The 282,997-nt window shown below is 55.9% G+C and overlaps 1 protein-coding gene across 1 annotated transcript; it reads left to right on the plus strand.

Moving 5' to 3' along the window:
• Positions 1 to 1,818: 1,818 nt before the first annotated feature.
• Positions 1,819 to 233,495, plus strand: LOC129051309 (uncharacterized). Its single transcript, XM_063718485.1, has 6 exons — positions 1,819 to 3,456; positions 7,291 to 7,386; positions 219,873 to 220,160; positions 224,818 to 224,917; positions 231,723 to 231,949; positions 232,899 to 233,495. The coding sequence occupies exons 1-5, from the start codon at positions 3,358 to 3,360 to the stop codon at positions 231,944 to 231,946; spliced, it is 807 nt and encodes a 268-aa protein (XP_063574555.1). The 5' UTR covers positions 1,819 to 3,357; the 3' UTR covers positions 231,947 to 231,949; positions 232,899 to 233,495.
• Positions 233,496 to 282,997: the final 49,502 nt, after the last annotated feature.

The raw sequence follows: 282,997 nt of genomic DNA on the forward strand, positions 1-282,997 counted from the left end.
AGACGTATCCAAGTCCGAGAAGAAAAAGAGGTTTAAAGAAAAAGAACTGTAATTGGATTTACAGTCCCACATGGTGGGGGAGGCCTCAGAGTCATGGTAGGAGGTGAAAGGGACTTCTTAAATGGCAGCAGCAAGAGAAAATGAGGAGGAAGCCAAAGCAGAATCCCCTGATAAACCCATCAGATCTCATGAGGCTTATTCACTATCATGAGAATAGCACAGGAAAGACTGGCCTCCATCATTCAGTTACCTCACCCTGGGTCCCTCCCACAACATGTTGGTATTCTGGGAGATAGAATTCAATCTGAGATTTGAGTGGGCACACAGCCAAACCATATCACCAAATATGGAGAGACTGTGGATCAACAAGATCATCTCGAACTAATACAGGAGGTGAGAGTTTAAATTAGAACAACCACTTTGGAAAACAATTTGGATTATCTTATAAAGTTGAGCATTCTCATATGTTATGGCAAAGTAATTTCTCTACCATAGGCCCTGGAGAAACTCTTGCCCATATGTACCAGAAGTAGTAAAAAAAAAAAAATGCTCATGTAATGCCATTCATAATAGCAAATATATGGAAACAAGCTAGATGTTCATTAATAGGAGAATGGGTAAATTTATAGGAGAATGGGTACATAAATTATACCCTTAAAAACTAAATAATACGTCATTTAGGGCAATCATATATATGCAATAAAACAATGTTTTTTTAAAGGCAGGGAATCCTAAACATAAATTCCGGATAGTAGTTACCCTGGGGCTGAATGGTGTAAATCAGGAAAAAGGACAGAGGAGGAGCAGATGTTAGGGTCAGAACCCTAGTTCTTGGGTTGTGTTCTGGGTTCACAAGTGATTACCATATTATTCAAATACATTCAAATAGATTTACATAGAGGCCCAGGCACAGACAAGGATGAAATAAGAGCCAAGGTATGCTATGAGCCAAGGAATATGATTGATCAAATTTTGTGCACTTTAAGCTATTTGAAAAACAGAAAAGCAAAACAACAAAATAATTTTTAAATAATTGAATATAGAGTGCTATGTTCTGAATGGTTCCCCTAAAATTAATCACAATGTTATAGGATTAAGAAGTACGGCCCTTGGGTAGTGACTCAGTCATGAAGGGAGAATCTTCACGAATGGGTTTAGGGTCCTTACACAAGGACTGGAGGGAGTGGGCTTCCCCTGTTTTGCCCTTCCACCTTCTGCCATGTGAGGACACAGTGCATCTCCTCCTGAAGACACAGTGCACAAGGTACCATCTTGGTTGCAAAGATCTGGTCCTCACCAGACACCAATCCTGCTGGCACCTTGATCTTGGACTTCCAGCCTATGGAAATGTGAGAAGTAATTTCTCTTCTTCAGAAATTACCCAGTCTATTGTATTTTCTTACACAGTAGCACAAACTCATGAAGGCATAATGCCTCTTGTCATTTTCTTTTACCATTTTCTTTGTTGCCTCTTTAGCACTGGGTCATTTTATATTTGATCCTTCATAATATCTCTTACTTTTGGTTTTTCACATTTCTCTTCCAAGTGTATTCTTAGATATATATTTTTCACTGTTTATTAGTATCCAGGTCAGAAAGTCCAGGATACATTCTTTTAAGAGTTAATTTCTGCAGCAATGAAGTATTAATGCCTCCTTTAAACTAGGTATTTCCTTTCCGATTGTAACTGCCATCTAGAAGCAAAGAGGAATTACAGGCTATGAGTGTGTGTGAGGTTGATATTTAGTGTATCTAGAGTAAGGTTAAATGCTGGTTTTTAACCACACAGATACTTCAACTGCTTGGTGCACTAGGGTATCAGTTGCTAGTTATCTCTGTATTTATCCATGCTGTTACAGAGGGAAAGTAAGACCGTGAGGTTGGATCAGTTGTCATACCCATATTTGGGGAGATTGATTTTTTTAACCTTCATCTGCTTAACTGTCACACTTAGCAGCTCAGGTGAAAAGCACTTTTATTGTGGGGATTTTCCCTTAGTGCTCTATGGTGCACAAGAGCAGACCTATGTAGAAGCATTTAAGTATTTTGTGCATCAACAGGACAATTAAAGGAATAAATTCTTATTGTATCTTTTAGTCCCTGAAGACAAAACCACAGTGACAGTAATTAGGTCAAGCAATTGTATTCAGAGAGAGTCAGCCTTGGTCTTTGAGAGTGAGTCCCCTTTACCCCACCACCGTCAAGACTCACTGAGCAGATGGGAAAGTTCAGGTGGAACATGCAGTGAATAGTAAACACGGTGGGGGGCGCTCACTGTCATGCACTGCCATGCCTGCCATGGTCAGCGGACCTGTCTTCTACTTGACAACAGGCAGCTTCAGAAACATTTTCTTGGAGAGTTTCTTGATTCTTGCCAGTTGTGGCAGGATGGACTGACTTAGAGGAGCTCAGGAAGGTTGTTAACACAGAAACCCAAGGTGAATTGTACACCTCAGCAGGCCCATGTTAGATCAGCAGGTACTTGAAGCCTCAGCCACTCCTGGGACACAACATAATGCCCCTAATGATTTGAAATTTGGTGGAGAGTGGGTCGCTAATCCCTGTGTCCAGGGACAAAAAGAGACATAAACAGCAAAAAGTTATAAAATAAGTGTGCCTAACATCTGCTTATTGTGGGAGGTAGGGATTTAAGATATAAGAATTTAGCTGCAGGAGCAAACACACACCTGTAATCTCAGCACTTTGGGAGGCCAACACAGGAGGACAGTTTGAGCCCAGGAGTTTGACATGGGCCAGGCAACATAGTAAGTCCCCATTTGTACAAAAATGTTTTTGGAGAAAAGTAGTTGAGTGTGGGGGCACATGCCTGTAGTCCCAGGTATGTGGGAGGCTGAGACAAGAAAATCACTTCAGCCTGGGAGATGGAGGCTGCAGTGAACTCTGATCACCACAATGCACGTCAGCCTGTGAGTCTGGAGACCCGACCTGGCGCCTTGAAGGGGGGTCCCCCTGCACCGGTAGAAGTCGGCTCAAGGAGGTTCTGAAAACAGGACTCCCGGGGGTCCAGCCCTGGAGGACCCGAAGCCCCCACTCCCATAACGACCTCTACTACATCCACGCTCCAGCCGCCACTGCTACTGCCACAGAACACCCGCCACGTGTCGCCGAACCTGTTTAAAGGGGCCACAGCCGGAGTTTGAAGAGCAAAGCAGGAGTCGGCATGGGGAATGCGCATGCGGGAGGCACGAGCCCATTCCCCTGTGACGGTGGTTCCAACGGTTGGCTGAGGACGATTCCCTGAGCCTTGTCAAAGCAGGAGCCTTCCGTGGCAGTGAGTCAGTGTCGAGACTCCAGCCGGACCAATCCAGGGGGTCGACAAAACAGATTCGGGACATTATGCTACACAGAGGGGCTACCAGGATGCAGAAACAGCAGACGGAGTCCGGGGAAAGCGGGGTGGCATCCCAGCCTCAGGCCTGCCAGTACGGTGTTCGGGTGAGCCTCCAAAGTCATGCCCCTTGTGATCTCGAGGACAGGTTTGTCTGTGTGCCGAAGGACTACTCTCTCACCCGATGGTCATTCTCCCAAAGAGCAGAGACCCGCAGCCTCAGTGATTGCCTGGGGCGGTGTGTCTCTCTGACACTGCTGTATGTCTGGTGCGTGTGTCTCCCATTCTCTCTGTCACTCACTCTCTGTCTGTTTCTCTCACTTTCTCTGTCTCTCTGTGTGAGTGAGCCCGTGTGCGTGTGTGTTTATGTGCCCAGTGCGCTACAAAGCGATCTCTTGCATGTCAGCGTGTCTTTAGTGGGCCCCAGTCTGCGTCTCTGCCTGGGTCATGTGGCCGGCTGTCAATCATTTCCGCGGCGGTTCCACTTTGGCTTTCTGAAGACCTCGACAATGTGAAAAGCGTCGGTTTCAGAGAAACTGAAATTTCATCCCGATCCTGAGCTGCCTCTTTTCTAGAATCAAGATGACCACACTCCAACAAAACAAACAAACAAACAAACAAACAAAACTACAAGGAGTTAACTGTTTTCCAGTAGGGGAGGACACCAATGTGAAAGGAGATGGTTCTGTCTCCTCATGGCTCTTCTCTGAGAAATGAAGCCATGCTACGAATCAATCTTCAACAGAAGCTGAAAACGGGACATAACAAGGACGCCTGTCAATGGAAAGCAAGCCTCTCAGGACAAGTCACCCGTTTGGCACTCCTCCCCTTATGCCCTTGGAGGTGGTTTCCAGTTGTTCCACGGTTTCCGAGGCTTTCATTGTTGCTGGTTTCCAGGACTGGGGCTGGGTGCAGAAGAGGTGGAGTAAGGGCTACCTGGACGGTGGAGGGTTGGAGGTGGGGTGAATTTTGGAGAAACCTCTCTGCTCCTCTAGCAGGCATTTCAAAATGGGGCTTCGGTCAGGCACCGGGCCCCTCCTGGTTCCCAGGTGTACTTTGATATTCCTTGGCATTGATGAAAACGTCACTTGTTCCGCCTTCCACAGGGCACAAGCCTGAACACCACCGTTTGTTTCGCCGTCGCCCCATATGCCTCCGGTGACACACAATCAAACCATCTGCCATGAGACACGCCACTACCACGCGTGGCCCCATGGTCTCCACGTTGGATTCACCCCTGTTCCTGTTTGCACGTGTCCTGGAAAGCGCTATCGGCTTTCCGGAGGCCCAGAGCTTTTAGACGCCGGGCAGTCCACTGCTCTTTCAAAGGAGGAGGGAGGAAGACGGCTAATGGATCAGTGAATTTTCAGCTGAAAACACGCCTTGAGACCCATGGGGTAGATGTGTGCTGAAGAGAGGTCTTGCCTGCCTCATCAGATGTGGTGAGCCCATCCTATCTCACTCGGAGGGGGCCAAAATCGGATCTGAACGGGAGTCCCCAGAAGCCAGTAGGCGCCCTGAAACTCCCCATCCCTCCGTGGAAGTGGGCTCAAGGAGGTCCGGAGGACAGGACTCCTGGGGGCTTGGCCCTGGGACAGGACATCCGCGGACCCCTGTCCCATGCTGCCCCAAACCGGGCCCCGGATCCAGCAGCCACCACGGCTGAGGCAGGAGACTAGCTGACACCACACAACCTAGGCCTAATTTAAAGCGGACACAGCCTGACAGCCAGGAGCTGAGCCCGAGTCGGCCCAGCCAACGCGCATGCGCGAGGCGCGAGCTTCTCTTCCCTTCACAGTACTTCTCACGGTTGTCTTAGAAACCGGTCCCTTGAGGCTTGGCAAAGCAGGAGCCCTCCGTGGCGGTGCTTGGGTGGCGGGGCTCTGAGGCTCCGGCCTGACCGCTCCACGAGGTCGACGGGAACGTCTCCTGATGCCAGCAGTCGCAAAGGGCCGACCAGGATGAGGAAACCCCAGGCGGAGTCCGGGGGAAGCAGCACGGCATCCTAGCCTCAGGCCTCTCCGGACGGTGTTGGAGTGAGTCTCCCCAAAAGTAGTGTCGCCGTCATCTCGAGGACAGGTCGGCCTGCGTGCCCCTGGGGCTGATCTCTCACCCGAGGGTCGTTCTCGTCCAGAGCAGAACCCCGAAGCCTCCGGGGTGGCCTGGGGGTGTGTGTTTCAATGCCTCTAGTGTATGACTCTGTTTGTGTGTGTGTGTGTGTGTGTGTCTGTGTGTATGTCCCATTCTCTCTTCTCTGTCTCTCAGTCTCTGTGTCTTTCTTTCCCTCTCTCTGTTGGTTAGTGTGTTTGTGCCCCCGTGCGTGTGTGTCTTTGTCAGAAAGTGCCCTGTGCACCACAAAGCAATTTCTGGCATGTCGGCCTGTCTTTGCTGAGCCTCTTTCTGCGTCTCTGCCTGGGTCATGAGGCCGGTTGTCAATTGCTTTCGCCACCGCGAATCTGCTTTGGGTGTGTGAAGGCCTGGTCCATGTAAGGAGATGCATCGGTCCAGGAGCAATTGAAATCTCATCCCTATCATGAGCTGCCTCTTTTCTAACATCAAGATGACCTCACTGCAGCGAAGGACAAGAATTCCACAGGAGCTCTTTGTCCTGCAGGAGAGGAATGGACCCACGTCAGAGAAGATGGTTGTATCTTTTCACGGCTCTTCTCTGAGAAATGAAGCCACACCACGATACAGTCTGGAAGAGGAAGCAAGGAATGGGAGATGGCAACAATCCCTATCACTAGTACGCTGGCCTCTCAGGACAAGCCACCCTTTTGGAACCCCTCCCCTTATGCCCGTGGCGGTGGCATGGCGCTGTATCCTGCCGGGGCTCTGGCCTCTGCTCTATCCTCCCTCTTGCTCTGCCTCCCCTGTTTCTCAGGGGCCTGCATGCCTCTCGCTCTGGCCAAATGTCTTCAACAAAGATGACTTCCCAGTCCGTCAGGGACACACTTCCTGCAGATCAGTGTCATGTTTGTTTCTCTCTCCAAACAGGTTTCTGCTTCATTGGACGGGACTCATGACCCTGGATTTCTTGACTTCCATATGTGTCTCAGACAGGGAAGCTTCCTTGTTCTCCATGTTTCCCCTCATGGGTGGGTGGATTGCCTAGAATGAGCGCTAGGCGACCGTGACTGGCCTTGTCTTCTAAGAGAGCTGGTGTCGCATTTCCTCTGCACTTTCAGTCTTTCTTAAGGGACGTTCTCTCCTCTGCTCCTGGGTGGACTGACTCCCTTAATCTTGTGGCCGAATCGAATGTCAGGGAACCACAGGGACTGGGCTGGGGCTGGGGCAGGGGCTGGGTCTGTGTCTGGGGCTGGGGCTGGGGCTGGGGCTGGGGCTGGGGCTGGGGCTGGGGCTGGGGCTTGGTGCAGTGGAAGTGGCCTCAGGGATATCAGGGCGGAGGAGGGTTGGGGGTGGGGCGAATTTTGCAGAAACTTCTTTTTTTTTTAATAAACAGTATATTCCTTGTTCACAAAAATATATAAATTAAAACATGTAAATTAGATACATCAGAGAGTTTTTCATATTATAAAAATTCTCAGTACATTAACATATTTACCAAGTTTCAAAGATGTACATTTGAAACAAAAATATTATATAAGATTCATTTGATTCACCCTATAAATTATGGAGAAACTTTTCCTTTTTTCAAGAAAACTTAGAAAAAAGATTATAACTTGTGACAGTTCATTTTATTTTTCAAAGTACACTGCACTGGTAACCAAGAGAAGTAGATTTTTTTTTTTTCCCTTTTTTTTTTCTATGAGAAAAAGTCTTACTCTGTCACCCAGGCTGCAGTGCAATTGTGTGATCATGGTTCACTGCACTGCAGCCTCAAACTCCACGGCTCAATTGATCCTCCCACCTCAGCTTCCCAAGTAGATGGGGACTATAGCCGTTCGCCACTATGACCTGCAAATTTTTATATTTTCTAGAGATGGTATCCCACTATGTTGACCTGGCTGGTCTCAAACTCCTGGACGGAAACAATACTCCAACTCCGGATTACATGCATGAACCAACACACGCAGGTGAGAAGTAAGGATTTAAATATGCACACTCTCCCTGAATATAAACAATAACAAGGTATATTTATTAATAAACTTGGGTAGGTAAAATCTTCCTAAATGCACACATTTAAGAATCACTCTGAGGAAGGGCCTAGTGACTACACAAGTGTGCAGAAACTTATCTGCTTCTCTGAAAGGCATTTGAAAACCTGCTTGGGAGAGCCACAGAACCCCCCACTCCCGGGCTCCCAGGTTTTCTTTGATTTTCCTTGGCATTGACGGATATGCCACATGTTCCCCCCTTCCACTAGCACATGCCTAGACACCAACGTTTGTTTCGCCGTCTCCCGATATGCCTTCGGTGACACACGTTCACACCATCTGCTCTAGGATCCGCCAGTGACACATGGGGTCACATGGTCTCCACCTCGGATTCGCCCGTGTTCCTCCCTGCACGTGTCCTGTAAAGCGCGGTCGGCTTTCAGGAGCCACAGGGTTTTAGAAGCGGGGCAGGCCACTGCAATTTCAAAGGAGGAGGGAGGCAGAGGGCTGATGGATCAGTGAAGTTTTCAGCTGACACTACGCCTTCAGACCTATTGGATCATTCTATTCTGCATCGAGACCCTGCCTACCTCAACAGATGTGGTGAGCCCATCCTATCTCACTGGGAGGGGGCCAAAATCGGATCTGAACGGGAGTCCCCAGAACACAGCAGGCGTCCTGAAGCTCCCCTTCCCTCCGTGGAAGTCGGCTCAAGGAGATCCTGAGGGAGGGACTCCTGGGGGTTTGGCCCTGCGACAGGGCACCGGCAGCCCCTCTCCCACTGCGTCCCAAGCTGGACCCCGTATCCACACGCCGCCGCGGCTGCAGCAGGAGCCTCGCTGCAGCCACGCAGCGGGGGCATTATTCAAAGGGGACGCAGCCTGACTGCCAGGAGCGGAGCGCGAGTCGGTCCAGCCAATGCGCATGCGCGAGGCGCGAGCGGCTTCTGCCGTCACAGTGCTTCCCACGGTTGTCTTAGAAACCGGTCCCTGAGGCTTGGCAGAACAGGAGCCCTCCGTGGCAGTGCTTGGGTGGCGGGGCTCTGAGGCTCCGGCCTGACCTCTCCACGGGGTCGACGGGAACGTCTCCGGATGCCAGGAGTCGCAAAGGGCCGACCAGGATGAGGAAACCCCAGGCGGAGTCCGGGGGAAGCAGCACGGCATCCCAGCCTCAGGCCTGCCCGGACGCTGTTGGGGTGAGTCTCCCCAAAAGTCGTGCCGCCGTCATCTCGAGGACAGGTCGGCCTGCGTGCCCCTGGGCTGTTCTCTCACCCCAGGGTCGTTCTCGTCGAGAGCAGAACCCCGCAGCCTCAGGGGTTGCCTGGGGGGGTGTGTTTCCATGCCTCTGCTGTATGACTCTGTTTCTGTGTGTGTGTGTGTGCGTGTATGTGTGCGCGCGTGTGTGTGTGTCTCCCATTCTGTCTTCTCTCTCTGTCTCTCAGTCTCTGTGTCTTTCTTTCCCTCTCTCTGTCGGTTAGCGTGTGCGTGCCCCTCTGCGTGTGTGTCTTTGGCTGAATGTGCCCTGTGCAGCACAAGGCGATTTCTGGCATGTCGGCCTGTCTTTGCTGAGCCTCTTTCTGCGTATCTGCCTGGGTCATGAGGCCGGCTGTCAATCGTTTTCGCCGCCGCGGATCCGCTTTGGGTGTGTGAAGGCCTGGCCCACGTGAGGAGATGCATCGGTCCCGGAGCAATTGAAATCTCATCCCCATCATGCGCTGCCTCTTTTCTAAGATCAAGATGACCACACGGCAACCAAGGAAAAGAGCCCCACAGGAGCTCTTTGTCCCGCAGTAGGGAAGCAGAACCACATCAGAGAAGATGGTTGTACCTTTTCACGGCTCTTCTCTGAGAAATGAAGCCACACCACCATACCGTGTAGAAGAAGCAGCCGGGAATGGGAGATGGCAACCATCCCTGTCACTGTCACTGGAACGCTGGACTCTCTGGACAAGCCACCCTTTTGGAAGCCCTCCCCTTATGCCCGTGGTGGTGGCACGGCGCTGTATCCTGCCGGGGCTCTGGCCTCTGCTCTATCCTCCCTCTTGCTCTGCCTCACCTGTTTCTCAGGGGCCTGGATGCCTCTCGCTCTGGCCAAATGTCTTCAACAAAGATGACTTCCCAGTCCGTCAGGGACACACTTCCTGCAGATCCGTGTCATGATGGTATCTCTCTCCAAACGTCTTTCTGCTTCATTGGGCAGGTCTCATGACCCTGGATTTCTTGGCTTCCATACGTGTCTCAGACAGGGAAGCTTCCTTGTTCTCCATGTTTCCCCTCATGGGTGGGTGGATTGCCTAGAATGAGCGCTAGGCGACCGTGACTGGCCTTGTCTTCTAGGACAGGTGGTGTCGCATTTCCTCTGCACTTCCTGTCTCATTCTTGAGGGACATCCTCTCCTCTGCTCCTGGGTGGACTGACTCCCTTGATCTTGTGGCCCAAACGAATGTCCGGGAACCAGAGGGACTGGGCTGGGGCTGGGGCTGGGGCTGGGGCTGTGTCTGGGGCTGGGGCTGGGGCTGGGGCTGGGGCTGGGTGCAGGGGAAGTTGCGTCAGGGCTACCAGGGAGGAGGAGGGTTGGGGGCGGGGCGAATTCTGCAGAAGATTCTTTGCTCCTCTGATAGGCATTGGAAAACCTGGCTTGGGTCAGGCACAGGCCCCCCACCCACCGAGTCCCAGGTGTTCTTTGATTTCCCTTGGCATTGACCGAAAGGTCACTTCTTCCCCCCTTCCACTGGCACATGCCTGGACGCCACCGTTTGTTTCGCCGTCTCCCGGTATGCCTCCGGTGACACACGTTCACACCATCTGCTGTGGGATACGCCAGTGCCACGCGTGGTCACATGGTCTCCACCTCGGATTCGCCCCTGTTCCTGCCTGCACGTGTCCTGTAAAGCGCGGTCCGCTTTCCGGAGCCCCAGGGCTTTTAGAAGCGGAGCAGGCCACTGCTCTTTCGAAGGAGGAGGGAGGCAGAGGGCTGATGGATCAGTGAAGTTTCAGCTGACGCTACGCCTTGAGACCTATGGGATCATTCTGCGCTGCAGCGAGGCCCTGCCTGCCTCACCAGATGTGGTGAGCCCATCCTATCTCACTGGGAGGGGGCCAAAATCGGATCTGAACGGGAGTCCCCAGAACACAGCAGGCGTCCTGAAGCTCCCCTTCCCTCGGTGGAAGTCGGCTCAAGGAGATCCTGAGGGCGGGACTCCTGGGGGTTTGGCCCTGAGACAGGGCACCGGCGGCCCCATCTCCCACGGCGTCCCAAGCTGGACCCCGTATCCACACGCCGCCGCGGCTGCAGCAGGAGCCTCGCTGCAGCCGCGCAGCGGGGGCATTATTTAAAGGGGACGCAGCCTGACTGCCAGGAGCGGAGCGCGAGTCGGTCCAGCCAATGCGCATGCGCGAGGCGCGAGCGGCTTCTGCCGTCACAGTGCTTCCCACGGTTGTCTTAGAAACCCGTCCCTGAGGCTTGGCAGAGCAGGAGCCCTCCGTGGCAGTGCTTGGGTGGCGGGGCTCTGAGGCTCCGGTCTGACCTCTCCACGGGGTCGACGGGAACGTCTCCGGATGCCAGGAGTCGCAAAGGGCCGACCAGGATGAGGAAACCCCAGGCGGAGTCCGGGGGAAGCAGCACGGCATCCCAGCCTCAGGCCTGCCCGGACGCTGTTGGGGTGAGTCTCCCCAAAAGTCGTGCCGCCGTCATCTCGAGGACAGGTCGGCCTGCGTGCCCCTGGGCTGTTCTCTCACCCCAGGGTCGTTCTCGTCGAGAGCAGAACCCCGCAGCCTCAGGGGTTGCCTGGGGGGGTGTGTTTCCATGCCTCTGCTGTATGACTCTGTTTCTGTGTGTGTGTGTGTGCGTGTATGTGTGCGCGCGTGTGTGTGTGTCTCCCATCCTCTCTTCTCTCTCTGTCTCTCAGTCTCTGTGTCTTTCTTTCCCTCTCTCTGTCGGTTAGTGTGTGCGTGCCCCTCTGCGTGTGTGTCTTTGGCTGAATGTGCCCTGTGCAGCACAAGGCGATTTCTGGCATGTCGCCCTGTCTTTGCTGAGCCTCTTTCTGCGTCTCTGCCTGGGTCATGAGGCCGGCTGTCAATCGTTTTCGCCGCCGCGGATCCGCTTTGGGTGTGTGAAGGCCTGGCCCACGTGAGGAGATGCATCGGTCCCGGAGCAATTGAAATCTCATCCCCATCATGAGCTGCCTCTTTTCTAAGATCGAGATGACCACACAGCAACCAAGGAAAAGAGCCCCACAGGAGCTCTTTGTCCCGCAGTAGGGAAGCAGGACCACATCAGAGAAGATGGTTGTACCTTTTCACGGCTCTTCTCTGAGAAATGAAGCCACACCACCATACCGTGTAGAAGAAGCAGCCGGGAATGGGAGATGGCAACCATCCCTGTCACTGTCACTGGAACGCTGGCCTCTCTGGACAAGCCACCCTTTTGGAAGCCCTCCCCTTATGCCCGTGGTGGTGGCACGGCGCTGTATCCTGCCGGGGCTCTGGCCTCTGCTCTATCCTCCCTCTTGCTCTGCCTCACCTGTTTCTCAGGGGCCTGGATGCCTCTCGCTCTGGCCCGATGTCTTCAACAAAGGTGACTTCCCAGTCCGTCAGGGACACACTTCCTGCAGATCCGTGTCATGATGGTATCTCTCTCCAAACGTCTTTCTGCTTCATTGGGCAGGTCTCATGACCCTGGATTTCTTGGCTTCCATACGTGTCTCAGACAGGGAAGCTTCCTTGTTCTCCATGTTTCCCCTCATGGGTGGGTGGATTGCCTAGAATGAGCGCTAGGCGACCGTGACTGGCCTTGTCTTCTAGGACAGGTGGTGTCGCATTTCCTCTGCACTTCCTGTCTCATTCTTGAGGGACATCCTCTCCTCTGCTCCTGGGTGGACTGACTCCCTTGATCTTGTGGCCCAAACGAATGTCCGGGAACCAGAGGGACTGGGCTGGGGCTGGGGCTGGGGCTGGGGCTGTGTCTGGGGCTGGGGCTGGGGCTGGGGCTGGGGCTGGGTGCAGGGGAAGTTGCGTCAGGGCTACCAGGGAGGAGGAGGGTTGGGGGCGGGGCGAATTCTGCAGAAGATTCTTTGCTCCTCTGATAGGCATTGGAAAACCTGGCTTGGGTCAGGCACAGGCCCCCCACCCACCGAGTCCCAGGTGTTCTTTGATTTCCCTTGGCATTGACCGAAAGGTCACTTCTTCCCCCCTTCCACTGGCACATGCCTGGACGCCACCGTTTGTTTCGCCGTCTCCCGGTATGCCTCCGGTGACACACGTTCACACCATCTGCTGTGGGATACGCCAGTGCCACGCGTGGTCACATGGTCTCCACCTCGGATTCGCCCCTGTTCCTGCCTGCACGTGTCCTGTAAAGCGCGGTCGGCTTTCCGGAGCCCCAGGGCTTTTAGAAGCGGAGCAGGCCACTGCTCTTTCGAAGGAGGAGGGAGGCAGAGGGCTGATGGATCAGTGAAGTTTCAGCTGACGCTACGCCTTGAGACCTATGGGATCATTCTGCGCTGCAGCGAGGCCCTGCCTGCCTCACCAGATGTGGTGAGCCCATCCTATCTCACTGGGAGGGGGCCAAAATCGGATCTGAACGGGAGTCCCCAGAACACAGCAGGCGTCCTGAAGCTCCCCTTCCCTCCGTGGAAGTCGGCTCAAGGAGATCCTGAGGGCGGGACTCCTGGGGGTTTGGCCCTGAGACAGGGCACCGGCGGCCCCATCTCCCACGGCGTCCCAAGCTGGACCCCGTATCCACACGCCGCCGCGGCTGCAGCAGGAGCCTCGCTGCAGCCGCGCAGCGGGGGCATTATTTAAAGGGGACGCAGCCTGACTGCCAGGAGCAGAGCGCGAGTCGGTCCAGCCAATGCGCATGCGCGAGGCGCGAGCGGCTTCTGCCGTCACAGTGCTTCCCACGGTTGTCTTAGAAACCCGTCCCTGAGGCTTGGCAGAGCAGGAGCCCTCCGTGGCAGTGCTTGGGTGGCGGGGCTCTGAGGCTCCGGTCTGACCTCTCCACGGGGTCGACGGGAACGTCTCCGGATGCCAGGAGTCGCAAAGGGCCGACCAGGATGAGGAAACCCCAGGCGGAGTCCGGGGGAAGCAGCACGGCATCCCAGCCTCAGGCCTGCCCGGACGCTGTTGGGGTGAGTCTCCCCAAAAGTCGTGCCGCCGTCATCTCGAGGACAGGTCGGCCTGCGTGCCCCTGGGCTGTTCTCTCACCCCAGGGTCGTTCTCGTCGAGAGCAGAACCCCGCAGCCTCAGGGGTTGCCTGGGGGGGTGTGTTTCCATGCCTCTGCTGTATGACTCTGTTTCTGTGTGTGTGTGTGTGCGTGTATGTGTGCGCGCGTGTGTGTGTGTCTCCCATCCTCTCTTCTCTCTCTGTCTCTCAGTCTCTGTGTCTTTCTTTCCCTCTCTCTGTCGGTTAGTGTGTGCGTGCCCCTCTGCGTGTGTGTCTTTGGCTGAATGTGCCCTGTGCAGCACAAGGCGATTTCTGGCATGTCGGCCTGTCTTTGCTGAGCCTCTTTCTGCGTCTCTGCCTGGGTCATGAGGCCGGCTGTCAATCGTTTTCGCCGCCGCGGATCCGCTTTGGGTGTGTGAAGGCCTGGCCTACGTGAGGAGATGCATCGGTCCCGGAGCAATTGAAATCTCATCCCCATCATGAGCTGCCTCTTTTCTAAGATCGAGATGACCACACAGCAACCAAGGAAAAGAGCCCCACAGGAGCTCTTTGTCCCGCAGTAGGGAAGCAGGACCACATCAGAGAAGATGGTTGTACCTTTTCACGGCTCTTCTCTGAGAAATGAAGCCACACCACCATACCGTGTAGAAGAAGCAGCCGGGAATGGGAGATGGCAACCATCCCTGTCACTGTCACTGGAACGCTGGCCTCTCTGGACAAGCCACCCTTTTGGAAGCCCTCCCCTTATGCCCGTGGTGGTGGCACGGCGCTGTACCCTGCCGGGGCTCTGGCCTCTGCTCTATCCTCCCTCTTGCTCTGCCTCACCTGTTTCTCAGGGGCCTGGATGCCTCTCGCTCTGGCCCGATGTCTTCAACAAAGATGACTTCCCAGTCCGTCAGGGACACACTTCCTGCAGATCCCTGTCATGATGGTATCTCTCTCCAGACGTCTTTCTGCTTCATTGGGCAGGTCTCATGACCCTGGATTTCTTGGCTTCCATACGTGTCTCAGACAGGGAAGCTTCCTTGTTCTCCATGTTTCCCCTCATGGGTGGGTGGATTGCCTAGAATGAGCGCTAGGCGACCGTGACTGGCCTTGTCTTCTAGGACAGGTGGTGTCGCATTTCCTCTGCACTTCCTGTCTCATTCTTGAGGGACATCCTCTCCTCTGCTCCTGGGTGGACTGACTCCCTTGATCTTGTGGCCCAAACGAATGTCCGGGAACCAGAGGGACTGGGCTGGGGCTGGGGCTGGGGCTGGGGCTGTGTCTGGGGCTGGGGCTGGGGCTGGGGCTGGGGCTGGGTGCAGGGGAAGTTGCGTCAGGGCTACCAGGGAGGAGGAGGGTTGGGGGCGGGGCGAATTCTGCAGAAGATTCTTTGCTCCTCTGATAGGCATTGGAAAACCTGGCTTGGGTCAGGCACAGGCCCCCCACCCACCGAGTCCCAGGTGTTCTTTGATTTCCCTTGGCATTGACCGAAAGGTCACTTCTTCCCCCCTTCCACTGGCACATGCCTGGACGCCACCGTTTGTTTCGCCGTCTCCCGGTATGCCTCCGGTGACACACGTTCACACCATCTGCTGTGGGATACGCCAGTGCCACGCGTGGTCACATGGTCTCCACCTCGGATTCGCCCCTGTTCCTGCCTGCACGTGTCCTGTAAAGCGCGGTCGGCTTTCCGGAGCCCCAGGGCTTTTAGAAGCGGAGCAGGCCACTGCTCTTTCGAAGGAGGAGGGAGGCAGAGGGCTGATGGATCAGTGAAGTTTCAGCTGACGCTACGCCTTGAGACCTATGGGATCATTCTGCGCTGCAGCGAGGCCCTGCCTGCCTCACCAGATGTGGTGAGCCCATCCTATCTCACTGGGAGGGGGCCAAAATCGGATCTGAACGGGAGTCCCCAGAACACAGCAGGCGTCCTGAAGCTCCCCTTCCCTCGGTGGAAGTCGGCTCAAGGAGATCCTGAGGGCGGGACTCCTGGGGGTTTGGCCCTGAGACAGGGCACCGGCGGCCCCATCTCCCACGGCGTCCCAAGCTGGACCCCGTATCCACACGCCGCCGCGGCTGCAGCAGGAGCCTCGCTGCAGCCGCGCAGCGGGGGCATTATTTAAAGGGGACGCAGCCTGACTGCCAGGAGCGGAGCGCGAGTCGGTCCAGCCAATGCGCATGCGCGAGGCGCGAGCGGCTTCTGCCGTCACAGTGCTTCCCACGGTTGTCTTAGAAACCCGTCCCTGAGGCTTGGCAGAGCAGGAGCCCTCCGTGGCAGGGCTTGGGTGGCGGGGCTCTGAGGCTCCGGTCTGACCTCTCCACGGGGTCGACGGGAACGTCTCCGGATGCCAGGAGTCGCAAAGGGCCGACCAGGATGAGGAAACCCCAGGCGGAGTCCGGGGGAAGCAGCACGGCATCCCAGCCTCAGGCCTGCCCGGACGCTGTTGGGGTGAGTCTCCCCAAAAGTCGTGCCGCCGTCATCTCGAGGACAGGTCGGCCTGCGTGCCCCTGGGCTGTTCTCTCACCCCAGGGTCGTTCTCGTCGAGAGCAGAACCCCGCAGCCTCAGGGGTTGCCTGGGGGGGGTGTGTTTCCATGCCTCTGCTGTATGACTCTGTTTCTGTGTGTGTGTGTGTGCGTGTATGTGTGCGCGCGTGTGTGTGTGTCTCCCATCCTCTCTTCTCTCTCTGTCTCTCAGTCTCTGTGTCTTTCTTTCCCTCTCTCTGTCGGTTAGTGTGTGCGTGCCCCTCTGCGTGTGTGTCTTTGGCTGAATGTGCCCTGTGCAGCACAAGGCGATTTCTGGCATGTCGGCCTGTCTTTGCTGAGCCTCTTTCTGCGTCTCTGCCTGGGTCATGAGGCCGGCTGTCAATCGTTTTCGCCGCCGCGGATCCGCTTTGGGTGTGTGAAGGCCTGGCCCACGTGAGGAGATGCATCGGTCCCGGAGCAATTGAAATCTCATCCCCATCATGAGCTGCCTCTTTTCTAAGATCGAGATGACCACACAGCAACCAAGGAAAAGAGCCCCACAGGAGCTCTTTGTCCCGCAGTAGGGAAGCAGGACCACATCAGAGAAGATGGTTGTACCTTTTCACGGCTCTTCTCTGAGAAATGAAGCCACACCACCATACCGTGTAGAAGAAGCAGCCGGGAATGGGAGATGGCAACCATCCCTGTCACTGTCACTGGAACGCTGGCCTCTCTGGACAAGCCACCCTTTTGGAAGCCCTCCCCTTATGCCCGTGGTGGTGGCACGGCGCTGTATCCTGCCGGGGCTCTGGCCTCTGCTCTATCCTCCCTCTTGCTCTGCCTCACCTGTTTCTCAGGGGCCTGGATGCCTCTCGCTCTGGCCCAATGTCTTCAACAAAGATGACTTCCCAGTCAGTCAGGGACACACTTCCTGCAGATCCGTGTCATGATGGTATCTCTCTCCAAACGTCTTTCTGCTTCATTGGGCAGGTCTCATGACCCTGGATTTCTTGGCTTCCATACGTGTCTCAGACAGGGAAGCTTCCTTGTTCTCCATGTTTCCCCTCATGGGTGGGTGGATTGCCTAGAATGAGCGCTAGGCGACCGTGACTGGCCTTGTCTTCTAGGACAGGTGGTGTCGCATTTCCTCTGCACTTCCTGTCTCATTCTTGAGGGACATCCTCTCCTCTGCTCCTGGGTGGACTGACTCCCTTGATCTTGTGGCCCAAACGAATGTCCGGGAACCAGAGGGACTGGGCTGGGGCTGGGGCTGGGGCTGGGGCTGTGTCTGGGGCTGGGGCTGGGGCTGGGGCTGGGGCTGGGTGCAGGGGAAGTTGCGTCAGGGCTACCAGGGAGGAGGAGGGTTGGGGGCGGGGCGAATTCTGCAGAAGATTCTTTGCTCCTCTGATAGGCATTGGAAAACCTGGCTTGGGTCAGGCACAGGCCCCCCACCCACCGAGTCCCAGGTGTTCTTTGATTTCCCTTGGCATTGACCGAAAGGTCACTTCTTCCCCCCTTCCACTGGCACATGCCTGGACGCCACCGTTTGTTTCGCCGTCTCCCGGTATGCCTCCGGTGACACACGTTCACACCATCTGCTGTGGGATACGCCAGTGCCACGCGTGGTCACATGGTCTCCACCTCGGATTCGCCCCTGTTCCTGCCTGCACGTGTCCTGTAAAGCGCGGTCGGCTTTCCGGAGCCCCAGGGCTTTTAGAAGCGGAGCAGGCCACTGCTCTTTCGAAGGAGGAGGGAGGCAGAGGGCTGATGGATCAGTGAAGTTTCAGCTGACGCTACGCCTTGAGACCTATGGGATCATTCTGCGCTGCAGCGAGGCCCTGCCTGCCTCACCAGATGTGGTGAGCCCATCCTATCTCACTGGGAGGGGGCCAAAATCGGATCTGAACGGGAGTCCCCAGAACACAGCAGGCGTCCTGAAGCTCCCCTTCCCTCCGTGGAAGTCGGCTCAAGGAGATCCTGAGGGCGGGACTCCTGGGGGTTTGGCCCTGAGACAGGGCACCGGCGGCCCCATCTCCCACGGCGTCCCAAGCTGGACCCCGTATCCACACGCCGCCGCGGCTGCAGCAGGAGCCTCGCTGCAGCCGCGCAGCGGGGGCATTATTTAAAGGGGACGCAGCCTGACTGCCAGGAGCGGAGCGCGAGTCGGTCCAGCCAATGCGCATGCGCGAGGCGCGAGCGGCTTCTGCCGTCACAGTGCTTCCCACGGTTGTCTTAGAAACCCGTCCCTGAGGCTTGGCAGAGCAGGAGCCCTCCGTGGCAGTGCTTGGGTGGCGGGGCTCTGAGGCTCCGGTCTGACCTCTCCACGGGGTCGACGGGAACGTCTCCGGATGCCAGGAGTCGCAAAGGGCCGACCAGGATGAGGAAACCCCAGGCGGAGTCCGGGGGAAGCAGCACGGCATCCCAGCCTCAGGCCTGCCCGGACGCTGTTGGGGTGAGTCTCCCCAAAAGTCGTGCCGCCGTCATCTCGAGGACAGGTCGGCCTGCGTGCCCCTGGGCTGTTCTCTCACCCCAGGGTCGTTCTCGTCGAGAGCAGAACCCCGCAGCCTCAGGGGTTGCCTGGGGGGGTGTGTTTCCATGCCTCTGCTGTATGACTCTGTTTCTGTGTGTGTGTGTGTGCGTGTATGTGTGCGCGCGTGTGTGTGTGTCTCCCATCCTCTCTTCTCTCTCTGTCTCTCAGTCTCTGTGTCTTTCTTTCCCTCTCTCTGTCGGTTAGTGTGTGCGTGCCCCTCTGCGTGTGTGTCTTTGGCTGAATGTGCCCTGTGCAGCACAAGGCGATTTCTGGCATGTCGGCCTGTCTTTGCTGAGCCTCTTTCTGCGTCTCTGCCTGGGTCATGAGGCCGGCTGTCAATCGTTTTCGCCGCCGCGGATCCGCTTTGGGTGTGTGAAGGCCTGGCCTACGTGAGGAGATGCATCGGTCCCGGAGCAATTGAAATCTCATCCCCATCATGAGCTGCCTCTTTTCTAAGATCGAGATGACCACACAGCAACCAAGGAAAAGAGCCCCACAGGAGCTCTTTGTCCCGCAGTAGGGAAGCAGGACCACATCAGAGAAGATGGTTGTACCTTTTCACGGCTCTTCTCTGAGAAATGAAGCCACACCACCATACCGTGTAGAAGAAGCAGCCGGGAATGGGAGATGGCAACCATCCCTGTCACTGTCACTGGAACGCTGGCCTCTCTGGACAAGCCACCCTTTTGGAAGCCCTCCCCTTATGCCCGTGGTGGTGGCACGGCGCTGTACCCTGCCGGGGCTCTGGCCTCTGCTCTATCCTCCCTCTTGCTCTGCCTCACCTGTTTCTCAGGGGCCTGGATGCCTCTCGCTCTGGCCCGATGTCTTCAACAAAGATGACTTCCCAGTCCGTCAGGGACACACTTCCTGCAGATCCCTGTCATGATGGTATCTCTCTCCAGACGTCTTTCTGCTTCATTGGGCAGGTCTCATGACCCTGGATTTCTTGGCTTCCATACGTGTCTCAGACAGGGAAGCTTCCTTGTTCTCCATGTTTCCCCTCATGGGTGGGTGGATTGCCTAGAATGAGCGCTAGGCGACCGTGACTGGCCTTGTCTTCTAGGACAGGTGGTGTCGCATTTCCTCTGCACTTCCTGTCTCATTCTTGAGGGACATCCTCTCCTCTGCTCCTGGGTGGACTGACTCCCTTGATCTTGTGGCCCAAACGAATGTCCGGGAACCAGAGGGACTGGGCTGGGGCTGGGGCTGGGGCTGGGGCTGTGTCTGGGGCTGGGGCTGGGGCTGGGGCTGGGGCTGGGTGCAGGGGAAGTTGCGTCAGGGCTACCAGGGAGGAGGAGGGTTGGGGGCGGGGCGAATTCTGCAGAAGATTCTTTGCTCCTCTGATAGGCATTGGAAAACCTGGCTTGGGTCAGGCACAGGCCCCCCACCCACCGAGTCCCAGGTGTTCTTTGATTTCCCTTGGCATTGACCGAAAGGTCACTTCTTCCCCCCTTCCACTGGCACATGCCTGGACGCCACCGTTTGTTTCGCCGTCTCCCAGTATGCCTCCGGTGACACACGTTCACACCATCTGCTGTGGGATACGCCAGTGCCACGCGTGGTCACATGGTCTCCACCTCGGATTCGCCCCTGTTCCTGCCTGCACGTGTCCTGTAAAGCGCGGTCGGCTTTCCGGAGCCCCAGGGCTTTTAGAAGCGGAGCAGGCCACTGCTCTTTCGAAGGAGGAGGGAGGCAGAGGGCTGATGGATCAGTGAAGTTTCAGCTGACGCTACGCCTTGAGACCTATGGGATCATTCTGCGCTGCAGCGAGGCCCTGCCTGCCTCACCAGATGTGGTGAGCCCATCCTATCTCACTGGGAGGGGGCCAAAATCGGATCTGAACGGGAGTCCCCAGAACACAGCAGGCGTCCTGAAGCTCCCCTTCCCTCGGTGGAAGTCGGCTCAAGGAGATCCTGAGGGCGGGACTCCTGGGGGTTTGGCCCTGAGACAGGGCACCGGCGGCCCCATCTCCCACGGCGTCCCAAGCTGGACCCCGTATCCACACGCCGCCGCGGCTGCAGCAGGAGCCTCGCTGCAGCCGCGCAGCGGGGGCATTATTTAAAGGGGACGCAGCCTGACTGCCAGGAGCGGAGCGCGAGTCGGTCCAGCCAATGCGCATGCGCGAGGCGCGAGCGGCTTCTGCCGTCACAGTGCTTCCCACGGTTGTCTTAGAAACCCGTCCCTGAGGCTTGGCAGAGCAGGAGCCCTCCGTGGCAGTGCTTGGGTGGCGGGGCTCTGAGGCTCCGGTCTGACCTCTCCACGGGGTCGACGGGAACGTCTCCGGATGCCAGGAGTCGCAAAGGGCCGACCAGGATGAGGAAACCCCAGGCGGAGTCCGGGGGAAGCAGCACGGCATCCCAGCCTCAGGCCTGCCCGGACGCTGTTGGGGTGAGTCTCCCCAAAAGTCGTGCCGCCGTCATCTCGAGGACAGGTCGGCCTGCGTGCCCCTGGGCTGTTCTCTCACCCCAGGGTCGTTCTCGTCGAGAGCAGAACCCCGCAGCCTCAGGGGTTGCCTGGGGGGGGTGTGTTTCCATGCCTCTGCTGTATGACTCTGTTTCTGTGTGTGTGTGTGTGCGTGTATGTGTGCGCGCGTGTGTGTGTGTCTCCCATCCTCTCTTCTCTCTCTGCCTCTCAGTCTCTGTGTCTTTCTTTCCCTCTCTCTGTCGGTTAGTGTGTGCGTGCCCCTCTGCGTGTGTGTCTTTGGCTGAATGTGCCCTGTGCAGCACAAGGCGATTTCTGGCATGTCGGCCTGTCTTTGCTGAGCCTCTTTCTGCGTCTCTGCCTGGGTCATGAGGCCGGCTGTCAATCGTTTTCGCCGCCGCGGATCCGCTTTGGGTGTGTGAAGGCCTGGCCCACGTGAGGAGATGCATCGGTCCCGGAGCAATTGAAATCTCATCCCCATCATGAGCTGCCTCTTTTCTAAGATCGAGATGACCACACAGCAACCAAGGAAAAGAGCCCCACAGGAGCTCTTTGTCCCGCAGTAGGGAAGCAGGACCACATCAGAGAAGATGGTTGTACCTTTTCACGGCTCTTCTCTGAGAAATGAAGCCACACCACCATACCGTGTAGAAGAAGCAGCCGGGAATGGGAGATGGCAACCATCCCTGTCACTGTCACTGGAACGCTGGCCTCTCTGGACAAGCCACCCTTTTGGAAGCCCTCCCCTTATGCCCGTGGTGGTGGCACGGCGCTGTATCCTGCCGGGGCTCTGGCCTCTGCTCTATCCTCCCTCTTGCTCTGCCTCACCTGTTTCTCAGGGGCCTGGATGCCTCTCGCTCTGGCCCAATGTCTTCAACAAAGATGACTTCCCAGTCCGTCAGGGACACACTTCCTGCAGATCCGTGTCATGATGGTGTCTCTCTCCAAACTTCTTTCTGCTTCATTGGGCAGGTCTCATGACCCTGGATTTCTTGGCTTCCATACGTGTCTCAGACAGGGAAGCTTCCTTGTTCTCCATGTTTCCCCTCATGGGTGGGTGGATTGCCTAGAATGAGCGCTAGGCGACCGTGACTGGCCTTGTCTTCTAGGACAGGTGGTGTCGCATTTCCTCTGCACTTCCTGTCTCATTCTTGAGGGACATCCTCTCCTCTGCTCCTGGGTGGACTGACTCCCTTGATCTTGTGGCCCAAACGAATGTCCGGGAACCAGAGGGACTGGGCTGGGGCTGGGGCTGGGGCTGGGGCTGTGTCTGGGGCTGGGGCTGGGGCTGGGGCTGGGGCTGGGTGCAGGGGAAGTTGCGTCAGGGCTACCAGGGAGGAGGAGGGTTGGGGGCGGGGCGAATTCTGCAGAAGATTCTTTGCTCCTCTGATAGGCATTGGAAAACCTGGCTTGGGTCAGGCACAGGCCCCCCACCCACCGAGTCCCAGGTGTTCTTTGATTTCCCTTGGCATTGACCGAAAGGTCACTTCTTCCCCCCTTCCACTGGCACATGCCTGGACACCACCGTTTGTTTCGCCGTCTCCCGGTATGCCTCCGGTGACACACGTTCACACCATCTGCTGTGGGATACGCCAGTGCCACGCGTGGTCACATGGTCTCCACCTCGGATTCGCCCCTGTTCCTGCCTGCACGTGTCCTGTAAAGCGCGGTCGGCTTTCCGGAGCCCCAGGGCTTTTAGAAGCGGAGCAGGCCACTGCTCTTTCGAAGGAGGAGGGAGGCAGAGGGCTGATGGATCAGTGAAGTTTCAGCTGACGCTACGCCTTGAGACCTATGGGATCATTCTGCGCTGCAGCGAGGCCCTGCCTGCCTCACCAGATGTGGTGAGCCCATCCTATCTCACTGGGAGGGGGCCAAAATCGGATCTGAACGGGAGTCCCCAGAACACAGCAGGCGTCCTGAAGCTCCCCTTCCCTCCGTGGAAGTCGGCTCAAGGAGATCCTGAGGGCGGGACTCCTGGGGGTTTGGCCCTGAGACAGGGCACCGGCGGCCCCATCTCCCACGGCGTCCCAAGCTGGACCCCGTATCCACACGCCGCCGCGGCTGCAGCAGGAGCCTCGCTGCAGCCGCGCAGCGGGGGCATTATTTAAAGGGGACGCAGCCTGACTGCCAGGAGCGGAGCGCGAGTCGGTCCAGCCAATGCGCATGCGCGAGGCGCGAGCGGCTTCTGCCGTCACAGTGCTTCCCACGGTTGTCTTAGAAACCCGTCCCTGAGGCTTGGCAGAGCAGGAGCCCTCCGTGGCAGTGCTTGGGTGGCGGGGCTCTGAGGCTCCGGTCTGACCTCTCCACGGGGTCGACGGGAACGTCTCCGGATGCCAGGAGTCGCAAAGGGCCGACCAGGATGAGGAAACCCCAGGCGGAGTCCGGGGGAAGCAGCACGGCATCCCAGCCTCAGGCCTGCCCGGACGGTGTTGGGGTGAGTCTCCCCAAAGGTCGTGCCGCCGTCATCTCGAGGACAGGTCGGCCTGCGTGCCCCTGGGCTGTTCTCTCACCCCAGGGTCGTTCTCGTCGAGAGCAGAACCCCGCAGCCTCAGGGGTTGCCTGGGGGGGTGTGTTTCCATGCCTCTGCTGTATGACTCTGTTTCTGTGTGTGTGTGTGTGCGTGTATGTGTGCGCGCGTGTGTGTGTGTCTCCCATCCTCTCTTCTCTCTCTGCCTCTCAGTCTCTGTGTCTTTCTTTCCCTCTCTCTGTCGGTTAGTGTGTGCGTGCCCCTCTGCGTGTGTGTCTTTGGCTGAATGTGCCCTGTGCAGCACAAGGCGATTTCTGGCATGTCGGCCTGTCTTTGCTGAGCCTCTTTCTGCGTCTCTGCCTGGGTCATGAGGCCGGCTGTCAATCGTTTTCGCCGCCGCGGATCCGCTTTGGGTGTGTGAAGGCCTGGCCCACGTGAGGAGATGCATCGGTCCCGGAGCAATTGAAATCTCATCCCCATCATGAGCTGCCTCTTTTCTAAGATCGAGATGACCACACAGCAACCAAGGAAAAGAGCCCCACAGGAGCTCTTTGTCCCGCAGTAGGGAAGCAGGACCACATCAGAGAAGATGGTTGTACCTTTTCACGGCTCTTCTCTGAGAAATGAAGCCACACCACCATACCGTGTAGAAGAAGCAGCCGGGAATGGGAGATGGCAACCATCCCTGTCACTGTCACTGGAACGCTGGCCTCTCTGGACAAGCCACCCTTTTGGAAGCCCTCCCCTTATGCCCGTGGTGGTGGCACGGCGCTGTATCCTGCCGGGGCTCTGGCCTCTGCTCTATCCTCCCTCTTGCTCTGCCTCACCTGTTTCTCAGGGGCCTGGATGCCTCTCGCTCTGGCCCAATGTCTTCAACAAAGATGACTTCCCAGTCCGTCAGGGACACACTTCCTGCAGATCCGTGTCATGATGGTATCTCTCTCCAAACGTCTTTCTGCTTCATTGGGCAGGTCTCATGACCCTGGATTTCTTGGCTTCCATACGTGTCTCAGACAGGGAAGCTTCCTTGTTCTCCATGTTTCCCCTCATGGGTGGGTGGATTGCCTAGAATGAGCGCTAGGCGACCGTGACTGGCCTTGTCTTCTAGGACAGGTGGTGTCGCATTTCCTCTGCACTTCCTGTCTCATTCTTGAGGGACATCCTCTCCTCTGCTCCTGGGTGGACTGACTCCCTTGATCTTGTGGCCCAAACGAATGTCCGGGAACCAGAGGGACTGGGCTGGGGCTGGGGCTGGGGCTGGGGCTGTGTCTGGGGCTGGGGCTGGGGCTGGGGCTGGGGCTGGGTGCAGGGGAAGTTGCGTCAGGGCTACCAGGGAGGAGGAGGGTTGGGGGCGGGGCGAATTCTGCAGAAGATTCTTTGCTCCTCTGATAGGCATTGGAAAACCTGGCTTGGGTCAGGCACAGGCCCCCCACCCACCGAGTCCCAGGTGTTCTTTGATTTCCCTTGGCATTGACCGAAAGGTCACTTCTTCCCCCCTTCCACTGGCACATGCCTGGACGCCACCGTTTGTTTCGCCGTCTCCCGGTATGCCTCCGGTGACACACGTTCACACCATCTGCTGTGGGATACGCCAGTGCCACGCGTGGTCACATGGTCTCCACCTCGGATTCGCCCCTGTTCCTGCCTGCACGTGTCCTGTAAAGCGCGGTCGGCTTTCCGGAGCCCCAGGGCTTTTAGAAGCGGAGCAGGCCACTGCTCTTTCGAAGGAGGAGGGAGGCAGAGGGCTGATGGATCAGTGAAGTTTCAGCTGACGCTACGCCTTGAGACCTATGGGATCATTCTGCGCTGCAGCGAGGCCCTGCCTGCCTCACCAGATGTGGTGAGCCCATCCTATCTCACTGGGAGGGGGCCAAAATCGGATCTGAACGGGAGTCCCCAGAACACAGCAGGCGTCCTGAAGCTCCCCTTCCCTCCGTGGAAGTCGGCTCAAGGAGATCCTGAGGGCGGGACTCCTGGGGGTTTGGCCCTGAGACAGGGCACCGGCGGCCCCATCTCCCACGGCGTCCCAAGCTGGACCCCGTATCCACACGCCGCCGCGGCTGCAGCAGGAGCCTCGCTGCAGCCGCGCAGCGGGGGCATTATTTAAAGGGGACGCAGCCTGACTGCCAGGAGCGGAGCGCGAGTCGGTCCAGCCAATGCGCATGCGCGAGGCGCGAGCGGCTTCTGCCGTCACAGTGCTTCCCACGGTTGTCTTAGAAACCCGTCCCTGAGGCTTGGCAGAGCAGGAGCCCTCCGTGGCAGTGCTTGGGTGGCGGGGCTCTGAGGCTCCGGTCTGACCTCTCCACGGGGTCGACGGGAACGTCTCCGGATGCCAGGAGTCGCAAAGGGCCGACCAGGATGAGGAAACCCCAGGCGGAGTCCGGGGGAAGCAGCACGGCATCCCAGCCTCAGGCCTGCCCGGACGCTGTTGGGGTGAGTCTCCCCAAAAGTCGTGCCGCCGTCATCTCGAGGACAGGTCGGCCTGCGTGCCCCTGGGCTGTTCTCTCACCCCAGGGTCGTTCTCGTCGAGAGCAGAACCCCGCAGCCTCAGGGGTTGCCTGGGGGGGGGTGTGTTACCATGCCTCTGCTGTATGACTCTGTTTCTGTGTGTGTGTGTGTGCGTGTATGTGTGCGCGCGTGTGTGTGTGTCTCCCATCCTCTCTTCTCTCTCTGTCTCTCAGTCTCTGTGTCTTTCTTTCCCTCTCTCTGTCGGTTAGTGTGTGCGTGCCCCTCTGCGTGTGTGTCTTTGGCTGAATGTGCCCTGTGCAGCACAAGGCGATTTCTGGCATGTCGGCCTGTCTTTGCTGAGCCTCTTTCTGCGTCTCTGCCTGGGTCATGAGGCCGGCTGTCAATCGTTTTCGCCGCCGCGGATCCGCTTTGGGTGTGTGAAGGCCTGGCCCACGTGAGGAGATGCATCGGTCCCGGAGCAATTGAAATCTCATCCCCATCATGAGCTGCCTCTTTTCTAAGATCGAGATGACCACACAGCAACCAAGGAAAAGAGCCCCACAGGAGCTCTTTGTCCCGCAGTAGGGAAGCAGGACCACATCAGAGAAGATGGTTGTACCTTTTCACGGCTCTTCTCTGAGAAATGAAGCCACACCACCATACCGTGTAGAAGAAGCAGCCGGGAATGGGAGATGGCAACCATCCCTGTCACTGTCACTGGAACGCTGGCCTCTCTGGACAAGCCACCCTTTTGGAAGCCCTCCCCTTATGCCCGTGGTGGTGGCACGGCGCTGTATCCTGCCGGGGCTCTGGCCTCTGCTCTATCCTCCCTCTTGCTCTGCCTCACCTGTTTCTCAGGGGCCTGGATGCCTCTCGCTCTGGCCCGATGTCTTCAACAAAGATGACTTCCCAGTCCGTCAGGGACACACTTCCTGCAGATCCGTGTCATGATGGTATCTCTCTCCAGACGTCTTTCTGCTTCATTGGGCAGGTCTCATGACCCTGGATTTCTTGGCTTCCATACGTGTCTCAGACAGGGAAGCTTCCTTGTTCTCCATGTTTCCCCTCATGGGTGGGTGGATTGCCTAGAATGAGCGCTAGGCGACCGTGACTGGCCTTGTCTTCTAGGACAGGTGGTGTCGCATTTCCTCTGCACTTCCTGTCTCATTCTTGAGGGACATCCTCTCCTCTGCTCCTGGGTGGACTGACTCCCTTGATCTTGTGGCCCAAACGAATGTCCGGGAACCAGAGGGACTGGGCTGGGGCTGGGGCTGGGGCTGGGGCTGGGGCTGGGGCTGGGGCTGGGGCTGGGGCTGGGGCTGGGTGCAGGGGAAGTTGCGTCAGGGCTACCAGGGAGGAGGAGGGTTGGGGGCGGGGCGAATTCTGCAGAAGATTCTTTGCTCCTCCGATAGGCATTGGAAAACCTGGCTTGGGTCAGGCACAGGCCCCCCACCCACCGAGTCCCAGGTGTTCTTTGATTTCCCTTGGCATTGACCGAAAGGTCACTTCTTCCCCCCTTCCACTGGCACATGCCTGGACACCACCGTTTGTTTCGCCGTCTCCCGGTATGCCTCCGGTGACACACGTTCACACCATCTGCTGTGGGATACGCCAGTGCCACGCGTGGTCACATGGTCTCCACCTCGGATTCGCCCCTGTTCCTGCCTGCACGTGTCCTGTAAAGCGCGGTCGGCTTTCCGGAGCCCCAGGGCTTTTAGAAGCGGAGCAGGCCACTGCTCTTTCGAAGGAGGAGGGAGGCAGAGGGCTGATGGATCAGTGAAGTTTCAGCTGACGCTACGCCTTGAGACCTATGGGATCATTCTGCGCTGCAGCGAGGCCCTGCCTGCCTCACCAGATGTGGTGAGCCCATCCTATCTCACTGGGAGGGGGCCAAAATCGGATCTGAACGGGAGTCCCCAGAACACAGCAGGCGTCCTGAAGCTCCCCTTCCCTCCGTGGAAGTCGGCTCAAGGAGATCCTGAGGGCGGGACTCCTGGGGGTTTGGCCCTGAGACAGGGCACCGGCGGCCCCATCTCCCACGGCGTCCCAAGCTGGACCCCGTATCCACACGCCGCCGCGGCTGCAGCAGGAGCCTCGCTGCAGCCGCGCAGCGGGGGCATTATTTAAAGGGGACGCAGCCTGACTGCCAGGAGCGGAGCGCGAGTCGGTCCAGCCAATGCGCATGCGCGAGGCGCGAGCGGCTTCTGCCGTCACAGTGCTTCCCACGGTTGTCTTAGAAACCCGTCCCTGAGGCTTGGCAGAGCAGGAGCCCTCCGTGGCAGTGCTTGGGTGGCGGGGCTCTGAGGCTCCGGTCTGACCTCTCCACGGGGTCGACGGGAACGTCTCCGGATGCCAGGAGTCGCAAAGGGCCGACCAGGATGAGGAAACCCCAGGCGGAGTCCGGGGGAAGCAGCACGGCATCCCAGCCTCAGGCCTGCCCGGACGGTGTTGGGGTGAGTCTCCCCAAAGGTCGTGCCGCCGTCATCTCGAGGACAGGTCGGCCTGCGTGCCCCTGGGCTGTTCTCTCACCCCAGGGTCGTTCTCGTCGAGAGCAGAACCCCGCAGCCTCAGGGGTTGCCTGGGGGGGTGTGTTTCCATGCCTCTGCTGTATGACTCTGTTTCTGTGTGTGTGTGTGTGCGTGTATGTGTGCGCGCGTGTGTGTGTGTCTCCCATCCTCTCTTCTCTCTCTGCCTCTCAGTCTCTGTGTCTTTCTTTCCCTCTCTCTGTCGGTTAGTGTGTGCGTGCCCCTCTGCGTGTGTGTCTTTGGCTGAATGTGCCCTGTGCAGCACAAGGCGATTTCTGGCATGTCGGCCTGTCTTTGCTGAGCCTCTTTCTGCGTCTCTGCCTGGGTCATGAGGCCGGCTGTCAATCGTTTTCGCCGCCGCGGATCCGCTTTGGGTGTGTGAAGGCCTGGCCCACGTGAGGAGATGCATCGGTCCCGGAGCAATTGAAATCTCATCCCCATCATGAGCTGCCTCTTTTCTAAGATCGAGATGACCACACAGCAACCAAGGAAAAGAGCCCCACAGGAGCTCTTTGTCCCGCAGTAGGGAAGCAGGACCACATCAGAGAAGATGGTTGTACCTTTTCACGGCTCTTCTCTGAGAAATGAAGCCACACCACCATACCGTGTAGAAGAAGCAGCCGGGAATGGGAGATGGCAACCATCCCTGTCACTGTCACTGGAACGCTGGCCTCTCTGGACAAGCCACCCTTTTGGAAGCCCTCCCATTATGCCCGTGGTGGTGGCACGGCGCTGTATCCTGCCGGGGCTCTGGCCTCTGCTCTATCCTCCCTCTTGCTCTGCCTCACCTGTTTCTCAGGGGCCTGGATGCCTCTCGCTCTGGCCCAATGTCTTCAACAAAGATGACTTCCCAGTCCGTCAGGGACACACTTCCTGCAGATCCGTGTCATGATGGTATCTCTCTCCAGACGTCTTTCTGCTTCATTGGGCAGGTCTCATGACCCTGGATTTCTTGGCTTCCATACGTGTCTCAGACAGGGAAGCTTCCTTGTTCTCCATGTTTCCCCTCATGGGTGGGTGGATTGCCTAGAATGAGCGCTAGGCGACCGTGACTGGCCTTGTCTTCTAGGACAGGTGGTGTCGCATTTCCTCTGCACTTCCTGTCTCATTCTTGAGGGACATCCTCTCCTCTGCTCCTGGGTGGACTGACTCCCTTGATCTTGTGGCCCAAACGAATGTCCGGGAACCAGAGGGACTGGGCTGGGGCTGGGGCTGGGGCTGGGGCTGTGTCTGGGGCTGGGGCTGGGGCTGGGGCTGGGGCTGGGTGCAGGGGAAGTTGCGTCAGGGCTACCAGGGAGGAGGAGGGTTGGGGGCGGGGCGAATTCTGCAGAAGATTCTTTGCTCCTCTGATAGGCATTGGAAAACCTGGCTTGGGTCAGGCACAGGCCCCCCACCCACCGAGTCCCAGGTGTTCTTTGATTTCCCTTGGCATTGACCGAAAGGTCACTTCTTCCCCCCTTCCACTGGCACATGCCTGGACGCCACCGTTTGTTTCGCCGTCTCCCGGTATGCCTCCGGTGACACACGTTCACACCATCTGCTGTGGGATACGCCAGTGCCACGCGTGGTCACATGGTCTCCACCTCGGATTCGCCCCTGTTCCTGCCTGCACGTGTCCTGTAAAGCGCGGTCGGCTTTCCGGAGCCCCAGGGCTTTTAGAAGCGGAGCAGGCCACTGCTCTTTCGAAGGAGGAGGGAGGCAGAGGGCTGATGGATCAGTGAAGTTTCAGCTGACGCTACGCCTTGAGACCTATGGGATCATTCTGCGCTGCAGCGAGGCCCTGCCTGCCTCACCAGATGTGGTGAGCCCATCCTATCTCACTGGGAGGGGGCCAAAATCGGATCTGAACGGGAGTCCCCAGAACACAGCAGGCGTCCTGAAGCTCCCCTTCCCTCCGTGGAAGTCGGCTCAAGGAGATCCTGAGGGCGGGACTCCTGGGGGTTTGGCCCTGAGACAGGGCACCGGCGGCCCCATCTCCCACGGCGTCCCAAGCTGGACCCCGTATCCACACGCCGCCGCGGCTGCAGCAGGAGCCTCGCTGCAGCCGCGCAGCGGGGGCATTATTTAAAGGGGACGCAGCCTGACTGCCAGGAGCGGAGCGCGAGTCGGTCCAGCCAATGCGCATGCGCGAGGCGCGAGCGGCTTCTGCCGTCACAGTGCTTCCCACGGTTGTCTTAGAAACCCGTCCCTGAGGCTTGGCTGAGCAGGAGCCCTCCGTGGCAGTGCTTGGGTGGCGGGGCTCTGAGGCTCCGGTCTGACCTCTCCACGGGGTCGACGGGAACGTCTCCGGATGCCAGGAGTCGCAAAGGGCCGACCAGGATGAGGAAACCCCAGGCGGAGTCCGGGGGAAGCAGCACGGCATCCCAGCCTCAGGCCTGCCCGGACGCTGTTGGGGTGAGTCTCCCCAAAAGTCGTGCCGCCGTCATCTCGAGGACAGGTCGGCCTGCGTGCCCCTGGGCTGTTCTCTCACCCCAGGGTCGTTCTCGTCGAGAGCAGAACCCCGCAGCCTCAGGGGTTGCCTGGGGGGGGGTGTGTTACCATGCCTCTGCTGTATGACTCTGTTTCTGTGTGTGTGTGTGTGCGTGTATGTGTGCGCGCGTGTGTGTGTGTCTCCCATCCTCTCTTCTCTCTCTGTCTCTCAGTCTCTGTGTCTTTCTTTCCCTCTCTCTGTCGGTTAGTGTGTGCGTGCCCCTCTGCGTGTGTGTCTTTGGCTGAATGTGCCCTGTGCAGCACAAGGCGATTTCTGGCATGTCGGCCTGTCTTTGCTGAGCCTCTTTCTGCGTCTCTGCCTGGGTCATGAGGCCGGCTGTCAATCGTTTTCGCCGCCGCGGATCCGCTTTGGGTGTGTGAAGGCCTGGCCCACGTGAGGAGATGCATCGGTCCCGGAGCAATTGAAATCTCATCCCCATCATGAGCTGCCTCTTTTCTAAGATCGAGATGACCACACAGCAACCAAGGAAAAGAGCCCCACAGGAGCTCTTTGTCCCGCAGTAGGGAAGCAGGACCACATCAGAGAAGATGGTTGTACCTTTTCACGGCTCTTCTCTGAGAAATGAAGCCACACCACCATACCGTGTAGAAGAAGCAGCCGGGAATGGGAGATGGCAACCATCCCTGTCACTGTCACTGGAACGCTGGCCTCTCTGGACAAGCCACCCTTTTGGAAGCCCTCCCCTTATGCCCGTGGTGGTGGCACGGCGCTGTATCCTGCCGGGGCTCTGGCCTCTGCTCTATCCTCCCTCTTGCTCTGCCTCACCTGTTTCTCAGGGGCCTGGATGCCTCTCGCTCTGGCCCAATGTCTTCAACAAAGATGACTTCCCAGTCCGTCAGGGACACACTTCCTGCAGATCCGTGTCATGATGGTATCTCTCTCCAGACGTCTTTCTGCTTCATTGGGCAGGTCTCATGACCCTGGATTTCTTGGCTTCCATACGTGTCTCAGACAGGGAAGCTTCCTTGTTCTCCATGTTTCCCCTCATGGGTGGGTGGATTGCCTAGAATGAGCGCTAGGCGACCGTGACTGGCCTTGTCTTCTAGGACAGGTGGTGTCGCATTTCCTCTGCACTTCCTGTCTCATTCTTGAGGGACATCCTCTCCTCTGCTCCTGGGTGGACTGACTCCCTTGATCTTGTGGCCCAAACGAATGTCCGGGAACCAGAGGGACTGGGCTGGGGCTGGGGCTGGGGCTGGGGCTGTGTCTGGGGCTGGGGCTGGGGCTGGGGCTGGGGCTGGGTGCAGGGGAAGTTGCGTCAGGGCTACCAGGGAGGAGGAGGGTTGGGGGCGGGGCGAATTCTGCAGAAGATTCTTTGCTCCTCTGATAGGCATTGGAAAACCTGGCTTGGGTCAGGCACAGGCCCCCCACCCACCGAGTCCCAGGTGTTCTTTGATTTCCCTTGGCATTGACCGAAAGGTCACTTCTTCCCCCCTTCCACTGGCACATGCCTGGACGCCACCGTTTGTTTCGCCGTCTCCCGGTATGCCTCCGGTGACACACGTTCACACCATCTGCTGTGGGATACGCCAGTGCCACGCGTGGTCACATGGTCTCCACCTCGGATTCGCCCCTGTTCCTGCCTGCACGTGTCCTGTAAAGCGCGGTCGGCTTTCCGGAGCCCCAGGGCTTTTAGAAGCGGAGCAGGCCACTGCTCTTTCGAAGGAGGAGGGAGGCAGAGGGCTGATGGATCAGTGAAGTTTCAGCTGACGCTACGCCTTGAGACCTATGGGATCATTCTGCGCTGCAGCGAGGCCCTGCCTGCCTCACCAGATGTGGTGAGCCCATCCTATCTCACTGGGAGGGGGCCAAAATCGGATCTGAACGGGAGTCCCCAGAACACAGCAGGCGTCCTGAAGCTCCCCTTCCCTCGGTGGAAGTCGGCTCAAGGAGATCCTGAGGGCGGGACTCCTGGGGGTTTGGCCCTGAGACAGGGCACCGGCGGCCCCATCTCCCACGGCGTCCCAAGCTGGACCCCGTATCCACACGCCGCCGCGGCTGCAGCAGGAGCCTCGCTGCAGCCGCGCAGCGGGGGCATTATTTAAAGGGGACGCAGCCTGACTGCCAGGAGCGGAGCGCGAGTCGGTCCAGCCAATGCGCATGCGCGAGGCGCGAGCGGCTTCTGCCGTCACAGTGCTTCCCACGGTTGTCTTAGAAACCCGTCCCTGAGGCTTGGCTGAGCAGGAGCCCTCCGTGGCAGTGCTTGGGTGGCGGGGCTCTGAGGCTCCGGTCTGACCTCTCCACGGGGTCGACGGGAACGTCTCCGGATGCCAGGAGTCGCAAAGGGCCGACCAGGATGAGGAAACCCCAGGCGGAGTCCGGGGGAAGCAGCACGGCATCCCAGCCTCAGGCCTGCCCGGACGCTGTTGGGGTGAGTCTCCCCAAAAGTCGTGCCGCCGTCATCTCGAGGACAGGTCGGCCTGCGTGCCCCTGGGCTGTTCTCTCACCCCAGGGTCGTTCTCGTCGAGAGCAGAACCCCGCAGCCTCAGGGGTTGCCTGGGGGGGGGGGTGTGTTTCCATGCCTCTGCTGTATGACTCTGTTTCTGTGTGTGTGTGTGTGCGTGTATGTGTGCGCGCGTGTGTGTGTGTCTCCCATCCTCTCTTCTCTCTCTGCCTCTCAGTCTCTGTGTCTTTCTTTCCCTCTCTCTGTCGGTTAGTGTGTGCGTGCCACTCTGGGTGTGTGTCTTTGGCTGAATGTGCCCTGTGCAGCACAAGGCGATTTCTGGCATGTCGGCCTGTCTTTGCTGAGCCTCTTTCTGCGTCTCTGCCTGGGTCATGAGGCCGGCTGTCAATCGTTTTCGCCGCCGCGGATCCGCTTTGGGTGTGTGAAGGCCTGGCCCACGTGAGGAGATGCATCGGTCCCGGAGCAATTGAAATCTCATCCCCATCATGAGCTGCCTCTTTTCTAAGATGAAGATGACCACACAGCAACCAAGGAAAAGAGCCCCACAGGAGCTCTTTGTCCCGCAGTAGGGAAGCAGGACCACATCAGAGAAGATGGTTGTACCTTTTCACGGCTCTTCTCTGAGAAATGAAGACACACCACCATACCGTGTAGAAGAAGCAGCCGGGAATGGGAGATGGCAACCATCCCTGTCACTGTCACTGGAACGCTGGCCTCTCTGGACAAGCCACCCTTTTGGAAGCCCACCCCTTATGCCCGTGGTGGTGGCATGGCGCTGTATCCTGCCGGGGCTCTGGCCTCTGCTCTATCCTCCCTCTTGCTCTGCCTCACCTGTTTCTCAGGGGCCTGGATGCCTCTCGCTCTGGCCCAATGTCTTCAACAAAGATGACTTCCCAGTCCGTCAGGGACACACTTCCTGCAGATCCGTGTCATGATGGTATCTCTCTCCAAACGTCTTTCTGCTTCATTGGGCAGGTCTCATGACCCTGGATTTCTTGGCTTCCATACGTGTCTCAGACAGGGAAGCTTCCTTGTTCTCCATGTTTCCCCTCAGGGGTGGGTGGATTGCCTAGAATGAGCGCTAGGCGACCGTGACTGTCCTTCTCTTCTAGGACAGGTGGTGTCGCATTTCCTCTGCACTTCCTGTCTCATTCTTGAGGGACATCCTCTCCTCTGCTCCTGGGTGGACTGACTCCCTTGATCTTGTGGCCCAAACGAATGTCAGGGAACCAGAGGGACTGGGCTGGGGCTGGGGCTGGGGCTGGGGCTGTGTCTGGGGCTGGGGCTGGGGCTGGGGCTGGGGCTGGGTGCAGGGGAAGTTGCGTCAGGGCTACCAGGGAGGAGGAGGGTTGGGGGTGGGGCGAATTCTGCAGAAGATTCTTTGCTCCTCTGATAGGCATTGGAAAACCTGGCTTGGGTCAGGCACAGGCCCCCCACCCACCGAGTCCCAGGTGTTCTTTGATTTCCCTTGGCATTGACCGAAAGGTCACTTCTTCCCCCCTTCCACTGGCACATGCCTGGACACCACCGTTTGTTTCGCCGTCTCCCGGTATGCCTCCGGTGACACACGTTCACACCATCTGCTGTGGGATACGCCAGTGCCACGCGTGGTCACATGGTCTCCACCTCGGATTCGCCCCTGTTCCTGCCTGCACGTGTCCTGTAAAGCGCGGTCGGCTTTCCGGAGCCCCAGGGCTTTTAGAAGCGGAGCAGGCCACTGCTCTTTCGAAGGAGGAGGGAGGCAGAGGGCTGATGGATCAGTGAAGTTTCAGCTGACGCTACGCCTTGAGACCTATGGGATCATTCTGCGCTGCAGCGAGGCCCTGCCTGCCTCACCAGATGTGGTGAGCCCATCCTATCTCACTGGGAGGGGGCCAAAATCGGATCTGAACGGGAGTCCCCAGAACACAGCAGGCGTCCTGAAGCTCCCCTTCCCTCGGTGGAAGTCGGCTCAAGGAGATCCTGAGGGTGGGACTCCTGGGGGTTTGGCCCTGAGACAGGGCACCGGCGGCCCCATCTCCCACGGCGTCCCAAGCTGGACCCCGTATCCACACGCCGCCGCGGCTGCAGCAGGAGCCTCGCTGCAGCCGCGCAGCGGGGGCATTATTTAAAGGGGACGCAGCCTGACTGCCAGGAGCGGAGCGCGAGTCGGTCCAGCCAATGCGCATGCGCGAGGCGCGAGCGGCTTCTGCCGTCACAGTGCTTCCCACGGTTGTCTTAGAAACCCGTCCCTGAGGCTTGGCTGAGCAGGAGCCCTCCGTGGCAGTGCTTGGGTGGCGGGGCTCTGAGGCTCCGGTCTGACCTCTCCACGGGGTCGACGGGAACGTCTCCGGATGCCAGGAGTCGCAAAGGGCCGACCAGGATGAGGAAACCCCAGGCGGAGTCCGGAGGAAGCAGCACGGCATCCCAGCCTCAGGCCTGCCCGGACGCTGTTGGGGTGAGTCTCCCCAAAAGTCGTGCCGCCGTCATCTCGAGGACAGGTCGGCCTGCGTGCCCCTGGGCTGTTCTCTCACCCCAGGGTCGTTCTCGTCGAGAGCAGAACCCCGCAGCCTCAGGGGTTGCCTGGGGGGGGTGTGTTTCCATGCCTCTGCTGTATGACTCTGTTTCTGTGTGTGTGTGTGTGCGTGTATGTGTGCGCGCGTGTGTGTGTGTCTCCCATCCTCTCTTCTCTCTCTGCCTCTCAGTCTCTGTGTCTTTCTTTCCCTCTCTCTGTCGGTTAGTGTGTGCGTGCCCCTCTGCGTGTGTGTCTTTGGCTGAATGTGCCCTGTGCAGCACAAGGCGATTTCTGGCATGTCGGCCTGTCTTTGCTGAGCCTCTTTCTGCGTCTCTGCCTGGGTCATGAGGCCGGCTGTCAATCGTTTTCGCCGCCGCGGATCCGCTTTGGGTGTGTGAAGGCCTGGCCCACGTGAGGAGATGCATCGGTCCCGGAGCAATTGAAATCTCATCCCCATCATGAGCTGCCTCTTTTCTAAGATCAACATGACCACACAGCAACCAAGGAAAAGAGCCCCACAGGAGCTCTTTGTCCCGCAGTAGGGAAGCAGGACCACATCAGAGAAGATGGTTGTACCTTTTCACGGCTCTTCTCTGAGAAATGAAGCCACACCACCATACCGTGTAGAAGAAGCAGCCGGGAATGGGAGATGGCAACCATCCCTGTCACTGTCACTGGAACGCTGGCCTCTCTGGACAAGCCACCCTTTTGGAAGCCCTCCCCTTATGCCCGTGGTGGTGGCTCGGCGCTGTATCCTGCCGGGGCTCTGGCCTCTGCTCTATCCTCCCTCTTGCTCTGCCTCACCTGTTTCTCAGGGGCCTGGATGCCTCTCGCTCTGGCCCAATGTCTTCAACAAAGATGACTTCCCAGTCCGTCAGGGACACACTTCCTGCAGATCCGTGTCATGATGGTATCTCTCTCCAAACGTCTTTCTGCTTCATTGGGCAGGTCTCATGACCCTGGATTTCTTGGCTTCCATACGTGTCTCAGACAGGGAAGCTTCCTTGTTCTCCATGTTTCCCCTCATGGGTGGGTGGATTGCCTAGAATGAGCGCTAGGCGACCGTGACTGGCCTTGTCTTCTAGGACAGGTGGTGTCGCATTTCCTCTGCACTTCCTGTCTCATTCTTGAGGGACATCCTCTCCTCTGCTCCTGGGTGGACTGACTCCCTTGATCTTGTGGCCCAAACGAATGTCCGGGAACCAGAGGGACTGGGCTGGGGCTGGGGCTGTGTCTGGGGCTGGGGCTGGGGCTGGGGCTGGGGCTGGGGCTGGGGCTGGGTGCAGGGGAAGTTGCGTCAGGGCTACCAGGGAGGAGGAGGGTTGGGGGCGGGGCGAATTCTGCAGAAGATTCTTTGCTCCTCCGATAGGCATTGGAAAACCTGGCTTGGGTCAGGCACAGGCCCCCCACCCACCGAGTCCCAGGTGTTCTTTGATTTCCCTTGGCATTGACCGAAAGGTCACTTCTTCCCCCCTTCCACTGGCACATGCCTGGACACCACCGTTTGTTTCGCCGTCTCCCGGTATGCCTCCGGTGACACACGTTCACACCATCTGCTGTGGGATACGCCAGTGCCACGCGTGGTCACATGGTCTCCACCTCGGATTCGCCCCTGTTCCTGCCTGCACGTGTCCTGTAAAGCGCGGTCGGCTTTCCGGAGCCCCAGGGCTTTTAGAAGCGGAGCAGGCCACTGCTCTTTCGAAGGAGGAGGGAGGCAGAGGGCTGATGGATCAGTGAAGTTTCAGCTGACGCTACGCCTTGAGACCTATGGGATCATTCTGCGCTGCAGCGAGGCCCTGCCTGCCTCACCAGATGTGGTGAGCCCATCCTATCTCACTGGGAGGGGGCCAAAATCGGATCTGAACGGGAGTCCCCAGAACACAGCAGGCGTCCTGAAGCTCCCCTTCCCTCCGTGGAAGTCGGCTCAAGGAGATCCTGAGGGCGGGACTCCTGGGGGTTTGGCCCTGAGACAGGGCACCGGCGGCCCCATCTCCCACGGCGTCCCAAGCTGGACCCCGTATCCACACGCCGCCGCGGCTGCAGCAGGAGCCTCGCTGCAGCCGCGCAGCGGGGGCATTATTTAAAGGGGACGCAGCCTGACTGCCAGGAGCGGAGCGCGAGTCGGTCCAGCCAATGCGCATGCGCGAGGCGCGAGCGGCTTCTGCCGTCACAGTGCTTCCCACGGTTGTCTTAGAAACCCGTCCCTGAGGCTTGGCTGAGCAGGAGCCCTCCGTGGCAGTGCTTGGGTGGCGGGGCTCTGAGGCTCCGGTCTGACCTCTCCACGGGGTCGACGGGAACGTCTCCGGATGCCAGGAGTCGCAAAGGGCCGACCAGGATGAGGAAACCCCAGGCGGAGTCCGGGGGAAGCAGCACGGCATCCCAGCCTCAGGCCTGCCCGGACGCTGTTGGGGTGAGTCTCCCCAAAAGTCGTGCCGCCGTCATCTCGAGGACAGGTCGGCCTGCGTGCCCCTGGGCTGTTCTCTCACCCCAGGGTCGTTCTCGTCGAGAGCAGAACCCCGCAGCCTCAGGGGTTGCCTGGGGGGGGGTGTGTTTCCATGCCTCTGCTGTATGACTCTGTTTCTGTGTGTGTGTGTGTGCGTGTATGTGTGCGCGCGTGTGTGTGTGTCTCCCATCCTCTCTTCTCTCTCTGTCTCTCAGTCTCTGTGTCTTTCTTTCCCTCTCTCTGTCGGTTAGTGTGTGCGTGCCCCTCTGCGTGTGTGTCTTTGGCTGAATGTGCCCTGTGCAGCACAAGGCGATTTCTGGCATGTCGGCCTGTCTTTGCTGAGCCTCTTTCTGCGTCTCTGCCTGGGTCATGAGGCCGGCTGTCAATCGTTTTCGCCGCCGCGGATCCGCTTTGGGTGTGTGAAGGCCTGGCCCACGTGAGGAGATGCATCGGTCCCGGAGCAATTGAAATCTCATCCCCATCATGAGCTGCCTCTTTTCTAAGATCAACATGACCACACAGCAACCAAGGAAAAGAGCCCCACAGGAGCTCTTTGTCCCGCAGTAGGGAAGCAGGACCACATCAGAGAAGATGGTTGTACCTTTTCACGGCTCTTCTCTGAGAAATGAAGCCACACCACCATACCGTGTAGAAGAAGCAGCCGGGAATGGGAGATGGCAACCATCCCTGTCACTGTCACTGGAACGCTGGCCTCTCTGGACAAGCCACCCTTTTGGAAGCCCTCCCCTTATGCCCGTGGTGGTGGCACGGCGCTGTATCCTGCCGGGGCTCTGGCCTCTGCTCTATCCTCCCTCTTGCTCTGCCTCACCTGTTTCTCAGGGGCCTGGATGCCTCTCGCTCTGGCCCAATGTCTTCAACAAAGATGACTTCCCAGTCCGTCAGGGACACACTTCCTGCAGATCCGTGTCATGATGGCATCTCTCTCCAAACGTCTTTCTGCTTCATTGGGCAGGTCTCATGACCCTGGATTTCTTGGCTTCCATACGTGTCTCAGACAGGGAAGCTTCCTTGTTCTCCATGTTTCCCCTCATGGGTGGGTGGATTGCCTAGAATGAGCGCTAGGCGACCGTGACTGGCCTTGTCTTCTAGGACAGGTGGTGTCGCATTTCCTCTGCACTTCCTGTCTCATTCTTGAGGGACATCCTCTCCTCTGCTCCTGGGTGGACTGACTCCCTTGATCTTGTGGCCCAAACGAATGTCAGGGAACCAGAGGGACTGGGCTGGGGCTGGGGCTGGGGCTGGGTCTGTGTCTGGGGCTGGGGCTGGGGCTGGGGCTGGGGCTGGGTGCGGGGGAAGTTGCGTCAGGGCTACCAGGGAGGAGGAGGGTTGGGGGCGGGGCGAATTCTGCAGAAGATTCTTTGCTCCTCTGATAGGCATTGGAAAACCTGGCTTGGGTCAGGCACAGGCCCCCCACCCACCGAGTCCCAGGTGTTCTTTGATTTCCCTTGGCATTGACTGAAAGGTCACTTCTTCCCCCCTTCCACTGGCACATGCCTGGACACCACCGTTTGTTTCGCCGTCTCCCGGTATGCCTCCGGTGACACACGTTCACACCATCTGCTGTGGGATACGCCAGTGCCACGCGTGGTCACATGGTCTCCACCTCGGATTCGCCCCTGTTCCTGCCTGCACGTGTCCTGTAAAGCGCGGTCGGCTTTCCGGAGCCCCGGGGCTTTTAGAAGCGGAGCAGGCCACTGCTCTTTCGAAGGAGGAGGGAGGCAGAGGGCTGATGGATCAGTGAAGTTTCAGCTGACGCTACGCCTTGAGACCTATGGGATCATTCTGCGCTGCAGCGAGGCCCTGCCTGCCTCACCAGATGTGGTGAGCCCATCCTATCTCACTGGGAGGGGGCCAAAATCGGATCTGAACGGGAGTCCCCAGAACACAGCAGGCGTCCTGAAGCTTCCCTTCCCTCGGTGGAAGTCGGCTCAAGGAGATCCTGAGGGCGGGACTCCTGGGGGTTTGGCCCTGAGACAGGGCACCGGCGGCCCCATCTCCCACGGCGTCCCAAGCTGGACCCCGTATCCACACGCCGCCGCGGCTGCAGCAGGAGCCTCGCTGCAGCCGCGCAGCGGGGGCATTATTTAAAGGGGACGCAGCCTGACTGCCAGGAGCGGAGCGCGAGTCGGTCCAGCCAATGCGCATGCGCGAGGCGCGAGCGGCTTCTGCCGTCACAGTGCTTCCCACGGTTGTCTTAGAAACCCGTCCCTGAGGCTTGGCTGAGCAGGAGCCCTCCGTGGCAGTGCTTGGGTGGCGGGGCTCTGAGGCTCCGGTCTGACCTCTCCACGGGGTCGACGGGAACGTCTCCGGATGCCAGGAGTCGCAAAGGGCCGACCAGGATGAGGAAACCCCAGGCGGAGTCCGGGGGAAGCAGCACGGCATCCCAGCCTCAGGCCTGCCCGGACGCTGTTGGGGTGAGTCTCCCCAAAAGTCGTGCCGCCGTCATTTCGAGGACAGGTCGGCCTGCGTGCCCCTGGGCTGTTCTCTCACCCCAGGGTCGTTCTCGTCGAGAGCAGAACCCCGCAGCCTCAGGGGTTGCCTGGGGGGGGGGGTGTGTTTCCATGCCTCTGCTGTATGACTCTGTTTCTGTGTGTGTGTGTGTGCGTGTATGTGTGCGCGCGTGTGTGTGTGTCTCCCATCCTCTCTTCTCTCTCTGCCTCTCAGTCTCTGTGTCTTTCTTTCCCTCTCTCTGTCGGTTAGTGTGTGCGTGCCCCTCTGGGTGTGTGTCTTTGGCTGAATGTGCCCTGTGCAGCACAAGGCGATTTCTGGCATGTCGGCCTGTCTTTGCTGAGCCTCTTTCTGCGTCTCTGCCTGGGTCATGAGGCCGGCTGTCAATCGTTTTCGCCGCCGCGGATCCGCTTTGGGTGTGTGAAGGCCTGGCCCACGTGAGGAGATGCATCGGTCCCGGAGCAATTGAAATCTCATCCCCATCATGAGCTGCCTCTTTTCTAAGATGAAGATGACCACACAGCAACCAAGGAAAAGAGCCCCACAGGAGCTCTTTGTCCCGCAGTAGGGAAGCAGGACCACATCAGAGAAGATGGTTGTACCTTTTCACGGCTCTTCTCTGAGAAATGAAGCCACACCACCATACCGTGTAGAAGAAGCAGCCGGGAATGGGAGATGGCAACCATCCCTGTCACTGTCACTGGAACGCTGGCCTCTCTGGACAAGCCACCCTTTTGGAAGCCCACCCCTTATGCCCGTGGTGGTGGCATGGCGCTGTATCCTGCCGGGGCTCTGGCCTCTGCTCTATCCTCCCTCTTGCTCTGCCTCACCTGTTTCTCAGGGGCCTGGATGCCTCTCGCTCTGGCCCAATGTCTTCAACAAAGATGACTTCCCAGTCCGTCAGGGACACACTTCCTGCAGATCCGTGTCATGATGGTATCTCTCTCCAAACGTCTTTCTGCTTCATTGGGCAGGTCTCATGACCCTGGATTTCTTGGCTTCCATACGTGTCTCAGACAGGGAAGCTTCCTTGTTCTCCATGTTTCCCCTCAGGGGTGGGTGGATTGCCTAGAATGAGCGCTAGGCGACCGTGACTGTCCTTCTCTTCTAGGACAGGTGGTGTCGCATTTCCTCTGCACTTCCTGTCTCATTCTTGAGGGACATCCTCTCCTCTGCTCCTGGGTGGACTGACTCCCTTGATCTTGTGGCCCAAACGAATGTCAGGGAACCAGAGGGACTGGGCTGGGGCTGGGGCTGGGGCTGGGGCTGTGTCTGGGGCTGGGGCTGGGGCTGGGGCTGGGGCTGGGTGCAGGGGAAGTTGCGTCAGGGCTACCAGGGAGGAGGAGGGTTGGGGGTGGGGCGAATTCTGCAGAAGATTCTTTGCTCCTCTGATAGGCATTGGAAAACCTGGCTTGGGTCAGGCACAGGCCCCCCACCCACCGAGTCCCAGGTGTTCTTTGATTTCCCTTGGCATTGACCGAAAGGTCACTTCTTCCCCCCTTCCACTGGCACATGCCTGGACACCACCGTTTGTTTCGCCGTCTCCCGGTATGCCTCCGGTGACACACGTTCACACCATCTGCTGTGGGATACGCCAGTGCCACGCGTGGTCACATGGTCTCCACCTCGGATTCGCCCCTGTTCCTGCCTGCACGTGTCCTGTAAAGCGCGGTCGGCTTTCCGGAGCCCCAGGGCTTTTAGAAGCGGAGCAGGCCACTGCTCTTTCGAAGGAGGAGGGAGGCAGAGGGCTGATGGATCAGTGAAGTTTCAGCTGACGCTACGCCTTGAGACCTATGGGATCATTCTGCGCTGCAGCGAGGCCCTGCCTGCCTCACCAGATGTGGTGAGCCCATCCTATCTCACTGGGAGGGGGCCAAAATCGGATCTGAACGGGAGTCCCCAGAACACAGCAGGCGTCCTGAAGCTCCCCTTCCCTCGGTGGAAGTCGGCTCAAGGAGATCCTGAGGGTGGGACTCCTGGGGGTTTGGCCCTGAGACAGGGCACCGGCGGCCCCATCTCCCACGGCGTCCCAAGCTGGACCCCGTATCCACACGCCGCCGCGGCTGCAGCAGGAGCCTCGCTGCAGCCGCGCAGCGGGGGCATTATTTAAAGGGGACGCAGCCTGACTGCCAGGAGCGGAGCGCGAGTCGGTCCAGCCAATGCGCATGCGCGAGGCGCGAGCGGCTTCTGCCGTCACAGTGCTTCCCACGGTTGTCTTAGAAACCCGTCCCTGAGGCTTGGCTGAGCAGGAGCCCTCCGTGGCAGTGCTTGGGTGGCGGGGCTCTGAGGCTCCGGTCTGACCTCTCCACGGGGTCGACGGGAACGTCTCCGGATGCCAGGAGTCGCAAAGGGCCGACCAGGATGAGGAAACCCCAGGCGGAGTCCGGAGGAAGCAGCACGGCATCCCAGCCTCAGGCCTGCCCGGACGCTGTTGGGGTGAGTCTCCCCAAAAGTCGTGCCGCCGTCATCTCGAGGACAGGTCGGCCTGCGTGCCCCTGGGCTGTTCTCTCACCCCAGGGTCGTTCTCGTCGAGAGCAGAACCCCGCAGCCTCAGGGGTTGCCTGGGGGGGGTGTGTTTCCATGCCTCTGCTGTATGACTCTGTTTCTGTGTGTGTGTGTGTGCGTGTATGTGTGCGCGCGTGTGTGTGTGTCTCCCATCCTCTCTTCTCTCTCTGCCTCTCAGTCTCTGTGTCTTTCTTTCCCTCTCTCTGTCGGTTAGTGTGTGCGTGCCCCTCTGCGTGTGTGTCTTTGGCTGAATGTGCCCTGTGCAGCACAAGGCGATTTCTGGCATGTCGGCCTGTCTTTGCTGAGCCTCTTTCTGCGTCTCTGCCTGGGTCATGAGGCCGGCTGTCAATCGTTTTCGCCGCCGCGGATCCGCTTTGGGTGTGTGAAGGCCTGGCCCACGTGAGGAGATGCATCGGTCCCGGAGCAATTGAAATCTCATCCCCATCATGAGCTGCCTCTTTTCTAAGATCAACATGACCACACAGCAACCAAGGAAAAGAGCCCCACAGGAGCTCTTTGTCCCGCAGTAGGGAAGCAGGACCACATCAGAGAAGATGGTTGTACCTTTTCACGGCTCTTCTCTGAGAAATGAAGCCACACCACCATACCGTGTAGAAGAAGCAGCCGGGAATGGGAGATGGCAACCATCCCTGTCACTGTCACTGGAACGCTGGCCTCTCTGGACAAGCCACCCTTTTGGAAGCCCTCCCCTTATGCCCGTGGTGGTGGCTCGGCGCTGTATCCTGCCGGGGCTCTGGCCTCTGCTCTATCCTCCCTCTTGCTCTGCCTCACCTGTTTCTCAGGGGCCTGGATGCCTCTCGCTCTGGCCCAATGTCTTCAACAAAGATGACTTCCCAGTCCGTCAGGGACACACTTCCTGCAGATCCGTGTCATGATGGTATCTCTCTCCAAACGTCTTTCTGCTTCATTGGGCAGGTCTCATGACCCTGGATTTCTTGGCTTCCATACGTGTCTCAGACAGGGAAGCTTCCTTGTTCTCCATGTTTCCCCTCATGGGTGGGTGGATTGCCTAGAATGAGCGCTAGGCGACCGTGACTGGCCTTGTCTTCTAGGACAGGTGGTGTCGCATTTCCTCTGCACTTCCTGTCTCATTCTTGAGGGACATCCTCTCCTCTGCTCCTGGGTGGACTGACTCCCTTGATCTTGTGGCCCAAACGAATGTCCGGGAACCAGAGGGACTGGGCTGGGGCTGGGGCTGTGTCTGGGGCTGGGGCTGGGGCTGGGGCTGGGGCTGGGGCTGGGGCTGGGTGCAGGGGAAGTTGCGTCAGGGCTACCAGGGAGGAGGAGGGTTGGGGGCGGGGCGAATTCTGCAGAAGATTCTTTGCTCCTCCGATAGGCATTGGAAAACCTGGCTTGGGTCAGGCACAGGCCCCCCACCCACCGAGTCCCAGGTGTTCTTTGATTTCCCTTGGCATTGACCGAAAGGTCACTTCTTCCCCCCTTCCACTGGCACATGCCTGGACACCACCGTTTGTTTCGCCGTCTCCCGGTATGCCTCCGGTGACACACGTTCACACCATCTGCTGTGGGATACGCCAGTGCCACGCGTGGTCACATGGTCTCCACCTCGGATTCGCCCCTGTTCCTGCCTGCACGTGTCCTGTAAAGCGCGGTCGGCTTTCCGGAGCCCCAGGGCTTTTAGAAGCGGAGCAGGCCACTGCTCTTTCGAAGGAGGAGGGAGGCAGAGGGCTGATGGATCAGTGAAGTTTCAGCTGACGCTACGCCTTGAGACCTATGGGATCATTCTGCGCTGCAGCGAGGCCCTGCCTGCCTCACCAGATGTGGTGAGCCCATCCTATCTCACTGGGAGGGGGCCAAAATCGGATCTGAACGGGAGTCCCCAGAACACAGCAGGCGTCCTGAAGCTCCCCTTCCCTCCGTGGAAGTCGGCTCAAGGAGATCCTGAGGGCGGGACTCCTGGGGGTTTGGCCCTGAGACAGGGCACCGGCGGCCCCATCTCCCACGGCGTCCCAAGCTGGACCCCGTATCCACACGCCGCCGCGGCTGCAGCAGGAGCCTCGCTGCAGCCGCGCAGCGGGGGCATTATTTAAAGGGGACGCAGCCTGACTGCCAGGAGCGGAGCGCGAGTCGGTCCAGCCAATGCGCATGCGCGAGGCGCGAGCGGCTTCTGCCGTCACAGTGCTTCCCACGGTTGTCTTAGAAACCCGTCCCTGAGGCTTGGCTGAGCAGGAGCCCTCCGTGGCAGTGCTTGGGTGGCGGGGCTCTGAGGCTCCGGTCTGACCTCTCCACGGGGTCGACGGGAACGTCTCCGGATGCCAGGAGTCGCAAAGGGCCGACCAGGATGAGGAAACCCCAGGCGGAGTCCGGGGGAAGCAGCACGGCATCCCAGCCTCAGGCCTGCCCGGACGCTGTTGGGGTGAGTCTCCCCAAAAGTCGTGCCGCCGTCATCTCGAGGACAGGTCGGCCTGCGTGCCCCTGGGCTGTTCTCTCACCCCAGGGTCGTTCTCGTCGAGAGCAGAACCCCGCAGCCTCAGGGGTTGCCTGGGGGGGGGTGTGTTTCCATGCCTCTGCTGTATGACTCTGTTTCTGTGTGTGTGTGTGTGCGTGTATGTGTGCGCGCGTGTGTGTGTGTCTCCCATCCTCTCTTCTCTCTCTGTCTCTCAGTCTCTGTGTCTTTCTTTCCCTCTCTCTGTCGGTTAGTGTGTGCGTGCCCCTCTGCGTGTGTGTCTTTGGCTGAATGTGCCCTGTGCAGCACAAGGCGATTTCTGGCATGTCGGCCTGTCTTTGCTGAGCCTCTTTCTGCGTCTCTGCCTGGGTCATGAGGCCGGCTGTCAATCGTTTTCGCCGCCGCGGATCCGCTTTGGGTGTGTGAAGGCCTGGCCCACGTGAGGAGATGCATCGGTCCCGGAGCAATTGAAATCTCATCCCCATCATGAGCTGCCTCTTTTCTAAGATCAACATGACCACACAGCAACCAAGGAAAAGAGCCCCACAGGAGCTCTTTGTCCCGCAGTAGGGAAGCAGGACCACATCAGAGAAGATGGTTGTACCTTTTCACGGCTCTTCTCTGAGAAATGAAGCCACACCACCATACCGTGTAGAAGAAGCAGCCGGGAATGGGAGATGGCAACCATCCCTGTCACTGTCACTGGAACGCTGGCCTCTCTGGACAAGCCACCCTTTTGGAAGCCCTCCCCTTATGCCCGTGGTGGTGGCACGGCGCTGTATCCTGCCGGGGCTCTGGCCTCTGCTCTATCCTCCCTCTTGCTCTGCCTCACCTGTTTCTCAGGGGCCTGGATGCCTCTCGCTCTGGCCCAATGTCTTCAACAAAGATGACTTCCCAGTCCGTCAGGGACACACTTCCTGCAGATCCGTGTCATGATGGCATCTCTCTCCAAACGTCTTTCTGCTTCATTGGGCAGGTCTCATGACCCTGGATTTCTTGGCTTCCATACGTGTCTCAGACAGGGAAGCTTCCTTGTTCTCCATGTTTCCCCTCATGGGTGGGTGGATTGCCTAGAATGAGCGCTAGGCGACCGTGACTGGCCTTGTCTTCTAGGACAGGTGGTGTCGCATTTCCTCTGCACTTCCTGTCTCATTCTTGAGGGACATCCTCTCCTCTGCTCCTGGGTGGACTGACTCCCTTGATCTTGTGGCCCAAACGAATGTCAGGGAACCAGAGGGACTGGGCTGGGGCTGGGGCTGGGGCTGGGTCTGTGTCTGGGGCTGGGGCTGGGGCTGGGGCTGGGGCTGGGTGCGGGGGAAGTTGCGTCAGGGCTACCAGGGAGGAGGAGGGTTGGGGGCGGGGCGAATTCTGCAGAAGATTCTTTGCTCCTCTGATAGGCATTGGAAAACCTGGCTTGGGTCAGGCACAGGCCCCCCACCCACCGAGTCCCAGGTGTTCTTTGATTTCCCTTGGCATTGACTGAAAGGTCACTTCTTCCCCCCTTCCACTGGCACATGCCTGGACACCACCGTTTGTTTCGCCGTCTCCCGGTATGCCTCCGGTGACACACGTTCACACCATCTGCTGTGGGATACGCCAGTGCCACGCGTGGTCACATGGTCTCCACCTCGGATTCGCCCCTGTTCCTGCCTGCACGTGTCCTGTAAAGCGCGGTCGGCTTTCCGGAGCCCCGGGGCTTTTAGAAGCGGAGCAGGCCACTGCTCTTTCGAAGGAGGAGGGAGGCAGAGGGCTGATGGATCAGTGAAGTTTCAGCTGACGCTACGCCTTGAGACCTATGGGATCATTCTGCGCTGCAGCGAGGCCCTGCCTGCCTCACCAGATGTGGTGAGCCCATCCTATCTCACTGGGAGGGGGCCAAAATCGGATCTGAACGGGAGTCCCCAGAACACAGCAGGCGTCCTGAAGCTTCCCTTCCCTCGGTGGAAGTCGGCTCAAGGAGATCCTGAGGGCGGGACTCCTGGGGGTTTGGCCCTGAGACAGGGCACCGGCGGCCCCATCTCCCACGGCGTCCCAAGCTGGACCCCGTATCCACACGCCGCCGCGGCTGCAGCAGGAGCCTCGCTGCAGCCGCGCAGCGGGGGCATTATTTAAAGGGGACGCAGCCTGACTGCCAGGAGCGGAGCGCGAGTCAGTCCAGCCAATGCGCATGCGCGAGGCGCGAGCGGCTTCTGCCGTCACAGTGCTTCCCACGGTTGTCTTAGAAACCCGTCCCTGAGGCTTGGCTGAGCAGGAGCCCTCCGTGGCAGTGCTTGGGTGGCGGGGCTCTGAGGCTCCGGTCTGACCTCTCCACGGGGTCGACGGGAACGTCTCCGGATGCCAGGAGTCGCAAAGGGCCGACCAGGATGAGGAAACCCCAGGCGGAGTCCGGGGGAAGCAGCACGGCATCCCAGCCTCAGGCCTGCCCGGACGCTGTTGGGGTGAGTCTCCCCAAAAGTCGTGCCGCCGTCATCTCGAGGACAGGTCGGCCTGCGTGCCCCTGGGCTGTTCTCTCACCCCAGGGTCGTTCTCGTCGAGAGCAGAACCCCGCAGCCTCAGGGGTTGCCTGGGGGGGGGTGTGTTTCCATGCCTCTGCTGTATGACTCTGTTTCTGTGTGTGTGTGTGTGCGTGTATGTGTGCGCGCGTGTGTGTGTGTCTCCCATCCTCTCTTCTCTCTCTGTCTCTCAGTCTCTGTGTCTTTCTTTCCCTCTCTCTGTCGGTTAGTGTGTGCGTGCCCCTCTGCGTGTGTGTCTTTGGCTGAATGTGCCCTGTGCAGCACAAGGCGATTTCTGGCATGTCGGCCTGTCTTTGCTGAGCCTCTTTCTGCGTCTCTGCCTGGGTCATGAGGCCGGCTGTCAATCGTTTTCGCCGCCGCGGATCCGCTTTGGGTGTGTGAAGGCCTGGCCCACGTGAGGAGATGCATCGGTCCCGGAGCAATTGAAATCTCATCCCCATCATGAGCTGCCTCTTTTCTAAGATCAACATGACCACACAGCAACCAAGGAAAAGAGCCCCACAGGAGCTCTTTGTCCCGCAGTAGGGAAGCAGGACCACATCAGAGAAGATGGTTGTACCTTTTCACGGCTCTTCTCTGAGAAATGAAGCCACACCACCATACCGTGTAGAAGAAGCAGCCGGGAATGGGAGATGGCAACCATCCCTGTCACTGTCACTGGAACGCTGGCCTCTCTGGACAAGCCACCCTTTTGGAAGCCCTCCCCTTATGCCCGTGGTGGTGGCACGGCGCTGTATCCTGCCGGGGCTCTGGCCTCTGCTCTATCCTCCCTCTTGCTCTGCCTCACCTGTTTCTCAGGGGCCTGGATGCCTCTCGCTCTGGCCCAATGTCTTCAACAAAGATGACTTCCCAGTCCGTCAGGGACACACTTCCTGCAGATCCGTGTCATGATGGTATCTCTCTCCAAACGTCTTTCTGCTTCATTGGGCAGGTCTCATGACCCTGGATTTCTTGGCTTCCATACGTGTCTCAGACAGGGAAGCTTCCTTGTTCTCCATGTTTCCCCTCATGGGTGGGTGGATTGCCTAGAATGAGCGCTAGGCGACCGTGACTGGCCTTGTCTTCTAGGACAGGTGGTGTCGCATTTCCTCTGCACTTCCTGTCTCATTCTTGAGGGACATCCTCTCCTCTGCTCCTGGGTGGACTGACTCCCTTGATCTTGTGGCCCAAACGAATGTCAGGGAACCAGAGGGACTGGGCTGGGGCTGGGGCTGGGGCTGGGGCTGTGTCTGGGGCTGGGGCTGGGGCTGGGGCTGGGGCTGGGGCTGGGGCTGGGGCTGGGTGCAGGGGAAGTTGCGTCAGGGCTACCAGGGAGGAGGAGGGTTGGGGGCGGGGCGAATTCTGCAGAAGATTCTTTGCTCCTCTGATAGGCATTGGAAAACCTGGCTTGGGTCAGGCACAGGCCCCCCACCCACCGAGTCCCAGGTGTTCTTTGATTTCCCTTGGCATTGACCGAAAGGTCACTTCTTCCCCCCTTCCACTGGCACATGCCTGGACACCACCGTTTGTTTCGCCGTCTCCCGGTATGCCTCCGGTGACACACGTTCACACCATCTGCTGTGGGATACGCCAGTGCCACGCGTGGTCACATGGTCTCCACCTCGGATTCGCCCCTGTTCCTGCCTGCACGTGTCCTGTAAAGCGCGGTCGGCTTTCCGGAGCCCCAGGGCTTTTAGAAGCGGAGCAGGCCACTGCTCTTTCGAAGGAGGAGGGAGGCAGAGGGCTGATGGATCAGTGAAGTTTCAGCTGACGCTACGCCTTGAGACCTATGGGATCATTCTGCGCTGCAGCGAGGCCCTGCCTGCCTCACCAGATGTGGTGAGCCCATCCTATCTCACTGGGAGGGGGCCAAAATCGGATCTGAACGGGAGTCCCCAGAACACAGCAGGCGTCCTGAAGCTCCCCTTCCCTCGGTGGAAGTCGGCTCAAGGAGATCCTGAGGGTGGGACTCCTGGGGGTTTGGCCCTGAGACAGGGCACCGGCGGCCCCATCTCCCACGGCGTCCCAAGCTGGACCCCGTATCCACACGCCGCCGCGGCTGCAGCAGGAGCCTCGCTGCAGCCGCGCAGCGGGGGCATTATTTAAAGGGGACGCAGCCTGACTGCCAGGAGCGGAGCGCGAGTCGGTCCAGCCAATGCGCATGCGCGAGGCGCGAGCGGCTTCTGCCGTCACAGTGCTTCCCACGGTTGTCTTAGAAACCCGTCCCTGAGGCTTGGCTGAGCAGGAGCCCTCCGTGGCAGTGCTTGGGTGGCGGGGCTCTGAGGCTCCGGTCTGACCTCTCCACGGGGTCGACGGGAACGTCTCCGGATGCCAGGAGTCGCAAAGGGCCGACCAGGATGAGGAAACCCCAGGCGGAGTCCGGAGGAAGCAGCACGGCATCCCAGCCTCAGGCCTGCCCGGACGCTGTTGGGGTGAGTCTCCCCAAAAGTCGTGCCGCCGTCATCTCGAGGACAGGTCGGCCTGCGTGCCCCTGGGCTGTTCTCTCACCCCAGGGTCGTTCTCGTCGAGAGCAGAACCCCGCAGCCTCAGGGGTTGCCTGGGGGGGGTGTGTTTCCATGCCTCTGCTGTATGACTCTGTTTCTGTGTGTGTGTGTGTGCGTGTATGTGTGCGCGCGTGTGTGTGTGTCTCCCATCCTCTCTTCTCTCTCTGCCTCTCAGTCTCTGTGTCTTTCTTTCCCTCTCTCTGTCGGTTAGTGTGTGCGTGCCCCTCTGCGTGTGTGTCTTTGGCTGAATGTGCCCTGTGCAGCACAAGGCGATTTCTGGCATGTCGGCCTGTCTTTGCTGAGCCTCTTTCTGCGTCTCTGCCTGGGTCATGAGGCCGGCTGTCAATCGTTTTCGCCGCCGCGGATCCGCTTTGGGTGTGTGAAGGCCTGGCCCACGTGAGGAGATGCATCGGTCCCGGAGCAATTGAAATCTCATCCCCATCATGAGCTGCCTCTTTTCTAAGATCAACATGACCACACAGCAACCAAGGAAAAGAGCCCCACAGGAGCTCTTTGTCCCGCAGTAGGGAAGCAGGACCACATCAGAGAAGATGGTTGTACCTTTTCACGGCTCTTCTCTGAGAAATGAAGCCACACCACCATACCGTGTAGAAGAAGCAGCCGGGAATGGGAGATGGCAACCATCCCTGTCACTGTCACTGGAACGCTGGCCTCTCTGGACAAGCCACCCTTTTGGAAGCCCTCCCCTTATGCCCGTGGTGGTGGCTCGGCGCTGTATCCTGCCGGGGCTCTGGCCTCTGCTCTATCCTCCCTCTTGCTCTGCCTCACCTGTTTCTCAGGGGCCTGGATGCCTCTCGCTCTGGCCCAATGTCTTCAACAAAGATGACTTCCCAGTCCGTCAGGGACACACTTCCTGCAGATCCGTGTCATGATGGTATCTCTCTCCAAACGTCTTTCTGCTTCATTGGGCAGGTCTCATGACCCTGGATTTCTTGGCTTCCATACGTGTCTCAGACAGGGAAGCTTCCTTGTTCTCCATGTTTCCCCTCATGGGTGGGTGGATTGCCTAGAATGAGCGCTAGGCGACCGTGACTGGCCTTGTCTTCTAGGACAGGTGGTGTCGCATTTCCTCTGCACTTCCTGTCTCATTCTTGAGGGACATCCTCTCCTCTGCTCCTGGGTGGACTGACTCCCTTGATCTTGTGGCCCAAACGAATGTCCGGGAACCAGAGGGACTGGGCTGGGGCTGGGGCTGTGTCTGGGGCTGGGGCTGGGGCTGGGGCTGGGGCTGGGGCTGGGGCTGGGTGCAGGGGAAGTTGCGTCAGGGCTACCAGGGAGGAGGAGGGTTGGGGGCGGGGCGAATTCTGCAGAAGATTCTTTGCTCCTCCGATAGGCATTGGAAAACCTGGCTTGGGTCAGGCACAGGCCCCCCACCCACCGAGTCCCAGGTGTTCTTTGATTTCCCTTGGCATTGACCGAAAGGTCACTTCTTCCCCCCTTCCACTGGCACATGCCTGGACACCACCGTTTGTTTCGCCGTCTCCCGGTATGCCTCCGGTGACACACGTTCACACCATCTGCTGTGGGATACGCCAGTGCCACGCGTGGTCACATGGTCTCCACCTCGGATTCGCCCCTGTTCCTGCCTGCACGTGTCCTGTAAAGCGCGGTCGGCTTTCCGGAGCCCCAGGGCTTTTAGAAGCGGAGCAGGCCACTGCTCTTTCGAAGGAGGAGGGAGGCAGAGGGCTGATGGATCAGTGAAGTTTCAGCTGACGCTACGCCTTGAGACCTATGGGATCATTCTGCGCTGCAGCGAGGCCCTGCCTGCCTCACCAGATGTGGTGAGCCCATCCTATCTCACTGGGAGGGGGCCAAAATCGGATCTGAACGGGAGTCCCCAGAACACAGCAGGCGTCCTGAAGCTCCCCTTCCCTCCGTGGAAGTCGGCTCAAGGAGATCCTGAGGGCGGGACTCCTGGGGGTTTGGCCCTGAGACAGGGCACCGGCGGCCCCATCTCCCACGGCGTCCCAAGCTGGACCCCGTATCCACACGCCGCCGCGGCTGCAGCAGGAGCCTCGCTGCAGCCGCGCAGCGGGGGCATTATTTAAAGGGGACGCAGCCTGACTGCCAGGAGCGGAGCGCGAGTCGGTCCAGCCAATGCGCATGCGCGAGGCGCGAGCGGCTTCTGCCGTCACAGTGCTTCCCACGGTTGTCTTAGAAACCCGTCCCTGAGGCTTGGCTGAGCAGGAGCCCTCCGTGGCAGTGCTTGGGTGGCGGGGCTCTGAGGCTCCGGTCTGACCTCTCCACGGGGTCGACGGGAACGTCTCCGGATGCCAGGAGTCGCAAAGGGCCGACCAGGATGAGGAAACCCCAGGCGGAGTCCGGGGGAAGCAGCACGGCATCCCAGCCTCAGGCCTGCCCGGACGCTGTTGGGGTGAGTCTCCCCAAAAGTCGTGCCGCCGTCATCTCGAGGACAGGTCGGCCTGCGTGCCCCTGGGCTGTTCTCTCACCCCAGGGTCGTTCTCGTCGAGAGCAGAACCCCGCAGCCTCAGGGGTTGCCTGGGGGGGGGTGTGTTTCCATGCCTCTGCTGTATGACTCTGTTTCTGTGTGTGTGTGTGTGCGTGTATGTGTGCGCGCGTGTGTGTGTGTCTCCCATCCTCTCTTCTCTCTCTGTCTCTCAGTCTCTGTGTCTTTCTTTCCCTCTCTCTGTCGGTTAGTGTGTGCGTGCCCCTCTGCGTGTGTGTCTTTGGCTGAATGTGCCCTGTGCAGCACAAGGCGATTTCTGGCATGTCGGCCTGTCTTTGCTGAGCCTCTTTCTGCGTCTCTGCCTGGGTCATGAGGCCGGCTGTCAATCGTTTTCGCCGCCGCGGATCCGCTTTGGGTGTGTGAAGGCCTGGCCCACGTGAGGAGATGCATCGGTCCCGGAGCAATTGAAATCTCATCCCCATCATGAGCTGCCTCTTTTCTAAGATCAACATGACCACACAGCAACCAAGGAAAAGAGCCCCACAGGAGCTCTTTGTCCCGCAGTAGGGAAGCAGGACCACATCAGAGAAGATGGTTGTACCTTTTCACGGCTCTTCTCTGAGAAATGAAGCCACACCACCATACCGTGTAGAAGAAGCAGCCGGGAATGGGAGATGGCAACCATCCCTGTCACTGTCACTGGAACGCTGGCCTCTCTGGACAAGCCACCCTTTTGGAAGCCCTCCCCTTATGCCCGTGGTGGTGGCACGGCGCTGTATCCTGCCGGGGCTCTGGCCTCTGCTCTATCCTCCCTCTTGCTCTGCCTCACCTGTTTCTCAGGGGCCTGGATGCCTCTCGCTCTGGCCCAATGTCTTCAACAAAGATGACTTCCCAGTCCGTCAGGGACACACTTCCTGCAGATCCGTGTCATGATGGCATCTCTCTCCAAACGTCTTTCTGCTTCATTGGGCAGGTCTCATGACCCTGGATTTCTTGGCTTCCATACGTGTCTCAGACAGGGAAGCTTCCTTGTTCTCCATGTTTCCCCTCATGGGTGGGTGGATTGCCTAGAATGAGCGCTAGGCGACCGTGACTGGCCTTGTCTTCTAGGACAGGTGGTGTCGCATTTCCTCTGCACTTCCTGTCTCATTCTTGAGGGACATCCTCTCCTCTGCTCCTGGGTGGACTGACTCCCTTGATCTTGTGGCCCAAACGAATGTCAGGGAACCAGAGGGACTGGGCTGGGGCTGGGGCTGGGGCTGGGTCTGTGTCTGGGGCTGGGGCTGGGGCTGGGGCTGGGGCTGGGTGCGGGGGAAGTTGCGTCAGGGCTACCAGGGAGGAGGAGGGTTGGGGGCGGGGCGAATTCTGCAGAAGATTCTTTGCTCCTCTGATAGGCATTGGAAAACCTGGCTTGGGTCAGGCACAGGCCCCCCACCCACCGAGTCCCAGGTGTTCTTTGATTTCCCTTGGCATTGACTGAAAGGTCACTTCTTCCCCCCTTCCACTGGCACATGCCTGGACACCACCGTTTGTTTCGCCGTCTCCCGGTATGCCTCCGGTGACACACGTTCACACCATCTGCTGTGGGATACGCCAGTGCCACGCGTGGTCACATGGTCTCCACCTCGGATTCGCCCCTGTTCCTGCCTGCACGTGTCCTGTAAAGCGCGGTCGGCTTTCCGGAGCCCCGGGGCTTTTAGAAGCGGAGCAGGCCACTGCTCTTTCGAAGGAGGAGGGAGGCAGAGGGCTGATGGATCAGTGAAGTTTCAGCTGACGCTACGCCTTGAGACCTATGGGATCATTCTGCGCTGCAGCGAGGCCCTGCCTGCCTCACCAGATGTGGTGAGCCCATCCTATCTCACTGGGAGGGGGCCAAAATCGGATCTGAACGGGAGTCCCCAGAACACAGCAGGCGTCCTGAAGCTTCCCTTCCCTCGGTGGAAGTCGGCTCAAGGAGATCCTGAGGGCGGGACTCCTGGGGGTTTGGCCCTGAGACAGGGCACCGGCGGCCCCATCTCCCACGGCGTCCCAAGCTGGACCCCGTATCCACACGCCGCCGCGGCTGCAGCAGGAGCCTCGCTGCAGCCGCGCAGCGGGGGCATTATTTAAAGGGGACGCAGCCTGACTGCCAGGAGCGGAGCGCGAGTCAGTCCAGCCAATGCGCATGCGCGAGGCGCGAGCGGCTTCTGCCGTCACAGTGCTTCCCACGGTTGTCTTAGAAACCCGTCCCTGAGGCTTGGCTGAGCAGGAGCCCTCCGTGGCAGTGCTTGGGTGGCGGGGCTCTGAGGCTCCGGTCTGACCTCTCCACGGGGTCGACGGGAACGTCTCCGGATGCCAGGAGTCGCAAAGGGCCGACCAGGATGAGGAAACCCCAGGCGGAGTCCGGGGGAAGCAGCACGGCATCCCAGCCTCAGGCCTGCCCGGACGCTGTTGGGGTGAGTCTCCCCAAAAGTCGTGCCGCCGTCATCTCGAGGACAGGTCGGCCTGCGTGCCCCTGGGCTGTTCTCTCACCCCAGGGTCGTTCTCGTCGAGAGCAGAACCCCGCAGCCTCAGGGGTTGCCTGGGGGGAGGTGTGTTTCCATGCCTCTGCTGTATGACTCTGTTTCTGTGTGTGTGTGTGTGCGTGTATGTGTGCGCGCGTGTGTGTGTGTCTCCCATCCTCTCTTCTCTCTCTGTCTCTCAGTCTCTGTGTCTTTCTTTCCCTCTCTCTGTCGGTTAGTGTGTGCGTGCCCCTCTGCGTGTGTGTCTTTGGCTGAATGTGCCCTGTGCAGCACAAGGCGATTTCTGGCATGTCGGCCTGTCTTTGCTGAGCCTCTTTCTGCGTCTCTGCCTGGGTCATGAGGCCGGCTGTCAATCGTTTTCGCCGCCGCGGATCCGCTTTGGGTGTGTGAAGGCCTGGCCCACGTGAGGAGATGCATCGGTCCCGGAGCAATTGAAATCTCATCCCCATCATGAGCTGCCTCTTTTCTAAGATCAACATGACCACACAGCAACGAAGGAAAAGAGCCCCACAGGAGCTCTTTGTCCCGCAGTAGGGAAGCAGGACCACATCAGAGAAGATGGTTGTACCTTTTCACGGCTCTTCTCTGAGAAATGAAGCCACACCACCATACCGTGTAGAAGAAGCAGCCGGGAATGGGAGATGGCAACCATCCCTGTCACTGTCACTGGAACGCTGGCCTCTCTGGACAAGCCACCCTTTTGGAAGCCCTCCCCTTATGCCCGTGGTGGTGGCACGGCGCTGTATCCTGCCGGGGCTCTGGCCTCTGCTCTATCCTCCCTCTTGCTCTGCCTCACCTGTTTCTCAGGGGCCTGGATGCCTCTCGCTCTGGCCCAATGTCTTCAACAAAGATGACTTCCCAGTCCGTCAGGGACACACTTCCTGCAGATCCGTGTCATGATGGTATCTCTCTCCAAACGTCTTTCTGCTTCATTGGGCAGGTCTCATGACCCTGGATTTCTTGGCTTCCATACGTGTCTCAGACAGGGAAGCTTCCTTGTTCTCCATGTTTCCCCTCATGGGTGGGTGGATTGCCTAGAATGAGCGCTAGGCGACCGTGACTGGCCTTGTCTTCTAGGACAGGTGGTGTCGCATTTCCTCTGCACTTCCTGTCTCATTCTTGAGGGACATCCTCTCCTCTGCTCCTGGGTGGACTGACTCCCTTGATCTTGTGGCCCAAACGAATGTCAGGGAACCAGAGGGACTGGGCTGGGGCTGGGGCTGGGGCTGGGGCTGTGTCTGGGGCTGGGGCTGGGGCTGGGGCTGGGGCTGGGGCTGGGGCTGGGGCTGGGTGCAGGGGAAGTTGCGTCAGGGCTACCAGGGAGGAGGAGGGTTGGGGGCGGGGCGAATTCTGCAGAAGATTCTTTGCTCCTCTGATAGGCATTGGAAAACCTGGCTTGGGTCAGGCACAGGCCCCCCACCCACCGAGTCCCAGGTGTTCTTTGATTTCCCTTGGCATTGACCGAAAGGTCACTTCTTCCCCCCTTCCACTGGCACATGCCTGGACACCACCGTTTGTTTCGCCGTCTCCCGGTATGCCTCCGGTGACACACGTTCACACCATCTGCTGTGGGATACGCCAGTGCCACGCGTGGTCACATGGTCTCCACCTCGGATTCGCCCCTGTTCCTGCCTGCACGTGTCCTGTAAAGCGCGGTCGGCTTTCCGGAGCCCCAGGGCTTTTAGAAGCGGAGCAGGCCACTGCTCTTTCGAAGGAGGAGGGAGGCAGAGGGCTGATGGATCAGTGAAGTTTCAGCTGACGCTACGCCTTGAGACCTATGGGATCATTCTGCGCTGCAGCGAGGCCCTGCCTGCCTCACCAGATGTGGTGAGCCCATCCTATCTCACTGGGAGGGGGCCAAAATCGGATCTGAACGGGAGTCCCCAGAACACAGCAGGCGTCCTGAAGCTCCCCTTCCCTCCGTGGAAGTCGGCTCAAGGAGATCCTGAGGGCGGGACTCCTGGGGGTTTGGCCCTGAGACAGGGCACCGGCGGCCCCATCTCCCACGGCGTCCCAAGCTGGACCCCGTATCCACACGCCGCCGCGGCTGCAGCAGGAGCCTCGCTGCAGCCGCGCAGCGGGGGCATTATTTAAAGGGGACGCAGCCTGACTGCCAGGAGCGGAGCGCGAGTCGGTCCAGCCAATGCGCATGCGCGAGGCGCGAGCGGCTTCTGCCGTCACAGTGCTTCCCACGGTTGTCTTAGAAACCCGTCCCTGAGGCTTGGCTGAGCAGGAGCCCTCCGTGGCAGTGCTTGGGTGGCGGGGCTCTGAGGCTCCGGTCTGACCTCTCCACGGGGTCGACGGGAACGTCTCCGGATGCCAGGAGTCGCAAAGGGCCGACCAGGATGAGGAAACCCCAGGCGGAGTCCGGGGGAAGCAGCACGGCATCCCAGCCTCAGGCCTGCCCGGACGCTGTTGGGGTGAGTCTCCCCAAAAGTCGTGCCGCCGTCATCTCGAGGACAGGTCGGCCTGCGTGCCCCTGGGCTGTTCTCTCACCCCAGGGTCGTTCTCGTCGAGAGCAGAACCCCGCAGCCTCAGGGGTTGCCTGGGGGGGGGTGTGTTTCCATGCCTCTGCTGTATGACTCTGTTTCTGTGTGTGTGTGTGTGCGTGTATGTGTGCGCGCGTGTGTGTGTGTCTCCCATCCTCTCTTCTCTCTCTGTCTCTCAGTCTCTGTGTCTTTCTTTCCCTCTCTCTGTCGGTTAGTGTGTGCGTGCCCCTCTGCGTGTGTGTCTTTGGCTGAATGTGCCCTGTGCAGCACAAGGCGATTTCTGGCATGTCGGCCTGTCTTTGCTGAGCCTCTTTCTGCGTCTCTGCCTGGGTCATGAGGCCGGCTGTCAATCGTTTTCGCCGCCGCGGATCCGCTTTGGGTGTGTGAAGGCCTGGCCCACGTGAGGAGATGCATCGGTCCCGGAGCAATTGAAATCTCATCCCCATCATGAGCTGCCTCTTTTCTAAGATCAAGATGACCACACAGCAACCAAGGAAAAGAGCCCCACAGGAGCTCTTTGTCCCGCAGTAGGGAAGCAGGACCACATCAGAGAAGATGGTTGTACCTTTTCACGGCTCTTCTCTGAGAAATGAAGCCACACCACCATACCGTGTAGAAGAAGCAGCCGGGAATGGGAGATGGCAACCATCCCTGTCACTGTCACTGGAACGCTGGCCTCTCTGGACAAGCCACCCTTTTGGAAGCCCTCCCCTTATGCCCGTGGTGGTGGCACGGCGCTGTATCCTGCCGGGGCTCTGGCCTCTGCTCTATCCTCCCTCTTGCTCTGCCTCACCTGTTTCTCAGGGGCCTGGATGCCTCTCGCTCTGGCCCAATGTCTTCAACAAAGATGACTTCCCAGTCCGTCAGGGACACACTTCCTGCAGATCCGTGTCATGATGGCATCTCTCTCCAAACGTCTTTCTGCTTCATTGGGCAGGTCTCATGACCCTGGATTTCTTGGCTTCCATACGTGTCTCAGACAGGGAAGCTTCCTTGTTCTCCATGTTTCCCCTCATGGGTGGGTGGATTGCCTAGAATGAGCGCTAGGCGACCGTGACTGGCCTTGTCTTCTAGGACAGGTGGTGTCGCATTTCCTCTGCACTTCCTGTCTCATTCTTGAGGGACATCCTCTCCTCTGCTCCTGGGTGGACTGACTCCCTTGATCTTGTGGCCCAAACGAATGTCAGGGAACCAGAGGGACTGGGCTGGGGCTGGGGCTGGGGCTGGGTCTGTGTCTGGGGCTGGGGCTGGGGCTGGGGCTGGGGCTGGGTGCGGGGGAAGTTGCGTCAGGGCTACCAGGGAGGAGGAGGGTTGGGGGCGGGGCGAATTCTGCAGAAGATTCTTTGCTCCTCTGATAGGCATTGGAAAACCTGGCTTGGGTCAGGCACAGGCCCCCCACCCACCGAGTCCCAGGTGTTCTTTGATTTCCCTTGGCATTGACTGAAAGGTCACTTCTTCCCCCCTTCCACTGGCACATGCCTGGACACCACCGTTTGTTTCGCCGTCTCCCGGTATGCCTCCGGTGACACACGTTCACACCATCTGCTGTGGGATACGCCAGTGCCACGCGTGGTCACATGGTCTCCACCTCGGATTCGCCCCTGTTCCTGCCTGCACGTGTCCTGTAAAGCGCGGTCGGCTTTCCGGAGCCCCGGGGCTTTTAGAAGCGGAGCAGGCCACTGCTCTTTCGAAGGAGGAGGGAGGCAGAGGGCTGATGGATCAGTGAAGTTTCAGCTGACGCTACGCCTTGAGACCTATGGGATCATTCTGCGCTGCAGCGAGGCCCTGCCTGCCTCACCAGATGTGGTGAGCCCATCCTATCTCACTGGGAGGGGGCCAAAATCGGATCTGAACGGGAGTCCCCAGAACACAGCAGGCGTCCTGAAGCTTCCCTTCCCTCGGTGGAAGTCGGCTCAAGGAGATCCTGAGGGCGGGACTCCTGGGGGTTTGGCCCTGAGACAGGGCACCGGCGGCCCCATCTCCCACGGCGTCCCAAGCTGGACCCCGTATCCACACGCCGCCGCGGCTGCAGCAGGAGCCTCGCTGCAGCCGCGCAGCGGGGGCATTATTTAAAGGGGACGCAGCCTGACTGCCAGGAGCGGAGCGCGAGTCAGTCCAGCCAATGCGCATGCGCGAGGCGCGAGCGGCTTCTGCCGTCACAGTGCTTCCCACGGTTGTCTTAGAAACCCGTCCCTGAGGCTTGGCTGAGCAGGAGCCCTCCGTGGCAGTGCTTGGGTGGCGGGGCTCTGAGGCTCCGGTCTGACCTCTCCACGGGGTCGACGGGAACGTCTCCGGATGCCAGGAGTCGCAAAGGGCCGACCAGGATGAGGAAACCCCAGGCGGAGTCCGGGGGAAGCAGCACGGCATCCCAGCCTCAGGCCTGCCCGGACGCTGTTGGGGTGAGTCTCCCCAAAAGTCGTGCCGCCGTCATCTCGAGGACAGGTCGGCCTGCGTGCCCCTGGGCTGTTCTCTCACCCCAGGGTCGTTCTCGTCGAGAGCAGAACCCCGCAGCCTCAGGGGTTGCCTGGGGGGGGGTGTGTTTCCATGCCTCTGCTGTATGACTCTGTTTCTGTGTGTGTGTGTGTGCGTGTATGTGTGCGCGCGTGTGTGTGTGTCTCCCATCCTCTCTTCTCTCTCTGTCTCTCAGTCTCTGTGTCTTTCTTTCCCTCTCTCTGTCGGTTAGTGTGTGCGTGCCCCTCTGCGTGTGTGTCTTTGGCTGAATGTGCCCTGTGCAGCACAAGGCGATTTCTGGCATGTCGGCCTGTCTTTGCTGAGCCTCTTTCTGCGTCTCTGCCTGGGTCATGAGGCCGGCTGTCAATCGTTTTCGCCGCCGCGGATCCGCTTTGGGTGTGTGAAGGCCTGGCCCACGTGAGGAGATGCATCGGTCCCGGAGCAATTGAAATCTCATCCCCATCATGAGCTGCCTCTTTTCTAAGATCAACATGACCACACAGCAACCAAGGAAAAGAGCCCCACAGGAGCTCTTTGTCCCGCAGTAGGGAAGCAGGACCACATCAGAGAAGATGGTTGTACCTTTTCACGGCTCTTCTCTGAGAAATGAAGCCACACCACCATACCGTGTAGAAGAAGCAGCCGGGAATGGGAGATGGCAACCATCCCTGTCACTGTCACTGGAACGCTGGCCTCTCTGGACAAGCCACCCTTTTGGAAGCCCTCCCCTTATGCCCGTGGTGGTGGCACGGCGCTGTATCCTGCCGGGGCTCTGGCCTCTGCTCTATCCTCCCTCTTGCTCTGCCTCACCTGTTTCTCAGGGGCCTGGATGCCTCTCGCTCTGGCCCAATGTCTTCAACAAAGATGACTTCCCAGTCCGTCAGGGACACACTTCCTGCAGATCCGTGTCATGATGGTATCTCTCTCCAAACGTCTTTCTGCTTCATTGGGCAGGTCTCATGACCCTGGATTTCTTGGCTTCCATACGTGTCTCAGACAGGGAAGCTTCCTTGTTCTCCATGTTTCCCCTCATGGGTGGGTGGATTGCCTAGAATGAGCGCTAGGCGACCGTGACTGGCCTTGTCTTCTAGGACAGGTGGTGTCGCATTTCCTCTGCACTTCCTGTCTCATTCTTGAGGGACATCCTCTCCTCTGCTCCTGGGTGGACTGACTCCCTTGATCTTGTGGCCCAAACGAATGTCAGGGAACCAGAGGGACTGGGCTGGGGCTGGGGCTGGGGCTGGGGCTGTGTCTGGGGCTGGGGCTGGGGCTGGGGCTGGGGCTGGGGCTGGGGCTGGGGCTGGGTGCAGGGGAAGTTGCGTCAGGGCTACCAGGGAGGAGGAGGGTTGGGGGCGGGGCGAATTCTGCAGAAGATTCCTTGCTCCTCTGATAGGCATTGGAAAACCTGGCTTGGGTCAGGCACAGGCCCCCCACCCACCGAGTCCCAGGTGTTCTTTGATTTCCCTTGGCATTGACCGAAAGGTCACTTCTTCCCCCCTTCCACTGGCACATGCCTGGACACCACCGTTTGTTTCGCCGTCTCCCGGTATGCCTCCGGTGACACACGTTCACACCATCTGCTGTGGGATACGCCAGTGCCACGCGTGGTCACATGGTCTCCACCTCGGATTCGCCCCTGTTCCTGCCCGCACGTGTCCTGTAAAGCGCGGTCGGCTTTCCGGAGCCCCAGGGCTTTTAGAAGCGGAGCAGGCCACTGCTCTTTCGAAGGAGGAGGGAGGCAGAGGGCTGATGGATCACTGAAGTTTCAGCTGACGCTACGCCTTGAGACCTATGGGATCATTCTGCGCTGCAGCGAGGCCCTGCCTGCCTCACCAGATGTGGTGAGCCCATCCTATCTCACTGGGAGGGGGCCAAAATCGGATCTGAACGGGAGTCCCCAGAACACAGCAGGCGTCCTGAAGCTCCCCTTCCCTCCGTGGAAGTCGGCTCAAGGAGATCCTGAGGGCGGGACTCCTCGGGGTTTGGCCCTGAGACAGGGCACCGGCGGCCCCATCTCCCACGGCGTCCCAAGCTGGACCCCGTATCCACACGCCGCCGCGGCTGCAGCAGGAGCCTCGCTGCAGCCGCGCAGCGGGGGCATTATTTAAAGGGGACGCAGCCTGACTGCCAGGAGCGGAGCGCGAGTCGGTCCAGCCAATGCGCATGCGCGAGGCGCGAGCGGCTTCTGCCGTCACAGTGCTTCCCACGGTCGTCTTAGAAACCCGTCCCTGAGGCTTGGCTGAGCAGGAGCCCTCCGTGGCAGTGCTTGGGTGGCGGGGCTCTGAGGCTCCGGTCTGACCTCTCCACGGGGTCGACGGGAACGTCTCCGGATGCCAGGAGTCGCAAAGGGCCGACCAGGATGAGGAAACCCCAGGCGGAGTCCGGGGGAAGCAGCACGGCATCCCAGCCTCAGGCCTGCCCGGACGCTGTTGGGGTGAGTCTCCCCAAAAGTCGTGCCGCCGTCATCTCGAGGACAGGTTGGCCTGCGTGCCCCTGGGCTGTTCTCTCACCCCAGGGTCGTTCTCGTCGAGAGCAGAACCCCGCCACCTCAGGGGTTGCCTGGGGGGGGGTGTGTTTCCATGCCTCTGCTGTATGACTCTGTTTCTGTGTGTGTGTGTGTGCGTGTATGTGTGCGCGCGTGTGTGTGTGTCTCCCATCCTCTCTTCTCTCTCTGTCTCTCAGTCTCTGTGTCTTTCTTTCCCTCTCTCTGTCGGTTAGTGTGTGCGTGCCCCTCTGCGTGTGTGTCTTTGGCTGAATGTGCCCTGTGCAGCACAAGGCGATTTCTGGCATGTCGGCCTGTCTTTGCTGAGCCTCTTTCTGCGTCTCTGCCTGGGTCATGAGGCCGGCTGTCAATCGTTTTTGCCGCCGCGGATCCGCTTTGGGTGTGTGAAGGCCTGGCCCACGTGAGGAGATGCATCGGTCCCGGAGCAATTGAAATCTCATCCCCATCATGAGCTGCCTCTTTTCTAAGATCAAGATGACCACACAGCAACCAAGGAAAAGAGCCCCACAGGAGCTCTTTGTCCCGCAGTAGGGAAGCAGGACCACATCAGAGAAGATGGTTGTACCTTTTCACGGCTCTTCTCTGAGAAATGAAGCCACACCACCATACCGTGTAGAAGAAGCAGCCGGGAATGGGAGATGGCAACCATCCCTGTCACTGTCACTGGAACGCTGGCCTCTCTGGACAAGCCACCCTTTTGGAAGCCCTCCCCTTATGCCCGTGGTGGTGGCACGGCGCTGTATCCTGCCGGGGCTCTGGCCTCTGCTCTATCCTCCCTCTTGCTCTGCCTCACCTGTTTCTCAGGGGCCTGGATGCCTCTCGCTCTGGCCCAATGTCTTCAACAAAGATGACTTCCCAGTCCGTCAGGGACACACTTCCTGCAGATCCGTGTCATGATGGTATCTCTCTCCAAACGTCTTTCTGCTTCATTGGGCAGGTCTCATGACCCTGGATTTCTTGGCTTCCATACGTGTCTCAGACAGGGAAGCTTCCTTGTTCTCCATGTTTCCCCTCATGGGTGGGTGGATTGCCTAGAATGAGCGCTAGGCGACCGTGACTGGCCTTGTCTTCTAGGACAGGTGGTGTCGCATTTCCTCTGCACTTCCTGTCTCATTCTTGAGGGACATCCTCTCCTCTGCTCCTGGGTGGACTGACTCCCTTGATCTTGTGGCCCAAACGAATGTCAGGGAACCAGAGGGACTGGGCTGGGGCTGGGGCTGGGGCTGGGGCTGTGTCTGGGGCTGGGGCTGGGGCTGGGTGCAGGGGAAGTTGCGTCAGGGCTACCAGGGAGAAGGAGGGTTGGGGGCAGGGCGAATTCTGCAGAAGATTCTTTGCTCCTCTGATAGGCATTGGAAAACCTGGCTTGGGTCAGGCACAGGCCCCCCACCCACCGAGTCCCAGGTGTTCTTTGATTTCCCTTGGCATTGACCGAAAGGTCACTTCTTCCCCCCTTCCACTGGCACATGCCTGGACACCACCGTTTGTTTCGCCGTCTCCCGGTATGCCTCCGGTGACACACGTTCACACCATCTGCTGTGGGATACGCCAGTGCCACGCGTGGTCACATGGTCTCCACCTCGGATTCGCCCCTGTTCCTGCCTGCACGTGTCCTGTAAAGCGCGGTCGGCTTTCCGGAGCCCCAGGGCTTTTAGAAGCGGAGCAGGCCACTGCTCTTTCGAAGGAGGAGGGAGGCAGAGGGCTGATGGATCAGTGAAGTTTCAGCTGACGCTACGCCTTGAGACCTATGGGATCATTCTGCGCTGCAGCGAGGCCCTGCCTGCCTCACCAGATGTGGTGAGCCCATCCTATCTCACTGGGAGGGGGCCAAAATCGGATCTGAACGGGAGTCCCCAGAACACAGCAGGCGTCCTGAAGCTCCCCTTCCCTCCGTGGAAGTCGGCTCAAGGAGATCCTGAGGGCGGGACTCCTGGGGGTTTGGCCCTGAGACAGGGCACCGGCGGCCCCATCTCCCACGGCGTCCCAAGCTGGACCCCGTATCCACACGCCGCCGCGGCTGCAGCAGGAGCCTCGCTGCAGCCGCGCAGCGGGGGCATTATTTAAAGGGGACGCAGCCTGACTGCCAGGAGCGGAGCGCGAGTCGGTCCAGCCAATGCGCATGCGCGAGGCGCGAGCGGCTTCTGCCGTCACAGTGCTTCCCACGGTTGTCTTAGAAACCCGTCCCTGAGGCTTGGCTGAGCAGGAGCCCTCCGTGGCAGTGCTTGGGTGGCGGGGCTCTGAGGCTCCGGTCTGACCTCTCCACGGGGTCGACGGGAACGTCTCCGGATGCCAGGAGTCGCAAAGGGCCGACCAGGATGAGGAAACCCCAGGCGGAGTCCGGGGGAAGCAGCACGGCATCCCAGCCTCAGGCCTGCCCGGACGCTGTTGGGGTGAGTCTCCCCAAAAGTCGTGCCGCCGTCATCTCGAGGACAGGTCGGCCTGCGTGCCCCTGGGCTGTTCTCTCACCCCAGGGTCGTTCTCGTCGAGAGCAGAACCCCGCCGCCTCAGGGGTTGCCTGGGGGGGGGTGTGTTTCCATGCCTCTGCTGTATGACTCTGTTTCTGTGTGTGTGTGTGTGCGTGTATGTGTGCGCGCGTGTGTGTGTGTCTCCCATCCTCTCTTCTCTCTCTGTCTCTCAGTCTCTGTGTCTTTCTTTCCCTCTCTCTGTCGGTTAGTGTGTGCGTGCCCCTCTGCGTGTGTGTCTTTGGCTGAATGTGCCCTGTGCAGCACAAGGCGATTTCTGGCATGTCGGCCTGTCTTTGCTGAGCCTCTTTCTGCGTCTCTGCCTGGGTCATGAGGCCGGCTGTCAATCGTTTTCGCCGCCGCGGATCCGCTTTGGGTGTGTGAAGGCCTGGCCCACGTGAGGAGATGCATCGGTCCCGGAGCAATTGAAATCTCATCCCCATCATGAGCTGCCTCTTTTCTAAGATCAAGATGACCACACAGCAACCAAGGAAAAGAGCCCCACAGGAGCTCTTTGTCCCGCAGTAGGGAAGCAGGACCACATCAGAGAAGATGGTTGTACCTTTTCACGGCTCTTCTCTGAGAAATGAAGCCACACCACCATACCGTGTAGAAGAAGCAGCCGGGAATGGGAGATGGCAACCATCCCTGTCACTGTCACTGGAACGCTGGCCTCTCTGGACAAGCCACCCTTTTGGAAGCCCTCCCCTTATGCCCGTGGTGGTGGCACGGCGCTGTATCCTGCCGGGGCTCTGGCCTCTGCTCTATCCTCCCTCTTGCTCTGCCTCACCTGTTTCTCAGGGGCCTGGATGCCTCTCGCTCTGGCCCAATGTCTTCAACAAAGATGACTTCCCAGTCCGTCAGGGACACACTTCCTGCAGATCCGTGTCATGATGGTATCTCTCTCCAAACGTCTTTCTGCTTCATTGGGCAGGTCTCATGACCCTGGATTTCTTGGCTTCCATACGTGTCTCAGACAGGGAAGCTTCCTTGTTCTCCATGTTTCCCCTCATGGGTGGGTGGATTGCCTAGAATGAGCGCTAGGCGACCGTGACTGGCCTTGTCTTCTAGGACAGGTGGTGTCGCATTTCCTCTGCACTTCCTGTCTCATTCTTGAGGGACATCCTCTCCTCTGCTCCTGGGTGGACTGACTCCCTTGATCTTGTGGCCCAAACGAATGTCAGGGAACCAGAGGGACTGGGCTGGGGCTGGGGCTGGGGCTGGGGCTGTGTCTGGGGCTGGGGCTGGGGCTGGGTGCAGGGGAAGTTGCGTCAGGGCTACCAGGGAGGAGGAGGGTTGGGGGCAGGGCGAATTCTGCAGAAGATTCTTTGCTCCTCTGATAGGCATTGGAAAACCTGGCTTGGGTCAGGCACAGGCCCCCCACCCACCGAGTCCCAGGTGTTCTTTGATTTCCCTTGGCATTGACCGAAAGGTCACTTCTTCCCCCCTTCCACTGGCACATGCCTGGACACCACCGTTTGTTTCGCCGTCTCCCGGTATGCCTCCGGTGACACACGTTCACACCATCTGCTGTGGGATACGCCAGTGCCACGCGTGGTCACATGGTCTCCACCTCGGATTCGCCCCTGTTCCTGCCTGCACGTGTCCTGTAAAGCGCGGTCGGCTTTCCGGAGCCCCAGGGCTTTTAGAAGCGGAGCAGGCCACTGCTCTTTCGAAGGAGGAGGGAGGCAGAGGGCTGATGGATCAGTGAAGTTTCAGCTGACGCTACGCCTTGAGACCTATGGGATCATTCTGCGCTGCAGCGAGGCCCTGCCTGCCTCACCAGATGTGGTGAGCCCATCCTATCTCACTGGGAGGGGGCCAAAATCGGATCTGAACGGGAGTCCCCAGAACACAGCAGGCGTCCTGAAGCTCCCCTTCCCTCCGTGGAAGTCGGCTCAAGGAGATCCTGAGGGCGGGACTCCTGGGGGTTTGGCCCTGAGACAGGGCACCGGCGGCCCCATCTCCCACGGCGTCCCAAGCTGGACCCCGTATCCACACGCCGCCGCGGCTGCAGCAGGAGCCTCGCTGCAGCCGCGCAGCGGGGGCATTATTTAAAGGGGACGCAGCCTGACTGCCAGGAGCGGAGCGCGAGTCGGTCCAGCCAATGCGCATGCGCGAGGCGCGAGCGGCTTCTGCCGTCACAGTGCTTCCCACGGTTGTCTTAGAAACCCGTCCCTGAGGCTTGGCTGAGCAGGAGCCCTCCGTGGCAGTGCTTGGGTGGCGGGGCTCTGAGGCTCCGGTCTGACCTCTCCACGGGGTCGACGGGAACGTCTCCGGATGCCAGGAGTCGCAAAGGGCCGACCAGGATGAGGAAACCCCAGGCGGAGTCCGGGGGAAGCAGCACGGCATCCCAGCCTCAGGCCTGCCCGGACGCTGTTGGGGTGAGTCTCCCCAAAAGTCGTGCCGCCGTCATCTCGAGGACAGGTCGGCCTGCGTGCCCCTGGGCTGTTCTCTCACCCCAGGGTCGTTCTCGTCGAGAGCAGAACCCCGCAGCCTCAGGGGTTGCCTGGGGGGGGTGTGTTTCCATGCCTCTGCTGTATGACTCTGTTTCTGTGTGTGTGTGTGTGCGTGTATGTGTGCGCGCGTGTGTGTGTGTCTCCCATCCTCTCTTCTCTCTCTGCCTCTCAGTCTCTGTGTCTTTCTTTCCCTCTCTCTGTCGGTTAGTGTGTGCGTGCCCCTCTGCGTGTGTGTCTTTGGCTGAATGTGCCCTGTGCAGCACAAGGCGATTTCTGGCATGTCGGCCTGTCTTTGCTGAGCCTCTTTCTGCGTCTCTGCCTGGGTCATGAGGCCGGCTGTCAATCGTTTTCGCCGCCGCGGATCCGCTTTGGGTGTGTGAAGGCCTGGCCCACGTGAGGAGATGCATCGGTCCCGGAGCAATTGAAATCTCATCCCCATCATGAGCTGCCTCTTTTCTAAGATCAAGATGACCACACAGCAACCAAGGAAAAGAGCCCCACAGGAGCTCTTTGTCCCGCAGTAGGGAAGCAGGACCACATCAGAGAAGATGGTTGTACCTTTTCACGGCTCTTCTCTGAGAAATGAAGCCACACCACCATACCGTGTAGAAGAAGCAGCCGGGAATGGGAGATGGCAACCATCCCTGTCACTGTCACTGGAACGCTGGCCTCTCTGGACAAGCCACCCTTTTGGAAGCCCTCCCCTTATGCCCGTGGTGGTGGCACGGCGCTGTATCCTGCCGGGGCTCTGGCCTCTGCTCTATCCTCCCTCTTGCTCTGCCTCACCTGTTTCTCAGGGGCCTGGATGCCTCTCGCTCTGGCCCAATGTCTTCAACAAAGATGACTTCCCAGTCCGTCAGGGACACACTTCCTGCAGATCCGTGTCATGATGGTATCTCTCTCCAAACGTCTTTCTGCTTCATTGGGCAGGTCTCATGACCCTGGATTTCTTGGCTTCCATACGTGTCTCAGACAGGGAAGCTTCCTTGTTCTCCATGTTTCCCCTCATGGGTGGGTGGATTGCCTAGAATGAGCGCTAGGCGACCGTGACTGGCCTTGTCTTCTAGGACAGGTGGTGTCGCATTTCCTCTGCACTTCCTGTCTCATTCTTGAGGGACATCCTCTCCTCTGCTCCTGGGTGGACTGACTCCCTTGATCTTGTGGCCCAAACGAATGTCAGGGAACCAGAGGGACTGGGCTGGGGCTGGGGCTGGGGCTGGGGCTGTGTCTGGGGCTGGGGCTGGGGCTGGGGCTGGGGCTGGGGCTGGGGCTGGGTGCAGGGGAAGTTGCGTCAGGGCTACCAGGGAGGAGGAGGGTTGGGGGCGGGGCGAATTCTGCAGAAGATTCTTTGCTCCTCTGATAGGCATTGGAAAACCTGGCTTGGGTCAGGCACAGGCCCCCCACCCACCGAGTCCCAGGTGTTCTTTGATTTCCCTTGGCATTGACCGAAAGGTCACTTCTTCCCCCCTTCCACTGGCACATGCCTGGACACCACCGTTTGTTTCGCCGTCTCCCGGTATGCCTCCGGTGACACACGTTCACACCATCTGCTGTGGGATACGCCAGTGCCACGCGTGGTCACATGGTCTCCACCTCGGATTCGCCCCTGTTCCTGCCTGCACGTGTCCTGTAAAGCGCGGTCGGCTTTCCGGAGCCCCAGGGCTTTTAGAAGCGGAGCAGGCCACTGCTCTTTCGAAGGAGGAGGGAGGCAGAGGGCTGATGGATCAGTGAAGTTTCAGCTGACGCTACGCCTTGAGACCTATGGGATCATTCTGCGCTGCAGCGAGGCCCTGCCTGCCTCACCAGATGTGGTGAGCCCATCCTATCTCACTGGGAGGGGGCCAAAATCGGATCTGAACGGGAGTCCCCAGAACACAGCAGGCGTCCTGAAGCTCCCCTTCCCTCCGTGGAAGTCGGCTCAAGGAGATCCTGAGGGCGGGACTCCTGGGGGTTTGGCCCTGAGACAGGGCACCGGCGGCCCCATCTCCCACGGCGTCCCAAGCTGGACCCCGTATCCACACGCCGCCGCGGCTGCAGCAGGAGCCTCGCTGCAGCCGCGCAGCGGGGGCATTATTTAAAGGGGACGCAGCCTGACTGCCAGGAGCGGAGCGCGAGTCGGTCCAGCCAATGCGCATGCGCGAGGCGCGAGCGGCTTCTGCCGTCACAGTGCTTCCCACGGTTGTCTTAGAAACCCGTCCCTGAGGCTTGGCTGAGCAGGAGCCCTCCGTGGCAGTGCTTGGGTGGCGGGGCTCTGAGGCTCCGGTCTGACCTCTCCACGGGGTCGACGGGAACGTCTCCGGATGCCAGGAGTCGCAAAGGGCCGACCAGGATGAGGAAACCCCAGGCGGAGTCCGGGGGAAGCAGCACGGCATCCCAGCCTCAGGCCTGCCCGGACGCTGTTGGGGTGAGTCTCCCCAAAAGTCGTGCCGCCGTCATCTCGAGGACAGGTCGGCCTGCGTGCCCCTGGGCTGTTCTCTCACCCCAGGGTCGTTCTCGTCGAGAGCAGAACCCCGCAGCCTCAGGGGTTGCCTGGGGGGGGTGTGTTTCCATGCCTCTGCTGTATGACTCTGTTTCTGTGTGTGTGTGTGTGCGTGTATGTGTGCGCGCGTGTGTGTGTGTCTCCCATCCTCTCTTCTCTCTCTGCCTCTCAGTCTCTGTGTCTTTCTTTCCCTCTCTCTGTCGGTTAGTGTGTGCGTGCCCCTCTGCGTGTGTGTCTTTGGCTGAATGTGCCCTGTGCAGCACAAGGCGATTTCTGGCATGTCGGCCTGTCTTTGCTGAGCCTCTTTCTGCGTCTCTGCCTGGGTCATGAGGCCGGCTGTCAATCGTTTTCGCCGCCGCGGATCGGCTTTGGGTGTGTGAAGGCCTGGCCCACGTGAGGAGATGCATCGGTCCCGGAGCAATTGAAATCTCATCCCCATCATGAGCTGCCTCTTTTCTAAGATCAAGATGACCACACAGCAACCAAGGAAAAGAGCCCCACAGGAGCTCTTTGTCCCGCAGTAGGGAAGCAGGACCACATCAGAGAAGATGGTTGTACCTTTTCACGGCTCTTCTCTGAGAAATGAAGCCACACCACCATACCGTGTAGAAGAAGCAGCCGGGAATGGGAGATGGCAACCATCCCTGTCACTGTCACTGGAACGCTGGCCTCTCTGGACAAGCCACCCTTTTGGAAGCCCTCCCCTTATGCCCGTGGTGGTGGCACGGCGCTGTATCCTGCCGGGGCTCTGGCCTCTGCTCTATCCTCCCTCTTGCTCTGCCTCACCTGTTTCTCAGGGGCCTGGATGCCTCTCGCTCTGGCCAAATGTCTTCAACAAAGATGACTTCCCAGTCCGTCAGGGACACACTTCCTGCAGATCCGTGTCATGATGGTATCTCTCTCCAAACGTCTTTCTGCTTCATTGGGCAGGTCTCATGACCCTGGATTTCTTGGCTTCCATACGTGTCTCAGACAGGGAAGCTTCCTTGTTCTCCATGTTTCCCCTCATGGGTGGGTGGATTGCCTAGAATGAGCGCTAGGCGACCGTGACTGGCCTTGTCTTCTAGGACAGGTGGTGTCGCATTTCCTCTGCACTTCCTGTCTCATTCTTGAGGGACATCCTCTCCTCTGCTCCTGGGTGGACTGACTCCCTTGATCTTGTGGCCCAAACGAATGTCAGGGAACCAGAGGGACTGGGCTGGGGCTGGGGCTGGGGCTGGGTCTGTGTCTGGGGCTGGGGCTGGGGCTGGGGCTGGGGCTGGGGCTGGGGCTGGGTGCAGGGGAAGTTGCGTCAGGGCTACCAGGGAGGAGGAGGGTTGGGGGCGGGGCGAATTCTGCAGAAGATTCTTTGCTCCTCTGATAGGCATTGGAAAACCTGGCTTGGGTCAGGCACAGGCCCCCCACCCACCGAGTCCCAGGTGTTCTTTGATTTCCCTTGGCATTGACCGAAAGGTCACTTCTTCCCCTCTTCCACTGGCACATGCCTGGACACCACCGTTTGTTTCGCCGTCTCCCAGTATGCCTCCGGTGACACACGTTCACACCATCTGCTGTGGGATACGCCAGTGCCACGCGTGGTCACATGGTCTCCACCTCGGATTCGCCCCTGTTCCTGCCTGCACGTGTCCTGTAAAGCGCGGTCGGCTTTCCGGAGCCCCAGGGCTTTTAGAAGCGGAGCAGGCCACTGCTCTTTCGAAGTAGGAGGGAGGCAGAGGGCTGATGGATCAGTGAAGTTTCAGCTGACGCTACGCCTTGAGACCTATGGGATCATTCTGCGCTGCAGCGAGGCCCTGCCTGCCTCACCAGATGTGGTGAGCCCATCCTATCTCACTGGGAGGGGGCCAAAATCGGATCTGAACGGGAGTCCCCAGAACACAGCAGGCGTCCTGAAGCTCCCCTTCCCTCCGTGGAAGTCGGCTCAAGGAGATCCTGAGGGCGGGACTCCTGGGGGTTTGGCCCTGAGACAGGGCAGCGGCGGCCCCATCTCCCACGGCGTCCCAAGCTGGACCCCGTATCCACACGCCGCCGCGGCTGCAGCAGGAGCCTCGCTGCAGCCGCGCAGCGGGGGCATTATTTAAAGGGGACGCAGCCTGACTGCCAGGAGCGGAGCGCGAATCGGTCCAGCCAATGCGCATGCGCGAGGCGCGAGCGGCTTCTTCCGTCACAGTGCTTCCCACGGTTGTCTTAGAAACCCGTCCCTGAGGCTTGGCTGAGCAGGAGCCCTCCGTGGCAGTGCTTGGGTGGCGGGGCTCTGAGGCTCCGGTCTGACCTCTCCACGGGGTCGACGGGAACGTCTCCGGATGCCAGGAGTCGCAAAGGGCCGACCAGGATGAGGAAACCCCAGGCGGAGTCCGGGGGAAGCAGCACGGCATCCCAGCCTCAGGCCTGCCCGGACGCTGTTGGGGTGAGTCTCCCCAAAAGTCGTGCCGCCGTCATCTCGAGGACAGGTCGGCCTGCGTGCCCCTGGGCTGTTCTCTCACCCCAGGGTCGTTCTCGTCGAGAGCAGAACCCCGCAGGCTCAGGGGTTGCCTGGGGGGGTGTGTTTCCATGCTTCTGCTGTATGACTCTGTTTCTGTGTGTGTGTGTGTGCGTGTATGTGTGCGCGCGTGTGTGTGTGTCTCCCATCCTCTCTTCTCTCTCTGTCTCTCAGTCTCTGTGTCTTTCTTTCCCTCTCTCTGTCGGTTAGTGTGTGCGTGCCCCTCTGCGTGTGTGTCTTTGGCTGAATGTGCCCTGTGCAGCACAAGGCGATTTCTGGCATGTCGGCCTGTCTTTGCTGAGCCTCTTTCTGCGTCTCTGCCTGGGTCATGAGGCCGGCTGTCAATCGTTTTCGCCGCCGCGGATCCGCTTTGGGTGTGTGAAGGCCTGGCCCACGTGAGGAGATGCATCGGTCCCGGAGCAATTGAAATCTCATCCCCATCATGAGCTGCCTCTTTTCTAAGATCAACATGACCACACAGCAACCAAGGAAAAGAGCCCCACAGGAGCTCTTTGTCCCGCAGTAGGGAAGCAGGACCACATCAGAGAAGATGGTTGTACCTTTTCACGGCTCTTCTCTGAGAAATGAAGCCACACCACCATACCGTGTAGAAGAAGCAGCCGGGAATGGGAGATGGCAACCATCCCTGTCACTGTCACTGGAACGCTGGCCTCTCTGGACAAGCCACCCTTTTGGAAGCCCTCCCCTTATGCCCGTGGTGGTGGCACGGCGCTGTATCCTGCCGGGGCTCTGGCCTCTGCTCTATCCTCCCTCTTGCTCTGCCTCACCTGTTTCTCAGGGGCCTGGATGCCTCTCGCTCTGGCCCAATGTCTTCAACAAAGATGACTTCCCAGTCCGTCAGGGACACACTTCCTGCAGATCCGTGTCATGATGGTATCTCTCTCCAAACGTCTTTCTGCTTCATTGGGCAGGTCTCATGACCCTGGATTTCTTGGCTTCCATACGTGTCTCAGACAGGGAAGCTTCCTTGTTCTCCATGTTTCCCCTCATGGGTGGGTGGATTGCCTAGAATGAGCGCTAGGCGACCGTGACTGGCCTTGTCTTCTAGGACAGGTGGTGTCGCATTTCCTCTGCACTTCCTGTCTCATTCTTGAGGGACATCCTCTCCTCTGCTCCTGGGTGGACTGACTCCCTTGATCTTGTGGCCCAAACGAATGTCAGGGAACCAGAGGGACTGGGCTGGGGCTGGGGCTGGGGCTGGGGCTGTGTCTGGGGCTGGGGCTGGGGCTGGGGCTGGGGCTGGGTGCAGGGGAAGTTGCGTCAGGGCTACCAGGGAGGAGGAGGGTTGGGGGCGGGGCGAATTCTGCAGAAGATTCTTTGCTCCTCTGATAGGCATTGGAAAACCTGGCTTGGGTCAGGCACAGGCCCCCCACCCACCGAGTCCCAGGTGTTCTTTGATTTCCCTTGGCATTGACCGAAAGGTCACTTCTTCCCCCCTTCCACTGGCACATGCCTGGACACCACCGTTTGTTTCGCCGTCTCCCGGTATGCCTCCGGTGACACACGTTCACACCATCTGCTGTGGGATACGCCAGTGCCACGCGTGGTCACATGGTCTCCACCTCGGATTCGCCCCTGTTCCTGCCTGCACGTGTCCTGTAAAGCGCGGTCGGCTTTCCGGAGCCCCAGGGCTTTTAGAAGCGGAGCAGGCCACTGCTCTTTCGAAGGAGGAGGGAGGCAGAGGGCTGATGGATCAGTGAAGTTTCAGCTGACGCTACGCCTTGAGACCTATGGGATCATTCTGCGCTGCAGCGAGGCCCTGCCTGCCTCACCAGATGTGGTGAGCCCATCCTATCTCACTGGGAGGGGGCCAAAATCGGATCTGAACGGGAGTCCCCAGAACACAGCAGGCGTCCTGAAGCTCCCCTTCCCTCGGTGGAAGTCGGCTCAAGGAGATCCTGAGGGCGGGACTCCTGGGGGTTTGGCCCTGAGACAGGGCAGCGGCGGCCCCATCTCCCACGGCGTCCCAAGCTGGACCCCGTATCCACACGCCGCCGCGGCTGCAGCAGGAGCCTCGCTGCAGCCGCGCAGCGGGGGCATTATTTAAAGGGGACGCAGCCTGACTGCCAGGAGCGGAGCGCGAGTCGGTCCAGCCAATGCGCATGCGCGAGGCACGAGCGGCTTCTGCCGTCACAGTGCTTCCCACGGTTGTCTTAGAAACCCGACCCTGAGGCTTGGCTGAGCAGGAGCCCTCCGTGGCAGTGCTTGGGTGGCGGGGCTCTGAGGCTCCGGTCTGACCTCTCCACGGGGTCGACGGGAACGTCTCCGGATGCCAGGAGTCGCAAAGGGCCGACCAGGATGAGGAAACCCCAGGCGGAGTCCGGGGGAAGCAGCACGGCATCCCAGCCTCAGGCCTGCCCGGACGCTGTTGGGGTGAGTCTCCCCAAAAGTCGTGCCGCCGTCATCTCGAGGACAGGTCGGCCTGCGTGCCCCTGGGCTGTTCTCTCACCCCAGGGTCGTTCTCGTCGAGAGCAGAACCCCGCAGCCTCAGGGGTTGCCTGGGGGGGGTGTGTTTCCATGCCTCTGCTGTATGACTCTGTTTCTGTGTGTGTGTGTGTGCGTGTATGTGTGCGCGCGTGTGTGTGTGTCTCCCATCCTCTCTTCTCTCTCTGTCTCTCAGTCTCTGTGTCTTTCTTTCCCTCTCTCTGTCGGTTAGTGTGTGCGTGCCCCTCTGCGTGTGTGTCTTTGGCTGAATGTGCCCTGTGCAGCACAAGGCGATTTCTGGCATGTCGGCCTGTCTTTGCTGAGCCTCTTTCTGCGTCTCTGCCTGGGTCATGAGGCCGGCTGTCAATCGTTTTCGCCGCCGCGGATCCGCTTTGGGTGTGTGAAGGCCTGGCCCACGTGAGGAGATGCATCGGTCCCGGAGCAATTGAAATCTCATCCCCATCATGAGCTGCCTCTTTTCTAAGATCAAGATGACCACACAGCAACCAAGGAAAAGAGCCCCACAGGAGCTCTTTGTCCCGCAGTAGGGAAGCAGGACCACATCAGAGAAGATGGTTGTACCTTTTCACGGCTCTTCTCTGAGAAATGAAGCCACACCACCATACCGTGTAGAAGAAGCAGCCGGGAATGGGAGATGGCAACCATCCCTGTCACTGTCACTGGAACGCTGGCCTCTCTGGACAAGCCACCCTTTTGGAAGCCCTCCCCTTATGCCCGTGGTGGTGGCACGGCGCTGTATCCTGCCGGGGCTCTGGCCTCTGCTCTATCCTCCCTCTTGCTCTGCCTCACCTGTTTCTCAGGGGCCTGGATGCCTCTCGCTCTGGCCCAATGTCTTCAACAAAGATGACTTCCCAGTCCGTCAGGGACACACTTCCTGCAGATCCGTGTCATGATGGTATCTCTCTCCAAACGTCTTTCTGCTTCATTGGGCAGGTCTCATGACCCTGGATTTCTTGGCTTCCATACGTGTCTCAGACAGGGAAGCTTCCTTGTTCTCCATGTTTCCCCTCATGGGTGGGTGGATTGCCTAGAATGAGCGCTAGGCGACCGTGACTGGCCTTGTCTTCTAGGACAGGTGGTGTCGCATTTCCTCTGCACTTCCTGTCTCATTCTTGAGGGACATCCTCTCCTCTGCTCCTGGGTGGACTGACTCCCTTGATCTTGTGGCCCAAACGAATGTCAGGGAACCAGAGGGACTGGGCTGGGGCTGGGGCTGGGGCTGGGGCTGTGTCTGGGGCTGGGGCTGGGGCTGGGGCTGGGGCTGGGGCTGCGGCTGGGGCTGGGTGCAGGGGAAGTTGCGTCAGGGCTACCAGGGAGGAGGAGGGTTGGGGACGGGGCGAATTCTGCAGAAGATTCTTTGCTCCTCTGATAGGCATTGGAAAACCTGGCTTGGGTCAGGCACAGGCCCCCCACCCACCGACTCCCAGGTGTTCTTTGATTTCCCTTGGCATTGACCGAAAGGTCACTTCTTCCCCACTTCCACTGGCACATGCCTGGACACCACCGTTTGTTTCGCCGTCTACCGGTATGCCTCCGGTGACACACGTTCACACCATCTGCTGTGGGATACGCCAGTGCCACGCGTGGTCACATGGTCTCCACCTCGGATTCGCCCCTGTTCCTGCCTGCACGTGTCCTGTAAAGCGCGGTCGGCTTTCCGGAGCCCCAGGGCTTTTAGAAGCGGAGCAGGCCACTGCTCTTTCGAAGGAGGAGGGAGGCAGAGGGCTGATGGATCAGTGAAGTTTCAGCTGACGCTACGCCTTGAGACCTATGGGATCATTCTGCGCTGCAGGGAGGCCCTGCCTGCCTCACCAGATGTGGTGAGCCCATCCTATCTCACTGGGAGGGGGCCAAAATCGGATCTGAACGGGAGTCCCCAGAACACAGCAGGCGTCCTGAAGCTCCCCTTCCCTCCGTGGAAGTCGGCTCAAGGAGATCCTGAGGGCGGGACTCCTGGGGGTTTGGCCCTGAGACAGGGCAGCGGCGGCCCCATCTCCCACGGCGTCCCAAGCTGGACCCCGTATCCACACGCCGCCGCGGCTGCAGCAGGAGCCTCGCTGCAGCCGCGCAGCGGGGGCATTATTTAAAGGGGACGCAGCCTGACTGCCAGGAGCGGAGCGCGAGTCGGTCCAGCCAATGCGCATGCGCGAGGCGCGAGCGGCTTCTGCCGTCACAGTGCTTCCCACGGTTGTCTTAGAAACCCGTCCCTGAGGCTTGGCTGAGCAGGAGCCCTCCGTGGCAGTGCTTGGGTGGCGGGGCTCTGAGGCTCCGGTCTGACCTCTCCACGGGGTCGACGGGAACGTCTCCGGATGCCAGGAGTCGCAAAGGGCCGACCAGGATGAGGAAACCCCAGGCGGAGTCCGGGGGAAGCAGCACGGCATCCCAGCCTCAGGCCTGCCCGGACGCTGTTGGGGTGAGTCTCCCCAAAAGTCGTGCCGCCGTCATCTCGAGGACAGGTCGGCCTGCGTGCCCCTGGGCTGTTCTCTCACCCCAGGGTCGTTCTCGTCGAGAGCAGAACCCCGCAGGCTCAGGGGTTGCCTGGGGGGGTGTGTTTCCATGCCTCTGCTGTATGACTCTGTTTCTGTGTGTGTGTGTGTGCGTGTATGTGTGCGCGCGTGTGTGTGTGTCTCCCATCCTCTCTTCTCTCTCTGTCTCTCAGTCTCTGTGTCTTTCTTTCCCTCTCTCTGTCGGTTAGTGTGTGCGTGCCCCTCTGCGTGTGTGTCTTTGGCTGAATGTGCCCTGTGCAGCACAAGGCGATTTCTGGCATGTCGGCCTGTCTTTGCTGAGCCTCTTTCTGCGTCTCTGCCTGGGTCATGAGGCCGGCTGTCAATCGTTTTCGCCGCCGCGGATCCGCTTTGGGTGTGTGAAGGCCTGGCCCACGTGAGGAGATGCATCGGTCCCGGAGCAATTGAAATCTCATCCCCATCATGAGCTGCCTCTTTTCTAAGATCAAGATGACCACACAGCAACCAAGGAAAAGAGCCCCACAGGAGCTCTTTGTCCCGCAGTAGGGAAGCAGGACCACATCAGAGAAGATGGTTGTACCTTTTCACGGCTCTTCTCTGAGAAATGAAGCCACACCACCATACCGTGTAGAAGAAGCAGCCGGGAATGGGAGATGGCAACCATCCCTGTCACTGTCACTGGAACGCTGGCCTCTCTGGACAAGCCACCCTTTTGGAAGCCCTCCCCTTATGCCCGTGGTGGTGGCACGGCGCTGTATCCTGCCGGGGCTCTGGCCTCTGCTCTATCCTCCCTCTTGCTCTGCCTCACCTGTTTCTCAGGGGCCTGGATGCCTCTCGCTCTGGCCCAATGTCTTCAACAAAGATGACTTCCCAGTCCGTCAGGGACACACTTCCTGCAGATCCGTGTCATGATGGTATCTCTCTCCAAACGTCTTTCTGCTTCATTGGGCAGGTCTCATGACCCTGGATTTCTTGGCTTCCATACGTGTCTCAGACAGGGAAGCTTCCTTGTTCTCCATGTTTCCCCTCATGGGTGGGTGGATTGCCTAGAATGAGCGCTAGGCGACCGTGACTGGCCTTGTCTTCTAGGACAGGTGGTGTCGCATTTCCTCTGCACTTCCTGTCTCATTCTTGAGGGACATCCTCTCCTCTGCTCCTGGGTGGACTGACTCCCTTGATCTTGTGGCCCAAACGAATGTCAGGGAACCAGAGGGACTGGGCTGGGGCTGGGGCTGGGGCTGGGGCTGTGTCTGGGGCTGGGGCTGGGGCTGGGGCTGGGGCTGGGGCTGGGGCTGGGGCTGGGTGCAGGGGAAGTTGCGTCAGGGCTACCAGGGAGGAGGAGGGTTGGGGGCGGGGCGAATTCTGCAGAAGATTCTTTGCTCCTCTGATAGGCATTGGAAAACCTGGCTTGGGTCAGGCACAGGCCCCCCACCCACCGACTCCCAGGTGTTCTTTGATTTCCCTTGGCATTGACCGAAAGGTCACTTCTTCCCCCCTTCCACTGGCACATGCCTGGACACCACCGTTTGTTTCGCCGTCTACCGGTATGCCTCCGGTGACACACGTTCACACCATCTGCTGTGGGATACGCCAGTGCCACGCGTGGTCACATGGTCTCCACCTCGGATTCGCCCCTGTTCCTGCCTGCACGTGTCCTGTAAAGCGCGGTCGGCTTTCCGGAGCCCCAGGGCTTTTAGAAGCGGAGCAGGCCACTGCTCTTTCGAAGGAGGAGGGAGGCAGAGGGCTGATGGATCAGTGAAGTTTCAGCTGACGCTACGCCTTGAGACCTATGGGATCATTCTGCGCTGCAGGGAGGCCCTGCCTGCCTCACCAGATGTGGTGAGCCCATCCTATCTCACTGGGAGGGGGCCAAAATCGGATCTGAACGGGAGTCCCCAGAACACAGCAGGCGTCCTGAAGCTCCCCTTCCCTCCGTGGAAGTCGGCTCAAGGAGATCCTGAGGGCGGGACTCCTGGGGGTTTGCCCCTGAGACAGGGCAGCGGCGGCCCCATCTCCCACGGCGTCCCAAGCTGGACCCCGTATCCACACGCCGCCGCGGCTGCAGCAGGAGCCTCGCTGCAGCCGCGCAGCGGGGGCATTATTTAAAGGGGACGCAGCCTGACTGCCAGGAGCGGAGCGCGAATCGGTCCAGCCAATGCGCATGCGCGAGGCGCGAGCGGCTTCTTCCGTCACAGTGCTTCCCACGGTTGTCTTAGAAACCCGTCCCTGAGGCTTGGCTGAGCAGGAGCCCTCCGTGGCAGTGCTTGGGTGGCGGGGCTCTGAGGCTCCGGTCTGACCTCTCCACGGGGTCGACGGGAACGTCTCCGGATGCCAGGAGTCGCAAAGGGCCGACCAGGATGAGGAAACCCCAGGCGGAGTCCGGGGGAAGCAGCACGGCATCCCAGCCTCAGGCCTGCCCGGACGCTGTTGGGGTGAGTCTCCCCAAAAGTCGTGCCGCCGTCATCTCGAGGACAGGTCGGCCTGCGTGCCCCTGGGCTGTTCTCTCACTCCAGGGTCGTTCTCGTCGAGAGCAGAACCCCGCAGGCTCAGGGGTTGCCTGGGGGGGTGTGTTTCCATGCTTCTGCTGTATGACTCTGTTTCTGTGTGTGTGTGTGTGCGTGTATGTGTGCGCGCGTGTGTGTGTGTCTCCCATCCTCTCTTCTCTCTCTGTCTCTCAGTCTCTGTGTCTTTCTTTCCCTCTCTCTGTCGGTTAGTGTGTGCGTGCCCCTCTGCGTGTGTGTCTTTGGCTGAATGTGCCCTGTGCAGCACAAGGCGATTTCTGGCATGTCGGCCTGTCTTTGCTGAGCCTCTTTCTGCGTCTCTGCCTGGGTCATGAGGCCGGCTGTCAATCGTTTTCGCCGCCGCGGATCCGCTTTGGGTGTGTGAAGGCCTGGCCCACGTGAGGAGATGCATCGGTCCCGGAGCAATTGAAATCTCATCCCCATCATGAGCTGCCTCTTTTCTAAGATCAACATGACCACACAGCAACCAAGGAAAAGAGCCCCACAGGAGCTCTTTGTCCCGCAGTAGGGAAGCAGGACCACATCAGAGAAGATGGTTGTACCTTTTCACGGCTCTTCTCTGAGAAATGAAGCCACACCACCATACCGTGTAGAAGAAGCAGCCGGGAATGGGAGATGGCAACCATCCCTGTCACTGTCACTGGAACGCTGGCCTCTCTGGACAAGCCACCCTTTTGGAAGCCCTCCCCTTATGCCCGTGGTGGTGGCACGGCGCTGTATCCTGCCGGGGCTCTGGCCTCTGCTCTATCCTCCCTCTTGCTCTGCCTCACCTGTTTCTCAGGGGCCTGGATGCCTCTCGCTCTGGCCCAATGTCTTCAACAAAGATGACTTCCCAGTCCGTCAGGGACACACTTCCTGCAGATCCGTGTCATGATGGTATCTCTCTCCAAACGTCTTTCTGCTTCATTGGGCAGGTCTCATGACCCTGGATTTCTTGGCTTCCATACGTGTCTCAGACAGGGAAGCTTCCTTGTTCTCCATGTTTCCCCTCATGGGTGGGTGGATTGCCTAGAATGAGCGCTAGGCGACCGTGACTGGCCTTGTCTTCTAGGACAGGTGGTGTCGCATTTCCTCTGCACTTCCTGTCTCATTCTTGAGGGACATCCTCTCCTCTGCTCCTGGGTGGACTGACTCCCTTGATCTTGTGGCCCAAACGAATGTCAGGGAACCAGAGGGACTGGGCTGGGGCTGGGGCTGGGGCTGGGGCTGTGTCTGGGGCTGGGGCTGGGGCTAGGGCTGGGGCTGGGTGCAGGGGAAGTTGCGTCAGGGCTACCAGGGAGGAGGAGGGTTGGGGGCGGGGCGAATTCTGCAGAAGATTCTTTGCTCCTCTGATAGGCATTGGAAAACCTGGCTTGGGTCAGGCACAGGCCCCCCACCCACCGAGTCCCAGGTGTTCTTTGATTTCCCTTGGCATTGACCGAAAGGTCACTTCTTCCCCCCTTCCACTGGCACATGCCTGGACACCACCGTTTGTTTCGCCGTCTCCCGGTATGCCTCCGGTGACACACGTTCACACCATCTGCTGTGGGATACGCCAGTGCCACGCGTGGTCACATGGTCTCCACCTCGGATTCGCCCCTGTTCCTGCCTGCACGTGTCCTGTAAAGCGCGGTCGGCTTTCCGGAGCCCCAGGGCTTTTAGAAGCGGAGCAGGCCACTGCTCTTTCGAAGGAGGAGGGAGGCAGAGGGCTGATGGATCAGTGAAGTTTCAGCTGACGCTACGCCTTGAGACCTATGGGATCATTCTGCGCTGCAGCGAGGCCCTGCCTGCCTCACCAGATGTGGTGAGCCCATCCTATCTCACTGGGAGGGGGCCAAAATCGGATCTGAACGGGAGTCCCCAGAACACAGCAGGCGTCCTGAAGCTCCCCTTCCCTCGGTGGAAGTCGGCTCAAGGAGATCCTGAGGGCGGGACTCCTGGGGGTTTGGCCCTGAGACAGGGCAGCGGCGGCCCCATCTCCCACGGCGTCCCAAGCTGGACCCCGTATCCACACGCCGCCGCGGCTGCAGCAGGAGCCTTGCTGCAGCCGCGCAGCGGGGGCATTATTTAAAGGGGACGCAGCCTGACTGCCAGGAGCGGAGCGCGAGTCGGTCCAGCCAATGCGCATGCGCCAGGCACGAGCGGCTTCTGCCGTCACAGTGCTTCCCACGGTTGTCTTAGAAACCCGACCCTGAGGCTTGGCTGAGCAGGAGCCCTCCGTGGCAGTGCTTGGGTGGCGGGGCTCTGAGGCTCCGGTCTGACCTCTCCACGGGGTCGACGGGAACGTCTCCGGATGCCAGGAGTCGCAAAGGGCCGACCAGGATGAGGAAACCCCAGGCGGAGTCCGGGGGAAGCAGCACGGCATCCCAGCCTCAGGCCTGTCCGGACGCTGTTGGGGTGAGTCTCCCCAAAAGTCGTGCCGCCGTCATCTCGAGGACAGGTCGGCCTGCGTGCCCCTGGGCTGTTCTCTCACCCCAGGGTCGTTCTCGTCGAGAGCAGAACCCCGCAGCCTCAGGGGTTGCCTGGGGGGGGTGTGTTTCCATGCCTCTGCTGTATGACTCTGTTTCTGTGTGTGTGTGTGTGCGTGTATGTGTGCGCGCGTGTGTGTGTGTCTCCCATCCTCTCTTCTCTCTCTGTCTCTCAGTCTCTGTGTCTTTCTTTCCCTCTCTCTGTCGGTTAGTGTGTGCGTGCCCCTCTGCGTGTGTGTCTTTGGCTGAATGTGCCCTGTGCAGCACAAGGCGATTTCTGGCATGTCGGCCTGTCTTTGCTGAGCCTCTTTCTGCGTCTCTGCCTGGGTCATGAGGCCGGCTGTCAATCGTTTTCGCCGCCGCGGATCCGCTTTGGGTGTGTGAAGGCCTGGCCCACGTGAGGAGATGCATCGGTCCCGGAGCAATTGAAATCTCATCCCCATCATGAGCTGCCTCTTTTCTAAGATCAAGATGACCACACAGCAACCAAGGAAAAGAGCCCCACAGGAGCTCTTTGTCCCGCAGTAGGGAAGCAGGACCACATCAGAGAAGATGGTTGTACCTTTTCACGGCTCTTCTCTGAGAAATGAAGCCACACCACCATACCGTGTAGAAGAAGCAGCCGGGAATGGGAGATGGCAACCATCCCTGTCACTGTCACTGGAACGCTGGCCTCTCTGGACAAGCCACCCTTTTGGAAGCCCTCCCCTTATGCCCGTGGTGGTGGCACGGCGCTGTATCCTGCCGGGGCTCTGGCCTCTGCTCTATCCTCCCTCTTGCTCTGCCTCACCTGTTTCTCAGGGGCCTGGATGCCTCTCGCTCTGGCCCAATGTCTTCAACAAAGATGACTTCCCAGTCCGTCAGGGACACACTTCCTGCAGATCCGTGTCATGATGGTATCTCTCTCCAAACGTCTTTCTGCTTCATTGGGCAGGTCTCATGACCCTGGATTTCTTGGCTTCCATACGTGTCTCAGACAGGGAAGCTTCCTTGTTCTCCATGTTTCCCCTCATGGGTGGGTGGATTGCCTAGAATGAGCGCTAGGCGACCGTGACTGGCCTTGTCTTCTAGGACAGGTGGTGTCGCATTTCCTCTGCACTTCCTGTCTCATTCTTGAGGGACATCCTCTCCTCTGCTCCTGGGTGGACTGACTCCCTTGATCTTGTGGCCCAAACGAATGTCAGGGAACCAGAGGGACTGGGCTGGGGCTGGGGCTGGGGCTGGGGCTGTGTCTGGGGCTGGGGCTGGGGCTGGGGCTGGGGCTGGGGCTGCGGCTGGGGCTGGGTGAAGGGGAAGTTGCGTCAGGGCTACCAGGGAGGAGGAGGGTTGGGGGCGGGGCGAATTCTGCAGAAGATTCTTTGCTCCTCTGATAGGCATTGGAAAACCTTGCTGGGGTCAGGCACAGGCCCCCCACCCACCGACTCCCAGGTGTTCTTTGATTTCCCTTGGCATTGACCGAAAGGTCACTTCTTCCCCACTTCCACTGGCACATGCCTGGACACCACCGTTTGTTTCGCCGTCTACCGGTATGCCTCCGGTGACACACGTTCACACCATCTGCTGTGGGATACGCCAGTGCCACGCGTGGTCACATGGTCTCCACCTCGGATTCGCCCCTGTTCCTGCCTGCACGTGTCCTGTAAAGCGCGGTCGGCTTTCCGGAGCCCCAGGGCTTTTAGAAGCGGAGCAGGCCACTGCTCTTTCGAAGGAGGAGGGAGGCAGAGGGCTGATGGATCAGTGAAGTTTCAGCTGACGCTACGCCTTGAGACCTATGGGATCATTCTGCGCTGCAGCGAGGCCCTGCCTGCCTCACCAGATGTGGTGAGCCCATCCTATCTCACTGGGAGGGGGCCAAAATCGGATCTGAACGGGAGTCCCCAGAACACAGCAGGCGTCCTGAAGCTCCCCTTCCCTCCGTGGAAGTCGGCTCAAGGAGATCCTGAGGGCGGGACTCCTGGGGGTTTGGCCCTGAGACAGGGCAGCGGCGGCCCCATCTCCCACGGCGTCCCAAGCTGGACCCCGTATCCACACGCCGCCGCGGCTGCAGCAGGAGCCTCGCTGCAGCCGCGCAGCGGGGGCATTATTTAAAGGGGACGCAGCCTGACTGCCAGGAGCGGAGCGCGAATCGGTCCAGCCAATGCGCATGCGCGAGGCGCGAGCGGCTTCTTCCGTCACAGTGCTTCCCACGGTTGTCTTAGAAACCCGTCCCTGAGGCTTGGCTGAGCAGGAGCCCTCCGTGGCAGTGCTTGGGTGGCGGGGCTCTGAGGCTCCGGTCTGACCTCTCCACGGGGTCGACGGGAACGTCTCCGGATGCCAGGAGTCGCAAAGGGCCGACCAGGATGAGGAAACCCCAGGCGGAGTCCGGGGGAAGCAGCACGGCATCCCAGCCTCAGGCCTGCCCGGACGCTGTTGGGGTGAGTCTCCCCAAAAGTCGTGCCGCCGTCATCTCGAGGACAGGTCGGCCTGCGTGCCCCTGGGCTGTTCTCTCACCCCAGGGTCGTTCTCGTCGAGAGCAGAACCCCGCAGGCTCAGGGGTTGCCTGGGGGGGTGTGTTTCCATGCCTCTGCTGTATGACTCTGTTTCTGTGTGTGTGTGTGTGCGTGTATGTGTGCGCGCGTGTGTGTGTGTCTCCCATCCTCTCTTCTCTCTCTGTCTCTCAGTCTCTGTGTCTTTCTTTCCCTCTCTCTGTCGGTTAGTGTGTGCGTGCCCCTCTGCGTGTGTGTCTTTGGCTGAATGTGCCCTGTGCAGCACAAGGCGATTTCTGGCATGTCGGCCTGTCTTTGCTGAGCCTCTTTCTGCGTCTCTGCCTGGGTCATGAGGCCGGCTGTCAATCGTTTTCGCCGCCGCGGATCCGCTTTGGGTGTGTGAAGGCCTGGCCCACGTGAGGAGATGCATCGGTCCCGGAGCAATTGAAATCTCATCCCCATCATGAGCTGCCTCTTTTCTAAGATCAACATGACCACACAGCAACCAAGGAAAAGAGCCCCACAGGAGCTCTTTGTCCCGCAGTAGGGAAGCAGGACCACATCAGAGAAGATGGTTGTACCTTTTCACGGCTCTTCTCTGAGAAATGAAGCCACACCACCATACCGTGTAGAAGAAGCAGCCGGGAATGGGAGATGGCAACCATCCCTGTCACTGTCACTGGAACGCTGGCCTCTCTGGACAAGCCACCCTTTTGGAAGCCCTCCCCTTATGCCCGTGGTGGTGGCACGGCGCTGTATCCTGCCGGGGCTCTGGCCTCTGCTCTATCCTCCCTCTTGCTCTGCCTCACCTGTTTCTCAGGGGCCTGGATGCCTCTCGCTCTGGCCCAATGTCTTCAACAAAGATGACTTCCCAGTCCGTCAGGGACACACTTCCTGCAGATCCGTGTCATGATGGTATCTCTCTCCAAACGTCTTTCTGCTTCATTGGGCAGGTCTCATGACCCTGGATTTCTTGGCTTCCATACGTGTCTCAGACAGGGAAGCTTCCTTGTTCTCCATGTTTCCCCTCATGGGTGGGTGGATTGCCTAGAATGAGCGCTAGGCGACCGTGACTGGCCTTGTCTTCTAGGACAGGTGGTGTCGCATTTCCTCTGCACTTCCTGTCTCATTCTTGAGGGACATCCTCTCCTCTGCTCCTGGGTGGACTGACTCCCTTGATCTTGTGGCCCAAACGAATGTCAGGGAACCAGAGGGACTGGGCTGGGGCTGGGGCTGGGGCTGGGGCTGTGTCTGGGGCTGGGGCTGGGGCTGGGGCTGGGGCTGGGGCTGGGGCTGGGTGCAGGGGATGTTGCGTCAGGGCTACCAGGGAGGAGGAGGGTTGGGGGCGGGGCGAATTCTGCAGAAGATTCTTTGCTCCTCTGATAGGCATTGGAAAACCTGGCTTGGGTCAGGCACAGGCCCCCCACCCACCGAGTCCCAGGTGTTCTTTGATTTCCCTTGGCATTGACCGAAAGGTCACTTCTTCCCCCCTTCCACTGGCACATGCCTGGACACCACCGTTTGTTTCGCCGTCTCCCGGTATGCCTCCGGTGACACACGTTCACACCATCTGCTGTGGGATACGCCAGTGCCACGCGTGGTCACATGGTCTCCACCTCGGATTCGCCCCTGTTCCTGCCTGCACGTGTCCTGTAAAGCGCGGTCGGCTTTCCGGAGCCCCAGGGCTTTTAGAAGCGGAGCAGGCCACTGCTCTTTCGAAGGAGGAGGGAGGCAGAGGGCTGATGGATCAGTGAAGTTTCAGCTGACGCTACGCCTTGAGACCTATGGGATCATTCTGCGCTGCAGGGAGGCCCTGCCTGCCTCACCAGATGTGGTGAGCCCATCCTATCTCACTGGGAGGGGGCCAAAATCGGATCTGAACGGGAGTCCCCAGAACACAGCAGGCGTCCTGAAGCTCCCCTTCCCTCCGTGGAAGTCGGCTCAAGGAGATCCTGAGGGCGGGACTCCTGGGGGTTTGGCCCTGAGACAGGGCAACGGCGGCCCCATCTCCCACGGCGTCCCAAGCTGGACCCCGTATCCACACGCCGCCGCGGCTGCAGCAGGAGCCTCGCTGCAGCCGCGCAGCGGGGGCATTATTTAAAGGGGACGCAGCCTGACTGCCAGGAGCGGAGCGCGAATCGGTCCAGCCAATGCGCATGCGCGAGGCGCGAGCGGCTTCTGCCGTCACAGTGCTTCCCACGGTTGTCTTAGAAACCCGTCCCTGAGGCTTGGCTGAGCAGGAGCCCTCCGTGGCAGTGCTTGGGTGGCGGGGCTCTGAGGCTCCGGTCTGACTTCTCCACGTGGTCGACGGGAACGTCTCCGGATGCCAGGAGTCGCAAAGGGCCGACCAGGATGAGGAAACCCCAGGCGGAGTCCGGGGGAAGCAGCACGGCATCCCAGCCTCAGGCCTGCCCGGACGCTGTTGGGGTGAGTCTCCCCAAAAGTCGTGCCGCCGTCATCTCGAGGACAGGTCGGCCTGCGTGCCCCTGGGCTGTTCTCTCACCCCAGGGTCGTTCTCATCGAGAGCAGAACCCCGCAGGCTCAGGGGTTGCCTGGGGGGGTGTGTTTCCATGCCTCTGCTGTATGACTCTGTTTCTGTGTGTGTGTGTGTGCGTGTATGTGTGCGCGCGTGTGTGTGTGTCTCCCATCCTCTCTTCTCTCTCTGTCTCTCAGTCTCTGTGTCTTTCTTTCCCTCTCTCTGTCGGTTAGTGTGTGCGTGCCCCTCTGCGTGTGTGTCTTTGGCTGAATGTGCCCTGTGCAGCACAAGGCGATTTCTGGCATGTCGGCCTGTCTTTGCTGAGCCTCTTTCTGCGTCTCTGCCTGGGTCATGAGGCCGGCTGTCAATCGTTTTCGCCGCCGCGGATCCGCTTTGGGTGTGTGAAGGCCTGGCCCACGTGAGGAGATGCATCGGTCCCGGAGCAATTGAAATCTCATCCCCATCATGAGCTGCCTCTTTTCTAAGATCAACATGACCACACAGCAACCAAGGAAAAGAGCCCCACAGGAGCTCTTTGTCCCGCAGTAGGGAAGCAGGACCACATCAGAGAAGATGGTTGTACCTTTTCACGGCTCTTCTCTGAGAAATGAAGCCACACCACCATACCGTGTAGAAGAAGCAGCCGGGAATGGGAGATGGCAACCATCCCTGTCACTGTCACTGGAACGCTGGCCTCTCTGGACAAGCCACCCTTTTGGAAGCCCTCCCCTTATGCCCGTGGTGGTGGCACGGCGCTGTATCCTGCCGGGGCTCTGGCCTCTGCTCTATCCTCCCTCTTGCTCTGCCTCACCTGTTTCTCAGGGGCCTGGATGCCTCTCGCTCTGGCCCAATGTCTTCAACAAAGATGACTTCCCAGTCCGTCAGGGACACACTTCCTGCAGATCCGTGTCATGATGGTATCTCTCTCCAAACGTCTTTCTGCTTCATTGGGCAGGTCTCATGACCCTGGATTTCTTGGCTTCCATACGTGTCTCAGACAGGGAAGCTTCCTTGTTCTCCATGTTTCCCCTCATGGGTGGGTGGATTGCCTAGAATGAGCGCTAGGCGACCGTGACTGGCCTTGTCTTCTAGGACAGGTGGTGTCGCATTTCCTCTGCACTTCCTGTCTCATTCTTGAGGGACATCCTCTCCTCTGCTCCTGGGTGGACTGACTCCCTTGATCTTGTGGCCCAAACGAATGTCAGGGAACCAGAGGGACTGGGCTGGGGCTGGGGCTGGGGCTGGGGCTGTGTCTGGGGCTGGGGCTGGGGCTGGGGCTGGGGCTGGGTGCAGGGGAAGTTGCGTCAGGGCTACCAGGGAGGAGGAGGGTTGGGGGCGGGGCGAATTCTGCAGAAGATTCTTTGCTCCTCTGATAGGCATTGGAAAACCTGGCTTGGGTCAGGCACAGGCCCCCCACCCACCGAGTCCCAGGTGTTCTTTGATTTCCCTTGGCATTGACCGAAAGGTCACTTCTTCCCCCCTTCCACTGGCACATGCCTGGACACCACCGTTTGTTTCGCCGTCTCCCGGTATGCCTCCGGTGACACACGTTCACACCATCTGCTGTGGGATACGCCAGTGCCACGCGTGGTCACATGGTCTCCACCTCGGATTCGCCCCTGTTCCTGCCTGCACGTGTCCTGTAAAGCGCGGTCGGCTTTCCGGAGCCCCAGGGCTTTTAGAAGCGGAGCAGGCCACTGCTCTTTCGAAGGAGGAGGGAGGCAGAGGGCTGATGGATCAGTGAAGTTTCAGCTGACGCTACGCCTTGAGACCTATGGGATCATTCTGCGCTGCAGGGAGGCCCTGCCTGCCTCACCAGATGTGGTGAGCCCATCCTATCTCACTGGGAGGGGGCCAAAATCGGATCTGAACGGGAGTCCCCAGAACACAGCAGGCGTCCTGAAGCTCCCCTTCCCTCCGTGGAAGTCGGCTCAAGGAGATCCTGAGGGCGGGACTCCTGGGGGTTTGGCCCTGAGACAGGGCAGCGGCGGCCCCATCTCCCACGGCGTCCCAAGCTGGACCCCGTATCCACACGCCGCCGCGGCTGCAGCAGGAGCCTCGCTGCAGCCGCGCAGCGGGGGCATTATTTAAAGGGGACGCAGCCTGACTGCCAGGAGCGGAGCGCGAGTCGGTCCAGCCAATGCGCATGCGCGAGGCGCGAGCGGCTTCTGCCGTCACAGTGCTTCCCACGGTTGTCTTAGAAACCCGTCCCTGAGGCTTGGCTGAGCAGGAGCCCTCCGTGGCAGTGCTTGGGTGGCGGGGCTCTGAGGCTCCGGTCTGACCTCTCCACGGGGTCGACGGGAACGTCTCCGGATGCCAGGAGTCGCAAAGGGCCGACCAGGATGAGGAAACCCCAGGCGGAGTCCGGGGGAAGCAGCACGGCATCCCAGCCTCAGGCCTGCCCGGACGCTGTTGGGGTGAGTCTCCCCAAAAGTCGTGCCGCCGTCATCTCGAGGACAGGTCGGCCTGCGTGCCCCTGGGCTGTTCTCTCACCCCAGGGTCGTTCTCGTCGAGAGCAGAACCCCGCAGGCTCAGGGGTTGCCTGGGGGGGTGTGTTTCCATGCCTCTGCTGTATGACTCTGTTTCTGTGTGTGTGTGTGTGCGTGTATGTGTGCGCGCGTGTGTGTGTGTCTCCCATCCTCTCTTCTCTCTCTGTCTCTCAGTCTCTGTGTCTTTCTTTCCCTCTCTCTGTCGGTTAGTGTGTGCGTGCCCCTCTGCGTGTGTGTCTTTGGCTGAATGTGCCCTGTGCAGCACAAGGCGATTTCTGGCATGTCGGCCTGTCTTTGCTGAGCCTCTTTCTGCGTCTCTGCCTGGGTCATGAGGCCGGCTGTCAATCGTTTTCGCCGCCGCGGATCCGCTTTGGGTGTGTGAAGGCCTGGCCCACGTGAGGAGATGCATCGGTCCCGGAGCAATTGAAATCTCATCCCCATCATGAGCTGCCTCTTTTCTAAGATCAACATGACCACACAGCAACCAAGGAAAAGAGCCCCACAGGAGCTCTTTGTCCCGCAGTAGGGAAGCAGGACCACATCAGAGAAGATGGTTGTACCTTTTCACGGCTCTTCTCTGAGAAATGAAGCCACACCACCATACCGTGTAGAAGAAGCAGCCGGGAATGGGAGATGGCAACCATCCCTGTCACTGTCACTGGAACGCTGGCCTCTCTGGACAAGCCACCCTTTTGGAAGCCCTCCCCTTATGCCCGTGGTGGTGGCACGGCGCTGTATCCTGCCGGGGCTCTGGCCTCTGCTCTATCCTCCCTCTTGCTCTGCCTCACCTGTTTCTCAGGGGCCTGGATGCCTCTCGCTCTGGCCCAATGTCTTCAACAAAGATGACTTCCCAGTCCGTCAGGGACACACTTCCTGCAGATCCGTGTCATGATGGTATCTCTCTCCAAACGTCTTTCTGCTTCATTGGGCAGGTCTCATGACCCTGGATTTCTTGGCTTCCATACGTGTCTCAGACAAGGAAGCTTCCTTGTTCTCCATGTTTCCCCTCATGGGTGGGTGGATTGCCTAGAATGAGCGCTAGGCGACCGTGACTGGCCTTGTCTTCTAGGACAGGTGGTGTCGCATTTCCTCTGCACTTCCTGTCTCATTCTTGAGGGACATCCTCTCCTCTGCTCCTGGGTGGACTGACTCCCTTGATCTTGTGGCCCAAACGAATGTCAGGGAACCAGAGGGACTGGGCTGGGGCTGGGGCTGGGGCTGGGGCTGTGTCTGGGGCTGGGGCTGGGGCTGGGGCTGGGGCTGGGGCTGGGGCTGGGTGCAGGGGATGTTGCGTCAGGGCTACCAGGGAGGAGGAGGGTTGGGGGCGGGGCGAATTCTGCAGAAGATTCTTTGCTCCTCTGATAGGCATTGGAAAACCTGGCTTGGGTCAGGCACAGGCCCCCCACCCACCGAGTCCCAGGTGTTCTTTGATTTCCCTTGGCATTGACCGAAAGGTCACTTCTTCCCCCCTTCCACTGGCACATGCCTGGACACCACCGTTTGTTTCGCCGTCTCCCGGTATGCCTCCGGTGACACACGTTCACACCATCTGCTGTGGGATACGCCAGTGCCACGCGTGGTCACATGGTCTCCACCTCGGATTCGCCCCTGTTCCTGCCTGCACGTGTCCTGTAAAGCGCGGTCGGCTTTCCGGAGCCCCAGGGCTTTTAGAAGCGGAGCAGGCCACTGCTCTTTCGAAGGAGGAGGGAGGCAGAGGGCTGATGGATCAGTGAAGTTTCAGCTGACGCTACGCCTTGAGACCTATGGGATCATTCTGCGCTGCAGCGAGGCCCTGCCTGCCTCACCAGATGTGGTGAGCCCATCCTATCTCACTGGGAGGGGGCCAAAATCGGATCTGAACGGGAGTCCCCAGAACACAGCAGGCGTCCTGAAGCTCCCCTTCCCTCGGTGGAAGTCGGCTCAAGGAGATCCTGAGGGCGGGACTCCTGGGGGTTTGGCCCTGAGACAGGGCAGCGGCGGCCCCATCTCCCACGGCGTCCCAAGCTGGACCCCGTATCCACACGCCGCCGCGGCTGCAGCAGGAGCCTCGCTGCAGCCGCGCAGCGGGGGCATTATTTAAAGGGGACGCAGCCTGACTGCCAGGAGCGGAGCGCGAGTCGGTCCAGCCAATGCGCATGCGCGAGGCGCGAGCGGCTTCTGCCGTCACAGTGCTTCCCACGGTTGTCTTAGAAACCCGTCCCTGAGGCTTGGCTGAGCAGGAGCCCTCCGTGGCAGTGCTTGGGTGGCGGGGCTCTGAGGCTCCGGTCTGACCTCTCCACGGGGTCGACGGGAACGTCTCCGGATGCCAGGAGTCGCAAAGGGCCGACCAGGATGAGGAAACCCCAGGCGGAGTCCGGGGGAAGCAGCACGGCATCCCAGCCTCAGGCCTGCCCGGACGCTGTTGGGGTGAGTCTCCCCAAAAGTCGTGCCGCCGTCATCTCGAGGACAGGTCGGCCTGCGTGCCCCTGGGCTGTTCTCTCACCCCAGGGTCGTTCTCGTCGAGAGCAGAACCCCGCAGGCTCAGGGGTTGCCTGGGGGGGTGTGTTTCCATGCCTCTGCTGTATGACTCTGTTTCTGTGTGTGTGTGTGTGCGTGTATGTGTGCGCGCGTGTGTGTGTGTCTCCCATCCTCTCTTCTCTCTCTGTCTCTCAGTCTCTGTGTCTTTCTTTCCCTCTCTCTGTCGGTTAGTGTGTGCGTGCCCCTCTGCGTGTGTGTCTTTGGCTGAATGTGCCCTGTGCAGCACAAGGCGATTTCTGGCATGTCGGCCTGTCTTTGCTGAGCCTCTTTCTGCGTCTCTGCCTGGGTCATGAGGCCGGCTGTCAATCGTTTTCGCCGCCGCGGATCCGCTTTGGGTGTGTGAAGGCCTGGCCCACGTGAGGAGATGCATCGGTCCCGGAGCAATTGAAATCTCATCCCCATCATGAGCTGCCTCTTTTCTAAGATCAACATGACCACACAGCAACCAAGGAAAAGAGCCCCACAGGAGCTCTTTGTCCCGCAGTAGGGAAGCAGGACCACATCAGAGAAGATGGTTGTACCTTTTCACGGCTCTTCTCTGAGAAATGAAGCCACACCACCATACCGTGTAGAAGAAGCAGCCGGGAATGGGAGATGGCAACCATCCCTGTCACTGTCACTGGAACGCTGGCCTCTCTGGACAAGCCACCCTTTTGGAAGCCCTCCCCTTATGCCCGTGGTGGTGGCACGGCGCTGTATCCTGCCGGGGCTCTGGCCTCTGCTCTATCCTCCCTCTTGCTCTGCCTCACCTGTTTCTCAGGGGCCTGGATGCCTCTCGCTCTGGCCCAATGTCTTCAACAAAGATGACTTCCCAGTCCGTCAGGGACACACTTCCTGCAGATCCGTGTCATGATGGTATCTCTCTCCAAACGTCTTTCTGCTTCATTGGGCAGGTCTCATGACCCTGGATTTCTTGGCTTCCATACGTGTCTCAGACAGGGAAGCTTCCTTGTTCTCCATGTTTCCCCTCATGGGTGGGTGGATTGCCTAGAATGAGCGCTAGGCGACCGTGACTGGCCTTGTCTTCTAGGACAGGTGGTGTCGCATTTCCTCTGCACTTCCTGTCTCATTCTTGAGGGACATCCTCTCCTCTGCTCCTGGGTGGACTGACTCCCTTGATCTTGTGGCCCAAACGAATGTCAGGGAACCAGAGGGACTGGGCTGGGGCTGGGGCTGGGGCTGGGGCTGTGTCTGGGGCTGGGGCTGGGGCTGGGGCTGGGGCTGGGGCTGGGGCTGGGTGCAGGGGATGTTGCGTCAGGGCTACCAGGGAGGAGGAGGGTTGGGGGCGGGGCGAATTCTGCAGAAGATTCTTTGCTCCTCTGATAGGCATTGGAAAACCTGGCTTGGGTCAGGCACAGGCCCCCCACCCACCGAGTCCCAGGTGTTCTTTGATTTCCCTTGGCATTGACCGAAAGGTCACTTCTTCCCCCCTTCCACTGGCACATGCCTGGACACCACCGTTTGTTTCGCCGTCTCCCGGTATGCCTCCGGTGACACACGTTCACACCATCTGCTGTGGGATACGCCAGTGCCACGCGTGGTCACATGGTCTCCACCTCGGATTCGCCCCTGTTCCTGCCTGCACGTGTCCTGTAAAGCGCGGTCGGCTTTCCGGAGCCCCAGGGCTTTTAGAAGCGGAGCAGGCCACTGCTCTTTCGAAGGAGGAGGGAGGCAGAGGGCTGATGGATCAGTGAAGTTTCAGCTGACGCTACGCCTTGAGACCTATGGGATCATTCTGCGCTGCAGGGAGGCCCTGCCTGCCTCACCAGATGTGGTGAGCCCATCCTATCTCACTGGGAGGGGGCCAAAATCGGATCTGAACGGGAGTCCCCAGAACACAGCAGGCGTCCTGAAGCTCCCCTTCCCTCCGTGGAAGTCGGCTCAAGGAGATCCTGAGGGCGGGACTCCTGGGGGTTTGGCCCTGAGACAGGGCAACGGCGGCCCCATCTCCCACGGCGTCCCAAGCTGGACCCCGTATCCACACGCCGCCGCGGCTGCAGCAGGAGCCTCGCTGCAGCCGCGCAGCGGGGGCATTATTTAAAGAGGACGCAGCCTGACTGCCAGGAGCGGAGCGCGAATCCGTCCAGCCAATGCGCATGCGCGAGGCGCGAGCGGCTTCTGCCGTCACAGTGCTTCCCACGGTTGTCTTAGAAACCCGTCCCTGAGGCTTGGCTGAGCAGGAGCCCTCCGTGGCAGTGCTTGGGTGGCGGGGCTCTGAGGCTCCGGTCTGACCTCTCCACGGGGTCGACGGGAACGTCTCCGGATGCCAGGAGTCGCAAAGGGCCGACCAGGATGAGGAAACCCCAGGCGGAGTCCGGGGGAAGCAGCACGGCATCCCAGCCTCAGGCCTGCCCGGACGCTGTTGGGGTGAGTCTCCCCAAAAGTCGTGCCGCCGTCATCTCGAGGACAGGTCGGCCTGCGTGCCCCTGGGCTGTTCTCTCACCCCAGGGTCGTTCTCGTCGAGAGCAGAACCCCGCAGGCTCAGGGGTTGCCTGGGGGGGTGTGTTTCCATGCCTCTGCTGTATGACTCTGTTTCTGTGTGTGTGTGTGTGCGTGTATGTGTGCGCGCGTGTGTGTGTGTCTCCCATCCTCTCTTCTCTCTCTGTCTCTCAGTCTCTGTGTCTTTCTTTCCCTCTCTCTGTCGGTTAGTGTGTGCGTGCCCCTCTGCGTGTGTGTCTTTGGCTGAATGTGCCCTGTGCAGCACAAGGCGATTTCTGGCATGTCGGCCTGTCTTTGCTGAGCCTCTTTCTGCGTCTCTGCCTGGGTCATGAGGCCGGCTGTCAATCGTTTTCGCCGCCGCGGATCCGCTTTGGGTGTGTGAAGGCCTGGCCCACGTGAGGAGATGCATCGGTCCCGGAGCAATTGAAATCTCATCCCCATCATGAGCTGCCTCTTTTCTAAGATCAACATGACCACACAGCAACCAAGGAAAAGAGCCCCACAGGAGCTCTTTGTCCCGCAGTAGGGAAGCAGGACCACATCAGAGAAGATGGTTGTACCTTTTCACGGCTCTTCTCTGAGAAATGAAGCCACACCACCATACCGTGTAGAAGAAGCAGCCGGGAATGGGAGATGGCAACCATCCCTGTCACTGTCACTGGAACGCTGGCCTCTCTGGACAAGCCACCCTTTTGGAAGCCCTCCCCTTATGCCCGTGGTGGTGGCACGGCGCTGTATCCTGCCGGGGCTCTGGCCTCTGCTCTATCCTCCCTCTTGCTCTGCCTCACCTGTTTCTCAGGGGCCTGGATGCCTCTCGCTCTGGCCCAATGTCTTCAACAAAGATGACTTCCCAGTCCGTCAGGGACACACTTCCTGCAGATCCGTGTCATGATGGTATCTCTCTCCAAACGTCTTTCTGCTTCATTGGGCAGGTCTCATGACCCTGGATTTCTTGGCTTCCATACGTGTCTCAGACAGGGAAGCTTCCTTGTTCTCCATGTTTCCCCTCATGGGTGGGTGGATTGCCTAGAATGAGCGCTAGGCGACCGTGACTGGCCTTGTCTTCTAGGACAGGTGGTGTCGCATTTCCTCTGCACTTCCTGTCTCATTCTTGAGGGACATCCTCTCCTCTGCTCCTGGGTGGACTGACTCCCTTGATCTTGTGGCCCAAACGAATGTCAGGGAACCAGAGGGACTGGGCTGGGGCTGGGGCTGGGGCTGGGGCTGTGTCTGGGGCTGGGGCTGGGGCTGGGGCTGGGGCTGGGTGCAGGGGAAGTTGCGTCAGGGCTACCAGGGAGGAGGAGGGTTGGGGGCGGGGCGAATTCTGCAGAAGATTCTTTGCTCCTCTGATAGGCATTGGAAAACCTGGCTTGGGTCAGGCACAGGCCCCCCACCCACCGAGTCCCAGGTGTTCTTTGATTTCCCTTGGCATTGACCGAAAGGTCACTTCTTCCCCCCTTCCACTGGCACATGCCTGGACACCACCGTTTGTTTCGCCGTCTCCCGGTATGCCTCCGGTGACACACGTTCACACCATCTGCTGTGGGATACGCCAGTGCCACGCGTGGTCACATGGTCTCCACCTCGGATTCGCCCCTGTTCCTGCCTGCACGTGTCCTGTAAAGCGCGGTCGGCTTTCCGGAGCCCCAGGGCTTTTAGAAGCGGAGCAGGCCACTGCTCTTTCGAAGGAGGAGGGAGGCAGAGGGCTGATGGATCAGTGAAGTTTCAGCTGACGCTACGCCTTGAGACCTATGGGATCATTCTGCGCTGCAGGGAGGCCCTGCCTGCCTCACCAGATGTGGTGAGCCCATCCTATCTCACTGGGAGGGGGCCAAAATCGGATCTGAACGGGAGTCCCCAGAACACAGCAGGCGTCCTGAAGCTCCCCTTCCCTCCGTGGAAGTCGGCTCAAGGAGATCCTGAGGGCGGGACTCCTGGGGGTTTGGCCCTGAGACAGGGCAGCGGCGGCCCCATCTCCCACGGCGTCCCAAGCTGGACCCCGTATCCACACGCCGCCGCGGCTGCAGCAGGAGCCTCGCTGCAGCCGCGCAGCGGGGGCATTATTTAAAGGGGACGCAGCCTGACTGCCAGGAGCGGAGCGCGAGTCGGTCCAGCCAATGCGCATGCGCGAGGCGCGAGCGGCTTCTGCCGTCACAGTGCTTCCCACGGTTGTCTTAGAAACCCGTCCCTGAGGCTTGGCTGAGCAGGAGCCCTCCGTGGCAGTGCTTGGGTGGCGGGGCTCTGAGGCTCCGGTCTGACCTCTCCACGGGGTCGACGGGAACGTCTCCGGATGCCAGGAGTCGCAAAGGGCCGACCAGGATGAGGAAACCCCAGGCGGAGTCCGGGGGAAGCAGCACGGCATCCCAGCCTCAGGCCTGCCCGGACGCTGTTGGGGTGAGTCTCCCCAAAAGTCGTGCCGCCGTCATCTCGAGGACAGGTCGGCCTGCGTGCCCCTGGGCTGTTCTCTCACCCCAGGGTCGTTCTCGTCGAGAGCAGAACCCCGCAGGCTCAGGGGTTGCCTGGGGGGGTGTGTTTCCATGCCTCTGCTGTATGACTCTGTTTCTGTGTGTGTGTGTGTGCGTGTATGTGTGCGCGCGTGTGTGTGTGTCTCCCATCCTCTCTTCTCTCTCTGTCTCTCAGTCTCTGTGTCTTTCTTTCCCTCTCTCTGTCGGTTAGTGTGTGCGTGCCCCTCTGCGTGTGTGTCTTTGGCTGAATGTGCCCTGTGCAGCACAAGGCGATTTCTGGCATGTCGGCCTGTCTTTGCTGAGCCTCTTTCTGCGTCTCTGCCTGGGTCATGAGGCCGGCTGTCAATCGTTTTCGCCGCCGCGGATCCGCTTTGGGTGTGTGAAGGCCTGGCCCACGTGAGGAGATGCATCGGTCCCGGAGCAATTGAAATCTCATCCCCATCATGAGCTGCCTCTTTTCTAAGATCAACATGACCACACAGCAACCAAGGAAAAGAGCCCCACAGGAGCTCTTTGTCCCGCAGTAGGGAAGCAGGACCACATCAGAGAAGATGGTTGTACCTTTTCACGGCTCTTCTCTGAGAAATGAAGCCACACCACCATACCGTGTAGAAGAAGCAGCCGGGAATGGGAGATGGCAACCATCCCTGTCACTGTCACTGGAACGCTGGCCTCTCTGGACAAGCCACCCTTTTGGAAGCCCTCCCCTTATGCCCGTGGTGGTGGCACGGCGCTGTATCCTGCCGGGGCTCTGGCCTCTGCTCTATCCTCCCTCTTGCTCTGCCTCACCTGTTTCTCAGGGGCCTGGATGCCTCTCGCTCTGGCCCAATGTCTTCAACAAAGATGACTTCCCAGTCCGTCAGGGACACACTTCCTGCAGATCCGTGTCATGATGGTATCTCTCTCCAAACGTCTTTCTGCTTCATTGGGCAGGTCTCATGACCCTGGATTTCTTGGCTTCCATACGTGTCTCAGACAAGGAAGCTTCCTTGTTCTCCATGTTTCCCCTCATGGGTGGGTGGATTGCCTAGAATGAGCGCTAGGCGACCGTGACTGGCCTTGTCTTCTAGGACAGGTGGTGTCGCATTTCCTCTGCACTTCCTGTCTCATTCTTGAGGGACATCCTCTCCTCTGCTCCTGGGTGGACTGACTCCCTTGATCTTGTGGCCCAAACGAATGTCAGGGAACCAGAGGGACTGGGCTGGGGCTGGGGCTGGGGCTGGGGCTGTGTCTGGGGCTGGGGCTGGGGCTGGGGCTGGGGCTGGGGCTGGGGCTGGGTGCAGGGGATGTTGCGTCAGGGCTACCAGGGAGGAGGAGGGTTGGGGGCGGGGCGAATTCTGCAGAAGATTCTTTGCTCCTCTGATAGGCATTGGAAAACCTGGCTTGGGTCAGGCACAGGCCCCCCACCCACCGAGTCCCAGGTGTTCTTTGATTTCCCTTGGCATTGACCGAAAGGTCACTTCTTCCCCCCTTCCACTGGCACATGCCTGGACACCACCGTTTGTTTCGCCGTCTCCCGGTATGCCTCCGGTGACACACGTTCACACCATCTGCTGTGGGATACGCCAGTGCCACGCGTGGTCACATGGTCTCCACCTCGGATTCGCCCCTGTTCCTGCCTGCACGTGTCCTGTAAAGCGCGGTCGGCTTTCCGGAGCCCCAGGGCTTTTAGAAGCGGAGCAGGCCACTGCTCTTTCGAAGGAGGAGGGAGGCAGAGGGCTGATGGATCAGTGAAGTTTCAGCTGACGCTACGCCTTGAGACCTATGGGATCATTCTGCGCTGCAGCGAGGCCCTGCCTGCCTCACCAGATGTGGTGAGCCCATCCTATCTCACTGGGAGGGGGCCAAAATCGGATCTGAACGGGAGTCCCCAGAACACAGCAGGCGTCCTGAAGCTCCCCTTCTCTCGGTGGAAGTCGGCTCAAGGAGATCCTGAGGGCGGGACTCCTGGGGGTTTGGCCCTGAGACAGGGCAGCGGCGGCCCCATCTCCCACGGCGTCCCAAGCTGGACCCCGTATCCACACGCCGCCGCGGCTGCAGCAGGAGCCTCGCTGCAGCCGCGCAGCGGGGGCATTATTTAAAGGGGACGCAGCCTGACTGCCAGGAGCGGAGCGCGAGTCGGTCCAGCCAATGCGCATGCGCGAGGCGCGAGCGGCTTCTGCCGTCACAGTGCTTCCCACGGTTGTCTTAGAAACCCGTCCCTGAGGCTTGGCTGAGCAGGAGCCCTCCGTGGCAGTGCTTGGGTGGCGGGGCTCTGAGGCTCCGGTCTGACCTCTCCACGGGGTCGACGGGAACGTCTCCGGATGCCAGGAGTCGCAAAGGGCCGACCAGGATGAGGAAACCCCAGGCGGAGTCCGGGGGAAGCAGCACGGCATCCCAGCCTCAGGCCTGCCCGGACGCTGTTGGGGTGAGTCTCCCCAAAAGTCGTGCCGCCGTCATCTCGAGGACAGGTCGGCCTGCGTGCCCCTGGGATGTTCTCTCACCCCAGGGTCGTTCTCGTCGAGAGCAGAACCCCGCAGCCTCAGGGGTTGCCAGGGGGGGGGGTGTGATTCCATGCCTCTGCTGTATGACTCTGTTTCTGTGTGTGTGTGTGTGCGTGTATGTGTGCGCGCGTGTGTGTGTGTCTCCCATCCTCTCTTCTCTCTCTGTCTCTCAGTCTCTGTGTCTTTCTTTCCCTCTCTCTGTCGGTTAGTGTGTGCGTGCCCCTCTGCGTGTGTGTCTTTGGCTGAATGTGCCCTGTGCAGCACAAGGCGATTTCTGGCATGTCGGCCTGTCTTTGCTGAGCCTCTTTCTGCGTCTCTGCCTGGGTCATGAGGCCGGCTGTCAATCGTTTTCGCCGCCGCGGATCCGCTTTGGGTGTGTGAAGGCCTGGCCCACGTGAGGAGATGCATCGGTCCCGGAGCAATTGAAATCTCATCCCCATCATGAGCTGCCTGTTTTCTAAGATCAACATGACCACACAGCAACCAAGGAAAAGAGCCCCACAGGAGCTCTTTGTCCCGCAGTAGGGAAGCAGGACCACATCAGAGAAGATGGTTGCACCTTTTCACGGCTCTTCTCTGAGAAATGAAGCCACACCACCATACCGTGTAGAAGAAGCAGCCGGGAATGGGAGATGGCAACAATCCCTGTCACTGTCACTGGAACGCTGGCCTCTCTGGACAAGCCACCCTTTTGGAAGCCCTCCCCTTATGCCCGTGGTGGTGGCACGGCGCTGTATCCTGCCGGGGCTCTGGCCTCTGCTCTATCCTCCCTCTTGCTCTGCCTCACCTGTTTCTCAGGGGCCTGGATGCCTCTCGCTCTGGCCCAATGTCTTCAACAAAGATGACATCCCAGTCCGTCAGGGACACACTTCCGGCCGATCCGTGTCATGATGGTATCTCTCTCCAAACGTCTTTCTGCTTCATTGGGCAGGTCTCATGACCCTGGATTTCTTGGCTTCCATACGTGTCTCAGACAGGGAAGCTTCCTTGTTCTCCATGTTTCCCCTCATGGGTGGGTGGATTGCCTAGAATGAGCGCTAGGCGACCGTGACTGGCCTTGTCTTCTAGGACAGGTGGTGTCGCATTTCCTCTGCACTTCCTGTCTCATTCTTGAGGGACATCCTCTCCTCTGCTCCTGGGTGGACTGACTCCCTTGATCTTGTGGCCCAAACGAATGTCCGGGAACCAGAGGGACTGGGCTGGGGCTGGGGCTGGGGCTGGGGCTGTGTCTGGGGCTGGGGCTGGGGCTGGGGCTGGGGCTGGGTGCAGGGGAAGTTGCGTCAGGGCTACCAGGGAGGAGGAGGTTTGGGGGCGGGGCGAATTCTGCAGAAGATTCTTTGCTCCTCTGATAGGCATTGGAAAACCTGGCTTGGGTCAGGCACAGGCCCCCCACCCACCGAGTCCCAGGTGTTCTTTGATTTCCCTTGGCATTGACCGAAAGGTCACTTCTTCCCCCCTTCCACTGGCACATGCCTGGACACCACCGTTTGTTTCGCCGTCTCCCGGTATGCCTCCGGTGACACACGTTCACACCATCTGCTGTGGGATACGCCAGTGCCACGCGTGGTCACATGGTCTCCACCTCGGATTCGCCCCTGTTCCTGCCTGCACGTGTCCTGTAAAGCGCGGTCGGCTTTCCGGAGCCCCAGGGCTTTTAGAAGCGGAGCAGGCCACTGCTCTTTCGAAGGAGGAGGGAGGCAGAGGGCTGATGGATCAGTGAAGTTTCAGCTGACGCTACGCCTTGAGACCTATGGGATCATTCTGCGCTGCAGCGAGGCCCTGCCTGCCTCACCAGATGTTGTGAGCCCATCCTATCTCACTGGGAGGGGGCCAAAATCGGATCTGAACGGGAGTCCCCAGAACACAGCAGGCGTCCTGAAGCTCCCCTTCCCTCCGTGGAAGTCGGCTCAAGGAGATCCTGAGGGCGGGACTCCTGGGGGTTTGGCCCTGAGACAGGGCAGCGGCGGCCCCATCTCCCACGGCGTCCCAAGCTGGACCCCGTATCCACACGCCGCCGCGGCTGCAGCAGGAGCCTCGCTGCAGCCGCGCAGCGGGGGCATTATTTAAAGGGGACGCAGCCTGACTGCCAGGAGCGGAGCGCGAGTCGGTCCAGCCAATGCGCATGCGCGAGGCGCGAGCGGCTTCTGCCGTCACAGTGCTTCCCACGGTTGTCTTAGAAACCCGTCCCTGAGGCTTGGCTGAGCAGGAGCCCTCCGTGGCAGTGCTTGGGTGGCGGGGCTCTGAGGCTCCGGTCTGACCTCTCCACGGGGTCGACGGGAACGTCTCCGGATGCCAGGAGTCGCAAAGGGCCGACCAGGATGAGGAAACCCCAGGCGGAGTCCGGGGGAAGCAGCACGGCATCCCAGCCTCAGGCCTGCCTGGACGCTGTTGGGGTGAGTCTCCCCAAAAGTCGTGCCGCCGTCATCTCGAGGACAGGTCGGCCTGCGTGCCCCTGGGCTGTTCTCTCACCCCAGGGTCGTTCTCGTCGAGAGCAGAACCCCGCAGCCTCAGGGGTTGCCTGGGGGGGGTGTGTTTCCATGCCTCTGCTGTATGACTCTGTTTCTGTGTGTGTGTGTGTGCGTGTATGTGTGCGCGCGTGTGTGTGTGTCTCCCATCCTCTCTTCTCTCTCTGTCTCTCAGTCTCTGTGTCTTTCTTTCCCTCTCTCTGTCGGTTAGTGTGTGCGTGCCCCTCTGCGTGTGTGTCTTTGGCTGAATGTGCCCTGTGCAGCACAAGGCGATTTCTGGCATGTCGGCCTGTCTTTGCTGAGCCTCTTTCTGCGTCTCTGCCTGGGTCATGAGGCCGGCTGTCAATCGTTTTCGCCGCCGCGGATCCGCTTTGGGTGTGTGAAGGCCTGGCCCACGTGAGGAGATGCATCGGTCCCGGAGCAATTGAAATCTCATCCCCATCATGAGCTGCCTCTTTTCTAAGATCAAGATGACCACACAGCAACCAAGGAAAAGAGCCCCACAGGAGCTCTTTGTCCCGCAGTAGGGAAGCAGGACCACATCAGAGAAGATGGTTGTACCTTTTCACGGCTCTTCTCTGAGAAATGAAGCCACACCACCATACCGTGTAGAAGAAGCAGCCGGGAATGGGAGATGGCAACCATCCCTGTCACTGTCACTGGAACGCTGGCCTCTCTGGACAAGCCACCCTTTTGGAAGCCCTCCCCTTATGCCCGTGGTGGTGGCACGGCGCTGTATCCTGCCGGGGCTCTGGCCTCTGCTCTATCCTCCCTCTTGCTCTGCCTCACCTGTTTCTCAGGGGCCTGGATGCCTCTCGCTCTGGCCCAATGTCTTCAACAAAGATGACTTCCCAGTCCGTCAGGGACACACTTCCTGCAGATCCGTGTCATGATGGTATCTCTCTCCAAACGTCTTTCTGCTTCATTGGGCAGGTTTCATGACCCTGGATTTCTTGGCTTCCATACGTGTCTCAGACAGGGAAGCTTCCTTGTTCTCCATGTTTCCCCTCATGGGTGGGTGGATTGCCTAGAATGAGCGCTAGGCGACCGTGACTGGCCTTGTCTTCTAGGACAGGTGGTGTCGCATTTCCTCTGCACTTCCTGTCTCATTCTTGAGGGACATCCTCTCCTCTGCTCCTGGGTGGACTGACTCCCTTGATCTTGTGGCCCAAACGAATGTCAGGGAACCAGAGGGACTGGGCTGGGGCTGGGGCTGGGGCTGGGGCTGGGGCTGTGTCTGGGGCTGGGGCTGGGGCTGGGGCTGGGGCTGGGTGCAGGGGAAGTTGCGTCAGGGCTACCAGGGAGGAGGAGGGTTGGGGGCGGGGCGAATTCTGCAGAAGATTCTTTGCTCCTCTGATAGGCATTGGAAAACCTGGCTTGGGTCAGGCACAGGCCCCCCACCTACCGAGTCCCAGGTGTTCTTTGATTTCCCTTGGCATTGACCGAAAGGTCACTTCTTCCCCCCTTCCACTGGCACATGCCTGGACACCACCGTTTGTTTCGCCGTCTCCCGGTATGCCTCCGGTGACACACGTTCACACCATCTGCTGTGGGATACGCCAGTGCCACGCGTGGTCACATGGTCTCCACCTCGGATTCGCCCCTGTTCCTGCCTGCACGTGTCCTGTAAAGCGCGGTCGGCTTTCCGGAGCCCCAGGGCTTTTAGAAGCGGAGCAGGCCACTGCTCTTTCGAAGGAGGAGGGAGGCAGAGGGCTGATGGATCAGTGAAGTTTCAGCTGACGCTACGCCTTGAGACCTATGGGATCATTCTGCGCTGCAGCGAGGCCCTGCCTGCCTCACCAGATGTGGTGAGCCCATCCTATCTCACTGGGAGGGGGCCAAAATCGGATCTGAACGGGAGTCCCCAGAACACAGCAGGCGTCCTGAAGCTCCCCTTCCCTCCGTGGAAGTCGGCTCAAGGAGATCCTGAGGGCGGGACTCCTGGGGGTTTGGCCCTGAGACAGGGCAGCGGCGGCCCCATCTCCCACGGCGTCCCAAGCTGGACCCCGTATCCACACGCCGCCGCGGCTGCAGCAGGAGCCTCGCTGCAGCCGCGCAGCGGGGGCATTATTTAAAGGGGACGCAGCCTGACTGCCAGGAGCGGAGCGCGAGTCGGTCCAGCCAATGCGCATGCGCGAGGCGCGAGCGGCTTCTGCCGTCACAGTGCTTCCCACGGTTGTCTTAGAAACCCGTCCCTGAGGCTTGGCTGAGCAGGAGCCCTCCGTGGCAGTGCTTGGGTGGCGGGGCTCTGAGGCTCCGGTCTGACCTCTCCACGGGGTCGACGGGAACGTCTCCGGATGCCAGGAGTCGCAAAGGGCCGACCAGGATGAGGAAACCCCAGGCGGAGTCCGGGGGAAGCAGCACGGCATCCCAGCCTCAGGCCTGCCTGGACGCTGTTGGGGTGAGTCTCCCCAAAAGTCGTGCCGCCGTCATCTCGAGGACAGGTCGGCCTGCGTGCCCCTGGGCTGTTCTCTCACCCCAGGGTCGTTCTCGTCGAGAGCAGAACCCCGCAGCCTCAGGGGTTGCCTGGGGGGGGTGTGTTTCCATGCCTCTGCTGTATGACTCTGTTTCTGTGTGTGTGTGTGTGCGTGTATGTGTGCGCGCGTGTGTGTGTGTCTCCCATCCTCTCTTCTCTCTCTGTCTCTCAGTCTCTGTGTCTTTCTTTCCCTCTCTCTGTCGGTTAGTGTGTGCGTGCCCCTCTGCGTGTGTGTCTTTGGCTGAATGTGCCCTGTACAGCACAAGGCGATTTCTGGCATGTCGGCCTGTCTTTGCTGAGCCTCTTTCTGCGTCTCTGCCTGGGTCATGAGGCCGGCTGTCAATCGTTTTCGCCGCCGCGGATCCGCTTTGGGTGTGTGAAGGCCTGGCCCACGTGAGGAGATGCATCGGTCCCGGAGCAATTGAAATCTCATCCCCATCATGAGCTGCCTCTTTTCTAAGATCAAGATGACCACACAGCAACCAAGGAAAAGAGCCCCACAGGAGCTCTTTGTCCCGCAGTAGGGAAGCAGGACCACATCAGAGAAGATGGTTGTACCTTTTCACGGCTCTTCTCTGAGAAATGAAGCCACACCACCATACCGTGTAGAAGAAGCAGCCGGGAATGGGAGATGGCAACCATCCCTGTCACTGTCACTGGAACGCTGGCCTCTCTGGACAAGCCACCCTTTTGGAAGCCCTCCCCTTATGCCCGTGGTGGTGGCACGGCGCTGTATCCTGCCGGGGCTCTGGCCTCTGCTCTATCCTCCCTCTTGCTCTGCCTCACCTGTTTCTCAGGGGCCTGGATGCCTCTCGCTCTGGCCCAATGTCTTCAACAAAGATGACTTCCCAGTCCGTCAGGGACACACTTCCTGCAGATCCGTGTCATGATGGTATCTCTCTCCAAACGTCTTTCTGCTTCATTGGGCAGGTCTCATGACCCTGGATTTCTTGGCTTCCATACGTGTCTCAGACAGGGAAGCTTCCTTGTTCTCCATGTTTCCCCTCATGGGTGGGTGGATTGCCTAGAATGAGCGCTAGGCGACCGTGACTGGCCTTGTCTTCTAGGACAGGTGGTGTCGCATTTCCTCTGCACTTCCTGTCTCATTCTTGAGGGACATCCTCTCCTCTGCTCCTGGGTGGACTGACTCCCTTGATCTTGTGGCCCAAACGAATGTCCGGGAACCAGAGGGACTGCGCTGGGGCTGGGGCTGGGGCTGGGGCTGTGTCTGGGGCTGGGGCTGGGGCTGGGGCTGGGGCTGGGGCTGGGACTGGGTGCAGGGGAAGTTGCATCAGGGCTACCAGGGAGGAGGAGGGTTGGGGGCGAGGCGAATTCTGCAGAAGATTCTTTGCTCCTCTGATAGGCATTGGAAAACCTGGCTTGGGTCAGGCACAGGCCCCCCACCCACCGAGTCCCAGGTGTTCTTTGATTTCCCTTGGCATTGACCGAAAGGTCACTTCTTCCCCCCTTCCACTGGCACATGCCTGGACACCACCGTTTGTTTCGCCGTCTCCCGGTATGCCTCCGGTGACACACGTTCACACCATCTGCTGTGGGATACGCCAGTGCCACGCGTGGTCACATGGTCTCCACCTCGGATTCGCCCCTGTTCCTGCCTGCACGTGTCCTGTAAAGCGCGGTCGGCTTTCCGGAGCCCCAGGGCTTTTAGAAGCGGAGCAGGCCACTGCTCTTTCGAAGGAGGAGGGAGGCAGAGGGCTGATGGATCAGTGAAGTTTCAGCTGACGCTACGCCTTGAGACCTATGGGATCATTCTGCGCTGCAGCGAGGCCCTGCCTGCCTCACCAGATGTGGTGAGCCCATCCTATCTCACTGGGAGGGGGCCAAAATCGGATCTGAACGGGAGTCCCCAGAACACAGCAGGCGTCCTGAAGCTCCCCTTCCCTCCGTGGAAGTCGGCTCAAGGAGATCCTGAGGGCGGGACTCCTGGGGGTTTGGCCCTGAGACAGGGCAGCGGCGGCCCCATCTCCCACGGCGTCCCAAGCTGGACCCCGTATCCTCGCAGCCGCGCAGCGGGGGCATTATTTAAAGGGGACGCAGCCTGACTGCCAGGAGCGGAGGGCGAGTCGGTCCAGCCAATGTGCATGCGCGAGGCGCGAGCGGCTTCTGCCGTCACAGTGCTTCCCACGGTTGTCTTAGAAACCCGTCCCTGAGGCTTCGCTGAGCAGGGGCCCTCCGTGGCAGTGCTTAGGTGGCGGGGCTCTGAGGCTCCGGTCTGACCTCTCCACGGGGTCGACGGGAACGTCTCCGGATGCCAGGAGTCGCAAAGGGCCGACCAGGATGAGGAAACCCCAGGCGGAGTCCGGGGGAAGCAGCACGGCATCCCAGCCTCAGGCCTGCCCGGACGCTGTTGGGGTGAGTCTCCCCAAAAGTCGTGCCGCCGTCATCTTGAGGACAGGTCGGCCTGCGTGCCCCTGGGCTGTTCTCTCACCCCAGGGTCGTTCTCGTCGAGAGCAGAACCCCGCAGCCTCAGGGGTTGCCTGGGGGGGGTGTGTTTCCATGCCTCTGCTGTATGACTCTGTTTCTGTGTGTGTGTGTGTGCGTGTATGTGTGCGCGCGTGTGTGTGTGTCTCCCATCCTCTCTTCTCTCTCTGTCTCTCAGTCTCTGTGTCTTTCTTTCCCTCTCTCTGTCGGTTAGTTTGTGCGTGCCCCTCTGCGTGTGTGTCTTTGGCTGAATGTGCCCTGTGCAGCACAAGGCGATTTCTGGCATGTCGGCCTGTCTTTGCTGAGCCTCTTTCTGCGTCTCTGCCTGGGTCATGAGGCCGGCTGTCAATCGTTTTCGCCGCCGCGGATCCGCTTTGGGTGTGTGAAGGCCTGGCCCACGTGAGGAGATGCATCGGTCCCGGAGCAATTGAAATCTCATCCCCATCATGAGCTGCCTCTTTTCTAAGATCAACATGACCACACAGCAACCAAGGAAAAGAGCCCCACAGGAGCTCTTTGTCCCGCAGTAGGGAAGCAGGACCACATCAGAGAAGATGGTTGTACCTTTTCACGGCTCTTCTCTGAGAAATGAAGCCACACCACCATACCGTGTAGAAGAAGCAGCCGGGAATGGGAGATGGCAACCATCCCTGTCACTGTCACTGGAACGCTGGCCTCTCTGGACAAGCCACCCTTTTGGAAGCCCTCCCCTTATGCCCGTGGTGGTGGCACAGCGCTGTATCCTGCCGGGGCTCTGGCCTCTGCTCTATCCTCCCTCTTGCTCTGCCTCACCTGTTTCTCAGGGGCCTGGATGCCTCTCGCTCTGGCCCAATGTCTTCAACAAAGATGACTTCCCAGTCCGTCAGGGACACACTTCCTGCAGATCCGTGTCATGATGGTATCTCTCTCCAAACGTCTTTCTGCTTCATTGGGCAGGTCTCATGACCCTGGATTTCTTGGCTTCCATACGTGTCTCAGACAGGGAAGCTTCCTTGTTCTCCATGTTTCCCCTCATGGGTGGGTGGATTGCCTAGAATGAGCGCTAGGCGACCGTGACTGGCCTTGTCTTCTAGGACAGGTGGTGTCGCATTTCCTCTGCACTTCCTGTCTCATTCTTGAGGGACATCCTCTCCTCTGCTCCTGGGTGGACTGACTCCCTTGATCTTGTGGCCCAAACGAATGTCCGGGAACCAGAGGGACTGGGCTGGGGCTGGGGCTGGGGCTGGGGCTGTGTCTGGGGCTGGGGCTGGGGCTGGGGCTGGGGCTGGGTGCAGGGGAAGTTGCCTCAGGGCTACCAGGGAGGAGGAGGGTTGGGGGCGGGGCGAATTCTGCAGAAGATTCTTTGCTCCTCTGATAGGCATTGGAAAACCTGGCTTGGGTCAGGCACAGGCCCCCCACCCACCGAGTCCCAGGTGTTCTTTGATTTCCCTTGGCATTGACCGAAAGGTCACTTCTTCCCCCCTTCCACTGGCACATGCCTGGACACCACCGTTTGTTTCGCCGTCTCCCGGTATGCCTCCGGTGACACACGTTCACACCATCTGCTGTGGGATACGCCAGTGCCACGCGTGGTCACATGGTCTCCACCTCGGATTCGCCCCTGTTCCTGCCTGCACGTGTCCTGTAAAGCGCGGTCGGCTTTCCGGAGCCCCAGGGCTTTTAGAAGCGGAGCAGGCCACTGCTCTTTCGAAGGAGGAGGGAGGCAGAGGGCTGATGGATCAGTGAAGTTTCAGCTGACGCTACGCCTTGAGACCTATGGGATCATTCTGCGCTGCAGCGAGGCCCTGCCTGCCTCACCAGATGTGGTGAGCCCATCCTATCTCACTGGGAGGGGGCCAAAATCGGATCTGAACGGGAGTCCCCAGAACACAGCAGGCGTCCTGAAGCTCCCCTTCCCTCGGTGGAAGTCGGCTCAAGGAGATCCTGAGGGCGGGACTCCTGGGGGTTTGGCCCTGAGACAGGGCACCGGCGGCCCCATCTCCCACGGCGTCCCAAGCTGGACCCCGTATCCACGCAGCCGCGCAGCGGGGGCATTATTTAAAGGGGACGCAGCCTGACTGCCAGGAGCGGAGCGCGAGTCGGTCCAGCCAATGCGCATGCGCAAGGCACGAGCGGCTTCTGCCGTCACAGTGCTTCCCACGGTTGTCTTAGAAACCCATCCCTGAGGCTTGGCTGAGCAGGAGCCCTCCGTGGCAGTGCTTGGGTGGCGGGGCTCTGAGGCTCCGGTCTGACCTCTCCACGGGGTCGACGGGAACGTCTCCGGATGCCAGGAGTCGCAAAGGGCCGACCAGGATGAGGAAACCCCAGGCGGAGTCCGGGGGAAGCAGCACGGCATCCCAGCCTCAGGCCTGCCTGGACGCTGTTGGGGTGAGTCTCCCCAAAAGTCGTGCCGCCGTCATCTCGAGGACAGGTCGGCCTGCGTGCCCCTGGGCTGTTCTCTCACCCCAGGGTCGTTCTCGTCGAGAGCAGAACCCCGCAGCCTCAGGGGTTGCCTGGGGGGGTGTGTTTCCATGCCTCTGCTGTATGACTCTGTTTCTGTGTGTGTGTGTGTGCGTGTATGTGTGCGCGCGTGTGTGTGTGTCTCCCATCCTCTCTTCTCTCTCTGTCTCTCAGTCTCTGTGTCTTTCTTTCCCTCTCTCTGTCGGTTAGTGTGTGCGTGCCCCTCTGCGTGTGTGTCTTTGGCTGAATGTGCCCTGTGCAGCACAAGGCGATTTCTGGCATGTCGGCCTGTCTTTGCTGAGCCTCTTTCTGCGTCTCTGCCTGGGTCATGAGGCCGGCTGTCAATCGTTTTCGCCGCCGCGGATCCGCTTTGGGTGTGTGAAGGCCTGGCCCACGTGAGGAGATGCATCGGTCCCGGAGCAATTGAAATCTCATCCCCATCATGAGCTGCCTCTTTTCTAAGATCAACATGACCACACAGCAACCAAGGAAAAGAGCCCCACAGGAGCTCTTTGTCCCGCAGTAGGGAAGCAGGACCACATCAGAGAAGATGGTTGTACCTTTTCACGGCTCTTCTCTGAGAAATGAAGCCACACCACCATACCGTGTAGAAGAAGCAGCCGGGAATGGGAGATGGCAACCATCCCTGTCACTGTCACTGGAACGCTGGCCTCTCTGGACAAGCCACCCTTTTGGAAGCCCTCCCCTTATGCCCGTGGTGGTGGCACGGCGCTGTATCCTGCCGGGGCTCTGGCCTCTGCTCTATCCTCCCTCTTGCTCTGCCTCACCTGTTTCTCAGGGGCCTGGATGCCTCTCGCTCTGGCCCAATGTCTTCAACAAAGATGACTTCCCAGTCCGTCAGGGACACACTTCCTGCAGATCCGTGTCATGATGGTATCTCTCTCCAAACGTCTTTCTGCTTCATTGGGCAGGTCTCATGACCCTGGATTTCTTGGCTTCCATACGTGTCTCAGACAGGGAAGCTTCCTTGTTCTCCATGTTTCCCCTCATGGGTGGGTGGATTGCCTAGAATGAGCGCTAGGCGACCGTGACTGGCCTTGTCTTCTAGGACAGGTGGTGTCGCATTTCCTCTGCACTTCCTGTCTCATTCTTGAGGGACATCCTCTCCTCTGCTCCTGGGTGGACTGACTCCCTTGATCTTGTGGCCCAAACGAATGTCAGGGAACCAGAGGGACTGGGCTGGGGCTGGGGCTGGGGCTGGGGCTGTGTCTGGGGCTGGGGCTGGGGCTGGGGCTGGGGCTGGGGCTGGGGCTGGGTGCAGGGGAAGTTGCGTCAGGGCTACCAGGGAGGAGGAGGGTTGGGGGCGGGGCGAATTCTGCAGAAGATTCTTTGCTCCTCTGATAGGCATTGGAAAACCTGGCTTGGGTCAGGCACAGGCCCCCCACCCACCGAGTCCCAGGTGTTCTTTGATTTCCCTTGGCATTGACCGAAAGGTCACTTCTTCCCCCCTTCCACTGGCACATGCCTGGACACCACCGTTTGTTTCGCCGTCTCCCGGTATGCCTCCGGTGACACACGTTCACACCATCTGCCGTGGGATACGCCAGGGCCACGCGTGGTCACATGGTCTCCACCTCGGATTCGCCCCTGTTCCTGCCTGCACGTGTCCTGTAAAGGGCGGTCGGCTTTCCGGAGCACCAGGGCTTTTAGAAGCGGAGCAGGCCACTGCTCTTTCGAAGGAGGAGGGAGGCAGAGGGCTGATGGATCAGTGAAGTTTCAGCTGACGCTACGCCTTGAGACCTATGGGATCATTCTGCGCTGCAGCGAGGCCCTGCCTGCCTCACCAGATGTGGTGAGCCCATCCTATCTCACTGGGAGGGGGCCAAAATCGGATCTGAACGGGAGTCCCCAGAACACAGCAGGCGTCCTGAAGCTCCCCTTCCCTCCGTGGAAGTCGGCTCAAGGAGATCCTGAGGGCGGGACTCCTGGGGGTTTGGCCCTGAGACAGGGCAGCAGCGGCCCCATCTCCCACGGCGTCCCAAGCTGGACCCCGTATCCACACGCCGCCGCGGCTGCAGCAGGAGCCTCGCTGCAGCCGCGCAGCGGGGGCATTATTTAAAGGGGACTCAGCCTGACTGCCAGGAGCGGAGCGCGAGTCGGTCCAGCCAATGCGCATGCGCGAGGCGCGAGCGGCTTCTGCCGTCACAGTGCTTCCCACGGTTGTCTTAGAAACCCGTCCCTGAGGCTTGGCAGAGCAGGAGCCCTCCGTGGCAGTCCTTGGGTTGCGGGGCTCTGAGGCTCCGGTCTGACCTCTCCACGGGGTCGACGGGAACGTCTCCGGATGCCAGGAGTCGCAAAGGGCCGACCAGGATGAGGAAACCCCAGGCGGAGTCCGGGGGAAGCAGCACGGCATCCCAGCCTCAGGCCTGCCCGGACGCTGTTGGGGTTAGTCTCCCCAAAAGTCGTGCCGCCGTCATCTCGAGGACAGGTCGGCCTGCGTGCCCCTGGGCTGTTCTCTCACCCCAGGGTCGTTCTCGTCGAGAGCAGAACCCCGCAGCCTCAGGGGTTGCCTGGGGGGGGTGTGTTTCCATGCCTCTGCTGTATGACTCTGTTTCTGTGTGTGTGTGTGTGCGTGTATGTGTGCGCGCGTGTGTGTGTGTCTCCCATCCTCTCTTCTCTCTCTGTCTCTCAGTCTCTGTGTCTTTCTTTCCCTCTCTCTGTCGGTTAGTGTGTGCGTGCCCCTCTGCGTGTGTGTCTTTGGCTGAATGTGCCCTGTGCAGCACAAGGCGATTTCTGGCATGTCGGCCTGTCTTTGCTGAGCCTCTTTCTGCGTCTCTGCCTGGGTCATGAGGCCGGCTGTCAATCGTTTTCGCCGCCGCGGATCCGCTTTGGGTGTGTGAAGGCCTGGCCCACGTGAGGAGATGCATCGGTCCCGGAGCAATTGAAATCTCATCCCCATCATGAGCTGCCTCTTTTCTAAGATCAACATGACTACACAGCAACCAAGGAAAAGAGCCCCACAGGAGCTCTTTGTCCCGCAGTAGGGAAGCAGGACCACATCAGAGAAGATGGTTGCACCTTTTCACGGCTCTTCTCTGAGAAATGAAGCCACACCACCATACCGTGTAGAAGAAGCAGCCGGGAATGGGAGATGGCAACCATCCCTGTCACTGTCACTGGAACGCTGGCCTCTCTGGACAAGCCACCCTTTTGGAAGCCCTCCCCTTATGCCCGTGGTGGTGGCACGGCGCTGTATCCTGCCGGGGCTCTGGCCTCTGCTCTATCCTCCCTCTTGCTCTGCCTCACCTGTTTCTCAGGGGCCTGGATGCCTCTCGCTCTGGCCCAATGTCTTCAACAAAGATGACATCCCAGTCCGTCAGGGACACACTTCCTGCAGATCCGTGTCATGATGGTATCTCTCTCCAAACGTCTTTCTGCTTCATTGGGCAGGTCTCATGACCCTGGATTTCTTGGCTTCCATACGTGTCTCAGACAGGGAAGCTTCCTTGTTCTCCATGTTTCCCCTCATGGGTGGGTGGATTACCTAGAATGAGCGCTAGGCGACCGTGACTGGCCTTGTCTTCTAGGACAGGTGGTGTCGCATTTCCTCTGCACTTCCTGTCTCATTCTTGAGGGACATCCTCTCCTCTGCTCCTGGGTGGACTGACTCCCTTGATCTTGTGGCCCAAACGAATGTCCGGGAACCAGAGGGACTGGGCTGGGGCTGCGGCTGGGGCTGGGGCTGTGTCTGGGGCTGGGGCTGGGGCTGGGGCTGGGGCTGGGTGCAGGGGAAGTTGCCTCAGGGCTACCAGGGAGGAGGAGGGTTGGGGGCGGGGCGAATTCTGCAGAAGATTCTTTGCTCCTCTGATAGGCATTGGAAAACCTGGCTTGGGTCAGGCACAGGCCCCCCACCCACCGAGTCCCAGGTGTTCTTTGATTTCCCTTGGCATTGACCGAAAGGTCACTTCTTCCCCCCTTCCACTGGCACATGCCTGGACACCACCGTTTGTTTCGCCGTCTCCCGGCATGCCTCCGGTGACACACGTTCACACCATCTGCTGTGGGATACGCCAGTGCCACGCGTGGTCACATGGTCTCCACCTCGGATTCGCCCCTGTTCCTGCCTGCACGTGTCCTGTAAAGCGCGGTCGGCTTTCCGGAGCCCCAGGGCTTTTAGAAGCGGAGCAGGCCACTGCTCTTTCGAAGGAGGAGGGAGGCAGAGGGCTGATGGATCAGTGAAGTTTCAGCTGACGCTACGCCTTGAGACCTATGGGATCATTCTGCGCTGCAGCGAGGCCCTGCCTGCCTCACCAGATGTGGTGAGCCCATCCTATCTCACTGGGAGGGGGCCAAAATCGGATCTGAACGGGAGTCCCCAGAACACAGCAGGCGTCCTGAAGCTCCCCTTCCCTCGGTGGAAGTCGGCTCAAGGAGATCCTGAGGGCGGGACTCCTGGGGGTTTGGCCCTGAGACAGGGCACCGGCGGCCCCATCTCCCACGGCGTCCCAAGCTGGACCCCGTATCCACGCAGCCGCGCAGCGGGGGCATTATTTAAAGGGGACGCAGCCTGACTGCCAGGAGCGGAGCGCGAGTCGGTCCAGCCAATGCGCATGCGCAAGGCACGAGCGGCTTCTGCCGTCACAGTGCTTCCCACGGTTGTCTTAGAAACCCATCCCTGAGGCTTGGCTGAGCAGGAGCCCTCCGTGGCAGTGCTTGGGTGGCGGGGCTCTGAGGCTCCGGTCTGACCTCTCCACGGGGTCGACGGGAACGTCTCCGGATGCCAGGAGTCGCAAAGGGCCGACCAGGATGAGGAAACCCCAGGCGGAGTCCGGGGGAAGCAGCACGGCATCCCAGCCTCAGGCCTGCCTGGACGCTGTTGGGGTGAGTCTCCCCAAAAGTCGTGCCGCCGTCATCTCGAGGACAGGTCGGCCTGCGTGCCCCTGGGCTGTTCTCTCACCCCAGGGTCGTTCTCGTCGAGAGCAGAACCCCGCAGCCTCAGGGGTTGCCTGGGGGGGTGTGTTTCCATGCCTCTGCTGTATGACTCTGTTTCTGTGTGTGTGTGTGTGCGTGTATGTGTGCGCGCATGTGTGTGTGTCTCCCATCCTCTCTTCTCTCTCTGTCTCTCAGTCTCTGTGTCTTTCTTTCCCTCTCTCTGTCGGTTAGTGTGTGCGTGCCCCTCTGCGTGTGTGTCTTTGGCTGAATGTGCCCTGTGCAGCACAAGGCGATTTCTGGCATGTCGGCCTGTCTTTGCTGAGCCTCTTTCTGCGTCTCTGCCTGGGTCATGAGGCCGGCTGTCAATCGTTTTCGCCGCCGCGGATCCGCTTTGGGTGTGTGAAGGCCTGGCCCACGTGAGGAGATGCATCGGTCCCGGAGCAATTGAAATCTCATCCCCATCATGAGCTGCCTCTTTTCTAAGATCAACATGACCACACAGCAACCAAGGAAAAGAGCCCCACAGGAGCTCTTTGTCCCGCAGTAGGGAAGCAGGACCACATCAGAGAAGATGGTTGTACCTTTTCACGGCTCTTCTCTGAGAAATGAAGCCACACCACCATACCGTGTAGAAGAAGCAGCCGGGAATGGGAGATGGCAACCATCCCTGTCACTGTCACTGGAACGCTGGCCTCTCTGGACAAGCCACCCTTTTGGAAGCCCTCCCCTTATGCCCGTGGTGGTGGCACGGCGCTGTATCCTGCCGGGGCTCTGGCCTCTGCTCTATCCTCCCTCTTGCTCTGCCTCACCTGTTTCTCAGGGGCCTGGATGCCTCTCGCTCTGGCCCAATGTCTTCAACAAAGATGACTTCCCAGTCCGTCAGGGACACACTTCCTGCAGATCCGTGTCATGATGGTATCTCTCTCCAAACGTCTTTCTGCTTCATTGGGCAGGTCTCATGACCCTGGATTTCTTGGCTTCCATACGTGTCTCAGACAGGGAAGCTTCCTTGTTCTCCATGTTTCCCCTCATGGGTGGGTGGATTGCCTAGAATGAGCGCTAGGCGACCGTGACTGGCCTTGTCTTCTAGGACAGGTGGTGTCGCATTTCCTCTGCACTTCCTGTCTCATTCTTGAGGGACATCCTCTCCTCTGCTCCTGGGTGGACTGACTCCCTTGATCTTGTGGCCCAAACGAATGTCAGGGAACCAGAGGGACTGGGCTGGGGCTGGGGCTGGGGCTGGGGCTGTGTCTGGGGCTGGGGCTGGGGCTGGGGCTGGGGCTGGGGCTGGGGCTGGGTGCAGGGGAAGTTGCGTCAGGGCTACCAGGGAGGAGGAGGGTTGGGGGCGGGGCGAATTCTGCAGAAGATTCTTTGCTCCTCTGATAGGCATTGGAAAACCTGGCTTGGGTCAGGCACAGGCCCCCCACCCACCGAGTCCCAGGTGTTCTTTGATTTCCCTTGGCATTGACCGAAAGGTCACTTCTTCCCCCCTTCCACTGGCACATGCCTGGACACCACCGTTTGTTTCGCCGTCTCCCGGTATGCCTCCGGTGACACACGTTCACACCATCTGCCGTGGGATACGCCAGGGCCACGCGTGGTCACATGGTCTCCACCTCGGATTCGCCCCTGTTCCTGCCTGCACGTGTCCTGTAAAGGGCGGTCGGCTTTCCGGAGCACCAGGGCTTTTAGAAGCGGAGCAGGCCACTGCTCTTTCGAAGGAGGAGGGAGGCAGAGGGCTGATGGATCAGTGAAGTTTCAGCTGACGCTACGCCTTGAGACCTATGGGATCATTCTGCGCTGCAGCGAGGCCCTGCCTGCCTCACCAGATGTGGTGAGCCCATCCTATCTCACTGGGAGGGGGCCAAAATCGGATCTGAACGGGAGTCCCCAGAACACAGCAGGCGTCCTGAAGCTCCCCTTCCCTCCGTGGAAGTCGGCTCAAGGAGATCCTGAGGGCGGGACTCCTGGGGGTTTGGCCCTGAGACAGGGCAGCAGCGGCCCCATCTCCCACGGCGTCCCAAGCTGGACCCCGTATCCACACGCCGCCGCGGCTGCAGCAGGAGCCTCGCTGCAGCCGCGCAGCGGGGGCATTATTTAAAGGGGACTCAGCCTGACTGCCAGGAGCGGAGCGCGAGTCGGTCCAGCCAATGCGCATGCGCGAGGCGCGAGCGGCTTCTGCCGTCACAGTGCTTCCCACGGTTGTCTTAGAAACCCGTCCCTGAGGCTTGGCAGAGCAGGAGCCCTCCGTGGCAGTCCTTGGGTTGCGGGGCTCTGAGGCTCCGGTCTGACCTCTCCACGGGGTCGACGGGAACGTCTCCGGATGCCAGGAGTCGCAAAGGGCCGACCAGGATGAGGAAACCCCAGGCGGAGTCCGGGGGAAGCAGCACGGCATCCCAGCCTCAGGCCTGCCCGGACGCTGTTGGGGTTAGTCTCCCCAAAAGTCGTGCCGCCGTCATCTCGAGGACAGGTCGGCCTGCGTGCCCCTGGGCTGTTCTCTCACCCCAGGGTCGTTCTCGTCGAGAGCAGAACCCCGCAGCCTCAGGGGTTGCCTGGGGGGGGTGTGTTTCCATGCCTCTGCTGTATGACTCTGTTTCTGTGTGTGTGTGTGTGCGTGTATGTGTGCGCGCGTGTGTGTGTGTCTCCCATCCTCTCTTCTCTCTCTGTCTCTCAGTCTCTGTGTCTTTCTTTCCCTCTCTCTGTCGGTTAGTGTGTGCGTGCCCCTCTGCGTGTGTGTCTTTGGCTGAATGTGCCCTGTGCAGCACAAGGCGATTTCTGGCATGTCGGCCTGTCTTTGCTGAGCCTCTTTCTGCGTCTCTGCCTGGGTCATGAGGCCGGCTGTCAATCGTTTTCGCCGCCGCGGATCCGCTTTGGGTGTGTGAAGGCCTGGCCCACGTGAGGAGATGCATCGGTCCCGGAGCAATTGAAATCTCATCCCCATCATGAGCTGCCTCTTTTCTAAGATCAACATGACTACACAGCAACCAAGGAAAAGAGCCCCACAGGAGCTCTTTGTCCCGCAGTAGGGAAGCAGGACCACATCAGAGAAGATGGTTGCACCTTTTCACGGCTCTTCTCTGAGAAATGAAGCCACACCACCATACCGTGTAGAAGAAGCAGCCGGGAATGGGAGATGGCAACCATCCCTGTCACTGTCACTGGAACGCTGGCCTCTCTGGACAAGCCACCCTTTTGGAAGCCCTCCCCTTATGCCCGTGGTGGTGGCACGGCGCTGTATCCTGCCGGGGCTCTGGCCTCTGCTCTATCCTCCCTCTTGCTCTGCCTCACCTGTTTCTCAGGGGCCTGGATGCCTCTCGCTCTGGCCCAATGTCTTCAACAAAGATGACATCCCAGTCCGTCAGGGACACACTTCCTGCAGATCCGTGTCATGATGGTATCTCTCTCCAAACGTCTTTCTGCTTCATTGGGCAGGTCTCATGACCCTGGATTTCTTGGCTTCCATACGTGTCTCAGACAGGGAAGCTTCCTTGTTCTCCATGTTTCCCCTCATGGGTGGGTGGATTACCTAGAATGAGCGCTAGGCGACCGTGACTGGCCTTGTCTTCTAGGACAGGTGGTGTCGCATTTCCTCTGCACTTCCTGTCTCATTCTTGAGGGACATCCTCTCCTCTGCTCCTGGGTGGACTGACTCCCTTGATCTTGTGGCCCAAACGAATGTCCGGGAACCAGAGGGACTGGGCTGGGGCTGGGGCTGGGGCTGGGGCTGTGTCTGGGGCTGGGGCTGGGGCTGGGGCTGGGGCTGGGTGCAGGGGAAGTTGCCTCAGGGCTACCAGGGAGGAGGAGGGTTGGGGGCGGGGCGAATTCTGCAGAAGATTCTTTGCTCCTCTGATAGGCATTGGAAAACCTGGCTTGGGTCAGGCACAGGCCCCCCACCCACCGAGTCCCAGGTGTTCTTTGATTTCCCTTGGCATTGACCGAAAGGTCACTTCTTCCCCCCTTCCACTGGCACATGCCTGGACACCACCGTTTGTTTCGCCGTCTCCCGGCATGCCTCCGGTGACACACGTTCACACCATCTGCTGTGGGATACGCCAGTGCCACGCGTGGTCACATGGTCTCCACCTCGGATTCGCCCCTGTTCCTGCCTGCACGTGTCCTGTAAAGCGCGGTCGGCTTTCCGGAGCCCCAGGGCTTTTAGAAGCGGAGCAGGCCACTGCTCTTTCGAAGGAGGAGGGAGGCAGAGGGCTGATGGATCAGTGAAGTTTCAGCTGACGCTACGCCTTGAGACCTATGGGATCATTCTGCGCTGCAGCGAGGCCCTGCCTGCCTCACCAGATGTGGTGAGCCCATCCTATCTCACTGGGAGGGGGCCAAAATCGGATCTGAACGGGAGTCCCCAGAACACAGCAGGCGTCCTGAAGCTCCCCTTCCCTCGGTGGAAGTCGGCTCAAGGAGATCCTGAGGGCGGGACTCCTGGGGGTTTGGCCCTGAGACAGGGCACCGGAGGCCCCATCTCCCACGGCGTCCCAAGCTGGACCCCGTATCCACACGCCGCCGCGGCTGCAGCAGGAGCCTCGCTGCAGCCGCGCAGCGGGGGCATTATTTAAAGGGGACGCAGCCTGACTGCCAGGAGCGGAGCGCGAGTCGGTCCAGCCAATGCGCATGCGCGAGGCACGAGCGGCTTCTGCCGTCACAGTGCTTCCCACGGTTGTCTTAGAAACCCATCCCTGAGGCTTGGCTGAGCAGGAGCCCTCCGTGGCAGTGCTTGGGTGGCGGGGCTCTGAGGCTCCGGTCTGACCTCTCCACGGGGTCGACGGGAACGTCTCCGGATGCCAGGAGTCGCAAAGGGCCGACCAGGATGAGGAAACCCCAGGCGGAGTCCGGGGGAAGCAGCACGGCATCCCAGCCTCAGGCCTGCCTGGACGCTGTTGGGGTGAGTCTCCCCAAAAGTCGTGCCGCCGTCATCTCGAGGACAGGTCGGCCTGCGTGCCCCTGGGCTGTTCTCTCACCCCAGGGTCGTTCTCGTCGAGAGCAGAACCCCGCAGCCTCAGGGGTTGCCTGGGGGGGTGTGTTTCCATGCCTCTGCTGTATGACTCTGTTTCTGTGTGTGTGTGTGTGCGTGTATGTGTGCGCGCGTGTGTGTGTGTCTCCCATCCTCTCTTCTCTCTCTGTCTCTCAGTCTCTGTGTCTTTCTTTCCCTCTCTCTGTCGGTTAGTGTGTGCGTGCCCCTCTGCGTGTGTGTCTTTGGCTGAATGTGCCCTGTGCAGCACAAGGCGATTTCTGGCATGTCGGCCTGTCTTTGCTGAGCCTCTTTCTGCGTCTCTGCCTGGGTCATGAGGCCGGCTGTCAATCGTTTTCGCCGCCGCGGATCCGCTTTGGGTGTGTGAAGGCCTGGCCCACGTGAGGAGATGCATCGGTCCCGGAGCAATTGAAATCTCATCCCCATCATGAGCTGCCTCTTTTCTAAGATCAACATGACCACACAGCAACCAAGGAAAAGAGCCCCACAGGAGCTCTTTGTCCCGCAGTAGGGAAGCAGGACCACATCAGAGAAGATGGTTGTACCTTTTCACGGCTCTTCTCTGAGAAATGAAGCCACACCACCATACCGTGTAGAAGAAGCAGCCGGGAATGGGAGATGGCAACCATCCCTGTCACTGTCACTGGAACGCTGGCCTCTCTGGACAAGCCACCCTTTTGGAAGCCCTCCCCTTATGCCCGTGGTGGTGGCACGGCGCTGTATCCTGCCGGGGCTCTGGCCTCTGCTCTATCCTCCCTCTTGCTCTGCCTCACCTGTTTCTCAGGGGCCTGGATGCCTCTCGCTCTGGCCCAATGTCTTCAACAAAGATGACTTCCCAGTCCGTCAGGGACACACTTCCTGCAGATCCGTGTCATGATGGTATCTCTCTCCAAACGTCTTTCTGCTTCATTGGGCAGGTCTCATGACCCTGGATTTCTTGGCTTCCATACGTGTCTCAGACAGGGAAGCTTCCTTGTTCTCCATGTTTCCCCTCATGGGTGGGTGGATTGCCTAGAATGAGCGCTAGGCGACCGTGACTGGCCTTGTCTTCTAGGACAGGTGGTGTCGCATTTCCTCTGCACTTCCTGTCTCATTCTTGAGGGACATCCTCTCCTCTGCTCCTGGGTGGACTGACTCCCTTGATCTTGTGGCCCAAACGAATGTCAGGGAACCAGAGGGACTGGGCTGGGGCTGGGGCTGGGGCTGGGGCTGTGTCTGGGGCTGGGGCTGGGGCTGGGGCTGGGGCTGGGGCTGGGGCTGGGTGCAGGGGAAGTTGCGTCAGGGCTACCAGGGAGGAGGGGGGTTGGGGGCGGGGCGAATTCTGCAGAAGATTCTTTGCTCCTCTGATAGGCATTGGAAAACCTGGCTTGGGTCAGGCACAGGCCCCCCACCCACCGAGTCCCAGGTGTTCTTTGATTTCCCTTGGCATTGACCGAAAGGTCACTTCTTCCCCCCTTCCACTGGCACATGCCTGGACACCACCGTTTGTTTCGCCGTCTCCCGGTATGCCTCCGGTGACACACGTTCACACCATCTGCCGTGGGATACGCCAGGGCCACGCGTGGTCACATGGTCTCCACCTCGGATTCGCCCCTGTTCCTGCCTGCACGTGTCCTGTAAAGGGCGGTCGGCTTTCCGGAGCACCAGGGCTTTTAGAAGCGGAGCAGGCCACTGCTCTTTCGAAGGAGGAGGGAGGCAGAGGGCTGATGGATCAGTGAAGTTTCAGCTGACGCTACGCCTTGAGACCTATGGGATCATTCTGCGCTGCAGCGAGGCCCTGCCTGCCTCACCAGATGTGGTGAGCCCATCCTATCTCACTGGGAGGGGGCCAAAATCGGATCTGAACGGGAGTCCCCAGAACACAGCAGGCGTCCTGAAGCTCCCCTTCCCTCCGTGGAAGTCGGCTCAAGGAGATCCTGAGGGCGGGACTCCTGGGGGTTTGGCCCTGAGACAGGGCAGCGGCGGCCCCATCTCCCACGGCGTCCCAAGCTGGACCCCGTATCCACACGCCGCCGCGGCTGCAGCAGGAGCCTCGCTGCAGCCGCGCAGCGGGGGCATTATTTAAATGGGACTCAGCCTGACTGCCAGGAGCGGAGCGCGAGTCGGTCCAGCCAATGCGCATGCGCGAGGCGCGAGCGGCTTCTGCCGTCACAGTGCTTCCCACGGTTGTCTTAGAAACCCGTCCCTGAGGCTTGGCAGAGCAGGAGCCCTCCGTGGCAGTCCTTGGGTTGCGGGGCTCTGAGGCTCCGGTCTGACCTCTCCACGGGGTCGACGGGAACGTCTCCGGATGCCAGGAGTCGCAAAGGGCCGACCAGGATGAGGAAACCCCAGGCGGAGTCCGGGGGAAGCAGCACGGCATCCCAGCCTCAGGCCTGCCCGGACGCTGTTGGGGTTAGTCTCCCCAAAAGTCGTGCCGCCGTCATCTCGAGGACAGGTCGGCCTGCGTGCCCCTGGGCTGTTCTCTCACCCCAGGGTCGTTCTCGTCGAGAGCAGAACCCCGCAGCCTCAGGGGTTGCCTGGGGGGGGTGTGTTTCCATGCCTCTGCTGTATGACTCTGTTTCTGTGTGTGTGTGTGTGCGTGTATGTGTGCGCGCGTGTGTGTGTGTCTCCCATCCTCTCTTCTCTCTCTGTCTCTCAGTCTCTGTGTCTTTCTTTCCCTCTCTCTGTCGGTTAGTGTGTGCGTGCCCCTCTGCGTGTGTGTCTTTGGCTGAATGTGCCCTGTGCAGCACAAGGCGATTTCTGGCATGTCGGCCTGTCTTTGCTGAGCCTCTTTCTGCGTCTCTGCCTGGGTCATGAGGCCGGCTGTCAATCGTTTTCGCCGCCGCGGATCCGCTTTGGGTGTGTGAAGGCCTGGCCCACGTGAGGAGATGCATCGGTCCCGGAGCAATTGAAATCTCATCCCCATCATGAGCTGCCTCTTTTCTAAGATCAACATGACTACACAGCAACCAAGGAAAAGAGCCCCACAGGAGCTCTTTGTCCCGCAGTAGGGAAGCAGGACCACATCAGAGAAGATGGTTGCACCTTTTCACGGCTCTTCTCTGAGAAATGAAGCCACACCACCATACCGTGTAGAAGAAGCAGCCGGGAATGGGAGATGGCAACCATCCCTGTCACTGTCACTGGAACGCTGGCCTCTCTGGACAAGCCACCCTTTTGGAAGCCCTCCCCTTATGCCCGTGGTGGTGGCACGGCGCTGTATCCTGCCGGGGCTCTGGCCTCTGCTCTATCCTCCCTCTTGCTCTGCCTCACCTGTTTCTCAGGGGCCTGGATGCCTCTCGCTCTGGCCCAATGTCTTCAACAAAGATGACATCCCAGTCCGTCAGGGACACACTTCCTGCAGATCCGTGTCATGATGGTATCTCTCTCCAAACGTCTTTCTGCTTCATTGGGCAGGTCTCATGACCCTGGATTTCTTGGCTTCCATACGTGTCTCAGACAGGGAAGCTTCCTTGTTCTCCATGTTTCCCCTCATGGGTGGGTGGATTGCCTAGAATGAGCGCTAGGCGACCGTGACTGGCCTTGTCTTCTAGGACAGGTGGTGTCGCATTTCCTCTGCACTTCCTGTCTCATTCTTGAGGGACATCCTCTCCTCTGCTCCTGGGTGGACTGACTCCCTTGATCTTGTGGCCCAAACGAATGTCCGGGAACCAGAGGGACTGGGCTGGGGCTGGGGCTGGGGCTGGGGCTGTGTCTGGGGCTGGGGCTGGGGCTGGGGCTGGGGCTGGGTGCAGGGGAAGTTGCCTCAGGGCTACCAGGGAGGAGGAGGGTTGGGGGCGGGGCGAATTCTGCAGAAGATTCTTTGCTCCTCTGATAGGCATTGGAAAACCTGGCTTGGGTCAGGCACAGGCCCCCCACCCACCGAGTCCCAGGTGTTCTTTGATTTCCCTTGGCATTGACCGAAAGGTCACTTCTTCCCCCCTTCCACTGGCACATGCCTGGACACCACCGTTTGTTTCGCCGTCTCCCGGCATGCCTCCGGTGACACACGTTCACACCATCTGCCGTGGGATACGCCAGGGCCACGCGTGGTCACATGGTCTCCACCTCGGATTCGCCCCTGTTCCTGCCTGCACGTGTCCTGTAAAGCGCGGTCGGCTTTCCGGAGCCCCAGGGCTTTTAGAAGCGGAGCAGGCCACTGCTCTTTCGAAGGAGGAGGGAGGCAGAGGGCTGATGGATCAGTGAAGTTTCAGCTGACGCTACGCCTTGAGACCTATGGGATCATTCTGCGCTGCAGCGAGGCCCTGCCTGCCTCACCAGATGTGGTGAGCCCATCCTATCTCACTGGGAGGGGGCCAAAATCGGATCTGAACGGGAGTCCCCAGAACACAGCAGGCGTCCTGAAGCTCCCCTTCCCTCCGTGGAAGTCGGCTCAAGGAGATCCTGAGGGCGGGACTCCTGGGGGTTTGGCCCTGAGACAGGGCACCGGCGGCCCCATCTCCCACGGCGTCCCAAGCTGGACCCCGTATCCACACGCCGCCGCGGCTGCAGCAGGAGCCTCGCTGCAGCCGCGCAGCGGGGGCATTATTTAAAGGGGACGCAGCCTGACTGCCAGGAGCGGAGCGCGAGTCGGTCCAGCCAATGCGCATGCGCGAGGCACGAGCGGCTTCTGCCGTCACAGTGCTTCCCACGGTTGTCTTAGAAACCCATCCCTGAGGCTTGGCTGAGCAGGAGCCCTCCGTGGCAGTGCTTGGGTGGCGGGGCTCTGAGGCTCCGGTCTGACCTCTCCACGGGGTCGACGGGAACGTCTCCGGATGCCAGGAGTCGCAAAGGGCCGACCAGGATGAGGAAACCCCAGGCGGAGTCCGGGGGAAGCAGCACGGCATCCCAGCCTCAGGCCTGCCCGGACGCTGTTGGGGTGAGTCTCCCCAAAAGTCGTGCCTCCGTCATCTCGAGGACAGGTCGGCCTGCGTGCCCCTGGGCTGTTCTCTCACCCCAGGGTCGTTCTCGTCGAGAGCAGAACCCCGCAGCCTCAGGGGTTGCCTGGGGGGGTGTGTTTCCATGCCTCTGCTGTATGACTCTGTTTCTGTGTGTGTGTGTGTGCGTGTATGTGTGCGCGCGTGTGTGTGTGTCTCCCATCCTCTCTTCTCTCTCTGTCTCTCAGTCTCTGTGTCTTTCTTTCCCTCTCTCTGTCGGTTAGTGTGTGCGTGCCCCTCTGCGTGTGTGTCTTTGGCTGAATGTGCCCTGTGCAGCACAAGGCGATTTCTGGCATGTCGGCCTGTCTTTGCTGAGCCTCTTTCTGCGTCTCTGCCTGGGTCATGAGGCCGGCTGTCAATCGTTTTCGCCGCCGCGGATCCGCTTTGGGTGTGTGAAGGCCTGGCCCACGTGAGGAGATGCATCGGTCCCGGAGCAATTGAAATCTCATCCCCATCATGAGCTGCCTCTTTTCTAAGATCAACATGACCACACAGCAACCAAGGAAAAGAGCCCCACAGGAGCTCTTTGTCCCGCAGTAGGGAAGCAGGACCACATCAGAGAAGATGGTTGTACCTTTTCACGGCTCTTCTCTGAGAAATGAAGCCACACCACCATACCGTGTAGAAGAAGCAGCCGGGAATGGGAGATGGCAACCATCCCTGTCACTGTCACTGGAACGCTGGCCTCTCTGGACAAGCCACCCTTTTGGAAGCCCTCCCCTTATGCCCGTGGTGGTGGCACGGCGCTGTATCCTGCCGGGGCTCTGGCCTCTGCTCTATCCTCCCTCTTGCTCTGCCTCACCTGTTTCTCAGGGGCCTGGATGCCTCTCGCTCTGGCCCAATGTCTTCAACAAAGATGACTTCCCAGTCCGTCAGGGACACACTTCCTGCAGATCCGTGTCATGATGGTATCTCTCTCCAAACGTCTTTCTGCTTCATTGGGCAGGTCTCATGACCCTGGATTTCTTGGCTTCCATACGTGTCTCAGACAGGGAAGCTTCCTTGTTCTCCATGTTTCCCCTCATGGGTGGGTGGATTGCCTAGAATGAGCGCTAGGCGACCGTGACTGGCCTTGTCTTCTAGGACAGGTGGTGTCGCATTTCCTCTGCACTTCCTGTCTCATTCTTGAGGGACATCCTCTCCTCTGCTCCTGGGTGGACTGACTCCCTTGATCTTGTGGCCCAAACGAATGTCAGGGAACCAGAGGGACTGGGCTGGGGCTGGGGCTGGGGCTGGGGCTGTGTCTGGGGCTGTGTCTGGGGCTGGGGCTGGGGCTGGGGCTGGGGCTGGGTGCAGGGGAAGTTGCGTCAGGGCTACCAGGGAGGAGGAGGGTTGGGGGCGGGGCGAATTCTGCAGAAGATTCTTTGCTCCTCTGATAGGCATTGGAAAACCTGGCTTGGGTCAGGCACAGGCCCCCCACCCACCGAGTCCCAGGTGTTCTTTGATTTCCCTTGGCATTGACCGAAAGGTCACTTCTTCCCCCCTTCCACTGGCACATGCCTGGACACCACCGTTTGTTTCGCCGTCTCCCGGTATGCCTCCGGTGACACACGTTCACACCATCTGCCGTGGGATACGCCAGGGCCACGCGTGGTCACATGGTCTCCACCTCGGATTCGCCCCTGTTCCTGCCTGCACGTGTCCTGTAAAGCGCGGTCGGCTTTCCGGAGCACCAGGGCTTTTAGAAGCGGAGCAGGCCACTGCTCTTTCGAAGGAGGAGGGAGGCAGAGGGCTGATGGATCAGTGAAGTTTCAGCTGACGCTACGCCTTGAGACCTATGGGATCATTCTGCGCTGCAGCGAGGCCCTGCCTGCCTCACCAGATGTGGTGAGCCCATCCTATCTCACTGGGAGGGGGCCAAAATCGGATCTGAACGGGAGTCCGCAGAACACAGCAGGCGTCCTGAAGCTCCCCTTCCCTCCGTGGAAGTCGGCTCAAGGAGATCCTGAGGGCGGGACTCCTGGGGGTTTGGCCCTGAGACAGGGCAGCGGCGGCCCCATCTCCCACGGCGTCCCAAGCTGGACCCCGTATCCACACGCCGCCGCGGCTGCAGCAGGAGCCTCGCTGCAGCCGCGCAGCGGGGGCATTATTTAAAGGGGACTCAGCCTGACTGCCAGGAGCGGAGCGCGAGTCGGTCCAGCCAATGCGCATGCGCGAGGCGCGAGCGGCTTCTGCCGTCACAGTGCTTCCCACGGTTGTCTTAGAAACCCGTCCCTGAGGCTTGGCAGAGCAGGAGCCCTCCGTGGCAGTCCTTGGGTTGCGGGGCTCTGAGGCTCCGGTCTGACCTCTCCACGGGGTCGACGGGAACGTCTCCGGATGCCAGGAGTCGCAAAGGGCCGACCAGGATGAGGAAACCCCAGGCGGAGTCCGGGGGAAGCAGCACGGCATCCCAGCCTCAGGCCTGCCCGGACGCTGTTGGGGTGAGTCTCCCCAAAAGTCGTGCCGCCGTCATCTCGAGGACAGGTCGGCCTGCGTGCCCCTGGGCTGTTCTCTCACCCCAGGGTCGTTCTCGTCGAGAGCAGAACCCCGCAGCCTCAGGGGTTTCCTGGGGGCGGTGTGTTTCCATGCCTCTGCTGTATGACTCTGTTTCTGTGTGTGTGTGTGTGCGTGTATGTGTGCGCGCGTGTGTGCGTGTCTCCCATCCTCTCTTCTCTCTCTGTCTCTCAGTCTCTGTGTCTTTCTTTCCCTCTCTCTGTCGGTTAGTGTGTGCGTGCCCCTCTGCGTGTGTGTCTTTGGCTGAATGTGCCCTGTGCAGCACAAGGCGATTTCTGGCATGTCGGCCTGTCTTTGCTGAGCCTCTTTCTGCGTCTCTGCCTGGGTCATGAGGCCGGCTGTCAATCGATTTCGCCGCCGCGGATCCGCTTTGGGTGTGTGAAGGCCTGGCCCACGTGAGGAGATGCATCGGTCACGGAGCAATTGAAATCTCATCCCCATCATGAGCTGCCTCTTTTCTAAGATCAACATGACCACACAGCAACCAAGGAAAAGAGCCCCACAGGAGCTCTTTGTCCCGCAGTAGGGAAGCAGGACCACATCAGAGAAGATGGTTTTACCTTTTCAAGGCTCTTCTCTGAGAAATGAAGCCACATCACCATATCGTGTAGAAGAAGCAGCCGGGAATGGGAGATGGCAACCATCCCTGTCACTGTCACTGGAACGCTGGCCTCTCTGGACAAGCCACCCTTTTGGAAGCCCTCCCCTTATGCCCGTGGTGCTGGCACGGCGCTGTAACCTGCCGGGGCTCTGGCCTCTGCTCTATCCTCCCTCTTGCTCTGCCTCACCTGTTTCTCAGGGGCCTGGATGCCTCTCGCTCTGGCCCAATGTCTTCAACAAAGATGACTTCCCAGTCCGTCAGGGACACACTTCCTGCAGATCCGTGTCATGATGGTATCTCTCTCCAAACGTCTTTCTGCTTCATTGGGCAGGTCTCATGACCCTGGATTTCTTGGCTTCCATACGTGTCTCAGACAGGGAAGCTTCCTTGTTCTCCATGTTTCCCCTCATGGGTGGGTGGATTGCCTAGAATGAGCGCTAGGCGACCGTGACTGGCCTTGTCTTCTAGGACAGGTGGTGTCGCATTTCCTCTGCACTTCCTGTCTCATTCTTGAGGGACATCCTCTCCTCTGCTCCTGGGTGGACTGATTCCCTTGATCTTGTGGCCCAAACGAATGTCAAGGAACCAGAGGGACTGGGCTGGGGCTGGGGCTGGGGCTGGGGCTGTGTCTGGGGCTGGGGCTGGGGCTGGGGCTGGGGCTGGGTGCAGGGGAAGTTGCCTCAGGGCTACCAGGGAGGAGGAGGGTTGGGGGCGGGGCGAATTCTGCAGAAGATTCTTTGCTCCTCTGATAGGCATTGGAAAACCTGGCTTGGGTCAGGCACAGGCCCCCCACCCACCGAGTCCCAGGTGTTCTTTGATTTCCCTTGGCATTGACCGAAAGGTCACTTCTTCCCCCCTTCCACTGGCACATGCCTGGACACCACCGTTTGTTTCGCCGTCTCCCGGTATGCCTCCGGTGACACACGTTCACACCATCTGCTGTGGGATACGCCAGTGCCACGCGTGGTCACATGGTCTCCACCTCGGATTCGCCCCTGTTCCTGCCTGCACGTGTCCTGTAAAGCGCGGTCGGCTTTCCGGAGCCCCAGGGCTTTTAGAAGCGGAGCAGGCCACTGCTCTTTCGAAGGAGGAGGGAGGCAGAGGGCTGATGGATCAGTGAAGTTTCAGCTGACGCTACGCCTTGAGACCTATGGGATCATTCTGCGCTGCAGCGAGGCCCTGCCTGCCTCACCAGATGTGGTGAGCCCATCCTATCTCACTGGGAGGGGGCCAAAATCGGATCTGAACGGGAGTCCCCAGAACACAGCAGGCGTCCTGAAGCTCCCCTTCCCTCGGTGGAAGTCGGCTCAAGGAGATCCTGAGGGCGGGACTCCTGGGGGTTTGGCCCTGAGACAGGGCACCGGCGGCCCCATCTCCCACGGCGTCCCAAGCTGGACCCCGTATCCACACGCCGCCGCGGCTGCAGCAGGAGCCTCGCTGCAGCCGCGCAGCGGGGGCATTATTTAAAGGGGACGCAGCCTGACTGCCAGGAGCGGAGCGCGAGTCGGTCCAGCCAATGCGCATGCGCGAGGCACGAGCGGCTTCTGCCGTCACAGTGCTTCCCACGGTTGTCTTAGAAACCCATCCCTGAGGCTTGGCTGAGCAGGAGCCCTCCGTGGCAGTGCTTGGGTGGCGGGGCTCTGAGGCTCCGGTCTGACCTCTCCACGGGGTCGACGGGAACGTCTCCGGATGCCAGGAGTCGCAAAGGGCCGACCAGGATGAGGAAACCCCAGGCGGAGTCCGGGGGAAGCAGCACGGCATCCCAGCCTCAGGCCTGCCCGGACGCTGTTGGGGTGAGTCTCCCCAAAAGTCGTGCCGCCGTCATCTCGAGGACAGGTCGGCCTGCGTGCCCCTGGGCTGTTCTCTCACCCCAGGGTCGTTCTCGTCGAGAGCAGAACCCCGCAGCCTCAGGGGTTGCCTGGGGGGGTGTGTTTCCATGCCTCTGCTGTATGACTCTGTTTCTGTGTGTGTGTGTGTGCGTGTATGTGTGCGCGCGTGTGTGTGTGTCTCCCATCCTCTCTTCTCTCTCTGTCTCTCAGTCTCTGTGTCTTTCTTTCCCTCTCTCTGTCGGTTAGTGTGTGCGTGCCCCTCTGCGTGTGTGTCTTTGGCTGAATGTGCCCTGTGCAGCACAAGGCGATTTCTGGCATGTCGGCCTGTCTTTGCTGAGCCTCTTTCTGCGTCTCTGCCTGGGTCATGAGGCCGGCTGTCAATCGTTTTCGCCGCCGCGGATCCGCTTTGGGTGTGTGAAGGCCTGGCCCACGTGAGGAGATGCATCGGTCCCGGAGCAATTGAAATCTCATCCCCATCATGAGCTGCCTCTTTTCTAAGATCAACATGACCACACAGCAACCAAGGAAAAGAGCCCCACAGGAGCTCTTTGTCCCGCAGTAGGGAAGCAGGACCACATCAGAGAAGATGGTTGTACCTTTTCACGGCTCTTCTCTGAGAAATGAAGCCACACCACCATACCGTGTAGAAGAAGCAGCCGGGAATGGGAGATGGCAACCATCCCTGTCACTGTCACTGGAACGCTGGCCTCTCTGGACAAGCCACCCTTTTGGAAGCCCTCCCCTTATGCCCGTGGTGGTGGCACGGCGCTGTATCCTGCCGGGGCTCTGGCCTCTGCTCTATCCTCCCTCTTGCTCTGCCTCACCTGTTTCTCAGGGGCCTGGATGCCTCTCGCTCTGGCCCAATGTCTTCAACAAAGATGACTTCCCAGTCCGTCAGGGACACACTTCCTGCAGATCCGTGTCATGATGGTATCTCTCTCCAAACGTCTTTCTGCTTCATTGGGCAGGTCTCATGACCCTGGATTTCTTGGCTTCCATACGTGTCTCAGACAGGGAAGCTTCCTTGTTCTCCATGTTTCCCCTCATGGGTGGGTGGATTGCCTAGAATGAGCGCTAGGCGACCGTGACTGGCCTTGTCTTCTAGGACAGGTGGTGTCGCATTTCCTCTGCACTTCCTGTCTCATTCTTGAGGGACATCCTCTCCTCTGCTCCTGGGTGGACTGACTCCCTTGATCTTGTGGCCCAAACGAATGTCAGGGAACCAGAGGGACTGGGCTGGGGCTGGGGCTGGGGCTGGGGCTGGGGCTGGGGCTGGGTGCAGGGGAAGTTGCGTCAGGGCTACCAGGGAGGAGGAGGGTTGGGGGCGGGGCGAATTCTGCAGAAGATTCTTTGCTCCTCTGATAGGCATTGGAAAACCTGGCTTGGGTCAGGCACAGGCCCCCCACCCACCGAGTCCCAGGTGTTCTTTGATTTCCCTTGGCATTGACCGAAAGGTCACTTCTTCCCCCCTTCCACTGGCACATGCCTGGACACCACCGTTTGTTTCGCCGTCTCCCGGTATGCCTCCGGTGACACACGTTCACACCATCTGCTGTGGGATACGCCAGTGCCACGCGTGGTCACATGGTCTCCACCTCGGATTCGCCCCTGTTCCTGCCTGCACGTGTCCTGTAAAGCGCGGTCGGCTTTCCGGAGCCCCAGGGCTTTTAGAAGCGGAGCAGGCCACTGCTCTTTCGAAGGAGGAGGGAGGCAGAGGGCTGATGGATCAGTGAAGTTTCAGCTGACGCTACGCCTTGAGACCTATGGGATCATTCTGCGCTGCAGCGAGGCCCTGCCTGCCTCACCAGATGTGGTGAGCCCATCCTATCTCACTGGGAGGGGGCCAAAATCGGATCTGAACGGGAGTCCCCAGAACACAGCAGGCGTCCTGAAGCTCCCCTTCCCTCCGTGGAAGTCGGCTCAAGGAGATCCTGAGGGCGGGACTCCTGGGGGTTTGGCCCTGAGACAGGGCAGCGGCGGCCCCATCTCCCACGGCGTCCCAAGCTGGACCCCGTATCCACACGCCGCCGCGGCTGCAGCAGGAGCCTCGCTGCAGCCGCGCAGCGGGGGCATTATTTAAAGGGGACGCAGCCTGACTGCCAGGAGCGGAGCGCGAGTCGGTCCAGCCAATGCGCATGCGCGAGGCGCGAGCGGCTTCTGCCGTCACAGTGCTTCCCACGGTTGTCTTAGAAACCCGTCCCTGAGGCTTGGCAGAGCAGGAGCCCTCCGTGGCAGTGCTTGGGTGGCGGGGCTCTGAGGCTCCGGTCTGACCTCTCCACGGGGTCGACGGGAACGTCTCCGGATGCCAGGAGTCGCAAAGGGCCGACCAGGATGAGGAAACCCCAGGCGGAGTCCGGGGGAAGCAGCACGGCATCCCAGCCTCAGACCTGCCCGGACGCTGTTGGGGTGAGTCTCCCCAAAAGTCGTGCCGCCGTCATCTCGAGGACAGGTCGGCCTGCGTGCCCCTGGGCTGTTCTCTCACCCCAGGGTTGTTCTCGTCGAGAGCAGAACCCCGCAGCCTCAGGGGTTGCCTGGGGGGGTGTGTTTCCATGCCTCTGCTGTATGACTCTGTTTCTGTGTGTGTGTGTGTGCGTGTATGTGTGAGCGCGTCTGTGTGTGTCTCCCATCCTCCTCTCTCTGTTTCTCAGTCTCTGTGTCTTTCTTTCCCTCTCTCTGTCGGTTAGTGTGTGCGTGCCCCTCTGCGTGTGTGTCTTTGGCTGAATGTGCCCTGTGCAGCACAAGGCGATTTCTGGCATGTCGGCCTGTCTTTGCTGAGCCTCTTTCTGCGTCTCTGCCTGGGTCATGAGGCCGGCTGTCAATCGTTTTCGCCGCCGCGGATCCGCTTTGGGTGTGTGAAGGCCTGGCCCACGTGAGGAGATGCATTGGTCACGGAGCAATTGAAATCTCATCCCCATCATGAGCTGCCTCTTTTCTAAGATCAACATGACCACACAGCAACCAAGGAAAAGAGCCCCACAGGAGCTCTTTGTCACGCAGTAGGGAAGCAGGACCACATCAGAGAAGATGGTTGTACCTTTTCACGGCTCTTCTCTGAGAAATGAAGACACACCACCATACCGTGTAGAAGAAGCAGCCGGGAATGGGAGATGGCAACCATCCCTGTCACTGTCACTGGAACGCTGGCCTCTCTGGACAAGCCACCCTTTTGGAAGCCCTCCCCTTATGCCCGTGGTGGTGGCACGGCGCTGTTTCCTGCCGGGGCTCTGGCCTCTGCTCTATCCTCCCTCTTGCTCTGCCTCACCTGTTTCTCAAGGGCCTGGATGCCTCTCGCTCTGGCCCAATGTCTTCAACAAAGATGACTTCCCAGTCCGTCAGGGACACACTTCCTGCAGATCCGTGTCATGATGGTATCTCTCTCCAAACGTCTTTCTGCTTCATTGGGCAGGTCTCATGACCCTGGATTTCTTGGCTTCCATACGTGTCTCAGACAGGGAAGCTTCCTTGTTCTCCATGTTTCCCCTCATGGGTGGGTGGATTGCCTAGAATGAGCGCTAGGCGACCGTGACTGGCCTTGTCTTCTAGGACAGGTGGTGTCGCATTTCCTCTGCACTTCCTGTCTCATTCTTGAGGGACATCCTCTCCTCTGCTCCTGGGTGGACTGACTCCCTTGATCTTGTGGCCCAAACGAATGTCAGGGAACCAGAGGGACTGGGCTGGGGCTGGGGCTGGGGCTGGGGCTGGGGCTGGGGCTGGGTGCAGGGGAAGTTGCGTCAGGGCTACCAGGGAGGAGGAGGGTTGGGGGCGGGGCGAATTCTGCAGAAGATTCTTTGCTCCTCTGATAGGCATTGGAAAACCTGGCTTGGGTCAGGCACAGGCCCCCCACCCACCGAGTCCCAGGTGTTCTTTGATTTCCCTTGGCATTGACCGAAAGGTCACTTCTTCCCCCCTTCCACTGGCACATGCCTGGACACCACCGTTTGTTTCGCCGTCTCCCGGTATGCCTCCGGTGACACACGTTCACACCATCTGCCGTGGGATACGCCAGGGCCACGCGTGGTCACATGGTCTCCACCTCGGATTCGCCCCTGTTCCTGCCTGCACGTGTCCTGTAAAGCGCGGTCGGCTTTCCGGAGCACCAGGGCTTTTAGAAGCGGAGCAGGCCACTGCTCTTTCGAAGGAGGAGGGAGGCAGAGGGCTGATGGATCAGTGAAGTTTCAGCTGACGCTACGCCTTGAGACCTATGGGATCATTCTGCGCTGCAGCGAGGCCCTGCCTGCCTCACCAGATGTGGTGAGCCCATCCTATCTCACTGGGAGGGGGCCAAAATCGGATCTGAACGGGAGTCCGCAGAACACAGCAGGCGTCCTGAAGCTCCCCTTCCCTCCGTGGAAGTCGGCTCAAGGAGATCCTGAGGGCGGGACTCCTGGGGGTTTGGCCCTGAGACAGGGCAGCGGCGGCCCCATCTCCCACGGCGTCCCAAGCTGGACCCCGTATCCACACGCCGCCGCGGCTGCAGCAGGAGCCTCGCTGCAGCCGCGCAGCGGGGGCATTATTTAAAGGGGACTCAGCCTGACTGCCAGGAGCGGAGCGCGAGTCGGTCCAGCCAATGCGCATGCGCGAGGCGCGAGCGGCTTCTGCCGTCACAGTGCTTCCCACGGTTGTCTTAGAAACCCGTCCCTGAGGCTTGGCAGAGCAGGAGCCCTCCGTGGCAGTCCTTGGGTTGCGGGGCTCTGAGGCTCCGGTCTGACCTCTCCACGGGGTCGACGGGAACGTCTCCGGATGCCAGGAGTCGCAAAGGGCCGACCAGGATGAGGAAACCCCAGGCGGAGTCCGGGGGAAGCAGCACGGCATCCCAGCCTCAGGCCTGCCCGGACGCTGTTGGGGTGAGTCTCCCCAAAAGTCGTGCCGCCGTCATCTCGAGGACAGGTCGGCCTGCGTGCCCCTGGGCTGTTCTCTCACCCCAGGGTCGTTCTCGTCGAGAGCAGAACCCCGCAGCCTCAGGGGTTTCCTGGGGGCGGTGTGTTTCCATGCCTCTGCTGTATGACTCTGTTTCTGTGTGTGTGTGTGTGCGTGTATGTGTGCGCGCGTGTGTGCGTGTCTCCCATCCTCTCTTCTCTCTCTGTCTCTCAGTCTCTGTGTCTTTCTTTCCCTCTCTCTGTCGGTTAGTGTGTGCGTGCCCCTCTGCGTGTGTGTCTTTGGCTGAATGTGCCCTGTGCAGCACAAGGCGATTTCTGGCATGTCGGCCTGTCTTTGCTGAGCCTCTTTCTGCGTCTCTGCCTGGGTCATGAGGCCGGCTGTCAATCGATTTCGCCGCCGCGGATCCGCTTTGGGTGTGTGAAGGCCTGGCCCACGTGAGGAGATGCATCGGTCACGGAGCAATTGAAATCTCATCCCCATCATGAGCTGCCTCTTTTCTAAGATCAACATGACCACACAGCAACCAAGGAAAAGAGCCCCACAGGAGCTCTTTGTCCCGCAGTAGGGAAGCAGGACCACATCAGAGAAGATGGTTTTACCTTTTCAAGGCTCTTCTCTGAGAAATGAAGCCACATCACCATATCGTGTAGAAGAAGCAGCCGGGAATGGGAGATGGCAACCATCCCTGTCACTGTCACTGGAACGCTGGCCTCTCTGGACAAGCCACCCTTTTGGAAGCCCTCCCCTTATGCCCGTGGTGCTGGCACGGCGCTGTAACCTGCCGGGGCTCTGGCCTCTGCTCTATCCTCCCTCTTGCTCTGCCTCACCTGTTTCTCAGGGGCCTGGATGCCTCTCGCTCTGGCCCAATGTCTTCAACAAAGATGACTTCCCAGTCCGTCAGGGACACACTTCCTGCAGATCCGTGTCATGATGGTATCTCTCTCCAAACGTCTTTCTGCTTCATTGGGCAGGTCTCATGACCCTGGATTTCTTGGCTTCCATACGTGTCTCAGACAGGGAAGCTTCCTTGTTCTCCATGTTTCCCCTCATGGGTGGGTGGATTGCCTAGAATGAGCGCTAGGCGACCGTGACTGGCCTTGTCTTCTAGGACAGGTGGTGTCGCATTTCCTCTGCACTTCCTGTCTCATTCTTGAGGGACATCCTCTCCTCTGCTCCTGGGTGGACTGATTCCCTTGATCTTGTGGCCCAAACGAATGTCAAGGAACCAGAGGGACTGGGCTGGGGCTGGGGCTGGGGCTGGGGCTGTGTCTGGGGCTGGGGCTGGGGCTGGGGCTGGGGCTGGGTGCAGGGGAAGTTGCCTCAGGGCTACCAGGGAGGAGGAGGGTTGGGGGCGGGGCGAATTCTGCAGAAGATTCTTTGCTCCTCTGATAGGCATTGGAAAACCTGGCTTGGGTCAGGCACAGGCCCCCCACCCACCGAGTCCCAGGTGTTCTTTGATTTCCCTTGGCATTGACCGAAAGGTCACTTCTTCCCCCCTTCCACTGGCACATGCCTGGACACCACCGTTTGTTTCGCCGTCTCCCGGTATGCCTCCGGTGACACACGTTCACACCATCTGCTGTGGGATACGCCAGTGCCACGCGTGGTCACATGGTCTCCACCTCGGATTCGCCCCTGTTCCTGCCTGCACGTGTCCTGTAAAGCGCGGTCGGCTTTCCGGAGCCCCAGGGCTTTTAGAAGCGGAGCAGGCCACTGCTCTTTCGAAGGAGGAGGGAGGCAGAGGGCTGATGGATCAGTGAAGTTTCAGCTGACGCTACGCCTTGAGACCTATGGGATCATTCTGCGCTGCAGCGAGGCCCTGCCTGCCTCACCAGATGTGGTGAGCCCATCCTATCTCACTGGGAGGGGGCCAAAATCGGATCTGAACGGGAGTCCCCAGAACACAGCAGGCGTCCTGAAGCTCCCCTTCCCTCGGTGGAAGTCGGCTCAAGGAGATCCTGAGGGCGGGACTCCTGGGGGTTTGGCCCTGAGACAGGGCACCGGCGGCCCCATCTCCCACGGCGTCCCAAGCTGGACCCCGTATCCACACGCCGCCGCGGCTGCAGCAGGAGCCTCGCTGCAGCCGCGCAGCGGGGGCATTATTTAAAGGGGACGCAGCCTGACTGCCAGGAGCGGAGCGCGAGTCGGTCCAGCCAATGCGCATGCGCGAGGCACGAGCGGCTTCTGCCGTCACAGTGCTTCCCACGGTTGTCTTAGAAACCCATCCCTGAGGCTTGGCTGAGCAGGAGCCCTCCGTGGCAGTGCTTGGGTGGCGGGGCTCTGAGGCTCCGGTCTGACCTCTCCACGGGGTCGACGGGAACGTCTCCGGATGCCAGGAGTCGCAAAGGGCCGACCAGGATGAGGAAACCCCAGGCGGAGTCCGGGGGAAGCAGCACGGCATCCCAGCCTCAGGCCTGCCCGGACGCTGTTGGGGTGAGTCTCCCCAAAAGTCGTGCCGCCGTCATCTCGAGGACAGGTCGGCCTGCGTGCCCCTGGGCTGTTCTCTCACCCCAGGGTCGTTCTCGTCGAGAGCAGAACCCCGCAGCCTCAGGGGTTTCCTGGGGGCGGTGTGTTTCCATGCCTCTGCTGTATGACTCTGTTTCTGTGTGTGTGTGTGTGCGTGTATGTGTGCGCGCGTGTGTGCGTGTCTCCCATCCTCTCTTCTCTCTCTGTCTCTCAGTCTCTGTGTCTTTCTTTCCCTCTCTCTGTCGGTTAGTGTGTGCGTGCCCCTCTGCGTGTGTGTCTTTGGCTGAATGTGCCCTGTGCAGCACAAGGCGATTTCTGGCATGTCGGCCTGTCTTTGCTGAGCCTCTTTCTGCGTCTCTGCCTGGGTCATGAGGCCGGCTGTCAATCGATTTCGCCGCCGCGGATCCGCTTTGGGTGTGTGAAGGCCTGGCCCACGTGAGGAGATGCATCGGTCACGGAGCAATTGAAATCTCATCCCCATCATGAGCTGCCTCTTTTCTAAGATCAACATGACCACACAGCAACCAAGGAAAAGAGCCCCACAGGAGCTCTTTGTCCCGCAGTAGGGAAGCAGGACCACATCAGAGAAGATGGTTTTACCTTTTCAAGGCTCTTCTCTGAGAAATGAAGCCACATCACCATATCGTGTAGAAGAAGCAGCCGGGAATGGGAGATGGCAACCATCCCTGTCACTGTCACTGGAACGCTGGCCTCTCTGGACAAGCCACCCTTTTGGAAGCCCTCCCCTTATGCCCGTGGTGCTGGCACGGCGCTGTAACCTGCCGGGGCTCTGGCCTCTGCTCTATCCTCCCTCTTGCTCTGCCTCACCTGTTTCTCAGGGGCCTGGATGCCTCTCGCTCTGGCCCAATGTCTTCAACAAAGATGACTTCCCAGTCCGTCAGGGACACACTTCCTGCAGATCCGTGTCATGATGGTATCTCTCTCCAAACGTCTTTCTGCTTCATTGGGCAGGTCTCATGACCCTGGATTTCTTGGCTTCCATACGTGTCTCAGACAGGGAAGCTTCCTTGTTCTCCATGTTTCCCCTCATGGGTGGGTGGATTGCCTAGAATGAGCGCTAGGCGACCGTGACTGGCCTTGTCTTCTAGGACAGGTGGTGTCGCATTTCCTCTGCACTTCCTGTCTCATTCTTGAGGGACATCCTCTCCTCTGCTCCTGGGTGGACTGATTCCCTTGATCTTGTGGCCCAAACGAATGTCAAGGAACCAGAGGGACTGGGCTGGGGCTGGGGCTGGGGCTGGGGCTGTGTCTGGGGCTGGGGCTGGGGCTGGGGCTGGGGCTGGGTGCAGGGGAAGTTGCCTCAGGGCTACCAGGGAGGAGGAGGGTTGGGGGCGGGGCGAATTCTGCAGAAGATTCTTTGCTCCTCTGATAGGCATTGGAAAACCTGGCTTGGGTCAGGCACAGGCCCCCCACCCACCGAGTCCCAGGTGTTCTTTGATTTCCCTTGGCATTGACCGAAAGGTCACTTCTTCCCCCCTTCCACTGGCACATGCCTGGACACCACCGTTTGTTTCGCCGTCTCCCGGTATGCCTCCGGTGACACACGTTCACACCATCTGCTGTGGGATACGCCAGTGCCACGCGTGGTCACATGGTCTCCACCTCGGATTCGCCCCTGTTCCTGCCTGCACGTGTCCTGTAAAGCGCGGTCGGCTTTCCGGAGCCCCAGGGCTTTTAGAAGCGGAGCAGGCCACTGCTCTTTCGAAGGAGGAGGGAGGCAGAGGGCTGATGGATCAGTGAAGTTTCAGCTGACGCTACGCCTTGAGACCTATGGGATCATTCTGCGCTGCAGCGAGGCCCTGCCTGCCTCACCAGATGTGGTGAGCCCATCCTATCTCACTGGGAGGGGGCCAAAATCGGATCTGAACGGGAGTCCCCAGAACACAGCAGGCGTCCTGAAGCTCCCCTTCCCTCGGTGGAAGTCGGCTCAAGGAGATCCTGAGGGCGGGACTCCTGGGGGTTTGGCCCTGAGACAGGGCACCGGCGGCCCCATCTCCCACGGCGTCCCAAGCTGGACCCCGTATCCACACGCCGCCGCGGCTGCAGCAGGAGCCTCGCTGCAGCCGCGCAGCGGGGGCATTATTTAAAGGGGACGCAGCCTGACTGCCAGGAGCGGAGCGCGAGTCGGTCCAGCCAATGCGCATGCGCGAGGCACGAGCGGCTTCTGCCGTCACAGTGCTTCCCACGGTTGTCTTAGAAACCCATCCCTGAGGCTTGGCTGAGCAGGAGCCCTCCGTGGCAGTGCTTGGGTGGCGGGGCTCTGAGGCTCCGGTCTGACCTCTCCACGGGGTCGACGGGAACGTCTCCGGATGCCAGGAGCCGCAAAGGGCCGACCAGGATGAGGAAACCCCAGGCGGAGTCCGGGGGAAGCAGCACGGCATCCCAGCCTCAGGCCTGCCCGGACGCTGTTGGGGTGAGTCTCCCCAAAAGTCGTGCCGCCGTCATCTCGAGGACAGGTCGGCCTGCGTGCCCCTGGGCTGTTCTCTCACCCCAGGGTCGTTCTCGTCGAGAGCAGAACCCCGCAGCCTCAGGGGTTGCCTGGGGGGGTGTGTTTCCATGCCTCTGCTGTATGACTCTGTTTCTGTGTGTGTGTGTGTGCGTGTATGTGTGCGCGCGTGTGTGTGTGTCTCCCATCCTCTCTTCTCTCTCTGTCTCTCAGTCTCTGTGTCTTTCTTTCCCTCTCTCTGTCGGTTAGTGTGTGCGTGCCCCTCTGCGTGTGTGTCTTTGGCTGAATGTGCCCTGTGCAGCACAAGGCGATTTCTGGCATGTCGGCCTGTCTTTGCTGAGCCTCTTTCTGCGTCTCTGCCTGGGTCATGAGGCCGGCTGTCAATCGTTTTCGCCGCCGCGGATCCGCTTTGGGTGTGTGAAGGCCTGGCCCACGTGAGGAGATGCATCGGTCCCGGAGCAATTGAAATCTCATCCCCATCATGAGCTGCCTCTTTTCTAAGATCAACATGACCACACAGCAACCAAGGAAAAGAGCCCCACAGGAGCTCTTTGTCCCGCAGTAGGGAAGCAGGACCACATCAGAGAAGATGGTTGTACCTTTTCACGGCTCTTCTCTGAGAAATGAAGCCACACCACCATACCGTGTAGAAGAAGCAGCCGGGAATGGGAGATGGCAACCATCCCTGTCACTGTCACTGGAACGCTGGCCTCTCTGGACAAGCCACCCTTTTGGAAGCCCTCCCCTTATGCCCGTGGTGGTGGCACGGCGCTGTATCCTGCCGGGGCTCTGGCCTCTGCTCTATCCTCCCTCTTGCTCTGCCTCACCTGTTTCTCAGGGGCCTGGATGCCTCTCGCTCTGGCCCAATGTCTTCAACAAAGATGACTTCCCAGTCCGTCAGGGACACACTTCCTGCAGATCCGTGTCATGATGGTATCTCTCTCCAAACGTCTTTCTGCTTCATTGGGCAGGTCTCATGACCCTGGATTTCTTGGCTTCCATACGTGTCTCAGACAGGGAAGCTTCCTTGTTCTCCATGTTTCCCCTCATGGGTGGGTGGATTGCCTAGAATGAGCGCTAGGCGACCGTGACTGGCCTTGTCTTCTAGGACAGGTGGTGTCGCATTTCCTCTGCACTTCCTGTCTCATTCTTGAGGGACATCCTCTCCTCTGCTCCTGGGTGGACTGACTCCCTTGATCTTGTGGCCCAAACGAATGTCAGGGAACCAGAGGGACTGGGCTGGGGCTGGGGCTGGGGCTGGGGCTGGGGCTGGGGCTGGGTGCAGGGGAAGTTGCGTCAGGGCTACCAGGGAGGAGGAGGGTTGGGGGCGGGGCGAATTCTGCAGAAGATTCTTTGCTCCTCTGATAGGCATTGGAAAACCTGGCTTGGGTCAGGCACAGGCCCCCCACCCACCGAGTCCCAGGTGTTCTTTGATTTCCCTTGGCATTGACCGAAAGGTCACTTCTTCCCCCCTTCCACTGGCACATGCCTGGACACCACCGTTTGTTTCGCCGTCTCCCGGTATGCCTCCGGTGACACACGTTCACACCATCTGCTGTGGGATACGCCAGTGCCACGCGTGGTCACATGGTCTCCACCTCGGATTCGCCCCTGTTCCTGCCTGCACGTGTCCTGTAAAGCGCGGTCGGCTTTCCGGAGCCCCAGGGCTTTTAGAAGCGGAGCAGGCCACTGCTCTTTCGAAGGAGGAGGGAGGCAGAGGGCTGATGGATCAGTGAAGTTTCAGCTGACGCTACGCCTTGAGACCTATGGGATCATTCTGCGCTGCAGCGAGGCCCTGCCTGCCTCACCAGATGTGGTGAGCCCATCCTATCTCACTGGGAGGGGGCCAAAATCGGATCTGAACGGGAGTCCCCAGAACACAGCAGGCGTCCTGAAGCTCCCCTTCCCTCCGTGGAAGTCGGCTCAAGGAGATCCTGAGGGCGGGACTCCTGGGGGTTTGGCCCTGAGACAGGGCAGCGGCGGCCCCATCTCCCACGGCGTCCCAAGCTGGACCCCGTATCCACACGCCGCCGCGGCTGCAGCAGGAGCCTCGCTGCAGCCGCGCAGCGGGGGCATTATTTAAAGGGGACGCAGCCTGACTGCCAGGAGCGGAGCGCGAGTCGGTCCAGCCAATGCGCATGCGCGAGGCGCGAGCGGCTTCTGCCGTCACAGTGCTTCCCACGGTTGTCTTAGAAACCCGTCCCTGAGGCTTGGCAGAGCAGGAGCCCTCCGTGGCAGTGCTTGGGTGGCGGGGCTCTGAGGCTCCGGTCTGACCTCTCCACGGGGTCGACGGGAACGTCTCCGGATGCCAGGAGTCGCAAAGGGCCGACCAGGATGAGGAAACCCCAGGCGGAGTCCGGGGGAAGCAGCACGGCATCCCAGCCTCAGACCTGCCCGGACGCTGTTGGGGTGAGTCTCCCCAAAAGTCGTGCCGCCGTCATCTCGAGGACAGGTCGGCCTGCGTGCCCCTGGGCTGTTCTCTCACCCCAGGGTTGTTCTCGTCGAGAGCAGAACCCCGCAGCCTCAGGGGTTGCCTGGGGGGGTGTGTTTCCATGCCTCTGCTGTATGACTCTGTTTCTGTGTGTGTGTGTGTGCGTGTATGTGTGAGCGCGTCTGTGTGTGTCTCCCATCCTCCTCTCTCTGTTTCTCAGTCTCTGTGTCTTTCTTTCCCTCTCTCTGTCGGTTAGTGTGTGCGTGCCCCTCTGCGTGTGTGTCTTTGGCTGAATGTGCCCTGTGCAGCACAAGGCGATTTCTGGCATGTCGGCCTGTCTTTGCTGAGCCTCTTTCTGCGTCTCTGCCTGGGTCATGAGGCCGGCTGTCAATCGTTTTCGCCGCCGCGGATCCGCTTTGGGTGTGTGAAGGCCTGGCCCACGTGAGGAGATGCATTGGTCACGGAGCAATTGAAATCTCATCCCCATCATGAGCTGCCTCTTTTCTAAGATCAACATGACCACACAGCAACCAAGGAAAAGAGCCCCACAGGAGCTCTTTGTCACGCAGTAGGGAAGCAGGACCACATCAGAGAAGATGGTTGTACCTTTTCACGGCTCTTCTCTGAGAAATGAAGACACACCACCATACCGTGTAGAAGAAGCAGCCGGGAATGGGAGATGGCAACCATCCCTGTCACTGTCACTGGAACGCTGGCCTCTCTGGACAAGCCACCCTTTTGGAAGCCCTCCCCTTATGCCCGTGGTGGTGGCACGGCGCTGTTTCCTGCCGGGGCTCTGGCCTCTGCTCTATCCTCCCTCTTGCTCTGCCTCACCTGTTTCTCAAGGGCCTGGATGCCTCTCGCTCTGGCCCAATGTCTTCAACAAAGATGACTTCCCAGTCCGTCAGGGACACACTTCCTGCAGATCCGTGTCATGATGGTATCTCTCTCCAAACGTCTTTCTGCTTCATTGGGCAGGTCTCATGACCCTGGATTTCTTGGCTTCCATACGTGTCTCAGACAGGGAAGCTTCCTTGTTCTCCATGTTTCCCCTCATGGGTGGGTGGATTGCCTAGAATGAGCGCTAGGCGACCGTGACTGGCCTTGTCTTCTAGGACAGGTGGTGTCGCATTTCCTCTGCACTTCCTGTCTCATTCTTGAGGGACATCCTCTCCTCTGCTCCTGGGTGGACTGACTCCCTTGATCTTGTGGCCCAAACGAATGTCAGGGAACCAGAGGGACTGGGCTGGGGCTGGGGCTGGGGCTGGGGCTGGGGCTGGGGCTGGGTGCAGGGGAAGTTGCGTCAGGGCTACCAGGGAGGAGGAGGGTTGGGGGCGGGGCGAATTCTGCAGAAGATTCTTTGCTCCTCTGATAGGCATTGGAAAACCTGGCTTGGGTCAGGCACAGGCCCCCCACCCACCGAGTCCCAGGTGTTCTTTGATTTCCCTTGGCATTGACCGAAAGGTCACTTCTTCCCCCCTTCCACTGGCACATGCCTGGACACCACCGTTTGTTTCGCCGTCTCCCGGTATGCCTCCGGTGACACACGTTCACACCATCTGCCGTGGGATACGCCAGGGCCACGCGTGGTCACATGGTCTCCACCTCGGATTCGCCCCTGTTCCTGCCTGCACGTGTCCTGTAAAGCGCGGTCGGCTTTCCGGAGCACCAGGGCTTTTAGAAGCGGAGCAGGCCACTGCTCTTTCGAAGGAGGAGGGAGGCAGAGGGCTGATGGATCAGTGAAGTTTCAGCTGACGCTACGCCTTGAGACCTATGGGATCATTCTGCGCTGCAGCGAGGCCCTGCCTGCCTCACCAGATGTGGTGAGCCCATCCTATCTCACTGGGAGGGGGCCAAAATCGGATCTGAACGGGAGTCCGCAGAACACAGCAGGCGTCCTGAAGCTCCCCTTCCCTCCGTGGAAGTCGGCTCAAGGAGATCCTGAGGGCGGGACTCCTGGGGGTTTGGCCCTGAGACAGGGCAGCGGCGGCCCCATCTCCCACGGCGTCCCAAGCTGGACCCCGTATCCACACGCCGCCGCGGCTGCAGCAGGAGCCTCGCTGCAGCCGCGCAGCGGGGGCATTATTTAAAGGGGACTCAGCCTGACTGCCAGGAGCGGAGCGCGAGTCGGTCCAGCCAATGCGCATGCGCGAGGCGCGAGCGGCTTCTGCCGTCACAGTGCTTCCCACGGTTGTCTTAGAAACCCGTCCCTGAGGCTTGGCAGAGCAGGAGCCCTCCGTGGCAGTCCTTGGGTTGCGGGGCTCTGAGGCTCCGGTCTGACCTCTCCACGGGGTCGACGGGAACGTCTCCGGATGCCAGGAGTCGCAAAGGGCCGACCAGGATGAGGAAACCCCAGGCGGAGTCCGGGGGAAGCAGCACGGCATCCCAGCCTCAGGCCTGCCCGGACGCTGTTGGGGTGAGTCTCCCCAAAAGTCGTGCCGCCGTCATCTCGAGGACAGGTCGGCCTGCGTGCCCCTGGGCTGTTCTCTCACCCCAGGGTCGTTCTCGTCGAGAGCAGAACCCCGCAGCCTCAGGGGTTTCCTGGGGGCGGTGTGTTTCCATGCCTCTGCTGTATGACTCTGTTTCTGTGTGTGTGTGTGTGCGTGTATGTGTGCGCGCGTGTGTGCGTGTCTCCCATCCTCTCTTCTCTCTCTGTCTCTCAGTCTCTGTGTCTTTCTTTCCCTCTCTCTGTCGGTTAGTGTGTGCGTGCCCCTCTGCGTGTGTGTCTTTGGCTGAATGTGCCCTGTGCAGCACAAGGCGATTTCTGGCATGTCGGCCTGTCTTTGCTGAGCCTCTTTCTGCGTCTCTGCCTGGGTCATGAGGCCGGCTGTCAATCGATTTCGCCGCCGCGGATCCGCTTTGGGTGTGTGAAGGCCTGGCCCACGTGAGGAGATGCATCGGTCACGGAGCAATTGAAATCTCATCCCCATCATGAGCTGCCTCTTTTCTAAGATCAACATGACCACACAGCAACCAAGGAAAAGAGCCCCACAGGAGCTCTTTGTCCCGCAGTAGGGAAGCAGGACCACATCAGAGAAGATGGTTTTACCTTTTCAAGGCTCTTCTCTGAGAAATGAAGCCACATCACCATATCGTGTAGAAGAAGCAGCCGGGAATGGGAGATGGCAACCATCCCTGTCACTGTCACTGGAACGCTGGCCTCTCTGGACAAGCCACCCTTTTGGAAGCCCTCCCCTTATGCCCGTGGTGCTGGCACGGCGCTGTAACCTGCCGGGGCTCTGGCCTCTGCTCTATCCTCCCTCTTGCTCTGCCTCACCTGTTTCTCAGGGGCCTGGATGCCTCTCGCTCTGGCCCAATGTCTTCAACAAAGATGACTTCCCAGTCCGTCAGGGACACACTTCCTGCAGATCCGTGTCATGATGGTATCTCTCTCCAAACGTCTTTCTGCTTCATTGGGCAGGTCTCATGACCCTGGATTTCTTGGCTTCCATACGTGTCTCAGACAGGGAAGCTTCCTTGTTCTCCATGTTTCCCCTCATGGGTGGGTGGATTGCCTAGAATGAGCGCTAGGCGACCGTGACTGGCCTTGTCTTCTAGGACAGGTGGTGTCGCATTTCCTCTGCACTTCCTGTCTCATTCTTGAGGGACATCCTCTCCTCTGCTCCTGGGTGGACTGATTCCCTTGATCTTGTGGCCCAAACGAATGTCAAGGAACCAGAGGGACTGGGCTGGGGCTGGGGCTGGGGCTGGGGCTGTGTCTGGGGCTGGGGCTGGGGCTGGGGCTGGGGCTGGGTGCAGGGGAAGTTGCCTCAGGGCTACCAGGGAGGAGGAGGGTTGGGGGCGGGGCGAATTCTGCAGAAGATTCTTTGCTCCTCTGATAGGCATTGGAAAACCTGGCTTGGGTCAGGCACAGGCCCCCCACCCACCGAGTCCCAGGTGTTCTTTGATTTCCCTTGGCATTGACCGAAAGGTCACTTCTTCCCCCCTTCCACTGGCACATGCCTGGACACCACCGTTTGTTTCGCCGTCTCCCGGTATGCCTCCGGTGACACACGTTCACACCATCTGCTGTGGGATACGCCAGTGCCACGCGTGGTCACATGGTCTCCACCTCGGATTCGCCCCTGTTCCTGCCTGCACGTGTCCTGTAAAGCGCGGTCGGCTTTCCGGAGCCCCAGGGCTTTTAGAAGCGGAGCAGGCCACTGCTCTTTCGAAGGAGGAGGGAGGCAGAGGGCTGATGGATCAGTGAAGTTTCAGCTGACGCTACGCCTTGAGACCTATGGGATCATTCTGCGCTGCAGCGAGGCCCTGCCTGCCTCACCAGATGTGGTGAGCCCATCCTATCTCACTGGGAGGGGGCCAAAATCGGATCTGAACGGGAGTCCCCAGAACACAGCAGGCGTCCTGAAGCTCCCCTTCCCTCGGTGGAAGTCGGCTCAAGGAGATCCTGAGGGCGGGACTCCTGGGGGTTTGGCCCTGAGACAGGGCACCGGCGGCCCCATCTCCCACGGCGTCCCAAGCTGGACCCCGTATCCACACGCCGCCGCGGCTGCAGCAGGAGCCTCGCTGCAGCCGCGCAGCGGGGGCATTATTTAAAGGGGACGCAGCCTGACTGCCAGGAGCGGAGCGCGAGTCGGTCCAGCCAATGCGCATGCGCGAGGCACGAGCGGCTTCTGCCGTCACAGTGCTTCCCACGGTTGTCTTAGAAACCCATCCCTGAGGCTTGGCTGAGCAGGAGCCCTCCGTGGCAGTGCTTGGGTGGCGGGGCTCTGAGGCTCCGGTCTGACCTCTCCACGGGGTCGACGGGAACGTCTCCGGATGCCAGGAGTCGCAAAGGGCCGACCAGGATGAGGAAACCCCAGGCGGAGTCCGGGGGAAGCAGCACGGCATCCCAGCCTCAGGCCTGCCCGGACGCTGTTGGGGTGAGTCTCCCCAAAAGTCGTGCCGCCGTCATCTCGAGGACAGGTCGGCCTGCGTGCCCCTGGGCTGTTCTCTCACCCCAGGGTCGTTCTCGTCGAGAGCAGAACCCCGCAGCCTCAGGGGTTGCCTGGGGGGGTGTGTTTCCATGCCTCTGCTGTATGACTCTGTTTCTGTGTGTGTGTGTGTGCGTGTATGTGTGCGCGCGTGTGTGTGTGTCTCCCATCCTCTCTTCTCTCTCTGTCTCTCAGTCTCTGTGTCTTTCTTTCCCTCTCTCTGTCGGTTAGTGTGTGCGTGCCCCTCTGCGTGTGTGTCTTTGGCTGAATGTGCCCTGTGCAGCACAAGGCGATTTCTGGCATGTCGGCCTGTCTTTGCTGAGCCTCTTTCTGCGTCTCTGCCTGGGTCATGAGGCCGGCTGTCAATCGTTTTCGCCGCCGCGGATCCGCTTTGGGTGTGTGAAGGCCTGGCCCACGTGAGGAGATGCATCGGTCCCGGAGCAATTGAAATCTCATCCCCATCATGAGCTGCCTCTTTTCTAAGATCAACATGACCACACAGCAACCAAGGAAAAGAGCCCCACAGGAGCTCTTTGTCCCGCAGTAGGGAAGCAGGACCACATCAGAGAAGATGGTTGTACCTTTTCACGGCTCTTCTCTGAGAAATGAAGCCACACCACCATACCGTGTAGAAGAAGCAGCCGGGAATGGGAGATGGCAACCATCCCTGTCACTGTCACTGGAACGCTGGCCTCTCTGGACAAGCCACCCTTTTGGAAGCCCTCCCCTTATGCCCGTGGTGGTGGCACGGCGCTGTATCCTGCCGGGGCTCTGGCCTCTGCTCTATCCTCCCTCTTGCTCTGCCTCACCTGTTTCTCAGGGGCCTGGATGCCTCTCGCTCTGGCCCAATGTCTTCAACAAAGATGACTTCCCAGTCCGTCAGGGACACACTTCCTGCAGATCCGTGTCATGATGGTATCTCTCTCCAAACGTCTTTCTGCTTCATTGGGCAGGTCTCATGACCCTGGATTTCTTGGCTTCCATACGTGTCTCAGACAGGGAAGCTTCCTTGTTCTCCATGTTTCCCCTCATGGGTGGGTGGATTGCCTAGAATGAGCGCTAGGCGACCGTGACTGGCCTTGTCTTCTAGGACAGGTGGTGTCGCATTTCCTCTGCACTTCCTGTCTCATTCTTGAGGGACATCCTCTCCTCTGCTCCTGGGTGGACTGACTCCCTTGATCTTGTGGCCCAAACGAATGTCAGGGAACCAGAGGGACTGGGCTGGGGCTGGGGCTGGGGCTGGGGCTGTGTCTGGGGCTGGGGCTGGGGCTGGGGCTGGGGCTGGGTGCAGGGGAAGTTGCCTCAGGGCTACCAGGGAGGAGGAGGGTTGGGGGCGGGGCGAATTCTGCAGAAGATTCTTTGCTCCTCTGATAGGCATTGGAAAACCTGGCTTGGGTCAGGCACAGGCCCCCCACCCACCGAGTCCCAGGTGTTCTTTGATTTCCCTTGGCATTGACCGAAAGGTCACTTCTTCCCCCCTTCCACTGGCACATGCCTGGACACCACCGTTTGTTTCGCCGTCTCCCGGTATGCCTCCGGTGACACACGTTCACACCATCTGCCGTGGGATACGCCAGGGCCACGCGTGGTCACATGGTCTCCACCTCGGATTCGCCCCTGTTCCTGCCTGCACGTGTCCTGTAAAGGGCGGTCGGCTTTCCGGAGCACCAGGGCTTTTAGAAGCGGAGCAGGCCACTGCTCTTTCGAAGGAGGAGGGAGGCAGAGGGCTGATGGATCAGTGAAGTTTCAGCTGACGCTACGCCTTGAGACCTATGGGATCATTCTGCGCTGCAGCGAGGCCCTGCCTGCCTCACCAGATGTGGTGAGCCCATCCTATCTCACTGGGAGGGGGCCAAAATCGGATCTGAACGGGAGTCCCCAGAACACAGCAGGCGTCCTGAAGCTCCCCTTCCCTCCGTGGAAGTCGGCTCAAGGAGATCCTGAGGGCGGGACTCCTGGGGGTTTGGCCCTGAGACAGGGCAGCAGCGGCCCCATCTCCCACGGCGTCCCAAGCTGGACCCCGTATCCACACGCCGCCGCGGCTGCAGCAGGAGCCTCGCTGCAGCCGCGCAGCGGGGGCATTATTTAAAGGGGACTCAGCCTGACTGCCAGGAGCGGAGCGCGAGTCGGTCCAGCCAATGCGCATGCGCGAGGCGCGAGCGGCTTCTGCCGTCACAGTGCTTCCCACGGTTGTCTTAGAAACCCGTCCCTGAGGCTTGGCAGAGCAGGAGCCCTCCGTGGCAGTCCTTGGGTTGCGGGGCTCTGAGGCTCCGGTCTGACCTCTCCACGGGGTCGACGGGAACGTCTCCGGATGCCAGGAGTCGCAAAGGGCCGACCAGGATGAGGAAACCCCAGGCGGAGTCCGGGGGAAGCAGCACGGCATCCCAGCCTCAGGCCTGCCCGGACGCTGTTGGGGTTAGTCTCCCCAAAAGTCGTGCCGCCGTCATCTCGAGGACAGGTCGGCCTGCGTGCCCCTGGGCTGTTCTCTCACCCCAGGGTCGTTCTCGTCGAGAGCAGAACCCCGCAGCCTCAGGGGTTGCCTGGGGGGGGTGTGTTTCCATGCCTCTGCTGTATGACTCTGTTTCTGTGTGTGTGTGTGTGCGTGTATGTGTGCGCGCGTGTGTGTGTGTCTCCCATCCTCTCTTCTCTCTCTGTCTCTCAGTCTCTGTGTCTTTCTTTCCCTCTCTCTGTCGGTTAGTGTGTGCGTGCCCCTCTGCGTGTGTGTCTTTGGCTGAATGTGCCCTGTGCAGCACAAGGCGATTTCTGGCATGTCGGCCTGTCTTTGCTGAGCCTCTTTCTGCGTCTCTGCCTGGGTCATGAGGCCGGCTGTCAATCGTTTTCGCCGCCGCGGATCCGCTTTGGGTGTGTGAAGGCCTGGCCCACGTGAGGAGATGCATCGGTCCCGGAGCAATTGAAATCTCATCCCCATCATGAGCTGCCTCTTTTCTAAGATCAACATGACTACACAGCAACCAAGGAAAAGAGCCCCACAGGAGCTCTTTGTCCCGCAGTAGGGAAGCAGGACCACATCAGAGAAGATGGTTGCACCTTTTCACGGCTCTTCTCTGAGAAATGAAGCCACACCACCATACCGTGTAGAAGAAGCAGCCGGGAATGGGAGATGGCAACCATCCCTGTCACTGTCACTGGAACGCTGGCCTCTCTGGACAAGCCACCCTTTTGGAAGCCCTCCCCTTATGCCCGTGGTGGTGGCACGGCGCTGTATCCTGCCGGGGCTCTGGCCTCTGCTCTATCCTCCCTCTTGCTCTGCCTCACCTGTTTCTCAGGGGCCTGGATGCCTCTCGCTCTGGCCCAATGTCTTCAACAAAGATGACATCCCAGTCCGTCAGGGACACACTTCCTGCAGATCCGTGTCATGATGGTATCTCTCTCCAAACGTCTTTCTGCTTCATTGGGCAGGTCTCATGACCCTGGATTTCTTGGCTTCCATACGTGTCTCAGACAGGGAAGCTTCCTTGTTCTCCATGTTTCCCCTCATGGGTGGGTGGATTACCTAGAATGAGCGCTAGGCGACCGTGACTGGCCTTGTCTTCTAGGACAGGTGGTGTCGCATTTCCTCTGCACTTCCTGTCTCATTCTTGAGGGACATCCTCTCCTCTGCTCCTGGGTGGACTGACTCCCTTGATCTTGTGGCCCAAACGAATGTCCGGGAACCAGAGGGACTGGGCTGGGGCTGGGGCTGGGGCTGGGGCTGTGTCTGGGGCTGGGGCTGGGGCTGGGGCTGGGGCTGGGTGCAGGGGAAGTTGCCTCAGGGCTACCAGGGAGGAGGAGGGTTGGGGGCGGGGCGAATTCTGCAGAAGATTCTTTGCTCCTCTGATAGGCATTGGAAAACCTGGCTTGGGTCAGGCACAGGCCCCCCACCCACCGAGTCCCAGGTGTTCTTTGATTTCCCTTGGCATTGACCGAAAGGTCACTTCTTCCCCCCTTCCACTGGCACATGCCTGGACACCACCGTTTGTTTCGCCGTCTCCCGGCATGCCTCCGGTGACACACGTTCACACCATCTGCTGTGGGATACGCCAGTGCCACGCGTGGTCACATGGTCTCCACCTCGGATTCGCCCCTGTTCCTGCCTGCACGTGTCCTGTAAAGCGCGGTCGGCTTTCCGGAGCCCCAGGGCTTTTAGAAGCGGAGCAGGCCACTGCTCTTTCGAAGGAGGAGGGAGGCAGAGGGCTGATGGATCAGTGAAGTTTCAGCTGACGCTACGCCTTGAGACCTATGGGATCATTCTGCGCTGCAGCGAGGCCCTGCCTGCCTCACCAGATGTGGTGAGCCCATCCTATCTCACTGGGAGGGGGCCAAAATCGGATCTGAACGGGAGTCCCCAGAACACAGCAGGCGTCCTGAAGCTCCCCTTCCCTCGGTGGAAGTCGGCTCAAGGAGATCCTGAGGGCGGGACTCCTGGGGGTTTGGCCCTGAGACAGGGCACCGGCGGCCCCATCTCCCACGGCGTCCCAAGCTGGACCCCGTATCCACGCAGCCGCGCAGCGGGGGCATTATTTAAAGGGGACGCAGCCTGACTGCCAGGAGCGGAGCGCGAGTCGGTCCAGCCAATGCGCATGCGCAAGGCACGAGCGGCTTCTGCCGTCACAGTGCTTCCCACGGTTGTCTTAGAAACCCATCCCTGAGGCTTGGCTGAGCAGGAGCCCTCCGTGGCAGTGCTTGGGTGGCGGGGCTCTGAGGCTCCGGTCTGACCTCTCCACGGGGTCGACGGGAACGTCTCCGGATGCCAGGAGTCGCAAAGGGCCGACCAGGATGAGGAAACCCCAGGCGGAGTCCGGGGGAAGCAGCACGGCATCCCAGCCTCAGGCCTGCCTGGACGCTGTTGGGGTGAGTCTCCCCAAAAGTCGTGCCGCCGTCATCTCGAGGACAGGTCGGCCTGCGTGCCCCTGGGCTGTTCTCTCACCCCAGGGTCGTTCTCGTCGAGAGCAGAACCCCGCAGCCTCAGGGGTTGCCTGGGGGGGTGTGTTTCCATGCCTCTGCTGTATGACTCTGTTTCTGTGTGTGTGTGTGTGCGTGTATGTGTGCGCGCGTGTGTGTGTGTCTCCCATCCTCTCTTCTCTCTCTGTCTCTCAGTCTCTGTGTCTTTCTTTCCCTCTCTCTGTCGGTTAGTGTGTGCGTGCCCCTCTGCGTGTGTGTCTTTGGCTGAATGTGCCCTGTGCAGCACAAGGCGATTTCTGGCATGTCGGCCTGTCTTTGCTGAGCCTCTTTCTGCGTCTCTGCCTGGGTCATGAGGCCGGCTGTCAATCGTTTTCGCCGCCGCGGATCCGCTTTGGGTGTGTGAAGGCCTGGCCCACGTGAGGAGATGCATCGGTCCCGGAGCAATTGAAATCTCATCCCCATCATGAGCTGCCTCTTTTCTAAGATCAACATGACCACACAGCAACCAAGGAAAAGAGCCCCACAGGAGCTCTTTGTCCCGCAGTAGGGAAGCAGGACCACATCAGAGAAGATGGTTGTACCTTTTCACGGCTCTTCTCTGAGAAATGAAGCCACACCACCATACCGTGTAGAAGAAGCAGCCGGGAATGGGAGATGGCAACCATCCCTGTCACTGTCACTGGAACGCTGGCCTCTCTGGACAAGCCACCCTTTTGGAAGCCCTCCCCTTATGCCCGTGGTGGTGGCACGGCGCTGTATCCTGCCGGGGCTCTGGCCTCTGCTCTATCCTCCCTCTTGCTCTGCCTCACCTGTTTCTCAGGGGCCTGGATGCCTCTCGCTCTGGCCCAATGTCTTCAACAAAGATGACTTCCCAGTCCGTCAGGGACACACTTCCTGCAGATCCGTGTCATGATGGTATCTCTCTCCAAACGTCTTTCTGCTTCATTGGGCAGGTCTCATGACCCTGGATTTCTTGGCTTCCATACGTGTCTCAGACAGGGAAGCTTCCTTGTTCTCCATGTTTCCCCTCATGGGTGGGTGGATTGCCTAGAATGAGCGCTAGGCGACCGTGACTGGCCTTGTCTTCTAGGACAGGTGGTGTCGCATTTCCTCTGCACTTCCTGTCTCATTCTTGAGGGACATCCTCTCCTCTGCTCCTGGGTGGACTGACTCCCTTGATCTTGTGGCCCAAACGAATGTCAGGGAACCAGAGGGACTGGGCTGGGGCTGGGGCTGGGGCTGGGGCTGTGTCTGGGGCTGGGGCTGGGGCTGGGGCTGGGGCTGGGGCTGGGGCTGGGTGCAGGGGAAGTTGCGTCAGGGCTACCAGGGAGGAGGAGGGTTGGGGGCGGGGCGAATTCTGCAGAAGATTCTTTGCTCCTCTGATAGGCATTGGAAAACCTGGCTTGGGTCAGGCACAGGCCCCCCACCCACCGAGTCCCAGGTGTTCTTTGATTTCCCTTGGCATTGACCGAAAGGTCACTTCTTCCCCCCTTCCACTGGCACATGCCTGGACACCACCGTTTGTTTCGCCGTCTCCCGGTATGCCTCCGGTGACACACGTTCACACCATCTGCCGTGGGATACGCCAGGGCCACGCGTGGTCACATGGTCTCCACCTCGGATTCGCCCCTGTTCCTGCCTGCACGTGTCCTGTAAAGGGCGGTCGGCTTTCCGGAGCACCAGGGCTTTTAGAAGCGGAGCAGGCCACTGCTCTTTCGAAGGAGGAGGGAGGCAGAGGGCTGATGGATCAGTGAAGTTTCAGCTGACGCTACGCCTTGAGACCTATGGGATCATTCTGCGCTGCAGCGAGGCCCTGCCTGCCTCACCAGATGTGGTGAGCCCATCCTATCTCACTGGGAGGGGGCCAAAATCGGATCTGAACGGGAGTCCCCAGAACACAGCAGGCGTCCTGAAGCTCCCCTTCCCTCCGTGGAAGTCGGCTCAAGGAGATCCTGAGGGCGGGACTCCTGGGGGTTTGGCCCTGAGACAGGGCAGCAGCGGCCCCATCTCCCACGGCGTCCCAAGCTGGACCCCGTATCCACACGCCGCCGCGGCTGCAGCAGGAGCCTCGCTGCAGCCGCGCAGCGGGGGCATTATTTAAAGGGGACTCAGCCTGACTGCCAGGAGCGGAGCGCGAGTCGGTCCAGCCAATGCGCATGCGCGAGGCGCGAGCGGCTTCTGCCGTCACAGTGCTTCCCACGGTTGTCTTAGAAACCCGTCCCTGAGGCTTGGCAGAGCAGGAGCCCTCCGTGGCAGTCCTTGGGTTGCGGGGCTCTGAGGCTCCGGTCTGACCTCTCCACGGGGTCGACGGGAACGTCTCCGGATGCCAGGAGTCGCAAAGGGCCGACCAGGATGAGGAAACCCCAGGCGGAGTCCGGGGGAAGCAGCACGGCATCCCAGCCTCAGGCCTGCCCGGACGCTGTTGGGGTTAGTCTCCCCAAAAGTCGTGCCGCCGTCATCTCGAGGACAGGTCGGCCTGCGTGCCCCTGGGCTGTTCTCTCACCCCAGGGTCGTTCTCGTCGAGAGCAGAACCCCGCAGCCTCAGGGGTTGCCTGGGGGGGGTGTGTTTCCATGCCTCTGCTGTATGACTCTGTTTCTGTGTGTGTGTGTGTGCGTGTATGTGTGCGCGCGTGTGTGTGTGTCTCCCATCCTCTCTTCTCTCTCTGTCTCTCAGTCTCTGTGTCTTTCTTTCCCTCTCTCTGTCGGTTAGTGTGTGCGTGCCCCTCTGCGTGTGTGTCTTTGGCTGAATGTGCCCTGTGCAGCACAAGGCGATTTCTGGCATGTCGGCCTGTCTTTGCTGAGCCTCTTTCTGCGTCTCTGCCTGGGTCATGAGGCCGGCTGTCAATCGTTTTCGCCGCCGCGGATCCGCTTTGGGTGTGTGAAGGCCTGGCCCACGTGAGGAGATGCATCGGTCCCGGAGCAATTGAAATCTCATCCCCATCATGAGCTGCCTCTTTTCTAAGATCAACATGACTACACAGCAACCAAGGAAAAGAGCCCCACAGGAGCTCTTTGTCCCGCAGTAGGGAAGCAGGACCACATCAGAGAAGATGGTTGCACCTTTTCACGGCTCTTCTCTGAGAAATGAAGCCACACCACCATACCGTGTAGAAGAAGCAGCCGGGAATGGGAGATGGCAACCATCCCTGTCACTGTCACTGGAACGCTGGCCTCTCTGGACAAGCCACCCTTTTGGAAGCCCTCCCCTTATGCCCGTGGTGGTGGCACGGCGCTGTATCCTGCCGGGGCTCTGGCCTCTGCTCTATCCTCCCTCTTGCTCTGCCTCACCTGTTTCTCAGGGGCCTGGATGCCTCTCGCTCTGGCCCAATGACTTCAACAAAGATGACATCCCAGTCCGTCAGGGACACACTTCCTGCAGATCCGTGTCATGATGGTATCTCTCTCCAAACGTCTTTCTGCTTCATTGGGCAGGTCTCATGACCCTGGATTTCTTGGCTTCCATACGTGTCTCAGACAGGGAAGCTTCCTTGTTCTCCATGTTTCCCCTCATGGGTGGGTGGATTACCTAGAATGAGCGCTAGGCGACCGTGACTGGCCTTGTCTTCTAGGACAGGTGGTGTCGCATTTCCTCTGCACTTCCTGTCTCATTCTTGAGGGACATCCTCTCCTCTGCTCCTGGGTGGACTGACTCCCTTGATCTTGTGGCCCAAACGAATGTCCGGGAACCAGAGGGACTGGGCTGGGGCTGGGGCTGGGGCTGGGGCTGTGTCTATGGCTGGGGCTGGGGCTGGGGCTGGGGCTGGGTGCAGGGGAAGTTGCCTCAGGGCTACCAGGGAGGAGGAGGGTTGGGGGCGGGGCGAATTCTGCAGAAGATTCTTTGCTCCTCTGATAGGCATTGGAAAACCTGGCTTGGGTCAGGCACAGGCCCCCCACCCACCGAGTCCCAGGTGTTCTTTGATTTCCCTTGGCATTGACCGAAAGGTCACTTCTTCCCCCCTTCCACTGGCACATGCCTGGACACCACCGTTTGTTTCGCCGTCTCCCGGCATGCCTCCGGTGACACACGTTCACACCATCTGCTGTGGGATACGCCAGTGCCACGCGTGGTCACATGGTCTCCACCTCGGATTCGCCCCTGTTCCTGCCTGCACGTGTCCTGTAAAGCGCGGTCGGCTTTCCGGAGCCCCAGGGCTTTTAGAAGCGGAGCAGGCCACTGCTCTTTCGAAGGAGGAGGGAGGCAGAGGGCTGATGGATCAGTGAAGTTTCAGCTGACGCTACGCCTTGAGACCTATGGGATCATTCTGCGCTGCAGCGAGGCCCTGCCTGCCTCACCAGATGTGGTGAGCCCATCCTATCTCACTGGGAGGGGGCCAAAATCGGATCTGAACGGGAGTCCCCAGAACACAGCAGGCGTCCTGAAGCTCCCCTTCCCTCGGTGGAAGTCGGCTCAAGGAGATCCTGAGGGCGGGACTCCTGGGGGTTTGGCCCTGAGACAGGGCACCGGAGGCCCCATCTCCCACGGCGTCCCAAGCTGGACCCCGTATCCACACGCCGCCGCGGCTGCAGCAGGAGCCTCGCTGCAGCCGCGCAGCGGGGGCATTATTTAAAGGGGACGCAGCCTGACTGCCAGGAGCGGAGCGCGAGTCGGTCCAGCCAATGCGCATGCGCGAGGCACGAGCGGCTTCTGCCGTCACAGTGCTTCCCACGGTTGTCTTAGAAACCCATCCCTGAGGCTTGGCTGAGCAGGAGCCCTCCGTGGCAGTGCTTGGGTGGCGGGGCTCTGAGGCTCCGGTCTGACCTCTCCACGGGGTCGACGGGAACGTCTCCGGATGCCAGGAGTCGCAAAGGGCCGACCAGGATGAGGAAACCCCAGGCGGAGTCCGGGGGAAGCAGCACGGCATCCCAGCCTCAGGCCTGCCTGGACGCTGTTGGGGTGAGTCTCCCCAAAAGTCGTGCCGCCGTCATCTCGAGGACAGGTCGGCCTGCGTGCCCCTGGGCTGTTCTCTCACCCCAGGGTCGTTCTCGTCGAGAGCAGAACCCCGCAGCCTCAGGGGTTGCCTGGGGGGGTGTGTTTCCATGCCTCTGCTGTATGACTCTGTTTCTGTGTGTGTGTGTGTGCGTGTATGTGTGCGCGCGTGTGTGTGTGTCTCCCATCCTCTCTTCTCTCTCTGTCTCTCAGTCTCTGTGTCTTTCTTTCCCTCTCTCTGTCGGTTAGTGTGTGCGTGCCCCTCTGCGTGTGTGTCTTTGGCTGAATGTGCCCTGTGCAGCACAAGGCGATTTCTGGCATGTCGGCCTGTCTTTGCTGAGCCTCTTTCTGCGTCTCTGCCTGGGTCATGAGGCCGGCTGTCAATCGTTTTCGCCGCCGCGGATCCGCTTTGGGTGTGTGAAGGCCTGGCCCACGTGAGGAGATGCATCGGTCCCGGAGCAATTGAAATCTCATCCCCATCATGAGCTGCCTCTTTTCTAAGATCAACATGACCACACAGCAACCAAGGAAAAGAGCCCCACAGGAGCTCTTTGTCCCGCAGTAGGGAAGCAGGACCACATCAGAGAAGATGGTTGTACCTTTTCACGGCTCTTCTCTGAGAAATGAAGCCACACCACCATACCGTGTAGAAGAAGCAGCCGGGAATGGGAGATGGCAACCATCCCTGTCACTGTCACTGGAACGCTGGCCTCTCTGGACAAGCCACCCTTTTGGAAGCCCTCCCCTTATGCCCGTGGTGGTGGCACGGCGCTGTATCCTGCCGGGGCTCTGGCCTCTGCTCTATCCTCCCTCTTGCTCTGCCTCACCTGTTTCTCAGGGGCCTGGATGCCTCTCGCTCTGGCCCAATGTCTTCAACAAAGATGACTTCCCAGTCCGTCAGGGACACACTTCCTGCAGATCCGTGTCATGATGGTATCTCTCTCCAAACGTCTTTCTGCTTCATTGGGCAGGTCTCATGACCCTGGATTTCTTGGCTTCCATACGTGTCTCAGACAGGGAAGCTTCCTTGTTCTCCATGTTTCCCCTCATGGGTGGGTGGATTGCCTAGAATGAGCGCTAGGCGACCGTGACTGGCCTTGTCTTCTAGGACAGGTGGTGTCGCATTTCCTCTGCACTTCCTGTCTCATTCTTGAGGGACATCCTCTCCTCTGCTCCTGGGTGGACTGACTCCCTTGATCTTGTGGCCCAAACGAATGTCAGGGAACCAGAGGGACTGGGCTGGGGCTGGGGCTGGGGCTGGGGCTGTGTCTGGGGCTGGGGCTGGGGCTGGGGCTGGGGCTGGGGCTGGGGCTGGGTGCAGGGGAAGTTGCGTCAGGGCTACCAGGGAGGAGGGGGGTTGGGGGCGGGGCGAATTCTGCAGAAGATTCTTTGCTCCTCTGATAGGCATTGGAAAACCTGGCTTGGGTCAGGCACAGGCCCCCCACCCACCGAGTCCCAGGTGTTCTTTGATTTCCCTTGGCATTGACCGAAAGGTCACTTCTTCCCCCCTTCCACTGGCACATGCCTGGACACCACCGTTTGTTTCGCCGTCTCCCGGTATGCCTCCGGTGACACACGTTCACACCATCTGCCGTGGGATACGCCAGGGCCACGCGTGGTCACATGGTCTCCACCTCGGATTCGCCCCTGTTCCTGCCTGCACGTGTCCTGTAAAGGGCGGTCGGCTTTCCGGAGCACCAGGGCTTTTAGAAGCGGAGCAGGCCACTGCTCTTTCGAAGGAGGAGGGAGGCAGAGGGCTGATGGATCAGTGAAGTTTCAGCTGACGCTACGCCTTGAGACCTATGGGATCATTCTGCGCTGCAGCGAGGCCCTGCCTGCCTCACCAGATGTGGTGAGCCCATCCTATCTCACTGGGAGGGGGCCAAAATCGGATCTGAACGGGAGTCCCCAGAACACAGCAGGCGTCCTGAAGCTCCCCTTCCCTCCGTGGAAGTCGGCTCAAGGAGATCCTGAGGGCGGGACTCCTGGGGGTTTGGCCCTGAGACAGGGCAGCGGCGGCCCCATCTCCCACGGCGTCCCAAGCTGGACCCCGTATCCACACGCCGCCGCGGCTGCAGCAGGAGCCTCGCTGCAGCCGCGCAGCGGGGGCATTATTTAAATGGGACTCAGCCTGACTGCCAGGAGCGGAGCGCGAGTCGGTCCAGCCAATGCGCATGCGCGAGGCGCGAGCGGCTTCTGCCGTCACAGTGCTTCCCACGGTTGTCTTAGAAACCCGTCCCTGAGGCTTGGCAGAGCAGGAGCCCTCCGTGGCAGTCCTTGGGTTGCGGGGCTCTGAGGCTCCGGTCTGACCTCTCCACGGGGTCGACGGGAACGTCTCCGGATGCCAGGAGTCGCAAAGGGCCGACCAGGATGAGGAAACCCCAGGCGGAGTCCGGGGGAAGCAGCACGGCATCCCAGCCTCAGGCCTGCCCGGACGCTGTTGGGGTTAGTCTCCCCAAAAGTCGTGCCGCCGTCATCTCGAGGACAGGTCGGCCTGCGTGCCCCTGGGCTGTTCTCTCACCCCAGGGTCGTTCTCGTCGAGAGCAGAACCCCGCAGCCTCAGGGGTTGCCTGGGGGGGGTGTGTTTCCATGCCTCTGCTGTATGACTCTGTTTCTGTGTGTGTGTGTGTGCGTGTATGTGTGCCCGCGTGTGTGTGTGTCTCCCATCCTCTCTTCTCTCTCTGTCTCTCAGTCTCTGTGTCTTTCTTTCCCTCTCTCTGTCGGTTAGTGTGTGCGTGCCCCTCTGCGTGTGTGTCTTTGGCTGAATGTGCCCTGTGCAGCACAAGGCGATTTCTGGCATGTCGGCCTGTCTTTGCTGAGCCTCTTTCTGCGTCTCTGCCTGGGTCATGAGGCCGGCTGTCAATCGTTTTCGCCGCCGCGGATCCGCTTTGGGTGTGTGAAGGCCTGGCCCACGTGAGGAGATGCATCGGTCCCGGAGCAATTGAAATCTCATCCCCATCATGAGCTGCCTCTTTTCTAAGATCAACATGACTACACAGCAACCAAGGAAAAGAGCCCCACAGGAGCTCTTTGTCCCGCAGTAGGGAAGCAGGACCACATCAGAGAAGATGGTTGCACCTTTTCACGGCTCTTCTCTGAGAAATGAAGCCACACCACCATACCGTGTAGAAGAAGCAGCCGGGAATGGGAGATGGCAACCATCCCTGTCACTGTCACTGGAACGCTGGCCTCTCTGGACAAGCCACCCTTTTGGAAGCCCTCCCCTTATGCCCGTGGTGGTGGCACGGCGCTGTATCCTGCCGGGGCTCTGGCCTCTGCTCTATCCTCCCTCTTGCTCTGCCTCACCTGTTTCTCAGGGGCCTGGATGCCTCTCGCTCTGGCCCAATGTCTTCAACAAAGATGACATCCCAGTCCGTCAGGGACACACTTCCTGCAGATCCGTGTCATGATGGTATCTCTCTCCAAACGTCTTTCTGCTTCATTGGGCAGGTCTCATGACCCTGGATTTCTTGGCTTCCATACGTGTCTCAGACAGGGAAGCTTCCTTGTTCTCCATGTTTCCCCTCATGGGTGGGTGGATTGCCTAGAATGAGCGCTAGGCGACCGTGACTGGCCTTGTCTTCTAGGACAGGTGGTGTCGCATTTCCTCTGCACTTCCTGTCTCATTCTTGAGGGACATCCTCTCCTCTGCTCCTGGGTGGACTGACTCCCTTGATCTTGTGGCCCAAACGAATGTCCGGGAACCAGAGGGACTGGGCTGGGGCTGGGGCTGGGGCTGGGGCTGTGTCTGGGGCTGGGGCTGGGGCTGGGGCTGGGGCTGGGTGCAGGGGAAGTTGCCTCAGGGCTACCAGGGAGGAGGAGGGTTGGGGGCGGGGCGAATTCTGCAGAAGATTCTTTGCTCCTCTGATAGGCATTGGAAAACCTGGCTTGGGTCAGGCACAGGCCCCCCACCCACCGAGTCCCAGGTGTTCTTTGATTTCCCTTGGCATTGACCGAAAGGTCACTTCTTCCCCCCTTCCACTGGCACATGCCTGGACACCACCGTTTGTTTCGCCGTCTCCCGGCATGCCTCCGGTGACACACGTTCACACCATCTGCTGTGGGATACGCCAGTGCCACGCGTGGTCACATGGTCTCCACCTCGGATTCGCCCCTGTTCCTGCCTGCACGTGTCCTGTAAAGCGCGGTCGGCTTTCCGGAGCCCCAGGGCTTTTAGAAGCGGAGCAGGCCACTGCTCTTTCGAAGGAGGAGGGAGGCAGAGGGCTGATGGATCAGTGAAGTTTCAGCTGACGCTACGCCTTGAGACCTATGGGATCATTCTGCGCTGCAGCGAGGCCCTGCCTGCCTCACCAGATGTGGTGAGCCCATCCTATCTCACTGGGAGGGGGCCAAAATCGGATCTGAACGGGAGTCCCCAGAACACAGCAGGCGTCCTGAAGCTCCCCTTCCCTCCGTGGAAGTCGGCTCAAGGAGATCCTGAGGGCGGGACTCCTGGGGGTTTGGCCCTGAGACAGGGCACCGGCGGCCCCATCTCCCACGGCGTCCCAAGCTGGACCCCGTATCCACACGCCGCCGCGGCTGCAGCAGGAGCCTCGCTGCAGCCGCGCAGCGGGGGCATTATTTAAAGGGGACGCAGCCTGACTGCCAGGAGCGGAGCGCGAGTCGGTCCAGCCAATGCGCATGCGCGAGGCACGAGCGGCTTCTGCCGTCACAGTGCTTCCCACGGTTGTCTTAGAAACCCATCCCTGAGGCTTGGCTGAGCAGGAGCCCTCCGTGGCAGTGCTTGGGTGGCGGGGCTCTGAGGCTCCGGTCTGACCTCTCCACGGGGTCGACGGGAACGTCTCCGGATGCCAGGAGTCGCAAAGGGCCGACCAGGATGAGGAAACCCCAGGCGGAGTCCGGGGGAAGCAGCACGGCATCCCAGCCTCAGGCCTGCCCGGACGCTGTTGGGGTGAGTCTCCCCAAAAGTCGTGCCTCCGTCATCTCGAGGACAGGTCGGCCTGCGTGCCCCTGGGCTGTTCTCTCACCCCAGGGTCGTTCTCGTCGAGAGCAGAACCCCGCAGCCTCAGGGGTTGCCTGGGGGGGTGTGTTTCCATGCCTCTGCTGTATGACTCTGTTTCTGTGTGTGTGTGTGTGCGTGTATGTGTGCGCGCGTGTGTGTGTGTCTCCCATCCTCTCTTCTCTCTCTGTCTCTCAGTCTCTGTGTCTTTCTTTCCCTCTCTCTGTCGGTTAGTGTGTGCGTGCCCCTCTGCGTGTGTGTCTTTGGCTGAATGTGCCCTGTGCAGCACAAGGCGATTTCTGGCATGTCGGCCTGTCTTTGCTGAGCCTCTTTCTGCGTCTCTGCCTGGGTCATGAGGCCGGCTGTCAATCGTTTTCGCCGCCGCGGATCCGCTTTGGGTGTGTGAAGGCCTGGCCCACGTGAGGAGATGCATCGGTCCCGGAGCAATTGAAATCTCATCCCCATCATGAGCTGCCTCTTTTCTAAGATCAACATGACCACACAGCAACCAAGGAAAAGAGCCCCACAGGAGCTCTTTGTCCCGCAGTAGGGAAGCAGGACCACATCAGAGAAGATGGTTGTACCTTTTCACGGCTCTTCTCTGAGAAATGAAGCCACACCACCATACCGTGTAGAAGAAGCAGCCGGGAATGGGAGATGGCAACCATCCCTGTCACTGTCACTGGAACGCTGGCCTCTCTGGACAAGCCACCCTTTTGGAAGCCCTCCCCTTATGCCCGTGGTGGTGGCACGGCGCTGTATCCTGCCGGGGCTCTGGCCTCTGCTCTATCCTCCCTCTTGCTCTGCCTCACCTGTTTCTCAGGGGCCTGGATGCCTCTCGCTCTGGCCCAATGTCTTCAACAAAGATGACTTCCCAGTCCGTCAGGGACACACTTCCTGCAGATCCGTGTCATGATGGTATCTCTCTCCAAACGTCTTTCTGCTTCATTGGGCAGGTCTCATGACCCTGGATTTCTTGGCTTCCATACGTGTCTCAGACAGGGAAGCTTCCTTGTTCTCCATGTTTCCCCTCATGGGTGGGTGGATTGCCTAGAATGAGCGCTAGGCGACCGTGACTGGCCTTGTCTTCTAGGACAGGTGGTGTCGCATTTCCTCTGCACTTCCTGTCTCATTCTTGAGGGACATCCTCTCCTCTGCTCCTGGGTGGACTGACTCCCTTGATCTTGTGGCCCAAACGAATGTCAGGGAACCAGAGGGACTGGGCTGGGGCTGGGGCTGGGGCTGGGGCTGTGTCTGGGGCTGTGTCTGGGGCTGGGGCTGGGGCTGGGGCTGGGGCTGGGTGCAGGGGAAGTTGCGTCAGGGCTACCAGGGAGGAGGAGGGTTGGGGGCGGGGCGAATTCTGCAGAAGATTCTTTGCTCCTCTGATAGGCATTGGAAAACCTGGCTTGGGTCAGGCACAGGCCCCCCACCCACCGAGTCCCAGGTGTTCTTTGATTTCCCTTGGCATTGACCGAAAGGTCACTTCTTCCCCCCTTCCACTGGCACATGCCTGGACACCACCGTTTGTTTCGCCGTCTCCCGGTATGCCTCCGGTGACACACGTTCACACCATCTGCCGTGGGATACGCCAGGGCCACGCGTGGTCACATGGTCTCCACCTCGGATTCGCCCCTGTTCCTGCCTGCACGTGTCCTGTAAAGCGCGGTCGGCTTTCCGGAGCACCAGGGCTTTTAGAAGCGGAGCAGGCCACTGCTCTTTCGAAGGAGGAGGGAGGCAGAGGGCTGATGGATCAGTGAAGTTTCAGCTGACGCTACGCCTTGAGACCTATGGGATCATTCTGCGCTGCAGCGAGGCCCTGCCTGCCTCACCAGATGTGGTGAGCCCATCCTATCTCACTGGGAGGGGGCCAAAATCGGATCTGAACGGGAGTCCGCAGAACACAGCAGGCGTCCTGAAGCTCCCCTTCCCTCCGTGGAAGTCGGCTCAAGGAGATCCTGAGGGCGGGACTCCTGGGGGTTTGGCCCTGAGACAGGGCAGCGGCGGCCCCATCTCCCACGGCGTCCCAAGCTGGACCCCGTATCCACACGCCGCCGCGGCTGCAGCAGGAGCCTCGCTGCAGCCGCGCAGCGGGGGCATTATTTAAAGGGGACTCAGCCTGACTGCCAGGAGCGGAGCGCGAGTCGGTCCAGCCAATGCGCATGCGCGAGGCGCGAGCGGCTTCTGCCGTCACAGTGCTTCCCACGGTTGTCTTAGAAACCCGTCCCTGAGGCTTGGCAGAGCAGGAGCCCTCCGTGGCAGTCCTTGGGTTGCGGGGCTCTGAGGCTCCGGTCTGACCTCTCCACGGGGTCGACGGGAACGTCTCCGGATGCCAGGAGTCGCAAAGGGCCGACCAGGATGAGGAAACCCCAGGCGGAGTCCGGGGGAAGCAGCACGGCATCCCAGCCTCAGGCCTGCCCGGACGCTGTTGGGGTGAGTCTCCCCAAAAGTCGTGCCGCCGTCATCTCGAGGACAGGTCGGCCTGCGTGCCCCTGGGCTGTTCTCTCACCCCAGGGTCGTTCTCGTCGAGAGCAGAACCCCGCAGCCTCAGGGGTTTCCTGGGGGCGGTGTGTTTCCATGCCTCTGCTGTATGACTCTGTTTCTGTGTGTGTGTGTGTGCGTGTATGTGTGCGCGCGTGTGTGCGTGTCTCCCATCCTCTCTTCTCTCTCTGTCTCTCAGTCTCTGTGTCTTTCTTTCCCTCTCTCTGTCGGTTAGTGTGTGCGTGCCCCTCTGCGTGTGTGTCTTTGGCTGAATGTGCCCTGTGCAGCACAAGGCGATTTCTGGCATGTCGGCCTGTCTTTGCTGAGCCTCTTTCTGCGTCTCTGCCTGGGTCATGAGGCCGGCTGTCAATCGATTTCGCCGCCGCGGATCCGCTTTGGGTGTGTGAAGGCCTGGCCCACGTGAGGAGATGCATCGGTCACGGAGCAATTGAAATCTCATCCCCATCATGAGCTGCCTCTTTTCTAAGATCAACATGACCACACAGCAACCAAGGAAAAGAGCCCCACAGGAGCTCTTTGTCCCGCAGTAGGGAAGCAGGACCACATCAGAGAAGATGGTTTTACCTTTTCAAGGCTCTTCTCTGAGAAATGAAGCCACATCACCATATCGTGTAGAAGAAGCAGCCGGGAATGGGAGATGGCAACCATCCCTGTCACTGTCACTGGAACGCTGGCCTCTCTGGACAAGCCACCCTTTTGGAAGCCCTCCCCTTATGCCCGTGGTGCTGGCACGGCGCTGTAACCTGCCGGGGCTCTGGCCTCTGCTCTATCCTCCCTCTTGCTCTGCCTCACCTGTTTCTCAGGGGCCTGGATGCCTCTCGCTCTGGCCCAATGTCTTCAACAAAGATGACTTCCCAGTCCGTCAGGGACACACTTCCTGCAGATCCGTGTCATGATGGTATCTCTCTCCAAACGTCTTTCTGCTTCATTGGGCAGGTCTCATGACCCTGGATTTCTTGGCTTCCATACGTGTCTCAGACAGGGAAGCTTCCTTGTTCTCCATGTTTCCCCTCATGGGTGGGTGGATTGCCTAGAATGAGCGCTAGGCGACCGTGACTGGCCTTGTCTTCTAGGACAGGTGGTGTCGCATTTCCTCTGCACTTCCTGTCTCATTCTTGAGGGACATCCTCTCCTCTGCTCCTGGGTGGACTGATTCCCTTGATCTTGTGGCCCAAACGAATGTCAAGGAACCAGAGGGACTGGGCTGGGGCTGGGGCTGGGGCTGGGGCTGTGTCTGGGGCTGGGGCTGGGGCTGGGGCTGGGGCTGGGTGCAGGGGAAGTTGCCTCAGGGCTACCAGGGAGGAGGAGGGTTGGGGGCGGGGCGAATTCTGCAGAAGATTCTTTGCTCCTCTGATAGGCATTGGAAAACCTGGCTTGGGTCAGGCACAGGCCCCCCACCCACCGAGTCCCAGGTGTTCTTTGATTTCCCTTGGCATTGACCGAAAGGTCACTTCTTCCCCCCTTCCACTGGCACATGCCTGGACACCACCGTTTGTTTCGCCGTCTCCCGGTATGCCTCCGGTGACACACGTTCACACCATCTGCTGTGGGATACGCCAGTGCCACGCGTGGTCACATGGTCTCCACCTCGGATTCGCCCCTGTTCCTGCCTGCACGTGTCCTGTAAAGCGCGGTCGGCTTTCCGGAGCCCCAGGGCTTTTAGAAGCGGAGCAGGCCACTGCTCTTTCGAAGGAGGAGGGAGGCAGAGGGCTGATGGATCAGTGAAGTTTCAGCTGACGCTACGCCTTGAGACCTATGGGATCATTCTGCGCTGCAGCGAGGCCCTGCCTGCCTCACCAGATGTGGTGAGCCCATCCTATCTCACTGGGAGGGGGCCAAAATCGGATCTGAACGGGAGTCCCCAGAACACAGCAGGCGTCCTGAAGCTCCCCTTCCCTCGGTGGAAGTCGGCTCAAGGAGATCCTGAGGGCGGGACTCCTGGGGGTTTGGCCCTGAGACAGGGCACCGGCGGCCCCATCTCCCACGGCGTCCCAAGCTGGACCCCGTATCCACACGCCGCCGCGGCTGCAGCAGGAGCCTCGCTGCAGCCGCGCAGCGGGGGCATTATTTAAAGGGGACGCAGCCTGACTGCCAGGAGCGGAGCGCGAGTCGGTCCAGCCAATGCGCATGCGCGAGGCACGAGCGGCTTCTGCCGTCACAGTGCTTCCCACGGTTGTCTTAGAAACCCATCCCTGAGGCTTGGCTGAGCAGGAGCCCTCCGTGGCAGTGCTTGGGTGGCGGGGCTCTGAGGCTCCGGTCTGACCTCTCCACGGGGTCGACGGGAACGTCTCCGGATGCCAGGAGTCGCAAAGGGCCGACCAGGATGAGGAAACCCCAGGCGGAGTCCGGGGGAAGCAGCACGGCATCCCAGCCTCAGGCCTGCCCGGACGCTGTTGGGGTGAGTCTCCCCAAAAGTCGTGCCGCCGTCATCTCGAGGACAGGTCGGCCTGCGTGCCCCTGGGCTGTTCTCTCACCCCAGGGTCGTTCTCGTCGAGAGCAGAACCCCGCAGCCTCAGGGGTTGCCTGGGGGGGTGTGTTTCCATGCCTCTGCTGTATGACTCTGTTTCTGTGTGTGTGTGTGTGCGTGTATGTGTGCGCGCGTGTGTGTGTGTCTCCCATCCTCTCTTCTCTCTCTGTCTCTCAGTCTCTGTGTCTTTCTTTCCCTCTCTCTGTCGGTTAGTGTGTGCGTGCCCCTCTGCGTGTGTGTCTTTGGCTGAATGTGCCCTGTGCAGCACAAGGCGATTTCTGGCATGTCGGCCTGTCTTTGCTGAGCCTCTTTCTGCGTCTCTGCCTGGGTCATGAGGCCGGCTGTCAATCGTTTTCGCCGCCGCGGATCCGCTTTGGGTGTGTGAAGGCCTGGCCCACGTGAGGAGATGCATCGGTCCCGGAGCAATTGAAATCTCATCCCCATCATGAGCTGCCTCTTTTCTAAGATCAACATGACCACACAGCAACCAAGGAAAAGAGCCCCACAGGAGCTCTTTGTCCCGCAGTAGGGAAGCAGGACCACATCAGAGAAGATGGTTGTACCTTTTCACGGCTCTTCTCTGAGAAATGAAGCCACACCACCATACCGTGTAGAAGAAGCAGCCGGGAATGGGAGATGGCAACCATCCCTGTCACTGTCACTGGAACGCTGGCCTCTCTGGACAAGCCACCCTTTTGGAAGCCCTCCCCTTATGCCCGTGGTGGTGGCACGGCGCTGTATCCTGCCGGGGCTCTGGCCTCTGCTCTATCCTCCCTCTTGCTCTGCCTCACCTGTTTCTCAGGGGCCTGGATGCCTCTCGCTCTGGCCCAATGTCTTCAACAAAGATGACTTCCCAGTCCGTCAGGGACACACTTCCTGCAGATCCGTGTCATGATGGTATCTCTCTCCAAACGTCTTTCTGCTTCATTGGGCAGGTCTCATGACCCTGGATTTCTTGGCTTCCATACGTGTCTCAGACAGGGAAGCTTCCTTGTTCTCCATGTTTCCCCTCATGGGTGGGTGGATTGCCTAGAATGAGCGCTAGGCGACCGTGACTGGCCTTGTCTTCTAGGACAGGTGGTGTCGCATTTCCTCTGCACTTCCTGTCTCATTCTTGAGGGACATCCTCTCCTCTGCTCCTGGGTGGACTGACTCCCTTGATCTTGTGGCCCAAACGAATGTCAGGGAACCAGAGGGACTGGGCTGGGGCTGGGGCTGGGGCTGGGGCTGGGGCTGGGGCTGGGTGCAGGGGAAGTTGCGTCAGGGCTACCAGGGAGGAGGAGGGTTGGGGGCGGGGCGAATTCTGCAGAAGATTCTTTGCTCCTCTGATAGGCATTGGAAAACCTGGCTTGGGTCAGGCACAGGCCCCCCACCCACCGAGTCCCAGGTGTTCTTTGATTTCCCTTGGCATTGACCGAAAGGTCACTTCTTCCCCCCTTCCACTGGCACATGCCTGGACACCACCGTTTGTTTCGCCGTCTCCCGGTATGCCTCCGGTGACACACGTTCACACCATCTGCTGTGGGATACGCCAGTGCCACGCGTGGTCACATGGTCTCCACCTCGGATTCGCCCCTGTTCCTGCCTGCACGTGTCCTGTAAAGCGCGGTCGGCTTTCCGGAGCCCCAGGGCTTTTAGAAGCGGAGCAGGCCACTGCTCTTTCGAAGGAGGAGGGAGGCAGAGGGCTGATGGATCAGTGAAGTTTCAGCTGACGCTACGCCTTGAGACCTATGGGATCATTCTGCGCTGCAGCGAGGCCCTGCCTGCCTCACCAGATGTGGTGAGCCCATCCTATCTCACTGGGAGGGGGCCAAAATCGGATCTGAACGGGAGTCCCCAGAACACAGCAGGCGTCCTGAAGCTCCCCTTCCCTCCGTGGAAGTCGGCTCAAGGAGATCCTGAGGGCGGGACTCCTGGGGGTTTGGCCCTGAGACAGGGCAGCGGCGGCCCCATCTCCCACGGCGTCCCAAGCTGGACCCCGTATCCACACGCCGCCGCGGCTGCAGCAGGAGCCTCGCTGCAGCCGCGCAGCGGGGGCATTATTTAAAGGGGACGCAGCCTGACTGCCAGGAGCGGAGCGCGAGTCGGTCCAGCCAATGCGCATGCGCGAGGCGCGAGCGGCTTCTGCCGTCACAGTGCTTCCCACGGTTGTCTTAGAAACCCGTCCCTGAGGCTTGGCAGAGCAGGAGCCCTCCGTGGCAGTGCTTGGGTGGCGGGGCTCTGAGGCTCCGGTCTGACCTCTCCACGGGGTCGACGGGAACGTCTCCGGATGCCAGGAGTCGCAAAGGGCCGACCAGGATGAGGAAACCCCAGGCGGAGTCCGGGGGAAGCAGCACGGCATCCCAGCCTCAGACCTGCCCGGACGCTGTTGGGGTGAGTCTCCCCAAAAGTCGTGCCGCCGTCATCTCGAGGACAGGTCGGCCTGCGTGCCCCTGGGCTGTTCTCTCACCCCAGGGTTGTTCTCGTCGAGAGCAGAACCCCGCAGCCTCAGGGGTTGCCTGGGGGGGTGTGTTTCCATGCCTCTGCTGTATGACTCTGTTTCTGTGTGTGTGTGTGTGCGTGTATGTGTGAGCGCGTCTGTGTGTGTCTCCCATCCTCCTCTCTCTGTTTCTCAGTCTCTGTGTCTTTCTTTCCCTCTCTCTGTCGGTTAGTGTGTGCGTGCCCCTCTGCGTGTGTGTCTTTGGCTGAATGTGCCCTGTGCAGCACAAGGCGATTTCTGGCATGTCGGCCTGTCTTTGCTGAGCCTCTTTCTGCGTCTCTGCCTGGGTCATGAGGCCGGCTGTCAATCGTTTTCGCCGCCGCGGATCCGCTTTGGGTGTGTGAAGGCCTGGCCCACGTGAGGAGATGCATTGGTCACGGAGCAATTGAAATCTCATCCCCATCATGAGCTGCCTCTTTTCTAAGATCAACATGACCACACAGCAACCAAGGAAAAGAGCCCCACAGGAGCTCTTTGTCACGCAGTAGGGAAGCAGGACCACATCAGAGAAGATGGTTGTACCTTTTCACGGCTCTTCTCTGAGAAATGAAGACACACCACCATACCGTGTAGAAGAAGCAGCCGGGAATGGGAGATGGCAACCATCCCTGTCACTGTCACTGGAACGCTGGCCTCTCTGGACAAGCCACCCTTTTGGAAGCCCTCCCCTTATGCCCGTGGTGGTGGCACGGCGCTGTTTCCTGCCGGGGCTCTGGCCTCTGCTCTATCCTCCCTCTTGCTCTGCCTCACCTGTTTCTCAAGGGCCTGGATGCCTCTCGCTCTGGCCCAATGTCTTCAACAAAGATGACTTCCCAGTCCGTCAGGGACACACTTCCTGCAGATCCGTGTCATGATGGTATCTCTCTCCAAACGTCTTTCTGCTTCATTGGGCAGGTCTCATGACCCTGGATTTCTTGGCTTCCATACGTGTCTCAGACAGGGAAGCTTCCTTGTTCTCCATGTTTCCCCTCATGGGTGGGTGGATTGCCTAGAATGAGCGCTAGGCGACCGTGACTGGCCTTGTCTTCTAGGACAGGTGGTGTCGCATTTCCTCTGCACTTCCTGTCTCATTCTTGAGGGACATCCTCTCCTCTGCTCCTGGGTGGACTGACTCCCTTGATCTTGTGGCCCAAACGAATGTCAGGGAACCAGAGGGACTGGGCTGGGGCTGGGGCTGGGGCTGGGGCTGGGGCTGGGGCTGGGTGCAGGGGAAGTTGCGTCAGGGCTACCAGGGAGGAGGAGGGTTGGGGGCGGGGCGAATTCTGCAGAAGATTCTTTGCTCCTCTGATAGGCATTGGAAAACCTGGCTTGGGTCAGGCACAGGCCCCCCACCCACCGAGTCCCAGGTGTTCTTTGATTTCCCTTGGCATTGACCGAAAGGTCACTTCTTCCCCCCTTCCACTGGCACATGCCTGGACACCACCGTTTGTTTCGCCGTCTCCCGGTATGCCTCCGGTGACACACGTTCACACCATCTGCCGTGGGATACGCCAGGGCCACGCGTGGTCACATGGTCTCCACCTCGGATTCGCCCCTGTTCCTGCCTGCACGTGTCCTGTAAAGCGCGGTCGGCTTTCCGGAGCACCAGGGCTTTTAGAAGCGGAGCAGGCCACTGCTCTTTCGAAGGAGGAGGGAGGCAGAGGGCTGATGGATCAGTGAAGTTTCAGCTGACGCTACGCCTTGAGACCTATGGGATCATTCTGCGCTGCAGCGAGGCCCTGCCTGCCTCACCAGATGTGGTGAGCCCATCCTATCTCACTGGGAGGGGGCCAAAATCGGATCTGAACGGGAGTCCGCAGAACACAGCAGGCGTCCTGAAGCTCCCCTTCCCTCCGTGGAAGTCGGCTCAAGGAGATCCTGAGGGCGGGACTCCTGGGGGTTTGGCCCTGAGACAGGGCAGCGGCGGCCCCATCTCCCACGGCGTCCCAAGCTGGACCCCGTATCCACACGCCGCCGCGGCTGCAGCAGGAGCCTCGCTGCAGCCGCGCAGCGGGGGCATTATTTAAAGGGGACTCAGCCTGACTGCCAGGAGCGGAGCGCGAGTCGGTCCAGCCAATGCGCATGCGCGAGGCGCGAGCGGCTTCTGCCGTCACAGTGCTTCCCACGGTTGTCTTAGAAACCCGTCCCTGAGGCTTGGCAGAGCAGGAGCCCTCCGTGGCAGTCCTTGGGTTGCGGGGCTCTGAGGCTCCGGTCTGACCTCTCCACGGGGTCGACGGGAACGTCTCCGGATGCCAGGAGTCGCAAAGGGCCGACCAGGATGAGGAAACCCCAGGCGGAGTCCGGGGGAAGCAGCACGGCATCCCAGCCTCAGGCCTGCCCGGACGCTGTTGGGGTGAGTCTCCCCAAAAGTCGTGCCGCCGTCATCTCGAGGACAGGTCGGCCTGCGTGCCCCTGGGCTGTTCTCTCACCCCAGGGTCGTTCTCGTCGAGAGCAGAACCCCGCAGCCTCAGGGGTTTCCTGGGGGCGGTGTGTTTCCATGCCTCTGCTGTATGACTCTGTTTCTGTGTGTGTGTGTGTGCGTGTATGTGTGCGCGCGTGTGTGCGTGTCTCCCATCCTCTCTTCTCTCTCTGTCTCTCAGTCTCTGTGTCTTTCTTTCCCTCTCTCTGTCGGTTAGTGTGTGCGTGCCCCTCTGCGTGTGTGTCTTTGGCTGAATGTGCCCTGTGCAGCACAAGGCGATTTCTGGCATGTCGGCCTGTCTTTGCTGAGCCTCTTTCTGCGTCTCTGCCTGGGTCATGAGGCCGGCTGTCAATCGATTTCGCCGCCGCGGATCCGCTTTGGGTGTGTGAAGGCCTGGCCCACGTGAGGAGATGCATCGGTCACGGAGCAATTGAAATCTCATCCCCATCATGAGCTGCCTCTTTTCTAAGATCAACATGACCACACAGCAACCAAGGAAAAGAGCCCCACAGGAGCTCTTTGTCCCGCAGTAGGGAAGCAGGACCACATCAGAGAAGATGGTTTTACCTTTTCAAGGCTCTTCTCTGAGAAATGAAGCCACATCACCATATCGTGTAGAAGAAGCAGCCGGGAATGGGAGATGGCAACCATCCCTGTCACTGTCACTGGAACGCTGGCCTCTCTGGACAAGCCACCCTTTTGGAAGCCCTCCCCTTATGCCCGTGGTGCTGGCACGGCGCTGTAACCTGCCGGGGCTCTGGCCTCTGCTCTATCCTCCCTCTTGCTCTGCCTCACCTGTTTCTCAGGGGCCTGGATGCCTCTCGCTCTGGCCCAATGTCTTCAACAAAGATGACTTCCCAGTCCGTCAGGGACACACTTCCTGCAGATCCGTGTCATGATGGTATCTCTCTCCAAACGTCTTTCTGCTTCATTGGGCAGGTCTCATGACCCTGGATTTCTTGGCTTCCATACGTGTCTCAGACAGGGAAGCTTCCTTGTTCTCCATGTTTCCCCTCATGGGTGGGTGGATTGCCTAGAATGAGCGCTAGGCGACCGTGACTGGCCTTGTCTTCTAGGACAGGTGGTGTCGCATTTCCTCTGCACTTCCTGTCTCATTCTTGAGGGACATCCTCTCCTCTGCTCCTGGGTGGACTGATTCCCTTGATCTTGTGGCCCAAACGAATGTCAAGGAACCAGAGGGACTGGGCTGGGGCTGGGGCTGGGGCTGGGGCTGTGTCTGGGGCTGGGGCTGGGGCTGGGGCTGGGGCTGGGTGCAGGGGAAGTTGCCTCAGGGCTACCAGGGAGGAGGAGGGTTGGGGGCGGGGCGAATTCTGCAGAAGATTCTTTGCTCCTCTGATAGGCATTGGAAAACCTGGCTTGGGTCAGGCACAGGCCCCCCACCCACCGAGTCCCAGGTGTTCTTTGATTTCCCTTGGCATTGACCGAAAGGTCACTTCTTCCCCCCTTCCACTGGCACATGCCTGGACACCACCGTTTGTTTCGCCGTCTCCCGGTATGCCTCCGGTGACACACGTTCACACCATCTGCTGTGGGATACGCCAGTGCCACGCGTGGTCACATGGTCTCCACCTCGGATTCGCCCCTGTTCCTGCCTGCACGTGTCCTGTAAAGCGCGGTCGGCTTTCCGGAGCCCCAGGGCTTTTAGAAGCGGAGCAGGCCACTGCTCTTTCGAAGGAGGAGGGAGGCAGAGGGCTGATGGATCAGTGAAGTTTCAGCTGACGCTACGCCTTGAGACCTATGGGATCATTCTGCGCTGCAGCGAGGCCCTGCCTGCCTCACCAGATGTGGTGAGCCCATCCTATCTCACTGGGAGGGGGCCAAAATCGGATCTGAACGGGAGTCCCCAGAACACAGCAGGCGTCCTGAAGCTCCCCTTCCCTCGGTGGAAGTCGGCTCAAGGAGATCCTGAGGGCGGGACTCCTGGGGGTTTGGCCCTGAGACAGGGCACCGGCGGCCCCATCTCCCACGGCGTCCCAAGCTGGACCCCGTATCCACACGCCGCCGCGGCTGCAGCAGGAGCCTCGCTGCAGCCGCGCAGCGGGGGCATTATTTAAAGGGGACGCAGCCTGACTGCCAGGAGCGGAGCGCGAGTCGGTCCAGCCAATGCGCATGCGCGAGGCACGAGCGGCTTCTGCCGTCACAGTGCTTCCCACGGTTGTCTTAGAAACCCATCCCTGAGGCTTGGCTGAGCAGGAGCCCTCCGTGGCAGTGCTTGGGTGGCGGGGCTCTGAGGCTCCGGTCTGACCTCTCCACGGGGTCGACGGGAACGTCTCCGGATGCCAGGAGTCGCAAAGGGCCGACCAGGATGAGGAAACCCCAGGCGGAGTCCGGGGGAAGCAGCACGGCATCCCAGCCTCAGGCCTGCCCGGACGCTGTTGGGGTGAGTCTCCCCAAAAGTCGTGCCGCCGTCATCTCGAGGACAGGTCGGCCTGCGTGCCCCTGGGCTGTTCTCTCACCCCAGGTTCGTTCTCGTCGAGAGCAGAACCCCGCAGCCTCAGGGGTTTCCTGGGGGCGGTGTGTTTCCATGCCTCTGCTGTATGACTCTGTTTCTGTGTGTGTGTGTGTGCGTGTATGTGTGCGCGCGTGTGTGCGTGTCTCCCATCCTCTCTTCTCTCTCTGTCTCTCAGTCTCTGTGTCTTTCTTTCCCTCTCTCTGTCGGTTAGTGTGTGCGTGCCCCTCTGCGTGTGTGTCTTTGGCTGAATGTGCCCTGTGCAGCACAAGGCGATTTCTGGCATGTCGGCCTGTCTTTGCTGAGCCTCTTTCTGCGTCTCTGCCTGGGTCATGAGGCCGGCTGTCAATCGATTTCGCCGCCGCGGATCCGCTTTGGGTGTGTGAAGGCCTGGCCCACGTGAGGAGATGCATCGGTCACGGAGCAATTGAAATCTCATCCCCATCATGAGCTGCCTCTTTTCTAAGATCAACATGACCACACAGCAACCAAGGAAAAGAGCCCCACAGGAGCTCTTTGTCCCGCAGTAGGGAAGCAGGACCACATCAGAGAAGATGGTTTTACCTTTTCAAGGCTCTTCTCTGAGAAATGAAGCCACATCACCATATCGTGTAGAAGAAGCAGCCGGGAATGGGAGATGGCAACCATCCCTGTCACTGTCACTGGAACGCTGGCCTCTCTGGACAAGCCACCCTTTTGGAAGCCCTCCCCTTATGCCCGTGGTGCTGGCACGGCGCTGTAACCTGCCGGGGCTCTGGCCTCTGCTCTATCCTCCCTCTTGCTCTGCCTCACCTGTTTCTCAGGGGCCTGGATGCCTCTCGCTCTGGCCCAATGTCTTCAACAAAGATGACTTCCCAGTCCGTCAGGGACACACTTCCTGCAGATCCGTGTCATGATGGTATCTCTCTCCAAACGTCTTTCTGCTTCATTGGGCAGGTCTCATGACCCTGGATTTCTTGGCTTCCATACGTGTCTCAGACAGGGAAGCTTCCTTGTTCTCCATGTTTCCCCTCATGGGTGGGTGGATTGCCTAGAATGAGCGCTAGGCGACCGTGACTGGCCTTGTCTTCTAGGACAGGTGGTGTCGCATTTCCTCTGCACTTCCTGTCTCATTCTTGAGGGACATCCTCTCCTCTGCTCCTGGGTGGACTGATTCCCTTGATCTTGTGGCCCAAACGAATGTCAAGGAACCAGAGGGACTGGGCTGGGGCTGGGGCTGGGGCTGGGGCTGTGTCTGGGGCTGGGGCTGGGGCTGGGGCTGGGGCTGGGTGCAGGGGAAGTTGCCTCAGGGCTACCAGGGAGGAGGAGGGTTGGGGGCGGGGCGAATTCTGCAGAAGATTCTTTGCTCCTCTGATAGGCATTGGAAAACCTGGCTTGGGTCAGGCACAGGCCCCCCACCCACCGAGTCCCAGGTGTTCTTTGATTTCCCTTGGCATTGACCGAAAGGTCACTTCTTCCCCCCTTCCACTGGCACATGCCTGGACACCACCGTTTGTTTCGCCGTCTCCCGGTATGCCTCCGGTGACACACGTTCACACCATCTGCTGTGGGATACGCCAGTGCCACGCGTGGTCACATGGTCTCCACCTCGGATTCGCCCCTGTTCCTGCCTGCACGTGTCCTGTAAAGCGCGGTCGGCTTTCCGGAGCCCCAGGGCTTTTAGAAGCGGAGTAGGCCACTGCTCTTTCGAAGGAGGAGGGAGGCAGAGGGCTGATGGATCAGTGAAGTTTCAGCTGACGCTACGCCTTGAGACCTATGGGATCATTCTGCGCTGCAGCGAGGCCCTGCCTGCCTCACCAGATGTGGTGAGCCCATCCTATCTCACTGGGAGGGGGCCAAAATCGGATCTGAACGGGAGTCCCCAGAACACAGCAGGCGTCCTGAAGCTCCCCTTCCCTCGGTGGAAGTCGGCTCAAGGAGATCCTGAGGGCGGGACTCCTGGGGGTTTGGCCCTGAGACAGGGCACCGGCGGCCCCATCTCCCACGGCGTCCCAAGCTGGACCCCGTATCCACACGCCGCCGCGGCTGCAGCAGGAGCCTCGCTGCAGCCGCGCAGCGGGGGCATTATTTAAAGGGGACGCAGCCTGACTGCCAGGAGCGGAGCGCGAGTCGGTCCAGCCAATGCGCATGCGCGAGGCACGAGCGGCTTCTGCCGTCACAGTGCTTCCCACGGTTGTCTTAGAAACCCATCCCTGAGGCTTGGCTGAGCAGGAGCCCTCCGTGGCAGTGCTTGGGTGGCGGGGCTCTGAGGCTCCGGTCTGACCTCTCCACGGGGTCGACGGGAACGTCTCCGGATGCCAGGAGTCGCAAAGGGCCGACCAGGATGAGGAAACCCCAGGCGGAGTCCGGGGGAAGCAGCACGGCATCCCAGCCTCAGGCCTGCCCGGACGCTGTTGGGGTGAGTCTCCCCAAAAGTCGTGCCGCCGTCATCTCGAGGACAGGTCGGCCTGCGTGCCCCTGGGCTGTTCTCTCACCCCAGGGTCGTTCTCGTCGAGAGCAGAACCCCGCAGCCTCAGGGGTTGCCTGGGGGGGTGTGTTTCCATGCCTCTGCTGTATGACTCTGTTTCTGTGTGTGTGTGTGTGCGTGTATGTGTGCGCGCGTGTGTGTGTGTCTCCCATCCTCTCTTCTCTCTCTGTCTCTCAGTCTCTGTGTCTTTCTTTCCCTCTCTCTGTCGGTTAGTGTGTGCGTGCCCCTCTGCGTGTGTGTCTTTGGCTGAATGTGCCCTGTGCAGCACAAGGCGATTTCTGGCATGTCGGCCTGTCTTTGCTGAGCCTCTTTCTGCGTCTCTGCCTGGGTCATGAGGCCGGCTGTCAATCGTTTTCGCCGCCGCGGATCCGCTTTGGGTGTGTGAAGGCCTGGCCCACGTGAGGAGATGCATCGGTCCCGGAGCAATTGAAATCTCATCCCCATCATGAGCTGCCTCTTTTCTAAGATCAACATGACCACACAGCAACCAAGGAAAAGAGCCCCACAGGAGCTCTTTGTCCCGCAGTAGGGAAGCAGGACCACATCAGAGAAGATGGTTGTACCTTTTCACGGCTCTTCTCTGAGAAATGAAGCCACACCACCATACCGTGTAGAAGAAGCAGCCGGGAATGGGAGATGGCAACCATCCCTGTCACTGTCACTGGAACGCTGGCCTCTCTGGACAAGCCACCCTTTTGGAAGCCCTCCCCTTATGCCCGTGGTGGTGGCACGGCGCTGTATCCTGCCGGGGCTCTGGCCTCTGCTCTATCCTCCCTCTTGCTCTGCCTCACCTGTTTCTCAGGGGCCTGGATGCCTCTCGCTCTGGCCCAATGTCTTCAACAAAGATGACTTCCCAGTCCGTCAGGGACACACTTCCTGCAGATCCGTGTCATGATGGTATCTCTCTCCAAACGTCTTTCTGCTTCATTGGGCAGGTCTCATGACCCTGGATTTCTTGGCTTCCATACGTGTCTCAGACAGGGAAGCTTCCTTGTTCTCCATGTTTCCCCTCATGGGTGGGTGGATTGCCTAGAATGAGCGCTAGGCGACCGTGACTGGCCTTGTCTTCTAGGACAGGTGGTGTCGCATTTCCTCTGCACTTCCTGTCTCATTCTTGAGGGACATCCTCTCCTCTGCTCCTGGGTGGACTGACTCCCTTGATCTTGTGGCCCAAACGAATGTCAGGGAACCAGAGGGACTGGGCTGGGGCTGGGGCTGGGGCTGGGGCTGGGGCTGGGGCTGGGTGCAGGGGAAGTTGCGTCAGGGCTACCAGGGAGGAGGAGGGTTGGGGGCGGGGCGAATTCTGCAGAAGATTCTTTGCTCCTCTGATAGGCATTGGAAAACCTGGCTTGGGTCAGGCACAGGCCCCCCACCCACCGAGTCCCAGGTGTTCTTTGATTTCCCTTGGCATTGACCGAAAGGTCACTTCTTCCCCCCTTCCACTGGCACATGCCTGGACACCACCGTTTGTTTCGCCGTCTCCCGGTATGCCTCCGGTGACACACGTTCACACCATCTGCTGTGGGATACGCCAGTGCCACGCGTGGTCACATGGTCTCCACCTCGGATTCGCCCCTGTTCCTGCCTGCACGTGTCCTGTAAAGCGCGGTCGGCTTTCCGGAGCCCCAGGGCTTTTAGAAGCGGAGCAGGCCACTGCTCTTTCGAAGGAGGAGGGAGGCAGAGGGCTGATGGATCAGTGAAGTTTCAGCTGACGCTACGCCTTGAGACCTATGGGATCATTCTGCGCTGCAGCGAGGCCCTGCCTGCCTCACCAGATGTGGTGAGCCCATCCTATCTCACTGGGAGGGGGCCAAAATCGGATCTGAACGGGAGTCCCCAGAACACAGCAGGCGTCCTGAAGCTCCCCTTCCCTCCGTGGAAGTCGGCTCAAGGAGATCCTGAGGGCGGGACTCCTGGGGGTTTGGCCCTGAGACAGGGCAGCGGCGGCCCCATCTCCCACGGCGTCCCAAGCTGGACCCCGTATCCACACGCCGCCGCGGCTGCAGCAGGAGCCTCGCTGCAGCCGCGCAGCGGGGGCATTATTTAAAGGGGACGCAGCCTGACTGCCAGGAGCGGAGCGCGAGTCGGTCCAGCCAATGCGCATGCGCGAGGCGCGAGCGGCTTCTGCCGTCACAGTGCTTCCCACGGTTGTCTTAGAAACCCGTCCCTGAGGCTTGGCAGAGCAGGAGCCCTCCGTGGCAGTGCTTGGGTGGCGGGGCTCTGAGGCTCCGGTCTGACCTCTCCACGGGGTCGACGGGAACGTCTCCGGATGCCAGGAGTCGCAAAGGGCCGACCAGGATGAGGAAACCCCAGGCGGAGTCCGGGGGAAGCAGCACGGCATCCCAGCCTCAGACCTGCCCGGACGCTGTTGGGGTGAGTCTCCCCAAAAGTCGTGCCGCCGTCATCTCGAGGACAGGTCGGCCTGCGTGCCCCTGGGCTGTTCTCTCACCCCAGGGTTGTTCTCGTCGAGAGCAGAACCCCGCAGCCTCAGGGGTTGCCTGGGGGGGTGTGTTTCCATGCCTCTGCTGTATGACTCTGTTTCTGTGTGTGTGTGTGTGCGTGTATGTGTGAGCGCGTCTGTGTGTGTCTCCCATCCTCCTCTCTCTGTTTCTCAGTCTCTGTGTCTTTCTTTCCCTCTCTCTGTCGGTTAGTGTGTGCGTGCCCCTCTGCGTGTGTGTCTTTGGCTGAATGTGCCCTGTGCAGCACAAGGCGATTTCTGGCATGTCGGCCTGTCTTTGCTGAGCCTCTTTCTGCGTCTCTGCCTGGGTCATGAGGCCGGCTGTCAATCGTTTTCGCCGCCGCGGATCCGCTTTGGGTGTGTGAAGGCCTGGCCCACGTGAGGAGATGCATTGGTCACGGAGCAATTGAAATCTCATCCCCATCATGAGCTGCCTCTTTTCTAAGATCAACATGACCACACAGCAACCAAGGAAAAGAGCCCCACAGGAGCTCTTTGTCACGCAGTAGGGAAGCAGGACCACATCAGAGAAGATGGTTGTACCTTTTCACGGCTCTTCTCTGAGAAATGAAGACACACCACCATACCGTGTAGAAGAAGCAGCCGGGAATGGGAGATGGCAACCATCCCTGTCACTGTCACTGGAACGCTGGCCTCTCTGGACAAGCCACCCTTTTGGAAGCCCTCCCCTTATGCCCGTGGTGGTGGCACGGCGCTGTTTCCTGCCGGGGCTCTGGCCTCTGCTCTATCCTCCCTCTTGCTCTGCCTCACCTGTTTCTCAAGGGCCTGGATGCCTCTCGCTCTGGCCCAATGTCTTCAACAAAGATGACTTCCCAGTCCGTCAGGGACACACTTCCTGCAGATCCGTGTCATGATGGTATCTCTCTCCAAACGTCTTTCTGCTTCATTGGGCAGGTCTCATGACCCTGGATTTCTTGGCTTCCATACGTGTCTCAGACAGGGAAGCTTCCTTGTTCTCCATGTTTCCCCTCATGGGTGGGTGGATTGCCTAGAATGAGCGCTAGGCGACCGTGACTGGCCTTGTCTTCTAGGACAGGTGGTGTCGCATTTCCTCTGCACTTCCTGTCTCATTCTTGAGGGACATCCTCTCCTCTGCTCCTGGGTGGACTGACTCCCTTGATCTTGTGGCCCAAACGAATGTCAGGGAACCAGAGGGACTGGGCTGGGGCTGGGGCTGGGGCTGGGGCTGGGGCTGGGGCTGGGTGCAGGGGAAGTTGCGTCAGGGCTACCAGGGAGGAGGAGGGTTGGGGGCGGGGCGAATTCTGCAGAAGATTCTTTGCTCCTCTGATAGGCATTGGAAAACCTGGCTTGGGTCAGGCACAGGCCCCCCACCCACCGAGTCCCAGGTGTTCTTTGATTTCCCTTGGCATTGACCGAAAGGTCACTTCTTCCCCCCTTCCACTGGCACATGCCTGGACACCACCGTTTGTTTCGCCGTCTCCCGGTATGCCTCCGGTGACACACGTTCACACCATCTGCCGTGGGATACGCCAGGGCCACGCGTGGTCACATGGTCTCCACCTCGGATTCGCCCCTGTTCCTGCCTGCACGTGTCCTGTAAAGCGCGGTCGGCTTTCCGGAGCACCAGGGCTTTTAGAAGCGGAGCAGGCCACTGCTCTTTCGAAGGAGGAGGGAGGCAGAGGGCTGATGGATCAGTGAAGTTTCAGCTGACGCTACGCCTTGAGACCTATGGGATCATTCTGCGCTGCAGCGAGGCCCTGCCTGCCTCACCAGATGTGGTGAGCCCATCCTATCTCACTGGGAGGGGGCCAAAATCGGATCTGAACGGGAGTCCGCAGAACACAGCAGGCGTCCTGAAGCTCCCCTTCCCTCCGTGGAAGTCGGCTCAAGGAGATCCTGAGGGCGGGACTCCTGGGGGTTTGGCCCTGAGACAGGGCAGCGGCGGCCCCATCTCCCACGGCGTCCCAAGCTGGACCCCGTATCCACACGCCGCCGCGGCTGCAGCAGGAGCCTCGCTGCAGCCGCGCAGCGGGGGCATTATTTAAAGGGGACTCAGCCTGACTGCCAGGAGCGGAGCGCGAGTCGGTCCAGCCAATGCGCATGCGCGAGGCGCGAGCGGCTTCTGCCGTCACAGTGCTTCCCACGGTTGTCTTAGAAACCCGTCCCTGAGGCTTGGCAGAGCAGGAGCCCTCCGTGGCAGTCCTTGGGTTGCGGGGCTCTGAGGCTCCGGTCTGACCTCTCCACGGGGTCGACGGGAACGTCTCCGGATGCCAGGAGTCGCAAAGGGCCGACCAGGATGAGGAAACCCCAGGCGGAGTCCGGGGGAAGCAGCACGGCATCCCAGCCTCAGGCCTGCCCGGACGCTGTTGGGGTGAGTCTCCCCAAAAGTCGTGCCGCCGTCATCTCGAGGACAGGTCGGCCTGCGTGCCCCTGGGCTGTTCTCTCACCCCAGGGTCGTTCTCGTCGAGAGCAGAACCCCGCAGCCTCAGGGGTTTCCTGGGGGCGGTGTGTTTCCATGCCTCTGCTGTATGACTCTGTTTCTGTGTGTGTGTGTGTGCGTGTATGTGTGCGCGCGTGTGTGCGTGTCTCCCATCCTCTCTTCTCTCTCTGTCTCTCAGTCTCTGTGTCTTTCTTTCCCTCTCTCTGTCGGTTAGTGTGTGCGTGCCCCTCTGCGTGTGTGTCTTTGGCTGAATGTGCCCTGTGCAGCACAAGGCGATTTCTGGCATGTCGGCCTGTCTTTGCTGAGCCTCTTTCTGCGTCTCTGCCTGGGTCATGAGGCCGGCTGTCAATCGATTTCGCCGCCGCGGATCCGCTTTGGGTGTGTGAAGGCCTGGCCCACGTGAGGAGATGCATCGGTCACGGAGCAATTGAAATCTCATCCCCATCATGAGCTGCCTCTTTTCTAAGATCAACATGACCACACAGCAACCAAGGAAAAGAGCCCCACAGGAGCTCTTTGTCCCGCAGTAGGGAAGCAGGACCACATCAGAGAAGATGGTTTTACCTTTTCAAGGCTCTTCTCTGAGAAATGAAGCCACATCACCATATCGTGTAGAAGAAGCAGCCGGGAATGGGAGATGGCAACCATCCCTGTCACTGTCACTGGAACGCTGGCCTCTCTGGACAAGCCACCCTTTTGGAAGCCCTCCCCTTATGCCCGTGGTGCTGGCACGGCGCTGTAACCTGCCGGGGCTCTGGCCTCTGCTCTATCCTCCCTCTTGCTCTGCCTCACCTGTTTCTCAGGGGCCTGGATGCCTCTCGCTCTGGCCCAATGTCTTCAACAAAGATGACTTCCCAGTCCGTCAGGGACACACTTCCTGCAGATCCGTGTCATGATGGTATCTCTCTCCAAACGTCTTTCTGCTTCATTGGGCAGGTCTCATGACCCTGGATTTCTTGGCTTCCATACGTGTCTCAGACAGGGAAGCTTCCTTGTTCTCCATGTTTCCCCTCATGGGTGGGTGGATTGCCTAGAATGAGCGCTAGGCGACCGTGACTGGCCTTGTCTTCTAGGACAGGTGGTGTCGCATTTCCTCTGCACTTCCTGTCTCATTCTTGAGGGACATCCTCTCCTCTGCTCCTGGGTGGACTGATTCCCTTGATCTTGTGGCCCAAACGAATGTCAAGGAACCAGAGGGACTGGGCTGGGGCTGGGGCTGGGGCTGGGGCTGTGTCTGGGGCTGGGGCTGGGGCTGGGGCTGGGGCTGGGTGCAGGGGAAGTTGCCTCAGGGCTACCAGGGAGGAGGAGGGTTGGGGGCGGGGCGAATTCTGCAGAAGATTCTTTGCTCCTCTGATAGGCATTGGAAAACCTGGCTTGGGTCAGGCACAGGCCCCCCACCCACCGAGTCCCAGGTGTTCTTTGATTTCCCTTGGCATTGACCGAAAGGTCACTTCTTCCCCCCTTCCACTGGCACATGCCTGGACACCACCGTTTGTTTCGCCGTCTCCCGGTATGCCTCCGGTGACACACGTTCACACCATCTGCTGTGGGATACGCCAGTGCCACGCGTGGTCACATGGTCTCCACCTCGGATTCGCCCCTGTTCCTGCCTGCACGTGTCCTGTAAAGCGCGGTCGGCTTTCCGGAGCCCCAGGGCTTTTAGAAGCGGAGCAGGCCACTGCTCTTTCGAAGGAGGAGGGAGGCAGAGGGCTGATGGATCAGTGAAGTTTCAGCTGACGCTACGCCTTGAGACCTATGGGATCATTCTGCGCTGCAGCGAGGCCCTGCCTGCCTCACCAGATGTGGTGAGCCCATCCTATCTCACTGGGAGGGGGCCAAAATCGGATCTGAACGGGAGTCCCCAGAACACAGCAGGCGTCCTGAAGCTCCCCTTCCCTCCGTGGAAGTCGGCTCAAGGAGATCCTGAGGGCGGGACTCCTGGGGGTTTGGCCCTGAGACAGGGCAGCGGCGGCCCCATCTCCCACGGCGTCCCAAGCTGGACCCCGTATCCACACGCCGCCGCGGCTGCAGCAGGAGCCTCGCTGCAGCCGCGCAGCGGGGGCATTATTTAAAGGGGACGCAGCCTGACTGCCAGGAGCGGAGCGCGAGTCGGTCCAGCCAATGCGCATGCGCGAGGCACGAGCGGCTTCTGCGGTCACAGTGCTTCCCACGGTTGTCTTAGAAACCCATCCCTGAGGCTTGGCTGAGCAGGAGCCCTCCGTGGCAGTGCTTGGGTGGCGGGGCTCTGAGGCTCCGGTCTGACCTCTCCACGGGGTCGACGGGAACGTCTCCGGATGCCAGGAGTCGCAAAGGGCCGACCAGGATGAGGAAACCCCAGGCGGAGTCCGGGGGAAGCAGCACGGCATCCCAGCCTCAGGCCTGCCCGGACGCTGTTGGGGTGAGTCTCCCCAAAAGTCGTGCCGCCGTCATCTCGAGGACAGGTCGGCCTGCGTGCCCCTGGGCTGTTCTCTCACCCCAGGGTCGTTCTCGTCGAGAGCAGAACCCCGCAGCCTCAGGGGTTGCCTGGGGGGGTGTGTTTCCATGCCTCTGCTGTATGACTCTGTTTCTGTGTGTGTGTGTGTGCGTGTATGTGTGCGCGCGTGTGTGTGTGTCTCCCATCCTCTCTTCTCTCTCTGTCTCTCAGTCTCTGTGTCTTTCTTTCCCTCTCTCTGTCGGTTAGTGTGTGCGTGCCCCTCTGCGTGTGTGTCTTTGGCTGAATGTGCCCTGTGCAGCACAAGGCGATTTCTGGCATGTCGGCCTGTCTTTGCTGAGCCTCTTTCTGCGTCTCTGCCTGGGTCATGAGGCCGGCTGTCAATCGTTTTCGCCGCCGCGGATCCGCTTTGGGTGTGTGAAGGCCTGGCCCACGTGAGGAGATGCATCGGTCCCGGAGCAATTGAAATCTCATCCCCATCATGAGCTGCCTCTTTTCTAAGATCAACATGACCACACAGCAACCAAGGAAAAGAGCCCCACAGGAGCTCTTTGTCCCGCAGTAGGGAAGCAGGACCACATCAGAGAAGATGGTTGTACCTTTTCACGGCTCTTCTCTGAGAAATGAAGCCACACCACCATACCGTGTAGAAGAAGCAGCCGGGAATGGGAGATGGCAACCATCCCTGTCACTGTCACTGGAACGCTGGCCTCTCTGGACAAGCCACCCTTTTGGAAGCCCTCCCCTTATGCCCGTGGTGGTGGCACGGCGCTGTATCCTGCCGGGGCTCTGGCCTCTGCTCTATCCTCCCTCTTGCTCTGCCTCACCTGTTTCTCAGGGGCCTGGATGCCTCTCGCTCTGGCCCAATGTCTTCAACAAAGATGACTTCCCAGTCCGTCAGGGACACACTTCCTGCAGATCCGTGTCATGATGGTATCTCTCTCCAAACGTCTTTCTGCTTCATTGGGCAGGTCTCATGACCCTGGATTTCTTGGCTTCCATACGTGTCTCAGACAGGGAAGCTTCCTTGTTCTCCATGTTTCCCCTCATGGGTGGGTGGATTGCCTAGAATGAGCGCTAGGCGACCGTGACTGGCCTTGTCTTCTAGGACAGGTGGTGTCGCATTTCCTCTGCACTTCCTGTCTCATTCTTGAGGGACATCCTCTCCTCTGCTCCTGGGTGGACTGACTCCCTTGATCTTGTGGCCCAAACGAATGTCAGGGAACCAGAGGGACTGGGCTGGGGCTGGGGCTGGGGCTGGGGCTGGGGCTGGGGCTGGGTGCAGGGGAAGTTGCGTCAGGGCTACCAGGGAGGAGGAGGGTTGGGGGCGGGGCGAATTCTGCAGAAGATTCTTTGCTCCTCTGATAGGCATTGGAAAACCTGGCTTGGGTCAGGCACAGGCCCCCCACCCACCGAGTCCCAGGTGTTCTTTGATTTCCCTTGGCATTGACCGAAAGGTCACTTCTTCCCCCCTTCCACTGGCACATGCCTGGACACCACCGTTTGTTTCGCCGTCTCCCGGTATGCCTCCGGTGACACACGTTCACACCATCTGCTGTGGGATACGCCAGTGCCACGCGTGGTCACATGGTCTCCACCTCGGATTCGCCCCTGTTCCTGCCTGCACGTGTCCTGTAAAGCGCGGTCGGCTTTCCGGAGCCCCAGGGCTTTTAGAAGCGGAGCAGGCCACTGCTCTTTCGAAGGAGGAGGGAGGCAGAGGGCTGATGGATCAGTGAAGTTTCAGCTGACGCTACGCCTTGAGACCTATGGGATCATTCTGCGCTGCAGCGAGGCCCTGCCTGCCTCACCAGATGTGGTGAGCCCATCCTATCTCACTGGGAGGGGGCCAAAATCGGATCTGAACGGGAGTCCCCAGAACACAGCAGGCGTCCTGAAGCTCCCCTTCCCTCCGTGGAAGTCGGCTCAAGGAGATCCTGAGGGCGGGACTCCTGGGGGTTTGGCCCTGAGACAGGGCACCGGCGGCCCCATCTCCCACGGCGTCCCAAGCTGGACCCCGTATCCACACGCCGCCGCGGCTGCAGCAGGAGCCTCGCTGCAGCCGCGCAGCGGGGGCATTATTTAAAGGGGACGCAGCCTGACTGCCAGGAGCGGAGCGCGAGTCGGTCCAGCCAATGCGCATGCGCGAGGCGCGAGCGGCTTCTGCCGTCACAGTGCTTCCCACGGTTGTCTTAGAAACCCGTCCCTGAGGCTTGGCAGAGCAGGAGCCCTCCGTGGCAGTGCTTGGGTGGCGGGGCTCTGAGGCTCCGGTCTGACCTCTCCACGGGGTCGACGGGAACGTCTCCGGATGCCAGGAGTCGCAAAGGGCCGACCAGGATGAGGAAACCCCAGGCGGAGTCCGGGGGAAGCAGCACGGCATCCCAGCCTCAGACCTGCCCGGACGCTGTTGGGGTGAGTCTCCCCAAAAGTCGTGCCGCCGTCATCTCGAGGACAGGTCGGCCTGCGTGCCCCTGGGCTGTTCTCTCACCCCAGGGTTGTTCTCGTCGAGAGCAGAACCCCGCAGCCTCAGGGGTTGCCTGGGGGGGTGTGTTTCCATGCCTCTGCTGTATGACTCTGTTTCTGTGTGTGTGTGTGTGCGTGTATGTGTGAGCGCGTCTGTGTGTGTCTCCCATCCTCCTCTCTCTGTTTCTCAGTCTCTGTGTCTTTCTTTCCCTCTCTCTGTCGGTTAGTGTGTGCGTGCCCCTCTGCGTGTGTGTCTTTGGCTGAATGTGCCCTGTGCAGCACAAGGCGATTTCTGGCATGTCGGCCTGTCTTTGCTGAGCCTCTTTCTGCGTCTCTGCCTGGGTCATGAGGCCGGCTGTCAATCGTTTTCGCCGCCGCGGATCCGCTTTGGGTGTGTGAAGGCCTGGCCCACGTGAGGAGATGCATTGGTCACGGAGCAATTGAAATCTCATCCCCATCATGAGCTGCCTCTTTTCTAAGATCAACATGACCACACAGCAACCAAGGAAAAGAGCCCCACAGGAGCTCTTTGTCACGCAGTAGGGAAGCAGGACCACATCAGAGAAGATGGTTGTACCTTTTCACGGCTCTTCTCTGAGAAATGAAGACACACCACCATACCGTGTAGAAGAAGCAGCCGGGAATGGGAGATGGCAACCATCCCTGTCACTGTCACTGGAACGCTGGCCTCTCTGGACAAGCCACCCTTTTGGAAGCCCTCCCCTTATGCCCGTGGTGGTGGCACGGCGCTGTTTCCTGCCGGGGCTCTGGCCTCTGCTCTATCCTCCCTCTTGCTCTGCCTCACCTGTTTCTCAAGGGCCTGGATGCCTCTCGCTCTGGCCCAATGTCTTCAACAAAGATGACTTCCCAGTCCGTCAGGGACACACTTCCTGCAGATCCGTGTCATGATGGTATCTCTCTCCAAACGTCTTTCTGCTTCATTGGGCAGGTCTCATGACCCTGGATTTCTTGGCTTCCATACGTGTCTCAGACAGGGAAGCTTCCTTGTTCTCCATGTTTCCCCTCATGGGTGGGTGGATTGCCTAGAATGAGCGCTAGGCGACCGTGACTGGCCTTGTCTTCTAGGACAGGTGGTGTCGCATTTCCTCTGCACTTCCTGTCTCATTCTTGAGGGACATCCTCTCCTCTGCTCCTGGGTGGACTGACTCCCTTGATCTTGTGGCCCAAACGAATGTCAGGGAACCAGAGGGACTGGGCTGGGGCTGGGGCTGGGGCTGGGGCTGGGGCTGGGGCTGGGTGCAGGGGAAGTTGCGTCAGGGCTACCAGGGAGGAGGAGGGTTGGGGGCGGGGCGAATTCTGCAGAAGATTCTTTGCTCCTCTGATAGGCATTGGAAAACCTGGCTTGGGTCAGGCACAGGCCCCCCACCCACCGAGTCCCAGGTGTTCTTTGATTTCCCTTGGCATTGACCGAAAGGTCACTTCTTCCCCCCTTCCACTGGCACATGCCTGGACACCACCGTTTGTTTCGCCGTCTCCCGGTATGCCTCCGGTGACACACGTTCACACCATCTGCTGTGGGATACGCCAGTGCCACGCGTGGTCACATGGTCTCCACCTCGGATTCGCCCCTGTTCCTGCCTGCACGTGTCCTGTAAAGCGCGGTCGGCTTTCCGGAGCCCCAGGGCTTTTAGAAGCGGAGCAGGCCACTGCTCTTTCGAAGGAGGAGGGAGGCAGAGGGCTGATGGATCAGTGAAGTTTCAGCTGACGCTACGCCTTGAGACCTATGGGATCATTCTGCGCTGCAGCGAGGCCCTGCCTGCCTCACCAGATGTGGTGAGCCCATCCTATCTCACTGGGAGGGGGCCAAAATCGGATCTGAACGGGAGTCCCCAGAACACAGCAGGCGTCCTGAAGCTCCCCTTCCCTCCGTGGAAGTCGGCTCAAGGAGATCCTGAGGGCGGGACTCCTGGGGGTTTGGCCCTGAGACAGGGCACCGGCGGCCCCATCTCCCACGGCGTCCCAAGCTGGACCCCGTATCCACACGCCGCCGCGGCTGCAGCAGGAGCCTCGCTGCAGCCGCGCAGCGGGGGCATTATTTAAAGGGGACGCAGCCTGACTGCCAGGAGCGGAGCGCGAGTCGCTCCAGCCAATGCGCATGCGCGAGGCGCAAGCGGCTTCTGCCCTCACAGTGCTTCCCACGGTTGTCTCAGAAACCCGTCCCTGAGGCTTGGCTGAGCAGGAGCCCTCCGTGGCAGTGCTTGGGTGGCGGGGCTCTGAGGCTACGGTCTGACCTCTCCACGGGGTCGACGGGAACGTCTCCGCATGCCAGGAGTCGCAAAGAGCCGACCAGGATGAGGAAACCCCAGGCGGAGTCCGGGGGAAGCAGCACGGCATCCCAGCCTCAGGCCTGCCCGGACGCTGTTGGGGTGAGTCTCCCCAAAAGTCGTGCCGCCGTCATCTCGAGGACAGGTCGGCCTGCGTGCCCCTGGGCTGTTCTCTCACCCCAGGGTCGTTCTCGTCGAGAGCAGAACCCCGCAGCCTCAGGGGTTGCCTGGGGGGGTGTGTTTCCATGCCTCTGCTGTATGACTCTGTTTCTGTGTGTGTGTGTGTGCGTGTATGTGTGCGCGCGTGTGTGTGTGTCTCCCATCCTCTCTTCTCTCTCTGTCTCTCAGTCTCTGTGTCTTTCTTTCCCTCTCTCTGTCGGTTAGTGTGTGCGTGCCCCTCTGCGTGTGTGTCTTTGGCTGAATGTGCCCTGTGCAGCACAAGGCGATTTCTGGCATGTCGGCCTGTCTTTGCTGAGCCTCTTTCTGCGTCTCTGCCTGGGTCATGAGGCCGGCTGTCAATCGTTTTCGCCGCCGCGGATCCGCTTTGGGTGTGTGAAGGCCTGGCCCACGTGAGGAGATGCATCGGTCCCGGAGCAATTGAAATCTCATCCCCATCATGAGCTGCCTCTTTTCTAAGATCAACATGACCACACAGCAACCAAGGAAAAGAGCCCCACAGGAGCTCTTTGTCCCGCAGTAGGGAAGCAGGACCACATCAGAGAAGATGGTTGTACCTTTTCACGGCTCTTCTCTGAGAAATGAAGCCACACCACCATACCGTGTAGAAGAAGCAGCCGGGAATGGGAGATGGCAACAATCCCTGTCACTGTCACTGGAACGCTGGCCTCTCTGGACAAGCCACCCTTTTGGAAGCCCTCCCCTTATGCCCGTGGTGCTGGCACGGCGCTGTATCCTGCCGGGGCTCTGGCCTCTGCTCTATCCTCCCTCTTGCTCTGCCTCACCTGTTTCTCAGGGGCCTGGATGCCTCTCGCTCTGGCCCAATGTCTTCAACAAAGATGACTTCCCAGTCCGTCAGGGACACACTTCCTGCAGATCCGTGTCATGATGGTATCTCTCTCCAAACGTCTTTCTGCTTCATTGGGCAGGTCTCATGACCCTGGATTTCTTGGCTTCCATACGTGTCTCAGACAGGGAAGCTTCCTTGTTCTCCATGTTTCCCCTCATGGGTGGGTGGATTGCCTAGAATGAGCGCTAGGCGACCGTGACTGGCCTTGTCTTCTAGGACAGGTGGTGTCGCATTTCCTCTGCACTTCCTGTCTCATTCTTGAGGGACATCCTCTCCTCTGCTCCTGGGTGGACTGACTCCCTTGATCTTGTGGCCCAAACGAATGTCAGGGAACCAGAGGGACTGGGCTGGGGCTGGGGCTGGGGCTGGGGCTGGGGCTGGGGCTGGGTGCAGGGGAAGTTGCGTCAGGGCTACCAGGGAGGAGGAGGGTTGGGGGCGGGGCGAATTCTGCAGAAGATTCTTTGCTCCTCTGATAGGCATTGGAAAACCTGGCTTGGGTCAGGCACAGGCCCCCCACCCACCGAGTCCCAGGTGTTCTTTGATTTCCCTTGGCATTGACCGAAAGGTCACTTCTTCCCCCCTTCCACTGGCACATGCCTGGACACCACCGTTTGTTTCGCCGTCTCCCGGTATGCCTCCGGTGACACACGTTCACACCATCTGCTGTGGGATACGCCAGTGCCACGCGTGGTCACATGGTCTCCACCTCGGATTCGCCCCTGTTCCTGCCTGCACGTGTCCTGTAAAGCGCGGTCGGCTTTCCGGAGCCCCAGGGCTTTTAGAAGCGGAGCAGGCCACTGCTCTTTCGAAGGAGGAGGGAGGCAGAGGGCTGATGGATCAGTGAAGTTTCAGCTGACGCTACGCCTTGAGACCTATGGGATCATTCTGCGCTGCAGCGAGGCCCTGCCTGCCTCACCAGATGTGGTGAGCCCATCCTATCTCACTGGGAGGGGGCCAAAATCGGATCTGAACGGGAGTCCCCAGAACACAGCAGGCGTCCTGAAGCTCCCCTTCCCTCCGTGGAAGTCGGCTCAAGGAGATCCTGAGGGCGGGACTCCTGGGGGTTTGGCCCTGAGACAGGGCACCGGCGGCCCCATCTGCCACGGCGTCCCAAGCTGGACCCCGTATCCACACGCCGACGCGGCTGCAGCAGGAGCCTCGCTGCAGCCGCGCAGCGGGGGCATTATTTAAAGGGGACGCAGCCTGACTGCCAGGAGCGGAGCGCGAGTCGGTCCAGCCAATGCGCATGCGCGAGGCGCGAGCGGCTTCTGCCGTCACAGTGCTTCCCACGGTTGTCTTAGAAACCCGTCCCTGAGACTTGGCAGAGCAGGAGCCCTCCGTGGCAGTGCTTGGGTGGCGGGGCTCTGAGGCTCCGGTCTGACCTCTCCACGGGGTCGACGGGAACGTCTCCGGATGCCAGGAGTCGCAAAGGGCCGACCAGGATGAGGAAACCCCAGGCGGAGTCCGGGGGAAGCAGCACGGCATCCAAGCCTCAGGCCTGCCCGGACGCTGTTGGGGTGAGTCTCCCCAAAAGTCGTGCCGCCGTCATCTCGAGGACAGGTCGGCCTGCGTGCCCCTAGGCTGTTCTCTCACCCCAGGGTCGTTCTCGTCGAGAGCAGAACCCCGCAGCCTCAGGGGTTGCCTGGGGGGGGTGTGTTTCCATGCCTCTGCTCTATGACTCTGTTTCTGTGTGTGTGTGTGTGCGTGTATGTGTGCGCGCGTGTGTGTGTGTCTCCCATCCTCTCTTGTCTCTCTGTCTCTCAGTCTCTGTGTCTTTCTTCCCCTCTCTCTGTCGGTTAGTGTGTGCGTGCCCCTCTGCGTGTGTGTCTTTGGCTGAATGTGCCCTGTGCAGCACAAGGCGATTTCTGGCATGTCGGCCTGTCTTTGCTGAGCCTCTTTCTGCGTCTCTGCCTGGGTCATGAGGCCGGCTGTCAATCGTTTTCGCCGCCGCGGATCCGCTTTGGGTGTGTGAAGGCCTGGCCCACGTGAGGAGATGCATCGGTCCCGGAGCAATTGAAATCTCATCCCCATCATGAGCTGCCTCTTTTCTAGGATCAACATGACCACACAGCAACCAAGGAAAAGAGCCCCACAGGAGCCCTTTGTCCCGCAGTAGGGAAGCAGAACCACATCAGAGAAGATGGTTGTACCTTTTCACGGCTCTTCTCTGAGAAATGAAGCCACACCACCATACCGTGTAGAAGAAGCAGCCGGGAATGGGAGATGGCAACCATCCCTGTCACTGTCACTGGAACGCTGGCCTCTCTGGACAAGCCACCCTTTTGGAAGCCCTCCCCTTATGCCCGTGGTGGTGGCACGGCGCTGTATCCTGCCGGGGCTCTGGCCTCTGCTCTATCCTCCCTCTTGCTCTGCCTCACCTGTTTCTCAGGGGCCTGGATGCCTCTCGCTCTGGCCCAATGTCTTCAACAAAGATGACTTCCCAGTCCGTCAGGGACACACTTCCTGCAGATCCGTGTCATGATGGTATCTCTCTCCAAACGTCTTTCTGCTTCATTGGGCAGGTCTCATGACCCTGGATTTCTTGGCTTCCATACGTGTCTCAGACAGGGAAGCTTCCTTGTTCTCCATGTTTCCCCTCATGGGTGGGTGGATTGCCTAGAATGAGCGCTAGGCGACCGTGACTGGCCTTGTCTTCTAGGACAGGTGGTGTCGCATTTCCTCTGCACTTCCTGTCTCATTCTTGAGGGACATCCTCTCCTCTGCTCCTGGGTGGACTGACTCCCTTGATCTTGTGGCCCAAACGAATGTCAGGGAACCAGAGGGACTGGGCTGGGGCTGGGGCTGGGGCTGGGGCTGGGGCTGTGTCTGGGGCTGGGGCTGGGGCTGGGGCTGGGGCTGGGTGCAGGGGAAGTTGCGTCAGGGCTACCAGGGAGGAGGAGGGTTGGGGGCGGGGCGAATTCTGCAGAAGATTCTTTGCTCCTCTGATAGGCATTGGAAAACCTGGCTTGGGTCAGGCACAGGCCCCCCACCCACCGAGTCCCAGGTGTTCTTTGATTTCCCTTGGCATTGACCGAAAGGTCACTTCTTCCCCCCTTCCACTGGCACATGCCTGGACACCACCGTTTGTTTCGCCGTCTCCCGGTATGCCTCCGGTGACACACGTTCACACCATCTGCTGTGGGATACGCCAGTGCCACGCGTGGTCACATGGTCTCCACCTCGGATTCGCCCCTGTTCCTGCCTGCACGTGTCCTGTAAAGCGCGGTCGGCTTTCCGGAGCCCCAGGGCTTTTAGAAGCGGAGCAGGCCACTGCTCTTTCGAAGGAGGAGGGAGGCAGAGGGCTGATGGATCAGTGAAGTTTCAGCTGACGCTACGCCTTGAGACCTATGGGATCATTCTGCGCTGCAGCGAGGCCCTGCCTGCCTCACCAGATGTGGTGAGCCCATCCTATCTCACTGGGAGGGGGCCAAAATCGGATCTGAACGGGAGTCCCCAGAACACAGCAGGCGTCCTGAAGCTCCCCTTCCCTCCGTGGAAGTCGGCTCAAGGAGATCCTGAGGGCGGGACTCCTGGGGGTTTGGCCCTGAGACAGGGCACCGGCGGCCCCATCTGCCACGGCGTCCCAAGCTGGACCCCGTATCCACACGCCGACGCGGCTGCAGCAGGAGCCTCGCTGCAGCCGCGCAGCGGGGGCATTATTTAAAGGGGACGCAGCCTGACTGCCAGGAGCGGAGCGCGAGTCGGTCCAGCCAATGCGCATGCGCGAGGCGCGAGCGGCTTCTGCCGTCACAGTGCTTCCCACGGTTGTCTTAGAAACCCGTCCCTGAGACTTGGCAGAGCAGGAGCCCTCCGTGGCAGTGCTTGGGTGGCGGGGCTCTGAGGCTCCGGTCTGACCTCTCCACGGGGTCGACGGGAACGTCTCCGGATGCCAGGAGTCGCAAAGGGCCGACCAGGATGAGGAAACCCCAGGCGGAGTCCGGGGGAAGCAGCACGGCATCCAAGCCTCAGGCCTGCCCGGACGCTGTTGGGGTGAGTCTCCCCAAAAGTCGTGCCGCCGTCATCTCGAGGACAGGTCGGCCTGCGTGCCCCTAGGCTGTTCTCTCACCCCAGGGTCGTTCTCGTCGAGAGCAGAACCCCGCAGCCTCAGGGGTTGCCTGGGGGGGGTGTGTTTCCATGCCTCTGCTCTATGACTCTGTTTCTGTGTGTGTGTGTGTGCGTGTATGTGTGCGCGCGTGTGTGTGTGTCTCCCATCCTCTCTTGTCTCTCTGTCTCTCAGTCTCTGTGTCTTTCTTCCCCTCTCTCTGTCGGTTAGTGTGTGCGTGCCCCTCTGCGTGTGTGTCTTTGGCTGAATGTGCCCTGTGCAGCACAAGGCGATTTCTGGCATGTCGGCCTGTCTTTGCTGAGCCTCTTTCTGCGTCTCTGCCTGGGTCATGAGGCCGGCTGTCAATCGTTTTCGCCGCCGCGGATCCGCTTTGGGTGTGTGAAGGCCTGGCCCACGTGAGGAGATGCATCGGTCCCGGAGCAATTGAAATCTCATCCCCATCATGAGCTGCCTCTTTTCTAGGATCAACATGACCACACAGCAACCAAGGAAAAGAGCCCCACAGGAGCCCTTTGTCCCGCAGTAGGGAAGCAGAACCACATCAGAGAAGATGGTTGTACCTTTTCACGGCTCTTCTCTGAGAAATGAAGCCACACCACCATACCGTGTAGAAGAAGCAGCCGGGAATGGGAGATGGCAACCATCCCTGTCACTGTCACTGGAACGCTGGCCTCTCTGGACAAGCCACCCTTTTGGAAGCCCTCCCCTTATGCCCGTGGTGGTGGCACGGCGCTGTATCCTGCCGGGGCTCTGGCCTCTGCTCTATCCTCCCTCTTGCTCTGCCTCACCTGTTTCTCAGGGGCCTGGATGCCTCTCGCTCTGGCCCAATGTCTTCAACAAAGATGACTTCCCAGTCCGTCAGGGACACACTTCCTGCAGATCCGTGTCATGATGGTATCTCTCTCCAAACGTCTTTCTGCTTCATTGGGCAGGTCTCATGACCCTGGATTTCTTGGCTTCCATACGTGTCTCAGACAGGGAAGCTTCCTTGTTCTCCATGTTTCCCCTCATGGGTGGGTGGATTGCCTAGAATGAGCGCTAGGCGACCGTGACTGGCCTTGTCTTCTAGGACAGGTGGTGTCGCATTTCCTCTGCACTTCCTGTCTCATTCTTGAGGGACATCCTCTCCTCTGCTCCTGGGTGGACTGACTCCCTTGATCTTGTGGCCCAAACGAATGTCAGGGAACCAGAGGGACTGGGCTGGGGCTGGGGCTGGGGCTGGGGCTGGGGCTGTGTCTGGGGCTGGGGCTGGGGCTGGGGCTGGGGCTGGGTGCAGGGGAAGTTGCGTCAGGGCTACCAGGGAGGAGGAGGGTTGGGGGCGGGGCGAATTCTGCAGAAGATTCTTTGCTCCTCTGATAGGCATTGGAAAACCTGGCTTGGGTCAGGCACAGGCCCCCCACCCACCGAGTCCCAGGTGTTCTTTGATTTCCCTTGGCATTGACCGAAAGGTCACTTCTTCCCCCCTTCCACTGGCACATGCCTGGACACCACCGTTTGTTTCGCCGTCTCCCGGTATGCCTCCGGTGACACACGTTCACACCATCTGCTGTGGGATACGCCAGTGCCACGCGTGGTCACATGGTCTCCACCTCGGATTCGCCCCTGTTCCTGCCTGCACGTGTCCTGTAAAGCGCGGTCGGCTTTCCGGAGCCCCAGGGCTTTTAGAAGCGGAGCAGGCCACTGCTCTTTCGAAGGAGGAGGGAGGCAGAGGGCTGATGGATCAGTGAAGTTTCAGCTGACGCTACGCCTTGAGACCTATGGGATCATTCTGCGCTGCAGCGAGGCCCTGCCTGCCTCACCAGATGTGGTGAGCCCATCCTATCTCACTGGGAGGGGGCCAAAATCGGATCTGAACGGGAGTCCCCAGAACACAGCAGGCGTCCTGAAGCTCCCCTTCCCTCCGTGGAAGTCGGCTCAAGGAGATCCTGAGGGCGGGACTCCTGGGGGTTTGGCCCTGAGACAGGGCAGCGGCGGCCCCATCTCCCACGGCGTCCCAAGCTGGACCCCGTATCCACACGCCGCCGCGGCTGCAGCAGGAGCCTCGCTGCAGCCGCGCAGCGGGGGCATTATTTAAAGGGGACTCAGCCAGACTGCCACGAGCGGAGCGCGAGTCGGTCCAGCCAATGCGCATGCGCGAGGCGCGAGCGGCTTCTGCCGTCACAGTGCTTCCCACGGTTGTCTTAGAAACCCGTCCCTGAGGCTTGGCAGAGCAGGAGCCCTCCGTGGCAGTGCTTGGGTTGCGGGGCTCTGAGGCTCCGGTCTGACCTCTCCACGGGGTCGACGGGAACGTCTCCGGATGCCAGGAGTCGCAAAGGGCCGACCAGGATGAGGAAACCCCAGGCGGAGTACGGCTGAAGCAGCACGGCATCCCAGCCTCAGGCCTGCCCGGACGCTGTTGGTGTGAGTCTCCCCAAAAGTCGTGCCGCCGTCATCTCGAGGACAGGTCGGCCTGCGTGCCCCTGGGCTGTTCTCTCACCCCAGGGTCGTTCTCGTCGAGAGCAGAACCCCGCAGCCTCAGGGGTTGCCTGGGGGGGGTGTGTTTCCATGCCTCTGCTGTATGACTCTGTTTCTGTGTGTGTGTGTGTGCGTGTATGTGTGCGCGCGTGTGTGCGTGTCTCCCATCCTCTCTTCTCTCTCTGTCTCTCAGTCTCTGTGTCTTTCTTTCCCTCTCTCTGTCGGTTAGTGTGTGCGTGCCCCTCTGCGTGTGTGTCTTTGGCTGAATGTGCCCTGTGCAGCACAAGGCGATTTCTGGCATGTCGGCCTGTCTTTGCTGAGCCTCTTTCTGCGTCTCTGCCTGGGTCATGAGGCCGGCTGTCAATCGTTTTCGCCGCCGCGGATCCGCTTTGGGTGTGTGAAGGCCTGGCCCACGTGAGGAGATGCATCGGTCCCGGAGCAATTGAAATCTCATCCCCATCATGAGCTGCCTCTTTTCTAAGATCAACATGACCACACAGCAACCAAGGAAAAGAGCCCCACAGGAGCTCTTTGTCCCGCAGTAGGGAAGCAGGACCACATCAGAGAAGATGGTTGTACCTTTTCACGGCTCTTCTCTGAGAAATGAAGCCACACCACCATACCGTGTAGAAGAAGCAGCCGGGAATGGGAGATGGCAACAATCCCTGTCACTGTCACTGGAACGCTGGCCTCTCTGGACAAGCCACCCTTTTGGAAGCCCTCCCCTTATGCCCGTGGTGGTGGCACGGCGCTGTATCCTGCCGGGGCTCTGGCCTCTGCTCTATCCTCCCTCTTGCTCTGCCTCACCTGTTTCTCAGGGGCCTGGATGCCTCTCGCTCTGGCCCAATGTCTTCAACAAAGATGACTTCCCAGTCCGTCAGGGACACACTTCCTGCAGATCCGTGTCATGATGGTATCTCTCTCCAAACGTCTTTCTGCTTCATTGGGCAGGTCTCATGACCCTGGATTTCTTGGCTTCCATACGTGTCTCAGACAGGGAAGCTTCCTTGTTCTCCATGTTTCCCCTCATGGGTGGGTGGATTGCCTAGAATGAGCGCTAGGCGACCGTGACTGGCCTTGTCTTCTAGTACAGGTGGTGTCGCATTTCCTCTGCACTTCCTGTCTCATTCTTGAGGGACATCCTCTCCTCTGCTCCTGGGTGGACTGACTCCCTTGATCTTGTGGCCCAAACGAATGTCAGGGAACCAGAGGGACTGGGCTGGGGCTGGGGCTGGGGCTGGGGCTGGGGCTGGGGCTGGGGCTGGGGCTGGGGCTGGGGCTGGGTGCAGGGGAAGTTGCGTCAGGGCTACCAGGGAGGAGGAGGGTTGGGGGCGGGGCGAATTCTGCAGAAGATTCTTTGCTCCTCTGATAGGTATTGGAAAACCTGGCTTGGGTCAGGCACAGGCCCCCCACCCACCGAGTCCCAGGTGTTCTTTGATTTCCCTTGGCATTGACCGAAAGGTCACTTCTTCCCCCCTTCCACTGGCACATGCCTGGACACCACCGTTTGTTTCGCCGTCTCCCGGTATGCCTCCGGTGACACACGTTCACACCATCTGCTGTGGGATACGCCAGTGCCACGCGTGGTCACATGGTCTCCACCTCGGATTCGCCCCTGTTCCTGCCTGCACGTGTCCTGTAAAGCGCGGTCGGCTTTCCGGAGCCCCAGGGCTTTTAGAAGCGGAGCAGGCCACTGCTCTTTCGAAGGAGGAGGGAGGCAGAGGGCTGATGGATCAGTGAAGTTTCAGCTGACGCTACGCCTTGAGACCTATGGGATCATTCTGCGCTGCAGCGAGGCCCTGCCTGCCTCACCAGATGTGGTGAGCCCATCCTATCTCACTGGGAGGGGGCCAAAATCGGATCTGAACGGGAGTCCCCAGAACACAGCAGGCGTCCTGAAGCTCCCCTTCCCTCCGTGGAAGTCGGCTCAAGGAGATCCTGAGGGCGGGACTCCTGGGGGTTTGGCCCTGAGACAGGGCACCGGCGGCCCCATCTGCCACGGCGTCCCAAGCTGGACCCCGTATCCACACGCCGACGCGGCTGCAGCAGGAGCCTCGCTGCAGCCGCGCAGCGGGGGCATTATTTAAAGGGGACGCAGCCTGACTGCCAGGAGCGGAGCGCGAGTCGGTCCAGCCAATGCGCATGCGCGAGGCGCGAGCGGCTTCTGCCGTCACAGTGCTTCCCACGGTTGTCTTAGAAACCCGTCCCTGAGACTTGGCAGAGCAGGAGCCCTCCGTGGCAGTGCTTGGGTGGCGGGGCTCTGAGGCTCTGGTCTGACCTCTCCACGGGGTCGACGGGAACGTCTCCGGATGCCAGGAGTCGCAAAGGGCCGACCAGGATGAGGAAACCCCAGGCGGAGTCCGGGGGAAGCAGCACGGCATCCAAGCCTCAGGCCTGCCCGGACGCTGTTGGGGTGAGTCTCCCCAAAAGTCGTGCCGCCGTCATCTCGAGGACAGGTCGGCCTGCGTGCCCCTGGGCTGTTCTCTCACCCCAGGGTCGTTCTCGTCGAGAGCAGAACCCCGCAGCCTCAGGGGTTGCCTGGGGGGGGGGTGTGTTTCCATGCCTCTGCTCTATGACTCTGTTTCTGTGTGTGTGTGTGTGCGTGTATGTGTGCGCGCGTGTGTGTGTGTCTCCCATTCTCTCTTGTCTCTCTGTCTCTCAGTCTCTGTGTCTTTCTTCCCCTCTCTCTGTCGGTTAGTGTGTGCGTGCCCCTCTGCGTGTGTGTCTTTGGCTGAATGTGCCCTGTGCAGCACAAGGCGATTTCTGGCATGTCGGCCTGTCTTTGCTGAGCCTCTTTCTGCGTCTCTGCCTGGGTCATGAGGCCGGCTGTCAATCGTTTTCGCCGCCGCGGATCCGCTTTGGGTGTGTGAAGGCCTGGCCCACGTGAGGAGATGCATCGGTCCCGGAGCAATTGAAATCTCATCCCCATCATGAGCTGCCTCTTTTCTAGGATCAACATGACCACACAGCAACCAAGGAAAAGAGCCCCACAGGAGCCCTTTGTCCCGCAATAGGGAAGCAGAACCACATCAGAGAAGATGGTTGTACCTTTTCACGGCTCTTCTCTGAGAAATGAAGCCACACCACCATACCGTGTAGAAGAAGCAGCCGGGAATGGGAGATGGCAACAATCCCTGTCACTGTCACTGGAACGCTGGCCTCTCTGGACAAGCCACCCTTTTGGAAGCCCTCCCCTTATGCCCGTGGTGGTGGCACGGCGCTGTATCCTGCCGGGGCTCTGGCCTCTGCTCTATCCTCCCTCTTGCTCTGCCTCACCTGTTTCTCAGGGGCCTGGATGCCTCTCGCTCTGGCCCAATGTCTTCAACAAAGATGACTTCCCAGTCCGTCAGGGACACACTTCCTGCAGATCCGTGTCATGATGGTATCTCTCTCCAAACGTCTTTCTGCTTCATTGGGCAGGTCTCATGACCCTGGATTTCTTGGCTTCCATACGTGTCTCAGACAGGGAAGCTTCCTTGTTCTCCATGTTTCCCCTCATGGGTGGGTGGATTGCCTAGAATGAGCGCTAGGCGACCGTGACTGGCCTTGTCTTCTAGGACAGGTGGTGTCGCATTTCCTCTGCACTTCCTGTCTCATTCTTGAGGGACATCCTCTCCTCTGCTCCTGGGTGGACTGACTCCCTTGATCTTGTGGCCCAAACGAATGTCAGGGAACCAGAGGGACTGGGCTGGGGCTGGGGCTGGGGCTGGGGCTGGGGCTGTGTCTGGGGCTGGGGCTGGGGCTGGGGCTGGGGCTGGGTGCAGGGGAAGTTGCGTCAGGGCTACCAGGGAGGAGGAGGGTTGGGGGCGGGGCGAATTCTGCAGAAGATTCTTTGCTCCTCTGATAGGCATTGGAAAACCTGGCTTGGGTCAGGCACAGGCCCCCCACCCACCGAGTCCCAGGTGTTCTTTGATTTCCCTTGGCATTGACCGAAAGGTCACTTCTTCCCCCCTTCCACTGGCACATGCCTGGACACCACCGTTTGTTTCGCCGTCTCCCGGTATGCCTCCGGTGACACACGTTCACACCATCTGCTGTGGGATACGCCAGTGCCACGCGTGGTCACATGGTCTCCACCTCGGATTCGCCCCTGTTCCTGCCTGCACGTGTCCTGTAAAGCGCGGTCGGCTTTCCGGAGCCCCAGGGCTTTTAGAAGCGGAGCAGGCCACTGCTCTTTCGAAGGAGGAGGGAGGCAGAGGGCTGATGGATCAGTGAAGTTTCAGCTGACGCTACGCCTTGAGACCTATGGGATCATTCTGCGCTGCAGCGAGGCCCTGCCTGCCTCACCAGATGTGGTGAGCCCATCCTATCTCACTGGGAGGGGGCCAAAATCGGATCTGAACGGGAGTCCCCAGAACACAGCAGGCGTCCTGAAGCTCCCCTTCCCTCCGTGGAAGTCGGCTCAAGGAGATCCTGAGGGCGGGACTCCTGGGGGTTTGGCCCTGAGACAGGGCAGCGGCGGCCCCATCTCCCACGGCGTCCCAAGCTGGACCCCGTATCCACACGCCGCCGCGGCTGCAGCAGGAGCCTCGCTGCAGCCGCGCAGCGGGGGCATTATTTAAAGGGGACTCAGCCAGACTGCCACGAGCGGAGCGCGAGTCGGTCCAGCCAATGCGCATGCGCGAGGCGCGAGCGGCTTCTGCCGTCACAGTGCTTCCCACGGTTGTCTTAGAAACCCGTCCCTGAGGCTTGGCAGAGCAGGAGCCCTCCGTGGCAGTGCTTGGGTTGCGGGGCTCTGAGGCTCCGGTCTGACCTCTCCACGGGGTCGACGGGAACGTCTCTGGATGCCAGGAGTCGCAAAGGGCCGACCAGGATGAGGAAACCCCAGGCGGAGTACGGCTGAAGCAGCACGGCATCCCAGCCTCAGGCCTGCCCGGACGCTGTTGGTGTGAGTCTCCCCAAAAGTCGTGCCGCCGTCATCTCGAGGACAGGTCGGCCTGCGTGCCCCTGGGCTGTTCTCTCACCCCAGGGTCGTTCTCGTCGAGAGCAGAACCCCGCAGCCTCAGGGGTTGCCTGGGGGGGGTGTGTTTCCATGCCTCTGCTGTATGACTCTGTTTCTGTGTGTGTGTGTGTGCGTGTATGTGTGCGCGCGTGTGTGCGTGTCTCCCATCCTCTCTTCTCTCTCTGTCTCTCAGTCTCTGTGTCTTTCTTTCCCTCTCTCTGTCGGTTAGTGTGTGCGTGCCCCTCTGCGTGTGTGTCTTTGGCTGAATGTGCCCTGTGCAGCACAAGGCGATTTCTGGCATGTCGGCCTGTCTTTGCTGAGCCTCTTTCTGCGTCTCTGCCTGGGTCATGAGGCCGGCTGTCAATCGTTTTCGCCGCCGCGGATCCGCTTTGGGTGTGTGAAGGCCTGGCCCACGTGAGGAGATGCATCGGTCCCGGAGCAATTGAAATCTCATCCCCATCATGAGCTGCCTCTTTTCTAAGATCAACATGACCACACAGCAACCAAGGAAAAGAGCCCCACAGGAGCTCTTTGTCCCGCAGTAGGGAAGCAGGACCACATCAGAGAAGATGGTTGTACCTTTTCACGGCTCTTCTCTGAGAAATGAAGCCACACCACCATACCGTGTAGAAGAAGCAGCCGGGAATGGGAGATGGCAACAATCCCTGTCACTGTCACTGGAACGCTGGCCTCTCTGGACAAGCCACCCTTTTGGAAGCCCTCCCCTTATGCCCGTGGTGGTGGCACGGCGCTGTATCCTGCCGGGGCTCTGGCCTCTGCTCTATCCTCCCTCTTGCTCTGCCTCACCTGTTTCTCAGGGGCCTGGATGCCTCTCGCTCTGGCCCAATGTCTTCAACAAAGATGACTTCCCAGTCCGTCAGGGACACACTTCCTGCAGATCCGTGTCATGATGGTATCTCTCTCCAAACGTCTTTCTGCTTCATTGGGCAGGTCTCATGACCCTGGATTTCTTGGCTTCCATACGTGTCTCAGACAGGGAAGCTTCCTTGTTCTCCATGTTTCCCCTCATGGGTGGGTGGATTGCCTAGAATGAGCGCTAGGCGACCGTGACTGGCCTTGTCTTCTAGTACAGGTGGTGTCGCATTTCCTCTGCACTTCCTGTCTCATTCTTGAGGGACATCCTCTCCTCTGCTCCTGGGTGGACTGACTCCCTTGATCTTGTGGCCCAAACGAATGTCAGGGAACCAGAGGGACTGGGCTGGGGCTGGGGCTGGGGCTGGGGCTGTGTCTGGGGCTGGGGCTGGGGCTGGGGCTGGGGCTGGGTGCAGGGGAAGTTGCGTCAGGGCTACCAGGGAGGAGGAGGGTTGGGGGCGGGGCGAATTCTGCAGAAGATTCTTTGCTCCTCTGATAGGCATTGGAAAACCTGGCTTGGGTCAGGCACAGGCCCCCCACCCACCGAGTCCCAGGTGTTCTTTGATTTCCCTTGGCATTGACCGAAAGGTCACTTCTTCCCCCCTTCCACTGGCACATGCCTGGACACCACCGTTTGTTTCGCCGTCTCCCGGTATGCCTCCGGTGACACACGTTCACACCATCTGCTGTGGGATACGCCAGTGCCACGCGTGGTCACATGGTCTCCACCTCGGATTCGCCCCTGTTCCTGCCTGCACGTGTCCTGTAAAGCGCGGTCGGCTTTCCGGAGCCCCAGGGCTTTTAGAAGCGGAGCAGGCCACTGCTCTTTCGAAGGAGGAGGGAGGCAGAGGGCTGATGGATCAGTGAAGTTTCAGCTGACGCTACGCCTTGAGACCTATGGGATCATTCTGCGCTGCAGCGAGGCCCTGCCTGCCTCACCAGATGTGGTGAGCCCATCCTATCTCACTGGGAGGGGGCCAAAATCGGATCTGAACGGGAGTCCCCAGAACACAGCAGGCGTCCTGAAGCTCCCCTTCCCTCCGTGGAAGTCGGCTCAAGGAGATCCTGAGGGCGGGACTCCTGGGGGTTTGGCCCTGAGACAGGGCACCGGCGGCCCCATCTGCCACGGCGTCCCAAGCTGGACCCCGTATCCACACGCCGCCGCGGCTGCAGCAGGAGCCTCGCTGCAGCCGCGCAGCGGGGGCATTATTTAAAGGGGACGCAGCCTGACTGCCAGGAGCGGAGCGCGAGTCGGTCCAGCCAATGCGCATGCGCGAGGCGCGAGCGGCTTCTGCCGTCACAGTGCTTCCCACGGTTGTCTTAGAAACCCGTCCCTGAGACTTGGCAGAGCAGGAGCCCTCCGTGGCAGTGCTTGGGTGGCGGGGCTCTGAGGCTCCGGTCTGACCTCTCCACGGGGTCGACGGGAACGTCTCCGGATGCCAGGAGTCGCAAAGGGCCGACCAGGATGAGGAAACCCCAGGCGGAGTCCGGGGGAAGCAGCACGGCATCCAAGCCTCAGGCCTGCCCGGACGCTGTTGGGGTGAGTCTCCCCAAAAGTCGTGCCGCCGTCATCTCGAGGACAGGTCGGCCTGCGTGCCCCTGGGCTGTTCTCTCACCCCAGGGTCGTTCTCGTCGAGAGCAGAACCCCGCAGCCTCAGGGGTTGCCTGGGGGGGGGTGTGTTTCCATGCCTCTGCTCTATGACTCTGTTTCTGTGTGTGTGTGTGTGCGTGTATGTGTGCGCGCGTGTGTGTGTGTCTCCCATTCTCTCTTGTCTCTCTGTCTCTCAGTCTCTGTGTCTTTCTTCCCCTCTCTCTGTCGGTTAGTGTGTGCGTGCCCCTCTGCGTGTGTGTCTTTGGCTGAATGTGCCCTGTGCAGCACAAGGCGATTTCTGGCATGTCGGCCTGTCTTTGCTGAGCCTCTTTCTGCGTCTCTGCCTGGGTCATGAGGCCGGCTGTCAATCGTTTTCGCCGCCGCGGATCCGCTTTGGGTGTGTGAAGGCCTGGCCCACGTGAGGAGATGCATCGGTCCCGGAGCAATTGAAATCTCATCCCCATCATGAGCTGCCTCTTTTCTAGGATCAACATGACCACACAGCAACCAAGGAAAAGAGCCCCACAGGAGCCCTTTGTCCCGCAATAGGGAAGCAGAACCACATCAGAGAAGATGGTTGTACCTTTTCACGGCTCTTCTCTGAGAAATGAAGCCACACCACCATACCGTGTAGAAGAAGCAGCCGGGAATGGGAGATGGCAACAATCCCTGTCACTGTCACTGGAACGCTGGCCTCTCTGGACAAGCCACCCTTTTGGAAGCCCTCCCCTTATGCCCGTGGTGGTGGCACGGCGCTGTATCCTGCCGGGGCTCTGGCCTCTGCTCTATCCTCCCTCTTGCTCTGCCTCACCTGTTTCTCAGGGGCCTGGATGCCTCTCGCTCTGGCCCAATGTCTTCAACAAAGATGACTTCCCAGTCCGTCAGGGACACACTTCCTGCAGATCCGTGTCATGATGGTATCTCTCTCCAAACGTCTTTCTGCTTCATTGGGCAGGTCTCATGACCCTGGATTTCTTGGCTTCCATACGTGTCTCAGACAGGGAAGCTTCCTTGTTCTCCATGTTTCCCCTCATGGGTGGGTGGATTGCCTAGAATGAGCGCTAGGCGACCGTGACTGGCCTTGTCTTCTAGGACAGGTGGTGTCGCATTTCCTCTGCACTTCCTGTCTCATTCTTGAGGGACATCCTCTCCTCTGCTCCTGGGTGGACTGACTCCCTTGATCTTGTGGCCCAAACGAATGTCAGGGAACCAGAGGGACTGGGCTGGGGCTGGGGCTGGGGCTGGGGCTGTGTCTGGGGCTGGGGCTGGGGCTGGGGCTGGGGCTGGGTGCAGGGGAAGTTGCGTCAGGGCTACCAGGGAGGAGGAGGGTTGGGGGCGGGGCGAATTCTGCAGAAGATTCTTTGCTCCTCTGATAGGCATTGGAAAACCTGGCTTGGGTCAGGCACAGGCCCCCCACCCACCGAGTCCCAGGTGTTCTTTGATTTCCCTTGGCATTGACCGAAAGGTCACTTCTTCCCCCCTTCCACTGGCACATGCCTGGACACCACCGTTTGTTTCGCCGTCTCCCGGTATGCCTCCGGTGACACACGTTCACACCATCTGCTGTGGGATACGCCAGTGCCACGCGTGGTCACATGGTCTCCACCTCGGATTCGCCCCTGTTCCTGCCTGCACGTGTCCTGTAAAGCGCGGTCGGCTTTCCGGAGCCCCAGGGCTTTTAGAAGCGGAGCAGGCCACTGCTCTTTCGAAGGAGGAGGGAGGCAGAGGGCTGATGGATCAGTGAAGTTTCAGCTGACGCTACGCCTTGAGACCTATGGGATCATTCTGCGCTGCAGCGAGGCCCTGCCTGCCTCACCAGATGTGGTGAGCCCATCCTATCTCACTGGGAGGGGGCCAAAATCGGATCTGAACGGGAGTCCCCAGAACACAGCAGGCGTCCTGAAGCTCCCCTTCCCTCCGTGGAAGTCGGCTCAAGGAGATCCTGAGGGCGGGACTCCTGGGGGTTTGGCCCTGAGACAGGGCAGCGGCGGCCCCATCTCCCACGGCGTCCCAAGCTGGACCCCGTATCCACACGCCGCCGCGGCTGCAGCAGGAGCCTCGCTGCAGCCGCGCAGCGGGGGCATTATTTAAAGGGGACTCAGCCAGACTGCCACGAGCGGAGCGCGAGTCGGTCCAGCCAATGCGCATGCGCGAGGCGCGAGCGGCTTCTGCCGTCACAGTGCTTCCCACGGTTGTCTTAGAAACCCGTCCCTGAGGCTTGGCAGAGCAGGAGCCCTCCGTGGCAGTGCTTGGGTTGCGGGGCTCTGAGGCTCCGGTCTGACCTCTCCACGGGGTCGACGGGAACGTCTCCGGATGCCAGGAGTCGCAAAGGGCCGACCAGGATGAGGAAACCCCAGGCGGAGTACGGCTGAAGCAGCACGGCATCCCAGCCTCAGGCCTGCCCGGACGCTGTTGGTGTGAGTCTCCCCAAAAGTCTTGCCGCCGTCATCTCGAGGACAGGTCGGCCTGCGTGCCCCTGGGCTGTTCTCTCACCCCAGGGTCGTTCTCGTCGAGAGCAGAACCCCGCAGCCTCAGGGGTTGCCTGGGGGGGGTGTGTTTCCATGCCTCTGCTGTATGACTCTGTTTCTGTGTGTGTGTGTGTGCGTGTATGTGTGCGCGCGTGTGTGTGTGTCTCCCATCCTCTCTTCTCTCTCTGTCTCTCAGTCTCTGTGTCTTTCTTTCCCTCTCTCTGTCGGTTAGTGTGTGCGTGCCCCTCTGCGTGTGTGTCTTTGGCTGAATGTGCCCTGTGCAGCACAAGGCGATTTCTGGCATGTCGGCCTGTCTTTGCTGAGCCTCTTTCTGCGTCTCTGCCTGGGTCATGAGGCCGGCTGTCAATCGTTTTCGCCGCCGCGGATCCGCTTTGGGTGTGTGAAGGCCTGGCCCACGTGAGGAGATGCATCGGTCCCGGAGCAATTGAAATCTCATCCCCATCATGAGCTGCCTCTTTTCTAAGATCAACATGACCACACAGCAACCAAGGAAAAGAGCCCCACAGGAGCTCTTTGTCCCGCAGTAGGGAAGCAGGACCACATCACAGAAGATGGTTGTACCTTTTCACGGCTCTTCTCTGAGAAATGAAGCCACACCACCATACCGTGTAGAAGAAGCAGCCGGGAATGGGAGATGGCAACAATCCCTGTCACTGTCACTGGAACGCTGGCCTCTCTGGACAAGCCACCCTTTTGGAAGCCCTCCCCTTATGCCCGTGGTGGTGGCACGGCGCTGTATCCTGCCGGGGCTCTGGCCTCTGCTCTATCCTCCCTCTTGCTCTGCCTCACCTGTTTCTCAGGGGCCTGGATGCCTCTCGCTCTGGCCCAATGTCTTCAACAAAGATGACTTCCCAGTCCGTCAGGGACACACTTCCTGCAGATCCGTGTCATGATGGTATCTCTCTCCAAACGTCTTTCTGCTTCATTGGGCAGGTCTCATGACCCTGGATTTCTTGGCTTCCATACGTGTCTCAGACAGGGAAGCTTCCTTGTTCTCCATGTTTCCCCTCATGGGTGGGTGGATTGCCTAGAATGAGCGCTAGGCGACCGTGACTGGCCTTGTCTTCTAGTACAGGTGGTGTCGCATTTCCTCTGCACTTCCTGTCTCATTCTTGAGGGACATCCTCTCCTCTGCTCCTGGGTGGACTGACTCCCTTGATCTTGTGGCCCAAACGAATGTCAGGGAACCAGAGGGACTGGGCTGGGGCTGGGGCTGGGGCTGGGGCTGTGTCTGGGGCTGGGGCTGGGGCTGGGGCTGGGGCTGGGTGCAGGGGAAGTTGCGTCAGGGCTACCAGGGAGGAGGAGGGTTGGGGGCGGGGCGAATTCTGCAGAAGATTCTTTGCTCCTCTGATAGGCATTGGAAAACCTGGCTTGGGTCAGGCACAGGCCCCCCACCCACCGAGTCCCAGGTGTTCTTTGATTTCCCTTGGCATTGACCGAAAGGTCACTTCTTCCCCCCTTCCACTGGCACATGCCTGGACACCACCGTTTGTTTCGCCGTCTCCCGGTATGCCTCCGGTGACACACGTTCACACCATCTGCTGTGGGATACGCCAGTGCCACGCGTGGTCACATGGTCTCCACCTCGGATTCGCCCCTGTTCCTGCCTGCACGTGTCCTGTAAAGCGCGGTCGGCTTTCCGGAGCCCCAGGGCTTTTAGAAGCGGAGCAGGCCACTGCTCTTTCGAAGGAGGAGGGAGGCAGAGGGCTGATGGATCAGTGAAGTTTCAGCTGACGCTACGCCTTGAGACCTATGGGATCATTCTGCGCTGCAGCGAGGCCCTGCCTGCCTCACCAGATGTGGTGAGCCCATCCTATCTCACTGGGAGGGGGCCAAAATCGGATCTGAACGGGAGTCCCCAGAACACAGCAGGCGTCCTGAAGCTCCCCTTCCCTCCGTGGAAGTCGGCTCAAGGAGATCCTGAGGGCGGGACTCCTGGGGGTTTGGCCCTGAGACAGGGCAGCGGCGGCCCCATCTCCCACGGCGTCCCAAGCTGGACCCCGTATCCACACGCCGCCGCGGCTGCAGCAGGAGCCTCGCTGCAGCCGCGCAGCGGGGGCATTATTTAAAGGGGACTCAGCCAGACTGCCACGAGCGGAGCGCGAGTCGGTCCAGCCAATGCGCATGCGCGAGGCGCGAGCGGCTTCTGCCGTCACAGTGCTTCCCACGGTTGTCTTAGAAACCCGTCCCTGAGGCTTGGCAGAGCAGGAGCCCTCCGTGGCAGTGCTTGGGTTGCGGGGCTCTGAGGCTCCGGTCTGACCTCTCCACGGGGTCGACGGGAACGTCTCCGGATGCCAGGAGCCGCAAAGGGCCGACCAGGATGAGGAAACCCCAGGCGGAGTACGGCTGAAGCAGCACGGCATCCCAGCCTCAGGCCTGCCCGGACGCTGTTGGGGTGAGTCTCCCCAAAAGTCGTGCCGCCGTCATCTCGAGGACAGGTCGGCCTGCGTGCCCCTGGGCTGTTCTCTCACCCCAGGGTCGTTCTCGTCGAGAGCAGAACCCCGCAGCCTCAGGGGTGGCCTGGGGGGGGTGTGTTTCCATGCCTCTGCTGTATGACTCTGTTTCTGTGTGTGTGTGTGTGTGCGTGTATGCGTGCGCGCGTGTGTGCGTGTCTCCCATCCTCTCTTCTCTCTCTGTCTCTCAGTCTCTGTGTCTTTCTTTCCCTCTCTCTGTCGGTTAGTGTGTGCGTGCCCCTCTGCGTGTGTGTCTTTGGCTGAATGTGCCCTGTGCAGCACAAGGCGATTTCTGGCATGTCGGCCTGTCTTTGCTGAGCCTCTTTCTGCGTCTCTGCCTGGGTCATGAGGCCGGCTGTCAATCGTTTTCGCCGCCGCGGATCCACTTTGGGTGTGTGAAGGCCTGGCCCACGTGAGGAGATGCATCGGTCCCGGAGCAATTGAAATCTCATCCCCATCATGAGCTGCCTCTTTTCTAAGATCAACATGACCACACAGCAACCAAGGAAAAGAGCCCCACAGGAGCTCTTTGTCCCGCAGTAGGGAAGCAGGACCACATCAGAGAAGATGGTTGTACCTTTTCACGGCTCTTCTCTGAGAAATGAAGCCACACCACCATACCGTGTAGAAGAAGCAGCCGGGAATGGGAGATGGCAACCATCCCTGTCACTGTCACTGGAACGCTGGCCTCTCTGGACAAGCCACCCTTTTGGAAGCCCTCCCCTTATGCCCGTGGTGCTGGCACGGCGCTGTAACCTGCCGGGGCTCTGGCCTCTGCTCTATCCTCCCTCTTGCTCTGCCTCACCTGTTTCTCAGGGGCCTGGATGCCTCTCGCTCTGGCCCAATGTCTTCAACAAAGATGACTTCCCAGTCCGTCAGGGACACACTTCCTGCAGATCCGTGTCATGATGGTATCTCTCTCCAAACGTCTTTCTGCTTCATTGGGCAGGTCTCATGACCCTGGATTTCTTGGCTTCCATACGTGTCTCAGACAGGGAAGCTTCCTTGTTCTCCATGTTTCCCCTCATGGGTGGGTGGATTGCCTAGAATGAGCGCTAGGCGACCGTGACTGGCCTTGTCTTCTAGGACAGGTGGTGTCGCATTTCCTCTGCACTTCCTGTCTCATTCTTGAGGGACATCCTCTCCTCTGCTCCTGGGTGGACTGACTCCCTTGATCTTGTGGCCCAAACGAATGTCAGGGAACCAGAGGGACTGGGCTGGGGCTGGGGCTGGGGCTGGGGCTGTGTCTGGGGCTGGGGCTGGGGCTGGGGCTGGGGCTGGGTGCAGGGGAAGTTGCGTCAGGGCTACCAGGGAGGAGGAGGGTTGGGGGCGGGGCGAATTCTGCAGAAGATTCTTTGCTCCTCTGATAGGCATTGGAAAACCTGGCTTGGGTCAGGCACAGGCCCCCCACCCACCGAGTCCCAGGTGTTCTTTGATTTCCCTTGGCATTGACCGAAAGGTCACTTCTTCCCCCCTTCCACTGGCACATGCCTGGACACCACCGTTTGTTTCGCCGTCTCCCGGTATGCCTCCGGTGACACACGTTCACACCATCTGCTGTGGGATACGCCAGTGCCACGCGTGGTCACATGGTCTCCACCTCGGATTCGCCCCTGTTCCTGCCTGCACGTGTCCTGTAAAGCGCGGTCGGCTTTCCGGAGCCCCAGGGCTTTTAGAAGCGGAGCAGGCCACTGCTCTTTCGAAGGAGGAGGGAGGCAGAGGGCTGATGGATCAGTGAAGTTTCAGCTGACGCTACGCCTTGAGACCTATGGGATCATTCTGCGCTGCAGCGAGGCCCTGCCTGCCTCACCAGATGTGGTGAGCCCATCCTATCTCACTGGGAGGGGGCCAAAATCGGATCTGAACGGGAGTCCCCAGAACACAGCAGGCGTCCTGAAGCTCCCCTTCCCTCCGTGGAAGTCGGCTCAAGGAGATCCTGAGGGCGGGACTCCTGGGGGTTTGGCCCTGAGACAGGGCAGCGGCGGCCCCATCTCCCACGGCGTCCCAAGCTGGACCCCGTATCCACACGCCGCCGCGGCTGCAGCAGGAGCCTCGCTGCAGCCGCGCAGCGGGGGCATTATTTAAAGGGGACTCAGCCAGACTGCCACGAGCGGAGCGCGAGTCGGTCCAGCCAATGCGCATGCGCGAGGCGCGAGCGGCTTCTGCCGTCACAGTGCTTCCCACGGTTGTCTTAGAAACCCGTCCCTGAGGCTTGGCAGAGCAGGAGCCCTCCGTGGCAGTGCTTGGGTGGCGGGGCTCTGAGGCTCCGGTCTGACCTCTCCACGGGGTCGACGGGAACGTCTCCGGATGCCAGGAGTCGCAAAGGGCCGACCAGGATGAGGAAACCCCAGGCGGAGTACGGCTGAAGCAGCACGGCATCCCAGCCTCAGGCCTGCCCGGACGCTGTTGGTGTGAGTCTCCCCAAAAGTCGTGCCGCCGTCATCTCGAGGACAGGTCGGCCTGCGTGCCCCTGGGCTGTTCTCTCACCCCAGGGTCGTTCTCGTCGAGAGCAGAACCCCGCAGCCTCAGGGGTTGCCTGGGGGGGGTGTGTTTCCATGCCTCTGCTGTATGACTCTGTTTCTGTGTGTGTGTGTGTGCGTGTATGTGTGCGCGCATGTGTGTGTTTCTCCCATTCTCTCTTCTCTCTCTGTCTCTCAGTCTCTGTGTCTTTCTTTCCCTCTCTCTGTCGGTTAGTGTGTGCGTGCCCCTCTGCGTGTGTGTCTTTGGCTGAATGCGCCCTGTGCATCACAAGGCGATTTCTGGCATGCCGGTCTGTCTTTGCTGAGCCTCTTTCTGCGTCTCTGCCTGGGTCATGAGGCCGGCTGTCAATCGTTTTCGCCGCCGCGTATCCGCTTTGGGTGTGTGAAGGCCTGGCCCACGTGAGGAGATGCATCGGTCCCGGAGCAATTGAAATCTCACCCCCATCATGAGCTGCCTCTTTTCTAAGATCAAGATGACCACACAGCAACCAAGGAAAAGAGCCCCACAGGAGCTCTTTGTCCTGCAGTAGGGGAGCAGAACCACATCAGAGAAGATGGTTGTACCTTTTCACGGCTCTTCTCTGAGAAATGAAGTCGCACCACCATACCGTTTAGAAGAAGAAGCTGGGAATGGGAGATGGCAACAATCCCTGTCACTGGAACGCTGGCCTCTCTGGACGAGCCACCGTTTTGGAACCCCTCCCCTTATTCCCACGGCGGTTGCATGGTGCTTTATCCTGCCTCGGCTCTGGCTTCTGCTCTGTCCTCCCTCTTGCTCTGTCTTCCCTCTGTTGTTTCCTTCCTCTTGCTCCTTCTGAGCTGTCCTCCCTCTTCCTCTGCCTCCCCTGGCCTAGATGCCTATCTCTGTGGCCAAATGTCTTCCCTGTCTGTCAGGTACTTCCCAGTCCTTGACTTCCCATTCTTTCAGGGAGACACTTCCTGGAGATCTGTGTCATGATTGTTTCTCTCTCCAAACGTCTTTCTGCTTGATTCGGCACGTCTCATGACCATGGAGCTCTTCGCTTCCATAAGTCTGTCAGACAGGGAAGCTTGCTTTTTTCCATGTTTCCCTCATGGGTGGCTGGATTGCCAAGAATGAGCGCTAGGCGTCCGTGAATGACCTTGTCTTCTTGCACTGATCGTGTCGCATTTCCTCTGCACTTCCTGTGTCATTCTTGAGGGACATGCTCTCCTCTGCTACTGGGTGGACTGACTCCCTAGATCTTTTGGCCGTAACGAATGTCAGGGATCCATGGGGACTTGGCTGGTTGTGGGGCTAGGCCTGGGGCTGGGTTTGGGTCTGGAGATGGTGCTGGAGCTTGTTGCAGGGGACGTTTTGTGAGGGCTACCTGGGTGATGGAGCTTTGGCGGTGGGGTGAATTTCGCAGAAACCTCTTTGCTCCTCTGGTATTAATTTAAAAATGTGGCTCCAGTAAGTCACAGGCCCCTTCCTCGTTCCAGGGTATTCTTTAATTTTCCATTGCTGTGATGGATATGTCACTTTTTCCCCTCTTCCACTGGGCACATGTCTAGACACCACCGTTTGTTTTGGTGTTGCCCAACATTCCTCTGGTTATACACATTCATGCCATCTGCTGTGGGATGGTCCAGTGCCACGCGTCATCCCATGGTCTCCACCTGGGATTTGTCCCTTTTCCTGTTTGCACGTGTCCTGTAAATTTCTGTCGACTTCCGGAGCCCCAGGGCTTTTAGAAGCCAGGTAGGCCAGTGCTCTTTCAAAGGAGGAGGGAGGCAGAGAGCTGTTGGATCAGTGAATTTTGAGCTGACGTCATTCCTTAAGACCCATGGGATCATTCTGTGCTGCAACCATGCCCTGTCTGCCTCACCAGATATGGTGAGCCCATCTTATCTCACTCGCAGGGGGCCAAAATCGGATCTGAATGGGAATCCCGAGAACCCAGCAGGCGTCCTGAAGCTCCCCCTCCCTCAGTGGAAGTCGCCATAAGGAGGTCCAGAGGACAGGACTCCTGGGGGTTTGGCCCTGGGACAGGACACCCGCGGCACCCTCTCCCAGGCTGTCCCAAACTGGACCCTGGATCCAGTCGCTGCGGAGGCTTCAACAGGAGCCCCTCTGCTACCGCAGAGTTGCCATTGTTTAAAGGATCAGCAGCCAGACTTCCAGGACCAGAGCTTTAGTCGGCCCAGCCAATGTGCCTCCGCAAGGCTCTAGCTGACTGTCTCTTCACAGTAATTTCCACTGTTGTCTTAATATCCAGTCCCTGAATTTTGGCATAGCAGGAGTTCTCCATGGCTGTGCTTCAGTGAAGGGGCTTCGTGCCTCCGGCCTGTCTTGCAGGAGTTTTAATACCCTTCCCATTGTGTGCTGGCTCCTTGCTAGGACCAAGATGACGGCATCCCCGCCAAGGACAAAGGCCTCACAGGTGCTCATTGTCCACCCGCAGGAGTGTGCCCACAGACCTTCAAGAAGACGGTTCTCACTCCTCTCGCCCTTTGCCCTCATTGAGAAATCTACCCAAAGCTATACACTGGGATTGAGAAGGAAGCTGGCAACAAGATGGGGCAAGCATGTCTGTCACTCAAACACTGGCCTTCCTCGCCAAGTCACCCATTTGGCACTTTTTCCTGGATGCTAGTGATAGTGGCATTGTGTTGTGACATTGGCCTCTGCTGTGTCCTCCCACTTGCTCTGTCTGCCCAGTTCCTGTGACGCCGAGAGGCTTCTTATTCTGGCTCCATGTCTTCAACAAAGAACACTTCCCAGTCCATTAGGGAGAAATTTCGTTGGGGTCCCTTTTATGATTGCTTCCTTCTTCAAACCGATTTCTGGATGATAGGGTGTGATGATCCTGGAGTTCTGGGCTTCCGTACCTGTCTTGGACAGGGAAGCTCCCTTGGTCTGCATGTCCCAAGTAATTGCTTCATGGTCAGTCCAGGAAGAGCGGGAAGCAACCCCACCGTGGCTGACCTTTGCCTTCAAGGAAAGTTAGTGTTACATCCCACTTGCCCTTCCTCTCTCATTCCTGAGGGCCATCCGGTTCCTCTGCTCCTGGGGAAAGTGCCTTCAGGCACCGAATCTTTTGGCTGCCACGGATGTCAAGGAGCCAAAGGGACTGGGTTTTGCTGGGTGCAGGGGAGGTGGCGTCAGGGGTACCTACCGGTGGCAGGATGTCGGTGTGGTGTAGTTTGTCGAAACCTCTTGGCCCCTCTGGCAGTCATTCCTGAATGTGGCTTGGACTCAGGCACAGGCCCTGTCTCACAGCTTTTCTGGTGTGCTTGGCTTTTCCTTGGCTTTGTGTGGGAGGTCCCAGTGACCCACCTGCGCACACCTGGACATCACTATCCATCTCAGCGTCGCCCCATACGGCAATCAAAGACACACACTGACTCCATCTGTTCTTGGGGAACATTAGTGCCACGTGTTGTCACATTAGCTCCATCTTGGACTCGCTTCTGTCTGTCCTTGCACATGCCGCGGAAAGCGGTGTCGGGATGCCAGAGTCCCGGACCTTGGAGATGAAGTCAGGCCACTGCTCCACCTAGGAAGGAGGGAGGCAGTGGGCTCATAGGTTAGTGCATTTTCAGCTGACAGTACGCCTTGCAGCCCTTAGGATCTTTCTGTGCCCCAGCGAGACCCTTCCCGCCTCACTGCATTGTAACCCCATTCCTGATCACCCCGTGCGATCCATAGTCAGATCTGAAGAGGAGTCCAGAGAGCCCAGCCGCACCCTGAAACTCCTCCTCCACAGGGAACCGAAGAAGAAGACCGATCAAGAAGGTCCTGATGACAGGACCTCTATGGGTCCAACCCTTGGGTCTCCCGCAGGACCCTCTCGTAGTCCTCTTCCCACCCGCGGCCTCGGACTGCGCTGCCGCCGCCACCGCTGCCCCGGTACCCTCAGCCGCGCGTCGCTGCCATTTTTTAAAGGATCAGCAGCCTGACTCTCCGGAGCAAGAGGAGATTCGGCCTCGCCAGTGCGCAAGCGCAAGGCCTGAGCCTCCGCTTTGGTCGTAGTGATTGCCACCTTTGCCCGGGGATGGGTCCCTGAGACTTTGCGAAGTAGGAGCTCCGGTGTGGTAGTGCGTCAGAGTCGGGTCTGAGAGCAGTCCTGGCCACGGCATTAACAGGATGGTCTCCGGAGCCTGGGATTCTCGGAGGGTCGACCATCAGGAAAAAACCTCAGAAGGAAGAAACCTCAGGCGTATCGCCAGGGCGGCAGCGCGAGATCCCAGCCTCAGGCCTGGATTCGGGGAGGGTCGACGAGACCCGTATCCCAAACTTCACTTCACCCACCGCCGCCCCAGTCCCCGCAGCCGCCGCTCCGGGATCATTTTTCTTTTCTTTCTTTTTTTTTTTTTATAGTCGGAGTCTCACTCTGTCACTCAGTCGAGTGCAGTGGCGGGATCTCAGCTGACTGCAAACTCTGTCGCCCGGGTTCAAGCGATTCTCTTGCCTCCACCTCCCGAGTACCTAGGACTAGAGGGATTAGTCAGCGTCGGGGCTAAGACCAGTCCTGGCCAGGGCATCAACAGGATGGTCTCTGGAGGCCGGGATTCATGGAGGGTCGTCCAGGAGGAAGAAACTGCGGGCGGAGGGCCGGGGAAGCAGCGCGGGATCCCAGCCTCAGGCCTGCACGGACGGTGTGCCAGTGAGTCTCTTCAAAAAAGGAGAGGTTTGCTTATGTGTCCGTGGGCTGCTCTCTCACCAGTGGGTTGTAGTCATGGAGAGCAGAACCCAGAAAATTCAGGGGCTGCCTGGGGGTAGGTGTTACCATGCCGCTGCTGTACGTCTTTGTGCGTTTGTGTGTGTGCGTATGTGTCTCTCTTGTTTCTCTCTCTCACCTTTCTCACTCATTTGCTCTGTGTCCGTCTGTGTGTGTGTGTGTGTGTGTGTTGGGACACATGTGCCCTGTGCGCCAGAGGTCGGTATCTTCTACGTCCGCCTTTCTTGTGGTCAGCCTGTCCTCGCCTCTCTGCCTGGCTTGTGTGGCCGGTTGTAAGTCATTTTTCAGGTGGCTCCAGTTTAGGTTTGTGAAGGTCCAGATGAAGTGGGGAGCTGCATCTCTCTAGTAAGAATTTAAATCACCTCCCCACCCTGAGAGGCCTCTTTTCTAGGATTAAGGCCTCCACCCCACAGTCAAGGATAAAAGCCTCACCGGAGAGGTCATTGTCTACCTGCAGGAGCAGTGCGGAGCGACCTGAAAGAAGATGGTTCTCGTTCGTCTCTCTCTTTCATTTTCTTGAGAAATCTAGCCACAGGGTAACACAGGTTTTGAGAGGATGGGAACGGGACGTGGCAAGGATCTGTGAGTGTGCAGGCTGTGTTTCACATATCATTAAACATAGTCTAGTGAGGGTTCTGCAGATAGCTGGCGTTTCAGTTTGTTTTATTGAATCAAGGAAAAGAAAAAATGCTGAGAAAAAAATGACACATCTTGCCTGCCAACCCATCTGACTGTTACAAATTTAATAGAAATTTTAATTTATCTTCAATTGTAAAGGTCCTTGGCAGTGATACCTAATTTTCTAAGATAGCCTTGCTTTATATTGTATGATTAAGATGTCATGCATATCAGAGTATCTGGAAATTCTTCCCAACGTCCTTTACATAGGTGATTAATCACATTCCCAAAATAACATACAAAAATGAATAACAAAATCTTTTTAAGTTGTGGTTGCTTCATGCACAAAACATTTCATGTGTGTCTGGCACTCTTCCGGGCACAGATTTCATCTTAACCTAAGTATTGAAATGCTTGTGCTGTTTGATTAATTTTTCTATGTAAATACTTTGATAATAAGCTACATTGAGGCTGGGTGCAGTGGCTCACACCTCTAATCCCAGTTCTTTGGGAGGCTGAGGCCAGCGGATCACAAAGTCAGGAGATCAAGACCATCCTGGCCAACACGGTGAAACACTGTCTCTTCAAATATAAAAAGAATTAGCCAGGTGAGGCCAGGATATGGCTTATGCCTGTAATTCCACACTTTGGGAGGCTGAGGAGGGTGGATCACCTAAGGTCAGGAGTTCGAGACCAGTCTGCCCAACATGGCAAAACCCTGTTTCTAATAAAAATACAAAAAATTAGCCGGGTGTGGTGGCAGGTGCCGGTAATCCCAGCTACTCGGGAGGCTGAGGCAGAAGAATCCCTTGAACCCAGGAGGCGGAGGTTGCATTGAGCTGAGATCATGCCATTGCACCATGGGTCCTCGGTGACAAGAGTGAAACTCTGTCAAAAAAAACCTGATCTATACTAAAAATACAAAAATTAGACCCTGAAGGTCACGTCCAAATGAGAAAGACATTGTTTGGCTCAAGACATTGTTAGTCTGCACTAAGGAATAGTGCAGACTGGACAAGTGAGGTGACTGACACCTGTAACCCCAGCACTTTGGGAGGCCGAAGCTGGTGGATTACCTGAGGTTAGGAGTTGGAGACCAGCCTGACCAACATCGTGAAACTCCATCTCTACTAAAAAAAAGTTCATGAAAATTAGCCGGCTATGGTGGTTCATGCCTGTAAATCCCAGCTACACAGGAGGCTGAGGCAGGAGACTCGCTTGAACCCGGGTGGCAGAGGTTGTGGTGAATGGAGATCACACCACTGCACTCCAGCCTGGCAACAAGAGTGAAACTCTGTCTCAAAAAACAGAATAGTGCAGAGTAAGAGCAGATTTATGTATGTATGTATGTATGTATGTATGTATGTATGTATGTATGTATTTTCAGAGTAGCAGGGAATCTGGAATTTTGGGTGAAATGTCTGTTTCCAGAAGCTGAAAATGCTCTCAAATGGAAAATTCAGGCTAGCCTCTATCAAGCTTCTCCTTGTTCTATGTGTGAATAGCATGGGACAGAGGGAACAGCTTGAGCCAAGGCAGGATGGTGGGATGGGACAGATGGCCAGGGCTGCTGCACTGGGGGCCGTAGTGGAGAATTTGGCTGGAAATGCAGGTGGGACCAGACCATGAAGAGTCTCAAACACAGACCTGAGGACTCTGACCTTTATCCTGGGGGTGGCAGGAAACCATGCTATGTGAAGGAACAAGGCTGTTTCTCCCTCAGCACTAGCGCAAGCAAAGGCCAGGGAGGCCCTCAGTGGAAGCTTGCTGCTGGATTTGTTCATGTGCCTTTTCTCCTGCCTGCAGTAGGGTCAGAATGGCCTGGGGTACTGCACACTTCCTGCCAGGAATAGAAGGCCCCACAGCTATAGCACCCCTCTTCCCTTTAGTTCTTTGGAAGGATGAGCAAACTATTCAGCCTCTCTGAGCCTCAGTTTTCTCATCCATAAAATGAAGACAGTACACTAACCTCGCAGGTCACAAGGATGTTATGAAATTTGGTGAGCACAGCATAGCAGGTGTATTTTTGGGTCCTATTATTACATGTGAACCAAGTTGCCTTGTAGAAAAGGCACAGGCTCAGAGGACTTGTGTTTCAATCCCACTATGCCCCTGTAATGCCCACCTCTCAGGGATGATGGAAAGATTAAATTCACGGAGATGATGCTTGTGCAGCATCTGATACCCAGCAGATGCCTAAGAACCTAACCTACCACCCACCTGAGCAAGCACAAGCAGTCCTGCTCCTCCTGCAAGCACTGGGGATGCTGCCAACCACCCACCTTAGAACACTGCTCCTCCTCCCTCTCTGCAGGGGGCATTTTGTAGGCCTCAGTCGCTGGGCTTGCTGTCCTCTCACCTGCCACTCAGTGCGGGGCTCAGGGCATGAATCTTCACCTTTGCAAGAAGCTTCTCTATGCATCCCTGTCCCCAGGCTTCCTGAGTGCATTCACCTATTGTCTTATTTATAATCAGGACAGACTTGCTCCCCACTGTGTAGACGAGGAAATGGAGACCTAGAAAGGGAAGGAAAGACCAACACTCTGAGCACCTGCAATATGCCTGAGGCAATGTACCCATTAGCTCTGCTTCACAGCAGCCCAAGAGGGAGGTATTATTCTTCCCCTGTGTAAATGTGGGTGTTGAGGCTCAGAGAAGGGCAGTGACTTGTCCAAGGTCACATAGCAAGCAAGCGTCCGTGGCTGAGGGCAAACCCAGGTCTTTCTGACTTCAGAGTGTGGGATTTAGAACAAATATTTGCAACGTGAGGTTGACAGATCCATCCCCTAGTGCTGTTCCAAGGACCAGATGGGGTCATAAGTGTGTGAGTACCTGACATGGTGCCCAAGGACCAGGAGTAGAAGCAGAATCCCATCCACCTCCACCTAATCATACAGAGAAGAGAGACAGGAGCCCAGGGAGGGCAGTGCTGTGCCCAAGCTGTCAGCAAGCAGTAGGCAGAGCCCAGTCCCCTGCTTTCCCGTGCCCACCCCTTCCCAGTTCAGGGCAAGGCCACCTCTCCAGGGCCTTTCCCTCCCCTAGAGAGGAAACTCCCCAAGTTCCTCTGAGCAGACAGGAGAGCGAATGAGAGCAGAAAATTCCACTTCGGCACACACACCTGGAGCCTGAGGCTGAAAGCTGGAATCCCAGATTTTGACACTCAAGAAGGCACCTCCACACTCTTTCAGCACCTCCACCTGGGACCTTCATGAGAACCTTGCTTCCCTCCCAGGGGAGAGGGGGTGACCCAGAGACACTGGGGCCCTTAGAAGGGACTATGAGTTGGCACTGACTGCAACAGCATGGTGGGATTGTGGGTGGTGTAGGAAGCAGGGGAAGCAGATCACAGCACTCAGGATGGCCAGAGCTGAAGGCATCAGAGTCCTCTGCCCTTGCTCTGCAAAAAAAAACCCACAGCATATTCCCCTCCCACTCCACACCATCCATGGTCAGCAGTCGGCCCCAGAGGAGGAGAAGCGAAGCCTCAGGAGGACGGCAACCACGGCTGGCAAGGCTTTGGTGTTCTCCTGTTGAACTGCCCAGGTTGTCAGCATCAGACAAGGTCGCTCTGTGACCATGATGGGTCAAGACAAAGCAGCTATCATGGCTCAGCTCATGCAAAACATGGACAAAAGTGACCTCACACCCCCTCTCCTGTGGCTATGTCATGACCACTACCTCCTTGTCAATTGCAGGGTTAGCTTTGGTCTTGTCTTCCTTCCTTCTAGGTAAGATTGGGGAAGATGCCAGGTGATAGAATCCACCCTGCCTCTGACAGCATCCAATCTGGAGCAAAGGCTTCTTTCAACCCTCCCGCAAGCTTCCAATACAAGCCCAAATTCTGGAACAAGTCTTTTCCAAAACCTCCTTCAGAGAAGCTCCCTGGCTCCAGGCAGTGCTTCCTCCCCTCCCTGCAGCAGGAAGCCCAGCTTGCGAACTGCAAGTGTGCTCCAGGTGGTCGCTGGATGCAGGGTATTGACAGATGGATCCCATCGATACGCCTACTGCATAACCATGTAAGCATATCATCCCCCACTTGCACATGAGGAAACGGAGTTCCGCAGGGTGGAGAAGGGAAGACATAATTTGTCCTTCAAATGCGATACCGGTGAGATGTGAAACGCAGCATCCCTCATAACTCAGCGAGGCAGTGGGCACACCAGGACCCTCCCAGGCAGAGCGGGTGTGTGGTCGCCCCCATTGCATAGCATGGGCGGGAGTGGGGGAGACCACAAATATGTCTCGCCACCTCTCCACTTGCCTGACCTCCCTGCAGACCCCCAGGACAGGGTTAGCATCTGCTTACTGGCAGGCCTGGCCACCAGAGGTCTCTGCTCTTTTCTAAGTTCCCTGTGGTTGTGGTTCACAGGATGGGGGCTGCTCCTGAGATTCAGCACCACACAGGCACTGCACAGCACTGTGCCATTGTGGTGGGCACTCGCTTTCCAGATAGGGCCCATGTTGCCAGCAGACATGATGCATCATTTACCCTACCCTGAGTGCAATAGGTCGTTTTATAGAAAAAAATTTGGGCCAGTCATTGTGGTTCACACCTGTAATCCCAGCACTTTAGGAGGCCAAGGCATTCAGATCACAAAGCCAGGAGCTCAAGACCAGCCTTGCTAATATAGTGAAACATTGTCTCTATGAAAAATACAAAAAATAGACAGATGTGGTGGTGGGCGCCTGTAGTCCCAGCTACTCGGGAGGCTGCTGCAGGAGAATCCCTTGAACCCAGGAGGCAGAGGTTGCGGTGAGCCAAGATCATGCCACTGCACTCCAGCCTAGGCAACAGAGCAAGACCCCATCTCAAAAAAAAAAAAAAAAAAGAAAGAAAGAAAAGTAAAGGAAAAATATTTGTAGATGAATGAAGGTGACTCCTTTGAATATTGGAAATGATTTTATTTTAGCCATTGGTCTGGCAGTCATTCTGATGGGGTGACATGTGTCCCTGCCTTAGTCAGCAGAGCACAGGAGTGTGCTACACCTCCCCTCATCTGAAGATGCAGCCCTTGAGCAGGAACGCCTGTCTTTGTGTCATACCAACAGAGAGGATGTGTCTGGTTTCACCATTCACTGCAGAGGCAGAAATTACCCAGAAAGAAGAGATAGTCTGTTCCCGGGAGTGTGTCCTTTTGACTCAGCATGGGGGTCATCTCCCTTCCTTGGCCAGGTCCCCCAACCTGAACACAGAGGCAGAGAACATGTGAAGGGCTCCCATTCGCAGGTGGTCCAGGGTACAAGCACTGAGCCTGTGGTCCTGGTCACTGCCCTTTTCTCCACAGCATGGCTGCCACCATCCTGGGCAGGGGCACAGAGGGGCTTTGCAGAGATCAGCATAACAAAAGCATCAGTGAGATGCTGCAATAGCAAACCGTGATACCTTCGTGGGCTGCCAAGGCAGCCTAAGCTATTTGTTGCTGCACTCAGTGTCCCCAGACAGCTGTGTGGCTGTCACTGCCTCTGGTATGTCCATTTTACTTCTCTCCTTCTGCCTGAGCTTCTGCTCTGAACTCTGTCTCTAACTTACAAGAAATCAAGCTCACTGGATTCTGAGCTCTTCAGGGTCAAGGACTGTGTCAGTAGTTCATGTCTCTTTCTAGAGATCACAGCTTAATATCCGGCACAGAGCAGATACTCAGCCAATGCCCAATGATTCATTTTCCAGAAAGCTGAATTTCTTCCATAATCCTAGTCAATGCAAATACATTCTGCCGGTGGGGTGTGTTTGTCCTCTGAAGGCGTTTTCCCAGGCTTTGTAAATACATACAGGCCGTTTAGAAATTTGAATGTCAAAGAATAAAGGAGCTTAGAAAGTAAACATCGGAGAAGTGTGGGAGGGTGGTATTATTTGCAAGACATTACTTGGTCCTTGTGAGTTCTATACACCCTCGATGAGCACCGATTCTGGGCCAGGCCAGACACCCAGCTGGACCCAGGAGATACTGAGGTGAGTAAAGCCAAAATGCCTCCCTTCAGCAAGAGGCAGGCAGTCACACCAAAGTGATAAAGGCACAAAACCCAGAGGCAGCAGTGGAGCAAGGACTACCTTGTTCCTGGACTCTGTGACCTCAGGGAGAGCTTTGAAAGGAGGACATCTGTGCAGGGCTTGGAAGGATGAACACAAATTTGCCGAGCAGGAAAGGGAGCCAAGGAAATCCCGATGGAGAACAGCTTGGGTGAGAGTGTGAGCCACGGGACTGAGGGGCACAGGCATGGAACTGGAGGAGCAGAAAGAATGAGGGAGGTCAGCAAAGGTCAGTCACAGAAGGGTTTGAATCCTGGTGAGGGAGCAGCGGGTGCTGCATGAGGGACATGGGCCTGGAGGAGATGCAGTTAGCTCTGAGTGAAGATGGAGCACACCATCCACTAGGCAACCACAAGACACAACAGAAATAAGAACCCTGAGAAGCCTGCACAAAGGATGAGAGGCCCAGGGGTGGCACCAAGAAGGTCCCTGTCAGAGGCCAGCTTTGAACGGAGACAGAAAAGGTTCTTGAGGGTCTCAGCTGCTGCAAACCTCCTCAACAAATCATATTTTACCTTCAAATATTTGCTAAAGAATACTAACTATTGGAAGAGCAATGCTCCATTATAATAATTATTCCCTCACTGTACATTTTTTACAATTCTCAAAATGCTCTCGGTCCAGTGTCTCATTGGAACCCCCATATAATCCCATTTTACAAATAGGGAAACGAGGCCCTGTGATGTCACACCGAGGTTTGCAGCAGTTCCAGGATAGAAAATAGGGAGCACTTTCATCTCAGCAATGGGTATAAGTCTCAAAGTTCCTTTTCTGGGAGGGGGTCCTTGAGGCCATCCAGCAGCCCATAGTCCAAGTCTTCTTCTTCCTCCTTGGGCTTCTCCACACCTGTGTTCAAAGCCTCCTTCTCCTCCTTTGTTCTCAGGTACCACTACCAGTTGTTGGGCAGGGTGACCTCCTGCTGCTGCCCATCCTAGGGTGCATCCTCCAACATTGGTGCATTGTGGTTCAGCCAGCACCTACACCACCTGCAGCCCAGGGCTCCTGTGGTGCGCCTGAGGTTCCTCCCTGTCAAATGGAGATGTGCCGGGGTTGCTGCCTTTGCTGAAGCCCATGTCCAGGTCATCTTCGGGGTGGCCCAGGGTACAGGGCTCTGGGGACAGGCCAGAGGGCTGCAGGGGAAAAAACCAAGAGGATGAGGGGATCTCTGAGTTAGACCGCCTGGATTTGCATGCCAGAGACTAGCTGCAAGGCCTGGGGAAGACTGGTTCACCTCTCTGGGCATCAGTTTCCTCCCCTGTAAAGTGGGAGGTATAACAGATTCACTCCTACAGTTGTCTCTGAGCTTTACAGCAGGTAATGTGTGCAAAGTACTTCGCACAATGCCTGGCACATGGTAGGTGAGAATAAACAGGGTTACTATGATATCATCATCTGAGCTAGGTCACTCATGCACTTCTCCAATGCTTCAGGGTTCCCCTCCATCCCTCAGAGGGTAGCAGCAAGTGAAAGGGCTGCCCCTGGCCTTGAGGAGTTCACATCTTCTCATTTCCCAGGGGTCTCTGTCCTGTGACCACACATGCCTGGCATGCAGCAGGCGCCTCATCCACATCTGGTGAAAGAGTGGAAAGCAGGTCATTATCATGTATTGTTTGGCACAGAATCTGCAGTAGGGGACAGAGAAGTGAGTGACTGTAATTGTGCCCACCAGTTCCTGTCCCTGAATTTTCAGGGATCAAGAGGCCTTAGCAAGTCTAGTACCAGGGAGTGGGCACTGTGTGGTGGGGCAGGAGGCAGGTCCTGAGAAAGGCAGTGAGGTGAGGAGAGGAACTCTGCCTTTGAGGTCTGGGAGATCCTCCACCCGAACCTCACCAAAGGCCCCGGGCAGGTCATCCCTCCTCCCAGAATCTCTCTATGCTCTTCTGTATAATGGGGCTAGCATGGAAGAGATACTTGCACAACCATGTTCAGAGCAGCATCATCCACAATAACCAAAAGGTGGAAGCAACCCAAGTGTCCATGGATGGATGGACGGATCAACAAAATGCTGTCTATGCATACAGTGGAATAGTGTTCAGCCTTGAAAAGGAAGGAGATTCTGATGCCTGCTGCATCAAGAATGAACCTTGAGGACATTAGGCTGAGCAAAATAAGCCAGACCAAAAAGACAAATGCTGTATTATTCCACTTTTCCAAGGCACCTAGAGTAGTCAAATCCATACAGACAGACAGGAAAATGGTGGCTACCAGGTCCTGGGGAGGGTGGTGATTGGGGAGTTGTTTTTAAATGAGTTACAGAATTGTAGTTTTACAAGATGAAAAGCATTCTGGAAATTGGTTGCACAACATTGTGAATGTATTTAGTGCCACTGAAATGTAAACTTAAACATAGTTAGACAGTAACTTTTAGTTTATTTTACCACAATTTTTATAATGGGGTAGTTGTGCCTGTCTTCTTGTGTTGCTGTAGGATTTAATGAGATAACATATAAGGAACCACCCAGCATGTTGCCTGGCACATAGTAACTGCTCAATAAATCACAACTGGATGCTATTGAAGATAAAGTTACCTGACTTCTCTGAGGCTTGCTCTCTTCAGCTGAAAATTCTCCCAAAATATATTAGATGAGACCCTACTGTATTATACTGGGTTCATAAATACCACTCCCCCATTTCCCTTCCCACAGAGTGCAGTGAATAGAAGACACTTCTCTGCACCCCAAAAGCTCCATGCTGATTGCGAGAAGGAAATGCTGGATGGAGGGGTTCCTGGAACTACTGTGAGGGGTGAGCTTTCCCCAGATGTCTAGAAATGAGGCAGAGGCCCGACATCTTCCACCCCAACTAAGATTGCCTTGCAGTTCCCAGCTGGCTCTATACTTCCTAGAAACTGCCACTTTTCTGCCTCCATTACCTCATAGCCCAGTCAGCACCATCATCATCATCACCATGATCGCCATCACCATCCTTACAATCACCAACACTATCATCATCGCCATCACCATTCTTACCCTCACCATTCTCACCATCATCAACACCAGCATCTTCACCATAACTATCACTATCATTATCACCACCTTCACCATCACCATCCTCACCATAATAATTATTGTCACCCTCCCCATCCTCATAATCATCATCATTATTAACATTACCATCACTATCATCATCACTATCACCATTCTCACCATCATCATCCTCATCATCATCACCATTATCCTCACCATAACTATCACTGTTATCATCACCACCTTCGCCATCACCATCCTTATCATCACCATCACAATCACCACCATCACCATTCTCACCATCACCATGTTCACCTTTACCATCCTCACCATCGTCATCACCTTCATCATCCTCAACATAACTATCACTTCATTATCACCACCTCCACCTTCACCATCACCATCCTCACCGTCATCATCACCACCATCACAATGATCCTTGCTACATGGAACCATGCATTCTGGGTAGGAGGGCTCTTGGGTCAGGGCATCTAACACAACTCGTAGGATAGAAACCCAGCCCCTCAGGGTCTCACAGTTGGTGAAGTAACTGATTCTTGTGAGGTCATGTTCCTCTGGGTGATGTGGGATGTCACAAGACCAATAAATATGGGCTGAAGCCCACATCACTTCTTTTTTTGTAAAATAAGCTACATCATCAGTAGTAATTGTATGATAGCAGAGAATAAGAACTCAGCAAATGTAAATAATTTGATGCTATGAGAAGCATATGAAGCGGAGTTCATATTCCGATATGCATCTATTCCAGTGACGGCAATCCTTTACCACTTCCATGAAGGAAAGGAGAAAATATTATTACAACATTACCAGAAATCTGTCTGGTCTAGGAAAGGCAGTTCCTCTTTCCAGGGTCTCAGCATTGCTCATTGTCAGCAGTCAGGGCACTCATCTGGGCAGTAGGCAGCACTGCTGCAGGGAAGTTCATGTTATTGGAAACATGTAGCATCTTCTCCTGCTACCATTGCCACATTGTCCACGAACTCACTGGGCAAACGATGAGGAATCTGGGAAAAGTTCTCCTAACCAGAACATAATCATCCATATCAGGATATCAGCATCCACCCAACACTACTGTCCAATCAACAGCTGCTATAATCTCATCCAAATTTTCTCAGTTGTGCCCTAAATACATTTTTTTTGAACTTTGTAATCCAGGATCCAATCCAGGAGTTCCCATTGCATTAATTGTCATGTCTCTTAAGCTCCTTCAAACAGTTCCTCTGTTTTGCCCTATTTTTCATAACCTTAAGAGTTTTAAAGAGCATAAGCATTTATGAAGGATGTGTTCACCTTTTTCCATCTGATGTGTTTCCACATCCGGACTTAGGTCATGTATCTTTCACAAGAAAACCACAGAAATACTGCTGTGGTCTTCCTAGGACATCACAGCAGGAGGCACATGATCAAGTTTGTGCCAGATTTCTCCACCACAAAGTCATCATTCTTCCAATTGTAATTGAGAAGTATTTCATATGAAGATGTTAATTACACATACACATGAATGTATATTTATATGTAAAATATATACAAAATATTATTTCAATGTCTAACCAATATAAAAGTTATTAATTAGATATGTTTAGTTTTATTTCCTACTAAGTTTTCAAAATCTGGTGTGTGTTTTACCCTGACAGCACATCTCAGACCAGCCTTGCCACATTTCAAGTGCTCAATATTCACATGGCTGTGGCTACCATATTTGTCAGGGCAGCACTAAAGCACTAAAGAACTTCTGCCTAGGAGAAGTTCTAAGCTTTCAAAATGTTTGGCAAATATATTTTATAAAATTCTTCAGAATCCATAAATAGGCAATTACACATTCAGTAAGCCATAGAATCCAACATGACATTAAAAATGAATCCCTTGACAAAAAAGAAGTTAGGCAAAATTTTCTTCAGACCCAATGGACAAATCAATTATGATTACCTAACATGCCCATTATTATTTATTAACATCCTTCATTAATACCCCCAAACCCCATCAACAGGTAAATGAATAAATGCATTCAGGCGTATCTGAACAATGTCCCAATTCCTTACCATTCTTACTTCTTTTGCAAGCAGAAAAGACTCAGTAATAGCAAAGACTATTCAGATAGTTTGTTCTTAAGCCAGTAGTTGTAATTTCCTGGAGGTCTATGTGATATCAATTATGTACTTCAATACCTCTCACAAGTACTTTTCCTGTTTGGCCATTTTCTGCAGTATATCCATGCTCCCATTTTCTCTATTCTTTTATTTCTATCCTAGACTTTTCTTTCATCCTATAATTCTTTATCCTAAAATTATTAATTTAAGGATAATGTCACAAAATAGTGTATTTCTTCAGATGATACTTCAAATTGATACTTAATATACAGAAATGACTATCATGGACATAACCCACAACATGTGAAATGTATGGCTCATTCTACTGACATTATAAAGGAAAGTTAATGACAACTGAATTTCTAGTCATTTTCCACCCAACCAGTTGCTTATAAAATGGCAAGGAATTGTAGGTATGTACAGAGTGGCTATTTTTTGGTGGGGTGTTCAGCAACTCTCCTCTTGAGAGCCCCCCTTTTCTTTGAGGACCATTTCAATGAGCACCAACTGGGCCTGACCCAACCTACCAGCCCCAGTCCTAGAGGTGATCATGATGCCCAGCTCTGGCAAAAGACTCTACCCTTGGATCATAGCAACAGTTTCAGTACTTTTTTTTTTTTTGGAATCATCAGGAAGGACTCTTGCTTTTTCTACCACTGTGGTCTGCGAGGACAAAGTAAAGTGGGTTATTCATCGTACTATCTCTTGCTACAGAGAGAGAAGAGAGTCATCTTCAGAAGGAAAAAATGAGGCTAAAACAAAAGGAAAAGTGTCGAGAGAAAGAAGGAGAACATTTCTTGACGATTTTATATAAGCCCCTGGGTCCAGCTATGCATGACAGCGACTTGGGCTAAAGCTCTGTCACTTATAGGACCATTGACTTAAATATAAAATAAAGTATTAAAAGCTATGAATTTTTAGATGAAAATACAGAAAAAAAATCTTTGTAATATTCAATTAATCAAAAATGTCTTAGATGAAGCCCCAAAAACCAAATGCACAAGAACAATTAATAAATTGGACCCCATCAATATTAAAAGCATCTGCTATTTGAAAGATAGTGTTATGAAAACAAAAAAGAAATCTCAAGGGGAAAATACTGGCAAGTCTCATATCTAATAAGGGATTTGAATCCAGAGTATATAAAGAAATTATTAAAATTTAATAATGAGAAAATAAGCAAAGAAAAAAACAAAAAGGGAAGAAGCAAAAAAAAATGTGAACATACATTTACCAAATATATACAGATGGCATGTAAGTACATAAAGAGATACTACTTATTATTAGGCATTATGGAACCACAATAAAATACTGTTGTACACACATGAAAATGTCTAAAATTTTAAAAGAAGACCCATACAAAGTGTTGGCAAGAGTGTGGAATTCTTACATACTGCTGATAAAAATATAAAATGGTACAACCATTTTGGCAAACATTTTGACGGTCTATTAAATCTAAACCTAAACCTATTAGCTATTACACTCCTAATATTTACTCAAAGTTATAAGAACTTATGTACATGAATGTTCATTGCAAATGTACTTGTGTAAGTCCCAAACTGGAAGCAATGCAAAAACCCATCAACAGGCAAATGGATATATAAGTTGTGACCGATCTGCACAATAGAATACTACTCAGTAATAAAATTAATGACCTATTGTTGCCTACAATATAGCTGAATCTCAAAATAATTATGTTGTGTGAAAGATGCCAGACCCCTCCAAAAATGGGTCCATACTACACTTCATTTATATAAATGTCTAGACAAGGCAAACTCTTTTATAGTGACAGATTGGTGATTGTCAGGGAGAGTGGTAAGGTAGGAAGATACAGAAAGTTTGGGATTATAAAAGGACAAGGGGAAACTTTTATGAGTGCTGGATATGTTCATTATTTTTATTTTGGTGATGGATTTGAAGTACATATAAAAAATAACACGCAATGGAAGTAGAAACAGTATTTTTGTTTCTTTCTTAAAAAAGCACAATTTACTTACTAATGGGATGTGTGTGCCTGTTGGGCACACAGCACAACTTTTCAAATCTTAAAATCGGACTGGATCTCAACCACTGGACCTTATTCCTATTCCTCACTGACTTTAGCACAATACTTCCTTTCATCGCAGTAATTAACAACACCCACCTTAAAGGTAAAGAAATGCACTTCTAACTACTTTTGAACTATGAACTGCCTCAGGCTAGTAGTTCCTAAGGTCTCCAGCAAATGTTGCTTTGTTTCCCTCAAAAATATACAGCCTGGGAAACATGGCAAAAGCCCGTCTCTACTAAAATTATAAAATTTAGCCAGGCATGGTGGTGTGCTTGCCTGTTGTCCCAGTTACTCAGGGAGGCAGAGGCTGCAGTGAGCCTAGACCTCACCACTCCACTCCAGCCTGGGGGACAGAGTGAGACCCCCATCTCAGACACACACACACACATACACATACTCACACGCTATCTGCTGGTGCCCCTGTCAGTTAAACACAGCATCTTAGAGCACCTTAGCACACAGTGTGAGAGCCGTGGTCCTAAACACTTCAATTAAAAGTGAAACATCTCTGGCTGGATTTTTAGAATATTCACTTTTTAGTGTTTTATATTATATTTAATTTTTATGTTTTAATTAATTTATCTGAATACAAGAATCCAGACATTTGGAAGTAAAACAATGGAAAACATGCCTGCAAACACTAATCAGCACAAAGCTCACGTTGCTATGTTATTATTGACAGTTTAGACTTAAGCCAAGAAATATTGCTAAGATAAAAAAGATTTTATGATGTCAGTCACCAGAAAAGTATGCCAATTTTAAATATGTCTAAATATAAAATATCCCTTCAAATTATTTACTACAGAAACTGATATAACTAAAAGAAACATGGACTAATCTACAATATAGATTTTAACATACCTTTCAATTACCGATGGAACCAACAGAAAAAAATCCATAAGAGAAAGGGAGATTTGATGAACACAATGAACAAACTTGACATAAACTGACATATACAGAACGGGACACTCAACGACTACTGAATACACGTCCTTTTCCAGTGCACGTATCATATTTACCAACATCGATTATATGTTGGAATTTAAAGGGACTCATCAGTCATGGGATTTTGCCTAAACTTGTCTGGCCTACAACGGGGTTCAAATACAGTTAAATTCTTATTTCATCTAAAGAGTCCTATCCTTTTTTTTGGAAATTTTACCGCAACAATCTAAGTTTGCATAACAACTGAACCCACCCCTTGGAACTTGAAGTTTATTCTAGCCAAAGGCAGATTAAACTGTCTAAGTAATAATGTCCTTCAAATTGTTGTCCCCTGCTCCAGTAACGGAGTATAGCTCCAAGAAGCTAACAGACTGTTTGTCCTTCATAGTATACATTCTATGTTACATCAAAACATGGTATAAAGCCTTGAAATCAGCAGCAGAGAGAAAATGAGATCAACAACCATCTAGCTGTGACCTCACTACTTCGTAATTACACTTTTAGCTGACTCCTTTACTTAATTCCTAACTGCTTATTTCTGGCAGGGTAGCACTAATCCCTGACCAAGCTGACCTTTTAAGAAGTGAGCAGAATGAAAAGGCTCTACCACCAGTGATCAGTTTAACAAGCTGCAACACTGGTCAATGGCTGCAACTCTAGTCACTGGCTGCAACTCTAGTCACTGGCTGCAACTCATATTGTGGGGTTTAAGAGCTCAGAATTAACATGGAAATACTATTGACTCCAAAAGAAACCCAGAAATCTCTGGGAATCCAGCAAAGATAGAAAGGGTCCTCTCAATAGTCACCACTCACACTTTGCTTTGTTTTGGTAACTATTTTATTACATACGGAGAATATCAAAAAAGTATGCCTTTTCCTCATTGTTAATGCTAACCCTAAAATGGTAAGGCTCTTGCAAGTTGAAACCCCCAGGCTCTCACTGGTCCTTCAACAGAAGGCAGTGAAGTCACCTGCAAGAGTGATCACCCAAAAGCTTCCAGGCTGAACAAGTTGGGACTCAGTTCTTTCAGTTCCCAAATTCACAGTTCTCTTGGGATATGGTTATTTATGGAACTCCTGAAGATGAGAAATTCCACCCAGGAAATTCTATTTATAAAAATTACTCACATCTAATTATCTCAGGAGACATTAACACAGCAATGTTGAAAATTTTCCATTAATTGTTAATCCATGGAGAAAAACTGGACAATTATTTTTTAAAATATGGAAAGATTCATATAATACAAATTATACTACCACATGTGATTCAACTTCTATTCATTAATGCCAGAGAAGTTAATAATTACGAATTGCCAGTGGTTAAAAAAAAATAAATCATTCATCATTGGAGAAGTGCAGAAGCTTTAAAAGAGATAAGAATTAGTTTTTGGCTTTGGGGCGTTTTACGCTTTCCAAAAGGTTTTGCTCTTTTTTTGCTCGTGGCTTTTTCTCCCTCTCTCTCTTTCTTTCTGATTTCAGTTTCTTTTGATTTCTCCTGCTTAGAAATGGTGAGAGAACTTTGGATGCGGAACGTGGAGGAGGAGGAACACGAAGTGGGGATCTGCACTTGGGGTGGTCAGCACTGCGGATGCCCAGCAAAGGCACTGCCTGGTCCACCTCCCGGAGGGGTCTCTGCGCCCCAGTCGGCATCGCAGCTGATGGTGAAACTTTTGTTGTGGCAGAAGAGTGTCCACAAACTTTGAAAGGTATCCGCTTCATCCTCCATGGCCGTGTATGCCTGCCGAGGGCGATCTTCTCGGGGAGCGGAAAGTCTCGTTCGTGGGCCAGGGCTGGCTGGCTGGAGCCACTTGGGCGGCGCAGCCCTGGCGGAGGTTCAGGCGGCCCCCGTGTCGCAAGCGGCTGTGAGTGTTGCCTCCTTGGGGCCGGAGGGGTCCCAGGAAGGCTGCAGACCAGGGCTGACCAGCGGGCAGCATGGTGGCCGCGATGGAAGGTGACGGAGTTCGCAGCGCCAGGGGGCCCAGCAGACCCAGAGCCCGGGCATCCCGCATCGCCAGCAGCACCGCGGGGAGGCCTGGCGCTGGTGACGCGGCGGCCACTGCACGAGGCCCACGACCCAGTCCCAGAGGCCAGCCCATCATCAGCTAACATCAGGAACCCCGGGCCAGCTGAGGCCCGGGCCCCAGGGGCAAGACAAAGGGCAGAGGCTCCGCAGGCGGGGCCGAGAGCCGGCAGCGCAGGCCTGGATCCACCGCCGCGGAGCTCGCAGGGCGCAGCAGGCACCGGGCAGCGACCAGGGATTCCAGAGGAGGCTGTGCACCCCCGCAAAGGCTCCCGCCCGGCGTCCAGCCTCTCCGCGGGGACTCCACGTGCACCCCCTCCTCATTGTCCTTGTCTAGGGCCGAGGCAAAGTCCTCGCTCCCATGGCGTGACTCCGGGGGCGCAGGAGCCTGGGCTGAGCAGGTGGAGTAGGGTGAGCACCGCCAAGAACCCAACGAGAGTGGCGCCCCAGGGCGGCACAGGAGGCCGCATTTAACGTGTCAATCATCTCAAAGATTTTATGACATCTTCTTTTTTTGACATCTTATAATATCTATAATGTTTATTATATCTTGTGATATAATTATTAACACCACTTCATTGTGATTATTATGATTATTTTTATACCAACACATCTTCAATTATTAATATTCCCAGTTGCTAAAGAAAAATGAAAACGACTAGTTTTGAAAGCCTTACTTCTGCCAATGCAAGCACATTCCAGCATGTCGCCAACGCAATCCACTTTCCACCACTTTCACAAGAAACGTTACTGCACAATTATACTATCCTACCCTTATATACTTTGTGTGTGTGTGTACTTGTATGTATGTACATTATATATGTTATATATACATATATAAAGTATGCCAGAGATGAACAAGTATTAGAAAATTAAATGCACACAGGTCATGTCAGTGCTATGTATAATGTGGTGTACTAAGTATAGATGTTCAACAGTGTGGAATCTAGGCTGGAACAAGACTTCTAGTCTGAAGCAATTCTTTCTAGGTTCAGTCTCTGGAAATAATGCTCTGTATCAAATGTGCGAGAAAATTAATGGGTTTTAAAGACTATTCTATGTCAACTATAACATTTCATTTGGGGATTTCTGTCCCTTATAATATCTACCTCATTTTGGATGGATTCCTTGAGGCCTGGTTTATTTTTCTTTTCCTTTCTACACATCGCTGCTTAGAGTGATGAATGGAGTTGTATTTTGAATAAAATAGCTAAGCATCCTTTTGTGAGCAAGGAGCATGATGGTACTTAGACCTACCATTTCTCGTTATGGTGGCTATGGTTACGGTGGGGCTGGTGTGTTTACCTGGAGCCTGAATGTCCACTGGTACATGATACCCACTGGGATTTTTTTGTGTCAACCTGGTCTCTGATGTCCACCTGGGGATTGGGTATCCACCTAAGGCCTGATGTTTACCTGGACCCAGATGTGCACCTGAGGCCTGATGTCTATCTGTGGCCTTATGTTCACCTGGGGACTGATGCACACCTGAAGCATAGGTTTTCACCTGGGGCCTGATACCCACCTGTAGTGTGGGTGTCAACCTTGGGGCTGATGATCAGCTGGCGTCCACTGTCTACCTGGGGCCTGGTGTACACATGGGGCCTGGGCATCCACCTGAGACTTGATGTTTAATATGGCCTAGAGTTCTTTTGGGGCCTGTTGTACCCTGGAGCCTCGGCGTAAACCTGGAGTCTGGTGTCCCAGCTGGACACCTGGGTCCCAGGTGATCTTCAGGCCCTAGGTGAAAACTCCAGGCTCTAAGTGGACAACCAGGCCCCAGGCTGATGTTTACTGGGGCCAGATGTCTACCAGGCCCCAGGTGAAAACTCCAGGCTCCAAGTGGACAACATGACCCCAGGTTCCAGGTAGACACTGGAATCCAAATCAACACCAGGCCCCAGATGGACACCCAGGCCTGTGGTGGACATCAGACTCCAGAAGGTCATCTGGCTCGAGGTGGATATCAAGCCCCAGGTGGATACCTAGTCCCCAGGTGGATATCAGGCCCCACTTTGACACCAGTCCCTGGGTAGATACCTAGGCCTCAGGTGGATATCCAGTCTCTAGCTAAGCATCAGGCTCCAGGTGGACCCAGGCCCTAGCTGACTGGGGACTAGTGTTCATATGGGGCCACGTGTCCATCTGGGCCCTAGGTGTCAACTTGTAGCCTGATGTCAACCTGGGAGCTGGTGTTCACCAGAGGACTAAAGTCCTCCTGGTGCCTGATGTCCAACTTGGGACTCTGTGTCCACCTGGAGACTGATATCCACTTGGGACCAGATGTCCAACTGGAGCAAGATGTCCACCTGTAGTCTAGAACTTCACCTAAGGCCTGATGTTCCCCAGGGCCTACAGAGCCTATGTATCTACCTAGGGACTTGTGTCCAGGTGGGGCTCGAGTTCCATATGGGGTCTGGAATTAACCTGGGACCTGATGTCCACCTGAGGCCTGGGTGTTCTTCTGGAGACTGATATCTATCTGGGTCCTGGGTGTCCTCCTGTGGTCTGATGTCCACTTGTAGGCTGTGTCCACCTGGGGCCTGGGTGTCCACTAGGAACCTGATGTATACCTGAAGTCCAGTATCTACCTGGGTAGTGATGTCTACCAGGAAAGTGATATAAACCTGAGGCCTGATAGCCACCTGGGCCCTGAGTGTCCACATATGTTCTGATTTCCTACGGCCTGAGTGTAGGGTCTGAGTGCCACCTGGGTCCTTATGATCACCAGGAACCTAGGTACTCACTTGGGGCTTGATGTTCACCTGGGGCCGAATGTCCATGTGAGACCTGGTATTCACCTAGAGCCTGGGCATCCACCTGCGGCCTGATGTTCAGTTGGCGACTAGGAATTCCACTAAGGCTTGATGTCCACCGGGGGCATAGGGAACCACTTGTGGCCTAGTGTTCCCCTGAAGCCTAGGTGTCAACCCAGGGCATAATGTCTTCTTGTGGCCTGCTGTCCACCTGCAGACTGGTGTCTGCATAGGGCCTGGTATCCATCTGGGGTCTGGTGTCTGCATGGGGCCTGGTGTCCACCTGAAGATTGAGTATAGACCTCAGACCTGATGTATGCCTGGGGCCTATTTATCCACCTGGGGACTAGCATTCATCTGGGGCCTCATGTCCACTTAAGCCCTGGGTGTCAACCTGGTGCCTCATGGCCACCAGGGATCTGTGTACTCACTTGGGGCCTGGTGCTCCCATAGGGCCTAGGTATACACCTGGGGAATGATGTGCAGGTGGAGGTGGATGTCTTCCTGGGTGCTGGTGTTCACCTGGGGACAAGGGTTTCCCTGGGGACTGGTGTTTATCGGGAGCCTCATATGCACCTTGAACCTGCCGTCTACCTAGGGCCTGATGTCCATGTTAAGGCTGGGTGTCCACCTGGGGCCTGGTTGTCCACTTGGGGCCTAATGTCCACCTAAGACCTAGTGTTCACCTAGGGCCTGGGTGTCCACCTGGAGCCTGATGTTCAGCTGGAGTTGCATCCACCCGAGACCTAGGTATCCACCCAGGGTATGGTGACGAACTGGGGCCTTATGTCCACCTGGGGACTAGATATCTACCCGAGGCTTGATGTCCACCTGGAGCCTGATATCCACCTCAGAGCTGGGTGTCCACCCAGGTTCTGTTATCCACCCGGAGCCTGGTGTTCATCTGGGGCCCAGTGCCCACCTGGAACCTGGGTATCACCATGGGGCCTGGGTGTCCACTTGGAACGTGATGTGCACCTGGGACCTGAGTTTCCACCTAGGGCCTGATGACCACCTGAGACCCGAGTTTCCACCTAGGGCATGATGACCACCTGAGACCCAGGTGTCCTCCTGGGGTCTGATGTCTACCTGAAGCCTACGTAACCACCTAGGGCATGGTGTTACCTGTGCCTTGATTTCCACCTGAGCCTGATGTACACCTGGGGCCTGGGTGTCCATCTGAGGCCTGATGTACACCTCAAGTCCAGTGTCCACTTGTGGCCTGATGTCAACTTGGAAGCTGATATCCACCTGGGGACTGATGTTCTCCTGGGGCCTGATATCCAACTGGGATCAGATGTTCACCTAAGGCCTAGAGTTAATCTGGGGCCTGATGGTCACCAGGGTCCCAGGTGTCCACCTAGGGCCTAGTGTCCAACTAGGGCCTGATGTCCACCTGGAGTCTAGTATCCACCTTGGCCCTGATGCTACTTGAGGCCTAGGTGTCTTCCTAGATCCTGAGTCCCCAATTAGGCCCTGATGTCCACATGAGGCCTGGTGTCCTTATAGGGCCTGATATCTACCTAAGGCCTGGGTATCCTCCTGCAGCCAGATGCTCACCTGTAGGCTGGTGTCCATATGGGGCCTGGGTGTCCACTTGTGAGCTTGATGTACACCTGGACTCCAGTGTCCCCTTGGTTACTAATACATACCAGGAAAATGGTATATACCTGGGGCCTGATATACACCTGGAGCCTGTGTGTCCACTTGAGCCCTGATGTCCACCTGGGGCCTCGTGTTTACCTGGAGCCTATATCCACACACTACTGAAAGTCAAGTTGGGAAAAGGACCCAGCATAGGTGAGGAGTAAGGAACAGGGACCTCATTCATAAGAAAATCTGCTGTAGAATGGGTGCTCTAAGCTCTTAAAACAGCCTCTGCCTCAGGAAAGACTGTCCAGGGCATAGGAAGCCCACACACAGGGTGGGATGACAAGTTTGCATCTGGCACTGCTGGGAGCCCTGGGGGTCTCTGCTCTTTTAGCCACGTTGTCTCATGCCTCTTAGGGTGGTGGGATTCTGGGCTCTGATTGCAGCAGGTGGATTCACTTAGCTCTCTTCCCCTTTTAGCATTACTGTCTTCTGTAATAAACCTCTCACTTTGATCTGCCAGGCTGTCAAATGATTTGATTGCCCTCTCTGTTTTGGTCCAATGGTTCATCAATCCAAATATCCACAAAAGAAGGACAGATTTTAGTCTCTTCATACAGTGGGATATTTCACAGCTATTAAAACAAAATAAATGCTTGTATATTGATAGGCAAAGTCATCCCACATCAATAACATTTAGACACATTTTATGATCCCACATCTATATCTATACATAATGTTTGCCACTGCTTAAACAAAACAACATCTAAGCTTTAGACTCCAAATGGAATTACAGGGGAGTCTTGATGTCTGTGTTCTGCAGTTCTGCCATGTTTGAAATTGTCAAATAAACATGGTGCCTTTCCGGTAGCCACTCAGAATTCTTCCTCTGTCCACAAAGCATTGTCACCATCCCTGTTCCATTTGCCCCAGCCCCGTGGAGCTTGCTGAGCTGGCACCATCATCTCTTGGAATAGACAAAGACATTGAGGACCAGAGAGGGGAAGCACCTTGTTGACATCCCAGAGCTCTGAGTCAAAGTGGACTTGGACTCCCTTACTAGCTGTTTCCTAAAGTCCAGGGAGCCCTGGAGGCCCAGGAATGTAAGGGCTGGAGCCGGGGGCTTTCTGTCCTGAAGTAGGGGAGATGGGGCTACAGCTCACAGCTTGAGTGCATTTCCTCTCAAGTACAATAAGGACTGATTTGTAAGATAAAAAATATAAATGGCTGCCTGCAAATGTGTCAGGTAATGTGTTTGTCTCCCCTATGGGACTGTAAACTTGGTATAAGCAGAGACCTGTCTGAATCACCGTAGTGTCCCCAGCAGCAGGCCAGAGCCTGACATATAAAATGACTGACTTCATTGAATACCAATGCCTTCTAGGTGCCAGGTACTGCTCCAGATGCTGGAATCTGCAGTGAATAAGTTACCCAGAATCCCTGCCCCTGTGTAGCCCTCATGTAGTAGAGCAGAACAGATGATGAATAAGTAAGCATGCAGGGTGTGAGATGGGTGGGAGAGCTGCATTGCGGAATCGGGCAGTGTGCAAAGCGGACACTCAGGAAAGAACCTGAGGGTTGAGCTGTGGATATGATGGAGAAAAGTCTCCCCTAACATGAGTGCAGACACTCCAGCTACAATCAAGTGGAGGTGGAGAAGGAAGCGCAGAGGCAAGCAGCTGGGGAGATGTGGGGGTGGGATCCAGGGAAGGTTCTCTCTTTATTGCATCTATTTTCAAATTGAAATAGGAAGCAAGGCAGCAGGTGTAAGGAAGCCTGGGGAAGGTTTTAGAGGTTAAAGGAGGAAGGAGAAGGCACGATACTGTTGCTTGGGGACAGGGCAGCATTTCCGGAGCTGGGTGCCTGGGCTCCAGGGCAAGTCACTTCATCTCTTCCTGTGCCAGCATCTCCTCAGCTGTGAAATGGTGATTATTATAGAACAGATTCATAGAGTTTTATGATAATTAAATCAGTTGGTATTCATAACATGCTTAGATTATATATATTTTTATTAAGATAACAAATAGAGAAGTCTGGCAGACTTATGGACTCAGGAAATGAGTGAGTTTGTAGGACATCATCCAGGGCCCACTGGAGGTTTGGGCTTAATGATTAAATGAGAGCAAAATGCATGTGTGTTTCTCTCTGCTGTGCTCAGCCACCTGAGTGCAGGAGCAGAGGGAGCGGGTGGCTGGTTTTCAGCAGAGTGCAGTTTTGCCCTGGGAGTACAATCAATTGTAGGGCAAGAGAGTGGAGAGTGTTAGAGAGGGTGGATGACAGGCTGTACCATATAGTCTCAGCTGGGAGGAGCGGAAATTTGCAAGAAAGTGAGTGAGACACAAAAGTGAAAATTTGGAGTCATTGAAGTGTGTTGGAGTTGGGAGGCAGCAGGAAAAAGGAAAGTGGTGGTCAAAAAAAGAGTGTTTGAAATTGAGGGTCTGGAGTAGCTACAGTTTCTGCAGTGACAAGGACAAGAATATAAAGGTAGGAGTGGGTGACTCAGGGAGGGTGGAGACAAGGTCTCTAGGGGTGGAGGGACCAAGAGCCAGAGCATGAAGAGGACTCTTTATGTGCATGTTGGCATCACCTCGGCAGGAGAAAGTGCCCATGAACTGGGAGATAAGTCTTCATTGCATAGGGATGTTGTCCTGGGTGCAATCTGAGGGCAAGAGCTTCAGTACTGATTCCCTTCGTGTGTCACCGTGTCCTTGGGTAATTTTTCTTTGGGTGAACGTCACAGAGTGTGCTTACACACACCTCAATATTTTACCTACTGTACACCTAGGCTCTATGATACAGCCTACTGCCCTTAGTCTGCACACCTGGGCACAGATTACTGCAGTGAATACTGTTGGCAGTTGTAGCACAATGGTCAGTACTTGTGCATCCAAACATATCATGAAAAGTACAGTAAAAACATAGTATTGCACTATATAAAAATATAGTATGGTACCTAGACATGGTGCACTGGTCTAGGACACTTACCATGAATGGAACGTGCAGGGCTGGAAGCTTCTCTGGGTGACTCAGTGAATGGTGAGTGAAGGTGAAGTCGTAGGGCATGACTGTGAACTACTGCAGATTTTATAAGCACTGGACACTTAGGCTACACTATGAGATATATATTTCTTTTTCTACAGAATTATAAATCTTTTTTAATAAATATATTTTTAAAGTAACTGTGCCATAATGTTACAATTGTTATGTCACTGGGCTAGGCAGTAGGTGTCTTTCGGCTCCATTATAGTTTCATGGGTCCACTACTGCACATGCGGTCTGGGTTGACGGAAACATCATTTTGTGGCATATGAATGTATTTTTATGGGAGAGAAGGATGATGAGCTGAAAGAGGGAGGCAATGAGAAGCAACGAGGACCTATCCTGCTCAGGCTCAGGGAAGGGTTGGAGCAGAGGACAGCAAGGCAGCAGTGTCTTCAGGGGATCGGGCCTCTTACTCACAGCAAGGAAGAAAAGGAAGAGTTCCCTGAGGCTGCTGAAAACCAGGGGGCTGCTGGTGCTGGAGCAGGATTTTGAGGACATGCAAAAGGGTTTCAGCAAGGTAGGGAGGGAGGAAGGAACTGGGGAGCGAGGGTCAGCCCAAGATAACCAGGCCTCTCCCAGGACTCTTCTGGCCACTCAGAAGCAGTGGTCATGCCCAGTTGAGCCCACAAAGGGCACCCAGTGCCCTGCGTGAGAACCTGGGCTGCCTATTGCCCAGCCCTGACACAGCCCAGCCATTGCTGGCACCTGCTGTAGCCCCTAAGATGGATCAGCCTGGCCCGGTCCTCAACAGCCCTCACTGAGGCAGGTAAAAACACAGGCACCTGTGATAAGAGGCAGGCAGAGGCAAGTCACATAGTAGTGGCAGACCAGGTGCTGCAGGAGCCCAGTCTGATGGGCACTGAATCCAGGCAGGCTTTCTAGAGGCAGTGACTCAGGATTTGTGTTCCAGTTGTGATGGTGGCACATCCAGGAAGCAGCACATGGTCCAGCTGGGCACATTGGGACTGGAGGCTGTTTTTTTGTTTTTGTTTTTGAGACGGAGTCTCACTCTGTCTCCAGGCTGGAGGGCAGTGGCATGATCTAAGCTCACTGGAGGAGGCTGGTTTTTAATGAGTCTTGAGGCCAAGGCAAGGGTCATGACCAGGGTCCAGCCTCAGTAATGCATTCACCCCTTCATCCTGGGGCACTGCTGCAGGCCCACCATCACCAGCCTACATTTGCTCCCCTCCTGCCCTCTCTTCCCAGGAAGCCCCTCACCTGTCACTTCATGAAGAATATGGAAGCCAAGGAGGTCTTCTTCAGACATTCCTCTCCACCCATGCACTTCCTCCCTCCCTACCAGCTTCAAAGGAATTCATGTCCAGAGAGACCCTCCCCAGTTGCCCCACCTTTCCATCAGCCTCTTCCAGGAACTGTCCTCTGACATCTCTCTGTCTAGGTCTCCCTGTCACTCTTGTGCACACCAAGACTGTTCTCCCTTTTCCTGTCAGCCACTGTGTCCACTCAGATATCTTCTGCTTCCCAAATTAAAATTACAAACCAAAACAGAAAAAGCTTCCATGACCTTACACATTGTAGACACTTGGCTACAGCAGTGAATGACACACACAGAGTCTCTTTCCTCATGTAGACCTCATGCTAGTAGAGTGAAACACGTAATAAATAAACTAGTCAAATGTTCAGCATGTGAGTTGGTGATGAGAGCATGGTGCTTCATGCCTGTAATCCTAATGCTTTGGGCGGCCGAGATGTGAGGATGGTTGAGGTCAGGAATTTGAGACCAGTCTGGATAACATAGTGAGACCCTGAATCTACAAAAAATAAAATAAAATGAAATAAAATAAAGGAAAAGAGAAAGAGGATAGAATGTGTCAGTGGGAAAGGGGGATGGGAGAGCCACAAATTTGACAAGGTGGTCCAGGAGGGTATAGCTCCAACCACTATTCCTCTGGCCCATTCCACATCTATCCCCATCCCACCCCCTGCACAGTGCTTGGGTCAAAGCCTCTCAGTCCTGCTTGTATTTCTCTAAGAGTAATCCAGGGAGCAACTGCATCAGAACTGTGGGGTGAGGTCACAGCCCCTGCCTGTGAGAAGTGCGGATTCCTCTGCCTGGACTAGAATGCCTGGGAACTGGACCCAGGAATTTTCCAAGATCTCTGGAGGACTCTGAGACATCCCAAGGTATGGGAACTGCAGATTTCCTCCTGAAAAGAGAGCACTGTCTCAAGGGGTCCAGCTCACCCAGCCCTACCTTGTAGCCACCAGACCTGTCTGAGCCTTGGAGAATGCTGCTCTTTCCTCCTGGAATGTCCTTCCCAGCATTCCTTGCCTGGTAACTCTTACACATCCCTCAAGACCCAACTCAAGGGCCACCTCCTCCTGACATCACTCCCTGAACTTTCTCCTGTGTTTCCACTCTCCTCTTCACCAAGTGATGTTGACATTTCTATGGGACCATCTCTCTCTCTCTAGATCAGAAATGCCCACAGTTGCGGCCCCCTGTAGTGCAATTTGTGTCAGTCTGGGGAGAGTGGATTTGGAGCCCAACAACCATTGAGGAAAATCTGTCTGATGGACATGGTGGGTTCCAGCCCAGACGCAGGGGTCAGCGAGGGGTGGTGTGACAGTGAGCACAGACCCTGAGTGTTGGTGACAGTGGCTGTCATGGGGAGGAAAGGAATGGAAAAGGGACCTCATGGGAGAAGAAAGACAGGCCTTAGCTGCAGATGGGCCAGGACCCCACCAGGAATCCAGAATACGCATCCTAATCCCAGCTCCACTGTAAGTCCACAGCGGAACCCTGGCAACGACTTTCCCCTTTCTGAGCCTCAGTTTACTCATCAGTAAAATGGTGACAATAACTCCAACTTCACCAAGGAGATGCAAGGCTCAGTGAGATGATGGATCTGAAAATGCCTTATGTTTCATGGCACAAAGGAGAGGGATTCCTGACATGCGACAAACACAGGGAGAGAGTGGTGGGGTCTGTAAATGGCCAGGTGGCAGCCCCACCCCTCCACACACACAAACACCCACAGTGTCACCCACACTGGTGATTTTCCCAGTAGGTCCTCCGGCCTGGAAGTAGTACTGCCAGGTGGGCAGGGAGGACTGCAGCCCCATTACAGGGGTGAGGAAACAGGCTGCGGATGGTCCCACAGGGAATAAGGAGCAGGGTCTAGTTCCCCACTGCAGGCAGGGAAGATTGAAGTTGCTCCCCGGGAAGAGGAAGGGAGGCATTGACTGGCACTCCGTGATTTAGATGAGAAGCCCAGGCTCAGCCCGGTGACTTGAGCTTCCTGATGTAGAAGGTGAAGGATGCAGAGGAGACAGAGGACAGGAGGAAGAAGATGAGGAAGAGAGCAGCAAACTGGAGTCACTACAGGACACTAGCTGCTCCAGGCTGCTCTGTCCCATTCTAAGAGAAAAGGAAAAGTGGGAGAAGGGATCACAGATCATGTCCAGATGCCTCACTGGCATGGATGCTGCTATGGAAACATCCCTAATGGTCCAGGTTTGTGATGGGAGAGATGGCAACGCTCTGCTTCCTGGAAATCTGTGTTTACAGCCAACACAGTTGCTGCCAGAGATAGCCACAGCTGAAGACCCCAGAGTTGCCCCAGCTTGCCAGGCTTCCCCTCCTCCTGTTATCACCCCATGCTGCTGAGAACCTGCCTGGCAGGCTGCCCAGCCAAGGCTGGGGCTTAATTTCGTTTGAAACTGACATGTCCTTGTGAGGGCTGAGGAACATCCTCTCTCCCCACAGAGCCTCACTCAGGTTCTCATCTACTTCCTTGGGGTCTGCCCCACCTCCCTCAGGAGTTTAGAACCACATACTCTTCTGGAGGGGACCTCTCACTGCTGCAGAACCTGTCCTCCAGGATACCCACAAGTGTTCATCTCGGTCGTGGCTAATTAACTTACCATATGGTAGTGAACTACCTTCTGGGGCCCCAATATTTCTTTTATTTTTTAAAAATAAAATTAGTACCATTGATTATTTTCTGAATGTACAGAAATATTTGTCTGATTATTATTTACATGCCCTTTGGGAAAACTTTATAAAATAAAAAATATGAAGGAGAATCCTACTACACAGAGATAATCACTTTAATTATTTTTCTATTCATATTTGCACATAGAGGTATAGATGGGATCATGCTCTGTATCTGTTGGGAGTGCATTAATCTGAAAGTTCAGTCACTTAAACAAAGACAGGTTCATTTTTCTTACATAGTTAGAGTATCTATGGTTCCTGGCTATGGTTCACTGGTTCAACAATGTTAGGCCCAGCATCTTTGTGAGTCTATTGGAATTTAGCTCATGGCTGTAAGACGGCTACTGCAGCTCCAACCACTACATGAGTTTACAAGACCAGAAAAAGCAGTCACTTCTGTAGTCTTATTAGAAAAGCAAGAACTTCAGAGGTGACCCCCAGAGGATTCCTCTTTAGGTCTGGAAATCTGTGTTTCGATTGGCCAGAACCTGATCTTATGACCATCCCTAGCAGTAGAGAACAGCATTGTCATGATTGACTTTGGATCAATCATAATTCATTGACTGAGAGTGCGCATGTGGTCCCCCAAAGAAGATCAAGAAAGGAGGGAATTTGCAGTGGGTACTACAGCATGCATGCTGCTTTATAATCTGCTCTTTCTCTTAATTGCATATTTGAAACATCTTTCCATACTAAGAAATATAGATTCAGTCATTCATTTAACAAGAAATTCTTGAGAGTGTACTGTGTTCCAGGAACTTAACTTGGCATGCAGGACACAATAATGAACACAGCATACTCCTTGCCTCCATGGAGATTAGCATCTAATGAGGGATACAGAAATTCATCAAAGAGGTTCACAAAGAAATGTAAAATTACGATTGTAATTTGTGCTGAAAAGGACGGAGATGTGTGGTGTGTGAGAGCAGTGACGGGAGATTTGACTCAATCAGGAGGGTCTGTGTTCTGAATGGCCATAAGCCAGCCCCTTGTCTAGCTGTAGCACAATTATTTAGCCAATCTCTTATTGCTGGTCATTTACATTCTTCCCACATCTTACCTACTATCATCAGTGCAACAATAAATACCCTTCTCTAAATACCACTTGGCACACTTGTCTGATTATTTCCTCAGGATAAATTCCTAGGGTAAATCTAGGCACCGTGGTTCATGCCTGTAATCACAGCTACTCAGGAGGCCAAAGTGGGAGGATCACTCGTGGCCAGTAGTTCGTGGCCAGCCTGGGCAACATAGGGAAGTCTTGACCCAAAAAACCAGAAAAAATCGGAGAATAAATGAACAATTCTTAGATGTCGAATTGCCAAATCAAGGGGTGCACCATCACCATCCTCATTATCATCACCAGTCTCACCCTCACCATTCTCACCAGCATCAGCAGCAGCATCCTCACCATAACTATCACAGTATCATCACCACCTTCACCATCACCATCCTCACCATCACCATCATCATCATTATCACCACCACTATTTTCACCATCACTATAGTGACCATCACCATCATTACCACCTCATCATCACCATCCTTACCATCACCATCATTATCACTTCATCATCACCACCATTACCATCACCATCACCATGCTCACCTTCACCATTCTCACCGTTATCACCATCATCCTCGCATAACTATCACTATCATTATCACCACCTTCACCATCATCATCCTCACCATCACCATCATTATCACCTTACCATCACCATCCTTATCATCACCATCACCATGCTCACCTTCACCATTCTCACCATCATCATCATCATCATCATCATCCTCAGCATAACTATCACTATCATGGTCACCACCTTCAACATCACCTTCCTCACCATTACCAACATTATCACCATCACTATTCTCACCATCATCCTCAACATAAATATCACTGTCATTATCACCACCTTCACCATCACCATCATCACCATCATCATCATCATCACAAGCACAATTATGAAAATCTTGGAGGAAAAGGAGAGGAGGTAGCATATTAAAATACAGGTACTTTGATGAGGAGGAACAGGCAGAGTGGAAACTGAGGAGGGGATATCAAACAATGGAGACCCCCAGAACATAAAACTAAGAAGCTCAGGCTTTGCCCAGAATCAGAGGCATCCTTGAAGATTTATCAGCAGGAGAGTATGCAGTCAGATTCGTGTTTAGGCAGAACATTGAGCAATCCTCAGAAGGAAGAAGCAGAGGGAGGGAAGCCCACAGAGGAGACAGAACCTTCAACACCAACCAGGGTCCTGGTCCTTGGTCCAGCAGATCTGGCAGGAATGAGGAACGGGAGGCTCATGGGTAAAGGCTGCAGCCAGGCAGGGAAAGGCCTCACTCTCCCTGCCACTCCTTTCTCTGCTCCCCACTTTCCTGTCCCATCTTTGCGAATAGGCTCAGCATCTCCAACTGCACCCACCCACTAGATTTGCCCCAATTCCTTCTCCTCTCTCATGCCTGAGGCCCAGGTGTCTTCCAGAGCTGACCAGGTCTACTTTAGAATTTTAATGAAATAACCTGAGTAGAAGTGCTGGTGCCCTGCCAGCCACAGCAGGTACTCCACATATGGTAAACTGGAACTGTCTTCTCAGTTTCTACAGCCTTGGGTTCAAATTCTCCCTAATCCAGATGATCACCATCTCTCACCTGAGCAGAGAAGCCTCCCATTGGTCTCATTGCCCCAGAACTTCCTCTTTCCAGATACCATCCTGATAATTTTCTCAAACTGCAAACCTGGTCATGTCCCTCCTTTGTCCCATAGACTAAAGAGTAAGATCCAAATTCCTTAGCATAACACCCCATGCACTGAGGAGCTGAGGCCCCTCCAGTTCTACCTTGACTTGTTCCCCTCCCCCTCTAGTAGCATTGCTGACCCACTTGCCTTGTTCTTTCACCACATGGCTTTGATCCCTTTGCTCTTCTGCCTGGAGCATCTTCCTACATCTTCTCTGCCTGCTGAATTTCTACTTAACCAACAAAGCCCAGTTCACCTTCTCTGTGAATCCTACTTCCTCCCCATCATGCTGCAAATTGTCTCCCTCACTAGACCTCCAGGCCCTAAAAATCAGGGACAGCTTAATATATGTTGGAAATGGCTACTCCTCACTTAATTACCCTAATTATCTAGTTATATTGCCTTATATTTATGTTTCCCCATTTACTGAAGCTTTCCACAGGCCAGGCACTGAGATCCAGGGGAGGACCCGGAGGGTATGATAAGCATGAGCACTGAAGGCTACAATGGCACAGGCACCAAGAGGGGTGCAGGAAGCCTCATCTCTAGTGTGTCTTCCTGGTTTACCATGCGCTTTCCTCCCTTCCCTTATTAGTGTCAACTTGTGCTGGTTTTGATAGCCTGTGTCCCTGAAACATGCACTCCCATACACACAAACAGACCCACACCTATCCACATGTACCTGCCCGTACAAACAGAGACCTCTGTGTGTATCCCCCAGAGCTACAAATGCCAGTCTTGAGAATGAAGATTTTGCAAGTGCTCTGAGCCAGGCATGATGCCAGGTCCCTGACAACACAAGACCCCTCTGGTTTCTCCCGCTCAGCTGTGCAAAGTTCGGGGTTGAGGAGCTCCCCCTGCCAAGGTCACAGACGTGGAACATGAGGTAACAGCTATTTGAATGTAAGCCTGTAGATCACCAAAACATATGCCATCTGCACCTCACCACACTGCCTCCACAGCACATGAAGACATGAGTCTATCAACTGTGACTCATTAGTATCCAGCAATATTTCCTCCCCCACTTCGCTTCCCACTGCCACTCCAGTATCCCTGCCCAGAGCCCCAGAGCCACCTCTGCTTAACGGGGAGGTCAGGACAGATGCTCCATTCCACCCAATGCCATCTCCCAGGGTGCACCCTCCTCATGGGGAAGAGGACTACCATGACTAGTGGTGACACGGGTGGCTCTGGCCCCCGGGACTTCTTCTCCCTGGGGCCTCTGCTCAGGACATGGCACGGACAGAGGTGAGGCGACCATAAACTGCCTCGGAAATGACTACAAACCAGCTCAGACCCTTCCAGCACGTAACATGCTGACAGCCTAGGGTGGGCCCACAGAAGGGGAAGGGCTAGGGAGTCCAGGGCCGCAAGAGTCCCCCCTCCCTGAGCCCTTGAGCACAGCCACTCAGGCGTACAGGACAATATGGGGGTTCTGGGGATTCCCAAGCCTGGGCCCTAGAGGTGAGTTCTAGCAGGGCCCCCAGATATCCTCCCCATCCATCCCCTCATCCTGTCCCACATATTGTAAAAACAAGGAAACTGAGGCCCAGAGAGGGAAGGGGCTTGAGAAGTCTCCCAGGCAGTTAGAGACAGAGCCCAAGTTAGAATCCATGTTTCTCTTCTTTTTTCCCCTAGGTCTGTCTCTGGCTAGCTATGTGACCTTGGAAGAGTCACTCCACCTCTCTGGGCATTGAAGGCTTACAACTTCTGACATCTTCATTCCAGAGTCTTGTCAGGATCTGACAGCCTTTCACCTAAACAAAACACTCTATAGTCTACAAATATTCATATGTATCTTCTCTTCTCTGACCTCTGTAATACCCCTATGAGGCTATGAAAATTGGTGCTTGTGTCCTATTATGCAAATGCAAATACTGGACTCAGAAAGACAAAGATCACACAGAAAGTTTGGGACAGAACTGGAACTAGAACCCAGGTCTCCCAAAGCTGGGTCCTTGGCATCACTAAGGCTAAGAATACATTAAGACTCCAAAATATGGAGAGTTGCTGAATGCATGCCACCAAGGTTAGAGCTGACCAACCCCAGAATGCTCAGCAGCTCTGGGACCCTGGAGTGGAGGACTCAAGGCAGAGGGTGATGTCTAAGTCACACACATCTGAGCTCCAATCCAAACTCCACTATGCAGCTGAGTGACCACACTTTGTGAGGCTCAGCATTCTCTACTACAAAATGAAACTACAGAAGGTACCAAAAAGCTCAGGATGAGGGGAGAACTGCACCCTGAATGCAGGACTGCCAGGCAGGTGGTAAGCACTTATTAACTTTTGTTTCAAGCACACAAATCATATGTTATTTTTCATCATGTCTCCCCATGGTGTCTGGTCCATGGCTCCAGAACCAGGAGGCTTCTGATCAATCCTTATGCTAAATGATGGATAGATAGATGGATGGGTGGTTGGATAAATAAGTGGATGAATGCATGGATTGATAGATTAATGCTGGGATGAATGGAGGGATGAATAGATGGATGAATGGATAAATGAATGGATGGATGTTCAGAAGAGAAGACAAAATAAAACAGGGAGTCAAAATGAAAAGAACAAGAAGATGATTGAAGGATGGGGCTCATACACAGAAGAAATGAACAAGACCCAGCCCTTCTGGCTCCACTCAGCCCCACCACCATATACCTTGGGGTAGCACTGGCACATGCTACAGATTAAACCCCTGGACACCATGATGCTGCTGCAGAAGGTTTCATTGAACTGGGGCCCATCATGGCTCAGGAGGAATGTACTGAGAGCCAGGAAAGGACCCATATATTGAAGCTGAAGCAGAAGGTCTTCTCATCTGCCAAGGTCTCCTCACCTGCCATGGCTGCCAGCCACACCCTGGCCTGTGCACCCCTGCCCAAAGGGGCTCGTACCATCCAGCATAAACATCCAGACAGGCTCACAGGAAGAAGTGAAGCTCTTAGGTCACTGCAAATGAAGGCTTAAAGTTAAAGGGAGAGCAAGACCCCTTCAGCTCCAGGCCCATTCCCTGGACCCACCAGTTCAGCAGGGCTGGAGGCAGCATGCTTCGGCGGACCAGTGAACCCACTCCCCACCCTCTCTCCTTCCCTCGGGGCCCAGAAGACCTGGAGTGCATGTGTGAATCTGGGTGAGGGAGCATGCAAAGGAGGGATGGGGGAGGTTACAGGGGCTGGGCCCCAGACAAGCCTTTGACAAAACTTTCTTTGCCTACTTTGGGGCTGAACTGGGTGAGCAGGTTATCCGACACCTTCTAGCCCTGGGAAGCAGGGTACAATTCTGCAGTCAAAAGACGTTAGAATGCTGCCAGAGGATTTCAAGATCCCACTGCCAGGCATTTCAGGATCCTAGATTTTAGACCCTTCAACGATATGTGTCCATCTGGGATTCAGGCATGATGGCTCATATGTACTGGATGGTGACGATGCGCATGGCACCATTATAAGCATGTTACAGCTATTAACTCACTTAAGGGACACCATGCGGCAGGTATTGCTATACCCACTATGCAGAGGACACTGAGCACAGACAAGTAACTTGCCCAAGGTCACACAGCTGGAAATGTTAGAGAAGCTGGAATGTGAACCCAGAGGCTCTGCCCCTAGCCACAGGGCAATCCTGTTTAACGGGAGCATGAGGTTATGGGTGAGAGATCTGATGGCAAGGCAGGCTGCCTGGGTTTAGATCCTGGCTCCTGTACTGCGGGGCAACATGGTCTTGATCACATTACCTGCCTGTGTCTGTTTCCTCCTCTGTAAAATGGGGATAATAACGGTACCTCCCAGCATTGGCACTATCTTCAGGCCTAGGTGTCCTGGAACTTCTGCCCCCTTTACACTCTGTGCAGCATCCAGACCTGCTTGTAATGAGTTCCTCTACTCCCCCACCAAAGCTCTGGTGAATTAATGTCCCTGTGGGGTGTAAGTGACTGACAGTAACTTCCTCAATCGCCTTGCAGCCTAATCTAAGAAGATGCCTTCTAAAGAATAGCATTCTAATGTGAAATTTTTGTCCTGTGAAAGGCTAATGGGAGAAATCAGATTCCTTTACAAGATTACAGAAAAAAAATAGGACAATGAGTATCTCTAAAAAGAATGTTCACTTGGAGTGTTGATGGGGTTAGGTGGCTGATACAGGATGAAAGGCTTTCATTTGGCTCCCTGACTTGCTGGGTTTGGGGATTTCCCTGGTCCTGGTCATTACCTCTTTCCTCCTGCCCAGCATGTGCTCACACCAGCCCCTCTGCCTCATAGTCCTTCCCTCAGGCCCTTTTTCTTACATTTTTTTTAGAGAAGGTAAGCTCAGAGGGACTGTTAATATGCCAATCGATGTTAATAAAACACAAGTAAAATACAAATGCAAACATGCTTTCAACCAACATTAATGAGGAAACAAGACACAAATTCTTTCTCTTTTTATATTTTATTTTATTTTATTTTATTTTTGAGATGGAATCTCGCTCTGTCGCCCAAGCTGGAGTGCAGTGGCATGATCTCCACTCACCACAAGCTCCTCCTCCTGGGTTCACGCCATTCTCCTGCCTCAGACTCCTGAGTAGCTGGGACTACAGGCACCTGCAACCATGCCCGGCTAATTTTTTGTATTATAGTAGAGATGGGGTTTCACCATGTTAGCCAGGATGGTCTCAATCTCCTGACCTCATGAAATGCCCGCCTCAGCCTCCCAAAGTGCTGGGATTACAGGTTGAGCCACTGACCCTGGCCCTGTTTGTTTTTTACATTAACTTTACAACGTATTTGTCATGTTTTAAGAATAAATTTAATTGGAATTTTATTGAAATTGTATGAGACATGATTTAGTCCAAGATGAACACACAACATTATTATTACTGTTTCCATCCAGCTATGGCATATTTCTTTGTTTTCTCTGGTTGTCTTTTACATCGCTCAATAAAATTTGTGGCTCTGGTATATTTCATAATAATCATACATTATATTTCATTATTTCTAATCATTATGATGGATTGCATGTACATTTACTACGTACCACATATTATGCAATATATTCATTATCTCAATTCATACAACAATCATGTGATTTAGTTGGTGTTATTACTAGATTATTACCATTGTACAAGTAAAGAAAATAAAGACAAAAGAAAAGAGACTCAGCAAAATCAAACCAATAAAGACTTAATTAGAATTGTTGGGCATATAATAAAAATTTAATACAACTCAATGAAAGCAAAAAAACATTTTAAAAATGACCAGGCAGATTTGAGAAGGAGCCAAACAAATTCCAGAAATAAAAACATAATTGTTGAAATTAAAGACAGATTTGACAGCAGATTACGTATAATTGAAAAGGAAAATGTAAACTGGAAGACAGGCTGAAGAAATTGCTCAGAATGAAGCCCAAAGAAGTAAAAAAAAAGAAACAAGAGGCATGAAAGACATGAGTGATAAGATATCTTCTAACAGGATTTCAGAAGTAGAACAATAAACCGTTAGAAAGGTTTTGTAAAAAAGATAATGGCTTGGAATTTTCCCAAAGTCATGAAAAACTCCACCCTTCATATTCAAGAAGCTCAAGTTGGACAGATTTAAAAGGAAAAAAAAAAACACCTAAATGTATCATCATAAAAATAATGGAACTCTGAAGAAAAGAATATGTTGAAAACAACCAGAGAGAAAATTCACATTATCCATGAAAGAATGTGGATTTAGACCAAGAGACAATGTCTTAAAACTGGAAGCAAGAAGACAATGTACTAAGAAAAAATAATCACATACGAAATTAATATATCTTTTAATAAACAGGCCAAATATAAGACAATATTTAAGTCATAAAAACCAAACAAATACTGAGTTTGCTAACTAAGAGACCTTCACTAAAGGAAATTCTAAGAGATGTTCTTCAGTAGAAGGGTGTTCCCCTAGATGGAAGACTTGAGTTGCGAGCAGAAATGGTGAGCACGTAAGACGACAAATATGTGAGTCAATATAAATGAACACTGACTATACAACACGTAGTTTCCAGTGGATTAAGAATAAGATGAGAAGCAAAACCATAAAACTTCTAAAGATAATATAGTAAAACTACCTTAATAGCCCCAGTGGGTTTTCATATAAAACCTAAACAAATTCTGTTCACCAGAAAAACACTGTCAGGATCAAAGACCCAAATATAAGGGGTAAAACTATAAAATTTGTGGAAGAAAACATAGTTATAAATCTGTGACCGTGAATTAGGCAGTGGGTCTTAGATACAACACCAAATGCAAGAGGGACAAAAGGAAAAAACAAACTGGACTTTAACAAAATTCAAAACTTTTGAACATCAAAGGATACTATCAGGAAAGTGAAAAGAACCCACAGAATGAGAGAAAATATCTATTAAGTCATACATTTGATGAGGAACTAATGTCCAGAATATATAAAGAATTCTTAGAATAACAAAAAGACAACCCAATTAAATGAGCAAACAATCTAACTGAATATTTCAATAAAAAGATATACAAATAGCCAATCAGCCCATGAAAAGATGCTCAGCATCATTAGTCATTAAGGATATGCAAATGAAAACTACAACTAGATACCACTTCACATCAAAAAGGATGGCTATATTTTTTTAAAAAAGGAAAATAACAGATGTTGGCAAGGAGGTAGGAAAAAAATGGAACCTCCATACGCTGCTGGTAAGAATATAAAATGGTACAGAGACTTTGGAAAACAGTTTTGAAGTTTTTCAAAAATTTAAACATAGTTTTACCATATGCCCACACCTAGATATATAAAGAAAATTGTAAAAATAGGTCCACACAAAAACGAGTACATGAATCTCATCACAGTACATTATTAATCATAGTCAAAAAATGAAAACAACTCAAATATCCATCAACTAAATAAATGGATAAGCAAATCATAGTATACTCATGCAATGGGATTCAGGCATATAAAGCAATGAAGTGCTGACACAAGATACAACATGGATGAATCAGAACAACATGCTAAATAAATGAAGCCAAACACAAAAGGTCACATATGATTCTGTTTTTTCTGATATTTGGCATATGCTAGTCCATAGAGACAGAGAATAGACTAGTGGTTGCCAGGGGCTGGGGAAAGGTGGAAACGGGGAGTAACTGCTAGTAAGTATGGAGTTTCTTTTTGAAATGATAAAAGTATTCTAGAGTTAGAGAGTGGTGATAGCTGTACAACTTTATGAATACATTAAAAGCACTTAAAGCGCCTACAGTCCCAGCTACTTGGGAGGCTGTTGCAGGAGAATCGCTTGAACCTGGGAGGCAGAGGTTGCAGTGAGCCAAGATCACACCACTGCACTCCAGCCTGGGTGAAAGAGTGAGACTCCAAATCTGGAAAAAAAAAATGGACTTCGTGTACACTTAGAGTGGATACTGGGCTAAAAGTGAAGTGACAGGCCACAAACTAGGCAAATCTTCTATACACATATCTGACAAGGGACTTCAGGAAATCCTAAAAGTTTCAATGATGAAATAGGAGACTATAGACAAAAGACTTGAACATGCACATAAGGAACCCAAATAACCCATGGACAAATGAAAATAAGCTCAGCCTCCTTCCAAACCACAGAAGACTATCTCATATCCAACTGAAAAAATGGTATCAAGTAATGGCAAGAATGTGCACAAACCAGTACCCACATAAGCTGCCAGTGGGAATGTAAAATGGTGTTACTTCTTAGCAAATTTGGTGTCATCTATTAAATAGTTCACTGTGCATAATCTTGGGCCAAGCACTGCCATTCCTGGGCACATGACCTGGAAAATCTCTACATGTGAACCAAAAACCAGCACCATTGTATGGATTATAAAAAAAAATCAAAAATAGAATGGACAAACAAATTTCACTCTCTACAATCATAGAATCAAGACAGTGCAGCAAGGAAAATGAATGAATGTAAGAAAACCACAATAGTAGCAAAAAACAGCAAGTCAGAATATATAAGGCATGATTCCTTTTATGTAAAGTTTCAAAATATGGAAAACTCAAAAATATCTTCTGTAGGGAGAAAAACATACATTCTTAGAATATATTAGATGAAGACTTTTACTTGTTTCTTTTTCAGTTTAAGGATCTGCTGTTTTACTTTTGAAATTTCTCAATCTACACGATCCATACTCTGTATTAATTCTTCCTTTAAAGTTTTGAAGGTGAAGCATTTTGATCATCTCCACATGGTTGCCCTGAAATTGGAGAGGATGGAGCTTCATGTTTGCCTCCGAATGCTGGATCCTTTAGAGAATAAAACCAAGAAAAACAATTTATTTCTCACTAATAGAGTCCAGATTGCCTTAAACGAAAAAGTCAGTTTTAAACCACAGCAGAGCCATGTGTACTATGCGTCTAATGAAACCTTTAGTAGTAACTTTCATATTTACATATATGCAAATTCTCACCTCACTTTTATAGTTTAGATATACCATGTACTATTTTGAAGAGCCTAAAAGCTATACAAAGTCAGGTGAGTTAGTGTTGATCAGCCTCTAGTGTAACAATACTGAAATTATAGAGAATTTATAGGTAAATAATGCAATCATGACAAAGGAAGATACCAACTTCTCAGCCATTTCCTTGCAATGGCTCTTCAAATGGTCTGAACAACTGGCTGGGAAATAGTATTATTCCAGGTAAAACCTGTGTGTCCACCCAACTTAACAACTATAACATGGCCAAGTGTTCCTATCAAAAGTTTTCAGGCTTTCCAAACCAAAACTGAGGTACAAAAGTCAGAGAAGTGACCTAGGAACTTCAGCTGCTACTATCTCTGGGCCTACTTTCATAAAGCCCACACTACAGCATATGTAACATTTCCTTAGCCAAAAACATCCCATTGCGCCTCCAAATCAGCAGAGCTGTGGCAGAATGAAAGCCCCTTCACCCAAAATCCACTACCCTCCAACACACATCCACACACACCCTATTAATTTCCAGTCTGCTGTAAAGATATAAGCAATATTATAAAACAGATAACTTTTAGAGTACTAATTTTACTTAGACTATGAGAAACCTACAATGAGGGTAGTTCACAGGATTACAGAATCCTAAAATGTATTAAATAGTGATTAAGGAACTGTGAAAAGTCAATAGTTCTGAGCCAAGAATGCATACAGGAGATAACTGGACAGTTGCTTCAAAACACCTTAGTACAGATATTTCAGCTAATATACACTGAGGAAAAGCCTCATATTCTGTAATAGTATGCACTGAATCTAAGAGGCCTTCTGGGAAAATAAGTTTATGGCTATACCCTAAAACCTGTACAGTTCTGTAAGGAAAGCACCAATAAAAGCAATAACAATTCTAATAGACTTAATAGAGTTAAAGCTCCAATATCCTTTGCATCTGGCATACAGTCAATCTTTGGCAGCTTTAAGCCCTACAGTTTATGATTCCTCTCTTAAGATGTAAAGCCGTGAGGTCGTTGGCTTCCAAAATAAACCAGTATGTTTCATCTAAATAAAATATCAGTGGCCGGGCATGGTGGCTCATGCCTGTAATCCCAGCACTTTGGGATGCCAAGGCGGGCAGATCACAAGGTCAGGAGTTCGAGACCAGCCTGACCAACATGGTGAAACCCCATCTCTACTAAAAAATACAAAAATTAGCTGGGCGTGGTGGCGGGCACGTGTAGTCCCAGCCACTCGGGAGGCTGAGGCAGGAGAATGCATTGAACCCAGGAGGGAGAGGTTGCAGTGAGCTGAGATTGCACTACTGCACTCCAGCATGGGTGACAGAGTGAGACTCTGTCTCAAAAAAAAGAAAAAACTCAGATTTGGCATACAACCATCTTTATCAACCTCTTTTTCTTCCCCTCCCTCCTTTATCAACGTTAAAAACATACAAGAAAATTTGTCTTCACATTGTCTTTTCAATGCTCGAATCTTCACTAACACTGTGAAAAGCACAACAGTTCTTAAATTCACTAAACCAGTTACTACTTGCACTAAATGAAAACTAAATGCAGAATGTTGAAATATTTTTAAGTCTTCATGTGTTGTGAAGCCTTTTTCTTTCATTATGAGACAGCGTACTCCTGAGAACTTAGAAATGTTAATGCATAAAGAAAGATCTTTGGTGAACCACCAGGGCTTTCATGATACATGAATATCATTCTCCCACTATATGCATATGAGTAAATTTGTGTTACAGAATCATATATAATAGCAAAAGAGATTACATTTTGATTCAGCAGACTTCAAAAGTGCTCCTCAGGTGATTCTGATGCATGCCCAAACAATTAATATTACAAATAAATATTTTCCACTGACTTCCTTTCTAAATATTAAATATTTAATAAGAAACCAAATCCTCAAGTGACTACTTGTATAACAGGAATAGGGTGGTGGATCAAAACAGACAAGATATCTGCCTTCATGAAGCTTACAATCTTGGGTTGAAACAGCCAGATACCAATCCTGAATAAAAAGAATTAGATTCTTACCTCCTATCTTACATCAAAAAAAAAAAAAAAGCCAAGTAATAGCAAACATTTATAAGAGGCTTATTAGCAAATCACAAAAAGCCTCAAGTTAAAAAAAAAAAAACAAGATTCACATTATCTTGGGTTCAGGAAGGCCAAAAGCAAAAGATATAAAAGACATTAGTTTTCAAAAAAGAGAGATTGATGGACAAAATAAAAAACAATCTTCTGCTTGGCACGATGGCTCACACCTGTAATCCCAGCATTTTGGGAGGCTGGGGCAGGCAGATCACTTGAGGTGAGGAGTTCAAGACCAGCCTGGCCAACATGGTAAAACCCCATCTCTACTAAAAATACAAAAATCAGCTAGGTGTGGTGGTGTGAGCCTGTAATCCCAGCTGCTTGGGAGGCTGAAGTTGCGGTGAGCAGAGATGGCACCACTGCACTCCAACCTGGGTGACAGAGGAAGACTCTGTCTCAAAAAAAAAAAAAAAAAAACCACACATGCAAAAACACAGTCTTCTGCTTATCAAAACAGTAATAACAAATTAAAAGGCAAATGATTAAATAGGGAAACCATTTGCAAAACATGCACTCTAACAACTCAATATATAATAAACTAACAGAAAAATGGGCAACATATATGAAAAAACAATTTACAAAACAGGAAAAATAACCAATAAACAAATAAAAAAAGTTAAATTTTACTAAGAAATAATAAGTTAAAAACAATCATTCATCAAATTAACAATCTTTTTGTAAAACAATAAACGTGGTGTCAGCAAGGATGCAGAAGGAGTGGGTACCTTTATTTATTTTTATTTTTATTTTTTATTTTTTGAGACGAAGTCTTACTCTTGTCCCCCAGGCTGGAGTGCAATGGTGCAATCTCAGCTCACTGCAACCTCCGCCTCCCAGGTTCAAGCGATTCTCTTGCCTCAGCCTCCTGAGTAGCTGGAATTACAGGCGCCTGCCACCAGGCCCAGCTAATTTTTGTATTTTTAGTAGAGACGGGGTTTCGCCATGTTGGCCAGGCTGGTCTCGAACTCCTGACCTCTGGTGATCTGCCTGCCGCAGCCTCCCAAAGTGCTGAGATTACAGGCGTGAACCACTGCACCTGGTCAAGAAGTGGGTACCTTTATACACTGTTTTCAGGAGTTAAGAACTGAACCTACTCTTTTGCAGGACAATCTGGAAATACCCACTGAACCTTAAAAATCAACCTGGTTTGTAATTAATTATACTAAAAGAAATCTAACTTAAGGAAATAAGTAAGAATGCATACAAAGAAAAAAAGAAAACAACCTAAATAATGTATGGGCCAGCTGCAGTGGCTCACACCTATAATCCCAGCACTTTGGGAGGCCAAGGTGGGCAGATCACCTGAGGTCAGGAGTTCGAGACCAGCCTGGCCAACATGGTGAAACCTCGTCTCCACTAAAAATACAAAAATTAGCTGAACTTGGTGGCAGGCGCCTGTAGTCCCACCTACTCGGGAGCCTGAGGCAGGAGAATCGCTGGGAGGTATAGGTTGCAATGAGCCAAGATCGTGCCACTGCACTCCAGCCTGGGCAAGAAAGTGAGACTCCGTCTCAAAAAAAAAAACAAAAAACCATGCATGTCACACACAACACCGTACATCTGAACAAACAGGTAACCTAAATGTATGACAATTGATTAAATAAATAACTTTATTTAATCAGTGAACTTTATTTATTCATATGTGGAATACTAAGTAGCCACTAACAATACAGTTGTAAACTTACTGGCACAAAAAGAAGCTAAGCATGTTTTTAAGCAAAAGTAAAGTTAAACAGAATGTACAAAGTGAGCACATTAAAATATTCATAGACTGACTCTGGACACACGGCCTATGGGTTAGCCCTGTTCCACAAGGAGCAGCAGCAAAAACAAAAACAAAAACAAAAAAAAACCCATAAAATAAAATTAAATTAAATTAAAATTAAAATAATACACACACAAATAGGGAAGAATCAACATGAAAATATTAATAACTTTTAAGTGGTAAAACTGTAGGTAACTTTTTCTTTCAAGCTTATTTAATTCTTCTATAAATGATACACCTAGGGCTTAACATTTAAAAAAAATCTAACAAATGTTAGTTCTTTTTAAATCCTTACTTCTGGAGGTAGGCAGTTGGGAGAGAATGGAGAGAGGGAGACGGAAACAGAAGTATTAGTTAGCAGTAGTGGTCATGGTTTATACTTCAGAGGAAAAAAAGCAGGACTAGAGTCAGGGGTCCTGGGTTAATTCCAACTCAGGAGGTACTACCTAGGTCACTTAATTTTTCTGAACATCCAGTTTCTCAACAATAACATGGAAATGAATCACACTACAACACAACACGTCTCATTTTAATGAATGAGTTTTTAAGACACTTTTCTGCTAAAAAACAAAATTCTATAAATTACATTTGTGGTAATGTATTCAGCCATGGAAAATGACCTTTATTCACTATATTTTTACATTTCTTTTTTTTAATGCAGCAGAACATTTCTTATAAACCCCACAGACTACTGTATGATAAAGATGTTTCACATGATAAGGTGGGTCACAAAACACCTAGAAGCTTAGCTAATTTCTAGCTTACGGCAAAGAATTTTTCCCCATCCAACTTACTCTTTTGAAAAATTTCAAATTCACTTAAAAGTTGAAGGAACAGTATAATGGACACTCACTTATCCTTCATCTAGATTCACCAGGAGTTAACATTTTAACATATTTGCTTTCTGTGTGTGTCTGGGTATGTGTATAAAACTTCATTTTGGCTGAACCATTTGAAAATAAATTGTAGATACATTTATTATCTTTTAAATTACTCTTCATTGCATGAGAACTCAAAGAAAATGTGTGGGTACTTATTTATCTGACATCAGGGAAGAAAGGGCAATTAGGCATAAAGGTTAATAAACATTATAGAAAAAAGATTTGATGGCAGTAAAAACATTTTAAACTTCAGTATGCTTTAAAAAAAACAGAAAAATTGAAACAAAAAGACACTGGGAAAAATATTAGAATATGTTAGGCAGGCAGATCACTTGAGGCCAGGAGTTCGAGACCAGCCTGGCCAACATAGCGAAAACTTGTCCCTAATAAAAATACAAAAAATTAGCTGGGGCCGGGCACAGTGGCTCATGCCTGTAATCCCAGCACTTTGGGAGGCTGAGGCAGATGGATCACCTGAGGTCAGGGGTTCGAGACCAGCCTGAACAACGTGGTGAAACCCCGTCTCTACTAAAAAATACAAATTTAGCCAGGCATGGTGGTGCATGCCTGTAATCCCAGCTACTTGGGAGGCTGAGGCAGGAGAATCACTTGAACCCAGAAGGCAGAGGTTGTGGTGAGCCAAGATCGCATCATTGCCCTCCAGCCTGGGCAACAAGAGTGAAACTCCGTCTCAAAAAAAGAAAAAAGAAAAAAATTAGCTGGGCATGGTAGTGCATGCCTGCAGCCCCAGCTACTCAGGGAGCTGAGGCATGAGAATTGCTTGAACCTGGGAGGTGGAGGTTGCAGTGGGCCGAGATCGTACCACTGCTCTCCAGCCTGAATGACAGAGCAAGAATGCCTCAAAAAAAACAAGTAGCCACAGGGGGGAAAATGTGTTTTATATATTAACGAACAAAAATTAAGAATGACCACAGGTTTCTAGTCAGAAACCATACAAGCCAGAATACAATGATATGACATCTCTTAAAATACTGAAACTGTCAACTTAGAATTCTATATCTAGTGAAAATAGTCTTCAGAAATAAAAACTTTTTCAGGCAAATAAAAGCTGAGAGAATTAATTGCCAAAAAACCTAAACTCAGAGAAATGAAGTGCTTCAGGCAAAAACACAATAATATCAGAAGAAAACTTGAATATACAAAAAGAATGAAGGATGTCAGAAATGCTATATACACAGGCAATTAGAGTAGGAAAAAAACAATAAAGAGTAGAAATCAGTGAAATAGAAAAATAGTGAAAATGATTGAAACCAAAGCTAGTTCTTCAAAAATCTATTAAACTGATAAACCTCTAGGTGGACTGATTAAAAAATAATAAAAACAAACATTATCAACATGAGGAACAACATCGCAACATATCTCAAAGGCACTGAAATGATGAGGAAATATTGAGACAAATTATGTCAATAAATCTGATATCTTAAACAACAAAATATACCCAAGCTGACTCAAGAAAAAATTGAGTATCTGAATTATAACTATTAAAGTAATTGAGTTCATATTTAAATTCTTCTCACAAAAAAAATTCTGGGCCCAACAGTTTCACTGATAAATTCTATCAAATATCTAAGGATGAAAAAGTATCAATCCCGGCCACACATGGTGGGCTCACACCTGAAATCCCAGCACTTTGGGAGGCTGAGGCGGGTAGATCACCTAAGGTCAGGAGTTCGAGACCAGCCTGGCCAACATGGCGAAACCCCACTAAAACTACAAAAAATTAGCCAGGCATGGTGGCGGATGCTTGTAATCCCAGCTACTTGGGAGGCTGAAGCAGGAGAATTGCTTGAACCAGGAAGAGGAGGTTGCAGTGAGCTGAGATCAGGCAATTGCCCACTCTAAACTGGGTGACAGAGCGAGACTCAAAGAAAGAAAGAGGAGAAAGAGGAGAGAGAGACAAAGAAAGGAAGAAAAAGAAAAAAAGAAAGAAAGAGAGAGAGAGAGAGAGAAAGAAAGAGAGAGAGAAAGAAAGAAAGAAAGAAAGAAAAGAAAGAGAAAAGGCCAGGCACAGTGGCTCATGCCTATAATCCCAACATTTTGGGAGGCTGAGGCAGGCGGATCACTTGAGTTCAGAAGTTCGAGACCAGCCTGGCCAACACGGTGAAACCTCATCTCTACTGAAAATACAAAAATTAGCCAGGTGTGGTGGCACATACCTGTAATCCCAACTACTCAGGAGGCTGAGGCAGTAGAATCACTTGAACCCGGGAGATGGAGGTTGCAGTAAGCTGAGATCGTACCACTGCACGCCAGCCTGGGTGACAGAGCAAGACTCCATCTCAAAGAAAAGTACCAATCCTACACAAACCCCTTAAGAAAACACAGGAGTAAAGACCACTCTCCAAGCTAATATCATTCTTAATGCAGAAAGACTGAAACTCAATGCTTACCACACCACATATAAAATTTTAATTCAAAATAGGTAATTTACCTAAATGAAAGACCTATAATTATAAAACTTAGAGAAGAAAACATAAGTGAAAATTGGTCGGGGGCAATAGCTCACACATGTAATCCCAGCACTTTGGGAGGCCGAGGCGTGTGGATCACGAGGTCAGGAGATTGAGACCATCCTGGTTAACAGGGTGAAACCTCATCTTTACTAAAGACACAAAAAAATAATTAGCTGGGCGTGGTGGTGGGCGCCTGTAGTCCCAGCTACTCGGGAGGCTGAGGCAGGAGAATGGTGTGAACCCGGGAGGCGGAACTTGCAGTGAGCCGAGATTGCACCACTACACTCCAGCCTGGGCGACAGAGTAAGACTTCGTCTCAAAAAAACAAAAACAAAAACAAAACAAAACAAAACAAAAACAGAAGAAAAGAAAACGTAAGTGAAAATCTTAATGACCTTGAATTTGGCAAAAACATCTTAGGTTTGACACAAAAAGCACAAAAAATGAACAATAAAAATAATACATCGGGGCTGGGTGCAGTGGCTCATACCTGTAATCCCAGCACTTTGGAAGGCCGAGGAGGGCAGATCACCTGAGGTCAGGAGTTCGAGGCCAGCCTGGCCAACATGGTGAAACTCCGTCTTTACTAAAACTACAAAAATTACCTGGGTGTGGTGGCACATGCCTGTAATTCCAGCTACTCAGGAGGCTGAGGCAGGAGAATTGCTTGAACCCAGAAGACAGAGGTTGCAGTGAGCTGAGATGGCACCATAGCACTCCAGCCTGTGCAACAGAGTAAGACTCTGTCTCAAAAAAAAAGTACATCGGACTTGATAAAAATAAAAAATGTACGCTCTCCAAAGGATACTGTTAAGAAAATGAGGCAATACTTCCTTTAATAATCTAGATATAACAAATATATAGATATATGTTTTCTAAGTAATTTTACCTATAATAATCAAAAACTGGTCCTAGCCTCGATGGTCCAGTTGTTGATTATTATAGAGGTAAAATTACTTAGAAAACATATATCTATATATTTGTTGTATCTGGATTATTAAAAGAAGTATTGCCTCATTTTCTTAACAGTATCCTTTGGAGAGCCATAAAAAATGATGAGTTCATGTCCTTTGTAGGGACATGGATGAAATTGGAAATCATCATTCTCAGTAAACTATCACAAGGACAAAAAACCAAACACCGCGTATTCTCACTCATAGGTGGGAACTGAACAATGAGAACACATGGACACAGGAAGGGGAACATCACACACCAGGGACTGTTGTGGGGTGGGGGGAGGGGGGAGGGACAGCATTAGGAGATATACCTAATGCTAAATGACGAGTTAATGGGTGCAGCACACCAGCATGGCACATGTATACATATGTAACCTGCACATTGTGCACATGTACCCTAAAACTTAAAGTATAATAATAATAAAATAAAAATCAAAAACTGGAATAGGTGACTGGATAAACAAATTGTAGTATACCCATACTCAACAATAAAAAGGAAAGAACTGAGACATGCCAGACATGGATAGATCACAGAAGTACTATGGGAAGCAAAAGAGGTCATAGACAAAAGAGTTCCCATGAAGCTGAGAGCATATACAATGTTTTATGATAGAAAGCAGATCAGTGGTTTCCTAGGAGCTGAGGTTAGTAGGAAGTGGGGAAGAAGGACTGACACGGGTGGGTGCCAAGGAGGATGGGGTGCCAAGAAACGTGCTGGAGTGTTAGAAATGTCATTCATCTTCATTTTGGTGATGGTTCTAAGAGTTTATGAATTTGTCAAAATTTGTTACAATGTACACATATAACAAGTGCCTTCTAATATAGATAAATGTGTATATACATAAACTCAACTGCAAAGTTAATTTTGTTTTTTTTAAGATGGGGTTTCACTCTTGTTGCCCAGGCTGGAGTGCACCAGCAGGATTTTGGCTCACTGCAACCTCTGCCTCCTGGGTCAAGCGATTCTCCAGCCTCAGCCTCCCAAGTAGCTGGGATTACAGGTGCCTGCCACAATGCCTGGCTAATTTTTTCATATTTTTAGTAGAGATGGGGTTTCACCATGTTGGCCAGGCTGGTCTCAAACTCCTGACCTCAAGTGATCCACCCCCCTCAGCCTCCCAAAGTGCTGGGATTACAGGCGTGAGCCACTGCGCCCGGCCTGATTTTATGAAAAAACCAGCAGCAACAATAATCCGGAAAATTGGTAATCAGATGAATAACACTGGGGTAGGGGGACGACACAAGCAAAATTCAACCCCCAATCATGACAGAAATTCTCAAACTAGGAACAGAAAGCAACCTCTTCAACCAAAAAAGGCATCAACAAAAACGTGCAACTAACATTACACGTAATGGTGAAAGACTAAACGCCTCCCTACACAGGAACAACGTGGGAATGTCCATTCTAACTCTGCAGTCATGACTGCACTTCACAGGAGTCCTCAGGAGGACCCCGTAGTACATTCTGATGACAAATCTGCTTTCTCAGTCTCTGAGATGACCGTTTTATCCCATCCTTTCCTATTTTTCTTTAAACCTCTTACACCCATATCCTTGGTCTACTCTGAGATGATTATTTCACCTCATACTTTATTTTTCACAAGGTAAATCAATCTCTTACCAACTCTTCCTATGATAAAGTCTTCCTTCCTGTCTACCATCCCTTCCTTCCTACCTACTATACACATCTTCCTACCATCAGTCTCTCAAGAAGACAGGGGTCTTTATCCTGGCCCTCACTCGAGACATGCCAAGTTATCTGGCCAGCTTAAAACTCAGCCACAACTTGGGAGTATAAATATAGGTCTTACCCTAGAAATTCTAGAGAATTGATAAGTTTTCTATTTATCATCAACTCCTGTCATCCAAAGCAAAGACAAGTTCAACTCCTGAAATTGGCATAAAGCCATAGTAAGAAGACAGAAATAATTAATTCCTAACCTTTGGTTCCTCATCTTTGTAAATAGCTCTTGCCACTTAAAAAAAAAGGGGTAAATTTGGTGGTTTCTACCAACATGTGTATTAAATAGGAAAAGTAAAGAAAAACACAAAAAACATGTGCAATTGGCATAGTATTTGTTCCTTACCTGCTGGTGGTGGGTGCTGGGAAACGTATACTTTACAGAGTGAGGAGGATAACGACTTTGTTCTGTGCTGAATGCTCCTTGGTTGGGAGGATAACCTGAACTTGACATTTTCAGCAAAGAAGTCCTCACCAGACTGTGAGATCAACGCCAGTAAACAATCACGTTTCTAGGAAACCATCTAAACAGGATGGGAAAAAAATAGAATTAGTAAGAACTAAAACACCAAGTGTACTTCTAATAAATTATAACTATAGCTACATAAATAAAACCACAATTACCAGTAAAAGCTTCCTCTCAAGTATTTACTTAATAAAAGTTACCGAAGTTTGAAAACCTTAATGCATCATTTCTTTTTATATTTAAAATAGGTTAATATGTGAAAAATAATATAATTAGCTATATAAAGTAAAAACAGTATACAAAAACAGCATAATATCTGGCACATAGTAACTGCTCAGTAAATACCTTTCTATAAATGTCTGAGGAATATAAAGACAAAAACACATGGTTTTAAATTTGAGAGTTGATAAGTCAATTGTGAAAAGAATTCAAGAGTAGTTTTAAGGTAAGCATTTATGCAGACGAAGTATTGTCTTTATTAAATAATTCTGAAGCAAGGATGATAAAATACTAAGTTTTGTAATCACAGATGGTAGGTAGATGGACATTTGTTATGTTACTCTTTGCATGCTTCTATGGAACTGAAATAGCAAATAAAGAAAAAGAAGGCCAGGAGCGGTGGCTCCTCCTGTAATCCCAGCACTCTTGGAGGCTGAGGCCGGCGGATCACTTGAGGTCAGGAGTTGAAGACCAGCCTGGCCAACATGGTGAAACTTCTTTTCTACTAAAAATACAAAAATTATTCGGGCATGGTGACATGCGCCTATTAATCCCAGCTACTTGGGAGGCTGAGGCAGGAGAATCACTTGAGCCTGGGAGGCGGAGGTTGCAGTGAGCTGAGATCATGCCATTGCACACCAGCTGGGGCAACAGAGTGAGACTCCATCTCAAAAAAAAAAAAAAAAAAGAAAGAAAGAAAGAAAAACAAAGCCATCTTCATTATAAAGTATATTCCTACTTGTCCACAATTCTAGACTAATTTGATTTGTCTGTCTCTTCTTGTGCCAATGCCACACTTTTCAAATTACTCTAGTATTATGAGGTTTCATATCCAGCAGGGCAAGTTTCACCTCACTGTGCTTTGTTGTTGCTGCTACTTTCACCACCTTCCCAGCTATTCTAGCACATTTCCCCTTACACACAAGCATCAGAGTCAGCTTGTCAGGTCCCAGAGAAATTCTGGATGAGAACACATAAATATTGAATTCACAGACTGACTAATGGGAGAACAGGTACCCTTATACTCCTGAGTATTCCCATCCTGAAACATGATTATCTATGTTTATGTTTCAGGATAACACAAATATTTATGTTATACATAATTAATATGGGAGTTTTTTACATACATATGGTAGAGAATATTACATATGTATGAAAGTGTGCCATAATATATAATTTCTATCTTAATTATATATAATACTCCCATGACAAAAATTTTATATACACATATACACATGTGCACGTGTGTACATACACTCTTACTTTAAGACCAGTGTTCTATTATTACCTAATTGGGTGGTTTTAAAAAAATAGAATTTAAATATAAGATGAAAATTATATAATTGTATACATAAAAATATAACAGTATATATATATATATAAAATCTCCACCCATTTAATACTTTATTAGTAAAGTTTTAATTTTGTTTCCATCATTTCAAGGTATTTGGGAAGAGGGCAAATTCAAAAAATAATTCAGTATGACAAATTGATCAATTTCTCAGTTTTTATCAATATATTCTTTATCCAGTTAGGTTTAGAAAATAAAATTTTCTAGGGAACTGTCGTTCAATCTCACTTTAAAACAAAACTTATAGGCTGGCCACAGTGGCTCACACCTGTAATCCCAGCACTTTGGGAAGTCAAGATCGGAGGATCTCCTAAGGCCAGGTGTTCAAGACTAGTCTGGGCAATGAAGCCAGACTTATCTCTACAAGAAAATTAAAATAATAATAATAATAATTAGTTAGGCGGCCATGTGTGGTGGCTCACACCTGTAATCCCAGCACTTTGGGAGGCTGAGGCAGGCAGATCACGAGGTCAGGACATCGAGACCATCCTGGCTAACATGGTAAAACCCCATCTCTATTAAAAATACAAAAAAGTAGCCATGCATGGTGGTGGGCACCTGTAGTCCCAGCTACTCGGGAGACTGAGGCAGGAGAATGGCATAAACCTGGGAGGTGGAGCTTGCAGTGAGCTGAGATCGGGCCACTGCACTCCAGCCTGGGCGACAGAGCAAGACTCTGTCTCAAAAAAAGAAAAAAAGAAAGAAAAAAAGAATTAGTCAGGCATGGCGGTACACACCCATGGTCCCAGCTACCTGGGAGACTGAGGCAGGAGGATCACTTGAGCCCAGGAGGTCAAGACTGCAGTGAGCCGTGATTGTGCCACTGCACTCCAGCCTGGGTGACACAATGAAACTCTGACTCAAAAAATAAAAGAAAAAACTTATAGAAAGAAATTTAAGGCCAGGCGTCATGGCTCATGCACTTTAGGAGGCCAACGCGGGCAGATCATGAGGTCAGGAGTTCAAGGCCAGCCTGGCCAACATGGTGAAACCCAGTCTCTACTAAAGATACAAAAAATTAGCCAGGCATGGTGGCACACGCCTGTAAACCCAGCTACTTGGGAGGCTGAGGCAGGAGAATCACTTGAAGCTGGGAGGTGGAGGTTGCAGTGAGCTGAGATGGTGCCACTGCACTCCAGCCTGGGTGAGGGGTCCAGACTCTATCTCAAAAAAAAAAAAAAAAAAGAAAGAACTTTAAAAATTGCATGTGGTACCATGTGATATATAAATATTTTAAATAAATATATCATCCTTTCTCGTGATGTCACGTTTCCTGCTGTTGTGAAAGCTGACCAGGAGAAAAGTCAGAAGACTGACCAGCTGTCCCTCAGTCTGTTTTCTCCCTGCTCCCTTCCAAGGCCCGAGGCATGGAGATCAGCAAATCTTAAGGATTGGAAGGTTGAGATCACCCAACACTGATTTGACAGATGAGAAATGTGAAGAGCAGAGAAAGTCAATAATTCCTCCAATATCACAAAATTGTCTGTGGCAAAATGGGAAAAACTAATGTTTTCTGCAATGCTTTGCAGCTTTTTCAGCAAGTAGTGAACTAGGAGGAGCTGAGATGTTCCGTGAGACCACACATTAAAAGCACCTGAGGAGCTTCCTCCTCATCTATACATCTGCAACTGCTCCAGGTGGAAGGGGAAAAGCCAACATGTGGCATTGTGGGGAGGGCTGATCTTTTTGGAAATAAACATTATATGCTGGACTTAAGAGTTTTTAAAAGTACCACAGAATACAAAGCGAAAAATCTCCTCGCCCTTCTCCTCCAGCTGCTACCCAGTTACCCTCCCAGAAGGCAACCAAAGTTACTAGTTTCTAGAGTGTCCTTTAAAAATATCCTACACATACATACACTCACACTTTTTCCCCTATGTATATGGTGGCATACTAGAAACACACTGTTCTGTATCTTGCTTTTATTACTTAATACATCTTGGTTGGCCTGGCGCGGTGGCTCACACCTGTAATCCCAGCACTTTGGGAGGCTGAAGCGGGTGGATCATGAGGTCAGGAGATCAAGATCATCCTGGCTAACACGGTGAAACCCCGTCTCTACTAAAAATACAAAAAAGTTAGCCAGGCATGGTGGCCGGAGCCTGTAGTCCCAGCTACTCAGGAGGCTGAGGTGGGGAGAATGGCATGAACCCAGGAGGCAGAGCTTACAGTGAGCTGAGATCACATCACCAACCTCCAGCCTGGGTGACAGAGCGAGACTCCGTTCCAAAAAAAAAAAAAAAAAAATACATCTTGGCAATTATTCTCATGCATCTATGGTTCTTTCTGTTGCTAAAGAGTATTTCACTATATGGGCCAGGCGTGGTGGCTTACGCCTGTAATCCCAGCGCTTTGGGTGGCTGAGGCGGGTGGATCACCTGAGGTCGAGAGTTCAAGACCAGCCTGGCCGACATGCTGAAACCCCGTCTCTACTGAAAATACAAAAATTAGCCAGGCATGGTGGCACAAGCCTGTAATCCCAGCTACTTGAGAGGCTGAGGAAGGAGAATCGCTTGAATCCGGGAGGCAGAGGTTGCGGTGAGCTGAGATCATGCCATTGCACTCCAGCCTCGGCAACAAGAGTGAAACTCTGTCCAAAAACAAAAGAGTATTTCATTATATGAACGTTCATGCATTTTGTAAAGGTTTTCCAACTAATTCTGATCTTCTGTCCTAAAACATGCTTTAAGTGATCTATCTCTGCGCTCTCCTCTCAACTCAGACATCCCAAATAAATAAAGCTATAAATGGAATGCAGAGGCAAAAAAAAATAGATTTTAACCCAGAGTCATCCCATTTTTTTCTAACAGTGGCCTAAATGATTAGAAACCCATGAGGTACAATTTTTTAATGCACATTGTTTAACTTTCAGCTATGGTGAGTCCTGAGTTCAACAATTACACTCAATGTCACTCAAAGTCACAAGTTAAGTGACTTCTCCATTTTTTCCCTCATCTCAGTAATCCTTCCTGTTGTCCTAGTTTTGTGGTATGACTTTAAAGAAGTTTAATTTTATTATCTCAAAAAAAAAACAAAAAAGTCAGTTTTATTTAAAAGTACAATTCGCCCAATACAGAAGAAAAAAAAAAAAAAAAACCACTAGCAAAATCAGGAAATTAGCCCCTACTGGCATACAAATCGACAGGTCAAAGCAAGCCCTTCCTGTCCTCACATGAACTGCAGCCTGGAGACTACTACAGCCTCCTTCCTCAAAACTTATCCATGAGATACACGGCAACAGTGCTCAGATCTTGTTTTTTAACCAGAATGTTTTCCTCCAAAGTCTTAAATGAAAGCTAAGTGTACAAAAGGTACAATGGAGAAACATTCTCATCTAGCGAGAATGGGAGACCTAGGATTCACCTTTTCAGTCTCCCCCTGCCCTTCCCCATCCCTCCCTCCACCCTTCACTCCAGTCCTGGCTCACTAAGATACCTGAGCAGAATACTTTACATTTGAAACCCACCGAAATGAAAGAATCTAAAGTTCAGACTGAAGGGGAAGGGAGCATCTTAAGTGGCAGTATCAAATTATAATTTCAGTTCTTAGCACCAAAACTCATTAACTCAGGGTAGTTACATGGTTGACTCATGAACTAAAAAAATTCTATGAATTGTTTAAGAAATCTGATCAAGATTTTATAAGCAACTTCCTCATCTCTTAAATATCAACATATAATGTTTTAGGATGAGAATAATACAGTAATAATTATATGTCACTGTCATAAAAGACAATAGCACTTCCAACTGAATTAAACAGATAAACCCAGAACTAGCCTCTTATATATTGCAAACAGGTAATAAAATATTGCAAAATGAAATTGATCTATTTAAGTTCCTTTTTAAATCTTCTCATATTAAATAAACACACACATATTTACTCAACAGGAAAATCTTGCAACAACAAAATTTCAAATACTATCCTGCCAAAAAACAAGCAATTTTTCCTCTCAGCAGGAACTCCCGGCTTTTGGTCCACAACCTTTGCATAATCAAAGTGTGTTATGCCAAGGTGTTCAAGGTGGCCTAAGCTACCTTGGAAAAAAAGCTAAAAATGGCCAGGCACAGTGGCTCACACCTGTTATCCCAGCACTTTGGGAGGCCAAGGCCAGTGAATCACAAGGTCAGGAAATCAAGACCATCCTGGCCAGCATGGTGAAACTCCATCTCTACTAAAATACAAAAAAAATTAGCTGGACATGGTGGCACACACCAGTAGTTCCAGCTACTCAGGAGGCTGAGGCAGGGGAATCACTTGAATCCGGGAAGCAGAGGTTGTAGTGAGCTGGCATCGTGCCACTGCACTCCAGCTTGACAAAAGAGCGAGACTCCATCTCAAAAAAAAAAAAAAAAAAAAAGCTAAAAATATATTTCACTGTGGCAGGACGGCAGCTGCCACTTCAGATGAGCAAGAATGAATCCACCAAGCATCACAATAGAGGTGAAGCCTACATTTCACTAAAGCAGAAAAAGGATCCCACAAAATATGCAATTTTTAACTGATAAAATAATAAAACCTCCTGATACAAAAGCATGGGATAGGGCAATGCCTCTATGACATTCAAATGCTAAAATATTAGTTATTAAACTGAAGCAAATTAGGTCACACCAGTTCCCACAAAGCTGTCCAGCTCTAGACCAATTCTAAAAGTATGTTAGGCAAGACAAGGCTAAGAAGGACCACCACCCTGGGCATCCCAACACCTAAAATCCTCCAACCTGGGGATAATTTAAAGAAAGCTGACCTCCTAAACTTATTACAGAGTCCAGCATCCAGGAGAGGAAAGACTAGAAATTATCTAAGTGAATTCTGTAATTTATACAAGACCAAAGTGGTGCTGTACTGGAATAAATTTTCTCCTGTAAAATAAACTAAAGCATTCTTCCCTTTGGGGGGAAAAAAAAGCTACTGCTTCTCAGCCTTTTGGTTAAGATCTAATCTGGGGGAATGCCATTGACAAGGTATTTTACTGGCAGCCTCTTTTGACATCATAACATCTTACTTAAAGGCAGAGAAACAAATGGAAGCTAAAGAAAATGCTTTTTAGTTAACCTATTCTACCTCTTATAAAGTATGATATTGAAAGAAAAATTTTAATAAGGATATAATTATTTGATAAATCTATGGGTACACATATTCAATAAGTAATTCTGGCCAGGCACAGTGGCTTACGCCTGTAATCCCAGCACTTTGGGAGACCAAGGCAAGTGGATCACTAGAAGCCAGGAGTTTGAGACCAGCCTGGCGAAAAAGGCGAAAACCCATCTACACTAAAAACACAAAAACTAACCGGGCGTGGTGGCACATGTCTGTAATCCCAGCTACTCACGAGGCTGAGCATGAGAATCAGTTGAACTCAGGAGGTAGAGGTTGCAGTGAGACAAGATCGTGCCACTGCACTCCAGCCTGAGCAACAGAACAAGACTCTATCTCAAAAAATAGTAAAAAATACGTAATTATTAAATGAAAGAAAGATGATGTTACTTTACCTCTACATAAAGTGCTGTCCCAAGACAGCAGTACGATGTAACAATATCCAACTGAGAACTCTGTGGTATGTCGGCACTACATTGAACTAATTCTCTGAACTGAACAACACTCACTCACTCAACTTCTAAGAACAAATATATTTCAAAACCAGCCAAGTGCAGTGGCTCACAGCTCTAATCCCAGCACTCTGGGAAGCAGAAGAAGGTGGATCACTTGGGGTCAGGAGTTCAAGACCAGTCTGGCCAACCTGGTGAAACCTTTTCTCTACTAAAAATACAAAAAATATGGCTGGGCATGGTGGCTCACACCTGTCATCCCAGCACTTTGGGAGGCTGAGGCCGGAGGATCACGAGGTCAAGAGTTCAAGACCAGCCTGACCAACAAGTAAAACCCCATCTCTGCTAAAAATATAAAAATTAGCCGGGTGTAGTGGCATGTGCCTCTAATCCCAGCTACTTGGGAGGCTGGTGCAGGAGATTCGCTTGGACCCGGGAGGCAGAGGTTGCAGTGAGCAGAGATCGCACCACTGTATTCCAGGCTGGGTGACAGGGTGAGATTCCATCTCAAAAAAAAAAAAAATACAAAAAATTAGCCAGGCATTGTGATGCACACCTGTAATCCCAGCTACTCAGGAAGCTGAGGCGCGAGAGTCACTTGAACCTGGGAGGCAGAGATTGCAGTGAGCCAAAATCATACCCCTGCACAGGCTGGATGACAGAGCAAGACTTCATCTCAAAACAAACAAACAAACAAACAAACAAAAGAACAAATATATTTCACAAGCAAAATGGATGACTACATGCCAATTCCCTCCTTGATTAACACAAAAGAACAACAAAGAAATTGAGATAAGAAAAATTTTAATGTAGATATTTGGCCTGAATTAATAGATATAACAATATCTAAGTGGATATTACTAAAAGAGTTACCATTTATTGAGCTCTAGATATATACTAGGCAGTGTGCTAAGACTTAGTGTGTTCATGAGCTCACCTAAAAGTCTGGCTCCACTATTAGCTCTAAGGCTGTAGGGAAGCTACATAAATTCCTCAAGCTATGTTTTTCTAACTCAAAGACACATACCTTAAAGATTGTCTGCTGCTGCCTCCCCTTTGACCCACTAACAGAGACTACAGGTATTTAAGCAATATAAAACAAGGGTTATTAACAGACTTTGTTTTTTGCTACATCCCCCTCAGCAACCCCGAGCTCCATAAATCTTAAAGTCAAATCCTCTTAGCCTACTTTATTTTGGTACACACCTTAGAAACAAACAGAACTATCAAACACCTGTGAAGGCAAAGATCAGCTCTGTTCTGCTCTACACAGCTTCTGCAGCAGCTAGCAGTACTTAGCTCTCAGTAGCACCCACTCCAACAGCAAGTTGTTTAGCTGTTCCTTACACACACACACACACACGCACACACACACAGACTCTGAAGCTTCCCAGGCCTCTCCATCTAACTACCACCATCCTTACCTCTTGCTGCAAAAACTCCTAACTGGGCTTCCCACTTCAATACTTTCTCAAGTCAAAAAGCCAAGTGTTCTTTTTAAACCTTAAATCAGAACCTGTCACTCTCCTGCTTCAGATTCCCCAAGGATTTCCTACGCACTGCAAATAAAGTCTAAACACTTACGATGACCCAAGGCCCTACTTGATTTGGCCTGCTTACTTTCCAGATTGCTCACTAGGCCCCAGCAACATAAATTTCCTTTCAGTTTCTTCAGGAGCCCTTCTCTGCCAGGTCCTTCCTAGCTGGACCTTCGTCCTTCTTTACTCTCTGCCAGGAACACTGTTCCTGGCTCATTCAGGTGGCTAGCTCCTCCTCAAACTTAAGGTCTCAGTTCAAATGTCATCTCAGAAGAGTCTTTCCAACCACCCTACATATAAGGTAAGCTCCCACTAGTTACTCTCAATCCCATCACCCTTTTGGTTCCTTTATAGGTTTATCATAATCTGAAATGGATTACGTACTTCATTTTATTTGAGTATATTCTGTCTTCTCTCACTAGAATAAAAACTACCTGTTTAATTCTCTATTATATTTGTTGAATAAAATAAACAAACTCCCATTCATAGGTCTGATGTTTTTTAAAATAAATAAACAAGAAATATACAAGACTTACTTGTACAGGACTTATTTGAAGCAAAGTTTGAAAATCTACTGAGAGACATAAAAATCTATTAGAACACAGGACGGAAAGTACATGAAGATGTCAATTTCCCCAAACTTGACCTACAATTTCAGTACTCCCAATCAATATTCAGTATTCAATAAAAATCTCTATTATTTCCTTTTGAATATCACAGAATGATTCTAAAGTTCATCTAGAAGAACACACAGACCAGAATTGTCAAAGTCTGAAAAAAAAAGAGTATTGAACAGGTAACTAACCCCATCTGTATTAAAATTATAAAATGATAGTAATTTAAAGTGTATGGTAATACACAAGAGACCAAAATAACAAGACCAATCAGAAATAGTCCCAAACACATATAGTAAAGGACAAAAGCTACAATCCTAATAGTGGGGCAAAAACCAGATTATTCACTAAATGGTGCTGACACAACTAGCTAGTTGGGGTAGAATTCACACACAATTTTATCCCCCAAAATATGTCTCACTTCTTATACCAGAAATAAATGCCAGATGGATCAAAGAATTAGAAGTTTGAAAAAGAGAAGGAAAAGGAAAAAAAGAAACCATTGAAGTATTAAATACAATCTGGGGACTTCTTTGTTTTAAAAATACAAAAAGGCATGCAGTTAAAAAAGTCTTCCTCTCACTCATTCTTCTTACTATGACAACCAATGTTTCCAAGTATCATATATCCTGTGATATACAAGCAAAAATATATACATTGTTTTTCATCTTTAAAGCAAAGACACATAGAGGCATATAATGTTCCTCACTTTGTTTTTCTAGTTTTGTAGATAGGTGAATATTTTACATTTCAGAGCAAGGAAAGTCTTAAGTAGAGCACAAAACACAAAGTTCACATAAATAAATTAATAAGAGTCACAGCTAACATTTATTATTTACTTGCTTTGTGCCAGCCACTATGCTTAATGTTATTTAAATTGTCTCCATTGTACAAATAAGGAAATTAAGGTGTACAGAGGTTAAATAATGTGCCCAAGGTCCCGCGCAGCGCAGTGCTGGGTTTGGATTTATCTGACTACATAACATTACAAAAGAATAGTTAGGGGGATATGTGCACACGTACGAAAGTGAATAAGGTCAGGTGCATTGGCTCATGCCTTTAATCCCAACATTTTGGGAGGCCCAGGCGGGTGGATCACCTGAAGTCGGGAGTTTCAGACCAGCCTGACCAACATGGAGAAACCCCATGTCTGGTAAAAACACAAAATTAGCCAGGCATAGTGGTGCAGGCCTGTAACTCCAGCTACTCAGAAGGCTGAGGCAGGAGAATCACTTGAACCCAGGAGGCGGAGTTTGAGGTGAGCTGAAATCACGCCATTGCACTCCAGCCCAGGCAACAAGAGCAAAACTCTGTCTCAAAAAAAAAAAAAAAAAAGAAAAGAAAAGAAAAAGAAAGAAATAAAAAAGTGAATATGTAGAGAACTTTTAACCTGTTAAAAACTAGTAACCCCATCAGAAAATAAACAAAGAACAAAAGTAGGCAATTTATAAAAGACATAAGGCCAGGCGCAGTGATGCACACCTGTAATCCTAGCACTTCGGGAGGCTGAGGTGGGTGGATCACCTGAGGTCAGGAGTACAAGACCAGCCTAACTAACATGGTGAAATCCCGTCTCTACTAAATACATAAATTAGCTGGGCATGGTGGCAGATGCCTGTAATTCCAGCTACTTGGGAGGCTGAGGCAGGAGAATCACTTGAACGTGGGAGGCGGAGGTTGCAGTGAGCCGAGATGGTGCCACTGCACTCCAGCCTGGGCAACAAGAGCAAGTCTCTGTCTAAAAAAAAAAGGCAGGTGTGGTGGCTCATGTCTGTAATCCCAGCACTTTGGCAGGCCAAGGTGGGCAGATCACCTGAGCTCGAGAGTTTGAGACCAGCCTGGCCAACATGGAGAAACCCCATCTCTACTAAAAATATAAAATTAGCCGGGAGTGGTGGTGCATGCCTATAATTCCAGCTACTAGGGAGGATGAGGCAGGAGAATTGCTTGAACCCAGGATGCAGAGGTTGCGGTAAGCTAAGATCAAGCCATTGCACTCTAGCCCGGACAACAAGAGCAACACTCCATCTCAAAAAAAAAAAAAAGAAAGAAAGAAAGAAATACAACTCTCTCCATATTAAAAAATGTTCAGCCTCAATAGTGATTGATAAAAGGCCAATCACAATCACATTTTTTCAGTTCCTAAATTGTCAAAATGTTTTAAACTGTAATATCTAGTATTGGAGAGGGTATGGGGCATACCTGAATACTATTGGTAGCTTTACAAATTGGTACAACAACCTTTTGGAAGGAAAATGTATAAATATCTATCCAAATCTACATTATTCACATCTTTTGATTTCAGCAACTCCACTTCTAGGAATCTATCCTACAAAGCTGTTTGTACAAGTACACAAAATATATATGCATATGTACATGTGCATAAATATTCATACACACACACACAATTGTTTACAGCTTTGTTTCTCTGGCAAAAAAAAAAAAAAAAATCCAGTGACCATAAGTTGATTAAGCAAATTATGGTATTTTCTTTTTTTTTGTTTGAAACAGAGTCTCACTCTGTCGCCCAGGCTGGAGTCCAGTGGCATGGTTCACGGCAACCTCCACCTCCCAGTTTCAAGTGATTCTCCTGCCTCAGCCTCCCGAGTAGCTGGGACTACAGGCATGTGCCACCATGCACAGCTAGTTTATTTTTTTTTTGTATTTTTAGTAGAGACGGGGTTTCACCATGTTGGCCAGAATGGTCTCGATCTCTTGACCTTGTGATCCGCCTGCCTCGGCCTCCCAAAGTGCTGGGATTACAGGCATGAGCCATCGTGTCGGCCAATCTTCCCATATTTCTAACTCCCAGTTTTTTTCCTAGGATTGAAACTACTCCAAAATTTCCTGCATATATAAATTAAAACATTATTGCATTCTAAAATTATCTAGAACCATGAGTGCTGTCTAGGATGAACCAATCCCATATTTACTTTCTCTTCCTCCCCCAAATCCCAATAAACAGAATGTTTTTTTCTTTTTTAAAGAAATGCTTTTAACTGGGATCAGTGGCCTGCACCTATAATCCCAGCACTTCAGGAGGCCAAGGTGTGAGGATCACTTGAGCCCAGCAATTTTAGGTCAGCCTGGGCAACATAATGAGACCCTGTTTCTACAAAATAAAAGAAATTGACCAGGTGTGGTGGCAAACACCTGTAGTCCCAGCTACTCGGGAGGACCGCGTGAGCCCAGGACTCGGAGGCTGCATTGAACTATGATCACACCACTACACTCCAGCCTGGGACAGAGAGAGACCCTCTCTGTAAAAAAGAAAAAAAGAGAAATATTTTGATAATTTACTAATTACAGCTATGTTAGTCACTGACATTGGTGAAATTTCTACCTGTTTTTTAATTTCCAAAAACTATTCAGCATCAAACTGCCATATTGCATCAAACATCTTCTACAGCATCCACACTAACTCTAGCTGCCAAGCTCTTTTATGCATTCAACAAGTATCTACTACTCCTGGACACAGGGTGTTATTCTGGGAGTGGGAAAAGAGGAAAAAGAAATTTAAAAACTCAGATTCACACATGCCTACAAAGGGCTTATCGTCTAGAGGCAAAGGATCAAGAGTTTCCAGAAAAAAAATGTATACATTTTGGAGAAGAGGGAATAGGAGAGACATTTCCTGGCTGATATAATATGTGATCAAACCCTTGAAAAATAGGATAAATCTAGACGTAGTAGAGTTTGGAAGAGTAAGGGAGGAAAGGAGTATTCCAGAAACAAGCATAGTAACAAGAAAAAACAAACAAAAAATTCTTCTTAATGCAACATGAAATAGCCCAAGTGGAATAAAGAAATATGCCATGCTTCAATATTTATGTAAAGATTATCAGCTTAATAAAAATATGCCTTTTCCTTTACAATAAATTTTCTAGGCCAGGCATGGTGGCTCATGACTGTAATCCCAGCACTTCAGGAGGCCATGGTGAGAGGATTACTTGAGCCCAGAATTCAAGACCAGGCTGGGCAAAACCATCAGACCCCATCTGTATTTTTAAAAAATTAAAATAAAATAAAATAAATTTTATGGCATGAATACATACAGAAAATGAATACTACAAATGAGCTTTTTGATGTAAAAAAATTCATAAACAATACAGTCAGCCAGGTGCGATGGCTCATGCCTGTAATCTCAACACTTTGGGAGGCCAAGGTGGGCAGATAACTTGAGGCCAGGAGTTCGAGATCAGCCTGGCCAACATGACGAATCTCCGTCTCTACTAAAAATACAAAAATTAGCCAGGCATGGTGGCATATGCCTGTAATCCCAGCTACTTGGGAGGCTAAGCGCGAGAATCGCTTGAACCTGGCAAGGGGAGGTTGCAGTGAACTGATTGTGCCACTGCACTCCAGCCTGGGCAACAGAGCAAGACTCTGTCAAAAAAAAAATTCATGTTTGTGCTATTTATCTAAGCTTTTATATTAATAAGACAATTGAAATCCTTCATACTTAAAAAAAAATCCAGAAGTCTGAGAGTAGACAAAACAAACAATAGCTAATTTACAAAATAATTTAACCTATTTGTAGGCCGGGGCGTGGTGGCTCAAGCCTGTAATCCCAGCACTTTGGGAGGCCAAGATGGGCGGATCACTTGAGGTCGGGATTTAGAGACTAATCTGACCAATATGGAGAAACCCTGTCTCTACTAAAAAATGATTTTAACACTGTCTTTATTTCCCAAAGATTACTGAAGTCATGTGAAATAAAAGGCATTAGAGATTCTATTTTTCTGAAAAAATATTTAAGAGCCTTCCTTTTCTTCTAAGCCAAGTAAGTAGGGCTCCTTTATATATACATCACATACACAACACTTCTAGACAGGAAAAGATCTAGCAGTTTTAAGTTTTTCTTTTTCATTTTATGAACTCTAACACAATTTCCACAGACCATCTATGACACGAACTTTCTGACTTTTCCTGTATTTCCCTCTTTCATAATTAGTCATTCTACTTTAGGACAAAAATTTGCCATACGAGATCCTCTCATGTAACATTTCTTTCCTTCATAACTTTTCTTACCATAAATGCATCTTCATATCCACAACTTTCTTTAGATCTCTCTCCCCAACTGATTTCTGATGCCCACCGACTCCTAAAAGGTCAGATAACACAAAGCAAAACAGAGGAGAGCCTTAGATTTTGAGAGAGACCTGTCTGCCTGAAGTTCTTGGGGGCTCCATGAGGACAACAAAGGTTTCTCCTAAAATGGGGTTACTAGCACCTTCTGTTTTTCTTTAACGAGTCTCAGCCTGTCAGAAATTACCTTAGGTCCTGTCATGTGGGCACGGAGTGGCAACAAGACAGACTAGGGAACAGCTGGTAACAAGACAGACAACTGAGCAGAAAAAGAAAAACTTACTACAGTCCCCACTGTAAAGACGGATAAACTGTGGCACCATGCAGTTTAAAAATTCACGTTACATAGAGTTGGGCTCCACAGCTCACTCTCTTAACCATCCTGTAATTTTGCCTAATCTATGCCCAGTCACTGATGCACCTGTATGGTACCTCATGGCCCCCTTAGAGCTTAGAACTTGGGTTTCATTCCTGCTCTACAGCTATATAATTTAACAAATTTCCTCTGAATTTGTTGGATTCTAACCCTATATTTCTAAAATTTTATTAATATTACTGAATCTTAAACGGAGCTGTGATGTCTTTAGTCTTTAGAAATATTAAACCTATAAACAAATGACTATATGAAGTTAAACTGTATTCAAATTTCTACATGATTTAAAACATTGAGGCAAAGTATTAAGAAACACACCTAAGAAACTGCAACCAATCTACTCTGGACAAATATTTAGATGCTATCTCTTCAAAATAAGCTACCTAGTGGTATTTATACATATTCTTCCATATATCAAGAGTATCTTACATGCTCATAGCCTTAAAGATAACTAAAACGTGTCAGAATTATAGGCCTTACACGATTCTGTTGGCTTGAAAAATGATACAAAATGCATAAACTTCTAGAGTGATCAGTTTAAAAAAAGAGTTCATACCAAAGGTAGTAATACTAGGAATCAAAGAGGGCTAAACACTGCAGGTTCTTAAAGGTGAAAGTTAATAAAACCTTGTTTTTGGTTGTGAATATTTGCCTTAACAACATTATACACATGATTCTCCCCCCTTCTTTTTCCTCTTGCAAAGGTGTGGTGATGAACCAGGTTTGCTCGTGCAGATGACAATACTCTTGAAAATGGTGGCAGAGAAAAATATGAAGGGAATATGGTTCACTTAATCATCTCATAAATTACAATTTATTACCCCTGTGACTCTTGCATAGCTCCAGAAAAAATATGTGAGGGACATGAAATGGCTGTTTGCTACCAATATTTTATGTGATGCTTCATTTTTTTATTCCTTGAGTAACACTGAACACATTAGCCTATTTATGGCAGAGGTTGCAATGTTTTGAATTTTTGCATAAGTGAAAAATCAGACCTGTTGATGACATTTAGCAGTAGGATATAAGTAATTCCCACATGCTTAGCGTGGAACACTAGGCATAAGTGGGTTAACACAATTATGAAAGCATAGCTATTCAAGTAACTAATTATACAACTGACTTTTTTTTTTCCTCATCTCTAAAACATAGTAAGGGATCAGTTATTCAAAAAATACAACAGTGATAAGTATTTTATTTTTAACTGAGTTTTGGTGTTTTAAGGCCATTGCTTGGCATAAAAAAAAAAAAACAGGAGGAGAAACAAGAATACAAACATGAAATAGAAGCAGTAGCAAAAGAAAATGAAGAGAAACAAGAAAATGAGAAGAAAATACATAATGGAAGAAAGGAAAAAGAACAGGTGTGAGAATTAGAAGGCCTATTATGATACCTTTTATCCTCTCCTCGATTCATAAAATTTGAGTAACTCCAAGAGTATTACAACAGAAAACAAGCAAAAGGATACACAAATAGTCACCCCCTAAATTTTGTTAAGAATGAGATAATGCTGCCACTCACGCCTAGCTCAGGAACCAGCAGGAGGAGGGCACACTCCAAAGATTGCAGGAGAAGGGGGAGGACTCCTCTTTGCCCTAGGCGTACCACCACCACTGCCACCGAGACCTTCGTTACAGCATCCACAGGTTCCTCCCCACCCCAGAAAGGGATGGGCCCTGCAGTGCTCCTACTCCCCCGTCCCGGGCCCCAGACTTCCTACTGCTACCACCACTAGCGCCAATGCCAACACAACCAGTCACCCTCAACGTACCAGCCCACCCTACCAGGCTCCTACCACCTGGCCCCCGTGGGTGCCCTCCTACGGCTCCAGTCGAGCTGCGGTCTCCATCTCCACCACCAACTGCATCCAACTGCATGAGGCAAGCTGCAGAGCCACGTCATCTGCTCGACCGTACCACAGGCGACTCCTCCTTCTCCTCCTTTAGCCTGGCTTGCAGCAGATGGGCAGGCAAAGCCAGAAGAACACAAAACAGGACTCAGGGAGTGGAACCGTTAGAGCCTCACCTTGTCATGCTGGTGACTGGATGTCAGGGATCAGTTTCATTGAAGGCACTCACAGCCACCTTCCAAAGTCCAACCTCTCCTTCTGGCAAAAGCTGGCCAGGAACTGGGGCTTGGGGTCGGAGTGAGTGCCTTCACTGAAACCGGCCCCTGGCCAAGTCCAGCTGGCCAACAATTGCTGGGCCCACCAAGGCTGTCCTCCTGGGGGAGCCTGAGTAGGAGAAACTCAGACCCAGCCAGCCCTCCCCACCCAAGGGCTTGTTCCCATTCCTGACACCTCCACCCACAGTGCCCTGTCTCCCACTTCCCCCATGGTGCCTACTCCTCCCTGCCTCGTAGTCCCAGGTGGTCTTCACAACACAGCATGAGGGCGGGCTGGGAAACCACAGTGGGTGTGGGGGCCCTGCTGTGCAATCTAGCTCGCACGGGAGAAAATCGACTTCTAGAGTCCGGAGTCCGAGAAAAGGAGAACTATCCCTTACTTGGAGGCTACCAGAAGAAGGAGGCCACTGCTGTCGCTGCCGCAGCCACCTCCTCAGCTCGCCAACGCCACTGGCATTGTAGCCCCCATGGCACCCCTAATCTGCCTCCTGCCACTAGCAGTGTAGCCCCCGGATAGCACATCCAACACACCCTACAGTTTCAGGCAATGTAACCTCAATACCCTCCACACCTCAGGGAGCATACCACCCAATAGTGCCTACAATCTGATGCAGCCATGGGCAGTTCAGCTCCTGATGGTGCACCCCCCAGTCACAGGCAGTGCAGCACCCAACAACGCCCCTAAACCACCCCCCACTGCCAGCATCGTAGCCCGATAACTCCACCCAACCCACCCCTGGCGGCAGGCAGTGCAGCAGAAGACAGCGTCCCTAACCCTTCACCAGCCACCGCAATACACGCTAGTGTACACAATCTGCATCCCCCACCACCCCTGCCACCACGGGCAGTATAGCCCCAGATAGCCAGCCAACCTGCCCCACAGCCAGCAATGCAAACCTGGAGAGTGCCCCCAGCCAGACCACTGCCACAGGCAGGGTAGCCTCTAGCAGTGAGCCCCAATGAGACACCCAACCCTTGCCCCCAGAGGTGTACAGGGCAGGCC

The sequence above is a fragment of the Pongo abelii genome, chromosome 19 (genome assembly GCF_028885655.2).
Source record: "Pongo abelii isolate AG06213 chromosome 19, NHGRI_mPonAbe1-v2.0_pri, whole genome shotgun sequence".
NCBI lineage: Eukaryota > Metazoa > Chordata > Mammalia > Primates > Hominidae > Pongo > Pongo abelii.

Excerpts from the sequence above, each read along its gene's own strand:
- LOC129051309 (XM_063718485.1), top strand. The coding sequence starts at position 3,358 with ATGCTACACAGAGGGGCTACCAGGATGCAGAAACAGCAGACGGAGTCC. Across the intron at positions 3,457-7,290 it reads CCTGCCAGTACGGTGTTCGG|AGATGGTATCCCACTATGTT; the intron begins GTGAGCCTCCAA and ends TATATTTTCTAG. Across the intron at positions 7,387-219,872 it reads GCATGAACCAACACACGCAG|GTAAGATTGGGGAAGATGCC; the intron begins GTGAGAAGTAAG and ends CCTTCCTTCTAG.